At 42.7% G+C, this 288,358-nt stretch overlaps 1 protein-coding gene across 10 annotated transcripts; it reads right to left on the reverse strand.

Moving 5' to 3' along the window:
- Nucleotides 1-1,031: 1,031 nt before the first annotated feature.
- Nucleotides 1,032-209,005, reverse strand: SPATA13 (spermatogenesis associated 13). Of its 10 annotated transcripts, none has more exons than XM_049867143.1 (17): nucleotides 208,766-209,005; nucleotides 164,665-164,733; nucleotides 138,558-138,626; nucleotides 135,918-137,684; nucleotides 101,107-101,460; nucleotides 99,103-99,247; nucleotides 58,864-59,000; nucleotides 57,297-57,476; nucleotides 56,783-56,968; nucleotides 53,108-53,287; nucleotides 48,827-49,059; nucleotides 45,012-45,141; nucleotides 42,639-43,011; nucleotides 37,570-37,644; nucleotides 26,253-26,359; nucleotides 5,418-5,480; nucleotides 1,034-1,371 (listed from the first exon to the last, which is right to left on the reverse strand). In XM_049867143.1, exons 4-17 carry the CDS (start codon nucleotides 137,592-137,594, stop codon nucleotides 1,093-1,095), a joined length of 4,119 nt encoding a protein of 1,372 aa, XP_049723100.1. In that variant the 5' UTR covers nucleotides 137,595-137,684; nucleotides 138,558-138,626; nucleotides 164,665-164,733; nucleotides 208,766-209,005; the 3' UTR covers nucleotides 1,034-1,092. The 10 variants fall into 10 exon arrangements, with proteins under 10 accessions (XP_049723109.1, XP_049723100.1, XP_049723102.1 ...); XM_049867145.1 differs by lacking the exon at nucleotides 164,665-164,733 and adding an exon at nucleotides 189,714-189,829; XM_049867144.1 differs by lacking the exon at nucleotides 164,665-164,733 and adding an exon at nucleotides 189,649-189,829.
- Between the last annotated feature and the right edge of the window lie 79,353 nt (nucleotides 209,006-288,358).

Here is a 288,358-nt window from a genome sequence, read left to right on the forward strand (position 1 = left end):
AGGGCTCCTTAGAAAGAAAATAGTGATTGTGAAATATTAGATGGTGAGCTGTTTGAGAACAGGAAGTTTTCCTCATTCATCTTGGCGAGAGTCTGGCAAATGGTTAACTAAGCAAATGTTTGCTGAATTGAATGGCAATTAAAACCCAAGGGAGAAAATGAGCAAAATGTTCTTCAGCTTTCTGGGATGTCTCATTTTCGCCAGCTCATTAGTCACTAAATAGAACAAACATGTTCCTTTTCTTGATCCCTGAAACACAGATGGCTCCTTAGAGCACTAACATGATATCAACACTCTTCCCAACGCCACACACACAAAAAGGATTCTTCGGGTAATAGGAATGAAGGAAACTACTAAATAAATTAGAAGAAACAACCCAAAAGTGTTCAAAAAAAGAAAGAAACAGCACAAGTTATTTTTAAATTTATTCTTGGAAAGACAGTAATTTTCATAAAATCAGTTTTAGGGATAACTTTCCTATTCTCACCTTTGTATGATTATTGCAGTACTTAGTGCAATTAATATCATAAATTCACCTAATGACTTCTTCATTAAGCTAATTCTGTGGATGGCGAGGCAAGTTTATAAACCCTCTGGGTCACGAGCTGGTGAACAGTAGGAAGCCCGCGAAAGTTGTATCATCATCTTCGTCTGCAAACAAGCCATTAAACCTCTCTCCTCCTGTCACCTGCATCCATACCTCATCCCCAAGCTTCAGCTCCAGTACCGTGCCCCCGGATGCCTGGTCCTCAGAGCTCAGATAACCGTCCTTGGTGTGCAGAACTTTCACCCCGTTTTTGACCAAAGACACCTGCACGTTCCTGGAGAACACCGTGATGTGGTAGGTGAAGTAATAGACCCCAGCGATGTGGCAGGTGAATTTCCCTGTGGCTACGTTGTAGTGGTGGAATTCATTGTATAGGATCCTATCAAATTTGATGGGTAAATCTGAAGAAGGAAACTTGCTCAACACCGTGAGCCCCACAGTGAAGGCGCTTTTTGGCAACACAGGAGTCTCACCAATTTTCCCTTTTTCTCCTCGATCCCCTTTCCAGCCTCTCATTCCCCTGTCTCCTGGCTCACCCTGGGGCCCTATGGGCCCAGCATCTCCCTTGGGACCAGGCTTTCCGATGGGGCCAACAGGGCCACGTAAGCCAGTTGGGCCCAAAGGTCCAGGGTTGCCTTGTAAGCCTTCTGGCCCAATGGGCCCCACTTCACCCTTACTCCCCTTTTGCCCTTGAGGGCCTGTCTCTCCTTTGAGGCCTTTCTCTCCCATAGGACCGACAAATCCCTTTGGCCCGTGCTTCCCTGGGGATCCTCTTGAGCCTGGTTCACCTTTGATGCCTTTTGCCTCAACTTTTCCATCTGCTCCTAAACAGAGAAAGGGGGAATAAAGGAAGAGATGACTATGAAACATAACCTTGTAGAAAACAACTTTTGTTTTTTTGTTGTTGTTGTTGAACATACAAAGGAGACAAAGTAGTACATGTGTCTTAGGCTGGGTTCTCTAGAGAAGCAAAACCAGTGAAGCATATATACATATAGAGAGAGAGAGAGAGAAGAAAGCCTGGTGGTATAGTGGTTAAGTGCTACGGCTGATGACCAAAAGGTCAGCTGTTCGAATCCACCTGGCACTCTTTGGAAACTCTATGGGGCAGTTCTACTCTGTCCTATAGGGTCGCTATGAGTCGGAATCGACTCAAAGGCAGTGGGTTATAGAGAGAGAGATTTAGCTCAAGGAAATGGCTCATGCAGTTGTAGAGGCTGGCAAGTCCCAAGTCCATGGGGCAGATGTCAGGCTGGAGGCTTCTCATGTAACTACAGGGGCTGACAAACCAAAGATCAAATGGCAGGTCACTGGCTCACAGGCTGCAGAGGCTAATGAATCCAAGATCAGCAGGTAAGACAGCAGGCTGCTGGCTCACAGACTGCAGAGGCTGACAAATCCCAAGATTGGTAGGCAATACAGCAGGCAGCTAGCTCAAGTTCCGAGAGCCAGAGATCAGATGATGACAGGCTGCATGCAGAATCCAGAGCAAGCAAAACCCAGACAGCTTTGCCAGAAGGTCCATGTGTATTGGATGCAGGCCATACCCTCGAGGAAACTCCTCTTACAACTGATTGGCTGATCACATCAGATCACATCACGAAGATGATTACATTATATCACAAAATGGAGGATAACTACATCATTACATAACTGCCAAATTATATCATTACATAACTGCCAAACCACATCATTACATAATTACCAAACTACTCCATTACATAACTGCCAAACCACTAAGAATCATGGCCCAACTAAGATGACACACAACCTTAACCACCACAACACCAGTATAGTACAGGTTCGGGGTTTAAAATCCATTTACTCCCCAACTGTGCACACACACACACACACACACACACACATTTTAAAAAATTTTAGAAAGAAAATGTGGTGGTCGTGTGATCATTAAGGTTGTGTGTCAACCTGGCCATGATTCTCAGTGGTTCGGCAGTTACAATGTAGTTTGGCATTCGTATAGTCATATAATCACTTCCATGATGAGATCTGATATAATGTGATCACCTCCATGGTGGGATCTGTTCCGGGTAGCCAATCAGCTGAAAGGGAATTTCCTTGGAGGTTGGTCTGCACCCAATATATGTGGACTTTCTGTCAAAGCTCACTGGCTTTTGCTCTGCTCTTGCTCCTGCATTTGGCTTGTCAGCCTACCATCTTACCTGCCAATCCTGGATTCGTTAGCCTTTGCAGCTGTGAGTCAGCAGCCTGCCATCTGATCTGTGGATCTTGGGTTCCTCAGCCTCTGAAGCTCAGCGCCCCCTGAAGTTCAGCCCCATGAGTCAGGAGAAGCCTCCAGCCTGGCGCCTGATGCCTGACCGATGGACTTGGGAGTTGCCAGCCTCTACAATCACAACCATGTGAGCCATTTCCTTGAGATAAATCTCTCTCTCTATGACATATGTATATATAAACACTTCACTGGTTTTAGCGTCTCTAAGAACCCAGCCTAAGACAATGCCTTTGAGTCGGCAGTTGACTCATGTCCCAGGCTATAATCTTTATGGAAGCAAATTGCCAGGTCTTTCTCCCATGGAGCTTCTGGGTCAGTTCTCCGAATAAGTTCATGTCTGTTCTCCATTTCAAACTGTAACTCCATTTGGTGTCTCTGTCCGGTAACTTTTTTTCTCATAGCTCACAGATACCACCTTTTGATTCCTGTATAATAAATTAGCGCAGGGGATCACTTCAGAAATTAAACTCTTGACCACCTAAGTCTACCATTATGACCACTACACTATGCTGATGCTTGGGAGAATGTGCTTTTCTGATTAGGGAAGAAGTGCAAAAGGCCATTGTTACGAAGGCTGCTTTCAGCTAACTGATACTCAGCCCTCGTTGTGTAACACCCAATAAAAAATCCGCACTGAAAGGAACACGAAGTAAAGCCACGAGTGTGGCATTCCTTGCTCTGTTGTCCAGCTCCAGCCTGTCATTGTAAATCGTATTGCACAATTCATCTTTCTACATATATGCTCAGTGATCCCCTATTTCCTCCACCCAGTCTGCAAAGTCATGGTTACAAGCATGGGTTCTGGAGTTCAAATGCAGGATTCTATCCTGTCTGCACCACTTACACCTCTCTTCCCTTATCTATAAAATTCTATGGTAATAGCACCTAACTTAGAAAAAAAAATTGTCAAATTGACTCGACCTATAATGACCTCGTATGTGTTAGAGTAGAACTGTGCTCCGTTAGAGTTTTCGGTGGCTGATTTTTCAGAAGTAGATCACAAGGCCTTACTTGGGTGGGTTTGAACCTCGAACCTTTTGACTACTAGACGAGTGCTTAACTGCTTGTGCCACTCAGGGACTCCTACTAACTTAGGGCTATTGCATCAAGTCAGTACACGGAAAGCATGTAGAACAACGTAGCACATAAACATTATACATGTTTGCCATTATGACTGTTCTCTCTGTCAATCAATCTCCACCTGCCAGAGTCCTTACCCTTCAAGGCCCAACCACAGTTGGGCCAGACCATGCAGTGGTCTTCTCCATGGAGTGTTGCCAGACCCACTGCGTCAGTACTCAGTCTCACTCCTCAGTGCTCATCCACTAAATCAGGGTTCAGCAACCTATGGCACTTGGGCAAAATCTGGCCTGCTGCCTGTTTTTGTACCATCGACAGCTTATAATTGTTTACATTTTTAAATGGTCATAAATAATATTTCCTGATACAGGGAAATTATATAAAATTCAAATTTCAGTTTTCACAAATGATGTTTTATTGGGGCACAGTCACATTTATTAATTTACAGAGCATCTTGCTGCTTTTCACTGTAACAGCTGAGTTGATTAGTTGTGACAGAGACTGTATGACATAGAAAGTTGAAAATGTTTACTATTTTTACAAAAAAAATTATTGAACCTTAGATTAAATCATAGGCTTTGTTGTTGTTGTTGAGAATATACATAGCAAAACATACACCAATTCAACAATTTTTACATGTACAATTCAGTGACATTGATTACATTCTTCAAGTTGTGCAACCATTCTCACCCTCCTTTCCCAAGTTGTTCCTCCCCAATTAACATAAACTTACTAACCCCTAAGTTTCCTATCTAACATTTGAGTTGCTGTTGTCAACTTGATCCCAGATAGATCATTCTTTAAAAGACCACAGTGCTCAACATAAAAAAAAAAAAAAAAAAACCATTGCTGTTGAGTCAATTCCGACTCATAGCAACCCTACAGGACAGATTAGAACTGCCCCATAGTGTTTCCAAGGAGCACCTGGTGGATTCGAACTGCCCATAACTCTCAACCACTATGCCACCAGGGTTTCCTGCTTAAGCATGATCCTGTACTAATTTAGCTAACCTATTGTTTGATTTAAGGGGGACTTCATGGAATATTTTGGTTTAGGGTTTAAAGATTATCTCAGGGGAATGGTTTCAGGGGAATAGTCTCCAGAAAGTCTGGATTCCATGACAATCTGAAATTCTGTTCCAAATTTTCACTTTTTTGATCAAGATTCTTCTATAAGTTCTCTGATCAAAATATTCAGCAGTGATAGCTTTTAGAGGGAAATAACTGTGTTGCTTTATCTTTGGATCACCCCAGAGTCTAGTAAAGAGTTTATCCTTGGTAAACACTTAATAAAAAAAAAAAAAAAAACCAAACCTGCTGCTCTAGAGTCGATTCCGACTCATAGCAACCCTTTAGGACAGAGTAGAACTGCCTCATAGAGTTTCCAAGGAGTGCCTGGTGGATTCAAACTGCCAACCTTTTGGTTAGCAGATAGCTCTTAACCACTATGCCACCAGGGTTTCCAACACTTGATAATTATTGTTAATTCATTGAAAGTTCAGAATTAGATCATGGTAAAATAGGAAAACAATTTCTGACCTCGTTCACCTTTCTCTCCATTGATTCCATCCTTCCCTGGGCCTCCAGGGAGTCCTGGTTCTCCTAGTTGAAAAAGGAAAAAAACAGACAAGATTTAGAATTCCAATTCAGACTTTACTAGACATGGTGTCAATGAATGGTAGATGTTGGAGAGTACTGGGGTGGTCCCCAGCCCTGTCATAAACTACCCTCCCTTACAGAAGTATAGGTGGAAAAAGGCAGATGTGTGAGAAAACATCAAGGCAGTTGTTATTGTTTTTAGTTGCCATTGAGTCAGCTCCAACTCACAGTGACCTAATGTACAACAAAATGAAACACTGCCCAGTCCTCTTCATGGTTATTAATATGTTTGAGACCATTGTTGCATCTGTTGTGTCAATGCATCTCACTGAGGGTTTCCCTTGTTTTTCCTGACCCCCCTACTTTACTAAACATGATATCCTTTTCTACCAATTGGCCTTTCATGATGGCGTGTCCAAAGTAAGCTGAAGTCTTGCCGTCCTCACTTCTAAGGAGCATTCTGGTTTAAGTTGAGTAAAGTAAGTGAATTATCAAAGCAGTGGTGTGGACTTCCCAAGTACCCTGCTCCAAGATGACAGCATGAGTGCACAGAACAGATGGGTAAGGAGGGGTGTGTGTGCCATGCAGGTCACAGTTGCATTTGTCTCATGTGCCGAATACTGGTCATGTGATCTGAATGCTGGAGGGAGTGGATGGCTTTCTCCTCTTCCTTTTCCATCACTCTTGTGGAAAGGTGGAGTAGAAGGTTCATTAGCCTCCTACAAAAACATAGATGACTAAGGTAGCATGACACTATTTGGGTTGGGAAGGAGGCTCCTAGAAGGATCTTTCTTGGTAAATATCACCAATCTAGTCAGGAGACCCCATTTGAGAAATGTCACATGAACAAGGTTTTGCCGACCACATAGGAGTCCTGGTCCTCAGAGCAGGCTACCCTGAGCTCCACTTCCCGTGTTATTAGTGAGCAAGTTGTAAGTGGCTCCAGATATGGTAAAAGGCAGCTTGATGCTCAATAGCGCACAGTTCAACCCAGACTCTGGCTTCTCCCATTACAGCAGAGACACCCATATCCCAGCCCCACTGACCCAGCCTTGGGTGATAGGGCAGGCTTGGGTCAGCCTCCAATTCCTGAGGCAGGACAGATAGGGCAAATATATTAGTGGAGCTTGAAAAGAAGTTAACTTCCCAGATGTGATCATGTCTGACTTTCTGACTTTGCCAGCAGGTCTGAAGCTAATGCTCCCACATAAGCCCTGAGTACCACTGGGAACCCCTGGGAGCCTCTGACTGGGGTCATCCCTACATTTACTTCCTCTTCCTTCCCTCTCAACTCCCTGCACAGACCACATTAGAGGTGAAAGTTCTCCTCTCCTAACTTGCTTTTGGTTCCTCTGCCGAATTCCCAGTTTTTCCATTCTCTAGAGCAGTAGCCACCAAACTTCTTTGATTATGCACCCCCAAATAACATAGTGTGAACGCATACTCTAATCATTACGTACGTGTGTGTTTACAAATTAGGTACAGGTAATGTACTAAAGGAGCCCTGATGGCGCAGTGGTTAAGAGGTTTGCTGCTAACTAAAAGATCAGCTGTTGGAATCCACCAGCTGCTCCTTGGAAACCCTGTGGGGCAGTTCTACTCTTTCTTATAGGGTCGCTATGAGTCAGATGGCAACGTGTTTGGTTTGGGGTTTTTAACGTACTAAAATTTGCTTACTATAAAACATACACACAGATAAGTTTTAACAGGGCAAGAAAAAGATGAAGTTTTAGCATGAGCAATGTGATAGAATATTCTTCTAAGAAATATATATATATGAACTATCTAAAAATATAAATAAAATATAAGTATGAAATATGGAAATTTGAAAGAATGGGTATTGGATATATTTGGAGAGGAAAGAGATTCTTTAGGGGAGAGGCAGAGACTTTGGTATTAGAGATGAGTATTTGTCTTATTCCTCCTTATTTTCTGTCTGTCTATCTGCCTGTCTTACTAAGGGTCCCTGGATGGCACAAAAGGTTCACACTTGACTATTGTTGTTAGTGCTGTCAAGCTGGTTTCGACTCATAGCGACCCTATCCACAACAGAACGAAACACTGCCCAGTCCTGCATCATCCTCACAATTGTCGCAATGCTGAAGCCCACTGTTGCAGCCACTGTGTCAATCCATCTTGTTGAGGGTCTTCTTCTTTTTTGCTGACCCTCTACCAAGCATGATGTCCTTCTCCAGGGACTGATCCCTCCTGATAACATGTCCAAAGTATGTGAGATGCAGTCTCACCATCCTTGCTTCTAAAGAACATTCTGGTTGTACTTCCACCAAGACAGATTTGTTCGTTCTTTTGGCAGTCCGTGGTATATTCAATATTCTTCGCCAGCACCACAATTCAAAGGCATCAATTCATCTTTGGTCTCCCTTATTCATTGTCCAGCTTTGGCATGCGCATGAGGCAACTGAAAACACCATGGCTTGGGTCAGGCACACCTTAGTCCTCAAGGTCTTCGCTTTTCAACACTTTAAAGAGATCTTTTGCTGCAGACTTGCCCAGTGCAACACGTCTTTTGATTTCTGGACTGCGGTTTCCATGAGTGTTGATTGTGGATCCAAGTAAAAGGAAATCCTTGACAACTTCAATATTTTCTCCATGTCTCATGATGTTACTAATTGGTCTAGTTGTGAGGATTTTTGTTTTCTTTATGTTGAGGTGTAATTCATACTGAAGGCTGTCATCTTGGATCTTCATCAGTAAGTGCTTCAAGTCCTCTTTGTTTTTAGCAAGCAAGGTTGTATCATGCGTAGTGTAGGTTGTTAATGAGTCTTCCTCCAATCCTGCTGCCCCATTCTTTTTCATATAGTCTCAGATTATTTGCTCAGCATACAGATTGAATAGGTATGGTGAAAGGATACAACACTGATGCACATCTTTCCTGACTTTAAACCATGCAGTATCCCCTTGCTCTGTTTAAACGACTGCCTCTCGATCCACTTACAGATTCCTCTTGAGCACAATTAAGTGTTCTGGAATTCCCATTTATTCCCAATTTTCCTAGATTCATATTTCATACATTCCAGGTTATTAATGGATGTTTGCATCTGTTTCTTCCCATTTTGAGTCGCGCCACATCAGCAAATGAAGGTCCTGAAAGCTTGACTCCATCCATGTCATTAAGATCAACTCTACTTTGAGGAAGCAGCTCTTCCCCAGTCGTATTTTGAGTGCCTTACAACCTGAGGGGCTCATCTTCTGGCACTGTATCAGACAGTGTTCTGTTCTATTCACAAGGTTTTCACTGGCTAATTCTTTTCAGAAGTAGACTGCCATGTCCTTCTTCCTAGTCTTTCTTGGTCTGGAAGCTCAGTTAAAACCTGTCCACCATGGGTGACCCTTCTAGTATTTGAATACTGGTGACATAGCTTCCAGTATCACAGCAACACACAAGCCCCATAGTACAACAAACTGACAGACGCGCTTGACTACTAACCTAAAAGTTGGCGATTCAGACCCATCCGGTGGAACCATGGGAGAAAGTCCTAGCGATTTGGTTCTGTAAAGATTCCTGCCAAGAAACCCCTCTGGCATGAAGTTCTATTCTGTAACTCATGGGGGCACCATAAGTCAGAATCGACTCAATGGCAACGGGTTTGTTTTTGTTTTAATCTATCATTCTGTCTCCTTTTGTGTGCATAAAATACAATAAATATTTAAAAATTTAAATCTCATACATTTGGAAATAACACACACACTTGCTCTAAGTCAGAGAGAAGGACTGAGTACAAGATCCAGAAACAACTATCACCTGGCCCCACCTACCATACCCCTCTGGCCAGAGGCCTGGTGAGCTGCAGAAATGTTACCTTGAACCTGGAGCTAATTGTGTTTTTAGGGAAAGCTAGAATGTGTTCCTGGGAGTGTGAAGTCATGGAGACTGATGCCTGACTTTCAACTTTTCTGGTTGCCCTGGAGTCAACTCTGACTCCTGACGATCCCACGTGTGTCAGAGTAGAACTGTGCTCCATAGGATTTTCAATGCGGATTTTTTGGAAGTAGATCACGAGGCCTTTCTTCCAAGGTGCCTCTGGGTGGACTTGAACCTCCAACCTTTCAGTTAGCAGCTGAGCACATTAACTGTTTGCACTATGGAACTGCCGACTTCCAACTAGAAAAATCTAAAGAAAAGGCCGGCTGCAGCTGTCCCAATGGCAGAGCCAAGAGGGCAGTGGCACTGTGAACACCCAGTGCTTTCTGAGTCCACGAGGGCAAAAGTACCTTTTTTTCCTAGGGGATAAAGTGCCTTCAGAGGGCCAGGCTTGAGATATATTGAAAAAACCCTACCCATGAGAACTGTCTGCCAAGGCGAGGGGACCCCCCCGCCCCCGCCCCAGAGAGAGACTGAGCTAGGAGCTGAGGGCCATTTGGACGCCATTGGGCAGTGAGTGCAGGAAGTCCACAAAAAACCCCAAAACACCTGTCAAAGAAAGGCCGGCGTTGGATCGTCTTCCTCAGAAGGCAGCCATGCCAGACTATAGTGGCACTAGGTAAGCGATGCTTCTTTTTTTAAAATAATAGTTTATTGTGTTTTGGTGAAAGTTTACACGGTAAATTAGGTTCCCATTTGACAATTTCTATACAACTTGTTCAGTGACATTAGTTACGTTTTTCATAATGTGTCAACATTCTCTTTTACTGCATTCTGGCTGTTCCATTTCCAGTGCTCTTGTTTCCCTGCGCCCTTATCTGCTCATCTTTGCCTTAGAGTAATTGTGAAGTAACACTTGTTGCATCTCTTCTCCCCTAACCCAGCCCTGTCTCTGAAGTCAGAGGTGGTCCTGGCAGTGAGGAAGGACAGTGGAAGTACCGGATGGATTTACTGCGAAGACAGATATATCCGGAGATGAATGTGAGCATGTGAACACATACACACCCACCCCACTGCTGGTCTCCGGGGGAGGGTAGAAGACTTGATTTCAGTAAGACTGAGGTTTTGCTATAAACTTGGACTAAGCTTTTTGCTATCTGGAAATGAGACTGGTCTAATGCCAAAAAGTGACTGGAATTACATGGATTTGTGAGAGTTACTATCCAGTCAGAGAGAACTCACAGAGAAAATTTGCAGGGGAGTCCCTGGGTGGTGCAAATGGTTAACGTGCTCACTGCTGTCCATTTGTTGTACTGTGGTGGCTTGTGTTGCTATGATGCTGGAGGCTATGTCACCAGTATTTCACATATCAGCAGGGTCACCCATGGCGGACAGGTTTCAGCAGAGCTTCCAGCCTAAAACAGACTAGGAAGAAAGACCTGGTTATCTACTTCCAAAAAATTGTCAATGAAAGCCCTATGCATCACAGAAGAATATTGCCCAACTCACTTGCTTTGGACATGTCATCAGGAGGGATCAATCGATGGAGAAGGACATCATGTTTGGTGAAGTACAGTAACCACAACAACACACTCAAACATGCCAGCAATTGTGAGGATTGGGCAGCATTTTGTTCTGTTGTACATGAGGTCACCATGAGTTGGAGTTGACTCAATGGCAGCTATAGACCCCAGGTTGCCAAAGATCCACCATACCTGTCGCATGAGGCAGGAACGTCTACACCATCATATGCTCCTGAAAATGGCCCTGTAGCGTCAGAGGTGACGGCTAACAAACAGGTATTCCCACTAAATTAGAAAGTCCATAAGGCGGGGTCGTGCCAGTCTTGTCCTGCGTCATCGCCAACACCTAATGAAGAATCTGGTATGGAGTAGGCTCTCAATAAACGTTTGCTCGATGGATGAATGAGTGATGAATAAGTGGATGGATGAATGGATCGATAAGATAAAATGAATGAGAGAGGTAAGTGGAAGGGCAGCTAAAGGCTACCAGGTGGGGAGTACCTGCATCCCCTTTGTCCCCCTTTGCTCCATCTCGTCCATCTCTTCCTGGCAAACCGTTGTGCCCAGGATTCCCAGGGATGCCAGAATGCCCTTGCCTGCACATGTCCTGTGAGTTTATGTTCCCTGTGCAGGCTCCAACAGCAAGCAGGAGCCACCAGAATCTCATGGCTCAGATGACAGAGTCTGAACTGAAAAAGGGAAACAGGAACGATTAGCTTCTGTCCCTGGGGCCACACACACACCTCTGCTCCTTGCCATGGCAACAGGTGAGCTGTACACTGTCACAGACCAACACCTGATGGCACTTGGACAGAATGGTCACGGCAGGTAAGGTTGACAACCTTGTAGCACACCGAGCTTGCTACAACCAAGAATTTGTCCTCAGAAGGTAACACATGTAGTTAGGACCACTCGTAATGGTGAGCAATCAATAGAAAAGCCAATTTTGAAGTCAAGGAACTGTCAAAAGAAAAATGTGATTGATAAGCCAATTAGAGTTAAAAGGTTTTATTGGCCAGAAAAAAATGTTCAAAAGCAGGAAGTATCCCTTCGGAGAGATGAGCCCATTGCATTACAATTCTGATCAGCTTATATACCGTACAGACAGGGGAGTTACCAAAAGGGACATGTAAAATGAGTGTGTAATTCACTTAATTGGCAGGAGGTGGCTTGGACTGGTTTATTAAGGTTTTTTTATAAGTTTTTGTTGTAGTTGTTTATTATTTTTTATTCAGTTTGTTGGTTTATTAAGTGTCTGCATTCTATAGGCTAGCTATGGCTTATCCAAATATTTAAACTTTTCCCAGAACTCCTTTTCATGGGTTTTAGTTTCTGGGATGTGTGTTAAGAGTTAAATTTAAATTGAGAGGATAGGCATTTTCTTTAACAATTCCCCCCCTGCCCTCGGCCCCTTTCTGGTCATCTTTCTAGGATATGACCACTCATAAACACCAGCACTTATGAAACAGAGTTAAAAGATAGCTTTACAGACTTTGATATACCGGTACTCCCCGACTTATGACATAGTCCAGTTATGACGAACAGCTCTTATGACCTTCTGTTTTTTTGTTTGTTTCTTTTGTTGCTGCTTGTTTGTTTGTTTTGGTACATCTTACTGTTAGTAATGTGTTCTACATACAATGTTGCATAATTTGCTGATGTTACCATTCTCAGATGTTCAAAGATTGGATTTACAAAGATATTGGTAATAAAAGGCAATAGTAATAAAAGCTAAAAAAAAAAAAAAAGAGGTATTCAACTTAAGTTAAAACCAAGTCACTCACTCAGACTTAAAACCGAGCCATCAGAATGGAACCATGTCAGAAGCTGGGGACTACTTGTATTATGGATTGCTTTTTGAAACCCCTAAACTAGGGAAGATTGCCCTAATAAATGAGTGAAAACCAGAAGCTAGACCAATTAGAGGACTGGAATCCCTTTTAAGTCAATGAACAAAAGGTCCTAGATTTAAATTTGGCTAGCATTAAGGGCCCTAAAGAATTAAAGATGTAGAACTAGATATTCTAATCCACAAAATCCTTGCCAATCAGGGGACAAAGTCTGAGCAGAGATTCATGGAGCAAAAGAATCATTTTGGTACCCTGGGAATGGATAGCATGATTGTCTACCCTTCCAAAAAAATAATGATACTGGGTATGGTCCAGATTTGAGGCTCAGTCATGGACTTATCCAGAATCTTGGGTGGAAACTGTCTACCTCAGGACATCATCTACCTCTGGGGTACAGTGATCTTGGGTGAGTCTGAGTTTGAGAGCTATGTACCCAGTGATCTATTCCTTTGAGTTTGGCTGCTGTGTGGGTGGTGAACAGCACCCAAAAGGGTCCTTTCTAGCAGGGTTCAGGTGCTGATTTCTTTTGATCTTCTCAGAACATCAAATCTCCCAGTTTTAGGTTGTGGGGAATGTGTTCTTTCTCAGAAATTAGTTCTTGGAAGGCTGCGTACACCTGTTTGAGGTAAGCTGGGACTAATCCATTAGAGATTTAGGGATTCTGAGAGTTTGACTAATTTTAGCCTTAGCGTTCTATTTGTTCTTTCTACTTTGCCAGATGACTGTGGATGAGAAGGACAACGCAGACCTTGGCAAATTCGCATACCATGACAAATTTTCTTGATAATTGATTTTGTAAAATGTGTGTCCCAATCACTAGACAATTCTAAAGGCACTTCTAAAAGACGTAAAACTTGTTCTAACAACTTTTTAGCTACTGTGGTAGCATCTGCCTTTCAGTTAGAGGCTTTTAAACTTCCATTTAGTGCTGTATTTAAATGAGCAATAGTCTATTTTCTTGTTTTTACATCGTTGATGCCTCTCATATTTCTTTGGGTCATTGATTCAAAGCATAAACTATGTAACAAGAATTAGTTCAATTTACAGGTACAAAACAAAACCGTTAGTTGTCAGTAGTTTACAAGGAGATATAAAATAGCTCAAATACAATAAACAGGACCAGAATCTGATGGTCCACAAGGGCTTGTCATAATTTTCTACTGAAACATAAAATTTCTCTCTACACTCACCTTCCCTTTGATCAAAGACAATTTCAAAGCAAAGACATTGATCTTACAATAAGGCTGGCGCAGCAATAACGACAATTTATCATATAGATCTTTTAAGTTTTTTTGTTGGGAGTTTTCATAAGGAACTTCAAAGTAAATTTATAAAAGCTTGTCAACGTTAGGAGGCCAAGCAAAGAACTTGCCACCAGATCTCACTGTAGTTCCTACAGATTTGGGCGAGTTCTTCTTTTCTCAAGGTCCCAAAATACCATATGGTTCTTGGGCCTGCCCGAGAGTGACCTTCCTTACTCACCTGTAAGGCTGGAAACCCTATAAGCCAGGTACCAGACCAGTTTTCCAAAAAGTCAATCTTAGTTTCTTAAACTTGTCTGGTCATACCTGATTCTCTGAGAATCACTCTCAAACATGACTTTCCAGCCAAAGCTTGGTTATATAACTAGAGTTTCCAATTGTGTTCTATTAACAAGGAACTTATTGAACTTATGCAAGTAATTACATTGCCACAAGATAAGGATACTCATTAAGAGTTTTCCAATTCCAGAGGGATCAGGTAGGGAGAAAAAAGAAAATTTTCATAGTTGCCATCAAGTCAGATCCAACTCACAGGGACCCTGTGTACAACAGAATGACACACTGCCTGGTACTGCGTCATCCTCACAATCACGGCCATATTCAAGCCCATTGTTGCAGCCACTGTGTCAATCCATCTCGTTGAGGGTCTTCCTCTTTTTTTGCTGACCCTCTATTTTACCATGCATGATGTCCTTTTCTAGGGACTGGTCCATTGTGATCGCATGTCCAAAGTATGTGAGACGAAGTCTCGCCATCCTCAATTCTAAGGAGTATCCTGGCTGTACTTCTTCCAGGACAAACTTGTTCGTTCTTCTGGCAGTTCATGGTCTATTCAGTATTCTTCGCCAACACCATAATTCAAAGGCATCAATTCTTCTTCAGTCTTCCTTTTTCATTGTCTGGCTTTTGCATGCATATGAGGTGATTGAAAATACCATGGCTTGGGTCAGACATACTTTAGTCATCAAAGTGACATCTTTGCTTTTTAAGATTTTAAAGGGTCTTTTGCAGCAGATTTGCCCAATGCATTTGATTTCCTGACTACTATTTTCATGGGTACTGATTATCGATCCAAGTAAAATGGAACTCTTGACAACTTTTCGTGATGTTGCTTATTGGTCCACTTTTGAGGATTTTTGTTTTCTTTATCAACATAATCCATACTGAGGGCTGTAGTCTTTGGCAGCTGTTTGCTTGATATATTTTTTTCCATCCTTTGATTTTTAATAAATTTATTCTGTTTCTAGGGTATGTCTCTTGTAGACAGCATGTTGATGGATCTTGTTTTTTTATCCACACTGTCACTTCTGTGCATGAAGGCCATTTGTATTCCGTGTAATTATTGATAGGTATTTTTTTTTTTTTATGAGTTTATTGCTGTCATTTTGTTGTGCTTTTTTTGTGGTGCTGAAGTTTTCTTTGTTCCTCTTATTCTCCTGTGCTGAATTCCTTTTTGTTGGTGGATTTTTTGTTTTTTTCATTTCTTTTGTTTTTGTAGATTTTGTTTTTACTGAGACTTTATGTTTTTCTTCTTTATTTTGATGAGCTGGTTTGTTAACTTTCTTTGTGGTTACCTTGAGATTTGCCCTATATCTTCCTAGGTTTGAACCTTGGTATTGCCTTGCCTTCCTTTTCCATTAGAAAGTTCTATACCTATACCTATATCTATACCATTTATTCCCTCTCTTATTGTTCTGACATTGTCATTTACAGATTAACCTCTCTGGTTCCCTGTTTAATTCTTTTGGTTTTGGGTAGTCCTTGAGAGTTCATTTCCTAGGTTGGTATCTGGCTGGTGCAATCTTGCATCCTAGATTCAGGCTGTGGTCTGATGTTGTTTGTTCTCACACCAAAGGACTCCCTTTAATAATTCTTGTAAGTTTGGTTTGGTTTTTACATATTTCCTTAATTTCTGTTTATCTGGAAATGTCCTAATTTCACTATCATATTTGAAAGAGAGTTTTGCAGGATATATTATCCTTGGTTGGCAATTTTTTTTCTTTAAAGGTTTTATGTATGTCTTACTATTGCTTTCTTTCCTGCATGCATCCTACTGAATAATCAAAGCTTAGTCTTATTGTTCCTCCTCTGTATGTGACTTTTCATTTTTTCGAGCTGCTCTCAGGATTCTTTCTTTTTCTTTGGTTTTAGTGAGCGTGATTATGATATGCCTTGGTGATTTTCTTTTGGGGTCTATCCTATATGGGGTTTGTTGAGCTTCTTGGATGGTCAGCTTTTTGTCTTTCATGATATTAGGGAAGTTTTCTGTCAGCAATTCTTCAATGATCCCTCTCCTTTTTCTGTTTTCTTGCCGTGTTCTGGAACTCTGATCACTCCCAAATTTTTGCTTTTGATTGTATCCCACGTAATTCTCAGGGTTTCTTCATCCTTTTTTCTGATTTTTCCTCAAACAGCGTTGTATCCAAGTATTTGTCTTCAACTTCACTGATCTGTCTTCCATCATTTCAAACCTGCTTCTCAGCCCTTCTACGACTGTCCATTTCTGAAATCTAGCTGTTGTTTTTGTATGATTTCTAGTTGTGAATTTATTTTGGCATTTTGTTCCTGTATTATTTTCCCGAATTATTCCATTTTTTGGTCTGAATTTTCCATGAATTTGTCTGCCTGTTCCATGAATTTGTCTATTTTTTCCTCATTTTTATCTGCTTTTTGCTTCAACTCTTAGATAGCTCGAATATTAGAGATTCGAATTCCCTATCAGGTAGTTCTAGTGCCTTTTCTTCTGCTGGAAAGTCATCTGGTGTTTTATTTTGGACTCCTACTGGAACCATACTGCCCTGTTTTTTTTCTTTTATATGTTTTGATATTGTCTGCTGTCTTTGGGACATTCAGTATTTTCTTCATTTATTGATTGTAGATTGTTTGTTTGATTCTGCTTTTTTGTTTTATTTGGTTATATCTGAGCAGGTAGGCTGTACATTCTTCGTTGTTTGCTCATCCGTGGGCTCAGTACTTTTCACCTCCTTGTCCAATGGGCAGGGCCAGTTGCTCATCTATGGTGCAGCAGGGCAGGTCCAGCTGAAGGGGAGCGGCTGGGATGAGTTGTTTATGGCACGTAAATAACAGGCGGGACAATAGGGCAGGCCAGGAATCATTGCAGGGCAGGTTCAGGTAGGCCATGGCTGTGCTGCTCGGGGGTGTGATGTTCAAAGCACAGTGCAGATAGGCAGGTAGGAGGGAGGAAGGTTGTAATGTGTGGAGCTAAGATGGGTACGGGAAAGAGAAGGGAGAGGAGAGAGAAACGAGAGCCAAAAACAACAAACAAACAAAAAGTGCTAAGGGAGCTTACCGTGGGAGTAGGGAGATAAGAACTGACAAGTGAAGAAAAGCACAAGGGAAAAAAAGAAAAATAATAATAAATAAAAATTAGAAAAAAGAAAAGTCTCCAAGGATCCCACCAGTGCAGCTGTGAAGACTGGGGAAGTAGCTCCTAGGCCATGCAGTGCAGCCTGGCTAGAAGGGGTAGAGATGTCACACAGAGCCAGGTATTCAGGAGACAGGAAAAGAAGTATAGAGAGATGAGAAACTGAGAAATGAAGAGAGACAAAAAGGAAAAAAAAAAGAAATGTCCCCCAGGGATCCCACGAGTGCAAGTGCGGCTTCGCAGACTGAGGAAATAACTCCCAAGACACACGGTAGAGGGCTGTAATCTTTGATCTTTATCAGTAAGTGCTTCAAGTCGTCTTCATTTCTGCAAGCAAGGTTGTGTCATCTGCATATCACAGGTTGTTAATGAGTCTTCCTTCAATCCTGATGCTGTGCTCTTCTTCATGTAGTCCAGTTTCTCAGATTATTTGCTCAGCATACAGATTGAGTAAGTATGGTGAAAGGATGCAACCCTGCTGCACACCTTTTTTATTTTAAATCTTGCATTTTAAATCCTCTTGTTCTGTTCGAATGACTGCTTCTTGATCTATGTACAGGTTCCACATGAGCACAACAAAGAGTTATGAGATTCCCATTCTTTGCAATGTTATTCACAATTTGTTATGATCCATAGAGTCAAATGCCTTTGCATAGTCAATAAAACACAGGTAAACATCTTTCTGGTATTCTCTGCTTTCAACCAGGATCCATCTGCTACACCATACCCCCAGGAAATTTTAGGTAGGTTTCTCAGTGTGTTCTTTGTCTTTTGGTTTTTTTAAATTCCTTCACAATAAAGGGGACTTGTTTATGGCTCTTTAATGTTGGAGGGGAGCCCTGGTTGTGTAGTGGTTAAGAGCTTGGCTGCTTTATTGACCCACCCAACTTCTGATAATACTGTATTAAGACAGTATTTGTTTTATTTTAACTCCATCAATGTCCATCTTATTTATCCTATTTTTCAACAGCCTTTTTTTTTTTTCTAAAGATTTCCATTCTGCAGGCACGGGTCCCTTGACTCTTTCCTTTGTCCTTCTTTGCTTTTCTTTTGGCAGTAAGTTTAGTCTTCTGTGGTTTTATAGCCTTTTACAAAGAGCAACCCAGTAATCAAAGAAAACTTTGTCATTTTAACAGAGAGAAAATCAAATTCCTGGTCTTCATACTATTTGATACTAAAACTCTGTAACAATCCTGTAAATAAACCTATCAGATCTTAGATAACTTTCTTCTTATCTTCTTCTAACCTTCCACAACCTTCTGTATTCATCTAGGTTTTTGTTTTTATTTCTCATTCTAGAGCAGCCACTTTTGTTTACCTTGGGACGAAAGTATCCCCTTTTTCTTTAACAAATACATCCCGCATACTCAATCTAGCCTAAGTCCAAGATTATAAATTACCAAAAGGATCTTGGAAACTGTTTTAAGCTGACATATTATAAAACATAAAAGCTTTTGTCAGACCACATTCACTTACATTAATTTCTGGGAGTATTAGGACTATTCAATTTATACAAACTCTTATTTATCTCTAAGCCAATCCAAAGAAAGCTCTTTGAAGGTGTATTACATTCTAATTTGGTAATACTATATGGAGGTTTGAAGTTATTACATATACAAATATAGCATACACATACAGACAGGCATGTGCATACATACAGATGGGGAGCTGAAGGACTAACTGTTGCTCCTCGTGTAGTTAGGGATTTAATCCTATCTTCTGCACACTTGACAAAATCTTTTAGAGAGGCAAATCTGAAATCGTCATGTCTTTTAAAATGCCTCATCATATCAAAGTAGCCACTGAAGATGCAGATTATCCACTTAGAAAGACAGGAAGCAGGAGTTTTTCTAGAAGAGAAGACTGAGGCTTAAAACAACCCCATATGAGTTGGCAATGGAAGGTAGGAATATGTCCCTAGCCAGTCAGTTGGCCACCTCCCAAGTCAGACCCTACAATCTGCATTTCCAGGCAGGTGGAAAAGCAGAGCGCATGCTCTCTCTGGATCAAAGCCAAGCTCTCAGGACAAAAATGAGACAAGGAGAAGTTCACCCAGCTATATAGCAAAGTTTGTCGAAGTGGATGCCGGTTCAGTTAGAATGGCAAACGCACTAGTTCATGAGGCTGGCTTGAACTACAGGCTAATACGGCCTGTGATTCCCCTTTATGTGACAATCAACGTTTTTAGACAGCCAACACTTTTAGACAACTCAACGTAAAACAGAGCAAATGGGGACCCAGTTCCCTAAACTGGTCCCTGCAACACCAAGCTGTCTTTGGTAACATCAACCCATTTAGACAGAAAAAAAAGAAAAAAGGCTCTGGGTCCAATTTTTAAAAACATATCAACTTGCCAGAGTCTTGCCAGAGTCTCAGATGGAGGAGCCCAGATCCTTTGCAACAGGCTGAGCCCATTAAAAAAAAATGAGTTCTGTTAGACCCAGTCTGATTTCCCTTGGACCTAGTACAAGAAGAGTGTTTGAATAAAGCAAATGGGAACCAATAGTGAAACCTGAACACCGAACAGAAGTGCCCCAAATAGAAAAAACAAAGCAAATGGGAACTCAGTTCCCCAAAGTGGCCACTAAAAATTCAAGTTGTCCTTGATATAGTCAACCCACTTCCAAGAAGCCTGTGGCTCTGCAGTGAGAACAGAAGAATCCCATGCTTAGAATCCCCAAAATGACTATACCTAAACTGAGGGCCCAGTTAAACAGCTGTCTAGAGGCACAGAGGTTCATACACCTTACCCAAATAAACAGAACCAAAGTCTGACTTGCCAAGATGATGTCTGGACTGCAAACCTTATTCGGACCTAACCCAAGTCATCCAATAAAATGGGAGCTCAAAATGCAAAGAGTGGCGCTTGAATCCAGAGAGACTTGTCCTTCAGACTCTTGTGAGATTGGTGAGGGAAACAGGGGACATAGGGGTCCTTGTGGGCACCAGCACCTGTTCACTCACCAGCCACGGGGTGGTCTGGGTTCTTTGGATCTCACTTCTGACCCCAGAACTGTTGAAAGAAAAATCTGATTAATGAGCCAATTTGGTTTTATTGGGCTGAAAAACCTGTTCTCGAGCAGGGAGCAGACCTCAGGAGAAATGAGCTCATTACTTTACAATTTTGATCAGCTTATTTACAGTACAAACTGTTAGAGGAGTTCCCAAAAGGGAAACTTAAAATGATTGGTTGTTATTCTCTTAATCAGCTGGAGGTGGCTTGGATTGGTTTATTAAGTTTGTGTGTCTGTATTCTCTACCCTAGTTACAGCTTATCCAATTATTTAAACTTTTCCCAGAATGTCTTTATCATGAGTTTTAGTTTCTGGGAAGGGTTAAAAGTTAAATTTAAACAGGGTTGGGGGCATTTTCTTTAACACTACTCTTCCACTTAGTGTCTGACTTTGGGCAGAGCATGTGTCTGAGCCATTGAAGAGATCAATGCCTACTTATCTTTGAGGGTTGCTGTGAAGACCAGATTTCCTTATATTGTGCATGCTTGAAAATACATTAATCATAAAGCATTCTAGTGGTTCTCTGATGATAGGTCATATTCCTTTAAGGTTGTGGTTTTCTGGGAGGCTACTGTAAAAAAAGGGCACACAGTTTGGCAGAAGTACACTTTAAAGTCCTGTTCTCTTCTATTGTCACTGCACACCTGTGTGAGACAAAGAGCTTGGTTTGGCCTTTTGTCTCTAGTTTCTGAAAATAGCCCTTGGAATTCCCCAGCAATTCAAGGTGTCGTTTGTTTTCTTAAAACAGCCAAACAGCACGTAAACGGATACAAGGATCACACCTGGCAAATTAACTTCAGGAAAAAGGGGGTGGGGACATGATGGAATCAGTTATGCATATTCAGTGATCCAGTCAATCACTGACTGTGCCTTAAAGCCCCAGTCATGCATGTACTGAGGCCTCAGGAACTATCATAAAGGACCCGGGGCCTTGGAGTTTCATTTTGAGTTTTCGGATTAATGCGTATGAGAGGACCTCTCATTTTTTATGAGAGGACCAGCATGTCTCTGGGGACATGAAGCTCCATGCTGAAAACTCCTCCCAGACCTATTTGTGTATATCCTTTTGTTATATTACAAAGGCTATAGTGAGTATAGATAGTCCCTCTCATGAGTTCAGTGAGTCATTCTAGAGAATTACCAAACCCACCGGGGGGCAGTGAGGGCCAGCAGGGTATGTTATCTGCTTACTTGGCAGTCAGCTAGAAGGACAGAGACCTGACTTGTGAGGAGCCAGCTGTGGGTGGCTGGTTGGCAGAAGAGGGCTGTACAGGCAGCAGTTTTGTAAAGACCTAACTCTGGATGGTTAGGGTCAGAGAGAGAGAAGATGCCATGTGGGTGGCTGGTGTCAGAGACGGAGAAGTGGGAAAGCCGGGATGTGAACTATCTTCGCATTTTGGGGATCAGCCTTTTGTCGATTATTATTAGTGCAATACCCCCTAGGTTATTGATTCGCTTTCCAACTGCAGGCGGAGAGTGGTGCCGTGACCTGGTCAGGAGCTAAGACTGTGCTTGGGTAGTGATGTGGGAACCGAGATCTGAAAGAGGGGAGGAGCTAATCAGACACAGTGTTCCAAACCAAGAGAGCAATATCTGCAAAGGCTGTGGCACCAGAAACTCTAGGGATGAGTACAATCCTCCTGACAGGTCAAATCTCCTCTTTAAGGTCCAGGTAGCGTCATGTCCCTCTCCTTCACAGTACCTGTCATAGTTGGGGTTTGAAATTTGTTTATGTGATTATATGATTAAAAATCTGGCTCCCCACCTGACAGTACTTACCTCATTACAGTATTTCTAATACTCATCATGAAACTTGGAACAGGAGGCTGAATAAATATTTGTTGACTAGAATGAATGAATGTTGGATATCTTAGGACGTAAAATAACACAGCATAAAAAACCAATAACATAGCGTAGGGCTAGTGCAACTGGTTAGAACACAGGCTCTCGTGTAATGGGAATCCGCACAACATTTTGGAAAGCTAAAAGTGCAAAAGATACCCATATCTTTGACTCAGTAATCCCATTCCTAAAATTCTTCTCAATAATCAAAAGTCGATGTGCCAAAGACGTGGACCACACCATTATCTAGAAATAGTGAAAACACGCATCCCACATAATGTGCAACACAGGGGGATAGTTTGGAAGTACGGTATTATGTAACCACTGAGACAATTATGGAAATCATGTGGAAATATGGAAAAGATATATCTTGTGTTGAATAAAAAAAGACTAAAAATGCCAATGCGGGAGCAAGACCTGGCTATCTGCTCCTGCAAAGATTACAGCCTAGGAAACCCTACAGGGCAGTTCTGCTCTGTCACATAGGTTGCTGTGTGTTAGAATAGACTGTACGGCATCCAACAATACAACAACAACAAGATGCCATCTCCCGTGTGAACGCACTCAGGGAACTGTATATGTATACCGACAAAAGCTGGAAGTGAACATATGTACGCAGACATGGTGTTTTAGAATGGTGGGTTATGGGAGTTCTTTTTTTCAAAAATGGTTTTGTACAGTGTCTACAGAAATATTTCTATATATATATATATATATGGAAACCCTGGTGGCCTAGTGGTTAAGTGCTATGGCTGCCAACCAAAAAGTCGGCAGTTCAAATCCTGAAACCAGCTAGGTGATATCGCCATCTTGTGGAAACCTCTAACAACCACAGGGTCCAAGCTAATGCCAATAAAGGATATTGGAAAAGGAGATGCAGATGTTTCCCTTTGAAGTCACAAACTCACTCTATTTCAGGAAATTGAGTTGAGTTTTCTTAGAGCCAAATTCCATGAATAATCTGCACTAGGCTCCTTTGTTTAACTCAGGAGTGACTGGTAGCAGTCAAGTCTCAAATTCCACCAACCAACCTTTTTTTCAGGATTCTATATTTTTGCTTTTTCATTTTTCAAAATGTGCAGTAAAACAATCATTTCAGTAATAAAAAGATCACAAGATCATAGAAGTGTCAAATTGGGATAATTTTGTTATCCATTTTGTCCCCAGTTAAAGAAGAGGAAACATAAAAACAAACATTTATCCTTCTATAATTCTTATTTTTGCATATGTGATATAGAGAGATTTTATATCTGTCTTGCTTACACATGTGCCTAGTATGTTGACAACCTTCAAGAAATGCTTGTGAATAATTGAACATGTTTTATTCCCAAATAAGCAGTGAAAAGTTATGGCATCATCTCCTGTAAGAAAGTTTAGAAGAGAAACATCAAGGGTTTGCACAAGGAATAGAAGTAGATATTATATTAATATGTCATTTAAAAATAACAAATTGCATTTATGCGTCTCATAAAGCCACGGTTTGGGCATGGTTTCCTTAGCTCAACTAGAGTTATTACCCTCAGCCTTTAATTCACGTCTGGTCTTTCTCCAGAAGGTACCTGAGCTTGAACCCCCAGCCCATGTGTCGTTTTACCCTGTGATCAGCTCCACCAGTTTCTCCTCCCTCCTTTCCTCTTTCTGGATTACTGCACGTACACATGCACACCTTGTTTCAGTCTGTTCCCCATGTCGTGTCTACTCCATGTGTTACAGAGTAGACCTGCTCCATAGGCTTTTATTGGCTGTGATCTTTTTGAACCATGCATGAGTCACTGGGTGGTTTCAAACCACCAGCTTTTAGGTTAGTGGCTAATCACAAACCATGTGCACCACCCAGGCTGCTCCTGCACCTGTTGTTATGTGCCATTGAGTTGATTCTGACTCAGCGACCCTGTAGAACAGAGTAGAACTGCCCTAAAGGGTTTCCTAGGCTGTAATTTTTACATGAGCAGATCGCCAGGTCTTTTCTCCTGTGGTGCCACTGGGGGGTTAGAACCGCCAACCTTTCGGTTAGTAGCTGAGCGCTTAACCATTGTGTCACCAGGGCTCCCTCTTCCCACACCTAGTCATGACTTATTAGCCACGAAACCAAGTTACAGCTCTTTGAAGATGGTGATGGCATCTTTCTACTTTCTTATTTTCAGTACTTCACGGTCCAATATTCGTTGAATGAATAAGTGAATAAATGAATAAAATATTATCCTGGTTCCAACTGTGTGAGAATCTTTACTTGGGGGAGATGACTGGGTATTGGTGGAGACTGCTAGTTTTCTCCAACACCCCTTCTCACCTTCTTCCATAGCAATAGACATTTTAGCCGAGCACATGGCTGCACACAATAAAGACGACATTTCCCAGCCTCCCTTGCAGCCTAGATATGACCACGAAACTAAATCCTGGCCACGGGAAATGAGCAAGAGTGATGTGTGCAACTTCTGAACCATGGTCTTAAAGGGAAGGGCTCCCCTGGCGCCTTCCCTCTTCCTGTGAGCATGTGGTGGGAGCAATCTTGGACTGCTTGGAGGAGGATAACATAGAGCACACCTGCCCTACCAGCTCTGTCTTTGACATGGGAAAGGAATATACTTCCAACATGCTTAACCAGAAAAAAACGGTTGCTGTCAAATCGATTACGACTTATGGCGGCCCCATGTGTGTCAGAGTGGGACTGTGCCCCGTGGGGTTTTCAATGGCTGATTTTTCAGAAGCAGAGTGCCAGTTCTTTCTTCTGAGGTACCTCTGGGTGCTCTCAAACCTCCGACCTTTTGGTTAGCAGCCAGGTGCGTTAACCATTTGTGTGTTAAGCATTTGGCACTGCTATTTGGGGTCTCTGTTACTCACAACTAAACCCACATCCTAACTAATACAGTGCTTCTGCTGCCAAGACTAGGCTACTCGTCAGAAGTGAGGAAGGTTTGTTGGACATCTGTGGTCAGTTAGCCCAATAGTAAGAGTTGCTGAGGACTCTTTGGGTATACAACACGTCAGGCAATATGTTAAAAAACAGACAACAGTCACTGCCTTAGACGGATCAAGGCAGTTACCATGACTGCATAGAAAACAGACGCAGTCATTGGATGTTGAAGCTCATGGGGTGAGAGAGCCTGGAAGGTCCTTGGTCTGTATCATAAGCTGCTGTGACTTCATAAACATGACATACTGATACATGACCTCATAAGCATGGGAGGGGCAAAGGGACACAGACCGCAAAGATGATGTTAGAGTCTTTTTTTTTTTTTCCCCAGTCCCAAATAAAATAGGTTCTTATTTACTTAACTTCGAATTTCTGCGTTGTTCCTCCTATACTTTATCTAAATTTCTCCTTTACTACTGAATCTCTCGAGAAAGGCTTAACCGATGGTCCTTCAGATTAGTTTTATCCAAATGCATCAAATACCTAGTTCACAGCAAAGGTTAAGGTGTCTGCTTGTCAAGATTCTTACTTCCCCAAGATTTAATACAGACCTGCCAGAAAGTAGCTGAGCGCCAGCTGAGCACTAGCTGGGTCACCAAACCTCTGAGCCTTGACTTCCTTGGGCCTCAAATGGAAGGGGTGAACTCCCCACCATCCCTGAAGGTTTGATAGTCTAAGAATCTAAAAATCTCTAAGCTGCCTTCATTGAAGGTTTTCTTCCATGTGCTATACATATTGTATACCTTATGAATTTCTTCATCAACATACATTGAGGGTTTTTTTTTCACTATACTGTAAACTAACATAGCCAAAAATGTAGATTAAAGTTTGTGCAAAATAATAGGACTATAAGCTGCTCAAGAAAGCTTCTATAGAAAACGGTTATGATTTATTCTATTATTTTTATTCCTCCTCCCAGCCAGTTTGCAGAGTTCTGGCAGAGGAGTTTCAAAATCTGCTTTTATCGCCTGCTTAGCCTTTTTTAGCCTCTTCCTTAAGAATGTATTTTGGAAACAGCTTACCCGTTTCCTACTCAAAACTCTATAGATACCTATTTTGCAAACAATTAAGCAGGATTATTACACATTGATAAAATAGGAGCTGTTTTAGGACTCAAATGCTTGGAACTGAGTGTAAAGAAATTCTTTCCCAATGCACTTACCTGAACCCCAAAGCTGCAGGCAGTACCAGCTGCTGTGCAGGTCAGGAACCCCAGGGAAACTAAATCAAATCGTGCCTTCTGGCCACACGGTTCCCTAGTGGATGTGTCTGCAAAACAGCAGGAAGGGGAGGGAACGGCGTAAGGCACAAGATGCCTTGGAAGAGCTTCAGAAATTGCAGCCACCCTAGAGTCAGGTAGTTTCTTCTACCACTTCTTTTAAAAAATTTAGTTACCTTTGTTTGGTCCTTTTTAAGAAAATGAAGGGAAGCAGATATACTTTCAAGTGGCCTATTAAGGAGTCCTGGTGGCATAACGGTTGGTTAAGTGCTTGGCTGCTAACTGAAAGGTCTTCAGTTCGAACCCACAAGTGGCTTCCTGGGAGAAAAGACCTGGCAATCTGCTAGGACTGATTGCTCAGCTAGATTTCAGCCTAGGAAACCACGTGGGGCAGTTCTACTCTGTCACATGGGGTCACTATGAGTCGGAATCAACTCCAGGGCACCCAACAACGACCCTTCATATCCATCCCTCTCGCCTTTCCCAGTGCTGTTCACTGCCTTAGTCGGCTGTTCTCTGGACTAAACCAAATCTGTTGCCATCGAGTTGATTCTGACTCATAGCAACCCTGTTGTTGTTACTTAGGTGCCGCTGAGTCAGCTCCGACTCACAGCGACCCTATGTACAATAAAATGAAACACTGCCTAGTTCTGTGCCATCCTTACAATCGTTATTATGCTTGAACCCATTGTGCAGCCACTGTGTCAATCTATCTCCTTGGGGCCTTCCTAAATCATCTCCCTGCTTCTGCTAACTTTAAATCCATCTTCACACTGCCTCTAGAGTGAGCTCCAAAAAATGCAAATTTGGCCTCATCCTTCCTTGCCTTAAACATTTTGCCTACAAGATGGAATCCAAGCACCTCATCAAGGTATACTGGTCCTTTTGATCTGTTTTCTGCCCACCATTCCGGTCTGTCAGGCAATTCACAGGACACTTTAATTCCCGCAACCCTGAGCACACCATGTGGTGCTCCCTCCCTTGGTGCCCCCCCTCGCCTTGTTAACCTCACATGTGCTCCTACGCTATGCCCTTCAGAAACCCCTTTAGTGGTGCACCGAGTTTCTGTTTACGACGATGGAAAAGTCACATTGAGTAAGGGTAATGGTTACACAGCTGATTAACGTCATTGTTGTCAATAGGTTGTACACTTGTAAAAAGTTGAATGGCAAATGTATGGTATATATTTTTATTAAAAAAAAAAAAAAAACAGCTGCTGAGGCTGCTTCCCAAATACCTCATGGGATTTAGTTTCTTAGTTTGGAGGTTTAAGGTCATGGTTTCATGGAACATCCAGGTAATTGGCCTGATACCATTTTTAGTGCTTTTGTTTTACCTCCTAGTTTGTTATATGGTGTCTGGGGTCTTAAAAACTTGCAAGTGGCCAATCAAAGTACAATTGGTCTCTATTTGCCTAGACCAGCAAAGGAAGGAGAGTCAGAAACAGAAGGAAATGGAATGGGTGCCTAATTTCTTCTGTGAACAAGTGCCTCCTTTGCCGTGAAACCAGGACTGGATGGTGCCAGGCTACCATTACTGAACATTTTGATCAAAGATTCTATAGAATGATCCTGTTCGAAAGGGGAGGATTGAGGAATTCGGAACAGGATTTCAGATTTTAATAGAATGCAGATTTTCTGGAGCCATGAGGCTGGATGAACCCCAAACTGTTGCCCTGAGATAGTCTTTAAACCTTAAATCCAAAATATCCCCTGAAGTCGTCTTTAAACCAAACAATAAAAAAAAAAAAGTTTACCTTATTTAGTAAAGAAAGTCTGCCTTGAGCATCGTGCACTTCTATAAAGATCTCTACCTACATGGGACCAATTTGACAACAGGAACTCTTGAAAGGTCAGATAAGAAGCTTAGGGAGCACAGTGGTGGAACGATTTGGAAAAGGAGGGGGAGAATTGACATACAACTTGAATGTAATCGATGTCACTGAAATGTATATATAGAAAGTGTTCAGTTGGTGTGTTTTGCTGTATATACTTTCAGCAATTAAAAAAAAAAAAACAAACAAACCCTGGACACCTTGCTAACTCAGAATTGGAACCACTCTTGAAGTTCCCTTGAAGCCACAGATTAGACCCCCCCCCCCAAAAAAAACCCTTGCTCTCAAATTCCGACTCATAGTGCCTCTCTAGGACAGAATAGAACTGCCCCATTGGGTTTCCAAGGAGCGACTGGTGGATTTAAACTGCTGACTGTTTGGTTAGCAGACGTAGCTCTTAACTACTGTGCCACCAGGGATCCAATAAAGATTAGACAGGCCTATAAAACAAACAATAACGTGAGGAATGTGTTTTTTTTCTTTTGAAATAGTGCTTTAAGTGAAAGTTTACAGTTCAAGTTACTTTCTCATACAAAAATTTATACTCACATTTTGTGACCCTAGTTGCTTGCTATATGACAGCACACTCCTCCTTTCCACCCTGATTTCCTGTGTCCATTCAACCAGCTCCTGTCCCTTTCTGCCTTCTCATCTCACCTCCAGACAGAAGCTGCCCATTTAGTCTCATGTGTCTACTTGAGCTAAGAAGCACACTCCTCAAGGAACGTATTTCTTAGTTCAATCAAATATGCAAGACCAAAGTCCAAAGGGAAGATGAGAAGGCAGGGACAGGAGAACTGGATGAATGGACACAGGGAAGCTGGGGTGGAAAGGGGGAGAGTGCTGTCACATTGTGGGGACTGCAACCAACGTCCCCAAACAACATGTGTATAATATTTTGATTGAGAAACTAACTTGAGCTGTAAACTTTCACATAAAGCACAAAAAACAAAAAAAACCTCGAAATCTTGACCCCTGCCACACATTCCCACCAGAATCCATTCTCCGAATCCATTTTATTACTCGCACACCTATCATACCACTCATGCTGAATCTTAATGATACCTCTGTATGTCTTCCCCCCTCAGTCTTATGTTCCTTTGAAGGATTCAGCCCTTAACTTGGTCTCTCCTGTGCATATAGTAATTACCTCATTGTTGTGGAGTCGATTCTGACTCGTGGGGACTCCATGTGTATCAGAGTAGAACTGGTCCAAGGGGTTTTTGTGACCGTAATCTTTATGGTAGCAGATCACCAGGTTTTTCTTCTGTGGCGCCACTGGGAGTGTTCAAACTGCCAACCTTTAGGTCAGTAGTGAAGCCCAAACCTTTTTTCCACCCTGGGACCTACAATGAAAACTGCCGCCCTCTGTAAATAATTTTCACTCCTTCACCATCTTGAGTCAGAAGGGGACAATTGAGAGGTAGACCTTATGTTCTCAGTGCTCTTGCCCTTCTCAACCCAAGCTAAGCCTCCTCTCCCATTCCAGCCCCTTCTGAAGGGGTGAGCAGATCTTTTTGGGAAGTAGGTGGATTTTAAGAGTAAATAAACAAAAAGTGGGAAGCAGCTACTTGGCAACCTTTATATGAACTTTTCTGATTATAGTCACAGCAAACAATGGGCTATTAGCTTTTCCAAGCTGTTAAGTAGAGAAGGAAATTCTTATCAACCCCACCCCCACAGGGTAAATGCACCCAGGGCCACTAGCAGATCCCCCTAAGGGTTTGGAAGGCCACCAATCCTGACCAGGGAGTCCAAGCCAGCTACTGTGAAGTAAAATGTATGTATAAAAGGCATGTTCTGTTCACCTGCCTTCCACCATCAGTAGCAGATGGTGCTGCTACAACATAGAGCTTTCTCTGGGTTTTGGTTACATCGGTCTTCAGTGCGTCCGGCCAGTCTTATCCCAACATCTACCTACTCTAGAGATTTCTAAGTGGGTCCTCGTGGTTCCTGTCAGAGACTTCCTTCTCCCACACCCTCCGGTGGTTTGATCCAGCTCATTAGCGGCTAAGTTGTTCCGGAAAAGGCGGCTACCAATGCAAGCGCAGGGAGTAATTTGTAAACCCCAGAAAGTCTCAGGCACCCACACTGGACTTTTTTTTTCAATGTGTCTGTGTTATTTTAACGCTCAAATGTATTGCTAGAACCAGTTTGGCAAATTAATTTTAAAGTACAGATACAAAACAACAAATATAGATTCACGTCATTTATAAGAAATCATTCGAATAACATTGTAGATAATTTTTTTTTTTACAAAAAAACTTCATTCAACAAAATACATATCAAGTCACAGCAACTGTGTATATCACATGTCAGCTGTCAAGAGTTCATCAGTTCTGAAGCTGTCCCTTGACCGACACAGATTAACATCATTTTGAGGTTGATAAATTAAAATTGAACAAAGAGGTTACCAAAAGCCTTGCAAAGCAGGTAACAATTGATGCTAGTATTTACAAAACACCAATTATTAAATTACAGAATCAGAAGGAAAAAAATACACGTCAACACCTACGACATAACTAAAGGCAAGAATGAAATGTGGTGTAGCGAAGTAAAGTTGCATCAAATATTTCAGCTTGTTTTTTGAAAACCAGCTAGTTTCCGCGTATTTTTCTCAAAGGTTTTTGAACTCTGCCTCTTGCATCCTGAAAACAATAACGTTAGCCAAGAGAAATTTTAACAGAGAATTATTTGTAGGTTAAGCTCATTCCAGGGACAACCTTGTTTCCTGGTAGTTTAACCAGAAGTTGACCTGTGTCCCAGCATCCCTGGGCTGTAAGTCATCGAAGGCCACTTACACTTGCTGGCACTATCCTGGGAGGGACACAGCTATGTTTCCCCTCCTCCTCTACAAAGTAATAGAGCCATTCTGCTCCCCCGAACTCCACTAACAGGCTGTTCTAGTCTGGCTCGGTTATAAATTTGGATCAAGGACTAGCGGCGATAGGGCATGTGGAAGTTTCCGGCTGGTAAAATGCTGATCACACGGCTTTTCCAAATAATTTCTATTGTCAACACAACCTGAAATTAAATGCACTTTTGCTTTGTCTGTAGACAATAGCAATGCAGGATTTCCTTAACAAGCCTGGAGTCAGTTTTCATCTGGATTGGGAATGAAAAGGCACAACAAAACACCGAAACAGTACGGAGATGGTGGTGATACGTTTCCAACCGCACAATGATATCTACCGGGGTGGGGGGTGGGGGCGTCAGATCTACTGGAACCAATCTCTGGATGGTACTCCTGGAAAGTCGGGGTACACTGCTGCGACTCTGTTTCTACTTTGCAGGCCAGAGACAAAGATTGCTATTTCTCTAGGATTTTAGAAATATTCTATTTTATAATTGCTTATAATCTATTGCAGGTTTGTTCTATGTTAAGTATGGTCAAAATTTAGAAGCTTGCTTTTGACCAAAGGCCATTTTAACCATTTTTTCAACAGAATTTGCGATTTCTGAAACACGAATGAATAGAATAGCTGAAATTCATCAAAATGTTGTATCATCTTTTTTTCCCCCTGCAATATCATGTAATGTAGGGTTAAAGAGAAACAGAGACAGATTTTCCCAATGAAGTTCATACATGACCCATCTTTTTTCTTTTTCTTTCCAAGTGAGACATACGACTTAAATCAAGAAGGGAGTTTGGCAAACCTGAAATTCCAATACTCGTGCTTTTTATTCTTTGTAGTGCTCAGGCATTCAAAACTGAAATGTAAGCTAGACACACAGACATAAAGAAACCAAAGGATATTTTCTTCTCATAAAAAGATTTTAGCATCCTAAAGGATGCCAAGGAGCCAACTTACATCCTGGAAGCCCAAGTTGGATCTACCCAGAACAAATATTTGATCGAGTGACTTTCACACTGTACAACACCAACTGGGGCAACCCCGGGACGTGTCCAGGTTGCATCTGACTTGAGCCGGACTTAACAGAAGCACGTCCTGGTGGTCATGCTTCCACGTTAGGAAGCCCATGGAGGTAGAGGTGGGAATCAGAAGTTAGGGCTCAGCTGGGGAACAAATTAGGAATGGTCACAAAACTGAAAACATGTCTTCACTGCCCAGTTTTATATTATTAGTAAAAAGACGTCCTTTGAGTGATTCTTTACATTGAGTCCTCACTGGGAATGTAACATAATTCAGTGATCCTTTCTTTACTTCTTTAAAGCAATTCTCTTATGTAACATAAAAACTGCAAAACCGCTGTACATACAAACAACTCTATTTAGTACAGAGCCCCTGCTGAGGCGTCCAGGAACATCATATTAGGTACAGTTTCAAAATATATGATTAAGCAATAAAACCTGCAACAGCTAGGACTTGTGTAAGGTGGAGGCTTGTCAGAGAAGGAAAACTTAAATATTTTCCTCCAAAATGAGCAAGAGAAAAGTGGTAAGACTGCACCTGTCAAAGATGGAAAACTTGCGAGACCCAGAAAAACAAGGTAGTTCTGTTGTGTTCACTGTATTTTGTTAATGAAAAGTTGCATTATATAAATGCAACTAAAATTGACAAGTCTTTTCAAAAAAGACATGCACGCACACACGCAACACGTGCATACACACACAGCCTCAGTACCTCCTGGGAATCTTTCTCACAGAATTCTAGTGACTTCTAACTCAGGACACATGGCTTTGCTAGTCACAGAGCATCACAACTCCTCAGTGATACTGCCTATTTAAATAAGCAAGCAAATCAGCCTAATGGGATAGGTGAGCAAGTAAGGCTTCTTGAACAACTGTTACATCACGCTCTCGAGGCCACCAGGGGCGCCCAGGATTATGTCTTCTATGCGCGCTGGTCACCTCCCTCCAAGAATCGCTTGGGTAAAGCGGGAGAGGGAGAACAGAGGAGGCACACACTGCAGACTTAGATTATACATTTGTTTCTGCCATTACAGGTGTTTATTCTCAACCATGTACCTACTAAAAGAAGGAACTTCCCAAGAATAATGTACAAAAGAGAAGTTCTCGAATAGAAATCCATAAATTGCATCATTCAGTATCCCCCTGTCCAGGGTGCTGAGTCAATCACGATGGCATCTATCTTGTACAGCTTGTCTCCTCCAGATATTAAAAAAAATTATTTTCATCAAAATTTACAATATAGACAAAGAGGAAGAGATTGCAGGCCTCAGCCAGCGTGTCCTTCATTAAAAAAGACTGCCATCTCTGAGTCTTCATATTTTGTTAAGGTCTCTCTCCATCTTCAGAAACCTGTACACATGCGAATACTGGCACAGGTATGCACTACTGTCTGGGGTTTATGCAACAAAGTCGGTTCCAAATCCCAGGCAGGATCTGTGGCCTCGTTCGTGCTTACGCAGGGGAATGTTTAAGTGTCTTTGTACTTGGCATTTGTGCGGATGTTATAAACAACTGATTGAAGAAGTGCAACAATGCTCTTCAAGCAGGCTTTACAATCTTGTGTATTTCCATATTCAATTCCATCATAAAAATTAAAATAAATGGGTTTTTCTACTGCAACAGATTATTTTTGAACAGTAGTTTCTTAGGTGATAACCAGACATATTTCTGTCGCAGACGTGCAACATCACACCAGCAGGGGAGAACCTCCCCTGGAAACGGCAGCACCTCTGGAATGCTTCAGTCATTCTGCACTGCAATGATGAATAAATCATGTTTTTGCTTTTCCTAGCCTGTTTTTTAAGAAGAGGAACCTTATAAGATGAAGTCTGCATTACCATTTGGCAACCATGTGGATTTAGACAACCCCAGGGAACCCCACGGCCATCTCCATGCAGCCGTAAGGCCCCTAATCTACCACAGCAGAAAGCAACAGCTGTCCGTCCAGGTCTCCCCCCATGCGCACTGGCAAGAGGCAGCACCGGACCAGCCCCGTCCCGATGGATCCCTACAGAACCATGTGCACACGAGACCCTCTAATCTCCACTCCTCAGGACCTGAGAAGCAGCCCTGAGCGCTCTGGAGCTGCAGCCTGGCCTGGGTCAGAAGTGGACGCACTCATCACCAGCCATGCCACTGCGGCCGGCCGACTCCGCACCACTTCAGAGCATGTTCTGGTCCCCATGTCTCTGCTGTGTCACAGCAGGCCACGGAGGGTTCTCATGGGTGTGAAAACTGCATCAGGACCTTCTCCTCCCTTCCAAGAAGGCAGCTGGGCTTCCGGAGACTGAAGGCGAGTAAAAATCTTCTCCTTCTTTGTTCCCCCAAAAAGAAGTTTCCAGCATTGAGTCCAAGACGTGCTCCTTGGATTTAGCACGGCAAAGACAACAATGGCTCTCCTCTTCACAATCCGCTCCATGGAGGCGCAGCCATCCCGTCTTCATTTCTTGAAAGGGGTGAGCTTGTTGAAGGTGTGCCAGAAAAGTGAGGGCTTGCGCTTCGGCTCAGCCAGGGCGAAGACCTGCTGCTGCGGAAGGCTGGTGGGCACGGTGATGTGGCGCTGGTGGATGGGGAGGAAGCTCTGGTGAGGCGGTGGCACAGGGCACCCGCTGTAGCCTGGGCCAGGAGGGGAGGAAACAGAACATGCACGGAAGGTCACTGACTAACCAAGCACAAAAAAGAGTTCTTGGCTAATTCTTGATTCAAATGAGCCAAAACTATGCTTACTGGCTATCATTTAGGAAACGCTTACTATGGTCATATACTGTGTGTGAAAGGAGCCCTAGTGGCACAGTGGTTAAGTGCTTGGCTGCTAACCAAAAGGTCAGTGGTTCAAACCCACCACTGAAGAAAGATGTGGCAGTCTACTTCCATAAAGATTACAGCTTTGGAAACCCTGTGGGGCAGGGTTTATTATGCATGAGGCTTTCCATTTACCCTCACAGACCCTTCAGGGGAGGTACCATTAGCTCAATTGGGCGACTGGACACAGAAGAAAACTGAAACCCAGAGAGGTCATTTAAATCCCCTAAGGTCACACAGTGGGGACAGTGGTGATTCAGTGGCAGGTTTGATTCCTAGCCAACGTACCTCATGTGCATGGAGGCTTGCGTGTTGCGATGATGCTGGACAGGTTCCAGCTGAGCTTCCAGACTAAGATGGACTAGGAAGAAAAGCCTGGCAATTTACTTCCAAAAATCAGTCACTGAAAACCCTATGGATCCCAAGAATCTGATCCACACCACAACCAATCACGGGGATGGGGCAGGACTACTGTGCAAGGGGTTGCCATGAGTCGGGGCGACTTGACAGCAGCTCACAAGTCACACAGAAATAAGGGGCAGAATTAGAACCCAGCTCTGCGCTATGAGTCAGAATCGTCTCGACAGCACTGGGTTTGGTTTGGTTTGGTTTTCTGCCCTTGACTTCCTTTAAGATTGTACTCATTTACAGGGCTACGCCTATTGCCATTGCGCTGATTCTGACTCATGGCGACCCCTTGTGTTTCAGAGTAGAACTGCTTCATAGGGTCTTCTTGGCTCTAATCTCTACGGAAGCAGGTTAGGGTACGCCACCCAGGGACCTCTTACAGGGCTGTGTCGTTATTAGTTGCCAGTGAGCGGGTTCCAACTTGTGGTAACTCCAAGTAGGCAGAGTAGAACTGCACTCTGCAGGGTTTTCAAGGATGTGCCCTTTTGGAAGCAGATCGCCAGGCCTTACTTCCGAGGTACCTCTAGGTGGGTTTGAGATGCCAACTTTAGGTTAGTAGTCCAGAACTTAACTGCCTGCACCACGCAGGGACTCCTTTCAGGGCTATGTTATTGTTGAGTGCTGTCAAGATATTTTCAACTCAGAATGACCTGAAGTGAAAAAGTACGGCTGCCCCAAAGGGTTTTCTTGACTGCAATCTTTTATGGAAGCAGATTGCCGGGCCTTTTTTCTGCAGTGCTGGATGGAGTGGCTGGGTGGTTTTGAACCACCAACCTTTTGGTCAGCAGCCAAGCACTTAATCGTTTGTGTCACCAGGGTTCATTTCCAGGGCTATAACCAAACCAAAAACTCATTACCCTCGAGTCAATTCCAACACATAGCAATCCTATAGGACAAAGTAGAACTGCCCCACAGCATTTTAAGGCTGTAAATCTTCACGGGAGCAGATTGCCACGTCTTTCTCATATGGAGGTGAGTTGCTGGTGGGTTTGAACCCAAAACTTTTTCATTAGCAGCCAAGTGCTTAACCACTGCGCCACCAGGGCTCCTTTATGGGGGGGTGGTAAATAAGATGACACATGTAAAGTGCCTGACACACACCAATTGCCCCTGAGTGCTTGTGCCATTCTTCAGGCGCCTAGTTGCTGAGTGAGTGACCAAAACAAAGGAATTCTAACAAAAGGCTATTTACTAGTCGCTGGCCATTAAAAGTAGGAATGCAAAAAAGAATAAAATGGGTCTTTCTGCCTTGAAGAGATTTACACCCGGCAAGGGAAAATCTGCATTTGAGCTGGGAGCAGGGAGATACTAAGTGTTGCTGTGGTTCGGTTCTGGGCTTAGTTGGTTTTTGCTTTGCATTTTCAGTTAGGAAAATACTGAGTAGATAAATCCTATTAGAGTAGAAAGTCAATCTAAAGTTCCTAAGATGACTACATATATTTTTGGGAAAAAAAAAATCCTTATTATTTAATTCCTGTTGGGGTAGATCATTCGTATCACCTGCGTGGTGGAAAACTGTATATTAGAACCCCTGGGTATGTGGCCTGGGTGTTTTTTTTTTTTTTAAATAATAAACCAGAAAACCCAAACCGACGTTGAGTCAATTCCAACTCATAGCAACCCTATAGGACAGAACAGAACTGCCCGGTAGAGTTTCCAAAGAGTGCCTGGTGGATTCGAACTGCCGACCTCTTGGTTAGCAGCCGTAGCACTTAACCACTATGCAACCAGGGTTTCCTTTTTAATAATAAGAGAAAATAGGCCCTGGGTAATTCTCATGTGAATCCAGGGTAGAGAATCACTGCTACATTAGCTAGTGTGCCTTCTTTTTGTTTAATTTTTTGCTCGATGTACTGAATTTTTCGATCTTTTTTCTTAAGTAAACTGAGGTGTCGCCTACCGCTGACAAGAGCTTTGGGGTTGGAGATTTCCTACTCAGCATGCCCAAAAGGTGCAAGAGACCTTCGCTCGCCTCCGACTGTGAACTGCAACAGCCTGATGGGTAATACCGTGGTTCCCTCAGAAGGGCGGGGGGCAGGGAGGCTGTCAGTAGGGTGGGAGATCTGGGGGCTTTCTGGTACCACTTCAAGAAACATTTCACTGCTTCTTGAAAAGTTATAAACACCAAGACATTTTATATATCCATATTCAAATATAAGTTAATACTGACACACATTCAAGACCAAATACATATTCTATTTTTCTGGATCTATTCCATGGTTCACCCACGCTCCTCTTCTTTGCGCAGAGTTGGTCATATGCTCATGACACTGGCATTTCCCCCACTTCAATTTCAATACTGATACATCAAGGAGGTGAATGAAACCTTCTCAAAACCTTACCTTTTGACTTTCCATGTCCTGCCCTTTGAGCATTTAACATGGCGAGTTTCTTCTGATTTTCTGAAATTTCCATTCCTGGATTTAAAAACAAATGTGACATATACTCAAAACAAGTGAAAACATATCAGAATAAAACTTGCACCCAAACCCATCTCACCCCTAAGGTATGCACCATAACCCCAAGCAAAGAGCTCAATCCTCAAGGAACCCTAAGACAGTGAAGAGACCGGAAAAGAAGTAGCAAGGAGCATGGTCACTGGGGTGGTCATGTAATTATTCTCCAAGCTAGAGCATTTTTTTTTTTTCAAGTAGTATTTTATTGTTTTTTTCAGTGATGGTCTACACAGCAGTTTAGGTTTCTACTGAATAATTTCTACACAAGTTGTTCAGTGACACTGGTTACATTCTTCACAATGCATGAACATTCTCATTGTTTCCATTCTGGTTGTCCCATTTCCATTAATCTAGTTTCCCTGCCCCCCTTAACGTTCTCATCTTTGTTTTAAAGTAACTGCTGACCGATTAGTTTCATGTAGATGATTTTTTAAAAGGAGCACAGTACTCACAACATATTCTTTATCTTGTGAGCCAACCCGTTATTTAGCTACAAGGTGACCTCAGAGGTTAGTTTCAGTTCGAGGTTTGAAGAGTATTTCAGGGCAACAGTCTCAAAGAGTCTTCTAGTCCCAACCGGTCCAGTATGCCTGTTTTTCTTTTTTTTCCAAGGAATTTGAGGTTCTGTTCCACATTTTTCTCCCATTCTGTCAGGGTCCATCTATTGTGGCCCTGATCAGAACGGCCAGTAATGGTCAATCAGACATTTCTAAGGATGAAATTGGGTGCTGCTAAGAATTTTGGCCTACCGGTGCAAACCCAAACATTCCCCGGCGAATGCTGACAGAAGGTCTCCCTAATTATAATCCTAAAGAATGAGGCCCTGGAAGGAGAGGACACGTCAAAGGGTCCACCTTTGTCCACCTCCCTGCCACAGAGCTGTGTGAATCAGCAATTATATCCTGATGAAGGTGATATCTGAGTAGTGGGAACTAGATCTAACGTGTCCCCGTGTTTGGTGTGTGCCTTGAACATACCTACACTATAAAGTTCTGCAGTAGAGTGACAGTGTGAATGTCCCCATGCTGTCAGGCTCTGTAGTAGAGTGACAAATGTCTGCATGCAATGGGCAAGGTGGGTAGAAACAAGCGACACCGGACAATCTAGAGACGAAACAAGCCCCTGCCCAGCAGTCACAATGCGAGGCCCAGCAAAGGACGCAGAGAGGAACAGCCAAGGAGGCAGGACCAGAGTCTCTGTTTGCAGAAAGACTTCCTCTGAGAGGCAGCACCAGCTGTGCTGACAGGCATCTGGGCTCTGGTGTGTCTTGCCTGGAGTCCCTGGGTGGTGCAAACGATCAACGACATACTTGGCTGCTGACCAAAAGGCTGGAGTTCGAGTCTACCCAGAGGCACCTCAGAAGAAAGGCCTGACAGTGTATGTCTGAAAAATCAGCTACTGAACACCCTGTGGAGCAGTTCTACCCTGGCACACATGGTGTCGCCATGAGTCAGAGTCGACTTGATGGCAACCGGTTTTTGGTGTTGTACCTACCTCTGCCGCGTATGCTGCTCAGTCCCTCCCTGTGACTCAGCCTCCGGGCTGCTCTCCCGGCCTGGATCCCTTGCCTGCCTCGGCATCTTGTCCAGATACCATCCACTAGTTCTTTGACTTCTCTTGCCCCCTCAGCCTACACCAGCCTTTGAACTCATTTCTCTCCTCCATCCCCGGCCTTTGGCCTGGCTCTCACACTCCTGGTTAATGCTACTACCACTCTGCCCCCACAGAGCGTACCATGCCGCCAAGACTGACATGCATTCTAGGCGAGGGCCTGGGCCCTATTTTATTCCACACTCCCTCAGTGCAGCATTCATTCATTCATTCACACATTCAAGTCTCCAGAGCACTGGCTGTATGTAAACGCTGTGCTGCAAATAAACCAAAAAAATGAAACCTGTGGCCAAAGAGCGGTTTCCAACTCATGGCAACCCTGTAGGACAGAGTAGAGGTATCTCACAGGGTTTCCAAGGCTGCAATCTTTATGGGAACAGGCTGCCACATTTTTCTTCCATGGAGCGGCTGGCAGTTGGAACCACCGACCTTTTGGTTAGCAGCCAAGTGCTTAACCACTGTACCACCAGGGTTCTTGTGCTGTTAAAATCGGGACCTATAAACTCAGGTCCCTCTTTTCTTCTACTGTTAAGGGGCAGAGCTGAGAAGTGTTCAGGGCCCCTGTCAGTTCTTTGTCCGGGGAAAAGGAAGCGTTGTCATTTATCAATGATTTCTGGTCCTATACTATACAACATTCCGCAATGACACTATATGGCTGTCATTTTACATTTTAATCATTCCACTTTGCAGATACCGAAGAATTCTCAGCACAATAGAGCAATTAGCCATATAGAGTGGACCAGGAGTCAAAAGCAACACCAATATATGGAAGTAACTGGGGATTAGATTTTCTCTCAATATGAAAAATATTCCAACATTTAGAGGGAAGGGCTACCTTGTGGGGGAGTGAGTTCCACATCATCAGAGCTCTTCAAGTGTAGGCTGATGTCTGATTGCTGAGGGTATTTCATCAGCAACTTGGCCAGTAACTTGGCCTGAATGACTTCTAAGCCCCTCCCAAATCTGACTCACTGTGGGTGAGAGCAAAACCATGGCCAAACCCAGTACAGCAGCTGGTTATGCTCAACATGGTAAGGACAGTTTTCATTCTAGCTTTCATCCCAACAAAAAGGCAGTTCATCACTTCAGTTGGGAAGGGTGGAGAGTGTGGAGTAGGTCTTCTCCTCCACCCTGGACCACATAACCTTTGAGGTCCGAGCTCACTGGGAGTGCAGAGAGGACTATCCTTCACTCCACCTCAGCTGGTGCCCATGGTATTCTGGCTTCCATTCAACAGTTTGTGCTTAAAACCGTAATGGGCTTGGGAAGTATTTGGACCTTGAGCTTAGAGGCCATGGTCCTGCCATCACTGATGGCAGGCACAGGAGTTTGGGTATCATTAAGCCAATCAATATCAGGAGGTCGGCAGAAGCTGGCAAGGCAGAAACTAAGGAAGGTCAGGGAGACAATAGGCAGAACAGCACCATCAAAGTGGCAAATGAAGATGCATCACCTTCACTTTAACACATGATGCGTGGTGCTGAGCTTCATGGTGAGAGGGAAGGGGAAAGATGCAGGCAGAGTTGTGGGGTCCAACTCTACAGCAAACGTACAGCTGATGTGGGAGCCTCAAGACTCATCTGAGATTCTACATGGATTCTAGATTTTTCTCAAGCCACTGAAGCTGGATAAATCCCTGAAACTGTTGCCCCGAGATAATTTTTAAACCTTAAACCAAAAATATCCCCTAACATCTTCTTCAAACCAAACAGTAAGGTAGCCTTTTTAGTAAAGAAGGTTTGCCTTGACTATCGTGCTCTTCTGAAGAACGATCTATATGGGATCGAATTGGCAACAGCAACTTGAAAGGTCAGATAGGGAGCTTAGGGGGCAATGAGTTTACGTTAATGGAAAATGGACAGTTTGGACATAGATAGCAAGGATGGTTGCATGACTTGAAGAATGTAATCAATGTCACTGAATTGTACGTGTAGAAACTGTTGAATTGCTATTGTTTTGTTGTGTACACTTTCGACAACAAAAAAATAGACCCACTCCCTTTCTTATCGATATGGTTAGGTTCCAAAAATCAGGTTGTTATGTGAAAGCTGGCGTTATGAGAAAATGAAGGATTTTGTTGTTGTTTTCACACCATTTGTTTGTCTGTTTAAAAAATATGATCATAGAAGTAACAACAGGTGAGATTTCCTGATGTGCTCATCACTGTGACGAGTCCACTTACGGATTACTCCTCTGTGGAGAAAGAGGCTTAGAGGAGACAAAGCTGGATAATGCCCATGGCTTAATCACCTCACCTTCCTCCTGTGCAGAGTCAGAGCTTACCTTGAGGAGCCACCTGCAGGGCTTCACTCCCACCCCTGCAAGCCCTGCCTTTCACAGTCCTGGAGCCTGCTCTTCCCTCCAGGCCTGGCAAGTAACCGAGGCCGGCAATTCCGCTGGGAGCCTGGCTACACACCGCACTCACCCCACCAAGGTAGTGCTTCAGGCCCAGTTCAGCTCACTTTGCGATATCATTAAACTCGCATGCATTTCTTCCAAACACTTTCTCTGATGCCTTTCCTCCCTTCCCATCCCACCCCAGGCAATTTTGAACTGCAGGGCCTCAGGCTGCGTAGGAGCTGGGAATTCAGAAGAGGCCTTTTGGCTGGGTGCCGCCTACTCGTTCGCCTGGAGGCCGGGGCGGCCAGACACCTGCCTACAAGAGGGCATGGGGGATGTGGGCAGCATGGCCCAGCTTCCTAGAAGCCACCCGGAGACCATTCTTGAGGGAGGGGATGCTCTGCAGCTACTGCCGCCATTGCCGCCATGCCGGCTGTCTTGTTAATGAGCAGAATAGTAAGTCGGATAGTAGATTTTTCACTATTGTGTTAAATGGGAAATATAGGATAAAGAAAGAGTTGATAAGTGAGGGGTAGGTGTAATAAAAAAAGACTCGTTTGTTATTTCTAATGGCTTCAGTGAAAGCCACCATAATGGGCTTTAGTCTCTGGGGTCACACGGACCTAGTTTTAAGTACTATTTGGCCGTAGTGGAAAAGTGGCCCATCTCCTGAAGCCTTACTTTCCTCATTTGTAAAGTGAGCGTAATACTTGTACCCACATCACAGGGTTTTGTGAAGGCTGAATGGGATAGCCTAGGTAGGTGTGGAGCATGATGCCTGCCATGGGGTAAATACTGAATAAATGTTACCTGCAGTAACTGTACCTGTCATAGTTTGCCTTGTTAGCAAGCTGAGGGGTATTTAGGACTTGCCATTTCTTTTTCTTTCCCAATAGTGGAATTTGACTCTAGGGGGGAGATCTGGGGGGAGAGTTGGCACGAGAATAAGGCTAGAAAACAAAGGCAAAAGGCAAACACTGTGCAGTGCCCAGTGTGCCGCTTACCCATCTCCCGGTCTTCCTGCACCCTTCGCCTCTCATCTGCACACGCCTGAAGCCACCGCACTTTGTCCTCATGCTTTTTCGCACAAAACAGGTGGACCTCGTCCGTGGTCTGGCTGACAAGCTTGAAGGCATTCTTCACACTAAGGTTGAAGTCACGGTCCCGCCCATCCGGCAGGTCCACAAGCGCCATGGTGTCCATGTCCATCCGGCCTTTGTAGTACAGCATGTCCCTGCGCAACAGGTCCTTCTTACAGGACACCAGCTGGTGGTCAAACAGGAAGAAAGTCCGCTGCTGGCTCTTGCCCTGCTTCGTGATTTTGGTCAGCTCTCCAGAATGGATCAATTCTGAGCTCCGGTCCAAAATGTCCATTCCCTGGAATGATAAAAACACATGAAAGCACTTCCAACGCTGGCCCCTTTGGGCTTCCGTGATGTGGGGAGAGGCTCTCGACACAGCCTTCCTCAGACTACCCCGGCCCAGGGGGACTTCCACTCCTACCCCCAATTCTCGGTACAGTAGGCCTCAAAGGCCATTTTACACCTCAGTTTATTAATCTTCTTATGCATGAAATTCTTTTTCCCTACTCAGTGGGAAAATGTTACAAGCACCTCTAGGTTATCTGAAGTATCTTCCTTACGGACAAGAACCCTCTGCTGAAAAGCATGCTGGATTAGGGGAATGCACTCAGGATTTGAATGGAGCCAGCTCAGGCTGATTCTTGAGAATAAGGAAGCTTTGAGGAGGCTTTAAATGCATGAGAACACAGTGCTAAATACACTTCTGCTTTCTGAGTCAGGTATACAGCAGCTCTTTGGAATAATAACTAGTGTAGGGTCATGAAAACAAAAGACCAGATGGCAAATTGCCAGCAAGGAATCGGTAAACTGCCGACAATAAATTATACCCTCTGTGCAAAATCAATAGAAAAAAATACTTTAAAAATATTTAGGTTGAATCTAGTAACTACACAGAGTATACTGTTATCAAATTAGCCATTGCTTTATACAATTTAATTCTCCTTTAATCCCGGTCACAGATGATTATCTCTTGGAGGAAAAAGGCTTTGATTCCACAATAATAATAAAAAAAAAAACCAGTGCCGTCGAGTTGATACCGACTCAAAGCAACCCTACAGGACAGAGTAGAACTGCCCCATAGGTTTCCATGGAGCGCCTGGCAGATTTGAACTGCCAGCCCGTTGGTTAGCAGCCGTAGCACTTAGCCACTATGCCACCAGGGTTTCCTGATTCCAAAATAGCTCTTCTATTTACTTGCGTAAAGCAATCCTATGCCTGAGATCCTTCATGTATAAAATCGAGGAGTAAGACTCGATGATCTCCAAGGTCCCATTCAAGCTGTAAGAGTCTATGAGGCCTTGAAATGCTTCATTCCAATTATCACTGCTATAACTGACTTTAGGCAAAAACCGAACTTCTCAACAATCCAGATTTTCTCAATCTTCTGGGAAAGTGAGTTCCACAGGGTGAAAGTGATGTGGGGTATGCCTTGCCTGGTCTGACAACAAGCCTTCAAGCCATCAGTTTACGGTTCTTAATTGCAGTGGTAGAGCATGGTGGTTACCTTTAAAGGCAGACTTCCGAGGTCTGAATCTGGCTCTGCCACTTCCTAGCTGTGTGGCCCTGGGCAAGCTACTTACCCTTTCTGTGCTTCAGTTTCCCCATATGTTAAATGGGGGTTTTAACAATGCCTGCTTCACAGGGTTGTTCCAGAGGATTAAATGAATTCATATATGAGAAAGGCTTAGGCCAGTGCCACACACATGGTAAACACAAGTGCTAGCTACTGTTATTATTGTTTTAATAAACAAAGTGTGTATAAATATGCACATATATATGTGTGTATGGATATATGTATTTTCCACCCCATATTGTTGGACCATCATTATTGGTTGTAACAAGTACTGTATTTGCGCCATTTTACATAATCTTCACAGCAGCCCTATGAGGTAGGTGTTATTTTCCTCCCCATCTTATGAATGAAAAGACTAATCCTGCCCAGATCAAACACAGGCAGTGTGGTTCCAGAGGCCATACCCTAACCACTCAACATAGTCCTGCATCTTAAATGCTCTCTAGTTGCTCTCATTGGCTTACTGTCTAGCAACACAGACAACAGGCAGTAAGTTAATTACGCACGCCCTTCAGATTGCATTTCTTAGTGTGTGGAGGACGGTACAGTAGTTGACTGTTACATTCAACAATATGCTCAAGATATTTATGCCATTAAAGCCAAGTATATAAAGTGTCAATCACAGAATATTAAAGTAAGTGATCAGACTAAATGGAGGTTGAGGAGGGAGTGAGCAGAGATGGGGTGAAATTGAGGGTAAAGAGAGGTGAGCTCATGTGTACCTCCCAGCCCACAATGGACACCTGCCACTGGGCAATCTTGTCTATGCTTTCAAGCTTCCGCTTCCGCTCGTTGATCAAACAGGCGACATTCTTCATGGCCTCATAGGCAGCCTTGATATTGTTGTAATCACTGCAAAATGGGAGGTTCATTTTAATCACGTTGCAGGCAACTCACAAGCGAATGCTCTCGGCAAAATGATGTTCTGTATACCAAAAGTCTAGACAAAGTGCCATTCAAGTAACAGCCATTGTTTCCTAGCTCTTGTTCCCCCATGAATAGACCATAGTCTGCATAGGTTAAGAGAGCTGACTAAATGCAATTCCGAGTTCTTTGGAATAAGAATGTTTTCATTCATTTCCCAGAAATCACAGTGAATGAAAAGTAAATGCCACAAGAAATAAGTCTTAATCACAGTGACAATGAATTATTTTCATTAATAACGAATCATTTTTATGATTGTTTTGATTCTGAAATAACCAGTTATGCTATGTCAAGTACTTTCAAAATCACTAGCCATTTTCAAGAGTAATTATTTGCTCCAAGTCATGCCTTTCATGGCACTCAGGAGAGGACAAGAGAGGACACAGAAGCCCTAAGTGGCTGGTCACATGAATATAATACAGTATTTACTCACCAACAGAGCTTTGTGTCTGGCGATTTCCCTAAGCCACACTCAGATCAAACTGAAATGGCCTCCCTAACAGACTCCTGTTCGCATGCTGTCTAAAACTGTAGACTGAAATTCTAATTGACACCCAGGCCAGGAGAGAGCATGCCCAATAGCTGAAGGCTTTACACTGAAGTTTTGTTCAGCATTAATCACTTGGGGTCATGTAAAACAATCGCCCAGCTACTGGGCTGAAGATTTTTTACTTTCTAGCACTTTCCTGTGGTGACAGAGCCATTGGAGTTCATTTGGACTGAATTAGAATCCTCCTGCACAGCCATGAAAAAAAGCCATGGAAGCAGATTCTACTGTCTATTCACCAAACACAATTACGCTCAGATCCCAGCACGTCCCTGGGCCTTTCCACACAAACCAGACATGGCTGGAAAGACAAGTGCTTCCCAAAATGAGCTGAAATCCCATTCACGCTGAGGAGCAGAGAGAGAGAGACTGAGAGAGAGAGAGAGAGAGAGAGCGCAAGAATAAAAAGGATACAAGTGGGCTGCCAAAACCCCCCAAAAGGCCTCCAACAATGAAGAAAGGGTACAAAACAATTATATTTTTTGCTACAAGTTTTTCTGTACATCTCCAGATAAGAGGCAGAGTGTAATGGTTTGGTTTTATTAAAGACAAGAACATGGGCTTTTTGGCATTTCCCTTAAAATAATTTTTTAAAAAATAGATACAATCTACAGTGTTAAGGTAAACCTAAAGCTCACAGTGAAAAATTTCCTTAAAAAAATTCACCTATTAAAGAGTGATGTGCAGACTTCCTTCCACAGCTTTACGCCTTGGAATTTAATAAGAGGTCTGCCCACGTCTTTCAAGGTGTCTCTGCTTTTAAATTTTTTTGTTTACTTTCTCTGGTTCCTTACCATGATGCCTTTTATTCTTTTCTTTCTTTCTTTTTTCCTAACATCTTCAAATTTAGGACTCTCTTGACTTTGCTATTATTTTCAAACTTTTCTGATGTTTTTATTAGCAATATATGTATGTGTGTGTATATATGTGTGTGTGTGTATCTACATATCTAGATAGCCTTTCATCTTTCTCAATTAACTTTTCTTATTCCTTTAGTCCTAATTCTTTAAACTAACACCCTCTCTAGGGCCTATTGTTTGGTGACCTCTTTTCTCCAGTCTACCTTCAAATCTAATTGTACAAAGGCTCCCTTTTTCCCTGTCTCTCCACAGAAGTTCAGCAGCAGAGGGGACAAAAGAGCATACCCTGCAGTGCTAGGCACCACTGTGGTTAATATGATTGCTCTTGTGCCGACATTTAAAGGATCCCTGGTGGCGCAACGGTTAAGTGCTTGGCTGCTACCACCAGCCGCTCCGTGGGAGAAAGATGTGGCAGTCTGCTCCTGCAAAGATTAAAAAAACCAGTACCCTGCAAAGATTACAGCCTTGGAAATTGTATGGAGCTATCCTACTCCGTCCTCCGTGGTTGCTATGAGTAGGTTTTTGGTTTGTGGCAACATTCGGTTGGTGAAACCCAGAACTGCTGTGGTTTGCGCCAGCGAATTTCCTCTGGGCACAATCCTTTCTCTCTCCCTCTCTTCACCAGGACCTTCACAATTCATCTTTTAAAAGCTGTAGATAGTTAAAGTGTGGTGCCAGTGGCATGAATGTGGTAGGCTTGGGTCCCACCTAAAACAGTAAGCTTTGTCCTAAAACCTCACCCCACCCCATGGCTTGGCCAGAGCCTGGCACCAGGAGATGCTCTATAACTGCCACGTCCCCTCTGGCATTCCGGTTATGGCCGAAGAGAACACCAGCAGCTGCACAATCACGACGACCTTGAGGCACCAGCCAGCAGGGTCCTGCTGTGCTGACACTTTCCCATGTCCTAGAAGAGGGATCTGCCATTCCAGTGCTGAGTGATATCTTACGTATAATTACAGCAAGGTTTCTGTATATACAGGAAAATGAGTCGATATTAAGTAAGCAAGGGATAAATTTTTGGCTCCCCCAGAAGGGACCAAACTGTTGGGGAGCAAAAGACCAGAAAGAATACAGAAACCATAGAAAGCAACAGACAATAAAGAAAGAGAACATATTTTATTTGTGTGTTTTTTTTTTTTTTTTCAGGAGAAGCTGAGACTCGAACAACGGAGGTGCTGTGGGTTGTAAGAAGAGCTGAGTTAGGTGCAAAGTAAGCCCTAAAGCAAAACAGAACATTCTGGTAATGACAACAAGAAGGCCTGTGCTCAAAGTGAGAATGGAAAAGAAAGCTTGCGGAGAGCAGCCCTGCTAGGCACGACCGGCCACAGAGCTGGGAGGGTCTCAGTGAGCTGCGTCTCCAAGCCGACCCCTATGTACTACTCCATACCCTTGGAATCAGTTCCTACCTTTTCATAGTTCATACCTTTGATTATCCTCATCCCTTCAACAAAGTAATTTTCTGCTGCAGTAATAAGAGTGAGTTGCTATGAAAACAACTTAAACAAAGAGTAATAAAGGAAAGCAGATAAAGGAATATATTTCTAAAATTGTATTCAGACTGGTCTATTCCTTTTAAAAACTGCCTGTATCAAACGCTGAGTAGCTACAAAGGAGTATTTACAAAATACATGTAAATTATAAGGAATAAAAATACAATAAAGATCCCCAGGCACTCATGACAGTTTAAGAATCCTGTTTTGAATATCTCTAGGAACAAATATTCTAGAGCCTCTCCTATTACCGTTTCAGTATTTAACAATCGTAAACATTCTAAACACGCACAAAATTCTCCAATATTGTCGTTGTTAGATGCCATCCAAATCAATTTTCAACTCACAGTGACAATATATGACAGCACAGAACTGCCCCAAGGGTTTCCTAGGCTGAAATCTTTACGGGAGCAGATCGCCAGGTCTTTCTCCCGCAGGGGAGCTGGTGGGTTTGAATCACAGATCTCTGATTAGCAGCTGAGCAATTAACCACTGCACCACACTAATTAAAGCCTACGAATGAGATTTTACCTCATCTATTACTGCTATGTGAAAGCCCGGAGGACTCAATAATTCCATAGGAGAAGAGCCTTCCCCTCAACTCTCTATTTCTGCATGGAGGCCTGAGCTGGCTTTGAGGGCCTCTGCTGGGACCAGTCATTGGCACGCTGGCCACGCTCTGGCGGCCCCAGCCCTCACCTGTGCAGCCTCACCTGTGCTCCTGCGTGGTGTACTTGAGCAGCTCGGCCAGCTGCAGCGGGTACTTGCAGATCTTCTGCACGGGTGTGAGCAGGAAGCCATCAATGGCAATGTCTATCATCTGCTGGAGCAGGCGGCAGGCCTCGAAGAAGTGCCGGTACTTGCCCTGCTTCATGAGGTTGGCAAGTTCCAGGCAGGCGCCAGGGTGGTTGTTACAGTACTCGGAATAGATGGCGAAGCCCTCTTGCTGTGAAGGGAAAGCAAAGTACAATCAGAGCATGTGGGGCTCTGAGGCATGGCAAGGACACTCACAGGCCCAGCCCCATCCGAGGGACCATCCTGCGAAGGGAAGGAGAGGCACCACGGCAACGAGAACAGGTGTGGCAGCTGATGGCAACCCCAGTCACTCTGCATTTCTTTTCCTACATAAACAGCAAGTCCACATTTCTGTAGAGGGGGCACTTCCAGATCACCTCAGGGAGGGAGAGGATCTGAGGGGCTCCTCAGGGAAGGGAGGAATGAGAGGCTGCGTGGGACTTGGCACTGTGGTCCCAACCACATCTGCCTTACCAACAACCAACCAACCCAGTGCCGTTGAGTCGATTCCGACTCATAGCGACCCTACAGGACAGAGTAGAACTGCCCCATAGAGTTTCCAAGGAGTGCCTGGTGGATTCGCACTGCCGACCCTTTGGTAAGCAGCCGTAGCACTTAACCACTATGCCACCAGGGTTTCCACATCTGCCTTAGCAGCCCCAAAAGTGTATGTCACAGGTACTTGGTGCGTCTTCCACCCAGCTCTGCTCCAACATTAAAATAGCAGAAAATACGACATGTCCAACAGTCTAATCTCTCAAATCTACAAAATACTTCAACACCTCAACAACAAAAAGACATATAATCTATTTAAAAAACAGGCAAAGGATATGAACAAAGACTTCACCAAGGAAGACATTCAGGTGGCTGACAGACACATGAGGAAATGCTCTCAATCACTAGCCATTAGAGAAATGCAAATCAAAACTATAATGAGATACTATCTCACCCCAATGATACTGGTACTAACTAAAAAAAAAAAAAAGAAAAAAATAACAAATTTTGGAGAGGTTGAGGGGAGATTAGAACTCTTATGCACTGTTGATGGAAATGTAAAATGGTACAATCACTATGGAAAACAATATGGTACTTCCTTAAAAAGCTGGAAATAGAAATATCATACGATCTAGCAATCCCACTCCTAGGAATACATCCTAGAGAAATAAGAGCCGTCACATGAATAGAGCTATGCACACGCCTGTTCATTGCAGCACTATTCACAAAAGCAAAAAGATGGAAACAACTTAAGTGTCCATCAACAGATGAATGGATAAACAAATTATGGTACATACGTACAGGGAATACTACTCAACAATAAAGAACAATGATGAATCCACGAAACACCTCACGACATGGATGAATCTGGAGGTCATTATGCTGAGTAAAATCAGTCAGCCATAAAAGGACAAATATTGTATGAGGCCACTATTACAAGAACTTAACAAAAGGTTTTGACACAGAAAAAAAAATTCTTTGATGGTTATGAGAGCAGGGAGGGATGAGGAGAGGAAAACACTAGACAGAAGACAAGTGTCAACTTTGGTAAAGACAAAGATGACACACAATATAGGGGAAGCCAGCACAACCTGACCAAGGCAAAGTTGTCACAGAAGTTTCCTAGACACGTCCAAACACGTTGAGAGACCGAGATGCTGGGGTTGAAGACAGGTGATCCTAGTCTCGGGGGACATCTAGGTCAACTGACATAACACAGTTTACAAAGAAGATGATCCACATCCTACTTTGGTGAGTAGCATCTGGGGTCTTAAAAGTTTACAAGTAGCCATCTGAGATTCATCTACTGGGCCCATCACGTTTGGAGCAAAGGAGAATAAAGAAAACCAAAAACACAAGGAAAATATTAGTTCAGAGGGCTAAAGGACCACATGAATCAGAGCTTCCACCAGCCTGAGACCAAAAGAACTAGATAGTGCCTGGCTACCACCACTAACTGCTCTGACAGGGATCACAACATAGACTTTCAGACAGAGTGGGAGAAAAATACAGAATGAAATTCGAATTCGCAAAAACAGACCAGACTTACTGGTCTGACAGAGGCTAGAGGAACCCCCGAGACTGTGATCCCCAGACACTCTGCTAACCCAGAACTGAAACCACTTCTCAAAGCCCACTTTTCAGACAAAGATCAGACAGGCCTATAAAACAAACAATTACACCTGCGAGGAACATGCTTCTTAGTTCAATCAAATATACGAGGCCGAACAGGCAACTCCTGCACAAAGGTAAGATGAGGAACTGGACAAACGGACACAGGGAACATGGGGTGGAAATGGGAAGAGTGCTCTCACATTGTGAGGACTGGAACCAATGTCACAAAACTGTATGTATATAAATTTCTGAATGAGAAACTAGAGCTGTAAACTTTGACCTAAAACACATTAAAAAACAAACCAAAAAACAGCAGAGAAGAGGATGTGCTCGGCCCAATTTTCTCCCTCTTTTTCACCTTCACTTTCATTGACAAACTTCTGGACCATGACCAGGAGGCTTGGATTCACCGCCTCTACCTGCTGACAGGCTTTCTCCTTGGCACCTACAGCCTGGCTTCCAATGCCAGCCCCGGCTCTGCTCTGAGGGCACTGACCACCCTCCAACCTCAAACTGAAGGCCTCATTTCAGGGCTGCTGCCATCCTTTTCTCATGACACTGCTCTTCTCCTGGCTCTGGGGTGACACTGTCCTGACCCCCCTCCATGTAAGCCATGGCTGCTAGCATTCAGACACAATGCTCCCACCACCCTCTGTGCCGCTGACTCACCAGTGTCTCCCTCCATCCAGGGAGTCCCTGGGAGATTCAATGGTTAATGTGCTGGCTACTCACAGAAAGGATGGTTGTTCGGGTCTACCCAGAGGCACCTTGGAAGCAAGGCCTGGCAACTTCCAAAAAATCAGCTGTTAAAAGCCCTGTGGAACACAATTCTACTCTGATATACACGGGGTCCCACGAGTCAGAGTTGGCTCAATGGCAACTGGTTTTTTACCCCTATCCAGAGCTGCTATTCCTTTTTTCCCGTGTCCCACTTGACAGTTTGTACTTGATGTGCTCAAACTCTACAGGTCTAAAACCAAACCCCTATTTCCCTAAAAAACAGATTTTCCTAGCTCATCTGTTAATTTTTGGAGACTCAAAATCCGGGGGCAGCTTTGAGTGCTGTGTTTCTTTGTTCTCTATGACCAGTCTTGTCAGCTTTTCTTCAATACACATTTCAACAAATCCCTTTCTTATTTTTTCCAAGCCGAGGCCCACTTCATCTCCCTCTCCAACTACCTCTGTCTCTTAATCCAAACTCTCCTGTTCTCCACAGCAAGACTTCCTAAGGCTTCTCTTGCAACATTTTACCCCTCTGCTCTGCAGCCTGACCTTACGTAACTTTGGAGGCTGGCCTCTTACGTGGACCTTCTGGTCTGGCCAAGCACGTCTTTTAACCAACCCCCAAACATTCCCAGAGCATTTATGAGGCTGTCTTCCCACTTGCATTACCAACCAAAACCTTCATCTGTTTAAAAATCTACCCACCACAGAGGGCCAGCTCTGTACAGCTAATGGACCTGGCACACAGAAGTGCTGCTGTTACTGTTATTATTATTACTATTATTCCCCCCCTGACCATTTTGGCTAGAAATGAAATCTTCTTCCTCTGAAATATTTTAGTAATAAATAACAGTCAGTAGTCAACTAAAAGATGATTGCCCTAGCCCATTCTCCAGGTTCTGCAGTAGTTACAGTGGTCTTAAGCACGATTGCAGAGCCACACGGCCTGCACTTGAATTCAGATCTGCCACTTACTTGTGTGTGACCTTGGCCCTTAGTTTCCTCATCTGTTAAATGAACATAAGAATCATATCTACCACATAGCAGTATAGGAGCTGATATAAGAAAACCCTTAAAATAGTGTTTAACGCACAATAATAAGTATTATTAGAAACTACGCCAAATACAATGCCCCCAACTCTACATCTAAACTGTATAATAAAAGTGCAATATGCTAAAAAGACAGAGTATTTAACTAGGTAAAGATCAACCATATAAACCCATCAAATTATTTTTCACAAGTGACTGCTCCACTCTATGAAAAACTAATCTAGCAAGCAAACAAAGGACTCCTATTTTTAGTGGAGGAACATTACAAATGCATTTTTAACTGGGCGTCATTAATGAAGACGTAACGGGTGACATACGTGTTCAAGAAAGCAGGACCCTATTTCACTTAAGTGAGGTTCTTCTTTATTGTACTGTTTCTCAAGGTCTTTCAGGAACTTTCTTTGGAACTTGTAAATATCTTCAATGTTTCCAAAAATGGTGGCTAGTTGTGCAACAGTGAACATTCCTGTGTGCTTGCGACACTGCCGAATATAGCCCTGCAAGGAAAAAAGTAAACTTTTATTAATTTGAAAATTCAAATGGAAATTATTTATTTGAACAACATAGCTATTTGGACTCAAAGCCACGGTCCTGAAATGGGTTTTATTTTATTTATATTTTTATTGTGCTTTAAGTGAAAGTTTACAAATCAAGTCAGTCTCTCATACAAAATTTATATACACCTTGCTGTACACTCCTAGCTGCTCTCCCCCTAATGAGACAGCACACTCCTCCTCTCCACCCTGTATTCCCCGTGTCCATTCAGCCAGCTTCTGTCCCCCTTCTGCCTTCTCATTTCCCCTCCAGACAGGAGCCGCCCCCAGAGTCTCATGTGTCTGCTTGAGCCAAGAAGTTCACTCTTCACCAATATCATCTTCTATCTCTAACTCCAGTCCAATCCCTGTCTGAAGAGTTGGCTTTGGGAATAGTTCCTGTCTTGGGCTAAGAGAAGGTCTGGGGCCCATGACCTCCAGGGTCCTTCCAGTCTCAGTCAGACCATTAAGTCTGGTCTTTTTTCAAGAATATGAGGTCTGCATCCCACTGCTCTCCTGCTTCCTCAGGGGCTCTCTGTTGTGTTCCCTGTCAGGGCAGTCATTGGTTATAGCCGGGCATCATCTAGTTCTTCTGGTTTCAGGCTGATGTAGTCTCTGATTTATGTGGTCTCATGGGCTCCTAATTACCTTGTGTCTTTGGTGTTCTTCATTCGCCTTTGCTCCAGGTGGGTTGAGATCAATTGACGCATCTTAGATGGCTGCTCACTAGCATTTAAGACCCCAACGCCACTCACCAAAGTAGGATAGAAAATGTTTTTTTAATACATTTTATTATGCCAATTGACCTAGATGGTCCCCAAACCCCCACCCCTGCTACTCTGGCCTTCAAAGCATTCAGTTTATTCAGGAAACTTCTTTGCTTTTGGTTTAATCCAGTTGTGCTGACATCTCCTGTACTGTGTGTTGTCTTTCCCTTCACCTAAAATAGTTCTTGTCTACCTACTACCTAATTAGTGTTGAAGTGGATTTTAACTGGGGAAAACTATTTTAACTTCTACCAGTCTCTGCTGTGATAATTAATCATGTCCATGACTATAATTTGCCATAAATACTTTAAAAGCAAAAGGAAAGAGGAAAGGTACATATGGAGGGATTTATAAGTCAAAAAATCACGTAACATTTCCAAATGAAACTCATGAAACGAGTTGCTTACTTTCAACTGACAGATCAAAAAAAAAAAAAATTGTATTGTCACACTTTTTCTAAACTTAAGATAATCATTGTCCCATCCCTAATTCCATTTCACAGTTGAGAAAGCTTGTCCAATACAGACTGCCATCCCTTGTTGAATAGCTAGTTCAGTGCTGCTCACTGTGAATCATGGCAAAGAGCCAAGAATGCCTTAGCCAAGGATTCCAGCATCACTTACCTTCTGTGTGCAGCACAAATCCACAGATCTTTAATCAGAGCACCGCTAATTAATTCTCCCTGTATAACAACATGGTTGTACTATAGCTTGGATAGAAGTTGGTGGTGCAGGGATGACACATATATGTAATATTGTCTTCAAATTAGCATCATGTAGTTAAATATATTAAACTGGTATATTTGGTAAATACGTATCACTGACTATTTGAAATGTATTTTAACAGAAAGATGATATAATGCCATGGCTAAGCATACTGACTCTGGAGTATACTCCCTGGGTTTAAATCACAACCCCACCACTTAACTTCCCTCTGCCTCAGTTTGCTCATTTGCAGTGTGGAAGGTAATAGGAGGTGTCTAGTGAGAGTGTTGTGAGCGTTGCTGTTGTTGGTTGCTGCTGAATCAGCTCTGACTCATGGCGACCCCACGTACAATAGAAAGAAATGCCGCCTGGTCCCGCACCATCCTCACGCTTGGCGGCATGCTTGAGTTATCGTTGCCTTCCAACCTCCGGGGCTCATCTTCCAGCATTTTGTCAGACAACATTCTGCCAGGATCCTTGGGGTTTTCAATGACTAATTTTTGGAAGTAGATCACCAGGCCTTTCTTCCTAATCTGCCTTGTCTAGAAGGTCTGCTGAAACCTGTCCACCACGGGTGACCCTGCTGGTATGTGAAATACCAGTGGTATAACTTCCAGCATCACGGCAACACGCAAGCCCCTACAGGAAGACAAACTGACAGACGGGTGGTGGGCTGTAAGCGTTAGAGGGGGGAATCCATGTGAAGGGATGGTGCAGAGTCAGTGCTCAACAGTTACTGGCAGTTATGAGTATTGTCCTAAAACGCTACCTTAGAGAAACTTCCTTAACCATGTATTTACACAGAAGAAGATGGTTAGCACAAATAAGCTAAACATCGAATGCCTTTATCCAGTTGGTTAATCTAATTTTAGAACGGCCAGTTCTCTCAGTTCAACTTGTCTTCAAAGCTGAATTGTCCTAGTTGAACTGACACTGCCAAGATCAGCATTCACAGTAAAGATGGATGGAATGATCAAATTGGCCAAATGACCGTTTAGTGTAACACTCATATACAATCCATAAAAAGCAAAACTATCATGGAAGGGCAAAACCTTTCACGTACACTTTTACTAATGGCCAACTGTCTGTGATCAGGAATAAGACAAGACTACAAACAATTCATTGCAGAGTAGAATACGCTGATGCTGTTGAGAACAGTCTTGGTATCACTAGATAAAACCAAGTATTCTGTCAACCTCTAAATACTGATTGCAGTAACTCAGAATGATGTCTGTGAGTCAAATGATTAGAGCCAGTGGGCTGTGGATACTTACAAGCCTTTGTAAAATCAATATTCAGAGAAAAACTGTTGCCTTCTATGAAAGCCATTCACTTTGAATAATCTCAGGGGTTAAGTTCAAGTCCTGAATGAGATAGTTGTACGGCGCCCTTGAAAGAGAGCTGGCTACAACAGCAGGTAAGGTGGCCATTTATACTCATCGGTGTATACTGTTGTTAGCGACTCTATGCACAATGGAACTCCATGCAGAACGCTGCCCGGTCCTGCGCCATCCCCACAAGCAGTTGTGGACCAGACTGTTATCATCCATAGGGTTTTCACTGGCTGATTTTTGTAACTGGATGGCCAGGCTTTTCTTCCTAGTCCATCTTAGTCTGGAAGCATCACTGACATCTGTTTGGCATCACAGCAACGGTAATGGCCGAGCATGAGATGCACTGGCTGGAACTGAGCCCAATTCTCTTGCATGGAAGGTGAGAATTCCACTAGTGAACCACCAGTGCCTCCACTGGTTTGTAAACAAGTCTTTAATGAACTGAGCGGGTAGTCTGTGCAAGGATTGGATGGGTGTCAGTGGAGGTGAGGAGAAATGAGTGTAGACAAATATATAAATACGAGGATAACTGAGTGTCAGCCCTCAAAGAGTTTACAATCTACCTGGGGATGGAGGTAGGGAAGAACACTATACTGGGAAAACCACAGTCACAGTGTACAACCTTGAGTGACATAAAAGGGCCTGGCACCTCACCTCACAGATGTCCTTGAGATGCTTGATGTATACCCGCTCTGTGTTCATGATCTCCCGGATCACGTTCGTCCTCATCTGGTGCTTATTTTCTGCGTGTTTGAGGCGGGCGTGGCCAGCACCCTCATCCTCCTCCTCGCCCTGGGTGCTGGTGGAATTCTCTGGCAGCTCTTCCTGATTGACTCGCAACTGTGGGCAACACAAAGGGCAGCTGACATAGGGGTGAGCCTTCCATAGGGCCAGGCCAGTGAGAAGGTAGCCTGGCCACAGTCTGGAGAGTGCCAGACAACTCAAGGGACAGAGCAGAATGGCAAACAGCTAGTTTACCTTAGTTAAATTTTTTACTTCAATCCAGTGTAATTCCTTAATGCTCTTAGATAGTCTTATACAGGTTTGACTTGCATGTTGGATTAAAAACCATTACAATAGAGCTGAGTCTGTAAGGAGTGAGACTGGCCTCACACAATTTCCTGTCTCCCCTTCCGTACTGTGGAGAGTGGAGACAGCCACCACTTACCCTGACAAAGCTTGCAGGGAACCAGGCTTCCTTGTCTTCATTCCGGCCCCACCACCAGTCCTTATTGGAGGCCTCCAGGACTTGGATGACGTCCCCGGCCTTGAAGCCCAGCTCCTGGTCATCCATGGTCACATGGTCCCACAGGGCTTCTGCGCAGACCACACTGCCATCACTGATAAGCTGAAACGGAAGACACACGGTGGTGCTGAGCAGAACGCGGGGGCTGGCAAAAGAGTGGAGGAGAAGGCGTGCGAGCTCTTTCAGGGTGAGATCTGTATCTAGTCCTCATTTGTATACACCTATCCTGGGGTGGTATGAATGGTTTGCCCTCACCTGTTAACTGAAAGGTTGGAGATTTGATCTACCCACAGATGCCTCAGAAAAAAGGCCTAGTGATCTACTTCCAAAAAATCAGCCACTGAAAACCCTACGGAGCACAGTTCTACTCTGACACACACAGGGTCGTCATGAGTCAAAATCAACTTGACAGCAACTACTAAAAAACTAAAAACTGGTTACACAAAATGAACCAAGACCTTGTATGTCATGTAAAAACACACTGGGGCAGTCAAAATGAGGAGCATCACTCGGATGGTCTTAAAGGAAGCCCCAAATCTACTTTTTAAAAAAACGTATCACTAGCTCACTTATCTGTGGATCACTTCTCCAACAAAACTGAGTATCTAGGCTACAGCAAAGAGCCAGGAACTAGTCCCCCCAAAATGGTTTCTGAGCAGTCAGGCTAGTTGCCATGAAGCCAAGCACCCAAAGGTTATGCACGTACTTTACTGAGAATCCCTGACATCTTCACCCAGAGCTTATTGTCCATACTTTACAATTTAATAAATACTGTCTCTAATTTTATTAAAGAGAGTAAGACATGGTCCCTAGGTATTTAACAGTTAATTTAAAATGTAAAAACACACAGTGACTCAAAAATTACAGCCTCTGGGCCCGTCTCATAGCCTGCCACAGGAGCACATCTCCTTAGCTCCCCATGGGTGACAAGATGTTATACAATAACTAAGGATAGTCATCGGGATTCCGAGTTACTGAGAAGTTAGGCTCCACACACTCTGATCAAGACATCAAAGAGTTAGAGGATTTCTATAAAAAGGGTTAAAGCTACAGGATGGCAGAAAGAATACCCTATTTGTAGTCAGAAAATGTGCAGTTAGTCAAAGTTCTGGCATTTGCTAGCAAGAAAGTTAATCTCTCAGTGTCAGAATGTTTATTAAAATGTAAATAATAATTATAGCATTTACGTCTTAGATCAGTTGTGAGAATTACAGGAGATAATAAAAGTGAAAGCGTTGCATAAACTGAAAAGCACTAATCAAATGCCAACTATTGCTGCTAGCATTACTTAAGCAGATATGCTTTAGTTATCTGGAAAATTAAATCGCAAGGCTTGTCCTTGGCAATGTCAGAAAATCATACTGTTGTTTTAATCAGAGCTCTAGGTTTTAGGGTTTATTTAGTTAAAAAAAAAAAAAATTAGATAGCCAAGTTTGCCTTGATTCTGGATGCTGAAAATCGGGTTATTTACAACTGCGAATTCCAGTACCTCGTTGATGGCTAGCTGCTCCCCGCCGGGCTGTAAGTAGCGAGGGTTGGCCTGGCAGAGCTCTTCATAGCTGTAGTCCTCCTCACTCCCATTGTCGTCAACTAAGGCAGAAGACTCAGTACCTCCATCTGCAGAAACTAAAACCAGAGGGAGGGCAGGGTTTCAAAGACACAGCTAACACAAGTTGTCTTTAAGCGATGCAATCAATCACCTTGGAGGACGTATGCCCAACGATCAGTTACTCAGAAAATTCTACCGATACTTTAATTCAAAGGTACCCGTCGATGCTAAGAAGAACTGGAGTCAGGTGTTATGGGAAGTGTGAAGTGGAACATTTCAGAGAACACTGCTAACAGGCACAATGTCAACCTGCGAATTCAGATACTGAATGAGTTATGCATGATTTAGTTAGAAATTTATGTTCTGAAGTTGATATAAAAAACATAAATATAGTGTTTCCAAGAAATGTGCTGACAAGTCTGACAAGTGGAAAAAAAAACCCAAAAAGCTAACTTTAAAAAAAATGTCCTACTTCCATCATTCACCTGAAAGGCAATAATACTGTTACCAAAATGTAAAGGTTGTAATAGTATCCTAAGAGAAAACGTGTAATCATTCTTATCATTTGTCCATAAATGACAGGAATAAACTCTCAGTATCAGAATTAGGAATTACATAGCACTGTTATGGATTGAATTGTGTCCTCAAAAAGTATGTTTTGAACTCCTGGCCCCTGTCCCTGTGATTCTGTTTGGAAATAGGGGTTTTCTTTTGTTGTGTTAATGAGCCACACCAGTGCTAGGGGATCCTAAACCTAATCACTTCTGCACTATAAAAAGACCAGAGTGGGCATAGAACACACACTTGGGGGAAGACAGACTCCATGTGAGGATGGTCTTCAAGCCAAGGAACAACAAGCCAGCAGCACTAGGTAACTAGGATAAGCACCTTTATCAAAAAGAGAAGGACCTTTCTAAGGATGGGTGTGGCATTTTGGATTGGCCACCTTCATATTCAGTGGCTACTTTTCTACTGGTGACTCTTCCCAAGGCTAATCAGTCACAGAGCAGAGAGAAGTTTCTTTTTTTGGACCATTGGCTTCACCCATCTTGTATAAGCTCAGGGACTTCTCCAGCACTAATTTCTCTAACGGAATGAATGGCTGCCAGGTGCTGCGTGTGCTAACTGCTGGGGGCAACACACAATAGGAAATAGATGTCTCCTGTCCTTAAGGAGTGGAGATTTCAGGGAGGGGGTGCACTGGACGTGGGGTAGAACAAATAAAATCCAAGTATTTATGATTCAAGCCAAAAAGTTGGAAATACCGAACCAAACCTGTTGCTGCTGAGTCAATTCCGGCTCATAGAGATCCTACAGGGTAGAGTAGAACTGCCCCACAGGGTTTCCAAGGAGCTCCTGGTGGATTTGAACTGCCAACCTTTTGGTTAGCTCTTAACCACTACACCACCAGGGGTTATAAGCAAGGTAAAAATCAAGTAGTAGGAGGAATTTTAAAGCAAGAGACCATTCCATCGCAAAGAGTACAGGGAAAGGCTTCGTGGAAGAGGGAGCAGTGGCTATTCAAGATATTTGAGATGGCTGCTGATTGGGGGAAAAAAAGTGCTTTAATTTGAAGCACATGGTACAAGTAGACTGGATGGAATAAAAGAGACTGAAAAGATAAGGTGAACACACTGTGGAAGTCCTCATGGAGGAATAGAGCAATGGGCTGCTATGTTGGGGTCATGAGCACAGGAGTGACAGGTGTTGAATAGAGGTCCCTGGATACCACAGAATAGAAAGGTTTAGGGTCACAGAGGTCTGGGTCTAAATTCCCTCCCTGCCCCTTTCTAGGCATGGGACCTCAAACAGGCAACTCCCTCTCTCTCTGTGCTCCACTCCCTTCTTGGGAAAACTAGCACTTTCTTTTTGGAGAATTAAGCAAGACAATGTGCATCAAGATCCTAGCATCCTTGGCCCACACTTGGGGCTCAACAAACGACAGTTATTGTGGTGCCGGTGATAAGCATGAGAAGAGTTAGGCTGAAGAAAAATGACTTTACTACAGCAGGAAGGAAGGGCTGGGGGTGGGGGGAACCTGGAACCACAGGAACCAGTGGGAAGAAGCTGGGTGAGCTGGAAGGAGTGGTCATAGGAGCTGTACAAGGGCAGTGGCAATGGGGATGGAAGGGAGCAGATTCAAGAGTGTTGTGGAGGGTGAACAGATGTTTGGAACAAAGAGGGTAAGATCACAGAGGTTTCAATTTCAAGTTACTGGAAGACCTAACCAAAAAAAGGGACGTTGGGAGAAGCCACTGTGATGGGAAGGATGATGAAAACTTGGTTTGAACAAGAGGAGTTTGACACTGCAACGGGACAGTCCCCTGCCTGCCCTTCCTTTTTTTTTTTTAAATAATATTTTATTGTGTTTTGGGTGAAAGTTTTCACAATTAGTTTCCCATTTAACAATCACTACACATATTATTCAGAGACACTGAGAACATTTCTCACATGTCAACATTCTCATTAATTCCGTTCTAGATGTTCCATTGCCAGTGCTCTACTTTCCTGCCCCCTTACCTTCCATCTTTGCTTTAGAGTAATTGTTGACCCTTTGATCTCATATAGATGATTTTTTAAAGGTGCACAGTACTAACAGGTGATATTCTTTATTTTATGAGTCAATCTGTAATTTAGCTAAAGGGGACCTCAGGAGATAGTTGAGTCTCTCAGGGCAAGAGACTGGAGGAGTCCTCTAGTCTCAACTGGTCCAGTAGCTTTGGACTTTGAATTTGAGTTCTGTTTCACAATTTTCTCCTAGTCTATCAGAATGCATCTATAGTGGCCCTGATAAGACACCCTTCCTTTTTCTCAGAGACTTGGGAATCTAAATTTCTAGTAACTTTATCCTCAGGGAGGAGCCCTGGTGGCCTAGGGGTTAAGCACTTGGCTGCTAACCCAAAGGTTGGCGGTTGGAACCCATCAGTCTCTCAGTGGGAGAAAGACCTGGTGATCTTATACCAAATTATATTAAATTCTTATTAAATGTGAATTGAATTGTGTCCCCCAAAATATACTGGAATCCTAACCCCTATACCTGTAGACGTGACCCAGTTCAGAGATAGTTTTCTTTGTTACGTGAATGCGATCCTTCCAGCGCAGGGTGGATCCTCAACTAACCACTTCTGAGTTACAAAAAGAGCAGATTAGACACAGAGATACACACAAGGGCAACACAGGCACCACGTGAGGATCATGGACAAGGAAGGAATCAAAGAACTAAGGAACACCCAGGGCTATGAAAACGAAGAAATCCACATGGCTAAGATCGTGATTTGGACTTTTAGCCTCCAAAACTGTGAGAAAATGAATTTCTGTTCTTTAAAGCCACCACCTTGTGCCACTTATGTTACAGCAACACTAGGTAACTAAGACCATGTATATGATGATGAATTCAAGCCAAGTACACAAAACTAGAAAGGTATACAGACTGTAAATAATCTCACAGCAAAACACACACCTACAAAGACCATGGGATGTAGTGGGGAGAAGATATGGACACATAGGTGGACACAGCCTTTCCCAGTCAGGCCCAGCTCACGGCCCAGACCCCTGCCCAGCTACTTCCTCCTCTCTCCGCCTCTGTCCTCCTGCTCCCTAAGTCTAAAGTAAGCAGTTCTTGGTGATCCCCAGACAAACTGGGTCTTTTCAGTGGTCTGCACTTGACATGTGTTTCCTTGCTGCTCGGAGTGCCAACCGCCTCTCCATCTAGCAACCGCCCACACCCATCTGCAGTCATCTCCCTTTCACAGACCCTCCTGTCACCCCAAGGAGAGTGAGCTGCTCCCTCAGATGTTTTCTTCACGGTAACTTCTGTGATAGGACTTGTCATGTTGAGCTTTAATTCATCAGTTTATGCATCTGTGTTCCCAGGTGCCCAGAAGAGTGTATAGAACCTAGCAGATGTTCAGTAAAATGTAAATGGACTGACAACTGCTCTATAGCTGGCAAGTTAGGGCTCTCTGCAGGGAAAGTAAGCTTCTGGGCTCTGACCTCACCTGCCCTAGGTCCCTGTCCCCACCCAGGTCCTTCCCTGATTCCTACCCCACCTCATTCAGAAAGGCGAAGGGCTATCTGGGAGTTAAAAGTGAAAGTGAGCTGCCTCTGGGATGAAGGTGTTGCCAAGAAGGAACATCTTTCTGGATCACACAAAGCCAAAAGCCAAGAAACAATCTCTGCAGACCCCTGGTACTGCCTTCTGGGCCCCTCGCTTTCTTACCAAGTCACCAAAAAAAGAGAGGGTAGGCTTGTCAGGGACACAACAGATTCTGGCACCACAGCCGTTCCAGTGTCCAGGTGAGTGGAGTACAGTGCAGGTGTGTGTTCCTGAGGACCACCGGTCGCCGGGGCTATGCCACATCCCAGCATCCTCACAGGAGGGCTGCCCTCCAGGAGTACGGTGTTGTTGGTGCCACAAACACTTCTGTTACCCAACGCTGGGGGTGGGTGGGGATGGCTTGTCTTTCTCAAGTCAGGCTTCTGCTGAGATTGTACTATGGATGGTGACTGCTCCTTCTTACGTGTAACTTCCGCTGAGGATGCTGGGGCTGGGGTGTTTTAAGTGGAGAATGCAAGGCTATCTGGTTTAGGCCGCTTTCCTGCTGTGGGTGTTTGAGGGAAGAAGTCTTAAGGAAACAAACAAATTTTTATTTTTACATGCATGAGCATGTCTTGGGCTACAAAGTAAATGACTATACTCCATCTGAAAGCCTTCTCTACCTGGAGTCCTCAGGGCTAGCTGCCCAGACCAAGGTGCCCAGCAACTACACTGGTGAGTGGCTGAAATGTTTTAATTCTCCTGGGTAAGCAGACTACATACAAACCCTTAGTCTTTCAGCGGGGCCCAAGGGTAGCGATCTGCAGATTTCAGCAAGCACTCATCAGGCACTGCCAGACACAATGACATTTTTCCTTTTCACATTTCAGCAATAGTTGAGCCAAAAGTTGTGAAGCTCAGTAAAATAAAGGTGCCTGAGCCTCCTCTCTCCAGAGCAAAGCCCTGAACATGACACTTTGTCACTTGAAGAACCACTGAACAGTGTTTTCCCCCAGGGGAGATTCTTTACCATCTAGATCAGATGGCTGTTGTTACGAAAATCAGTCAGGAAATGAGAACTTTTTTTTTTTTTTAAAGCCAGTAGTGATCACACATAACCACATAGTTCACAGGAGTCTAATAAAAGAATTAAAAAAACATTCCACCGGGAAGATGCTAAACCTTTACAGGATGTATCGGAGTAAAACCCTCTGGAAACAGACAAAGACTCCATATACTGAATGATTTCTGAGTGGGTATCAAAGAGCCCTGGTGGTGCAGTGAGTGGTTAAAGCACTAACTGAAAGGTCGGGAGTTCAAACCCACCAGCCCCTCTGCAGGAGAAAGATGTAGCAGTCTGCTCTATAAAGACTTACAGTCTTGGAAACCCTATGGGGCAGTTCTACTCTATCCAACAGAATAGCTATGAGTCAGAATCAACTCAATGGCAGTGGATTTTTGGATCACATGCACTTAGGAAAACGGCTCTGGCTGAGAGGCTCACGAGAAGGATGACTTAAGAATGAAGTGTTTCAACGTAAGGGATGAGCATTACTGAGCGCTGCAGAAACAAGATGGTTCTCAGGTCTCACAGGGTGGCAGAGACAGTTTTGTAGTGGTCTAAGTGAGGCAGAGGTCCTGGGGTGGCGCGATGGTTAATGCCCTCGGCTGCTAACCCAAAGGTTGGAGGTTTGACTCCACCCAGAGGGTCCTTTAACAGAAAGGCCTGGCAATCTGCTTCTGAAAAATCTGCCACTGAAAACCCTGAGGAGCACAGTTCTACTCTCGCGCGCAGGGATACCATGAGCGGGGATTGACCCCATAGCAACTGGTTTTTTTTAAGTGAGCAAGGGTTAAGAGATGGGGTGGGAGAGACCAACGTGGATGAGGGAAAGGCTAAGGAATTGAGAGTAAAAGAATCTGGGTAAGTGTCCTTGCTTTGCTAACGTTCTAGCTAAATTACCAGGAGTAAGGCACATGACCTCTTTCAATTCCAAGTTTTCCATTTGTAAAGTGGCGGTGCGTTTACGTGTCTGATCTACTCAGAAGTCATGCTTTTTCTTCTCCCTTTCATTTTTTTTTTTTTTCTCTCATATCTCACATCAAGTTTCCAGCAACCCTCTGGCTCTATCTTCACAACACATTCAGGACCCAAGCACTTCTCACCCCTCTGTCAAGGAGGGTCACCCACACCTAGGTCAGGTCCGCAGCCTCCTCACTGATCTCCCTGCTTCTGCCCTGGCCCCTTTTGGTGCCTCTCATCCTGGCAGCCAGAGGGTCCTTGAAGCCACAAGCCAGTCAGATTACGTTGCTCTTCTGCTCAGAACTACTCAAAGGACAAGAAGCCAAGGTCCTTGCAGACTCCCTCCTTCCCCTCTCCATACCTAATAAACACATTACCTCCTCCTGCTCAGCTCAGCTCCCTGACTTCCTGGCTGCAAACACTCCAGGCACCCCCTCCTCAGGCTCTGAGGCTCCTCCCCAGACACAGAAGCATTCACTTCCCTCTCCTCAGGGCCTCTTGCCCAAGTGTGCCTTCCCTAACCAGCCCATTTAAAATCCACCTCCACCCCCACACATACTCTTTAACCTTCTTCCCTGCTTTATTTTTCTCCATTGCATTGACATCATCTAATATATTCTGTTTACCCTCTGTCTCCTCCAACTAGAATGTAAGCTACATAAAGGCAGTGATTTTTTTATGTTTATTCTTAACTGTGTTTCTATGCCTAGTCCACTGCCTGGTGTATGTAGGTGCTCAATAAGTATCTGTTGGCTGGATGGAAATACAGTATACTGACTAAGAATAGGGCTGGCTTCAAATGATAGCGCCAACAGTTTTTTTTCCCCCTTCTACAGGGAGTCCCTGGGTTATGAACGAGATCTAGTCCCTAAGTGTGTCTTTATGTTGAATTTGTAGAATTTGTATGTAAGTCGGAACACGTGCATATGGTTCTTAATTAGCCTTACTTTAGTGCAGGGCCTGGAACCTGTTCATTCCGGTTCAGACCCCTACTGAGAACTTGCATTTCTAACAAGTTCCCAGGGGATGCTAATGCCACTGGTTAGGGACCAATTTTGAAAAAAAGCAGTGGTTCTCAAAATTTATTACACATAAGAATCACCTGGAGATCTTGCTAGACTGTAGATTCTGATTCCACATATCTGGGGTGGAAATACAATTTCTCAGCGTGTGTTCGAACCCCGAATGAACCAGTTGGAAGCCTTGCTTTAGTGGAAGCAAAGGGTTAAAACCTTCTGAATGATTTAAAAGCTGCAAATACAGCAAGCGAAGGTGGTTGTGATGCATTTGTTGCAACTAAAATCAAATGTTCCTAACCCAAGGACTTAGTGCGTTTTTCTTGTTTGAGTTGAGTCTTGGGTCACATTCCTTTCTCAGTTTTTTTCATCTTTGAAAACCAGGTAATAGCCACGTCACAGAGGTATTTGTAAGAATTAATGAGATTCTATGTGAAAAAGCACTTAGCACACAGTAAAGTCTCAATAATTGTGATTACAGTAGTCTGTTGTGAGCTTCAAATGAAATGATTTATGAAAGTGCTTGTAAACTTAGAAACACTATAGAATTGCAAAATATTATTTGATGGGGAAAACAGTTAATTTATTGTGCAGTTATAATGTAACGGAACGTTTTTATGTGGAGCTCATATAATCCTCCCTACAACACTATGAGTGAAGTCCCAATCAGTATCACACGCTGTGCCCACCTGGTACAACTCTTACCCTTTCGGGCTGTGGTGGTGCCTCCAGTACTACCTCTGCTATTGTTAACAAGAAAATGACCACCTGAGAAATAATACAAATGGCTTAATGCCCCAAACTTTAATCCTCTACTTTATTCTGGAGAGTAGCCTTATTCACTGATGCCTTCTTTTGGCTGACTTTTTCTTCCTTCTCCCCACCTCTGTTTCCAATTGTCAATGATGGATTTCATTTTGTTTTTAACCTTTCTCTTCACAATCTTAACTTCTTTCGTGATTCTAAACTCCCTTCCAAGTAGATGACTCCTGTCTTAGTCGTCTAGTTCTGCTATAACAGAAATATCACAATTGGATGGCTTTAACAAAGAGAAATATATATTCCCTCACAGTCTAGAAGTCCAAATTCAGCACACCAGTTCCAGGGGAAGGCTTTCTCTCTCTGTCGGCTCTGGAGAAAGGTCCTTGTCATCAATCTACCCTTGGTCTAGGAGCTTCTCTGTACAGGAACCCCAGGTCCAAAGGGTGTGTTCTGCTTCTGGCACTGGTTTTTTGGTGGTATGAGATCTCCCTGTCTCTCTGCTCGCTTCTCTCTTTTATATCTCAAAAGAGATTGGCTTAAGACACAATCCAATCCTGCAGACTGAGTCCTGCCTCATCAACATGGCTGCCACTGATCCCATATCATCAACATCATAGAGATAGGATTCACAACACACAGGAAAATCACATCAGAACACAAAATAGTGGACAATCACACAATACTGGGAATCATATCCTAGTCACACTGATACACATATTTTTGGGGGACACAATTCAATCCATGAAACTCCCAAGCTGGCGTTTTCAGCCTTTAACGTGCACTCAATCTCCTGTCCTATAATTTATATGAATTTTATGGAGCTGGGTTTTCCAGTATCTGGTTCTACTCGGTCTTACAGGGTTGCTATAAGTTGAAATCAACTCGATGGCAAAAGATTTGGTTTGGTTTTTTGGTGTCTAGATGGGGAGAGATTTCAGGGTTACATTTTGAGACTACATTTGTGTCTAGCATGGTTTTCTATTATTACCCCATACTCACTAATTTCTCCTATGTATTTCCCTTCGAAGGCCATAGCTTCCTTTAGGGCAGGAACAGAGACTTTCTATGTTTGTATCCCAGCACCTAGCATAATACCTGGCATAGAGAAGGCACCCAATAAACGTTTTTGAATGGAACTGCAAATTGCTGTGGCAAATTGAGGCCTCGAGAAGTTAAAATATTTAACTGGGTGACACAGTGATGGGTCAGGGCCAGGATGCACTGCCTCTCACTCCAGTGCTCACCCTCTCCAGGCAAGTCTCTGTGCCTTCGGTCTCCCACCCCAAGCCACACCATAAACTACTTGAAAGGCAGTATCTTAAAACAGTGGTTTCATTATATTCACAAGAAAAACAAACAAACAAAACTGTTAAAGTCCCACTTGATCCTGACTCATGGTGACCGCACAGGGTTTTCAATAGATGAGTTTTTGGAAGTAGGTCACCAGGCTTTTCTTCTGACACCTCTCTGGATCAACTTGAATCTCCAACCTTTCAGTTAGCAGCTGAGTGCATTAACTGTTTACATCACCCAGGGATTCCATTCACAAGAAAGCATGTATTAGTTATCTATTACCCCGTGGAAAAATTTTTCTGCAGTATTTTCAAGGTCCTCTGTAACCTGACCCCCACACCTTCCATGGTGTGCCAGAGCCCGCAACCCACCTCCATAGGACAGACCTCTCAACCTCTACCCAAATGTAACAGGCCTGTGCCCACAGCTTGGGTAAGATACAGCCTTCTTCAAACCCTCTTCATTACAACTCCTTGCTAAGTGAATGGATTGTCATCTAACTTCCATGGGCTTCTGAAACTTCAGTTTTTATTTTTTTAATCTGAGGGAATTTTATGTGATGCACAGCTGCTATAAATTCTCGAAATGTACTTCAGCAAAATTAGGAGAGAGGAATATATTATAATAAAAAAGTAAATGGAACTCTGTATGATTTCTCCTGTTGAATAAATAGGTGTGGAAAAGCCATTCTGAAAACTATCTTGTAAACATGGAGCAAGAACCGCTTTAAATTGAAATTACTTTTAAAACCCCAAAGTCCTCCTAGATGTAATCAATATGAGAGCAGATACAGAGTGTTCTCCTCCCATAAGCACTTCTTAACACACCAGTGAAGCCAACTGAAAACCCCAGTGACCATCTGAAAGCTTAGCGTATTTTCAGCAAATACCTCTGACTGATGATTCTGAGACAATACAATCTGTCCTATGGAGTACTATTATTTATTTATGTAATAAAATGAATTTATAACACTCTTGCTTAATAGTCACTGTGAACCAGTCCCGCCTGAAAACCCTGCCCTCCCTTGTCTCCCAGGCTCTGTTCTGGGATCTTCATTTCCCTACCTTACTGGCTATATCCCTTTACTACCTCTGTCCCTTTAACAGTCAGCTTCTTAAGATCTGGCCTTTGACCCTCTCCTCCAAGTCTATTTGCTTACTTCCTGGATGAATTTACCAACTTTCCAGGCTGCAGCTGCCACCTGAGGCTATCTCCCCAGCCCTCTTAGGAGCAATTAGGTAGCTCTTTAGAGTCAGCATGTTCAGAGAGGATATGCGTTTTCCTAACTCAGTAGGGCTATTGCAAACAATAATTGGAGAAGATATTTAAAAAAATAAATAAATAAACAGCTTCCACACTTCTCAAAAGGTAGCAGACTTCTTCTGTCTAAACTTAGGTTTTTACACTGGTGACAGAACCAAACCTGACAATTGACTCTAAAGGTGAATTTTTATGACAGGAAATATCAAATACTATTAAACAATATAAGACTTGACTTCATAACACTTGCCAAAGGATAAGGATTTCCTATAGGATTTTGATTTGCACACATACAGACAGGCCCACACCCCGTGTCCTAAGTGGGTGGTTTTTCTCAGGGCGTACAACAGTTCTCATCCCCATCTGCTTCATTCTTGTGCATCTACGGGTTTTTGATTCCAGCGGCAGAATGTCAAAGCACTGGACTGGGAGTCCCAAGATCACACTTTGGGTCCCAGGCAGGCTACTGTAGCACACACCTCCACTTCTTTGAGCCTCTGTTTTCTCATTTGTAAAATGAGTCAATGTCATGCTAAATAAAAGGAAGCCAAGAACTAATGCGGTAGTCTTTATAATCAGAAACTCTATACCCATTAAACAGTAACTTCCCACTTCTCCCTGTCACCAGTCCCGGGTAACCTCTGTTCTACTGCCTTATGATTTTGCCTATTCCATATACCTCATATAAGTGAGATCATATAATATTCGTCCTTTTGTGTCTGGCTTATTTCTCTCAGTGTAATGTTTTCAAGGCTGATCCATGCTGTAACATATATCAGTACTTCATTTCTTTTATGGCTGCATAATATTCCACTGTAACTATATACCACATTTTGTTTATCCATTCATCTGTTGATGGACACTTGGGTTGTTTCTACCTTTTGGCTATTGTGAATAATGATGGAATGAATGTTCATATACAAAAACCCATTTAAGTCCCTGCTTTCAATTCTTTTGAGTACATACCTAGGAGGAGAATTGCTGGTTCAAAACATTTTATGTCTAACTTCTTGAAGAACCACCAAACTGCTATCCACAAAGGCCACACCATTTTACATCCCCACCAGCAATGGATGAGAATTTCAATCTTTCCACGTCCTTGCCAACACTTAATATTTTTGTTTCCTGATAATAGCCATCCTAGTGGGTGTAAAGTGGTATTTCATTGTTGTGGTTTTGATTTGCATCTCCCTAAGGACTCACAGAAACCTTGGTGGCGTAGTGGTTAAGAGCTACTGCTGCTAACCAAAAGGTCGCTCCTTGGAAACCCTATAGGGCAGTTCTACTCTGTCCTATAGGATCGCTGTGAGTCAGAATCGACTCAACGGCATTTGTTTCTTTTTTTTTTTTTTTGTATTAAGGACCCATGCTGTTGAACATCTTTTCATGTGCTTATGAGCCATTTCTTAACTTCTTTGGAGAAAAGTTTACTTAAGTCCTTTGCCCATTTTTGATTGAGCTATTTGTCTTTTTGTTGCTGAGCTGTACAAGTTCTTTATATATTCTGGATATTGAACTCTTATTAGATATAACCCACCAGACCCAAATATTTTCTCCCATTTTGTAGGTTGTCTGCTCACCCTCTTCGTAGTTTCTTTTGATGCACATCCTCCGATACCCCCAGGGATTCAAGTTCAGTGGGTCCAGGTTAGGGCAGGGAACTGTATTTTGTAAAAGTTCTCTGTGTGACTGGCTGCAGCCAGCCCTGGTGTCTGGGAGCCACAATCTGGAGTGAAGAGGCATCAACCAGGGGCCCTGAAAGCTGGACAGTGAGTTTTACTGTTTCGTGTTAACTTCCTGAGGCCCGGGTTTGTTTCGTGCTGTGGCGGTTGTTCCCTTTGTGCCCATCCGTCTCTGTGGCCTGGGGGCCAGGTTTAGGCTCATGGCTCCAGTCCACAGAGCCATTGTTAAAAAAATGCTCACCCGCTACCTTTGCCATTTCCGGTTTTAAGATGGGAAGTGAGGTTGGCTTATCTCAAACCTGAGGAAGTCTGAGTGATCAGCAGGAGGTTCTCTGAAATGCATGTTGTTAGCAGATTACTCTACGTGCAGGAATTTCCCTGAAGTCTCCACTAAGTGTGGGGAAATCCCCAGAGGAGCCATACTGCCTGGGAAACAATGGGGGTGCAGAGGTAAAATTCTCGCCTTCCATGCAGGAGACCCGTTTTATTTCCAGCCAATGCTCCTCACGCTCCTGTGTGTCAGCGGAGGCTTGTGTGTTGCTATGATGCTGAACAGATTTCAGTGGAGCTTCCAGACTAAGAAAAACTAGGAAGAAAGTCCTGGCAATCAGCCAGCGAAAATGCTGTGGAGCACAACAGTGATGGGGATAGCATAGGAATGGGCAGCATTTCGTTCTACCGAGCACGGGGGTCGCCATGAGTGGGAGGCCAACTTGATGGCAGCTAACAACACTAAGGTAGGAAGGTCAGGGCTGGGAGCCCTGGGCCACAGTGCCTTTCAGGTGCCCCCTCCCCTCACTGTCCATGGGTGGGCACAGAAACTCCAGACCCCTATGGGCACTACAGCCATGTTTCTTTGTGTCTTGAGGCTAATCCTATGTAATGTCTCCAATTCAGACCTAGATTTGGGCTTCCAGTTTCTCTGCCTCTGGCAGTGAGCCATCAGGTTTGACCTCTGGCTTGCCTGGTGCTGTCCATTTCTTCTTCCTGGCCAGTGGATGCATGCTCCTCCTGGATTTCTGGTCCTGACCAGGGCTCCTCACGTCCATCGCAGCTGACACCTGTCGACCTATTCTGTACCTGCCTCTTTCGCCATGTTGCGTCTGACCTCTCCTTTCCAGCTCCTGACCACTGCATCGCTGGTTGGCTAAACACACCATCAACAGTAACCTCTAGGTTTCACAGCAGCCAGACGGTGGACTGTTATTATGCACCAGGCACTGCACTGAGCACTGGACACACATCGCCTCACTAAATCTGCACAAGCGCCCTGGAGTAATGACTGCCCATGTTTCAAGAAGGAAAGCCCCTGGGTGGCAGCTGGCATAGAGGAGTAAAAGGGGGTCAAAGAGACTGAGTCCATCATAGATGCTCCCAAGCGGTAGGGCCAGAATTCAAACCAGGTCTGTCTGGCCTGAAGAGCTATGTTCCCATCTGGCCTCCCGGTCCTGGGCACACTGAGTTCACACCTATAGGCCCGTCCATCACAGTGCACACTGCTGCCAGGCCTGGGCAATCAGATGTGCTCTGGCTTGTGGGATACCCTGCCCAGCCCTGCCGAAGTGCCTCTCCTGAGGGCATGGGCTGTCTCCTCAGTGACCCACAGCCCCTTCCCTGGCCACCTGTCTTCTCAGCGCTGTCAAACTAGATCAACAATTTAGAAAGCTTTACACTTTATTTTATACCAGCATACCATTTAACCAGCTGCTGTCAAGCGGATTCTTACTTATGGCGACCCCAGGTGTGTCAGAGAAGAACTGCGCTCCACAGGGTTTTCAATGGCTGATTTTTCAGAAGTGGATGTACAGGTCTTTCTTCCAAGGTGCCTCTGGGTGGACTTGAACCTCCAACCTTTAGGTTACCAGTCAAGCGTGTTAACTGCTTGCACCACCTGGGAACTCCCAGCATACCACTGAGTTGGTTAAATACTGTTTGTTGTCATTTCCATGATACATATACATGTAATATACAGCATACGCGAAAGACAATTGTCTTCAGAATTCATTGAACTAGAGAACTTTTAGAGTAGAAGAAGAAACACGGCTACAGAACTGGCCTCCTCTGTTAGAGACGTTCCTAAGACCTCCCTTCTCTCTCTTTAAAGCCAGGTTGATCACAGAGAGCCCAGAGTGCTGATAAGGGCAAGGACAGAACACTTGAGAAAGATTTCCCAAATCTTCTCATGGTACAAGGGACAGGGGAGGAGCGTGCAAAGCCTTAGCCACAAGAAGCTGAGGGGCTGTCTTTTTAGCCACATCCTGAAAAGCACTCCAGGGAGAGCCAGGGGTTCCGTCGGCGCCTTTCCCCTCGCTGGCCGAGTGTGGGAAGGAGGGCTGGAAACCCTGTCTCTGAGCAGGAATGCTGCAGGGAGGCGTAGCAGATAAGGAAGGGTCCACTATCTCTGAGCTGGCTCCCCTCGCAGGCTCTCCCACAGGCACTTCTCTCTTTCTTGGCATAAGGACACAGACATACACACACGGGCCTTCAAGGATAAGCCCAACGGAAGGACAGACAGATGGCATCTGGAGTGGCAGGAAGGAGGCAGCAGCCGCCTCCAGAGCTCTGGCCGGTCCAGTTCAGTGTGGTCGGCCACCAGGGCTGCTCTACTCCCTTAGGCAAACCGACAACATAGCCAGTAGTAGACAGCTCTAGTTCTGAATGTAGAAGTTACTGGGCAACTTTGTCCCCATTTTATACACTTTTAGTGAGTGAAATGAACTCCACACTGGTCTTGATTTTTTAATCTGTCCAGACACACAAATCATAACCACACCCCTGTCTTCTACCGGCGCCCAGAAAACCGCCCAGACAGACAAGGCCCACGGCGGTCTCCAGGCCGTCAGCTCAGCTCTCATTCATTCCCGTGTGAGTTACTAGCATTTACTTAAGGCAAAAACAGAGACAGGATTTTTTTTTTTTTTAACACAGTCTATTGTATCCATGTACAGCAGTCATTTAAAATTCTTTCTGTGAAATTTTTTTCTCTGACTTCCTTTTAAGAACGCATAACTTATAACTTCCTACTGTGAGAGGACATTTCTACACTTAAGAAGGAACTACTTAATTGTCGCATCGATGACACAAAAATACTGAAAAGGAAGGTGAGATAAGGGAGAAACAGTAATAAACCGAGCAATACCACTTTTGCAAGCAGTAAACAGTATTTCTGAGAATCAATTCACAGCCTAGAACCACACACATCTTGAATTATCAAGAAACATATTTATCTACTCCGACAATAAGCTCTTGAATGAAAGAATTTCACATAATAGAAGCAAAAAACAGCAATTAAAACTAAATCCATAAATCATAGATGATAGTCCAGGTTTGATTCTTCTTATTTCCTATTTCATTTTACAGTCCTACTAACTATTCTGCCATAAACAAAACCAATTTCTGATTCACTATGCCCACAACTAAAACTACTTAAAAGACACTTCACTAGAAAGGCAAGCCTTTACATACTAACTTACATGGGACCAGAAAAAGCAGAGAGAGAGAGAGAGAAAGAACTGTAGCTCTGAGGGAAGACAGAGTCCACAGAGACACTGGCATGAGAGAACTCACTCTCAGCACACGTACCCATATGCAGGCTTTCCAGACTCCAAAATCTTGCTATTTCCCCTCTAGCCACCATCCTTCCGTTTGAAGACCAGGAACACCTAGAGAAGGACTGGAGTTCAGGAAGCCAGTCCTCAAGGAATCACGGAGGAGCACACAGGCTTTCAGCTACAGAAACTGCAGAAAAAGCTTATTCACTGTGTGGCCTCTGTGTGCATTCCCGGCCGAGTCTGCTGAGAGCTGACAGCTCAGTGTGACGAGGGCTAGAGGCTCCACACACCGAGGGGACCGTCGGGCAGGAAATACGCGAAGATGGCAAAGCCTGCGTGTCGCAAACCCAGGCACACTCACAGGCATATTATGCAGAAACATGCGTGCTGCTTTCGGTGACAATCCCTCAACCCGAATTTGACTTCCAAGAGCTTTTAGAAAGGCTTCTATTTCATGGGAGAAAAGCCTAGAGGTCACTCAGTTCAGAAATGGAGTTAGGATTTCGCACTATGGCATGACAAAAATTTGAGTTATGATACTGCATTATGTTAACTGCAAATTTATGAAATCACTTTAAAAGGATTTTGTTTATAAGCTGAATTCTGTTTAAAAGCATATGTAACTATGTGAATACTTTTCTATGTGACATAATGTGTTTATATTTACTACATAAAGTATATATATCGTATAGAATGAAGACAACAATCTTAAGAGCTTCTCTCTACGTTACAGTTTATTTTTATTTCCTCTTTATACTTTTCTGTATTTTCCAAATTATCTACAATGACCAAGTGCCTTTTCCCCCCACATTGTGAAACAATGATTGTTAAGCAAACAGTCTGCTTCCTTCAGTTTCTTCATTACAGGAAGATGGCCATGTGACCAAGTGTCTACTGCATTTTCCACTTAATGAACAATGATGTAACATATGCAAAGCAGTTTTCACACAGTCATCTCTCAATAAATGTTGGCTTAAAAAAATCACAGTGCCAATTAGTAAAATGCATGCTTTACAATGGTTGGGTTCAAATTCTGCTCTAGCATAACTCACTCAAGGAGAGGCACCAAATCTCTAAATTAGTTCAGCTTCCTAGTCTGTACGGTGGGGCTAACTGGAACGTCGATAGTCCTTGTAGGGTTATTTGAGAACAGCGTGTTTAGAAGAGTGATGGCACTTCATTTGGGACTAATCAGTGGTAGCTATTACGCTGCTGCTGTTGCTCCCCAGAACCCCGCGGTACACACAGCAGCCAGCACCCACACAAGAGCTGCATTGTTTCCTACAGCACTAGCTTCCAGTGCAAAGCCACATGATTGGCTACAACAGCCATGTTGATTATGCATTATACTGTAGGCTTTTGTTACCTTTACGTGTTTGTGGACATTCTACTGATCTGGCCCATTCAATCCTTACCCTAAGGAAAGTTTTCTGGGGACTCATAGCTTCAGTAAACCATAACAGAGGTATTTTATTATCTTACTGAGGCAAAGTGAAACATACACACACAATCATATAGATACACACACTCAGATTTGAAGATCAGCTTCCAATCTCTGTTGTTGAGTGCTGTCGAGTCGATTCCTACTCACAGTGACCCCATGTGAAAGAGTAGAACTGCCCCATAGGGTTTCCTAGGCTGTAATCTTTACAGGAACAGATCACCAAGTCTTTCTCCTGCAGAGCAGCTGGGTGGAATCAAATGACCAACCTTTAGGTTAGCAGCTAAGCATTTAACTGCTGCTGTACCCCAAGTATTCAAAAAACAAAAAAGATTTAAAAGTCATATTTTTAAAATGTTTGATAGTTCATTCAATAAGGGCATATCTACTCTAAATATATTGATTTCATTGGACCACAGACTCAAAATACTCTCTGAAATTATTTTTCAGTGTAGATCCTTGTCTATAAACTTTCCTAAGCATACTTCACGGAACACTAGTCGCTTAAGGTTGGCAGTTCGAATCTGCCAGGCGCTCCTTGGAAACTCTACTGGGCAGTTCTACTCTGTCCTATAGGGTCACTATGAGTCGAAATCGACTTGACAGCAGTGGGTTTTTAATATGCTCCACAGAAAAGTTTGAAAACCACTAGATACCATATGTACCTCTTAGAAATCCACAGGGCACATTAGCAATCACAGGCTCTGAGAAGTCTAAATAAAGATACCTGTGCACCTTTGTTTAGCCCAGAATACCCAATTTTATTTGGCCACAAATATCTCTTTTACACCAACACAATAACCCCTAGGAGAGTGTCCCAGGGCCTTGCTACTCAGAGTGAGGTTCGAGGGCCAGGAGCAACAGCGTGATCTGGGAGCTGGTTAGAAAGGCAGAACCTAGAGTCCAGCTCAGATGTGTAGAATCAAAACCCACATTTCAACAAGATCACAGGTTGTTCAGGTGCTCGTTCAAGTTTATAAAATATCGTTCTAGGCAACTTAACAAACTGTGCAACACACTTTGAGAAGCTGTGCTATAGGGCAAAATCTTGAAAGTGTGTTTTTTCTCATTGATTCAGAAACTAATGAAGACCATGGGCTGCATGGGTAGACCTGGTGAAAGTAATTAGTGAGAATTCTAATACGGATCCTTTCTAGCAAAGCCTAAATTCCGGCAGGAGGCAAATAAAATTCAGAAGTCTTTCATTTTCTCAATATTTCTTTTTTGCTATTAAAATTGCTAGTTTTCAAGCAGTAAAGGCTGTCACTGCCACACTTCCTTAGTATTGTCTTAACGGTCTCTCTGTTCACTTTCACTTTTCAAAGGCAGTCGATACAAATGATATCTTCTGTTTCCCAAAGATTTTTCCTAGATGCAGGAATGAGGTCAAGGTACTAGTTTAAGATCCTTGGAATTTTATGATTTTAAGCCCGAAATGTTCGCTAAGTAAACTGGCACGGTCTGCACACTCAAAACAAAAACAGATGAAAGAAGGAAACAAAGCAAACAAAAACTGCATTTAAGCGAAGGACCCTCTTCAAAGCCGTTGACCCACCAACCCGCCTCAGACATTACTGGAAGAAGCTACTACTAACTAACGTAGAAAGGAGTATGGTAGAGCAAAGGGAAAGTCTGAAAATAACTAATTTTTTAAAGTGATGAGTCTAGATTTTACCAGACCAACAAGAACACTAAAACAAACACCTTAAGCATAGCTGAAAGGAGTCTGGAAATTCCCATGAATCTATTCTCCTTGGATAAGATACCACTAAACTACATCATCAGAACTGGGAACGTTACAAACACTGATTATTGGCGGCACTGACAGAATCAAGCAAAGGGATCAGTCCCGGGAGAGTGGAGAGATCCAAATTATATCTCTACATCAAATATTTAGATATCAGAGAGGATAAGAGTTGAAAACACATGACGTCAGATCACTTTTATTCTACAGATACAGGAATTTGAATTATTTGCTGCAAAATGGCCCTAGACTCATAAATATTTACATATAGACACACAGAAAGGAAATACCATGAAATTGCTGGAAAGGGAAGTTCAGAGGCATACCTCAAACTCAAAGCAACAGCCATCACTTGGCCTCCCCAGGACTTCTGGGGATTGACTATGTGGTCTGCAAGGTTCGTCTTAGCTAGGGATTTCTGTCTTATTTAAGTGCAACATGGTGTATCTTTTCTTACATGCCACCTTCTGATCATGTGCAGAGAGATTCCGGGCATTGGTTATCTACTCAACAACAAAAGTTCTCAGCTGCCGCTGCTTCTCTGCTGTTTCGCCAAAGCTGGGACCTCTCTACATGGTAGAGATGTCCTTAACCTAGGAGTATCCTAGGAACTTCTGTACCCGCACTGGGTTTAGATATGGCCCATTACTAAGAGCTACAGGAGCTAGATAGCAGGAGGCCACTGGCGGGTAGGGCAATGGTGTTCTTTGGCACAGCACCACTGTCAATTTTAGAAAACAGGACAGGTAGCACATCAGCCAAGAACCAAGGATCCCCACCCCTGGCTGCCACTGGCTGGACTGGGGCATAGCCTCCATTCCCATACAGGCAGTGACCACCCAGAGCCAAGAGCAGCATAACCAGGGATCTGTGCACATTCACTCATTGTCCCTCCTTGCTGATTTGTGGCTACAGTTCCTAAAGCTGGATGGGGGTTCCTTAAAACAAAAACAAAACCCGTTGCCTCCAAGTCAATTCTGACTCATAGTGACCCTATCGGACAGAGTAGAACTGCCCATAGAGTTTCCAAGGACCACCTGGTAGATTCAAACTGCTGACCTTTTGGTTAGCAGCCGTAGGTAGCTCTTAACCACTATGCCACCAGGGTTCCCAGGGGTTCTTTAGCAGGAAATAATTTACTACATTTGCTATCAGTTATTCAGGCCAATGTTCCCTTGTCCGTTGGCATAGATAATTGAGTGATCCCTTAATTCTGAATGGATTAAAGACAAATGTACAACTACCACCCATCTGTCTGTGGAGGTCTGTGTGTTGCTATGATGCTGAAGAAATTTCAGCAGAGCTTTCAGACTAAGATAGACTAGGAAGAAAGGCCTGGAAATCTAAGCTCTGTGTGTTGCTATGATGCTGAAGAGATTTCAGCAGAGGTTCCAGACTAAGACAGACTAGGAAGAAAGGCCTGGAGATCTTCTGAAAATCAGCCAATGAAAATCCTATGGATCACAACAGTCTGATCTGCAAGCGATCACAGGGATGGCAAAGGACCGGGCAGCACTTCGTTCCATCGTGCATGAGGTCACCACGAGTAGGGGTACAACTCCACAACAAGATTATTAATCTATGGTTCACAGTTAACACTATTTTCCAGAGAAATCTAAGCAGGCATGTAACATTTTCTGGCATATATTAATGCACAACCTCAGACAGCACTTCAGTTTGCTAACTGACTGCTGCTATATCTCTAAGGCAGGCTTGATTTAGGTGTTAACGAAACATCACTCAGTAGCCACAACTCGTCACAGAAGGGAAGGACCCAATCACATAGAACACACAGGAAATGGAGACTGAGCTACTAACACCCAGTGTGAGAACCACCCACTGTTCATTTGGGTGCCTTCAAAGCGACTGCTTTTTCTCCTTGGGTAATGTGGACTTGAACACACAACATGATGGAAAATTTACTTTCAATGGCTTAAATTAACCTTCCCATCTCTTACCCCTAACTCCCTATCCCACCATCTCCAAAAGCTGACCAAAGAAGACATTCTGTATGTGGGCACTGACGACAGCTTTTAGATTAACCCAGAAACAAGTGGAGAATTGTCCTTTCAAAGTTAAGGTGCTCTTAATTTCAAGATTGTTGCTTTTCCTGTCCTCTCTGATTTTTCATTCTTCAAGGCCTGATACATATTTCATCTCGTTTCTGTATTTATCTTTGGCTTTGGATCCTTAGGATGAAACACACGTTTCAAACATAATAGGAGCAAAATAGGTGTTGGATGAATTTTTTTCCCTTTGTTTTAATAAAAGATAGTTATTAGGACATTGTCTTAAAAACCATCAAACAAATGTGGAAATAAATCTGCACACTTATCTGTGCAAATCATTCTGTGTTTTGTGATGGAAAAATACAGTACACAGGAGGCAGTGAGGGAAAGGGGAAGAAACGTGGGCCTCCAAGTCAGTTTGCTTTGGTTTGAATGCTGGCTCCACTACCTACTACTTAAATCTTGCTTAGCTGAGCTAGGAAAAGTTACTGGATATTTTTAAGCTTTGGATTCCTCATCTGTAAGGTCAGGCCCGTAATAAGTACAGAGTTGTGTACGCATAGCAGTTGTTTGCTACATGTTAGTTCTCTTGCTCTCCTTCCTATAACTTTTAATATTCTTTCTTTTCCTTTTAAAATCCAATTTCTGTAACTCAGTAATTAGATATATGACATTTTGAAAACTTTTTTCTTTTTTTCACTCTAGTGGCTCAGGAAGAGCCGAACACAAGTTTTAGAACTGAGAATGTTAACTATTAGAAGATGAACATTGAAGAGTTTGCTGGAAAATGTTAAATACTCTACGATGTTTTTCTAAGACAGCACTGGAAAACTGTTTGTTTAAATTTTGATCATAGGCAATGATAAAGCATGAAATGCCAGCAAAGATAACTGTTAACTGAGCTAACTTAAGACTTGCAGGCAATATGGTTTCAGGCACTCATGTCCATATTTGTAATACTTGTTCTCTCATACAGAACCCTTTCATAATTTCTAAATTCCTCCTGACTCTGTGGAATCTACACTGTCTCATAGCCCGGTTAGAAAACAGTTGTTTTTACTGTGAGTGTGTTGGGAGTCAGGAAAACATTTTTACTGCAAGTACGTGTCTAAAGACAAATGAACTGATTGATCTTATTTTATAGTAAAATATAACCAACATCCAATATTTCTTTGTATTAGAATATAAAGTGGGATAGGGAAGGGAGAAGGGTATTAGACAAGATAAATGAAATCCGCACCTACTAATCAAGGCTCTTTGTCACCTCAACCACCTTCCCCAAGAGCTTTTACTATCCCTCTCAGTAGGGACTAAGCAAGTCAGATCTGAATTTTATTTTCTCCCTGATTCTTTATCAAAATAAAGCTTTTTTTTTTTTTTTTGGTTTGATTTTTTTTTTTACTAACTTTTATTGAGCTTCAAGTGAACTTTTACAAATCAAGTCAGTCTGTCACATATAAGTTTATATACACCTTACTCCGTACTCCCACTTGCTCTCCCCCTAATGAGTCAGCCCTTCCAGTCTCTCCTTTCGTGACAATTTCGCCAGCTTCCAACTCTCTCTATCCTCCCATCCCCCTCCAGACAGGAGATGCCAACACAGTCTCAAGTGTCCACCTGATATAATTAGCTCGCTCTTCATCAGCATCTCTCTCCTACCCACTGTCCAGTCCCTTTCATGTCTGATGAGTTGTCTTCGGGGATGGTTCCTGTCCTGTGCCAACAGAAGGTTTGGGGACCATGACCGCCGGGATTCCTCTAGTCTCAGTCAGACCATTAAGTATGGTCTTTTTATGAGAATTTGGGGTCTGCATCCCACTGATCTCCTGCTCCCTCAGGGGTTCTCTATTGTGCTCCCTGTCAGGGCAGTCATCGATTGTGGCCAGGCACCAACTAGTTCTTCTGGTCTCAGGATGATGTAGGTCTCTGGTTCATGTGGCCCTTTCTGTCTCTTGGGCTCTTAGTTGTCGTGTGACCTTGGTGTTCTTCATTCTCCTTTGCTCCAGGTGGGTTGAGACCAATTGATGCATCTTAGATGGCCGCTTGTTAGCATTTAAGACCCCAGATGCCACATTTCAAAGTGGGATGCAGAATGATTTCATAATAGATTAAAATAAAACTTCTGAAAAGCAAACTGAATAAGATCCAGAAGCAGAAAGAATAAAAGTCCATGAAAAATCCAAAAACTAAGAGATCACAGAAATAAGGTTTTACGGTGTGGTTAAAATAACTACAAAGGCACCCCTTCCTCAAAACGCACATACCAACAACTACTATCGCTTTTCTTCTCTTTCCTTTAAAAAAAATTTTAGTGGAGTCTCTAGGTAGCACTTTGGAAAATCATTAGATAATGCCTGAAATTTTGTGCCAAGAGAATCAACAATAAAGATCCCATTGAGTTTTTTCCTAATAACCTGAGTTTATGCATGTAAAAAGGTCCTTGGGTAGCCTTTTCATCTACTAACCTAAAGGTTAGTGGTTCAAACCTATGCAACAGCACTGCAGAAGAAAGACCTGGCTATCTGCTTCCAAAAAGATTACAGCCAAGAAAATCCTACAGAGCAATTCTACTCAGTAACACATGGGGTCACCATGAGTCAGAATCAACTTGATGGCAGCATTTTTTTCAAATGCATTTAAAGTTTGTTTAATCTATGTTCTAAGGCTTCACTCATTTCATAAGTGAGGAAGCTAAGGTCCAGAAAGATTAAGTGACTTGTCTAAGGCTAAACCACTGGTTAGTGTAGTTAAGTCAGTAACCCAGAACTCCGACATGAACACAGCCCACTGCTCATCATGACCCTTGACCTCTGTGTAGGTAATGTTTCTCTTTAGTTCTTTGTAATAACAATCTGAGTACTTACTGTGTCCTAGTCATTTCTTAGACATCTGTGGGATAGATAATATTAGTATCTCCTATTACAGATGAGCAATGTAATACTCTGAGATTAAGTAACTTGACCAAGGTCACCAGCTAGCCAACAGAGGTCTGGGACTCAACTCTGGCTTTTTACCCAAAATGTCTGTTAAGAGGAAAATTGACTTTCATTACACTAATTAGAATAATGCCAGAAAAACTGTGAGTTCTCTTCCTTTTGTGATTCACTTGGTCTACATATCAAGAATTCTTATAGTCTGATTCTACTGACCATCCTAAGGAAAAATAGAACTATGTTGTGGTCTGTTTTTAATCAAACCATCAATGAGTTAGTTTATTTCTAACAAACTAGACGTAGGCCCTTTTTAAATCACAACAACAAAAACAATAAAACAAAGCAAAACACTGTTTTGGCCAAGCAAAAAATAAATCCGAAGTGTTATTAGTTTGTTAACATTACTGCAACTCTTATCAAAGGCATATGCTTCAGTCATTGCTTACAATTCAAACAATTTAATTTTTATAAAATCAAATTTGAAATGACGTAAGCCCTTCTAATTAAAATTGCCCCACTTCCTAAATGCCGGTGTATTACATCATAATTCTAAATCAAGGAAGGGGACTTTCTGAAGTATACCTAACATGACTCTTTCTGTCAGTAATATTTAATAAGAAATAAACACTGATGAATTCACGTTAATGAGCTTTCAGAGACTATAAAGCCAACATAAATTTTTAACGGTAAAATAACAAATAGTTTTTAATTAGTCCTGGCATTTATGGAATATTTTCAGCTATAAAATCAGAAAACCATCAAAACAGACAAACCAAAATCGATGAAATACCTCTATTTTAAACTCAATGCCTTTACTTCCCCAGCAACCTCCCACTCCCCATCCTCCCACTGCATTCTGCCTTCTGCCCTAGCACTGAAATGACAGGGCTTTTGCCAAGGTCACCAAACTCTTCCTTGCCGTCAATCAATGGATAGGTTTCAGTCTGTATCTAACTTGAGACTTGGCCATCTCAAACCGTTAGCCACTACCTCCTCGAAGCCCTGTCCTCCTTTGGTACCTGACACCAGGGGCTCCTGGTTTTCCATGCACCTCTCTGGCTCCTCCTTTTCTACTGTCTTTGTGGGTTTCTCTTCTTTTTCTGGTCCCAAACGCTGCTGATCCCCAGGCTGCTGCCCAAGATCCTCTTCCTTTCTTGTTTTTCACACATGCAGCCTAGATGATAACATTTACTAGGGCTTTAAGAATCCTCCGTTTGCTGATGATTATTCAAATCTTCACCTTCAGGCTGGATCTCCCTCTTGAACAGCAGACCCTTATAACCATCTGCCTGGTGACAACATCCCCACTTAGATGTCCCACAAGCTCAGCAACTGAACCCAGCTCCCCCCAATACTGCGCTCTTCTCCTATGCTCTGACCCAACCAGCTGTTCAGGTAGCTGGGTGTCATCGCCAACCACCCCCTCGCCCAAAACAATGAAACGATTACCCTGACCTCAAAGTTGTTCATTTCTCTAGCATGACTGCCATTTTCTTAGTCTAGGATCTGTCGCCACTGGCTTATATTATGTAAGTGACTCTCGTCTCTTGGTGGCTCCACAATCTAGCCAGTGACCTCTGATCACATCAGTTCACTTAAAACCGTTCAGTGATGCCTTTTTGCACCCAGGATAAAGCCTAATCCCCTGAACACTGGGCCCTGATGGCCCAGGCTCCTTTTGACATGTAGTAGCTGGATCTCTAGTCTACCCCTTCCACTTGCCTTGGCTTGAGCCATGCTGACCTACAGTGATCTTCCTCCTGTTGTTGTTAGTTGCTGACAAGTTTATCCTGACTCATGGCGAACCTGTGTGTGCCGAGTAGAGCTGCTCCATAGGGTTTTCAAGGCTACGACCTTTTGGAAGGAGACTGCCAGCCCTGCCTTCCTAGGTGCCCCTGGGCAAGTTCGAATCGCCAACCTTATGGCTAGCAGTTCGGTGTTTGCGCCAGATATAATCGGGAAGGCCAAAAATCCTGATCATAAAAGATGATACATACATTCATACCATATACAGTTTAACTGAAAAGTAACATTATTTTCCTTTCTTATGATGTAGGATCAAGGCTCTTGGTGTATACCATCTGGCTGGAACTTTGCCCCTTATTTCTTGCATAGGCCATCACCAAATATGATTTCCAGCTTGTTTGTTTAAAGTATAGCAATACCCATAGACATATGTGAAGTAATACGAGTAGATTCCTAGACTTTTTTCATTTTTTTTTTTGCAGCTGTCTGCTCTCATCTAATTTGACAGAAAACATTTTTTAGCATCACACCTTTACTGAGTCCTTCCAAAGAATTCAATTTAGTTTCCATACGTGCAAGTCTCTTTTCGGTCTCATATTGATACTCCATTTGTATATATTTAAAAAAGCTCCATAACTACAACAATAAATACAACTGCCACAAGCAGGCTTGGGGTTATGCCATTAGTTCCTGGTAAGGATACAACTCAACTGGTGAGCTCAGTAGACATATGGCACCTACTAAAGCCAGCAGTCAGCATGCTGTGTACACCAGCCTGCATGCTTTCAGAAGGAAGGACATCTTTAACCTGATAAGAGAATTTTTGTCCGCTACTCTACTCTGGGTCACTCAAATGGTCTCTCCTCTTTCTGGCCTCCAGCCTTTTGCAAATGCTGTTCCCTCCCCCTGGAATATGCCCTCCACCTAACAGGCAACCTAATCTAACTCCCATCCATCCTTCAAGTCTCAACTTTGATGTCATTCCTCAGAAAGTCTTGGGACTCCCCAGATCTGAGTGCTCCATTTACACGTATCCCGCTGTAAGGTTACTTTCCCGGTCTGCATCATACGACACTGGAAGTCCTATGAGAACAATCTCAGCTTACTCATGATTACACTGCCAGCTACTAGTTCAGTTGTCTTGCATGTGATCGGGACATAACATACATTTGTTAAGTGAATCAGTATGAAGTATCTCGTAAACCAAGAGCACAATTAAAACCCAACTTGGAAAGGTTTCGTAGCACACTGGACACTTCCTGAAATCATACTGTTCGATTATGTCCTAACTGCATATCAAGTAGCATTTTCCTGGGGAGCCCTGGTGGCACAATGGTTAAGCGCTCAGCTGCTAATCTGAAAGGCTGGCAGTTCAAACTCACCAGTGGCTCTGTGGGAGAAAAGACCTGGTGATCAGCTCCCATGATGAATGCAGCCTAGAAATCCCTTTGGGCATTTCTACTCTGTCCTATAGGGTTGTTATGAGTCAGAATCGAGTAGATGGCATACACCACCAACAGGATTTCCCAATGATTTCCTGGTTATAAACTTCATACTAATATTGAATATACTTGCTTTATCAACCCATACTTAGTGCCTTAATAAAAACAAAACAAAACAAAAAACCCAAGTCCACTGCCATTGAGTGGATTCCGACTCACAGCAACCTTACAGGACCGAGTAGAACTGCCCCAGAGGGTTTCCAAGGCTTTAGGGTTGCTATGAGGCGGAACTGACTCCATGACAATGGCTTTTAATCTTTACAGAAGCAAACCACCAATCTCTCTCCTGGGGGGTTTGAACGGCCTAGAGCTCCTAGTTCTTAAGAAACCAAACCCAAACCAAACCTGTCACCGGCAAGTCGATTCTGACTCGTAGCAACCCTACAGGCCAAAGCAGAACTGCCCCATACACTTTCCAAGGAGCAGCTGGCGGTTTCGAACTGCCAATCTTTTGGTTAGCAGCCAAACTCATAATAATAATAAATACATAAATAAGTGAATGTTTTCCGTTTCTGGACGGATACACTTCGGAATGAAATCGAAGTGAAATAATGAGAATTCCAGACGTGAAGAGAATGTATTCAAGTTAAGCCGAAATTGTATTTTGAAACTACTGTGCCTCAAAGGCAATGGAAAATACCTTGGAACTTCTTTTTTCTTTAGACAAACCAACCTTACATCTGTGTAGGAAAACAAATGAAGGGCTGGCGAGAGGGCAGGGCGGCAGTCGGGTGGGGCCGGGCCCCTGCGGCCAGGTCCCTGCGCGAAGTCTTGGCGCAGGTGTCCACATGGCGGTGGGATGCCGCGGCGTTCCACCCCCAGCCAGGTGACACAGTCGAGCACCTCCAGGACAGATGCTGGCCGCGCTGGCTCTCACTTTAAGAAATGCCTACACATGGCATTTATTAGCAAAGGGGAGGAGTCCTGGCGTTCCTGCCTTCGGTTTTCCAGCTGCGCCCCGCCTACTGCGCTTCCAAAGGCTACCGGGCTACTCCTCAGCCAAGGAGAAGCCAGGCGGTAGAAGTCAAGCTTTAAGGCATCGGGCAGAAACCAGCGGAAATCTGTGCTTAAGGGTGGTTTGTTGATGTTTAGCAAAACTCTGGCTACGTTCGCTAACTAGGACCTGCTCTATTTTTCATTCCTGCGCCCTGGTAAAGGCTCCTGACAAGTTTTTCCAGGTCGATATATAGTGCAGGAAAAGCAAGATCGATTGTACGGGAAAGCAGGAAGTTATTCTGTGGTGGAAAGTGTTGCCACCCACCAACATTTTTAGAGTTGAAGTTTTCTTTAAAATAGTCCCCACGGTCAGTGTGTTCTTGTGGTAAAAAGGCAGTATGTCTGATTTCTTATTATTGAGTAATTTGCTTTGAAAATTTTTAAGTATCTTATACCCCACACCTACCTCTTCTTATTCTAGCGGTCTTGGTGAAATCAAGTATCAGTTTGAATGCATCTGTTTATACATATTTTTTTTAACTTGGTTTCTTATTGACAGGAGAACCAGGGATTTTTAAAACCTCAGAACAGGTTTTCAGAATTTAGCTAGTATCCTCCATTCACCAATCCTTGGCCAGCTCTGATGTTTCACAGAGAAGTTGGCCAGCATACTTTCTGGGTTATTCTGTCCTTTGCAGATGACGATGTTCTTTATCATGGCATGCCTTTAAGGACTGGATGTCTGGTTGTCTCCTAATGAAAGATACACACAAGTGCTTATGATTTGGAGTTTACCAACACCACAGTTAGCACACTGATGTATTACCACACCACTCTGCTGGAGATGGAAAGACACGGCCTAAGTCACCGGAGGGCTAGACTGGCTGTTTCATTCTTCTTCCTAGCTTGCAAAAAGTGACTCTATTCAAAAGAAATAAAAATATTGGTTTTTAATTTCTATTTTTTTAAAAGCAAATTAAGCAATTATTTGTCTGAATTTTTTAAAAAAAGTCTAACCAAGTCAATTCACCATGTTTGTACCCCCTCAGAAGAGAAAAGCATTTAACCTAATTTTTATACTTAGTTATTATTGTACCTAATTTGTCATTTTCTTTCCTTTGTTGTCTGGCAACAAAGTAGTATTGGTTAACTAAACAGCTACTTTTTTTGTTTTTAAATAATATTTTATTGTGTTTTCAGTGAATGTTTACACAGCAGTTTAGGCTCCCATTCAGCAATTTTTACACAAGTTGCTCAGTGACATTGGTTACACTCTTCAGAATGTGTGAACAGTCTCGGTATTTCCATTCTGGATGTTTCCTGTAATCCAGTTTCCCTGCCCCCTTACCTTCTCATCTTTGTTTTAAAGTAATTCTTGATCATTTCTCTCATATAAGTGATTTTTTAAAGGACAACAGTATAAGTGCTACTCTTTTAATATAATACACAGACTTTTTTGCTTTTATTTTTTAATAGTACAGCCAAATCTAACGATTCCAGTGCATGGGCATACTTTAGTCCTCTGCTTGCGACCCAGAAGGATCCCACTCAAATGCAATAGCTAAAGAAACTGGATATTCTTCTTTCTGGGGAGATAATGAAGATAATCACTTGGTTTCTCACAAGAGCAAATTAATCTGAACTTGATGAATGGGATGACTAGAAAGGGAAGGGTGAGTGGGCACATGGAAACAATTTTGAAAAGTGATCATATTTCACTTCCAATTAAAGCGTACAGACTAATTAAGGGAGGGAGTAACTCAAAGTAAGAATGAGGAAAATTAGGCTGTGATGGAATAAATTGCCTTGGATGTGAGAAAAAAGCTTCATATAAGAAGAAAACAAAATGTAGAAAGTTAATTCCCAGAAAGTTGTTTAACAGCTTAGGCACATTTCCTAAGAACCAGGACCCAGGCAGGGAGGATTATCCAACAGGCAAGGTAAGTGGATTATCTACAGGGAACAATTTCACACTTTTTCAGCACATCGAAGATTCTGCTTCTAGGTATGGCTGGCATCTGTCTCTCTCCCAACCCCACAGCACCTTCCTACAGAATCAAAGCCTCTTTCCAAATTTACAGTCCCTGACAGGGGTGGATGACCCCGTAAGCAAGGTAAGCATGGGCTTACTTGTGCTTACTTACTAATATGTTGTGAACAATTTCTCACGTGGTGAAGCCTCTGTTAAGCCCATGTGAAATTGTTTGGTACAGATTAGTAAATTCATGTTTACCTTGCTTACTGGGTAAGCCACCCCTGGACCCAGGGGAAAGAAAGGGCCATAAACACCATCACCAGTAACACTATTACATGTGGAGCTGGCAACCTTCCACACATGAACTTTATAAAAAAAAAAAAAAATTTTTTTTATAAACTCATAACTGCCACTATGATTCATTATCCTGACTCTACCATTTAAATACCATACCTGGCAGTCAATAAACATTACCGAGGATGTTTCATGTGGCCTTTCTATACAGAGATAAGACAAGTACTCTAAATAAAGCAAAACTACAGGCAGCATAGCAAAGCGCTGTGGTAGTTCTCAGAAGGGAGACCCTGCCTTCACCTAGAAGAAGCAGGTCTTCATTTCTTAAAAACAACAACAAAAAAAAAAACCAAAAAAACCCTAAATTCCCGATGCTCAAATTCTCCATATTTTGAGAATAATTTAGTTGTGGGCAGCTCCTCTTCATTTGGGGGATTTTTGAGAGCACTGATCAGGGAGGAGAAAACATACTTTTATTATTTTTAAAAAGTTTTTATCATACAAGGAGCCCTTGTGGCAAAGTGGTTAAGAGCTATGGCTGCTAACCAAAAGGTTAGCAGTTCAAATCCACCAGCCACTCCTTGGAAACCCTATGAGACAGTTCTACTCTGCCCTACAAGTTCTCTATGACTCGAGGCATCAAGTTTGGTTTTTTGGTTTATCGTAGAAACTTCCAAATAAACGCAAAAGTAGAAAAATTAATATAATAAACCCCACATACGCATCCACAATTGTCAATATTTTAGCAATTTTGTTTCAACTATTTCTCATCAGCTTTTTGGGGGGAGTATTGTAGAGTAAATTTCATATAATTCATATATATAATTTCATCCAGAAAACAAATAAGGAAAATAATGACTTAAAAATTACTCAGTATCATAACTAACAAAACTAACAGTAATTTCCATTTAGTCCATGTCAAAATTTCCTCCGTTTTCTCAAAACTATCTTTTGACAGCTTTTTTGTTGGTATCAGGATCCAAAGTTCACATATTACATTTAGATTAAACCAAATTTTTCAATTTGGGTGACACAAGAGCTCTGGCATTCTGTACCTGAGCTCAAGAAGCTGGGTGTCATTCTAGCGGAAAAGCTGGGTGTCATTCTAGCAGAAAAGCTGGGTGTCATTCTAGCACTCTGCTGGGGTGCGAGGCTAGGAATCCCTTGGAAGGAATTCACAGACTAGGAGACAGAAATTCTGCAGCCAGTCTATCATATATGAGCACCTCTCTCCCAAACCAGATGATGGGAGTGGCAGCAACTTTTGTAAGCAATTTGCTGGCCAGTCTCTCTAGCAGGAGCCTTGCTGGCGCAGCAGTGACGTGCTTGGCTGGTAACCAAGAGACGGGCAGTTTCAACCCACCAGCCACTCCAAGGGAGAAAGATGTATGTGTTGCAATGAGGCCCCCATCTCAATGGAGGTAGGAAGCTGCTGTGGTGACAGAAGGGGCAGGACTGTTTGTCGCAGGGAAAGTGGGCACAGCTGCTGTCATAGGGAGCAGGGCCCACCAATCAATATTGCTTTACAAAACTTATAGTAACTCCACCAAGGGATTCCTTGATTTGTGTAATAGAAAATCTCCAAATCAGATCTTGAGCCACCACCATGACAGAGAATCACCAGCCCCCACTCAGTTTCCAAACCTATATCAGTTCTCAGACTCAGAGCCTCTAGGATGAAGGCGAGGCCAGTAGCCTTGGGGTCATTCTGCTATTACAACTTTTCCTCCTACTCTTCCCCAAAGGCATCTTGCACCATTTACCTGGGTAACTGTGCCCCTAGGGAAGGGAAATCTCCCAGAGGTAAAATTTATGCACAGTTTTTCCTAACCCCCTCTGACTGAAAGGAGAGGTGGCCCAAGTAAGGTTTCAGACTATGTGAATTCGCGATTTGGAGCAAAAGGCTTGGCTGAATGGCTTGGGGGAATCTGAAAGAACAAAATGGGTAACAGATCAACTTGGGGAAGGGCTGTGATTGGATATACCTGAATAGACTCAAAGCATGAAAAACTGTATCCCATGTGAATCCCATAGCAAACGAGGCTTCTTAATAATCATGTGGACATTATGTCTCACTCTGCAGATGCCAAACAATCTCCTTTCATCTTGATGCTTGCTCAGTAGGTCCATGAAAAAACTTGGCCATGGTGGCAGAAATGGATGCAGAGCCTCTTTAACCCACACGGGCTTCTCCTCAGCAAACATGGCTCCTTGAAGGACCCAAACAGCTACTTGTGGAAAGCTGATGACAATGGACCTGTCTCAATTTCCAAGTTCTGCTAAAAAGAAATACCAGAAGTGGATGGCTTTAACAAACAGAAATTTATTTTCTCACAGTTTAGGAAGCTAGAAGTCCAAATTTGGATTACTGGCTCTGGAGGAAGGGTCTTTCTGTCTGCTCAAGACAGAAATCCTTGTTTCAGCTTCTTCTTGGCACTCCTTGGAGATCTCCACGATGCATCTATCTTTTGCCCATTCCAGCTTGGTCCTACGCCTAATCTGCTCTTTTTATATCTCAAAAGAGATTGTCTTAAGACACCTCCTACAATGATACGACCTCATTAACACAAAAAATCCTATTCCCAAACAGGATTACATCTATCGGTATTGGGGTTAAGATTTCAGCACACATTTTGGGGGGACACAATTCAATCCACAGCAGATGCTTTTCATACAAAGAGGTCAATAATTTGTCCTTACTGAAAGACACACTCATTTTAGATTGGGATTTCTTTTTCTTGACTGTCAGAACTCTGCTGCAATCCCACTGAAGGCCTTACACACTGTCATGGTATTTCACACAATATTGTTCCTACCCAAAGAACTCCACAATGGAAAAAATGTAGGCCAGTGCCCTAAGTTTCACTGGTTTTATCACACCATCATCCAGAATCATGTTACCACATGGAGAAGAATAATAGCCTATTGAAAGCAAAATTATGGAGTCAGTCTGAAGACAGATCTTGAAGTTAAGATGCTGACCTGTATGGGGTACGTGGTTGAAATCTGTGACTAATATGGTGATGTTCGCCCTCACCAAAATATGTGTGTCCTGAAACAAAGGGTGAACCAGGAGGTAACTTCATGTGATTATTTAATAATCAACTTGCAAAATGTTTGCTTCCCACTCAGTAACTATGCTCTGTCAAAACTGATTTTAGTCCCTGGGATAGTTAGTTTTATGTGTCATCTTCTTAGGCAAGCCATTTAATCAAACATTAATCTAGGTGTTACTATAAAGGTATTTGTAGATGTGCTTGACACCTACAATCAGTTGACTTATAATTAAATGAGATTATGTGGGTGGGCCTCATCCAATCAGTTGGAGGGAGCTAAGAGCAGAAATCGTGGTTTCCCGGAGAAGAAGAAACTCTATCTCAAGACTGAGGTGCCAACTTCTGCTGAGTTTCTACTCTACCAGACTGCTTTACAGATTGCAAACTTGCCAGCCCCTGCAATTGTGTAAATTCCTTAAAATCAGTCCATCTCTCTTTCATTTTTTATACATATATATAAACCAAGCCAGTTGCTGTAGCCGCCGTTCCAACTCCTGGTGTCCCCACGTGTTTCAGAACAGAACTGTATTCCATAGGGTTTTCAATGGCTGATTTTTCGAAAGGAGATCACCAGGCCTTTCTTCCAAAGAGCTTCCGAGTAGGTTCAGCTGCTGACCTTTGGGTTAGTAGTCAAACAACCATCTGCATCACCCAGGGACAGACAGACTGGCACACACACACACACGCATACTGTTTCTCTGGAGAAACCTGACTGATAAAGTCTGCCAAGAGAGAAGTACTTCCACTAGAGTTTGATGATAATGGTCCCACTGAATTACAACTAAGCGTGGCCATTTTAGCCTCCTCACGCCACTGAGAAAATGCGCACCCAAGGGAAACATGGTGCCTTTTATGGTCTCTGCAGTCCCTGGACTAACGCAACAGTCTTCTAATGAGTCTCACTTCCTCTGCCTTTGCCCTAAACTGTCCTTCCTCTCTAAAGCATAAATCAGAATGTATCATTCCTGTGCTGAAAATGGCTTCTCTTATACTTTGAATAACTCAAACTCGTTATCATGACCTGCAATAACCTGGCCATAACCTACGGCTCTGACTGCAAGGTCCTCTTCTCCTCCCTGGTTCTCTTGGCTGCAGGCACTGGCATCCTCTCGGAAGCTCAGGCACACTGTGTTCCTTCCTATCTTTGGGCATGTGACACCCCTTCTGTGTGGACCTGTCCTCCCTTAGATCTTCACACAGCCGTCTCCTACTCATCTTTCAGATGTCTGCTCTTTAGAAGTATTCTCTCTCCCTCCCCACGGTAATCGTCAGTGCCTGAGATGGTCCTAGTGATTGACTTGTTTAATCTGTCTGAATGCTAGAGTGTATATTTTTGTTATGCCATACCCTCTGCTGTATTCCAAATGGTAACAACAGTGCCCAGCTCATAAATGATGCTCCATAAAGTTTTGTAGACTGACAAGGTATTTTTTACTAACTAATAGGATGGAAGAAAGGAGACCATGGCAACTCTAAGCAAGCAGGCCCACTAACAGCTCAGAAGCCTAAGGGGAGAAGGTTTGGGCCACCCTACCCAGCAAAGAACCCTACCAGGTAAGGTGCTGGGCAGAGGCAAGGACAACACACAATGGGAACTGGAGAAGCAAAGTTAACAACCCCACCTATAGCCCTGCAACCAAAGACAGGAGAGAAATTTCCTTTTTTGATGTCACAGGTGGTGCAGTTAACACACTGGGCTATTAACCGAAAGGCTGGTGGTTCGAGGCACCTCAAAAGAAACACCTGATGATGTACTTTCCCCAAATTGGCCACTGAAAATTCTATGGAGTTTCTACTCTGACACACATGGGGTCACCATGAGACAGAATCCACTCGACTCAACAAAAACCGGTTTAACATTAAAATACATAAACCAAAGTATTTATTTTCTATTTCCTTTTCCTTTCCTTCTACCTGTGATAATAGGGTGATGCTTAAATTTCCCTCAGGTGATAAAAATTTAAAAGGCACTGCAACAGAACTGGAGGAGGACTGGACCTTACTTGGAGGTCTAGACTTGGAGATGTTTGCAGTAATTGATCAGCCTTTGGGGTGTGTCCCTTCCGGGAAGGAATGAAAGGGTTTTCAATTATACACGGAATTAAAAACAAAACAAAAAGCAAACCCTTGAGTTGATTCTGACTCACAGCAATCCAATAGGACAGAGAAGACCACAGGGTTTCCAAGGAGCAGCTGGTGGATTCAAACTGCCAACCTTTTGGTTAGCAGCTGAGCTCTTAACCACTGCGCCACCAGGGCACCATACATAGAAGAGTTGTTTCATATTAGAATGACGCTCTTTTGGAAATTAGTGCCCTCTGCTCTGCTGTATTTTTCTTTATCGTACTACCTAACATGTTGAACAGTTACTTGTTGATTTATTCCTTGCATCCTCTCACTAAAATCTAAGTCCCTGAGTGAAGGACGTCATTTTGTTCACTGTTCTCACCTGGCACACAGTAAGCACTCAGTAAATGTTTACTGGATGAATAAATGAATGAATGAACATAATACCTGTCCAGAATATGTCTCAATTTCTCACAGCACCTCGATTCCACTTGGGAGAATTACCTTTCCTCCAATGTGTTCAGCCTTCTTGTTCTAAGTTGCCGTCTAGTTGGCCCCCTACTCACAGCGACATGAAGCACTGAACGCCAGTCTGTCCTGTGCCATCCTCAAGAATAGTTGTGGCTTGGACCACAGGGTTTTCGTTGGCTGATTTTTGGAAGGGGCTCACCAGCCCTTTCCTCCTAGTGCGTCTTAGTCTGGAAACTCCACTGAAACCTGTATAGCATTACCTCAACACACAAGCCTCCACTGCCAGACAGGTGGTAGCTGCGCCTGAGATGCACTGGCTAGGAATTAACCCAGGTCTCCTGCACGGAAGACGAGAATTCTACTACTGAACCACCAATGTCTCATGGGTATCCAGCCTGAGTGAACAGGCAATTCAGGTGCCTGCCTCCTGATATAGAAGTCAATGGGTCCCTGCAGGCACCTAAGCTTGGAGAATAGAATCCTCTATTCTGGTATTTGGACTCAAGTGACAGACGGCTAGAAGGACAGGTATTCATCCACACGTGGTGCCAGGGAGGGCACCAGGACCACTCCTTGTTGCTACATGGCCTTTCCTGTAGTTCCTTGGCTCCCAGGAACAACCTTGATTGCTGTCTACTTACTAGCCTGGTTCCTCAGCCATCCCACCAATTCTGAGAGCCACTGACACCCCTCCAAGAAATTCCCTTTTCATTCAAGCTAGCCAGAGTTAGCTTTTGTTGCTTCTCAACCAAAGAACCACAACACCCTCACATCAAAAAACAGTGTTACAGAAAGCATGGAATGAGGGCCTGTACATAGTGCATGGAGCTGGGAGGAGAAACTGTCTCCGTTCCTACCACCCTAATGACGCTATTTTCATTTTTGCATATTCTTTTTATATCTTTGACCATATGTGTACATATTGTATACAGTTGCAATCATGGTATACATGTGATTTTGTTTCATGCATTTACTCACTTAAAGTAGTCATTTTTTCTTTAGTTACATGTTATAAACTGTTTGAAGTAGTCTCCCATATAACAATTCAACCAACCATTCCACAGTAAGTGGGCATTTAGATTGCTTCAACTTTTTGCTATCACAAATAACTCTGTGAAGAACGTCTTGCACATATAGCTTTTTTCTTCTTTTGGATAACTTTCTCAAGATGCATCATCAGAAGTCGATTATTAGACCAAAGAAGGTGAACATGAAACATACAGCCAAACCGCAGAAGAATTATAATGAATTTACTCTGAGTTTCACAGAACTCTGACTAGGAAGAATTTTGACATATGGTGAAGGGAAGGAAGGGAATTCTAATCAGAGGGAGTAAGCAGAGGCAAAGAGAGTGTGAGAGACTATGGCTGACAAAGGGAAGCCTGAATGGTAACGTCTGGCAGGAGAAGTGGGGAAGACAGATGGAAAGTTAGACTGGGGTCGCAGAAAAAGCCTGCACACCAATCTAAGGAGCTTGGACCTTATTCCACTGGTGACGGGGAGAGCTTGAAAGTAAAGAACCTAGCACAAGCTGAACATGAAAAATAACTTTGACAAGAGTGTGTATGGAAGACTGGCATAAGGAAGTGATTGGAGACATGGTTAGAGAAAGGGTCAATGAACTTGAGAAGCCAGGGACCCTGGAGGACAAAAATTGACTCTTTGGACACAGGTTCTGATCCCAAGGTTTGCAGCCTGCTCATCTGGGAGGAAGACAAAGCCATCAGGAACAGGTGGGCCATGGGCTTAATTCAGGAGTAATAGGATCTCTCTCTTTTGGATTTGTTGGATTTGAGATGTTTACAAGTTTCCTCAACCTTTAGCTGCTATCTAATTTCTCTTTCCCATTATGTCCTGCTTGACAAAATAGTGTAACTTTGACTCCTCTTATTAAGGTGTGTGGAAGTGAGTTAGAAGCCATGTAAACACACCAGAGGCGGTCACATTTCCTCATTATCCATCACTAATTGACCTCTCACAACCCTGTCTGGCTCTCCATGCCCACTCCCTGGGCCTCTCCTCCCCAACTGCTGCTAGGTCAGAGGTCATCAGTGACCTTCCTGCCACCGTGATTGTTGGCCCTTTCTGAATCTTCCTGCTCTTCAACCTGTCTTTAAGACTTCCGTCAGCTTCAGTGATGCTACATCCTTTTTTTTCTTTTACTTCTCTGACCAGTCGTTGTCTACGGTCTTCTCCTCTTCTTCTCACCCTCTAATTTTTTTAATTTATGGCGTTGTAGTTATCTAGTGCTGCTATAACAGAAATACCACAAGTGGGTGGCTTTAACAAATAGAAATTTATGTTCTCACAGTTTAGGAGATTAGAAGTCCAAAGTTAGAGTGCCGGCTCTAGGGGAAGGCTTTCTCTGTCCGCTATGGGGGAAGGTCCTTGTCTCTTTTGCGCTTCTGCTCTTGGGTGATATTTATGTGACTTGGCATCTCTCTTCCTCTGCCTCTGCTTGCCAACTTGCGTTTAATCTCTTTTATATCTCAAAAGAGATTGACTCACGGTACATCCTAATCCTACTTCATTAACATAATGAAGACAACCCATTCCCAGACAGGATTATAACCACAGGCACAGAGGTTAGATTTACAACACATAATTTTGGGAGACACAATTCAATCCATAACGTGGTAAATATATATGTAACAAAACATTTGCTACTTCAACACTCTCCATGTGTACAGTTCAGTGACATTAGTTACGTTTGTCATGTTGTTCAGCCATTACCATTATCCACTTCCAAATTTTCCCATCACCTTTAACAGAAGCTTAGTGTCCCCTAAGCAATGAGTCCCCCTTTCCCCCTTTCTCCCACCGGCCCCTGGGAACCACTAATGAACTTTGGTTTTTATATACTTCCCTGTCTTAGATATTTCATGTAAGTTCACCCTCTAAATTTAAATGTTCTCAAAGTGACATTCTCAGCCCTTCCAATCCTCTTGAAACTACACTATCTGAATCAATCCACTCTTATGATTGGAGTTGCTACCATTATGTGGCAAACTTGCCCACACAGCCAGTTAGAGCTGGGCATTAGACTCCTAATGCCCAGCTCATCACCCTCCTTGACCACCACACTATATTCATAAAAGTCAGGCAGTACAGGCAGCAGCTGAAGATTAGTAATTTGCCATGCTTCTTTAAAGGGTCATTACAGTCCCTTGGTTTAAGCATGACCTTCGGACTAAAACTCCATTTGACTGTAGGTTCAGATCATATTTCTGCTGCTTCCTGAGTGAGTGACAGTTTACTTCTTTACGCTTAGGCTTTTTTATCTGTAGAATAAGGATAATAATACCCGTTGCCATCAAGTCAATTCCAACTCATAGCCGCCCTATAGGACAGAGTAGAACTGACCCATGGAGTTTTCAAGGCTGCAATCTTTACAGACGCAGGCTGCCACATCTTTCTTCTGAGAAGCGGCTGGTGGTTAGAACTGCTGATCTTTCAGTTAGCAGCCAAGTGCTTTAACCACTGTGCCACCAGGGCTCCTTGAGAATAATAATAGTATCTACAGTGAATAAATGTGTTAATACACTAGAGCACATAGGATAGTGTCTGGCACACGGTATGTGCTCAGTAAACATCAGCTCTTACTAGTCTCACTGAGTATATGCCTGGCTGTGCCATCACTCACCTCACTGACTGGCATTGAAGTGAACATTAACGTAGGGGAAGACTTCATTTTTTATGAATTTTATGTTAATTCAAATAAACATGTATTTATTGGGTAAACACTATGATGGCGTAGCTGGGTGGTGCAAGCAGTCAAGCATTCAGCTGCTAACCGAAAGCTTGGTGGTTCCCGTTCACCCGAAGGCATCTCAGAAGAAAGGTTTGGTGATTTATTTCCAAAAATTCAGCCACTGAAAACCCTATGGCAGCACACAGTTCTACTCTGACACACATGGGGTCACCATGAGTCGGGGCCAATGTGACAACAATTTGAAAAAACAGTATGATAGCATATTAACTACTATATTATATAAACTGTACTTTGGTGTTCAAAACAGTGTTGGTGAATTTCAAATAACCCAGAAAAGAGCTTCAAAAAGATGAGGGTGAGTCCTTAGGACTCCATTCCCATTTGAATTTCCACCTGTAAGAACTGAGGAATGTAGATACCAGAAGAAAAGCAAACTCCTCACACTCGGGTCCCTGTGACGGCCCAGAGAGCACACTCCTGGACAGGAGGTAACAGGTGACCAGACGATATTCATAAACATATGGGAGCAGGATGAGCCCTGCTTCACCATCAGGCAAAGGAGCAGAAGCTCCAGCCCAGAGAGAGGCCGAGACGGCGCAATCACCCATGCGCCTGCTTTTCAGGGGAAAAGCAAAGGCAGGCCTCTGCTCGGAGGGCACGTGAGACTTACTGTTGGATGCTCTCATCTGGCGTCGGCGTCCCACTCGATCCAGCCCAATGGGGGTGCTTTGGGAAAACGTGAACGGACGGAACCGGGCCGAAACAGCTTTGTACGGTGGCACCTGGTGAGCTGGCACCGGAGGCCTGGTGGCGGGCTGCAAGAGGAAATCAAAGAGCTGTGAGGAGATGCCAGGAAGTCACAGCTCCTGCAAGAAGATCACACGCAGCTGTGAGGTGCTCAGAGGTCTCGCCTCAAAGCCACTCACAGCTGAGATGGTTCCTCCAAACCATGTAAGCCTCAGGCTGCACCAAGGATCAGCTGCAATGAATCAGCCTAAACATTTAAAAAATCATCATGAACCCACTGGCTCTTACCTCATAGCATCACTTTTATCATATTTGTCAGCTACATACCAGGAGGTCATACCAGAAGGTCACACCAGGTAAAAGCAAAAAGTCTCAGAAGAGGAACAGTAACTTAAGGAAGTGGCAGAGTTCTCACACAGACAGTGTCAGAGGATGAGGAAGATGCCTTTCAAGGAACAATCACCAAAGGAAGCAAAGACTGAGGCAGAAGCTCTCACCAGCCAGAGGGACCCGGCTGTGGGCCCACGCGCTTATCCTGCCTCATCTCTTCACCCCTGCAAACCCTCTGCACAGATACTAGCACATGCAGGAACTCGATAGTCATTTGTGGAACTAAAGGCAATTATTGTTTAGCTAAGTCACCATGACAACTGAGCTCCTTTCAAAGAAGACTTGGTTTCCTACAAATTTATCCTGGTCTCCTTAGAACCATCTATACGCTGTTTTGATTTTCCATATCAACTATCCTGATAACTATATGGCAAAGCCCAAGTCTCTTCACGCTTTCCTTATGTTTTTCCTATCTTTCCACCCAGCTCCCTAAGTTCGGTTATGTTGCAGAAAATTATTTTACTACACACCTCTTTGATGCTCTGACATGGAATAATTTGTAAGTGCTTAGAATTTCTTCCCTATGCTGTGTTTTGAGCTAAAATAGGTTAGAATTCGATTTCGCTCAGAAATATTTCCTACCTAGCAATGTGGAGCATCTTAAACAACCAAAAGCTCTTAAATATTTCATGGTATTCTTCAACTTAATTTTTTTTTTTTACATTAAGAATTTAATTCAACCCAATTTGGTAAAGGAGGACCTTTTGAGTGCTTGCTATAAACAAGGCATTGTGCTGGGATTTACAGGGAGTATGTCATACAATCCAATATTAAGACTAATACAGAACTTCCCTTTTAAGAGAATTTTACAGGCTATTTATGACAAGAGCTGACAGGATTTTAACATGAGATTGGACACTTCCTCATATACTGTTTTATGAACTCTTAATCATGGCCTGGGTATCCACCTCACCAAGCAAGTACAAACTCCTCCCCCACAAGGCCTTTCAATGTTTTGTATCCTCAACATGCTCACTGGGTACTTGATTGACACGTTGATTTATAAAACATGCTAAGGGACCAATAGTAAGATTTTAATCTACGGTCAAATAGATTAAGGTTGCAAAGTTGCAATTGAAAAGTAAAGACTAAGGAAATGATTTTTTTTCTAAGTTATTTCCTATCTCCTAAAGAAAAATAGATTTCTTCTTATCTTTACATTCCACCAGTGGATGATACATTCTCCTTCAAGAATTTCTTCCTTCAGGAAACTATGACCTGGTACCCTTCTCTTTTTAAAAATCTCAGGTTATTTAAAAACAAACAACAAACTAGTTTCACGTGTTTTTTTTGTGATGCCAGGAAAGAAAGAAGGTTAGTAAAAGTGGGTTAGCACCCATCCAAAGGTCAGGTGGTTAGTTTTACTCATGCATGTTTTCACACAAAGTCAGGAAGCAAAGGTTGAGAGTTGACAGCAGCATACCAGGGGAAGACAGAGAGAAGGAAAAGCAGCGTCCCGCTGAGTGTGCCGCAGCAGAACAGAAGCAGGACCCTCAAGGAGTTTTGCTGGCTTTGGTGGAAGCACACCAGATCTTACTTGAGTTAGAAGGGTCTCTATCTCCTCTGCCGGGTTGTTCCCATAGAAGCTGACGCCACCTATCACGGAAATGGGCCTTCTTCTCCGGCTTCCTTTAGGGAAGCCCAGGGGAGCTGCATCAGTGGGCACCATGCCCGGCTGGTGCTCACCATCCACAAAGTCCATTTTCTGGGCGTCTACAGCAACAGAGTCTTCAGGGATAGACAGACTTCGGCTTGCTGACTGGCCATAGTCCGAGAGGGGTCTGGGTCTTGACCTCTTACCAGAACCCCATCTCCTCCTCGGAATCCTCTGTGCCTCTGCCTTTTCTTCATTCTGTGCCGAGGCTCTCCGCCAGTGCTCATCAGTAACCACCTTTTTCAAATGTGAACAAGTTAGGTGAGCTCAGATATTCAGGAGGGTATTAAACAAGCACAAACTATGCATCCCCTCCCACCTTCTCGGTCCTTCCTCAAGGCATTCTTGGTTTACTAGCCTATTAAAAAAAAGTTATTTATGTAATAGAAAGTGAGGACACAATTAAAGCATGGATTAAAATAAGCAAATCTAACCTTCATTTGACATGAATTAGATACCACGATTTAAACTGATGCTTGTTGACCACTGAAGAGCTATGACAAGAGACATTAAGAAAACGAACACCATTGTTAATTAAATGAGCTGTGGCAGGCGTCTCCCAAAATATCTACAACAATAGCCCGAGGAGAGGCAGGACTGCCAGTAGAAGAAATGAATGTGTAATGCTATCTACATTGCTACTCTTAGGCCATTTTCTCTCAATAATGTGAGCTACTTAAAAATAGAACGTGCTGTAAGATTAAGTTCAGCGCTGTTAGGATCCAACCCGAGATGATCACTTTGATCAGGCTCTGGGGCTCCAGGGAGCGGGGTGATGGGTAGGGGTCAAAGAACTAGGTCGGGTGAGGTGTGTGATCTTGGACAAGTCACAACCTTTCTGGACCTCAGGTTCCAGACTAGACAATCCCACAGCTCTCAGGAGTCTATGATTCTAAATTGGCAATACCTTCTAATTTTCCAAATCTCTTCTTCAGAGGCAGCGTGATGTACTTGCGGGGGGGGGGGGGGTGGTGGGGAGGGGGACCATGAGCTTTGGAACTGGCTCTGCCAAATCTGGCTCCGCCGCTTGCTAGATTTGTAAACTCATACAAGTTGTTTAACCCTGGGTACCCGGTTCCGTGATTGTTCATGGGGGATAATAAGTCCCCGTGAGGATGAAATGAGACAAGGGTGAGATAGCCCTTATCAGCTGTCGTTAATGATTGCTCTTAAAAAGCTATGCCATAGAATAACCAGAGCCAGGAATAAACCTCTATCTCAGCAGACAAGATACAGCTGTTGCAGAGATAAAGCAGGGATGGTGCAAGGGGGAGTCTGTGGCATGCCATCACAGCATGCTTGCCAGTCACGGCTAGATGACTTCAGTTCTTCCATTTCTATCAGTGGCTTTTAAAACCAAGACAAAAAAGGATGTCAGGGCAAGGGCATCGTGAGAAGCTGTTCTTGCACAAGTGAGCATAAATAAAAGCTAACTGTGATGCTACCTTAAATATTTATACAGTTCCATCAAATACATAAAAGGGAGACTCTGGGTGGTGCAAAAGTTTAATGTGCACGGCTACTAACTGAAAGGTTGGAGGTTCAAACCCACCCAGAGGCACCTTGGAAGAAAGGCCTGGTGATCTATGTCTGGAAAATCAGTCATTGAACTTGAGAAGTCAGAGTATGAGACTAGAGCAGGGGAGCCTTGAGTCAGGTGTACCGGGCAGGCAAAGGCGCAGGCCAGGGAGGCTCCTTAACCTGAAAACAAAATGGTGGTGGCCCAAGAAGCCTCGCTCTTATCATTTAGTAGCAACAGAGACTTGAAATGGCAGGTCTCATAATTTCCAGTCAGGTATGCCTAGAATTTCCCAAGATCACATCTCATCAAGAATGTGATAAAGTGCCAAGGATGCAGGAAGGGATGTACAGATACTCTACTGCAACCCCTTCTTCTTTCAAATAAGGGAAACTCAGACCTAGAGAAGTTCAGTGACTTGCCCAGTCTCACACAGCCAAGTAGCGGCAACAGGTGACACTGAAATGGAGCTCTTGTAATTTCCAGTCCAGAAGGTTTTCCACTATACCATGTCACCTCTGCTGAAAAGAAAGCACAGCACAGATCCTAGCAAACTCCACCTACCCTGCTTTTTACCAACTCTCACTGCCTTGAACGCTATTTTAAATTCAAATCGCCATTAAGGGAACAGAGGAAAGAAATCACAGAGAAGTTCATATAACTTTCTGCATCACATCTGAAAAACAGACTATAATGGGTAGTTTAAATAAATTGCTAAATTAAATGGCACAGACAACTTAAGTAAACAGTAAGAACAAAACCATTTATATTACTACCCTGTGAAAAAAAAGATGTACAAATGACATGCTGGAAAAGAGAAGCACAACAAAATTACAGGCAAGGAGTCGTCTAACTGCTCACTATCCACATGCAGTTTTGTGATTGCTTAGTTGTTTGTTTCTGCCCTTAGGCAACATGCAGCCTGCCTTTCCTCACTGACACTAAAAATAAGGAAATGGGTTTAGGAATACAAGAAGTTGTCCTAGTTGTTCAGGTAACAAATCCTCTAAGGACCAAAATACACTCCAGGAAATGGTCTAAACTGGGTAAAGCTGTGCTCACAGCAAGGAAATTATACAAAGAGGGGACATAGCGTGGACAGGATAATTCACTTCCACACCTTAGGCCTCAGTTGTCACCTATTGTTCCTGCACTGGTGAGCATAAATAAAAACTGCAATTCTACTTAAAAGTATTTATGTATACAGTTCCATCAGAATATGGAGGAAGAGAAAGCACAACCTCTAAAAGGTACAAGGAGTCCCTGGGTGTTCCCAACAGTTAATATGATTGGCTGTTAACTGTAAGTGTGTAGGTTCGAGTCCACCCCGAGGTACCTCGAAAGAAGGGCCTGGCGATCTACTTCTGGAAAATCAGCCCTTGAAAATCCTATGCAGCATAGTTCTCTGACACAAATGGGGTCACCATGAGTCAGAATTGACTCCATGGCAACTGTTTTTTTTTTTTTTTTAAATATACAAGCACACACCAACAAACGACCCTCTCCAACAATGCCAACAGCCTACCTCAGAATGTGCTACGGGCAGCGGCTGGCCACAGACACACTGAAGGAACAAGCAGGTGACCGCGTCCATGTTTTCTAAAGATTCGTCTTTGCCTTTAAAACACTACAAGCAAGCAGGGATACACGCCTAGTCCAGGTTCTTTCACAATCTGGCAGTCTAAGCTTCAGATAAATTCAGGGCTCTATATGCTTGAATAACCAATTCACGCCCAAGTTATAAACTCTTGTAAACAGACTTTGCCGAGGAGTCCCTGCCCTTTTAACTCTTGCTTCTCAGTATCACTTTTAAAGAACTTTCCCTAGTTGGTGTTTTTTTTTTCTTATACAAGATTTCTTTCTACAAAAGTAAAAAAGCCAAGATCTCTCACCTCCAGTTAGGCACTTCCAAAAATTTTTTTGAGACCACAGTGAAAGAAAACTGTTAACGGGGAAAAAAAGGCTTCCACAAAATAATTTGATTTCACACATACCCCTTTAAAAGCCTGGCCTAAAATACCTAAGTATATGGGGTCAAACATCAGAGTAATTCAGAAGAAAATATTTTAGGCAAGGAAATTAAAGACGCTTTATGAAGATTTGGAAAAAAATTAGAGAGACTTCACTCCAAAGGAGCTAAAGGTATCCTGAAGACGCATACTGATAAAATAATCAAACCTGCCAGATTTTTCCAGGAAACCAGAATCCTACACACCATGGAGAATTTAGGCACAATGAGAGAGCTAGAGGTCACAAGGGAAAACATCTTCACAGTCAATGATGTAGAGTACTGGGGAGTAATGAAAATAGATTTTGGAATGCTTACTGCATGCCAGACCTGTCCCAGATACGTCAGTCTTCACAACCACTGAGTAAGTACCATTAGTCATATTTACCTTGGGGTGAAAATAAATAAAATTACTTGCCCAAGTTAATATGACAAGAAAGAGAAGGAGCCCATTTTACAATCTGGTCTGATTTCAAAATCTCAGTCTTCCCACTCTACAATACTGCATCCATGGTGTGCATTTTTACAGCAGACTTTTTCCAGTACCAGGTGCCATCAAGTCAACTGACTCGTGGTGACCCCATGTGTGTCAGAGTAGAACTGTGCTGCAGAGGGTTTTCATTGCCTGAGTTTTTGTAGGTAGAATGACAGGCCTTTCCTCCAAGGTACCTCCAGGTGGATTTGAACCACCAACCTTTTGGTTAGCAGCAGAGAGCATTAACCATTTGCACTACCTGGGGACTCCATAGCTGGAGGAGGCTAGGCTTCATATATCCCTTAGAAGTACAACTAATTGGAGGGAGCAAATGGAGTGTGCGGAGCGAGTGACAGTCATCAGAAGCTCAGAACGTTTATGGGGCACTGGACCCTCTTAGAAAAATTGGTGAAACCTATAGACCTCTTCTCAGAATCAAATTTTGTTTTTTTAAAATAATTTTTATTGTGCTTTAAGTGAAAGTTAGAAATCAAGTCAGTCTCTCACATATAAACTTATATACGCCTTACTACATACTCCCACTTACTCTCCCCCTAATGTCTCCTTTTATGACTGTTTTGCCAATTTCTAACCCCCTCTACCCTCCCATCTCCCCTCCAGACAGGAGATGCCAACATAGTCTCAAGTGTCCACCTGATGCAAGTAGCTCACTCCTCATCAGCATCTCTCTCCAACCCACTGTCCAGTCCAATCCATGTCTGCTGAGTTGGCTTCAGGAATGGTTTCTGTCCTGGGCCAACAGAAGGTTTGGGGACCATGACCACCGGGATTCTTCTAGTCTTAGTCAGACCATTAAGTCTGGTCTTTTTATGAGAATTTGGGGTCTGCATCCCACTGTTCTCCTGCTCCCTCAGGGGTTCTCTGTTGTGCTCCCTGTCAGGGCAGTCATTGGTTGTGGCCAGGTACCATCTAGTTCTTCTGGTCTCAGGATGATGTAGTCTCTAGTTCTTGCGGCTCTTTCTGTCTCTTGGGTTCGTAATTACCTTGTGACCTTGGTGTTCTTCATTCTCCTTTGATCCAGGTGGATTGAGACCAATTGATGCATCTTAGATGGCCGCTTGTTAGTGTTTAAGACCCCAGACACCACACTTCAAAGTGGGATGCAGAATGTTTTCTTAATAGAAATCATTTTGCCAATTGATTTAGATGTCCCCTGAAGCCATAGTCCCCAAACCCCGCCCTTGCTCCGCTGACCTTCGAAGTATTCAGTTTATTCAGGAAACTTCTTTGCTTTTGGTTCAGTCCAGTTGTGCTGACCTCCCCTGTATTGAGTGTTGTCCTTCCCTTCACCTATCTACTATCTAATCAGTAAATAACCCTCTCCCACCCTCCCTCCCTCCCCCTTCTCGTAACCACAAAAGAATGTGTTCTTCTCAGTTTAAACCTTTTCTCAAATTTTATAATAGTGGGCTTATACAATATTTGTCCTTTCGCATCTGAATAATTTTACTCAGCATACTGCCTTCCAGGTTCCTCCATGTTATGAAATGTTTCACAGATTCATCATTGTTCTTTATCAATGCGTAGTATTTCATTGTGTGAATATACCATAATTCATTTATCCACTCGTCTGTTGATGGGCACCTTGGTTGCTTCCATCTTTTTGCTATTGTAAACAATGCTGCAATAAACATGGGTGTGCATATATCTGTTCGTATAAAGGCTCTTATTTCTCTAGGATATACTCCAAGGAGTGGGATTGCTGGGTCATATGGTAGTTCTATTTCTAGCTTTTTAAGGAAATGCCAGATCGATTTCCAAAGTGGTTGTACCATTTTACATTCCCACCAGCAGTGTAGAAGTGTTCCAATCTCTCCACAGCCTCTGCAACATTTATTATTTTGTGTTTTTTGGATTAGTGCCAGCCTTGTTGGAGTGAGATGGAATCTCATCTCAGAATCACATTTTTAAATGCATAAAAGAAAAGAAATATGGTTATAAAGTAAATGAATCACAGTAAAACCTATGAAAGCCAGAACCTGTGTAAGGCAGGTTCCTGTCAAAAAGGAAAACTCAAATATTTTCCACTGATAGAGAGCAATAGAAAACCTGTCAAAGGTGGAAAACTTGCAAGACCTGGAAAAACAAGGCAACCCCACCGAGTTCTGACTGTCATAGGGTTCGCTGTATTTTGAAATATAATTATTAAAATATTGCAATATACTAATACATGTGATTAGTTACTAACACATGAATTAGCACAACTAGTGATAGGTCTAAAAACCAGCACTGCTTTGAAGTAATGACAAGTGTAAGTGATATTTCAAGATATCAGCAAAAACTGTACTGTAATGTGAAAAATATCTGTAATTTCTATTGGTGACAACATCACAAGTATTGCTAAAATTGCTATGGTTTGGTGCCTACATTCATAATTGAAAGAATTGCTAAATTTTAGCTAGAGGTTAGGAAAGATAAAAATTTCCCACTCCCTGATTTCTGTCAATGGAGCCATTGGATGAACCTCCTCAGATCTTAGGTTAAAACCCACAAGTAAGATAATACTACTTAAAAGTAGCCTATGTAGGCGGAGACAAAGCCAATATGGCACTACAGACAGAACCACCATGCCATCCCTCTGCAGCGAAGACTTGAAAAACTAAGTAAGACAGATACAAATATCAATCCTGGAATTCTAAGTGTCAATTGAAGGGATAAATATCTCAACCAAGCACTGAATGGAATAAGAAACGGACAGAGAACAGAGAATAAGGAGAGCTATGGAGTGGAGGTCCCCAACCAGTTAGCATGGCATGGACTCACCATCTTGGACCTCACCCACCAAGGACAGTAGACAGGGAATACAGGAAGGCAGCTTCATGGAACTCCCAACAGGAGACAGAGCACCCAATCCACACATCACATTCTCTCTCTTCCCTCTTGCCTGCCTGCACTGTGTGCCTAACACCACACCCCCGAGCAGCAAAGGCATGGACCACCAAACCTGCCCTGCACTGCCCTCCAGTCCCACCCTTCTGGCCCCAGTATGTGCCGCAAACAACCCACCTCCACTCCTCCCCCACTCCTGGACCTGCCCTGCTGAGCCATTAGCTGAGTAACCGGCCCTGCCAACCTGAACAAGGTGGTGAAAAGTATCAGGGTGACATATAAGCTAGCAACAAAGCACGCCCAGCCTGCATGTCCAGACATAACCAAATAAAACAAAAAGGAGGATGAAATAAACAAATCTACAATCAATAAATGAAGAAAATAATTCCTGAATCTCCAAAAAAAAAAAAAAGAAAATAGTTTATTTATTTATTTATTAATCTCCAAAGGCAGCAGAAAATATCAAAACATATTAAAAAAACAGAACAGGATAGTTCCAGAAAGTGACCAAAATAAAACATCAGATGACCATCTGGTAGAAGAAAAAGCATTGGAGCTACCTGATAGGGAATTCAACACTCTAAAATTCAGGGCTCTCCAAGAGATGAAGGAAAACACAGACAAAAATAAGGAAAAAACAGACAAAATTATGGGAAATACAGATAAAATCAGGGAAAACACAGACAAAACAATGGAAGAATTCAGGAAAACTATACAGGAACAAAATGTCAAAATAAACAAACAAGTAGAAATCATACAAAAACAGCAATTAGAAATCCAAAAGATAAACAAGATTTCAGAAATAGTGCAATAGAAGGTTTGAGGAGCAAATTTGAAATAATAAAAGACAGGATCAGCAAAATCGAAGACAAATCCTTGGATACCCTTTTGTCTGAGGGAAAATCAGAGAAAAGAATAAAGAAGCCCTGAGAATGATGTGGAATACAATTGAAAGCAAAAATTTGTGTGTGATCAGAGTTTCAGAATAGGGAGAGAAAATGGCAAACATAGAGAGGATCACTGAATTTCTGCTTACAGAAAACTTCCTAATATCATGAAGGATGAAAAGCTGACCATCCAAGAAGCTCAATGAGCCCTATATAGGATAGACCCCCAAAAGAAAATCACCAAGACATATTGTCATCACACTTGCTAAAACCAAAGACAAAGAAAGAATCCTGAGAGCAGCTCAAGAAAAATGAAAAGTCACAAACAAAGTGGAAACAATAAGGCTAAGCTCTGATTACTCGGCAAAAACCACGCAGGCAAGAAGGCAATGTGATGACATATATAAAATCTTGAAAGAAAAAACCTGCCAATCAAGAATATATCCTGCAAAACTCTCACTCAAATATGATGTTGAAATTAGAATATTTCCAGATAAACAAAAATTATAGAAATATATAAAAACCAAACCAAACCTACCAGAATTATTAAAGGGAGTCCTGTGGTTAGAGAACCAACAAAACCAGACAACAATCTCAATGTAGTATGCAAGACAGCATCAGCCAGATACTAACTTAGATAATGAACTCTCAAGGACAAAACAAAAGATTTACAACAAGGAACCAGAGAGGTCCATCTGTAAATGACAACAACGCCAGAACAATAAAAGAGGGAATAAATGGTGTAAGTATGTAACTTTCAAATGGACAGGAAGGCAAGTAATAAGAGAATTGTTCAAACTTAGGATCATAGACGTAAGTTGCAAGGTAACAACAAAGAAAGTTAACAAACCTGCTCATCAAAACAAAGAAGAAAAACATAGTCTCAGTAAACACAAAATCTATGAAAACAAAAGAAACAACTCAAAAAAATACACAAACAAAAGGAACTCAGCACAAGAGTACGAGGAATTAAGAACATGACAGCAGCACAAAAAGCACTACAAAATGACAGCAATAAATGCACACCTATTAATAATCGCACTGAATGTAAACGGCTTAAATGCACTCATAAAGAAACAGAGAGTGACAGAATGGATTAAAAAAAACCGGACTCATCAAAATACTGTCTACAAGAGACACACCTTCATAACAAAGACATAAATATATTAAAAATCAAAGGATGGAAAAAAAATATCAAGCAAACAGCAACCAAAAAAGAGAAGGAGTCACAATACTAATATCAGATAAAATAGACTTTAAAACAAAATCCACCATAAAAGATAAGGAAGGACATTATATAATGATTAAAGGAACAATCCACCACAAGGACATAACCATAGTATCTACGCGTCCAATGACAGGGCTCCAAAACACATAAAACAAACTCTAACAACACTGAAAAAGAGAAATTGACAGTTCTACAATAATAGTACAAGACTTCAACATACCACTCTTGGTAAAGGACAGAACATCTAGAAAGAAACTCAGCAAAGATACAGAAGATCTAAAGGCCACAATCAACCAACTTGACCTCACAGACGTATATAGAATACTCCACCCAACAGCAGCAAAGTACACATTCTTTTCCAATGCACATGGAACGTTGTCCAGAATAGACCACATATTAGGCCACAAAGCAACCCTCAACAAAATCCAAAACACTGAGATAATACAAAGCATCTTCTCCGATCACACCATCAAAGTAGAAATTAACAACAGGAAAAAAAAAAAAAAAAAACAAAGAGCAAGAAAAAAAATCAAATACACGGAAACTGAATAATGCCCTGCTTAAAAAACCACTGAGTAAATGAAGAAATCAAATATTGAATCAAAAAAATTCCTAGAACCAAACGAGAATGAAAACACATCATACCAAAATATTTGGAACACAGCAAAGGCAGTGCTCAGAGGTCAACTTATAGCAATAGGTGCACACATCCAAAAAGAAGAGACAAAATCAAAACATTAGCTACACAACTCGAACAAACAGAAAGAGAACAGCAAAACAAGCCCACAGCCACCAGAAGAAAGGAAATAATAAAGATCAGAGCAGAAATAAATGAAATAGAAAAACAATAGAAAGAATCAACAAAACCAAAAGTTGCCTTTTTAAAAGAATCAACAAAATCAACAAACCATTGGCCAGTGACAAAAGGAAAACAGGAGAGGATGCAAATAACTCAAATGAGAAATGAAACAGGGGACATCACAACAGACCCAACTGTAATAAGAAGGATCGTAGGTCGGCAGTTCGAATCCGCCAGGCGCTCCTTGGAAACTCTATGGGGCAGCTCTACTCTGTCCTATAGGGTCGCTATGAGTCGGAATCGACTCGACGGCACTGGGTTTAACAGAGCACTATGAAAAACTGTACTCCAACTAACCTGAAAAACTAGAGGAAACACACAAATTTCTAGAAACACACTACCTACCTAAACTAACACAAACTGGAAAGTCGAAAATCTGAACAGACCCATAACAAGAGAAGAGATTGAAAAGGTAACTTAAAAAAACTCCCGACAAAAAAAAAAAAGAAAAAAGTCCTGGCCCAGATGGCTTCACTGGGGAATTCTACCAAACATTCAGAGAAGAGCTTGCGCCAGTACTACTCAAACTATTTCAGAACAGAGAAAAGGAAGGGATATTTCCAAATTCATTCTATGAAGCCAGCATCACTATAATACCAAAACCAGGCAAAGACATCACAAAAAAGAAATTTACAGACCAGTGTCTCTCATGAATATAGATGCAAAAATTCTCAACAAAATTCTAGCCAACAGCATTCAGCATCATATCAAAAAAATAATATACCACGAACAAATGGGATTCATACCAGGTATGCAAGGATGGTTCAACATTAGAAAATCAATCAACATAATCCACCACATATATAAAACAAAAGAATCACATCATCATCTCAATTGACACAGAAAAAGCATTTGACAAAGTCCAACACCCATTCCTGATAAAAACTCTCAATAAAATAGGTATAGAAGGGAAATACCTCAACGTAATAAAGGGCATCTATACAAAACCAACAGCCAACATCATTCCTAACAGAGAGAGGCTGAAAATATCCCCCTTGAGAACAGGAACAAGACAAGGATATCCTTTATTACCACTCATATTTAACATTGTACTAGAAGTCCTAGTTGGAGCAATAAGGCAAGAAAAAGAAATAAAGGGCATCCAAATTGGTAATGAAGTAGTAAGACTGTCCCTATTTGCAGATGATATGATACTATACGTTGAAAATCCAAAAGATGCCACAGGAAAGCTATTGGAATAGGAAAATTTAGTAGAGTTGTAGGATACAAGATAAACATACAAAAATCAGCTGGATTCCCACACACCAATAAAGAGAACTATGAAAAGGAAATCAGGAAAGCAATACCATTTATAATAGCCCTTAAAAAAATAAAATACTTACGAACAAATCTAACCAGGGATGTAAAACGCCTATACAAAGAAAACTACAAAGCACTACTGCAAGAAACCAAACGAAATGGAAAAACATACCATACTCATGGATAGGTAGACTCAAAATTGTGAAAATGTCAATTCTACCCAAAGCAATCTACACATACAATGCAATCCTCTTTCAAATAACAACAGTATTCTTTAATAAAGTGGAAAAACTAATCATTAACTTTATATGGAAAGGAAAGAGGCCCAGATAAGTAAAGCACTATTGATGAAGAATAATAAAGTAGGATAACTCACACTACCTGATCTCAGAACCTACTACATAGTTACAGTAGTCAAAACAGCCGGGTACTGGTACAATGACAGACACATTGACTTATGGAACAGAATCGAGAACCCAGATGTAACCCATCCACCTACGGTCATTTGATCTTCGACAAAGGTCCAAAGTCCATTAAATGGGAGAAAAGGCAGACTTTTAAACAAAAGGTGCTGACAAAGCTGGATGTCCACCTGCAAAACAATAAAACAAGACCCATACCTCACACCATACACAAAAACTAGTTCAAAATGGATCAAAGACCTAAACATAAAACCCAAAACTAGAAAGAACGTAGAAAAGAGAGTCAACACTAGAGGCCCTAACACATGGCGTAAACAGGATGAACAATACACAATACACAAACACCAGAAGATAAGCTAGATTACCTGGATCTTCTGAAAATTAAACACTTACACCAAAAGAGTAAAAAGAGAATCTACAGACTGGGAAAAAAAATTTGGGTATGGCAAATCTGACAAAGGTCTAATCTCTAAAATCTATAGGAAAATCCAACACTTCTACAACAAAAAGACAAATAATCTAACTGAAAAATGGCAAAAGATATGAACAGACACTTCACCAAAGAAAGCATTCAAGTGGCTGACACATGAGGAAATGCTTGAAATCACTAACCATTAGAGAAATGTAAATGAAAACCACAATGAGATACCATCTCACCTTGACATTACTGTCACCGATTAAAAAACAAAACAAAACAGTAAATAACAAATGCTGGAGAGGCTGTGGGGAGACTGGAACTCTTATGCACTGCTGCTGGTACAACCGTTTTGGAAAACGATACGACGCTTCCTTAAAAAGCTATAAGTAGAAATACCATAGGATCCAGCAATCCTACTCATAGGAATATATCCTAGAGAAATAAGAGGCCTCACGTGAACAGACATACGCACACTCATGCTCATTACAGCATTAATTACAACAGCAAAAAATGGAAACAACTAAGTGCCCATCAACAGGTGAATGGATAAACTATGGTACACACATACAACGGAACACTGTGCAACAATAAAGAACAATGATGAATCTGTGAAAAATCTCACAACATGGTGAACCTGGAGGCCATTATACTGAGTGAAATAAGTCAATCACAAAAGGACAAATACTGTATGAGATCACTACTATAACAACCCATGAAAAGGTTTACATACAAAAAGAAACAATCTTCGATTTTTATGAGAGGAGGGTTCGGAAGGGAAAGGCACTAAATAGACAATAACCAAAAAAAAAAAAAAAACCCAGTGCCATCGAGTCGATTCCAGCTAATAGTGACCCTATAGGACAGAGTAGAACTGCTCCGTAGAGTTTCCAAGGAGCGCCTGGTGGATTCAAACTGCTGACCCTTTGGTACACAATACTGAGGAAGCCAGCACAACTTGACCAAGGCAAGGTCATGGAAGCTTCACTGACACATCCAAACTCCCTGAGGGACCTAATTATTGGGCTGAGTGCTGGGGACATCTAGCTCAACTGGAATAACATAATTTATAAAGAAAATATTCTCCATTCTACTTTGGTGAGTAGTGTCTGGGATCTTAAAATCTTGTGAGCAGCCATCTAAGATACTGTAATGGTCCTACTCTGTCTGGAGCAAGAGAGAATGAAGAAAACCAAAGACACAAGGGAAAGGTTAGTCCAAAGAGCTAATGGACAACAAGTACTACAGCCTACACCGAACTGAGTCCAGCACAACTGGATGGTGCCTGGTTACCACCACCAACTACTCTGACAGAGATCACAATAGAGGGTCCAGACAGAGCTGGAGTAAAATGTAGAACAAAATCCTAACTCACAAAAAAAGGTCACACTTGCTGGTCTGACAGAGACTGGAGAAACCACGAGAGTATGGCCCCTGGACACCCTTTAACTCAGTACTGAAGTCACTCCTGAGGTTCACCCTTCAGCCAAAGATTAGACAGGCCCATAAAACAAAGCAAGACTAAATGGCCACAACAATCCAGGTCAAGGATGAGAAGGCAGGAAGGGCCAGGAAAGCTGGTAATGGGGAACCCAAGGTCGAGAAGGGGAGGGTGGTGTTGGCAACCAATGTCACAACACAATATGAGTATTAATAGTTTAATGAGAAACTAATGTGCTCTGTAAACCTTCATCTAAAGCACAATAAAAAATTTTTAAAAAGGTAAAAAAAAAAAAGTAGCCTATGTGCCATCCCATGTGTTACAATTACAGAAAAATTAAACTTTAGGCCTTACTGCTTCTAAAATCAAAATAGTAGCATACATGTCACTATTTACAACTACACACCATAACCTAATTTTCTTTAAGTGAAAATTAACGCATTCATAAATAGACCAGCACGGATTCATTTTCCTAGCATAGGAGCTGGATTTCAGAGTGCGTGGAATGGTGTAATGATATGTCCCAGAAGTTTAAGTAGGCAAGGGGAGCTTGTAAACTCCCAGGTCAATTACCATATTTTAGAACAAGGAAATATTTACATATTTAGAAAGAGAAAACTTTCTTTGAGCTCTAATGGTATTTTTCCTTTTTTTTTTTCACTCACATTTTTCACATCAGAGGGATGTTACATTCGCCTAGAAATCTTAAATTTTCAAGATGCTTTAACGTCTACCTAATACTGTATTTTCAGATACTAAAGAAGAGACTATTACTTCTACTTTATAGATGAGAAACCAGTCATACTCTAAAGCAAAGATGAGAAGATAAGGGGGCAGGGAAACTAGAGTGCTGGAGATGGAACAACCAGCAGGCAATTAAAGAGAATGTTGGCACACTGTGAAAAATGTAACTAATGTCACTGAACAATCTGTATAGAAACTGTCAAATGGGAACCTAATTTGCTGTGTAACTTTCAAGAGCACATAATAAAATATTATTTTAAAAAAAGAAACCAGTCATGGAGAAAGCAATGGAATTACTTAAAGATCTAGCACGAGACACACAGGCAATTTAACTTGATCCTTCTAAGCAAGCACTAGACATGACCCCTCAATTTGGAGCTACAGACAAGAAAAATGCAATATGGTTTTATGGTTTAGGGCAGGAAACCTTAGCAGCAGCTTCCAGAAATACTAGACCATGTGGCGTTCTGAGCTATCCCTGTTCTCTCTCCTACCTGCTTTTCATTTGTGCTTCTCTTTCCTATCTTCTCCGCGCTATTTTCTGGCCTCCACCCATCAACGTGGACCATTCACCAGTGTGCACGTGGACATCTTTCTCTAACTCTTCCTCCACGTTGCTTTGCTGTCACAGCCCATTTCTCTGTCTCTATCTCTTTCTCACCTTCACTTTTTTCTCTGTTCTGTCCCCTTCTCTCTCCTCATTGCCTTGCTGCCTTTCTTTTAATTGATTATGTAAAGAACTAAAACAGAGATGGTTTGCTTCATATTTTTACTTATAATTGGTTTCTTAGCCTTTGTTTTTAGAAACAAGTAGGTGGAAAAATCTTTCTCTGTCCAAAGCTGATTTTTGCTTTCATAGCCCTAATGGAGGAACCCTGGTGGCACAGTGGTTAAGCACTCAGCTGTTAACCAAAAGGTCAGCAGTACGAACCCACCAGCCATTCTGCAGGAGAAAAGATGTGGCAGTCTGCTTCCGTAAAGATTACAGCCTTGGAAACCCTATGGGGCAGTTCTACTCTGTGCTATAGGGCCTCCACGAGTAGGAATGGACTCAATAGCACACAACAGGAAGAAGCCCTAACGGGTGAAAAATGTACCTACAACCCAGGCTTTCTAAGTCTCCATCCCCCTAACTCTTTCCACTGCTTCCTGTATCTTCCTAAACCAGTTGGGTTAGTTAAGGAACAAACCTTCTTAGGGGATAGACTATTTTAAGATCAAAATTGCCCAAGCAAGGAGAGGACATGGGACCTCTGACAAAGCTCTGAAATAAGTACTGGCAACATCCCCTCCACTTAACTATGTAAAAAAATTAAAAAAATGTTGCCAAGAGTTGATTCCAACTCACGGTGCTGCCATGTGTTACAGAGTAGAACTGTACTCCATAGGGCCTTCTTGGCTGTAATCTTTATAGAAGTAGATTGCCAGGGCTTTCTTCTGTGGCATCACTGGGTGGGTTCAAACCATGGGCCTTTAGAAGTAGAGCGCACACTGTGCCACCAAGGGACCTTAACTGAGTGAAGAACACCTTAGAAACATGGATGTCCAGGGCTGGCTCAGCTCCACCCCATCTGGAATTCCTCTAGTTCAGGGGCCATCCTGGGTAAGAGACATTTTCATTAAGTTTTCCCTCTGATTCCCTTGCCTTTGATTTGGACTTAGCCTGGGTCTGGACAGGGCCTGAGCAAGAAACACACTCGACACCTTACAGGAAGTAGAAATGTGGTTTGCTGGGTTATTCTTTTCCAAGGCTTACAGCAGAAAGTAAATATTAACATTGGTTCACGCTCTTTAAAATGTGGTGCATCTTTAAGATGGAAAATTTTAAGATATAAGAATCTTTCATGGTTGTTGGAATTATAACAGGAGATGAAATGACAAATGACTAACCAAAGCTTTTCTAATTACTACAAATGGGATTACACACCTATCAGCAATACTAATGTAAATGTAAAGAACCCCTTCCTTCCCTGACATCTAGGTCAACTGGCATAGCAAAGTTTATTAAGGAAATGTTCTGCATCCCACATTGGTGAGTGGTGTCTGGGGTCTTAAAAGCTTGCAAGTGGCTATCTAAAAAAAAAAAAAATCTAAGATGTATCATTTGGTCCCAACCCACTTGGAGAAAAGGAGAATGAAGAACACCAAAAGACACAAGGAAAATATTAGCCCAAGAGACAAAAAGGGTCACATAAACCAGAGGTTTCATCAGCCTGATACCAGAAGAACTAGATGGTACCCGGCTACCATCAACGACCACCCTGACAGGGAACACAACAGAGAGTCCCTGATAGAGCAGAAGAAAAGTGTGGTGCAGAACTCAAATTCACGTAAAAAGACCAGACTTAATGGTCTGACTAATTATCGGAGGAACCCTCGAAGCCATGGCCTCCAGGCTGTTAACCCAGAACTAAAACCATTCCCAAAGGCAACTCTTCAGACAAAGATAAGACTGGTCTATAAAACATAAAATAATAATCCTGAAGAGTATGCTTCTTAGTTCAAGCAGATACATGATACTAAATGGGCGGTTCCTGTCCAGAGGCAGGATGAGAAGGCAGAAAGGGACAGGAGCTGGCTGGCTGGACACCGGAAACCCGGGGTAGAAAGAGCGAGTATGCTATCTCATTATAGGGATTGCAACTACTGTCACATAACAATATGTGTATAAATCTCTGTATGAGAAATTAACTTCAGCTGTGAACACCTAAAGCACACACACAAAAAAGACCACCCCCCCACCTGAAGGAAAAAAATAAAACAATAAAGTACTGTAATCTGCAAAGCTGCAGCCTTGTCTCTTAGGTTCAGGGAGCAGTTAGGACCTTTGTTAAAATTTTCTGAATGATTCATGTTTTTTATTTTCACGAAGTAGAAGGGGAATAAAGTGGAAGACTTTAATTGTCCTTGCATGTGTAAAACTTGATAAAATATACTAAAGCCACAGCTGGCATTCTGGCAAGGCCGATGGACTTGTAATCTGATTCATAGGCTGATTAAGTAATTTGTTAAAAATGCAAATATTGAAGCTCAAGGAGAACACTTTCAGTACTATTAACCCAACTCCATTAACATAAAGAAATTTAATGTTACCGTGAAAGTTTTAACCACTACTGAAGACTTAGAATTGATAAATTCAGTATAGCTGAGTTCATTTCCACTTTGTTTACAAAAAAGGAATGAACTCCACATGACATCTGATAAACTGCATACTGACTCCCTTTGACCGTGACCTGCTACCATTACCCATTTGCCTTACACAAATGCAGCAATGTTCTCCTGGGAAGTTCCTACAGACATTGATTCCAGGAAGCTGAAAATCGGGCTGGTGAGTTTTCCTCCCCTAGCCTTCTTAACAGCCACCACCCATCTGTCACAGTTTGTTGTACTGTGGCAACTTGTATGTTGCCGTGATGCTGGAAGCTATGCCACCGGTATTTCAAATACCAGCAGGGTCACCCGTGGTGGGCAGGTTTCAGTGGAGCTTCCAGACTGAGATAGACCAGGAAGGATCTGGAGATCTACTTCTGAAAAAACTGGCCAGTGAAAACTTTATGGATCACAACAGGATATTGTCCAAGATTGTGCTAGAAGACGAGGCCCCTAGGCTGGAAGGCACTAAAAATTCATGGTGGCCACAACAATGGACTCAAGCATCCTGGCAATCAGGAGGATGGGGCATGATCAAGCAGCGTTTCATTCTGTTGTACGTGGGATCACCACGAATCAGAGCCGACTCCCGGCAACTAACGACAGCAACAAGCCTTCTTAATAATCATTGGCAGGAATTCGGTTTCTGGGTTTAAACTATAAAACTCAGACCATCCTACCATCTCAAGTGTGGTTAAATTTCAAAATCAACAACAGCACAATGCTGAGTTGACACCCAGTTAGAGAAAATAATATAATAGTAGGTTGCAATTTTATGCTCATTAAGAATAAAAAGACCGTTTAAAATGTATATAACTGCTACACATTAAAATGTATTTTATTTCTGAAACACATGCTGAAGATTACAGAGATCTACACAAAACTTGTCTTTCCAATCTAAAAAAGAAAGCATGATTTTATAAAAAATAAACTTACTTTCCTCTTTTGAAATTAAGTGAGGACTATTGAGTAATTTCAAATCGATAACCATGTTTTAGATCTAAATATGTCTGGAAACCACTGTTTTTCTTTCTTTATATTTTCATACACCCATGCCCCTGCCCGCCTCCACCCCTTTTGAACATTGGTATTTATTTCTTAATGCTTGTTTTGACTTTTATTGTACAGAGAAGGCAAAAGGAATCGGGAGGAAAGAAGAATGAAAAGCAGAAGAAGGCTCATGTTTCCTTCTGGTGGAAGCAGACTGAGAAAGGTGCCTGTATTTTCAACCTAACAGGCATCTCAAGTCATTGTTAACAGCATGCAAACATTCAAATCAACAACAGCAAATGCCTTCCAGAAATCAAGAAAACCAAGGGTTCCTAGATTAAAATCCAGAATAACTTTTCAGGAACCATCTTTCTCCCAAGTTGCTTTTTCACTTTAGTTAAGAACACACAATATACCAGTCATCACACTCCATACACTCTTAACTCTTCCTTCTCCCAGTCCATAGCTAGACAGTAGCCAAGTTCAATTACATAAGCTCAGAAGGAGTCTGTTCTCCCCTCACACTCGGGTCAAGCCCTCATTATTTCTCACAAAACTATTCTGATTGCTTGCGAACCAGCTTCTCTGTCTCCAATCCATTCTCCACCCATTACCCAAAACATTCGTGTTTATTTCTTAACTTCCAGGTACAGCTTGCAGCTACCTAGAATACAACCTGGGGCCATTCAAAACGTGGTCCAATATACCCTTCCAGCTCCACCTTGTAATACAAACTCTGCTGCAGCCACACCAAATGACTCACTATTGGCCACATATATACCTGATGCAATTTTAAGTGACACAAATGCTGTTTCCTCTAGGACTCCTTTCTGCTCCTTGACCTGGGAACTCTTCATTGTCCTTCAAAATTCAGTTTAAATATCACCTCTTCAGTGAAAACTGCATAAACTCCCTGGCTCACTCAGTTGCTCCTATTAAAAAGTGACAATATTTATAGTATTTATTTATCTGAGTCTCTCACCATAGCAGCTGTTTACAGTCTTTTCAAACTATCTGATACTAGCTTTCCACACACATCTGACAGTTTGTCATACTGTGGTGGCTTGTGTGTTGCTGTGATACTGGGGCTATGCTACTGGTATTTCAAATACCAGCATGGTCACCCATGGAAGACAGGTTTCAGGAGAGTTTCTAGACTAAGACCGACTAGGAAGAAGGACCTAGTGGTCTACTTCTGAAAAAACTGGCCAGTGAAAACTTTACGAATAGCAGCGGAACATTGTCTGATACGGTGCCAGAAGATGAGCCCCTCAGGTTGGAAGGCATTCAAAATACAACTGGGGAAAAGCTGCCTCCTCAAAGTGGAGTCAACCTCAATGACGTGGATGGAATCAAGCTTTTGAGACCTTCATTTGCTAAGATGGCACAATTCAAAATGAGAAGAAACAGCTACAAACATCCATTAAAAATCGGAACATGGAGTACATACAAGTATGAATCCAGAAAAACTGGAACTTGTCAAAAATGAAATGGACTACATAAAGATTGATACCCTAGGCATTAGTGAGCTGAAATAGACCGGTACTGACCATTTTGAATTGGACAACCATATAGTCTACTATGCCAGGAATGACAAATCAAAAAGGAATGGCATTGCATTCATCATCAAAAGGAACACTTCAAGATCTATCCTGAAGTACAACACTGTCAGAGGCAGGGAAATATTCATATGCCTACAAGGAAGACCAGTTTATACAACTATCATTCAAATTTATGCACCAACCGCTGAAACCAAAGATGAAGACATTGAAGATTTGTATCAACTTCTGCAGTCCGAAACTGATCAAACACGCAATAAAGGCAAATTGATAATTACTGGTGATTGGGATGCCAAAGTTGGAAACAGAAGGATTAGTAGTTGCAAAATGTGGTCTTGATGACAGAAATGATGCCACAGATCACATGATAGAATTTTGCAAGTCCAATAACTTCTTCATTGCAAATATCTTTTTTCAACAATATAAAAGGTGACTATACATTTATACACATGGAGACCTCACCGGATGGAATCCAACCCACCACTGCCGTCAAGTCGATTCCGACTCACAGCAACCCTATAACCGGATGGAATACACAGGAATAAAACTGACTACACCTGTGGAAAGAGACGATGGAGAAGCTCAATGTCATCAGTCAGAACAAGGCCAGGGGCTGACTGTGGAACAGACCATCAATTGCTCTTACGCAAGGTCAAGTTGAAGCTAAAGAAAATTAAATCAAGTCCACAAGAGCCAAAGTATGACCTTGAGTATATCCTACCTGAATTTAGAGACCATCTCAAGAATAGATTTGATGCCTTGAACACTAATGACTGAAGACCAGACAAGCTGTGGAATGACATCAAGGACATCAAACATGAAGAAAGCAAAAAGTTATTAAAAAGACAGGAAAGAAAGAAAAGACTAAAATGGATGTCGAAAGAGACTCTGAAGCTTGATCATGAATACAGAGTAGCTAAATTCAAAGGAAGAAATGACAAAATAAAAGAGCTGAAGTTTTCAAAGGGCTGCTCAAGAAGACAAGTACTATAATGAAATGTACAAAGATCTGGAGTTAGAAAACCAAAAGGGAAGAAAAAGCTCAGCATTTCTCAAGTTGAAAGAAAAGAAAAAAATTCAAGCCTCAAATTGAAATATTGAAGGATTCTACAAGAAAAATATTGAATGACACAGGAAGCATCAAAAGAAGAGGAAGGAATATACATAGTCACTGTACCAAAAAGAACTGGTTGACGTTTAGTCATTTCAGGAGGTAGCATATGATCAATAACCAACAGTACTGGAGGAAGAAATCCAAGCCGCACCAAAGAGAATGGCAAAAAACAAGGCTCTAGGAACTGATGGAATACCAGCTGATGTATTTCAACAGACGCAGCACTGAAGGTGCTCACCTGTCTATGTCAAGAAATTTGGAAGACAGCTTCCAGGGCAACTGACAGGAGGAGATCTATATTTGTGCCCATTCTATAGAAAGGTGATCCAACTGAATGTGGCAATTATTGGACAATGTCATTAACATTACGAGCAAGTAAAAGTTTGCTGAAGATCATTCAAAAGCAGTTACAGCAGTACAGCGACAGGGAACTGCCAGAAGTTCAAGCTGGATTCAGAAGCAGTTGTGAAACAAGGGATATCATTGCTGATGTCAGATGGATCTTGGCTGAAAGCAGAGAACACCAGAAATATGTTTACCTGTGTTTTATCGACTATGCAAAGGCATTCGACTGTGTGGATTGTAATGAACTACAGATAACGTTGCTAAGAATGGGAATTCTAGAACACTTAATAAGTGCTCATGAGGAACCTATACATAGACCAAGAGGCAGTTATTCGAACAGAACAAGGGGCTACTACGTGGTTTAAAGTCAGGAAAGGTGTGCATCAGGGTTGTATCCTTTCACCATATTTATTCAATTTGTATGCTGAGCAAATAATCCAAGAAGCTACACTATAATCCTCACAACTGGAGCAATAAGCAATATCATGATAGATGGAGAGAAGACTGACGTCAAGGATTTCATTTTACTTGGATCCACAACCAATGCCCACGGAAGCAGCAGTCAAGAAATCAAACAACATATTGCATTGGGCAAATCTGTTACAAAAAGACCTCTTTCAAGTGCTAAAAAAAACAAAGAAGTCGCTTTAAGGGCTAAGATGCGTCTGACCCAAGCCATGGTATTTTCAATCGCCTCCAATGCATGCGAAAGCTGCACAATGAATATGGAAGACTGAAGAAGAATTGATGCCTTGGAATTACAGAGTTGGCAAAGAATACTGAATATACCATGGACTGCCAGAAGACCGAACAAATCTATCTGGGAAGAAGTACAGCCAGAATGCTCCCTGGAAGCAAGGATGACAAGACATCGTCTCACATACTTTGGACATGTTATTACGAGGAACCAGTCCCTAGAGAAGGACATCACGCTTCGTAAAGCAGAGGGTCAGTGAAAAAGAGGAAGACCCTCAACGAGACAGACTGACACAGTGGCTACAACAATGGGCTCAAGCATAACAATGATTATGAGGGTGGTATAGGACTGGGCAGTGTTTTGTTCTGTTGTACATAGGGTTGCCATGAGTCGGAACCAATTTGAGGGCACCCAACAACAACAACAACAACACTATCTTTATGCCCCCAGAGTCTATAATAATAATAATCAAAAAACCAAATCTGTTATCATTTAAATGATCCCAACTCATGGTGACCCCATGTGTGTCACAGTAGAACTGTTTCATAGGGTTTTCACTGGCTGATTTTTCGGAAGCAGATCAGCAAACCTTTCTTCTGAGGTGCCTGTGGGTGGATTTAAACCTCCAGCCTTTCAGTCAGCAGCCACGTACATTACCATTTGCACCACACAGGGAGTCCAGAGTCTATAATCCAAACCCATTGCCATCAAGTCGATTAGAGGACTCATAGCGAACCTACAGGACACAGTTGAACTGCCCCATGGGGTTTCCAAGGCTGTAATCTTTACAGAAGCAGACTGCCTCATCCTTCTCCTGTGAAGTGGCTGGCTGGTGGGTTCCAACCACTAACCCTTCAGTTAGCAGCCAAGCACTTAACCACTGAGCCTTCTGAGTTTCTAGAGGCTATAATAGTGCCTGAGAAACAGGCAATTAAAATGCTTCTTGAATGGGTAAACAGATAAAAGGGTGAGTTGATGGACGGATAAATGAGCAAATAAATGGACACTTCTGAAGGCAAGGAAGCTGTTCTTACCCTACATGCATCAGGAAATGAACCTTATCGTTCCATGTCTCCTTCCTAATTCTAAGCCACTCTGAAAACAGACTGACCTCAATTGTCTTTTCCACCATCAACAGTCCTGTTTTGAAGTCTCCTATTTAACCACAGACATGCAAGTGCCAAAGTAATGGATGTTTTCCAACAAGTAAGTTTTCACTGCTGGCAACAGAATGTACAAGGAAAGATAGATTTAGGATTTTAAAGAATCTATTTCGATCTTCTCGATATTTCCATTCATGCTTGAAGCATTCCTCCAATGAAAGGAGAAGGTAACTTGGGATAAGATGAAGGGAAAGCAAGGAATGAATAAGTATAGTGGTGGGAAGTTAGAAGGGCAGAGAAAAGATTAGAGTAAGGAAAAGGAATGGTCACATTTTCATTTGAAATCTTTCTTCCTATCACAGCTTTCATTGATTATAAATGGATTTTATCACCCTCCTTTAAACTTGTAAGGGTCCAGCCAAGGAACCTAGTGATGTATACATCAACTTTTGATCTGTGGTTCACCAAGGACCCTTGGGCGTGGAGTCATGCAGACTGTTTGTATTGAAACCATCCATCACAAAAGCAAGGTAAGATCAAGAGACAGAACTAGAATTGTTTGTTTTTTATTTCCACCAGAGAATATGAGAATCTAATTACGTGTACTGCTGCAAAGTATCTCAAAAACATTTAATTCAACACTTGGCAATAAAAGAATTACAGGTGAATAATTTATACTACAAAAAGAGTAAAACTATCCTTGCCATAAGTAGACATGTGAAAAATTTATATTGTACATTAGGGCATGGTGCTGTAACACTTCACCTTAGTCACAAATGGTATTTAGGGCTCTGTGCTGCCTGTCCCTCCACCTGTGGTACTGACCTCCTAAAAATGGCATAGCTCTGCTCATTGAGTCACCCTGCTTCTATTGCTCAAAGAGGCTTTCTTTCCTGTGGCCAGCAGGTGAACCACAAAAGAAGTTGCCAGAAAAGGGTAAATGGGACTGAAGCTCCTTAGTTGGGCTGCCTAAAAAATCAAGAGGAAGGCCTCTGATTTGGGCAGGGACCAAGTACAGTAGGAAATGACCCAAGCTCATGGAAAGAATGCCAGATGCGGAGCCAAAAACAAAACGGGATGGAAATTTATTAAATGGCCATGATACCAGCATCTGAAACATGGCCTTTACCTACACAATCTCATTTAATTTTAAAACCCTGTGCAGCAGAAAGAGGACAACGGGTAGTTCAGTGGTAGAATTCTCGCCTTCCATGAGCATGACCTGGGTTCAATTTCTGGCCAGTGCACCCCATGTGTAGCTACCACATGTCTGTCAGTGGAGGCTTGTGTTTTACTATGATCCTGAACAGGTTTCAGCAGAGCTACCAGACTAAGACACACTAGGAAGAAAGGCCTGGTGATTTGCTTCCAAAAAATCAGCCAATAAAAACCCTATGGATCACAACAGTCCGATCCGCAACCAATCATGGAAATGGCACAGGACCATGCAGTGTTCCATTCTGTTGTGTGTAGGGTCGCTTTGAGTCAGGGGTGACTTGATGGCAGCTAACAACAATAACATGTAGTAAATATTTTTCATCCTATTTTACAGATAAGAAAGTTTAAGCAATTCCACCATAGATCAGGAAGCTAGTAAACGGCTAGAAAGTGTATTTGTCTACCAGCTTCCAAAGCAGAAGCTTTTTCCCATTTTGAAACCTAGCTCCAGGCCCAGCTCTGCCACTTATAAGTTGTGTGTCTTTGGGAAAGTCCTCTAACCTTTCTAAGCTTCAGTTTACCCATCTTTTATAGCAAGTATAAAATGCTGACCTACTTCACCACAGCATAGCTCTGAGAATCCAATGTGACTGTTAAGTGAAGGGCCTTCATGTAAATGTGACTGAACAGCAACGATTTTTTATATGCCAAGTAAATGATTTTTTTTTTTTAAAAAAAAGCAAAAACTGTCCTTATTCTCAAGGGTTCATAGTCTAATTGACAGATTAGAATATCTGCAGAAAATGCTGCCATGGATTAAGTGCTCCTCACGAGGAATGTTCAACACGCTGTAGATGCGCCAAACGGGGAATTAATGATGCTGGGTGACGACAGGCAGAACTGGGGAGGGGACGCAGCTGAGCAAGGTCTTGTAGGCAGAGCAAGGGAGCAGATGGGACAGCAGTTGAGGGGCATCAAGGCCTTCCAGTCAGTTCTGATTCACGGTGACCCCATGTTTGTCAGAGTAAAACTGTGCTCCAAAGGGTTTTCATGGCTGATTTCTGGAATCAGATCACCAAGCCTTTCTTCCAAGGTGCCTCTGGGTGGACTCAAACCTCTAACTCTCTGGATAGCAGCCAAGCTCATTAACTGTATCACCCAGAGATTCCATCTGGCATATAGCAGGTAGGTTAAAAAAAAAAAAAAAAAAGACTATGAACCTTTGAGAATAAGGACAGTTTGGGGGGGTTTCCTTTTTTTTTTTTACATCTTTCTTTTATCTGGCATATAAAAAATCAGTGCTGTTCTTTTCGTCCACTACCCCTTATGCAGCTACACCCAGTCATTGTCCTACACCTCACAGGTACTCCACAAATTTGGCTTGGTATATTACTGAGTGAATGTATAAACATCAGGTAATATAAGCCAATTCTCACGCAATTTTTTTTTAATTAATGTGAAACCAAACTAACTGTTTAAAGATTTTGCAATGCCGCTTGAGACTGTAACATAGTGACATGCCAAAAAGAAGTTTTGGAAAATACAGATCTTAATTTGCTCATATCTTAAGAAGTCAGGTCAATGCAGAATGCAAAAATCATCTGAATGTTACCCTGATACAAGAAAACTACAGACCAATATCTGTTATGAATATAGATAAAAAGATCTTCACAAAATACTAGTGCAAACAAAATCCCAACAGCATACTAAAACAATTATATACCATGATCAAATTGAATTTATCATGGAATGTAAGAGTGGTTCAATGTAAGACGATTAGTCAAAGTAACATATCACCATCAATAGAAAAAAGGAAAAGGACCACATAATCATCCCAATCAATGTAGAAAACGCATTTGAAAAAAATCCAACATCCTTTCATGATAAAAATACTCAACAAACTAGGACTAGAAAGAAAATTCCTCAATCTAATAAAGGGCATTTATGAAAAACCCACAGCTAGTAGCATACTCAATGGAGAAAGACTGAGAGCTTTCCACTTGAGATCAGGAACACGACAAGGATGGCCCTTCTCACTACTGCTCTTCAATATTGTTCTGAAAGTCCTAGCCAATTAAAAAAAAGCCAATTAGGCAAGAAAAAGAAAAGGTATACAAATTGGGAAGGAAGAAGTAAAATTATCCCTTTTCAACAGATGACATGATCCAATAAAAAAAAAAAAAACTAAAAAACCCAAGGCCCGTAAGAAAGCTACTGGAGCTAATAAATAAATTGAGCAAAGTGGCAGGGTACAAAGCCAACACACAAAAATCAGTTGAGTTTCTACATGCCAGGAATGAGAAATATGAAAAAGAAATTACGGGAACAATTCGATTTATAATAGCATCTAAAAGCATACCTAGGAATAAATTTAATCAGGGAGGTGAATGACTTGTACAATGGAAACTATAAAACATTGCTCAAAGAAGTTAAAGAAAACCTAAGAGCCCAAGAGACAGAAAGGGCCACATAAACCAGAGACTACATCAGCCTGAGACCAGAAGAACTAGATGGTGCCCAGCCTCAACAGATGACTGCCCTGACAGTGAACACAACAGAGAACCCCAAGGGAGCAGGAGAGCAGTGGGATGCAGACCTCACATTCTTATTTAAAAAAAAAAAAACAGACTTAATGGTCTGACTGAGACTAGAAGAACCCCGGAGGTCATGGCCCTCAGACCCTCTGTTAGCCCAAGACTGGAACCATTCCCAAAGCCAACTCTTCAGACAGGGATTGGACTGGACTATAAGTTAAAAAATGAGACTGGTGTAGAGTAAGCTTCTTGGACCAAGTAGACACATGAGACTATGTAGGCAGCTCCCGTCTGGAGGCTAGAGGAGAAGGCAGAGGGGGGCAGAAGCTGGCTGAACAGACATGGGGAATACAGGGTGGAGAGAAGGACTGTGCTGTCTCATTAGGGGGAGAGCAACTAGGAGTATATAGCAAGGCGTATATAAATTTTTGTATGAGAGACTGACTTGATTTGTAAGCTTTCACTTAAAGCACTATTAAAAAAAAAATCCTAAGTAAACAGGAGGACGTTCAATGTTCCTGGAATGGAAGACTTAATATTGTTAAGATGTCAATACTATCCAAAGCAATCTGTAGATTTAACACAATCCCTGTTCCAACAGCTTCCTTTGCAGAAATGGAAAAGCCAAACTCAGATTCATATGGAATTGCAAGGAATGACAAAAAACCAAAGCAATCTTGAAAAAGAAGGACAAAGTGGAAGATTCACACTCGCTGATTTCAAAATGTACTATAAAGCTACAGTAATCAAAACAGTCTAGTACTGGTATAAAAATAGACACATAGGCCAATGGAATAGAATTGAGAGTCTAGAAATAAACTCATAGATGTTATGGTCAACTGATTTTTGACAAGGGTACTAAGTCCATTTAACGGGGAAAGAAGAGTATCTTTAATAAATGGTGCTGGAAAAACTGGATGCTCATATGCAAAAGGACCACATTACAAAAATAAACTCAGAATGGATCAGTGACCTAAACACAGGAGTAATGCTTCAGGACCCAGTTTTTGACAATGAATTCTTAAGTATGACACCAAAAGCATGAGCAACAAAATATAAAAATAGATAAATTGGACTTCATCAGAATTAATAACTTGTGCTCATCGAAGGATTTTATCAACAGAGACAACCTACAGGATGGAGAAAATATTTGGGAATCATATATTTGATAAGGGTTTAATATCCAGAATACAAGGAACTCCTACAACTCAACAACAAAAAGACAAACAACCCAATGAAAAAAATGGGCAGAGAACTTGAGTAGACATTTCTCCAAAAAGGATATATAAAATGGCCAATAACCAAAAACAACCAAACCCAGTACTGTGGAGTCGATTCTGACTCATAGCAACCCTATAGGGCAGAGTAGAGCTGCCCCATAGAGTTCCCAAGGAGCGCCTGGTGGATTCGAGCTGCTGACCCTTTGGTTAGCAGTCGTAGCACTTAACCACTATGCCACCAGGGTTTCCACAAAATGGCCAATTAGCACGTGAAAAGTCAGTGTCATTAGTCATCATACCCATTGCTGTCACATCAATTCCAACTCATAGCAACCCTACAGGACAGAGTAGAACTGCCCCATAGAGTTTTCAAGGCTGTAAATCTTTACGGAAGCAGACTGCCACATCTTTTTACCAAGGAGTGGCTGGTGGGATCAAATTGCTGATCTATCGGTTGATGGCTGAGCACTTAACCACTGCGCCACCAAGGCTCCCTCATTTAGTTACCAGGGAGATGCAAATCAACACCACAATGAGCTAAGATACTACTTCACCCCTGTTAAGATGGCTATTATTAGATTACTAGAAAAAACAAATGTTGGTGAGGATGTGGAGATATCAGAACTCTCATCCACTGTTGGTGGCATTATATAATGGTGCAGCTCCTGTGTAAAACAGTATGGGGGTTCCTCAAAGGGTTAAACACAGAATCACCATATGACCCTGCAATTCTACCCGTCGGTATGTATACCCAGAAGAACTGAAAGCAGGAATTCAGAAAGGTACCCCTACACCAATATTCACTGTAGCATTATTCACAATAGTCAAAGGGTGGAAACGAGCCAAATGTCCATCGACAGATGAATGGATAAACAAAATGTGATATATCCATTCAATGGAATATTATTCGGCCATAAAGAGAAATGAAGTTCTGATACACGATACAACATGAATAAACTCTGAAAACATTATGATGAGTGAAATAAGTCAGATACAAAAGAACAAATATTATATGATCTTATATGAAATAGGTAGAATAAGCAAATGCATAGAGAACAAAGTTCATCAGTGCTTACCGAGGGTGGGTGGGAAGGTGAAAGGCTGAGTTATTGCTTTAGGGGTGTCATGGATTGAATTATGTCCACTAAAAATATGTGTCAACTTGGTTAGGCCATGATTCCCAGTATTGTACAGTTGCCCTCCATTCTGTGATTGACATAATTTTCCTATGTGTTGTAAATCCTAACCTGCCCGTGGTTAATGATGCAAGATTAGATCACGTTAAAGAGGACTGCGGTGGGATGTAATACCCTTGCTCAGGTCACATCGCTGAGCCAGTGTAAAGGGAGTTTCCCTGGGGTGTGGCCTGCATCACCTTTTATCTTACAAGAGATAAAGAGAAAAGGAGGAAGCAAGCAGAGAGTGGGGACCTCATACCACCAAGAAAGCAGCACGGGAGCAGAGTGTGTGCTTTGGACCTGAGGTTCCTGCACAGAGAGGCTCCTAGTCCAGGGGAAGATTGATGACAAGGACCTCCCCCCAGAGCCAACAGAGAAAGAAAGCCTTCCCCTGCAGCTGACACCTGTATTTGGATTTCTAGCCTTTCTTTTTGTTGAAGCCATCTACTTGCAGCATTTCTGTTACAATAGCACTAGATAACTAAGATAAGGGGCACTGAGTTTCTATTACGGATGATGAGAAAATCTGGAAACAGATAGTGGTGACGGCTGCATAACGTGGTACGTGGTGAATGTAATTAACGTCACTGAACTGTACACTTAAGAAGACTGAACGGTAAATGTCTTGTTATATATACACAAACATATGTATATATAAAAAATTATCACAATAAAAAGATAAAAAGACTAAAGCTGAACAAACCTCCCTGTAACGGGATCACAACTGGATTTTATAATTTAAATCTGTGGCATGCTTCGACAACACCACACACTACTAGATCTATGTAGATCTGTGTAACTCTAAGGATAGGATCTGGCCATTGTGTGAACTGGTTGGAAAACCAGAAGTAACACTTTGAAGTCCACTGCCTGTACCTTGAACAAGTAGCACTACGGAGAAATAAATGCTAAGCAGCATTTTTAAGCCAGGGACTTAGTCTAACACACCACTGGTCCTACAGCAAATTGACCACTAGGTGGCAGCAGGAGCATGAAATTAGAAAGGCAAGTTTTCCACAAAACCAAAAAAAGCAAACCCATTGCCATACAGTGGATTCCGACTCATAGTGACCCTACAGTACAGAGTAGAACTGCCCCATAGAGTTTCCAAGGAGTGGCTGGTGGATTCAAATTGCCAACCTTTTGGTTAGCAGCCAAACTCTTAATCACTACGTCACCAGGGCTGTGAGTTTTCTACAGGGCTTTATAAGGTAGCTTGGCATTTTTTCAATCCTTTCCTACAGCAATACATAATCTTGCTGAACTGTTTACAATTTCTAAAAAAATATTTTACCATTTTTAGGGTGGCATATGATAAATGATTCTAAACTAAAAATTTGTCTTACCAAAAATCACATTGTAATATTTATTTTAAATAGCATAATATAGATTTCAAACTTTTCTCATTCAATATTTAATGTCATTGTATGCCGCTGAGTAGATACTGATTCATAGTGACCTCATATAACAGAGAGGAAATGCCCCACAGGATTTCCCAGGCTATAATCTTTACAGGCAGCCCTGGTAGTGCAGTGAATAAGTCGCTCAGTTGCTAACCAAAAAGGTGGCGGTTCGAACCCACCAGCTGCTCCATGGGAGACAGATGTGGCAGTCAGCTGCCATAAAAACTGCAGCCTTGGAAAGCCTTTAGGGCAGTTCCACTCTGTCCTATAGAACAGTTATTAGTTGGAATTGACTTGATGGCAATGGGTTTGTTTTTTTTTTCGTCTTTATGGACAGATTACCAAGTCTTTCTCGCACAGAGCCGCTGGTGGGTTTGAACCATCGACCTTTCGGTTAGCAGCCAAGTGCTTAACCACTGTGTCACCAGGGCTCCTTCAACATTTAATAAACACAGTTTAAATATGCTTTAAACATTTAAGTAGAGCCATACTGTCAACAAATTAAATAAAAAATACTGTAACACTAAAGTATATTATGATCAAGACTGAACTTTTACTTTTGTGTAATGCTACAAAAATAGACAAAACTGCTTTTAACCCAGGAAGGTTGGAATTCTTGTGTTTGTATAAAATAAAGTAAAAGGTTACATTTTGCAAGCACTTCTCTGCATGTAATACCCTCTGAAAGGATTCCCAATATATAAAATGCAAATTGGGTAAAATCATCATATTTTCTCCTTTTGACATTTATTTTAAAAGTACAAGAGGAAGCCTGATCTGCTGTGTAAGAATTTTGATGAAATGAATGCCACTTAAAAATGTAATGAACATTTTGAGGCAAATTTGCAAAATTAGGAACATGTGCACCTTTATCAAACTGAATTTCAGTATCCATGTTCCTCTGCTTTCTGTCGGTATAAATTAAATGCTATGTAACTATGAATACCAAATATATATATAAAACTATATAATGGCCAAAAGCATCTCATGAATTGAATGAGCTAATAGCTGTCAAGGCTACAAGAGCAATGTTCTTTTCATACCCTGTCAGCACTCCAGACGACTCACTCTCCTGTCTAATTTCCACTTTATAAACACATTCAGTAATATTACCTTACATGGCGGGAAGGTGGGGAAGTGCACCCATGTGTACAGGTTGCAAACCATCCTTCGCTCACATTCCTAGACGACTTTGCAGGTATAAATATAAATTGGTGCTTGCCTTAGAAAATAATCCCCCAGCTGCATCCCTTCCCGCTGATCCCGAGAGGGCCTTGATTTTGTCTTAATTCCTGCAGATGAATGGTTTTCTGCAGAGGGTTGCAAACTCAGAAGCCGGCTCAGACCCTGATGGTGAGTTTCTGACCTCCACTGTGCAGGGAGACCGAGAAACCAGAGCTTCTTCCCAAGCAGTTTAAGGAGCTCCAAGTCATCCCCAAGGGCCCCTAGGTCTGAGGGCCCCTGGGCAGCCAGAGAAATAAAGGGGGTCACTGGGGTGCATCTAGGCTCATGCAGAGGCCTCAGGCCAGTCCAAACCTGCAGAGCCAGTCTATCTTCCAGAGGTCTTCTGGACTGATGACCAGTCACTTACTTGTTTGCACACTTTGAAAGAAGCCTTGTGGAGTGGTTGGAAGGACACAGACTAAATGCCAGTTTGGGGAACATTTCCATTCTGCCAGCTCTGACTGGTATAGCTGGCAGGGCCCAACCATTCTGGGCCTCACTGCCTTCCTGCATGAAGAGGTGTTTGGTGGGATAAGGAGTTAACATTTCTTCCACCTAATAAATATCCAGATCTGTCCCCAGGCCCCTGCTCCCCACACACAAAAAAAAGGATTTGCAAAGATTTTTTTTTTTTTTGCTCCCAGTATCTGTCGAGTCTATTCCAACTCATGGCAACCCCATATGTGTCACAGTAGAGCTGTGCTCCATAAGGTTTTCAATGGCTGAGTTTCTTGGAAGTAGATCATCAGGCCTTTCTTCTGAGGTACCTCCGGGTGGACTTGAACTTCCAACCTTTAAGTTAGCAGGTAAGTGCATTAACTGTTCGCATTGCCCACAGTTCAAAAGTCTAAAGCGTTCTTTATGTTAAAGGTAGGAATTTTATTTTCTGTTTAACAAAATTAGTAAAAAGGTAATCATTAAAATATTTTATTCCCGAGTACATATTAAGTGAACCACATCCAAGGGTTAACATATAACTCAGCCACTTACTCATCTGGACTGGCCTGAGGCCTCTGCACGAGCCTAGACCCACCACCAGTGACCCCCTCCCCTTCTCTGGCTGCCCAGGGGGCCTCAGACCCAGGGGCCCTTCAGGATGACTTGGAGCTCCTGAAACTGCTCGGGAAGAAGCTCTGGTTTCTCGGTCTCCCTGCACAGTGGAGGTCAGAAACTCACCATCAGAGGCTGAGCCGGCTTCTGAGTTTGCAACCCTCTGCAGAAAACCATTCATCTGCAGGAATTAAGACAAAATCAAGGCCCTCTCGGGATCAGCGGGAAGGGACGCAGCTGGGGGATCATTTTCTAAGGCAAGCACCAATTTATACCTGCAAAGTCGTCCAGGAATGTGAGCGAAGAATGGTTTGCAATCTGTACACGTGGGTGCATTTCCTCATCTTCCCGCCATGTAAGGTAATATTACTGAATGTGTTTATAAAGTGGAAATTAGACAGGAGAGTGAAGTCGTCTGGAGTGCTGACAGGGTATGAAAAGAACATTGCTCTTGTAGCCTTGACAGCTATTAGCTCATTCAATTCATGAGATGCTTATGTTCTACTCTAAAAATAAGTACAGTGAGCACCATAAAAAGCCCTGCAGACAATCACCATCCAGGGCTGGCAGGTACCAAACAGAACGTTCCAAATGCATTCCTAGGCGAAGAAACAAACCGAGAAGGTGCATGAAACGGTCTCTTTGCACAAAGACTTCCCTTTATATGTATTCTCTTGGGAAGGATATAAGAAATATTTAAAACAAAGCGAAGAAAGTTACAGATAATAAAGTATTTCAAAATGAAAATTTTGAGAGCACCTAGGAACTGCATGGAGTGAAACTTTTCCAACTTTTTCTTTCCCAAAATCCAGCACTTAGAAGAAAATATCCAAAACAAAAAACACACTTACTGTCGAGGAGTCAATTATAACTCAGTGACCCTAAAGGAGAAAAAAGACTGTCCCATAGGGCTTCCAAGGCTGTAATCTTTACAGGGAGCCCTGGTGGCACAATAGTTAAGAGCTTGGCTGCTAACCAAAAAGGTCAGTAGTTCGAATTCACCAGTTGCTCCTCGTAAACACTATGGGACAGTTCTACCCTGTCCTGTATAGTCACTATGAGTTGGAATCAACTCGACAGCAACAGGTTTGGGTTTTTTTTTGGGGGGGGGGGTTTAATCTTTAAGAAAGCAGACTGCCAACATCCTTCTCCCATAGAGCCGTTGGTGGGTTTGAACAGCCGACCTTTCAGTCAGCAGCCGAGCACTTAACCATTGTGCAACTAGGGTTCCTGTACCACATAATAGATGATCAGCAAACATATTTTGAATAGATGGTGTGGTAAATGCCATTTGCAAAAATTTCAGATATTAGCAATTCATTGCAAAAGAGGTAAAGATTACCTCTGAATTTGTAAAGCAGCAATTTGACAACTGCCATCTGTACTAATAACTGTCATAGCGGCATAATCGGAACAGTGCCACTGGCCTCCTTGAGGCATTAAAGAATAAGAGCAAACACCAGTTTCGTGGGAGAATTTTTGCCTTCCCTGTGGGAGACCTGGGTTCAGTTCCCAGCCAATGTATCTCATGCATAGCCACCACCCATTTTCAGTGGAGGCTTGTGTGTTGCTATGATGCTGAGCAGGTTTCAGCTGAGCTTCCAGACTACGATCAGGGAGAAAGGCCCGGTGATCTACTTCTGAAAATCAGACAATGAAAATACTATGGAGCACAACAGCCTGATCTTCTGATCCGGTCACCATGATTTGCCACGAGTCGGGGCTGGCAGCTAACTACCACCACCACCACCAGAGACACCTGGGCACATGGAAATCTGCAGGCGAAGACAAGGCATGCCACTGTCACAACCCCCCCTCTCACAGCAGCCACCTGCAGAGCACACCCTGCCCACATCCTCACCTCTTCCTTCTTTTCTTCTGGCCCGGCTGCCCCGCTGAGGCTCAGCTGAGAGTAGCTGCTGATGCCACTGTCTTCATTGCCTTCTTCACTACATGGGGTCTGTACCTCATCTGGGAAGGACCCAGAACCCGGCTCCCTCTGAGCAGGACCCTCTGCCCTCTCTTCACTCTCCACCGAATTCAGGGACAGGGCACTGTGATAATTTGGACAAACAAAATTAGCACTGCACTTGGCACTTCCTACACCTGGGCTCTGGGGGCTCTGGGGTTTGGGGGTGGTGGGCCGTAAAGGAGTCAGAGGCTGCTCAGGTTCAAACCTAAGCTGGCTGGGAGGCACTGGTTCACCAGCGTCTCTGTGGAGCACTCCCTGAGCAGTCGGGCTCGGTGAGGAACTCCCAGGGCAAGAAAGGGCACTTTCTGATGCCTGCAAGTTTTTGGCTTCAAGAGGACACACGGCCGTCTCTATGTCTATGTGGGGACCCTGAGAAGTGGCTGGACCGGGACCGGGGGCTGCTGTGAAGGGAGCGTCCACGCTCTGCACAGAGGGTGCACACCGCCGTCTGTCCAGCTCCGTGCTGGTTGACACCCGGCGGGAGTAGTCGTCGTGCAGCCTGCTGTTGAGTCGTAGCCTTTGGTTTGGGTCACTGGGAGAGGGAGCCCTGTTCTTGGGACTCTCCCTCTTCCATGCAGCATCTGTGACATTGCTGACAAGTTTTAAGACTCTATCAAAGTCCTTGGCCCTGATGGGGCTTTTCCAGCGCTTCGTTCTTCTCTCTGACCCACCGAACTTCTCAGAGTCAGCAGAGGAACTGCTCAATGTCCTCTGAGGCACCTGTTTTTCATGAGCCACTTTGAGATCTGCGAGATTGGAGGTGGACTTCCGTTTGAAGGAGGTTTTCTTCAGGAAGTTCAAGTTGTCCGTGCTCTTGCTTCGCCTGTAGATGATGTGATTGTTTTCAGAGTTTTTCACGAGAATCTCACAGATCTTGGGCTCCTGAGTGAGGGGAGACAGGGGCCGGATGTGGCTCTGAGAGCCATGGTGTCTGTCGTAATCCAGTAAGCTGATGCGGCCCAGACCGTAGGCTCTCCGGATGCTGCGGGACCGGTGTGTGCTCCTCTGGAAGGCGTCGTCCGCCTCCTCCGGGTCGGAGCAGTCTGAGGCCGCACCCGCCCCGGCCTCCTGGGGGGCCCCCACGCGCCCCGAGTAAGAGGGCCTGTTTGTTTGGATTCCGGTGATGGCGCCGTTCGGGAGGGGTTTCCCCGGATCACTTTCTGAGGCCTCTTCCTTTGAGGCGTCAGCCGCTTCTCGGTTCTGAATTCCCTGAAAAACTGAGGACTTCAGTTTTTTAAAAGACCCCATTTTCCGAAAGGAGGCCAGGGCGTTCCAGGTGGAGGAGCTTCCCACCAGGACCACGGAGCGCGGCCTCTCGGCGTTGGCGCTCGATCTCTTCCTGCTCACAGAGAAAAAGCGCGCGAGTTTGGAGGGGCTGACCTTCGCCTCGCGGGCCTCAGCGTCCCCGCCGCCACTCCATCCTCCGTTCGGGCTCGAGGGCTGAGTCACTGTCCCGGGTTCGGTGGGCTCGGTGGTCGAGCAGGCGATGGCGGCTCCGTGGCCGTTCTGGGCCGTCGTCATGTTCTTGGGGCTGGGGGCCTGGGCCGCCCCGAGGCTCAGGGCCATGCTCACATCTTTGGCTGCTGGCGCCAGCCCCAGACCGTCACCTCCGAAGCCTCCATTGGGCACATGGAGCTCCGCCGTGACTGCCACTGCCTGCGACCAGAAAACAAAGGAAGGATTTAACCGTGTTTCCCTACACAAGAGCCTCTATCAATAGGCATTAATGGTTTTGCTTAATAATTGCTAAGAGAAAAAAGGCATGCCCCATGACAGGGCTGATCAAATAAAAGCTATTTAAAATAACTGAAAGTTTATTTTTTTCTAATTCATTTTACAATAAATTGAAGAGAAAATATAATAAATAGTCCCTGGGTGGTGCAAAGGGTACCTGGGTGGCACAAACAGTTAAGCACTCAACTACCAACCTAACTACTAACCTTGGTGATTCAAACCCAACCAGCAGCACCACAGAAGAAAGGCCTGGCAATCTGGTGTCTTAAAAATTATAGCCAAGAAAACCCTATGGAGCAGTTCTACTCTGTAACGCATAGGGTCACCTTGATGGCAACAGGTTTGGTTTTTGGTTTAGGTACAGCAAACATTTAATGCAGTCGGCTGCTTACAAAAAGGTTGAAGGTTCAAGTCCACCAGAGGCACCTTGGAAGAAAGTTCTGATGATCTACTTCTGAAAAGTCAGCTACTGAAAGCCCTGCAGAGGAGCACAGTCCTCCCCGGACACACAGGGGTCGCCGTGAGTCAGTGGTAACTCAGCGGTTGGAGACATGGACCCAGGCAGTGCCCAGGCAACAAGGACTCTGCCTTATAGGCAACTCCTGCTCGCCTTTTAATGTTATATAAATGTGTCCTCACTTTGAAACAATTGAACCCACCCCTACTAGCAACAAATTATCACAATCACCTTCACTTGCTGCACGTGCAGCGTTTAAATCATTTTAAAAGGTTTGGAGCCTTTTCTTGCACCAAAGTAAGGCTAAATAAAAACCGTATGCACCAGTTGCGACTTACCTACAAATTCTTAAAGATACATTCAGAACAGATCTCGTTGGTAGCCCAGGGACTGCTGTACATATATTCCTGAAAAAAAGGAAAGAATTATGAGTAGTGCATTCAGTGTAATGGTAAATTACTGAGTTCACTGAAACTTGCTTTAAAAAAATCTTTTCAAAAACTGCCAGAATGGAAAAAGCCAAGGCATTATTCAACAGTGTCTTCTATTTGGAATGGAAGAATTTTATTATTTAAAAAATATATATATTTAAAAAAAAAAAAAAAGGCAGTGCTATCGAGTCGATTCTGAGTCATAACAGCCCTATGGGACAGAGTAGAACTGCCCATAGAGTTTCCAAGGAAGTAGTGCCTGGTGGATTTGAACTCCCAACGTTTTGGTTATAAGCTGTAGCTCTTAACCACTATGCCACCAGGTTATATATATATATATATATATATATATATATATATATATATATATATATATATATATATATATGAACCCTATTTCAAAATGTGCCACAATGAATGCCAGCCCATGTTAAATGTAACACAGGTAATATGTAAACAGGAGCTCAGTGCACACAAGAACCAGCCACAGATGGACTGGACAATGGGATGGAGAGGGATGCTGGTGAGGAGTGAGCTTCTTGGATCAGGTGGACACTTGAGGCTATGCTGGCATCTCCTGTCTGGAGGGGAGATGAGAGGGTAGAGGGGGTTAGAAGCTGGCGGAATGGACACAAAAAGAGAGAGTGGAGGGAGAGAGCAGGCTGCCTCACTAGGGGGAGAGCAATTGGGAGTATGTAGCAAGGTGTATATAGTTTTTGTGTGAGAGACTGACTTGATTTGTAAACTTTCACTTAAAGCACAATAAAAGTTAAAAAAAAAAAAAAAAAAAAACCCAGCCACAGAGTCATGATGAATACAGAGATGCTCTCAGTTGCTGACTGCCTGGAAAGGACTATGAAACACCATGAAACACCCCAGAGCTACAATATTAGAAATTCGAACACACAAAAAAATTCACATTAAACAAATAGGGCACCTTCTTCCCCTTCTCTCAGGCCCTGAAGACCACCACATCCTTGTGCCCATGCTCTCCTCAACCTCTCCCATCTGGCCAAGACCTGCTTGTCCTTCAAGGGTCAGCTTAAATGCCACACCCCCACCCCGACCCCAGTGAATGATCATTGAATGAATGAGATTAGCAGAATTATCGTTAAGTACTCGCATTACTCCCTCACATGCCAGCCCCCTGTACAAGGCATTTAAAAACATCATGCCGCTCATAGCTCATAACAATATTACCAAGCCAACAGAATTATTTTCATCTTACAGAGAAAAAAATAAAGGTGTGGACAGTTTGGTAATTTGCCTGGGGGTAGTCCAGCTTTCTGCTCCACAGCCTGAGCTCTTACCCACTGCACTGAACTCAGGAACAAAGATAGAGGGGCACAGGCTGGGATTTGAACCCCAGACATTGGACTCCAAGTTCAGTACCCCAAGGCACACCCTGACTTAAACCAAGTCCCAGCAGTCCTTATCATGCCAGTCAAGACCATTACGTCTGAGGAAGTTGTAAAAAAAAAAAAAAAAACCATGGGGTTAGCTCCAAATCTAGCTTAACTCAGTGCAGAGGAAAATGTGACCTTATGCAAGGGAATTGTGTCACCTGCGTTTGCCCCCCACCTTCTCCCGCAGGCTCACTGTCATTTGCCCAGAGAGGAGCCGTAATGGGTTGGTTCAATTCGGAAGAGAGGAGGCTACAGCGACTTGGACCCTTGGGGCCTGACCCAGGTCCCATGACCCAATCCCACTACTCAGAAGACTGGTGGGCACCTGCATGTGCTCCAGAGTTGAATGTTTTAACAGAGATTAGAATCAGGAAGAGCTGTGGGTTGTGCTCCAAAATTAGGCCAGCATTTGGTACCGTTGTCCACCCTCACTGACTCTGGGAGGGAGAGTGGATTACGGTCATTTCAGATCCTCATAATGCTGGCATGAACCAGGGACTTTATGCACATAGTCAAGCCCAGCTCACAGGCATTCAGTGACTGCACATTAAGCAGGAATGATGGTTATGACTTGCACTGGATACAGATGAGAAGACTCAATCACTATCTTGTCAACCAGCTGGACAAATACTGCATACTGACACCACAACTAGAGGACACTGTGAGAACCTTCACAACCAAGAATGAAACTGTGTTTATTAGCAGTGCATCATTATGTAACACTGTATTTTTCTACATAGGAGCCCTGGTAGCACAATGGTTAAGCACTTGGCTGCTAACCAAAAGGCTGGTGGTTTGAACCCACCAGCCACTTGGTGGGAGACAGACGTGGCAATCTGCTTCCCTAAAGATTTATAACCTTGGAAACCCTATGGGGCTATAGGGTCACTATGAGTCAGAAGCAACTCAATGGCAATGGGTGTTTTTTAATATATTTTTCTAGAGTGAAGATACTGACGTTTTTATAAGACTGTTGGTGTTGTTAGGTGCTGCCGAGTCAGTTCCGACTCATAGCAACGCTATGCACAACAGAACGAAACACTGCCCGATCCTGTGCCATCCTTACAATCGTTGTTATGTTTGAGCTCATTGTTGCAGCCACTGTGTCAATCCACCTCGTTGAGGGTCTTCCTCTTTTCCACTGACCCTGTACTCTGCCAAGCATGATGTCATTCTCCAGGGACTGATCCCTACTGACAACATGTCCAAAGTATGTAAGACGCAGTCTCGCCATCCTTCTAAGGAGCATTCCGGTTGTACTTCTTCTAAGGCAGATTTGTTCGTTCTTTTGGCAGTCCATGGTATATTCAATATTCTTCGCCAACACCACAATTCAAAGGCGTCAATTTTTCTTCGGTCTTCCTTATTCATTGTCCGGCTTTCACATGCATATGATGTGATTGAAAATACCATGGCTTGGGTCAGGCACACCTTAGTCTTCAGGGTGACGTCTTTGCAGAAGATTTGCCCAATGCAATGCGTCTTTTGATTTCCTGACTGCTGCTTCCATGGCTGTTGATTGTGGATCCAAGTAAAATGAAATCCTTGACAACTTCAATCTTTTCTCCGTTTATCATTATGTTGCTCATTGGTCTGGTTGTGAGGATTTTTGTTTTCTTTATGTTGACGTGTAATCTATACTGAAGGCTGTGGTCTTTGATCTTCATTAGTAAGTGCTTCAAGTCCTCTTCACTTTCAGCAAGCAAGGTTGTATCATCTGCATAACGCAGGTTGTTAATGAGTCTTCCTCCAATCCTGATTCCCTGTTCTTCATATAGTCCAGCTTCTCGGATTATCTGCTCAGCATACAGACTGAATAGGTATGGTGAAAGAATACAACCCTGACACACCACCTTTTCCTGACTTTAAACCAGTCAGTATCCCCTCGTTCTGTCCAAACAACTGCCTCTTGATCTATGTAAAGTTTCCTTATGAGCACAATTAAGTGTTCTGGAATTCCCATTCTTCACAGTGTTATCCATAGTTTGTTATGATCCACACAGTCGAATGCCTTTACATAATTGATAAAACACAGGTAAACATCCTTCTGGTATTCTCTGCTTTCAGCCAGGATCCATCTTACATCAGCAATGATACAGATTCAGTAAAATATACACAGTCTCCAGGTTATGGACATCCAACTTACATGCAAACTGTAGTTATGAACCAACTCCCGTAGAGCTTATTATATTAAAAATTCAAGGTACATACAACAGTTTGTAATAACAAATGGGCACTACTTTGTGACATACATAAAAATACTATTATTATACGATATTATATTGATGATGTTTTAGTATATCTGGAAGTGTTTCTTTAATGTTTTTTATGCAAAGAAACGTCCACTACATACTAAGACAAACATTTGACTAGCTGACGTTAGATACAAACTGTACCTAGTTGTTCTGACTTACGTACAAATTCAACAAATTACGAATGGAATTCATTCGTAATCTGACGATTGCCTGTATGCAGAACATTCGAGTTTCTAACTGGAGCAACATGCTTTTTTAGAAAAGACTGGTGACTTCTTTAGTTCATGCATCTGAGCAACATGATTGTTATGTGCTTAGAATGAAACTGAAAATCATGGAAAAACGCTTTTCCTGGAATTTCTGAGTAACACACCCACTTGCATTATTTAGAACTAATACTTTGACCTCTATTAACTAACAAGGGTTGCAATTCAATCAGCGGTTTTTGTAGCAAGTCTTAGAAATCGTGGGTGCTCTGCCAGAGCAATCTTTGAACAGAGCCACAAGAATGAATTTTTGATGGGAATATTGTGAAATATATTGCCTACAAGTTGGGTTGTGGGATCTATGAACTTTGGAACAGAACATTTCTTTTGGTACTAATGAGAATTCTTTGAAAACAACTATGACCAGTAGTTTTTAAATAAGAACTTGTATTTGAATTTGATATTTAGGGAGATATACCAGGTTAAATGCATATGTAACAAGCAAGAAAGTTTATGTAATATACTCATATACACTGAAAAACATTGTAATATAAAATGCTAAAGAGGATCATTAAATCACAACACTATAGAATGGTGCCATGTCATGGCTAGTTGCCACTGAGCCAGCTCTGACTTAGGATAACAGAACGAAACGTTGCCCAGTCCTATGCCATCTTCATGATCCTTTTATGTTTCAGTCCACCATTGAAGCTGCTGTGTCAATCCATCTCATGGAAGGTTTTCCTGGTTTTCACTGACCCTCTACCTTTACTAAACATGATGCCCTTTTCTAGTGACTGGTTCTTCCTGATGATGTGTCCAAAGGAAGCAAGATGAAGTTTCGCCATCTTTGCTTCTAAGGAGCTTTCTGGTTATATTGTCTTGGGGGACAGCTACAATAATCCCTACAAGCTCAGTGGAATTGACTCATTTACCCATTGCATCACACTACTCTTAGTGAAAGAACAGTGGGTTGGGAATCAGAGGGACCAGATTCCAGTCCCAGCACAGCAGCTTATAAGCCAGAAGCTGGGGGTCATCCTTGACCTCTTCCTTTCCCTCTGGATCACACTGCTACCATGGCCTTATCTCAGGCCTGCAATCCCTCCCATCCGCATGGCTGCATTAGCGTCCTGACCAGTCTCTGTTTTCCGGTCCAGCTTACCTCCAGCCCACCCTTCAGTCTGCTGCCAGTGTTCCTCCTGGACTGCAAATCAAGCTGTGCCACTCAAACCAGTGTCCCTGGCTGAAGACATTGCAACTCCTCAGCTTAGCACACAATACGTTTCACTTTAGCTGTGCTGAATTACTTCATACTGCTATGCCTTTGGGTGGTTTCCTTATGTGCCCTCAGATTCCTTATCTGTCTCTGTGTATTGTGAAGAGCCACAATTCCCAAGCTCCCTTGCCAAATGGCATCTGGCCAATGGGAAGCACTGAAGGGAAATACAAGGGTGGGAGGAAGGCAGATGCCAGGGTATTTCTCCCTTGTTTCTGCGTGGGACATGTCCAGCAGCTGCTAGGTCTCCTCTGCGGCTCCAGCTCCCCTCCAAGGTCCTAGTTCCTGCCAGGTGGCACCAGTTCCTGGCTCAAGTAACACTGCCTCTACTCTTTAACCCTCCAGTCCAGGGGTTCTACCACCTTCCTGCTATTGCTTGTCTCTGAGCTGCTTCACTCTCTTCTTCATTTCTCAGCTACGTAAAACAAAAAAAATCCCTGTATTAAATTCCCTTTGTCTGAAATACAGGTAGTCCTTGACTTATGACAAATGTGCATATACGACCATCCTTTTTTTATGATTTGTGTATTTTGTATGTATGTATGTATTAAAATATATCTGTGAGTTTATATGTAATGTTTCCAACCCCCAAACACAAAGACAGGATTTATGAAGATATTGATAAGAAAAGGCAATAAAAATGAAAACTAGGAAAAAAACAAAAAACGAGGTACATGACATACGTCAGAACCAACTTACAACAGCGTCATCAGAACAGAACCCAGTCACAAACTGGGGACTACCTGTACCTAGAGAAGTGTCTCTTTTCCTGACTGCTATATATGCTTTGTCTAACTTCTATTACCCCCACATGTCTGTCAGTTTGTCGTACTATGGGGGCTTGTGTGTTGCTGTGAAGCTGGAAGCTATGCCACTGGTATTCAGACTCTAGTAGGGACACCCATGGAGGTCAGGTTTCAGCTGAGCTTCCAGACTAAGACAGACTAGGAAGAAGGGCCCGGCAGTCTACTTCTGAAAAGCATTAGTCACTGAAAACCTTATGAATAACAGCAGAACACTGTCTGATATACTACTGGAAGATGAGCCCCTCAGGTTGGAAGGCACTCAAAAGATGACTGGGGAAGAGCTGCCTCCTCAAAGTAGAGTTGACCTTAATGACGTGGATGGAGTAAAGCTTTTGGGACCCTCATTTACCGATTGGCACGACTCAAAATGAGAAGAAATACCTGCAAACATCCATTAATAATTAGAACCTGGTATGCACGAAGTATGAATCTAGGAAAATTAGAAATCGTCAAAAATGAAATGGAACGCATAAACATCGATATCCTAGGCATTAGTGAGCTGAAATGGACTGGTATTGGCCATTTTGAATTGGACAATCATATAGCCTACTATGCTGGGAATGACAACTTGAAGAGGAATGGTGTTGCATTCATCGTCAAATAGAACGTTTCGGGATTTATCCTGAAATACAATGCTGTCAGTGATAGGATAATATCCACACGCCTACAAAGAAGACCAGTTAATATGACTATTATTCAAATTTACACACCAACCACTAGGGCCGAAGATGAAGAAATAGAAGATTTTTATCAGCTGCTGCAGTCTGAAATTGATCGAACATGCAATCAAGATGCATTGATAATTACTGGCAAATGGAATGCAAATTTGGAAGCAAAGAAGAAGGAACAGTAATTGGAAAATATACCCTTGGTGATAGAAACAATGTCGGAGATTTAAGGATAGAATTTTGCAAGACCAACGACTTCTTCATTGCAAATACCTTCTTTCGCCAACATAAACAGTGACTATATACGTGGACCTTGCCAGACGGAACACACAAATTGACTACATCTGTGGAAAGAGACGATGGAAAAGCTCAATCTCACCAGTCAGAACAAGGCCAGTGGCCGACTGTGGAACAGACAATCAATTGCTCATATGCAAGTTCAAGCTGAAACTGAAGAAAATCAGAGCTAGTCCACGAGAGCCAAAATATCACCTGTACCACCTGAATTTAAAGACCATCTCAAGAATAGATTTGACGCACTGAACACTAGTGACCGAAGACCAGACGAGTTGTGGAATGACATCAAGGATATCATACATGAAGAAAGCAAGAGGTCTTTGAAAAGACAGGAAAGAAAGAAAAGATCAAGATGGATGTCAGAGGAAACTCTGAAACTTGCTCTTGAGCATCGAGCAGCTAAAGCAAAAGGAAGAATTGATGAAGTAAAAGAACTGAACAGACGATTTCAAAGGGCGGCTTGAGAAGACAAAGTAAAGTATCATAATGATGTGTGAAGACCTGGAGATGGAAAACCAAAAGGGAAGCACATGCTTGGCATTTCTCAAGCTGAAAGAACTGAAGGAAAAATTCAAGCCTCGAGTTGCAATAGTGAAGGATTCTATGAAGAAAATATTAAACAATGCAGGAAGCATCAAAAGAAGATGGGAGGAATACACAGTCATTATATCAAAGAGAATTAGTCGATGTTCAACCATTTCAAGAGGTACCACGTGATCAGGAACCGATGGTACTGAAGGAAGAAGTCCAAGCTGCTCTGAAGGCATCAGCGAAAAACAAGGCTCCAGGAATTCATGGACTATCAATTGAGATGTTTCAACAAACAGATGCAGCGCTGGAGGTGCTCACTTGTCTATGCCAAGAAATATGGAAGATAGCTTCCTGGCCAATTGACTGGAAGAGATCCACATTTATGCCTATTCCCAAGAAAGGTGATCCAACCGAATGTGGAAATTATAGAACAATATCATTAATATCAGACACAAGTAAAATTCTGCTGAAGATCATTCAAAAACAGCTGCAGCAGTATACTGACAGGGAACTGCCAGAAATTCAGGCCGGTTTCAGAAGAGGATGTGGAACCAGGGATATCATTGCTGATGTCAGATGCATCCTGGATGAAAGCAGAGAATACCAGAGGCATGTTTACTTGTGTTTTATTAACTATGCAAAGGCATCCAACTGCGTGGATTGTAACAGACTATGGATAATATTGTGAAGAATGGGAATTCCAGAACACTTAATTGTGCTCATGAGGAACCTTACATAGATCAAGAGGCAGTTGTTTGGACAGAACAAGGGGACACTGAGTGGTTTAAAGTCAGGAAAAGGTGGTGTGTCAGCGTTGTATTTTTTCACCATACCTATTCAATCTGTATGCTGAGCAGATAATACGAAAAGTTGGACTATATGAAAAAGAACGGGGCAACAGAATTGCAGGAAGACTCATTAACAACCTGCGTTATGCAGATGACATAACCTTGCTTGCTGAAAGCGAAGAGGACTTGAAGCACTTACTAATGAAGATCAAAGACCACAGCCTTCAGTATGGATTGCACCTCAACATCAAGAAAACAAAAATCCTCACAACTGGACCAATAAGCAACATCATGACAAACGGAGAAAGATTGAAGTTGTCAAGGATTTCATTTTACTCGGATCCACAATCAACAGCCATGGAAGCAGCAGTCAGGAAATGAAAAGAAGCATTGCATTGGGTAAATCTGCTGCAAAAGACCTCTTTTTAAAGTGTTGAAGAGCAAAGACGTCACCCTGAAGACTAAGGTGCGCCTGACCCAAGCCATGGTATTTTCAATTGCATCACATGCATGTGAAAGCCGGACAATGAATAAGGAAGACCGAAGAAGAGTTGACGCCTTTGAATTGTGGTGTTGGCGAAGAATATTGAATATACCATGGACTGCCAAAAGAACGAACTAATCTGTCTTAGAAGAAGTACAGCCAGAATGCTCCTTGTAAGGATGGCAAGACTGCGTCATACATACTTTGGACGTGTTGTCAGGAGAGATCAGTCCCCGGAGAATGACATCATGCTTGGCAGAGTACAGGGTCAGCAGAAAAGAGGAAGACCCTCAAAGAGGTGGATTGACACAGTGGCTGCAACAATGAGATCAAGCATAACAACAATTGTAAGGGTGGCTCAGGGCTGGACAGTGTTTTGTTCGGTTGTGCACAGGGTCGCTATGAGTCGGAACGGACAGGACGGCACCTAACAACAACAACAACTTCTATTAATTGAAAATTAACTTTCCGTAGAACTCTTTCCTTCCTCTCCAGTGCAGATGCCCTTTCTCTCTGGGCTCACGGTAGCTTGCGTATAGCTCTGTTTTACTGCTTGTATTGCTCTGGAATTCAGGTTTTCTTGACTGATTTCTCCACCAACCTCTAAAGTTGTTTAAAGGCAGAAACCACATATTATTTAACTCAGTATTCTCAGCACGCAGTTGGTTAAATGAATGAACTACCTTTGCATACCTTAGGTTTCTCAGCCTTGGTACATTTGTGGACAGATAATTCTTTGTTTGGGGGGGGGCTGTCCTGTGCGTTGTGGGGTGTTCTGTGGCATCCCTAGCCTCTACCCACGATGCCAGAAGTAACCCCCTCAAGTTTTGACAACCAAAAATGTCTCTAGACACTGCCAAATGTTCTAGCGGGAGAGGAGGGAAGACAAAAGCACTCCAATGAGAACCACTATGTAAAAATGATGCTCTTAGGAAGAATATAAATTATTATTATCATTATTTGAAGATACTGATAATTCATTTAATAAATTGTAATATTGTCAGCAGCTACATTTCCCTGTGCTAGAAACTCAACTTTACATTCTATTATTTCAATAGTTGTGTAATTTTTTTAATGCTTTTTATATATTTAATTATAAAGATATTTTAATATTGTAGGAATAAAAGTGCTGACATGTTAATAATTATACTCAGTTGATATTTTTAACTACCAATACAGATATTTCATTTTAATAGGTTTATGTACCAAAGCTTAGTAATTTGAGTGCTCAGATTATACAAAATACCTATCTGAGATACCTTAATATGACAGTGTGATCCTTAAGGTCATGTGCCAACTTGGCTGGGCCATGACTCTCAGTGGTTTGGCAGCTATGATGTAGTCTGGCAGTCGTATGATGATGTGATCACTTCCATGATGAAGTGTGATATAATGTGATCACCTCTATGACGGGATCTGTTGTGAGTAGCCAATCAGTTGAAAGGGAGTTTCCTTGTGGATGGGCCTGCACTGAATAAGTGGACTTTCTGGCAAGGCTTGCCGGCTTTTGCTCACACTGGATCCTGTAGCTGTCTCTTGTTTGTCTGACCTCCAGTTCTTAGGAGTTGAGCTAGCAGCTCACTTGCCTGCCGATCCTGGGATTCCTTGGTCTTCACAGCCTGTGAGCCAGAGCCCTGCTCTCTGATTTGCCAATCTTGGGTTCGCCAGCCCCTGTGGCTACATGAATCAGGAGAAGACTCTATCCTGACCCACGGACTTGGGATGTTCTAGCCCCTACAAATGTGTGTGCCATTTCCTTAATATAAATCTCTCTCTCTATATATATTTACACACTTTACTAGTTTTGCTTCTCTAGAAAACCCAGCCTAAGACAGTTAAGAAATATATAAATTTTTTCATAACATACTTAGAATATGATTATTAAAATTAATGTCCAAATGTGGATACAGGCGAGTCTTAATATTTGTGGTAGTTATAGTAAGTCCTCGTGAACACTGAAGTAGTAAATCCCCAAACCAGTCTTTACATCGGGGTCTCATATTCTTCCTTGCTATGCTCATGTCTGCTATTGACAACAAAAGTGCTATGTGTATTGATTTTGGGGTTACATACAAGCTTTAGCAAGTAGGTGAATTCGCACATATGGAATCCACGAAAAACAGATTAAAGATAAAATTCTCCTTGACCCACGACTCTATGTTACTCAGCAAGATCTCAACAAAACATGTTCAAAGAGGATTCTAAAGTATCTGTGATTATTAGGAAAATTATATTTCTTCATAAAATTATTTTTTCTTTAAGATAATAAAATATTTCTTCTGTAAAATATATCTTTAAAATACTTCTTAATGCAAGCCATACCTTAATATGTTCCTTACTCTTAGTTCAAAGAAACTGTTTTAACTTTATAAAATGTAAAACAAAAGTGAAATGGCATGTAGATTAAACACATTAATTACATCTTCATGAATCTCTTTTATCAAGGAAATTCAGTTTAAACAGCAGGGCCCTGGTGGCACAAGCGGTTAAACGTTTGGCTGCTAATCAAAAGGTCAGCAGTTTGAATCCACCAGTCGCTCCTTGGAAACTCTATGGGGCAGTTCCACGCTGTCCTACAGGGTCGCTATGAGTCGGAATTGACTCGACGGCAATGGGTTTGATTTGGTTTGGTATCATTAAGTTAATATCACTGTGAAAAAAAATTTACAGATACATAGTTAAAAGACATTCAACTAACTAATACTCAAAATATATGACAAGAGTAAACACTCCTACTGCAATTACATAGAATAGCATTTTTAGTAAATTACAGTTTAGGGAGTAGTAGGAAGAAAGCCTCATGGTGATAAACAAGTCCATCTCATCTGTCCATTTTACTCTCCCATTTTCTTTGCCTTTCAGGTCTTCTCCTTCTATTATTCTTTCTACTATCCTTCCTAGAACCTTGTAAAAATCATGACTTGGAGCAGAAGCTAGAAATTGCAGTGCCCACATTTTATGAACAGGTTGTATTCTAACAGGTTATACACATGGGTAACATGTTTGCCTAGAGAAGCATCTAAATATTATATTTTTAGATCAGCGCATCAATCTATACTTAACTACACAGCTACTATTGAATATAACCATACTTTATAACATTTCTTTAAGAGAATGCATCTAAGATTCAACCACGGGTTGGAGTACCGGGGAGGCAGTTCCTTTCCCCATTGCCCAGTCCTAACGTAAGACACTGTCCCTCTCGTTCCCAACCCAATACCCACGCTATCTTTCCTGTGGTAAATAAATGCCAGCAGTAACCACCAAAAATTCCCCTTAGCGCTATCTAATGCCTGTGACCAAGGCCAACCCTGCTGTCACTACAGAAACCATGCCTCCCCTGTGTTCGCCATTCACAAGCAACGAACTTTTTCCAGATGGATGGCCCTAATCTTAGGGGCCCTTTGAAGGTCACTGGAGCAAAAACAAGGCCTCTGCTGGCTAGAGGCAGATTTCCCAGAATCTGAGCCCCTGCGTCTTCAGTCACACATTCTAAGAAACTTAGGTAGTCCGGTCACAGAAACCCCCCGGAAGGAACAGCGCAGCTTCTGTACCAAGTGTGTAGTTAGACACATGTAATGACTGTTCCTAAGAGTACAGATGAGTGTTTCTTCCTGCATTTATTTTAGTGCTCAGGTGTTTTGCCTTTGCTTTTTGCATGACATGGATTTCTAGGAATAGAAGCCCAATTTATAGCACTGTGTCTCAGGGAAACAAGGTCAACTTTCAACTCAGCTTCCAAGCGGGAGCCAAGTAGGTCTTCTTTTAGGAGATGTCACAGTAGCCCCATTCTGCTACCTCTAAGGATAAAGGTCCACAGAAGGCTGTCTGCTCTCCTTCTGTTCAATCGGGTATCCCATATTTTCAAATTAGTGTTGCGCATTAAAGCTGTTGCTGAGATGCCTTAGACTAACTTAAAATGTCTCCTAATTAAGCTGACATTTGGATGTGGTTTCCTGGTGGGCCCTTCAGTTCAGGCCTCTTGGCACAGACGCCCTCATTTAAGAGAGGAACAATGGCACTGTCAGATGACGTCATCAGTGAGAAAAGCCAGTGGCCACCAGTCTATTATTCACGACCAGGGCTCCCCTTACTCACCACCTCCGCCAGCGGGACTGAATGTCCCAGTCTGGCAGGAACCTGTTTGCAGCCATGCTGTGAGAGGTGGAGGCTATTATTCCGAGCTTGTCCTTGGGGACATCACTTATACCTCTGTAGAAAGAAGAAGCGATACTGCAGACCAAAGACCAAAGACCAGAGGCCTTCAAACAGCACATTGTGCTGGCACATCAAGAGGACTTCCTGCTGCTTATCAGGAGACCATATTCTCACCCTACCCCATGACTCAGAGATGCAAACTGGCCACAACTGTAAGGAAAACCTGTGAAAGGGATAACAGAGTGAAAGCCTGATGAGGAAAGTGTACAGCGGAGAAAAGTGTCACACATTTCTCAGTCGCACTGTCAGCACCACTGTTTCTTCACACGTTTGTCCTGCAGAAAGGGGATCACTGGCAATGCAGGAAAAGTTCCTCAGCTGTTTGGAGGTTTTGCCATTCTTTCTTCTACCCATAAAGATCTGTGGCCCAGAGTATCCCTGGATCACACGCCCTGCTTCATGATCACTAAATGTATTTGTTTAGGGCACTTGTTCTGAGCAAAGGCATTGTTTTGGGGCTGTACATGTAAGAGGTCACTGCAGTAGCAATCAACTACATCAATTTTACAGATATAACCACTGTGCAGACTGTCATCATTATCTTCTCAACCCTCTGCCGTCGAGTTGATTCCAACTCATAGAGACCCTATAGTTTCCAAGTCTGTACATCTTTAGGGAAGCAGACTGTTACATCTTTCACCTGCAAAGTGGCCGGTAAGTTCGAACTGCTGACCTTCGATTAGCAGCCAAGTGCTTTAACCGCTGCACCACCACGACTCCTGTAAGAGATAAGCCACACCAAATAACTGTATCACTTAGAATTCCAAGGCCTTCTTATACATCTGGAAACACTGACGGTATAGTGGTTAAGTGCAACAGCTGCTAATCAAGAGGTCAGCAGTTCAAATCCACCAGGCACTCCTCGGAAACTCTATGGGCAGTTCTACTCTGTCCTACCGGGTCGCTATGAGTCAGAATCCACCTGACGGCAACGGGGCTAATACAACTTGGATTATATAACACATACTGCATTCCTCATCTTTTATCTGATTCTTTTCCCAGCCAGTGTCTGTCACTGTAAACCACTGTAGCCCTCACTCTGCACCAACTTCATCCAAACCCCAAATGCGAGGCCAGTCAAAGGGAACATGGCCATCACTGCCGTCACCTCAGTCTTCTCCTTGGCTACATTCACCTGACTTCCTGGTTCTGGGCCTTGCAAGGTCAAATCGTTATTGTTATTAGCTGCCATTTAGTCAGCTCTGACTCATGGCAACCCCATGCACGACGATGAAATGTTACTTAGTCCTGTGCCATCTTCCTGATTGTATACTTGAGTGCGTTGTTGCAGCCACCGTGGATTTTGAGTGCCTTCCAGGCTAGAGGGCTCATCTTCCAGCTCCATATCGAACAATATTCTGTTGTGATCCACAGGGTTTTTAAAGGCTAATTTTTTAGGAAGCAGAACACCAGGACTTTCTTCCTAGTCTTAGTCTGGAAGCTCTGCGGAAACCGGTCCATCATGGGTGACCCTGCTGGTATTTGAAATGCCAGTGTGTTTTAAATATCCCAGACACTCAGTGGGACCTGAAATGAAGCAACGTTCTTCATTCTAACTTTGGCAAAAAGTTAAAAATCTGCTCAGCATAGGTGCTAAAAAACTGAAGAATAATAAAGACTGAAATTTTGAACCTAAATCTTGAAACTAAAAAGGAAAGTGGAGTATGCATCTGAGAGAGAGGTTACCCTCTACTCCCAATAGATGTCAAAGGTGAGCGTCCTTGGGCAATTCAGAAAGGAACCCTCGTCTCTGAGAGAGCAGTTGCAAAGAACCCAACGAAGAGACAAGGCAAGGGAAGCGTTCCTGTCAACAAATACAAGCAGGGAAGAGTTAAGTTTCAGGTCAGAGCAATTTAGGTGAAGGAGAAAGGGCTCTGGGCTGAGGTCCAGAGCTCCTGGGTCCTCATTTTCACTAAGGTTTTCCTTTGTCTTTTACTAGCTTTGTGAAACTGTGCATACAACACTCTTGACTCAGATTTCCCCATGTGATCTTAAAAATTTCTTTTCAGGGTATTTTGCATGGTTGTTATGAGAATTTAGTGTGTTATATACAGAATATTCTCAACAAAATATGAATTATTTTTATGTCATGACACCTTTCTCCGTAAAGTGTAGGGTTTATAGTTATAGGATATTGTTATTAGAAAATGTTTTCTAGATCAAAAAAGAAGTGAAAACAGTCTGGTGGAAATTCAATGGGTTGGAGCTAATGATACCTGCAAGTGGACTCAGGCTAAGTAACAGACCCCAGGCAGTCAGTGGGAGGCGGAGAGAGCACTAGCACGTACACGCTGCCAGCTCACTGGTCGCTGCCACAGAACTGGTCTTCAGCCAAGCATGGCAGGGGGCCAGCAGAGGGACACCTGACTGTGAATGTGGAGGACTGTGGCTGCTTTTCCAAAGATTGCCTCTGAATCCAAATATATATTAATTGTGACTATGTGATTGTTAAATGAAACCTATCTTTTCTCCACCAATATGCACACTATATGCCTTAGGACTGGTGGTGCAATGGTTAAGCACTCAGCTGCTAACTGAAAGGTTGGCAGTTCGAACTCACCAGCAGCTGCACAGGAGAAAGTTGTGGCAGACTGCTTCCCATAAAAATTTCAGCCTAGGAAACCCTATAGGGCAGTTCTACGCTGTCCTATAGGGTTGCTATGAGTCAGAATTGACTCAACGGCAATGGGTTTGGTTTGGTTTTTGTGAGAAAGAAATAACAGACACCTCAAAATTTTCAATAAGTAGTGTTCTAAACTTTTAATAAGTCAATTGTTCATAATTTAAAACTACATTTTTCTGTAAGATTCTCATATTATCTCCCATATCCCCCTTAATTCGTGATGTATATAAAACTATGTTACTAATGGTAATATGATGCTAAAGTATTGTTAATTGATAGTATACTAAACCAGCAAAACAGTTGCTGTCCAGTCATTTTCCAATTCATGGCGACCACACGTGTGGAGCAGAATTGTGCTCCAGAAGGCCCAAGGGATACAGCAGTATGTTAACCTAAATGAATAATAATTAATCAAAAAAGGGAACATGATTTCTTTGGTCTTAAGAGCTTGTATGGTAGCAAAGAGGAAAAAGAGAGAAAGACGGGTTTGGTCCTCTCTTTCCAGGATGAGAAAGACCCTCAGCAGTATCCTGAAACAGGCCCATTTGCTTCACATCTTCTGACTCTCTATGCCATCACACTTCTTGGAGCTCTCCTCTGCCCTCCTGTCGCCCTTTCTCCCCCCAACAATGCTCCGTAACACAGGAGGCTTCCTCTAATTTCCCAGTCCAGGGGTTGGTCCTACATGCTGTGGAGACAACAAGCCAGCTCCCGGAAGTAAACTCGTAACTTCCTCTGCATAATTTGCCCCGGCCCCAAAAAGTCCAGACCTGCCAGTGGCGTCAGGTCCTCTCCACTAGTCCACCTTTCACACTTCTTATAGTCATGGAATCACTAACAAACCTGGAGCTGGTTGTCTTTGCTGTTGTTCATTGCTGTTTTTCCCAATGGCAGAGTCTCAGGGACAAGAGTATGTTGGCAAGAGTTGTTGTTGCTGCGTGCCGTTGAGTTGATTCTTACTCACGGTGACCCTATAGCACAGAGTAGAACTGCCCTATAGGATTTTCTAGGCCGAAATTTTTACAGAAACAAATTACCAGGTCTTTTCTCCCATGGAACCGTAGGTGAATTTGAACCACCGGCCTCTCAGTAACCAGCTGAGTACTTAGCCACCATGACACCAGGGCAATGTTGTCAGTCTAAGATGGCCTGTTCACAAAACCAAGCCCTGTCTTCCATTTTTTCAAGATCTGGCAAAGAATCCTGCTTGGGTATGTGCTTCAACTTGACCAATTCGACTAAGTTCAAATTTCATTTTAAAAACAATCCTGCTGCCTGCCTACACATCAAAAAAAAAAAAAAGAAAAAAACCCTGCCAAAGTCTACTGGTCTATTGCTTTTCCAATTATAATTTCAGAACTATAATGACACGGAAGTCTACTCTATAGGTCCCAGCAGTCCCCACGAGAGCAGCTTTTCTGATGCAATAGAGACCGGTGGTTTGGCAGTAACCACTGCCGCAGCTGCCTCTGGGGTTGTTACATCATCAGTTCAGAGCCAAGTGCAGGCAAAAACACCTGCAAAGTCAACTCAAGACTGTCATGATTTGAGTGTACAAAGATCAGAAAAAAACATTTCTGTCCTCAATTTAAATAAGGTACCTGCAGTGTTTGTCCTTCCTCTTCAAACATGGTGTTACGGATTGAATTGTGCCCCTCCAAAACGTGTGTCAATTTGACTAGGCTATGATTCCTAGTATTGTGTGACTGTTCACCCTTTTGTCATCTGATGTGATTTTCCTCTGTGTTGTAAATTCCACCCCTATGATGTTAATGAGATGGGATTTGCAGAATTTATGTTAATGAGGCAGGACTCAATCTACAAGATTAGGTTGTGTCTTAAATCAATCTCTTTTGAGATATAAAAGACAGATGCGAGCAGAGAGACGGGGGACCTCATGCCACCAAGAAACAAGTTCCAGGAGAATAGCGCGCCCTTTGGGCCCAGGGTCCCTGAGCTGGGAAGCTCCTCAACCAGGGGAGATTGATGACACGGACCTGGACCTTCCACAGAGCCGATAGAGAGAGGAAGCCTTCCCCTGGAGTTGGCACCCTAAATTTAGATTTCTAGCCTCCCAGACTGTGAGAGAATAAACTTCTGTTTGTTAAAGGCATCCAATTGTGGTATTTCTGTTATAGCGGCACTAGATAACTAAAACAGAATTTGGTACTGGGAGTTAGATGCTACTCTGACAGATACCTAAAATGTGGAAGTTGTTTTGAAACTGAATGGATGGAAGCTGGAAGAGTTTTAAAATGCCTAATGGTAAAAGCCTAGAGTGCCTTGAAGAGACTGTTGATGGAATTATGGACATCAAAGACAATTCTGGTGAGAACTCAGAAGGAAGTGAGGAGAGCTAAACACTGGAAATGGCACAGATGACAAGAAGCAGCAGCAGAGAAATGGCAGCAGCAGAACCAGACGACCAGCATGAGGCAGCCCTGGAGCCGACCCATGGAGCAAGAGAGCTGAGTGCCTTTGGCAGGAGGCTTCCTGGCAGAGTAGGGTGCTTAGAGGTACTTATTGGTGGAGCTAAAGGGCTTTGGAATGCTTGCCCCAGCAGGGTAGACGTAGGCAGAGAGGCCCAAGGGGCCAAGAGGCCAAGGAACACAGGAAGCAGAGCTGCCTCAGTCTCAAAGGGTACAGCCGCGACCTCTGGGGTCTCAAAGGGTAGAGTCACCACTCAGATAGACTAGGAGAATCGGGCCTCATACCACCAAGAAAGCAGCACCAGGAGCACAGCACGTCCTTTGAACCTGAGGCTCCTGTGCTAAGAAGCTCCTAGACCAGGGGAAGATGTATGACAAGGACCTTCCCCCAGAACTGACAGAGAGAAAAAGCCTTCCCCTAGAGCTGGCACCCTGAATTTGAACTTTAAGCCTCCTAAACGGTGAAAGAATAAATTTCTCTTTGTTAAAACCATCCACTTGTTGTATTTCTGTTATTGCAGCACTAGATAACTAAGACACATGGGAATATCATTTGTCCCTTCTTTGATTCCACAGATGTTTCTTTAGTTCCCTCTGTCTGACTCATATGGATATAGACACTGGAAAGAAAATAGTGAAAAGGTAGACATTGTCTCAGCCATCACAGAGTTGCAGCTAGCTAGGGAGCGATGTATAATTAAATAAGTAACTGTAAAGACCAGAAGAACTAGATGGTGCCTGGCCACAACTACCAGCTGTTCTGACCAGGGATGCAAAAGATGATCCTGGATAGAATGAGAAAAAATTGTAGAAGAAAACTCAAATTCTTAAAAGGCCAGACTTACTGGACCAGTAAAGACTAGAGGAACCCTAAAATTATTGCCCTGAGATACCCTATAAACCTTGAACTGAAACCACTCCCAGAGTTCACCTTTCCGCAAAATAACAAATTAGCTCATAAATAAACAATATCACCCATGAGTACTACATTCCTTTAAAAAACAAATCATCTATATGAGGCCAAATGGTCAACATTTAACCTAAAGTAAAGGTAAGAAGGTTGGCGGGTGGTGGGTACAGGGAAGGTAGATTAATGAAAACTGAACAACCAGAACAGAAATAATGAGAATGTTGACATAATGTGGAAAATGTGGCCAATGTCACTGAATAATATGTATAAACTGTTAAATTGGAACCTAATTTGCTGCGTAAACTTTCACCAAAAATACAATAAAATATTTAACTAAAATAGATAAATAGGCAACTATAATGAAGTTCTAGTAGTGCTGTGACAGGTGTGATGATTAATGTTATGTGTCAACTTGGCTAGGCTTTGGTTCCCAGTTGTTTGGCCAAACACTAGTCTCATTGCCCTCACGGAGTAGTTACATTTAATTAGATCAATTGCCCTTGAACAGAACAGATTACTTTCCATATAATGCAATGTAAGGTAATCATCTTCCACAATGCAATCTAATGTAATGTAAACAAGCAGTCAGTTGAGGCCATACCAGTGTAGGGTGGATCCTAAAACCTAATTACGTCAGACTTATAAAAAGATCAGAATAGACACAGAGACACATACACAAACATGGGGAAAGACAGGCGGCATATGAAAATCGTCTACAAGCCAAGGAATGCCAGGCAACCAAAGAATGCCCAGGGCTACCAAAAAGAAAGGAAACCACACAGCCTAGACCCTGATTTGGACTGTTAGCCTCCAGAACTGTAAGATAATAAATTTCTGTTTTTTAAAGCCACCCACTCAGGGTATTTGTGTTATGGAGCATTAGGTAACTCTGACTTCAGGGACAGAATTATGGGCACCTCCAGCAGGGAGACTGTATGCCCACCCTCAGGACTGTTGTTAAAGCTAGGACCTGAGGGAGGGGGATGGTGGAAGGTACCAAGAGCCTAGAGCAGAGACTCTGGCTGGAGGGTGGCAGGCAGGACAAGGGCTATGAGAAAGGGTGGAAAGGCCAGGCATGCAGAGCTTTGTAAGTCGTGCCAGGGATTTGGTATTTCACCCTAAGGATGCTAGCAACCTTCAGCAGTGATGAAGCAGGTGACCCATCCAGGCTGGAAGGCAGCAATACTAGAGGCAGTGGACAGTCAGAAGGCAGTCAGCACTGCCAGGGTGATCAGGTGCCTGGGCTTGCCTGATGGCTGGAGGATGGAAAGCAGCTATGGAGATAAACTCAACATGCTTGGTGACCAACTGGATGTGCAGGGAGAGGGAGACGAAGAGTCAGGTGTGACTCCAGCTGACAGGTGGTCAAATGGTGAGGCAAGTTACTGAACTACCTGGTGCTAGAAGAGCAGGTTTGGAGGGACAATGAAGAGTAAAGTTTTACATATAATGACCCTAGACTCAAGTGAAGATGCCCAGGAGGCAGTTACAGGAACAGCCTGGAGGTGAGGCTGGCAAGGGAGGGTGGAGCTACAGACTTAGAGCTGATTAGGAGGTAATTAAAACCAGAGGAGACAGGCTTATGCAAAAGGCCGAAAAACACCTCTTAGGTGACAGGTAGAGATGAGTGGCCTGAAAAAGAGAACAGAAAAAGAAAGAGCCAAAGAGGTCAGATTTAGTCCGTTTGTGAAAAGGACAAACTCCATGTTTTTAATGCCTTCACCGTATTCAACTTTGCAAGGAGCCCTGCTGGTGCGATGGGTAAGCACTTGGCTGCTAACCAAAAGGTTGGCGGCTGGAACACACTAGCTGCTCTGCAGGAGAAAAGACCAGGCAATCTGCTCTCATAAAGATTAAACCAAAACAAACTCGTTGCCATCCACTTGATTCTGACTCATGGCAGCCCTGTAGGATAGTACAGAACTGCCCCACAGGGTTGCCAAGGCTATAATCTTTACAGGAGCAGACTGCCACATCTTTCTTCCAGGGAGTGGCTGGGGGGTTCACACCACCAACCTTTTGGTCAGCAGCTGCGTGCTTAACCACTGCACCATCAGTGCTTCTCCCATAAAGATTACAGCATAAAAAATCCTGTGGGGGCAGTTTCTACTTTGTCATATTAGAGGTGGAATCAACTTGGCGAGACACAACAAACAAAACTAACGTTTGCAAGAGTCCCTGGGTAGTTAAAATAGCTAACAAGCTCAGCTGCTAGCCAAAGATCAGAAGTTTGAGTCTACCCACAGAAACCTCAGAAGAAAGGCCTGGAGATCTACTTCTGAAAAATCAGCCATTGAAAACTCCACGGCAGACAGTTCTACTCTGACACACAGGGGTCACCAGGAGTCAGAATTAGCTCGAGAGCAACTGGTTTGGTTTGGTATTTTACTGGAGTTTGCTCCTTGAGCAACTACGATACGGGCACTGGTATCACCTCATGTCAGATGTCCCCATTTTACTCCATCGAGCAACCTTTGGCAAGAACTGTACCTTTTCACCTTCAATACCTCTGGCCCCATACCCCAAGTGCAACAACCTTAATAGTAATGCTAGGGATTAAACACATAGACTTGACGATATTTTAGTCTCAACAAAAACCACTGATCTTTTAAAATTAAAAATAAAATGAAGCTAAAGCTTGATAATTCTGTCTACCAGAGACAGTCAAAAGCCTAACACAGGTTTAACAGAGAAATGGGATGGTTCTCATAAAATATTTATTGTTGATATTACCAAAACCAAAAAACCAAACCCAGTGCCGTCGAGTTGATTCCGACTCATAGCGACCACATAGGACAGAGTAGAACTGCCCCATAGAGTTTCCAAGCAGCACCTGGGGGATACGAACTGCTGACCCTTTGGTTAGCAGCCATAGCACTTAACCACTACACCACCAGGGTTTCTATTGTTGATATTATCGCCATCAAATTGCTTTTTCAAGTTGAATTCCTAAAACCAGCTTATGCCTACGTGTAGTTCTTGACCATATACATTGGCAGGCAGTGGCATTTCTCACTGCATCCTTGTTATAATTAATCCTCAAATATGGACTGAGAATTTACTGACACTGTGCCAGGTCCAAGAAGACATGGGCCTTGTTCTCAGGAGATTATAACCTTGACCAGGAGACAACAAAAACACAACCAGTGATTTCTGTTGAGACCCAGGTACAACTCCTGACCAACGCACCTCATGTGCTGCCAACATCCTGTCAGCAGAGGCTTGTGTGTTGCTGTGATGCAGAATAGGTTTCAGTGGAACTTCTAGACTAAGACTGACTAGGAAGAAAGGGCTGGTTATCTACTACTGAAAATCAGCCAGTGAAAACCCTACAGGGCACAATGACCTGATCCACAACCAATCATGGGGATGGTGCAGGACCAGGCAGTGTTTTGTTCTGTTATGCATGAGGTAGCCATGATCAGGACCAATTAGAAGGCAGCAAATAAGAATAACAACGATTTTACAGGATTTTTTTTTTTTGTGTGTTTTCCACATAATTTTGGAACAACACTTCAGATTAAAAAATAACACCTATATCATACTGTCATGGATTGAATTGTGTCCCCCAAAACTATCTGTCAACTTGACTAGGTCATGATTCTCTTGTATGATTGTCTACCATTTTATCTTCTGATATGATTTCCTTATGTGTTGTAAATCCTATCACTATGATATAGTAAAATGGATTAACGGCAGTTATGCTGATGAAGTCTACAAGATTAGATAGTGTCTTAAGCCAAGCTCTCTTGAGATATAAAAGAGAGAAGCGAGCAGAGAGACATAGAGACCTCATAGCACCAAGAAAGCAGTGCCGGGAGTAGAGGCTGAGGTTCCTGTGTTGAGACGCTCCCAGACCAAGGAAAAACTGATTACAAAGACCTGCCTCCAGAGCCTACAGAGAGAGAAAGCCTTCCCCTGGAGCCAGCACCCTGAATTCGGACTTCTAGCCTACTGCACTGCAAGAGAATAAACTTCTCTTTGTTAAAACCATCCACTTGCGGTATTTGTTATAGCAGCGCTAGATGACTAAGACATCAATCTTGAACAATGAAGTCCGTATGTCCTCTTAAGGCTCCTACTTGACTTCAAACCAAGCTCAGCACACTACTTTCTGAAGAAGCTGAAACTTTTCTTAACTTTCTTCTTTCTCTCTATACTCAGAAACATCCTTTTTCAGCCAGCTGATTAAAAACGACTTAATAAATGGAATTTTTAGGTATTTCTTCTGGCCTAGGGGCTCCACGAAAGACTTACTGAGACATGAGGGTGCCACTAACTGAGAAAGTTTGGGAACCCTCTGGACCCTCGGATTAAACCTATTTTCACCTCAATTTCAGTCTGGAAAGTCCTCCACTCTCACCAGTCATTTCAGATCTGAGTGGCTGACTGGTAAGTGAAGCTCTAGACCAAGAACTGGGTACAGCTCATCCAGAGAAGCCAATGTGCCATCCAGACAAGAAGTGAAAATGGTTCTCCATCAACTCTGCCTTTTACTGTTCACTCACTAGAATACATGTAGCCCTGGGAGATTATGAAATTATACACTTACACCTCAATCTTTCAACGGCCCGGTTTAACAAATTCTGTATCGTGTATTTTATTCCACAGCAGTACAATTTGGTGGGAAGCAAGACCTGGTGATCCGCTTCCGAGAATCAGCCAGTGAAAACCCAGCAGATCACCATGGTCCAACCCGTAGCCAAAATGGAGACAGTTCAGGAGCCAGCAGTGTTTTGTTGTGTGTGGGGTCACCGTGACTTGGGGGTGACTCAACAGCAGGCAACAACAATGACAAGAGTACAGTTTGGAACTGGAATTGTGCTGCATCTAACCAACAGGAATATGGAGCACTGGTTAATCAGGCTGTTTGGCACCAGAACTTCCTATTACACGTAATCACTGGAAGAAACTCCTCCCTCCGTCCATCAGGTGCCTTCCTGCATCCTTTTAACAATAGTTTCAGTCTCAAAAATGTTGGCTGCCAATAAGACCAAGTCTTGTCACTTCCCTGCTGAAAGACCTCAACTGCTCCCCACCGGGCTGTGCTTCTCAAGCGTTTCCTTTAAATCACTCCAGATAACAGTAATAGGTGAGAGAAAGTCTCTTCGAGGCCAGGTAGCCTCAAAACTCATAACCAGCTTATCATACCCATGTCACAGATGCAGAATCTGAAGTTAGGTCCTAAGATCACACAGCAGAGAGTGACAGAGCCAGCATTTGCACCAGATAGTTTGGACACAGTATCTGTGCTCTTAACCCCACTGAACTGCCTTGTCCTCGGCAGTGGTGTCACTAGCACTTGGTGTCACCAAGTGGGTGGAGCAGCCAGCCCCTCCCTGCACCCCACGTTGGAAGGCCCCGCCCCTCCTAGTCCTGCTCGCCCCAAACTCCTCCCTTTTCCCATTGGCTAAGGCAGAGACCTTCCTCTCTACTCAATGGCTGGTGCTGCTGCCCAGGCACCCACACCCTGATTGGCAGGTGAGGGGTGTCTGTGTGTAAGGAGTTACTGCACTGGGTGACACCAACCCTAGTGACTGACTGGCAGGTGGCAGAGGGTGGGGGTGTGTGACAAGTTACCACTCTGGGTGACGGGAAACACCAACCCTAGTGATGCCACTGCCTTGCAGACCCTCCTCCGGCAGCGGCCAGGATCCTGGGGTCAGTGTCCCACACCCCTTGCACCCTCCTAGTGACACCACTGTTCCTAGGGCTGAGGATAGTGATTTCAGACCTTTGGTGTGGATATCTACAAACCAACAACCAACCACTGCCATTGAGTTGATTCCGACTTATAGCGACCCTATAGGACAGAATAGAACTGCCCCATACAGTTTCCAAGGAGTGCCTGGTGGATTCGAACTGCCAACCTTTTGGTTAGCAGCTGTAGCTCTTAACCACTGTGCCACCAGGGTTTCCTACAAAGTAAACTTATCCATGGGAGAGACTAAAATAAAAATTCTTGTGCATTATCAGCACCTTATAAAATCAAAAAAGGAGTCTTTTCCCACTTCTCTTTCCCTACTGGAAACCCTGGTGGCACAGTGGTTAAGAGCTATGGCTGCTAACCAAAAGGTCGGCAGTTTGAATTCACCAGGCACTCCTTGGAAACCATACGGGGCAGTTCTACTCTATCCTATAGGATCGCTATGAGTCAGAATCGACTGGACAGCAATGATTTATTTTCCCCCTACCAAGAATAAAAAGGGTTGTCTCAGAATTGGAGGACTCACTAAATTTTGGCCCCAGATATTACTCTATCCTAATTCCTGCCTTCAGGAATCAGCCAAGAAATGAACCCTAACCCTGTTGTTGTCAATTCTGACTCATAGCGACCCTATAGAGTAGAACTGCTCCATAAGGTTTCCAAGGCTGTAATCTTTACAGCATTCACTTGTCTGGCAGTTTTATCTTTAAAGTGTTAAAAAGCAAAGATGCTACTTTGATGACTAAGTTGCATCTGACCCAAGCCATGGTATTTTCAATCGCCTCAAATGCATGCAAGAGCTGGACAATGAACGAGGAAGACCGAAGAATTGATACATTTGAATTATGGTGTTGGCAAAGAATATTGAATATACCATGGACTGTCAGGAGAACAAATAAATCTTGGAAAAAGTATAGCCAAAATGCTCCTTAGAATCAAGGATGGTAAGACATCATCTCCGGTACTTTGGACATATTATCAGGAGGAACCAGTCCCTGGAGAAGAACATCATGCTTGGTAAAGTAGAGTTTCAGTGAAAAGGGGAAGAGCCTCAAAGATGGACTGACACAGTAGCTGAAACAATGAAGTTCAAACATAGCAACGATTGTGAGGATGGCACAGGACTGGGCAACATTTCGTTCTGTTGTACAAAAGGCAGCTGTGAGTCGGAACCTAACAACAAGCCTCCTAAGCTGTGAGAAAATAACTTTGTTTGTTAAAGCTGGCCATTTGTGGTATTTCTGTTATAGCAGCACTAGGTAACTAAGACAAACTCTACCATACCCATTGCCATGGAGTCGATTACGACTCATAGAGACCCTACAGAATACAGTAGAACTGCCCCGTAGGGTTTCCAAGGAGCAGCTACTGAACTGCCGACGTTTTGGTTAACAGCCGAACACTTACCCACTGTGCCACCAGGGCTCCAAACTCTTAACATGAAGAAATCCTTGATAGTAGTCCACATGTCCCTCTCTTTGGAAAAGTAAAAAAAAAAAAAAAAAAAATCAGACTTGTGAATGCTGTAACCCGTGGCAAAAAGATTATATGTAAATCCTATGTAAATGATATCCACTGTGCTGACAGTGACTAAAAGCAGCTATTGTGTCTCACTAAAACCAAAAACCAAACCCACTGCCCTCCAGTTGATTCCAACTCACGGTGACCCGGTAGGACGGAGCAGAATTGCCCCGTAGGGTTTCTGAGGAGTGGCTGGTAGATTCGAACTGTCGACCTTTTGCGTAGCAGCTACAGCTCTTAACCACTGCGCCACGAGGGCTCCCTGGAAAGATTACAGCCTGGGAAACCCTATGGAGCAGTTCTACTTTGTCACATGGAGTTGCTATGGGTTGGAACTCACTTGATGGCACCCAACAACAATAACAACAACAATTTCTTCTAAGCCTCCCTAAGCCTGATTTTTGTTGTTACTGCTTCAAGCTGAGTTTACCATAAGGCCAGCCAAGCAGAGATACGCTTACCCATTCCAGTCCTCCTTGGAAAATGCCTTCCTTCCTAGCTCCACATGCAATACTGGTCTAGTCACCTAAACTCTAGGCAACAGGTGTCCTGGATTCCACAACCAACACCTGGGACTAAGTGCCTTTCCCCCTTCCCTCAGTCTGACTCCCCGGCCCCAGGAGGCTCCTCTACCTCCAGGTTTGACTTGCTGCTCTTGGTTTTATTTTTTAAAATAATTATGGCCTATTCTCATTAATTAACGGAGCTCTTGGTTCCACTCATTCCTCATTTTAAGACTCTTTTGGAAACCACAGCCAACCTTCTTTTCCCTCCCCATGTGTCCCCCTCTCCAGGACCATTTACTTAGGACTTCACAATGTCTCCCATCCTCCTTTTCCTGTTCCTGGCAGTCTGCTTTCTTCACTGAAACAACGAAATAAAGACTTTTGCTCAATGTCTCATTTTACAAATGAGGACCTACGAGACCAAGAATTAACAGCTAGTTAGTGAGTGGCAGGAAAACCTTGGTGGCGTAGTGGTTAAGTGCTACGGCTGTTAACCAAGAGGTCGGCAGTTCAAATCTGCCAGGTGCTCCTTGGAAACTCTACAGGGCAGTTCTACTCTGTCCTATAGGGTTGCTATGAGTTGGAATCGACGGCAGTGGGTTTGGCTTTTTTTTTGGTAGTGAGTGGCAGAGTCTGGCCAACAATGCAGACCTACTACCCTAGTACTACTCAAGTGCTTTATACACAGCCCAGGTGATCCCAGCTCTTCCAGGTAAGTGCCCAGAAGCCAGACCCTTGTGTTAATAAGAAGTCATACCCTGGTGGCCCAGTGGTTAAGTGTTTGGCTGCTAACCAAAAGGTCAGCAGTTCAAATCTACCAGCCTGCTCCTTGGAAACCCTATGGTGCAGTTCTATTCCAACCAATAGTATCGGTATGAGTCTAAATCAACTCATAGGTAACCAGTTTTACCCCTGTGTTAATAAGCATATTAACTTTACCATGGGGGAGGGTCATTATTAAGATTCCAAAATACCTCCAATCAAAACCCAAACTTTGTACATGTGCGCACATGTGTATGTGTTTAACTTTGACTAGCCGATTTTAAAATTTATGTGGAAAAGCAAAGGTCTTGGAATAGCTGAGATACTCCTGGGGAAAAAATTAACAACCAAAAAGAACAAGGAGGTAAGACATCCATGTCAGTATCAAGGGCCTCAATTTTAAGACCAAGCTTAAAGGTTTGATTATTACATGAAATTCAATATTTTCGTTACAAAAATAAGTTTTTGTGTGTGAGGGTTTGACTTGAAGCGACTATTAGATTTTTATCATTCAAAAATGACCACAGAAGTCACAGAGCTTGCTTGGGCTTTCATGGGGCGGGGGAGGGGATGACTAGTCTGAACAATAGTGTTCAGAAGGAAAAGTAATAACAGACATCTTACTCTGATTTTTAGGTTTTTCTTACCCAGGAAACTAAATATTAACCAGCAAAAGCCTACCAGAAAGTGGTCTATAGCAATGCAAATTTGTCTTATCCTGCTAGAAAAGGATAACTTTTCTAGCAAACTGTTACCTCCTGTTGTAAATCTCTACAAGTCTCTTGGCTGCATGTGGGTGGAGAGCAGCCAGGCCAGAAGAAAACTGATTTTGGTGGATCTCGGTAAAGAGGGGGAAGGCAGGTTTCAACCAACCATGTGAACATTAGACAGTGGTTGATCTTCCGTATTTCTTCCTCCTCTTCTCCTTAAAAGCTCCATTGTATCTAGCTTCTTAGAGCCATTTGCTTTCTCTGGACTCAGAATGGCCTCTCTCTATGCATACAGAATAACTGCTAAGAATAAATCTTATGTTCAAATTTGGGTCGGTTTTGATTATTTTTGACAAAAGAAAGCAAAACAATAAAGTCGCTTGATACTCACATATAAAGTTATGCTTAAACCAAAAAACCCAAACCCACTGTCCTTGAGTTGATTCCAACTCACAGTCACCCTATAGGACAGAGTAGAACTGCCCCACGGGAGTGCCTAGTGGATTTGAACTGCCGACTTTTTGATTAGCAGCCTAGCAGCGTAGCTCTTAATCACTTCGCCACCAGGGTTTCCGTAGTTATGCCTACTCAAATAAGGACCCGGGTGGCACAACAGTTAAGCGCTCGGCTGCTAACCAAAAAGTCGGCCGTTCAAATCTATCCAGTAGCCCCATGGGAGACAGGCCTTGTGATCGGCTCCCATAAAGATTAAAAAAACCAAATGCACTGCTGTGGAGCTCATTCTGACTCAGCAACCCCATAGGGTTTCCGAGGCTGTAAAATCTCTAGGCAAGCAGACTGCCACATCTTTCTCTCCTGGAGCTGCTGGCGGTTTCAAACCACAGACCTACTGGTTAGTAGTCCAGGGCTTTAACCACTGCACCCATAAAGATTCCAACCTAGCAAACCCTATGGGACAGATCTCTGTCCTACAGGGTGGTCACTATGAGTCAGAATCAACAGGACAACACCTAACAACTTTCAATGAAATAGTTACATAAAGTAAAATATTATTTAGGAGTATATGTATATATACACGTATATATGGAAAAAATAATGTTAGGGAGTGGTAATCACCAAATTGAGAATCACGGTTACCTCTTCAGGGGACTAAGGAGACCTGGTGGCGCTGTGGTTAAGCACTCAGCTGCTAACTAAAAGGTCGGTGGTTTGAACCCACCAGCTGGTCATCAGGAGAAAGAAGTGGCAGTCTGCTTCCATTAAGACTTATATAAAGTATAATAAATACTTTATCATAAAGTATTTTTATATATTTTATTTGATCTCCCAGAACAATTAGGCCTCATTATTCTTATTTTAAGGAGCCTTGGTGCCGCAACAGTTATGTGCTCGGCTGCTAACTAAAAGGTTGGCAGTTTGAGCCCACTCAGTGGCAGTTCTACTCTGTCCTATAGGGTCACTATGAGTCGGCATCAACTTGACAGCAGTGGGTTTGGTTATGGGTTTTGGTACCATTTTATAATCCCACCAGGAATCTTTAAGAGTCCCAATCCCCCCACAACCTCACCATCATTTATTGTTTTCTGTTTTATGGATCAGTGCCAAGCATGTTTTCATGCATTTGCTGGCCACCTGAATGTCCTCTTTGGTGAAATATCTGTTCATGTCCTTTGCCCATTTTTGATTGGATCTCATCATTTGAATTTTGTGTATTTCAAATTTCTATAATATGTGACTCTTCTGTCCCTAGAGTGTGCAAAGTTGATAATATACTGGACTGGAAATTGGGAAACCAAGATATCAGTCTCAACTCTGTTACTTTCTAACAGAGATGCCTTTAATAAATCACTTCACTTCTCTCCAGTTTTAGTTCTTTATCATAATGTGAGGAAGTTAAACCAAATACATAGCTGTGTTTTATCATAAAGTATTTATATATATATTATTTGATCTCCCAGAACAACTACAACTAGGCCTTATTATTCTTATTTTAAGGAGCCAAGAAAACCCTATGGGGCAGTTCTAACCTGTCATGTGGGGTTGCTACTAGTCAGAACCAATTTGACAGCACCCAACAACAACAACATTCTGATTTTACTGATGAGGAATGTGAAGCTTAAAATGGGTAAGTAACTTGGTCAAAGACATACAGCAAGTGTAGGAACTGGAACATATGCTCACTTCCTACTTTTAAAATTGTCATCATCAGATATGACTTATTCACAAATATTTAAGCACCTTGCCCAAAAATCCTTTTCACAACGTCCTTGTTGCCCTGTAATCAATGACAGTACCTTGCGAGATCCTTAAGAAAATAGATAACATCTTTATATTTTTTATAGCCCTAATTTTTTTTTTTTTTTTTTTTAATACCGTGATCAGAGTCTCTGGGTGCAACAAATGGTTCATGAGCTCAGCTGCTAACCGTAAGGTTTGAGTCCACCTGAAGGCATCTCAGAAGAAAGGCTTGGCAATTGGCTTCCACAAATTCAGTCACTGAAGACCCTACGGAGCACAGTTCTACTCTGATACACATGGGGTTGCCATGCATCGGAACTGACTCAACAGGAACTGATTTTTAATACAGGATTAATACACATTTATTAAATGAATGGGTGACACGAAAAGGATAATAAAAATATATTCTACATAAGGTGGATCATCTTTTAGTATGTTGGGCAAGGTGCAGCTATTTTTATTTAATGTTATATAATTTACAGTATTACTTTATATTAAAACAAATAGGAGCCCTGGTGGTGCAGTGGTTAAAGCGCTTGGCTGCTAACCAAAAGGTAGGTGGTTAGAACCCACCAGCTGCTCTGTGGGGAAAGATGAGACAGTCTGCTTCTGTAAAGATTTACAGCCCTGGAAACCCTACTGGGCAGTTCTACTCTGTCCTACAGGGTCACTATGAGTCAGAATTGACTCGATGGCAGTGGTTTTTGGTTTTGGAGGAAAACAGTTATTAAGTCTACGTGAATATTAGGAAGCCAAATGTAAATTCATGTGAACTTGGAAAGACTGGTGCCAGCACTCCACAGCCTTGACTGCTTGCAGCAGACTCTGTGCTGCACCTCAGAGCCTAGGAAGCACGCCCTCATTCTCCCCAGCATGAGAAGGGCCTGGTGGCACTGCTTGCAGCAGACTCTGTGCTGCACCTCAGAGCCTGGGAAGCACGCCCTCATTCTCCCCAGCATGAGAAGGGCCTGGTGGCACTGCTTGCAGCAGACTCTGTGCTGCACCTCAGAGCCTGGGAAGCACGCCCTCATTCTCCCCAGCATGAGAAGGGCCTGGTGGCACTGCTTGCAGCAGACTCTGTGCTGCACCTCAGAGCCTGGGAAGCACGCCCTCATTCTCCCCAGCATGAGAAGGGCCTGGTGGCACCACCAAAGAAGTACTGACTGTGAAAGTGCTCTCCAAATGCGAGTAACATACGAAGCTTTTATAAAATATACCCCAGGTCCCCTAGGATACTTCAGAAATTCTGCATTAAGCTAAATGCTGTCACTTTCGTTGAATTTCTTGCCACCAAAGAATAAAACTCAAACCCAAATGAAGGCACTAAAATCTGGCACAAATGGTTAAGCACTTGACTAATAACTGAAAGGTCGGTAGTTGGAACCTACCCAGAGGCGCCTTGGAAGACATGCCTAGCGATCTGCTTCCAAAATGTAACAGCCCTGAAAACCCCACGGAGCACAGCTCTATTCTGCCACGTGGGGTCACCATAAGTCAGAATCGACTTGAGGGCAACCAACAACATCTAACTCCCTAGGCAGCTGCCACCCAGATAACATGGGATAGGTTTAATAGAATTTTTTAATATTTTCATAAATGAAACCACACAATTTACAAATGATGACAGTATCCAAGAATACATCCCCATTTCTACAGATGTCTGCAGTTTACACAAAACATTATTTAAGCTAATAAATTCAGCCTTTTCCCCCTTTATGTCTTTCTAGCCAACTTTTTAACAAGTAAGTGGCCCTAGTGGTTCCAGTGGTTGTGCACTCTGCTGCTAACCAAAAAGTCGGCAGCTGGAACCCATCAGCCACCCCGCAGGAGAAAGACCGGACAGTCTGCTTCCGTAAAGATTGAAAACCAAAAAGCCAAACCCATTGCTGTAGAGTGGGCTCCAACTCACAGCAACCTTACAGGACAGAGCAGAGCTCTCCATATAGGGTTTCCAAGGAGCAGCTGGTGGATTTGAACTGCCAACGTTTTGGTTAGCAGCTGAGCTCTTAATCACTGTACCAGCAAGCCTCCCTGTAAAGATTACAGTCTTGGAAACCCTATGGGGCAGTTCTACCCTGTCCCGTAGGATCGCTTTGAGTCGGAATTGACTTGATGGCAATGAGTTTGGTTTTGGTTTGGTTGTTAACAGGTTAATACATATCTACATTAACCAATTTAAGTTCTCCCATATTCTCTTCACCCTCTCTACCCAGGGAAGTGAAACTAAGTATTATTAAAGTGGAGCCAACAAATCAGTATCTTTGGAGACAGGGAAAGAGAAACAAAAATCTTGGAAAACCCGAATGTCTGAATGAGTATGAGTTTGATATAATACTGTATGTCCCAGGCAACAAGTGTTGATGAGGATGTGGGGAAATTGGAACACTAGTGCATTGTTGGTAGTGGGAATAAAAATGGTGCTGTCACTTTGGAAAGCAGTTTGGCAGTTCCTTAAAATGCTAAACATAGAGTTACCATTGTTGTTGCTGTTGTTAGGTGCTGTCAAGTCAGTTTCGACGCATAGCAACCCTATACACAACAGAATGAAACACTGCCCAGTCCTGTGCAATCCTTAATCATTGCTGTGTTTGAGCCCATTGTTGCATCCACTGTGTTAATCCATCTCATTAGGGGTCTTCCTCTTCTATGCTGATCCTCTACTTTACCAAGCATAATGTCCTTCTCCAGGAACCGGTCCCTCCTGATAACATTTCCAAAGCATATGACACGAAGTCCTTGCATCCAAGGAGCATTCAGATTGTACTTCTTTCAAGACAGATTTGTTTGTTCTTGTGCAAGTCCACAGTAAATTCAATATTTTTTGCCAACACCATAATTCAAACGCATCAATTCTTTGAGCTTCTATTGTTCAGCTTTCACATGCATACAAGGTGAACAAAAATACCATGGCTTGGGTCAGGGCACCTTAAAGGTGACATCCTTGCTTTTTAACAGAGGTCTTTTGCAGCAGATTTGTCCAATGCAATATGTCGTTTGATTTCCTGACTGCTGCTTCCATGGGCATTCATTGTGGATCCAAGTAAAATGAAATCCTTGACAATCTCAATGATTTCTCCATTTACCATGATGCTGTTTATTGGTCCAGTTGTGAGGATTTGTTTTCTTTATGCTGAGATCATAATCTTTGATCTTAATCAGTAACTGCTTCAAGTCCTCTTCACTTTCAGCAAAGAGTTTCCATATGATCCTGCAATTCTACTCCTGGATATATACTCAAAAAAATGAAAACATGTCCACACAAAAATGTGTATGCCAATGTTCATAGCAACATTATTCATGATAGTTGTCGAAAAAATCCAAATGTCCATCGATAGGTGAATGGATAAAAAATATATGATATATTCATACAATGGAATATTAACCTATCATAAAAAGGAATGAATTACTGATACATGCTGCAACATGGATGAACCTTGAAACATAATGCTAAGTGAAAGAAGCCAGTCACAGAATGTCACATATAGTATAAACCCATGCATATGAAATGCTCAGAACAGGGAAATAATCTATACAGACAGAAAGTAGATTAGTGGTTGCCTAGGGCTAGGAGTAAGAAGCCCTGATGGCGCAGTGGGCTAAGCGGTTGACTACTAGCAGAAAGGTCAGCGGTTCTAACCTACTAGCTGCTCCATGGGAGAGAAATGTGGCAGGTATGCTTCAGAAAAGATTATAGCCTTGGAAATGCTACGGGGCAGTTCTACTCTGTCCTATAGGGTCACTATGAGTTGGAACTGACTCGACAGCAATGGGTATGGTTTTTCTTTGATGGGGCTGGGGGTAGAGGGTAGTGATGACTAACATGTCCAGAGTTTCTTTTTACTCTGGTACCCATTCAGTGCCCAAATGGCAGGCAAAGCTTCTTAAGTAAACCCCAATCACAGTCTGCAGGTAGCTCTGCAACTTTCACGGGTCCCAAACACTTCCCGGATTAAATTCAAACCCCTCATCCTGGCCTTCAGGGCTCTGACCCTTCAAAACCACCTTTACTTATAACTATTTTCAAAACATTTACTGATACCTGTGATGTGGAAGGCACCGTACTTGATGTTTGGAGAACACCAGGAAGAGTAAGGGATGGTTTCATCTTACCTTATTCCCATACAGAAGTGCTGGGCTTTGGTCAAACCAGAACACCTGCTTTTCTGAAAGTGGCTTCTGCTTTCTTGCCTCTGCTGTGCTTACCACAGGGAAAGCCTCTCAAATTCCTACCAGATCTTCAAGGTCTGCCTCAAATCATACCCCTTTCCATAATCAAATCTTCCCTGTGCTTCTCCAACGCCCTGACCCCAATGGCATCCTGGAGGTGCAGAAGACACTCTGCTCCAGAGCCTGTGGCAGGTGTGCATTTCCCAGGGGACCCAGTGCTAGGGAGGGAAGGACAACCATGATTTTACTTAGCACACAAGGGTTCACCATAGTAAGCATGCACCGACAGTTAGAACTTCAGGTCTTGACTCAGAAGAGACACAGGTGTAAAGAGTCCTTTGGAAATGGTCAGGGTCAGGTGACAGATGAGGCTGTAGAATGGCTGAAGTTGAGAAAGAAGAGAGTGCTAGAAGACCTGTTTTGAAGAAAAGCTATGTTCAGTGGGGAGGAGGAGGAAGATGGGTTGGCACTAAGGCTGAAAGGACAGGAGGGGACAGGGACAGCAGGTGTCACAGTTGCCAGGCAAAGAGTTAGTTTAAGAAGGATAAGGAGATTAGCAACACTGTTGCAGAGAATCAAGTAGAATAAGTACTAAGAAAACGCCATCGATTCAGAAATTAAGAGATCACTTTAAATTAAAACGTACTTTCATTACATTTAGAAATAAAGGCATGGTAAGGAAGAGGAAGTATCTGTTTCCCACTCTGGTGTCAAACTTCTTGAAAGATGAGAGTGGAGAGAGATTGCTAGCAGAGAATAAGAGATGGTTGGGATTGCTCAGAAAGGCAGCCACCCAACCAGCAAGAATTTGTCCAAGTCTACCAATGACTCCTGTAGCTCTGGGGCAGGGAGACGAGCTAGAAGTGCACTGGCAGTGACGGTACAGGGTCTAAAAGGAACAGATCAACAGATGACACCGCTTTGAAAAAAGCAAATCCTTTCCTGCCCAAGTGTTAGCACATGGACCTTGTGTTTGCTTCAACAGCCTCCTTACAGGAAAAAGATTCATGAAAGTCTCTTTGTTGGTTCTGCTCAGCTTGCATAAACCCACACCTACACATCTGACCCATGCTAACACTCTCATTAAATACAGAGCAGAGTAAGTGTGGCTTTATAGACATGAAAGAGCTTTCTTGTCTAATGAGAATTCTCTGAGATACACAAAAGCCAAACACACAACTATTTCCTATTCTCTCTCTGGTGCACCCTTTTTCTTTTTTTCTTCTTCTCAATTTGATTGATGCCTTCAATAGTCCTGTTGCCCATTTCAAACAAGATGCTCTGTGGAGTACTCCTCTCTAAAACCTTCATTTTCCATGCAGGAGATTAACGTCTCTGCAACAGTGCTATGCTTTGCTCTTGCTTCTTGAACCTTAAGGCTGAAAAATTCTGAAACGTAAGTTCTCTGTAGCTATTGGGCCTAGCACCGGTGCCATGATTTAGCAGGCGCACTAGGTTACTCCAAGTTCACCAAGTCATTAATTTTTAAAAATTAAAAATATTTTTCTTAATTAAAATTGCACATATGAAGAAAAGGAACACCAGACAACAAGTATATGAAGTATAACGAGTTGCCGCTGAGCGGAGCCTTGACTCATGGAGACCCCGTGCGTGCCAGAGTAGAACTAGGCTCCAAAGGGTTGTCAATGGCTGATTTTTCAAAAGTAAGTCGCCAGGCCTTCCTTTTGTGGCACCTCTGGGTGAACTCGAACCTCCAGCCGTTCAGTTAGCAGCCAAGTGTGTTAACCATTTGTACCACCCAGGGACTCTGTTTAGAGTACAGCCTCAGGCTTATGTGGACTTATGACTGCTTTTAACAAGTACTGCAATCTTCAGAGAAAATCTTCATAGTAAACCCTGCTTGTCCGCGTGATGGACTAAGGCCAGCCATAAATCAGGCAGTCTCCAAAGTGCTCACAATTACTAAACAAAACGCTGCAAAGTAACTGTGTCCTCTGAACGCACAGCTGCGGTTCGATTTCCACTTGCTTCTGGAACTTTAGGGTCAACATTCTGTCATCAGTGTTGATGGGCTGCTGCTGCTGCTGTCCCCCTCCCACGCCCCTTCCCACTTGAAGCATGTTATCGGCCCCCAGCCAACATATAACAGGTGACTTTGTGTATCTGTGACATACTCCAAAATTCTGTCCTTCTACTATTAATTTCCGATGACTGGTATAACACCTAATCTTTCCACGTTGACTCCCAATTTAAAAAATTTTTCACCTTTGTCTTGTAATTACGTACCTCTACAGGGCAGTTCTACTTTGTCCTATAGTGTCGCTATGAGTTGGAATCAACTCAACGGCAACGGATTTGATTTTCGGGTTTTAGATTAAGTGAGCAGCTGAAAGGAAGATGGCTTCGCTGTATCACATATAAATTGTAATACCCATTTTCCCTGTTTGGTGGTCATAAAAAAAGTTGTATTTATTCGTACATCTTCTAAGTTGAATCCAGGTAATCATAAACCCTCAATACACTGTATCATATGAACTTACCATGCCTATTATATTAAAACCAATGATTGGTTTAAGGCTTCAGAAATGAGACCATACTAAAGACTGGATGTACAGAACAGTCAATAATCATAATAAACATCAAAGATTGTAGAAGGCTATACTAGTGGATTTAAAATTAAAGGAGTAATTATTTCATGTTGTTGTTAGGTACCATTGACTTGGTTCCTACTCATAGTGGCCCTATGTACAACGGAACAAAATGCTACCTGGTCCTGTGTCCAATCTGTCCTCAGGGGTGACCCTGTTGGTGTCAGAAATACCGGTGGCATGGCTTCCAGCATCACAGCAACACACAAGCCACGACAGTATGACAAACTGACAGACAAGTGGTGGCATTATTTCACAGGCAATATAAAACTTATAACTTCACTTGGTCCTTTTAAATTTCGGTCCCTTAAGTTCTCTGCAAAAGTTTGTTTCTTACTGAATGGATCTCCAGATAGCTTTAGAATAAATTATAGCCTTGCATCAGGAAAGCTTAAATTATAGACCCCTAAAAAGCACGCTCATTGCAGTACTTTGTCAATAAATAAAATCCTTTGTGAAAAAAAGATCTTTCATAAAATAAAAGATAACATCTTGCTGAGTGCCGACCATGTGTGCAGCACCGTGTGGCAGGCACTATTATTAATTAAAGCATTTAATTAGAGTCCTTTGAAACACCAACTAGCATCTACTCACAAACACATTTCACAGTGTGGTGCTTTTGTCTCCACTTATTAGGAAAGGCTTATATCCAGTTACATAAAGGGGGGAAATGCCCAAATTTGTGATAAACACAATTACGGAGAAGGTCCCCAAGAGAAGCAAAACAATGCAACATGAATACACTTTTCAAAAGACTGATGCCCATGCCATTCTCAAAAGCAGCAGCCATTTCCTGAGAAATGACTAGCATTCCTATGATGTTCTATGGCAGCAAAACGGTGGTCACTCTCTGTAAATTCTACCTCTTGACCTTGAACTCAGAACAACAATATATAACAACAGATTTTCCCTTATAACTAAAGATGTACTTCATTTAAAAAACAAAACATAGAACTGGACGTATTGTACCTTTTTAAGTCTTCAAAGGGCCATTAAAGAGACCACGGCACGGTAGGTACACCCTTATTTTAGGTCCAGATGCTCTGCAGAATTCAGACCATGAAATTGTCAGAGCTTTGAACTTAGTCCTGCACAGAATACAAAAACTCACCAGTGTGATTTTTAAGTTCGTGCCGTTGCCTAGCATTAAGTTAATGTATAACAACAATTACTCGTCAGAGAGAAAAATCAACAAGTTAAATATAGAGTTCAGAAAAACCAAAACTGGCAACAACAACAAAGTGATAATCTTTGCAGCTTGGTTGGTCCTATTTGTGTGTTTTGTTTGTTTTTCCCATTTCCCCATATACGAGGATCCTTGCTTGTAACTCAACGGCAGTGGGTTTGGTTTGGTTTTGGTTTTTTGCTTGTGACTAAATGGTTGATGGACTGATAATTCCATTCATTACTCATATGCAAGTTCAAGTTGAAGCTGAGGAAAATTAAAACAAGTCCATGAGAGCCAAAATATGACCTTGAGTATACCCTATCTGAATTTGGAGACCATCTCAAGTATATCCTATCTGAATTTAGAGACCACCTCAAGAATAGATTTGACAAATTGAACACTAATGACCAAAGACAAGATGAGTTGTGGAATAACATCAAGTACATCATACTTTAAGAAGACAGGAAAGAAAGAAAAGACCAAAATGGATGTCAGAAGACACTCTGAAACTTGCTCTTGAACGTAGAGCAGCTAAAGCAAATGAAGAAATGATGAAGTAAAAGAGCTGAACAGAAGATTTGAAAGCATAGCTTGAGAAGACAAAGTATTATAATGAAATGTGTAAAGACCTGAAGTTACAAAACCAAAAGGGAAGAATACACTCAGCATTTCTCAAGCTGAAAGAATGGAAGAAAAAATTCAAGACTTGATTTGCAATACTGAAGGATTCTATGGGCAAATACTGAATGACACAGGAAGTATCAAAAGAAGATGGAACGAAAACACAGAGTCACTTACCAAAAAGAACTGGTTGACTTTCAACCATCTCAGGAGGTAGGATATGATTAAGAACTGATGGTATTGAAGGAAGAAGTCCAAGCTGCACTGAAGGCATTGGTGAAAAACAAGGCTCCAGAATTGACGGAATGCCAACTGATATGTTTCAACAAATGAACACAGCGTTGAAGGTACCTACTCGACTATGCCAAAAAGTTTAGAATACAGCTACCTGGCCAACCATCTGGAAGAGATCCATATTTGTACCCATTCCAAAGATCTGACAGAATGCAAAAATTATAGAACAATATCACTCATATCGCATGCTAGTAAATTTTGCTTAAGATCATTCAAAAGAGGTTGCAGCAGTACATTGACAGGGAACTGTCAGAAATTCAAGCTGGATTCAGAAAAGGACACGGAACCAGGGATATCATTGCTGATGTAAGGTGGATCTTGGCTGAAAGCACAGAATACCAGAAAGATGTTTACCTGTGTTTTACTGACTATGCAAAGGCCGTTTGACTGTGTGGACCGTAACAAGCTATGGATAACATTGTAAAGAATGGGAATTCCAGAGCATTTAATTGCGCTCATGAGGAACCTGTAGATAAACCAACAGGCAGTCATTCAAACAGAACAAGGGGATACCGCGTGGTTTAAAATCAGGGAAGGTGTGTATCAGGGTTGTATCCTTTCACCATTATTTATTCAATCTGTATGCTGAACAAGTAATCCGAGAAACTGGACTATACGAGGAAGACTGCAGCATCAGGATTGAAGGAAGACTCATTAACAGCCCGTGATATGCAGATAACACAACCTTGCTTGCTGAAAGCAAAGAGGACTTGAAGCACTTGCTGATGAAGATAAAAAACTATGGCCCTCAGTATTGATTACACTTCAACATAAAGAAAAAAAAATCCTCACAAGCAGATCAATAAGCAACATCATGATTAATGAAAAAAGGAATGAAGTTATCAAGGATTTCACTTTAATTGGATCCACAATCAACGTCCATGAAAGCAGCAGTCAAGAACTCAAATGTCATAGTGCACTGGGCAAATTTGCTGCAAAAGACTGTAAAGTTTTAAAAAACAAAGGGGTCACTTTCAGGACTAAGGTGCATCCGACCCAAGCCATGGTATTTTCAATCGCCTCATATGCATGCAAAAGCTGGACAATGAATAAGAAAGACCAAAGAAGAGTTGATGCCTTTGAATTATAGTGTTGCCGAAGAATACTCAATATACCATGGACCACCAAAAGAATGAACAAGTCAGTCTTGGAAGAAGTACAGACAGAATGCTCCTTAGAAGCGGGGATGGTGAGACTTTGTCTCACGTACTTTGAACATGTTATCAGGAGGGACCAGTCCCTGGAGAAGGACACCATGCTTGGTAAAGTAGAACATCAATGAAAAAGAGGAAGACCCTCAACACGATGGATTGACAAAGTGGTTACGACAATGGCCTCAAGTATAGCAAGGGCTGTGAGGATGGCATAGGACTGGACAGTGTTCATTCTGTTGTACATAGGGTTGCCGTGAGTCAACCGACTCGATGGCACCTACAACAGTAACAACTGGTCTACTCAATAGATGCAGGTTCTGTTGAGCTGAGTGGTTCTGGGTACAAAAGAAAAGTGATCTGACTATATGGGTTCGGGGCAGACTCAAATATTCTTCCCAGAGAATTTCCTGTACGTAACGTCAACATCCAAATGAATTTAGCATTGATCTCTCAAAGTTAACTCATTCTCAAAGAACTGATCCCAGACATGTATTTATCAAACCAGTCAACATATGCCACAGATGATGGTGAAATCCATAGGGCTCTGTGTTGGAGCAATGGTTAAAGACCTCGGCATGTAACTGAAAGAAACGTCAGTGATTCGAACCTACTAGCCACTACACAGGAGAAAGATGTGGCAATCTGTTTCTGTAAAGATTTACAGCCTTGGAAAACCATATGAGGCATTTGTACTCCGTCCTATAGGATCTCTATAAGTTGGAATCATCTCAGTGGCAAAGGGTTCTAGCTATTCTTTACTTGGTATTTGTCATGGATTGTATTGTGTCCCCCCAAAATATCTGTCAACTTGGCTAGATCATGATTCCCTTGTATGACTGTCTACCATTTTATCTTCTGATATGATTTCCCTATGTGTTGTAAATCCTATCACTATGATGTAATAAGATGGATTAGTGACAGTTATACTGATGAGGGCTACAAGATTAGATAGTGTCTTAAGCCAATCTCTTTTGAGATATAAAAGAGAGAAGCAAGCAGAGAGACACAGGGACCTCATACCACCGAGAAAGCAGTCCCGGGAGCAGAGCATGTCCTTTGGACCTGAGGTTCCTATGCTGAGATGCTCCCAGACCAAGAAAAGACTGATGACAAGGACCTTTGTCCAGAGTCCACAGAGAGAAGAAAGCCTTTCCCTGGAGCTGACACCCTGAATTTGGACTTGTAGGCTACCGGGCTGTGAGAGAATAAACTTCTCTTTGTTAAAGCCATCCACGTGTAGTATTTCCATTATAGCAGCACTAGATGACTAAGGCAGTATTATTCCAACAATCCTAAGAAGGAAGTTAGATTTTCTGAGTGGCTTTGAATAAGTTGGAGCCCTGGCGGTACAGTGGTTAAGAACACGGCTGCTAACCAAAAGGTCAGCAGTTTGAATCCACCAGCCACTCCTTGGAAACCCTATGGAGCAGTTCTACTCTGTCATATAGGGTTGCTATGAGTTGGAATCAACTTGATGGTAATAGGTCCCATAAGTCACCTAATTTTTCTGAGTTTCAGCTTCCTCATTTACAAAGTGGGAGTAATATTATCTACCTCAATGTGTTATGTGTAGAAAGTAAGCTATGAAAAACCCTGGTAGCACCATATCATGCAAAGTTTAAGTGATTATTTAAAAAAAAAAAAAAATCACACAGAGCTCACCCATAGGCATATGCATATACCCAAAAGCATTTAAAACAGGGACTCAATGTTCATTGCAGCAATATTCACGATAGTCAAAAGGCAGAAACAACGCAAGTATCCATCAACAGATGAATGGATAAACAAAATGTGGTATATCCATACAATGGACTGTTGCTCAGCAACAAAAAGAAATGAAGTTTTGATGCTGCTACAACATGGATGAACCTTGAAAACATTATGTTGAACAAAATAAGCCACACACGAAAGAATGAGCATTGTATAATTCCACTTATATGAAATATGAGGAGCCCTGTTGGCGCAATGGTTAAGTGCTCGGCTGCTAACCCAGAGATTGGTGGTTTGAACCCACTACCTGCTCTGCAGAGAAAGATGAGGCAGTCTGCTTCCATAAAGACCACAGCCTCGGAAATCCTATGGTTCTACTCTGTCCTATAGTGTTGCTATGAGTCGGAATCAACTAGATGGCAATGGGTTGGGTATACTAAATATCTAAAATAAGCAAATGCAGAGACAGAAAGTAGAGCAGAGGTTACCAGGGGCTATGGGGAGGGAAGAATGGGAGTTATTGATTAACAGGTACAGAGTTTCTGTTTGGGGTGATGACAATGTTTTAGAAACTGACAAGGGTAATGGTTACAAGATATTGTGAATGTAATTAATGCCACTAAAATGTACATGTAAAAAAGGTTAAAATGGCAAATTTTGTTTAAACCACAAAAAAATGAACAATATCAACAAAAAAAAAACCCTCCAGACCAAAATCATGATTAAAATTCATGCCTCCAAGTTTCTCTCCCTAGTGTAGACAGAGTAGTCACCTGTCCTGCCCCTGTAAGCACCAGGGGCACTGACAGGTAAGGCCATTGTCAGCCAATAAAGAACATTATAAATTTAGGGCAATGAAAGCCTGGGCCTGTACCTGTTTGAAAACGTACTGCATAGGAAGAGTTCCAATTTTTGGACACTCTGCTTTTTTGTGTGCTATGTTTAAGAAGCCCTTGTCAAAGGCTTTTATCCCTGTCATTCAAGCTTGGTTTGGTTTGATGGTAACTTTCCACAGGGAAGTAGTGAAAAACTATTTCTATCCGGAAAGAAATTTGCATTCATTATATTTAATTTTATATTTGAAAAATGCATCCCTTTGCCAAACAACCTCAACATGCAAATAAAAGAAAACTAGATGAAAAACTGAGATTTAGTAAAAGAGTACATAAGAGAGGGCACTGGAAACAATAACAACATTAAAAAAAAAAAAATTTGGACTTAAAACTTTGAGGTTATTTGCATATGTAACAATCATTTCTCTACATTTCCTGGCAAGTTACATGGATAAGGAATATAAGTGAGTAGATGTCTTTCTGCAGAAACTTTGTGCACTCAGATCCCTGATGTACCAATGACAAAGCCGTGCCCCACATGCTGCTGTTGCACCAGGAAGCACCAACGCCATCACAGACAGCGACGTGGCGATGGCCACCCAGGAGCTGCATTCTGTTTCCCGGGTTTGGGTATCATGGCCTAGGCTTTGTTTAAGTGGCCTGATTAATGAAGGAGACAGCACAGTGAGGTTTTCTAAAGCTGATAAAACCTATACAACCAAATATATTTAATCCCAGCAGAAATGCACAAAATTACTAGACATGAAGGTTAAAAAAAAATTCAAGGCAGGAGAAATATATAACCATACAATCACTACCTTGCAGCCTTCCTATTCTCATCTATAAACTAAGGATGGTAGAAAAGGATCCTTTCAGCTTTAAGACTCTCAGTCAATCTTGGAATAGGCTTACATATCACCAAGCCAGGCCTCTCTCTCAAGGCGGGAATCCTTCCTACAGAAAAATAAAACAAAACCCAAAACAATAAAACCCCAATACCTTCAACAGGGGTTTTCCAAAAGCAGCTTAATAATTTCAACAAAACTTTCCATTCAAATGTTTATTGCATGCCTGCCGCTGTACTAGGTGCTAAGGGTGATGAATATGCCAAATACAACTACCTAATATACAGCCAAAAAAAAAAACCCCAATTTGTTGCTGTCAGGAAACCCTGGTGGCGTAGTGGTTAAGAGCTTCGGCTGCTAACCAAAAGATCAGCAGCTGGAATCTACCAGGCGCTCCTTGGAAACCCTATGGGGCAGTTCTACTCTGTCCTATACAGTGGCTATGAGTCGAAATCGACTCCATGGTTTCTTTGTTGTTGCCTTTGAGTTGATTCTGACTCATGGCAACCCCACGTATTACTGAATGGAACTACTCCATAGGATTTTTTTGGCACTGGTGGCTAACCAAAAGGTTGGTGGTTTAAATCCACCAGCCGGCTCCATGGTAGAAAAGGCCCAGTGATCCGCTCTTGTAAAGGTTACAGTCTAGCAAACCCTACGGGGCAGTCCTACCCTATCCTATAGGGTTGCTATGAGTTGGAATCGACTCCATGGCACACAACAACAATAATCTTTACAGAAGCAGATTGCCAGGCCTTTCTTCCACCATGCCACTGGGTGGGTTCAAACCACCAACCTTTAAGTTAGTAGTTCAGTGCAAGCCCTCTGCACCGCCCAGGGACCCACTTAACATATAAAACAAAAACCCATTGCCACCAAGTCAATTCCGACTCATAGCAACCCTATAGGACTGAGTAGAACTGCCCCCTAGGGTTTCCAAGGAGCGGCTAGTGGATTCGAACTGCCAAACTTCTGGTTAGCAGCTGTAGCTCTTAAGCACTGCGCCACCAGGGCTCCACTTAACGTATAAACCAAAAACCAAACCCGCTGTTGTCAAAGCAATTCCAACTCATAACAACTCTTATAGGTCAGAGCAGAACTGCCCCATAGGGTTTCCAAGGAACAGCTGGTGGATTCAAACTGCTGGCCTTTTGGCTAGCAGCCGAACTCTTAACCACTGTGCCAATGTTAGGCCCCATGATCAGTACTTCACAATCAGTACCCCCGAATCCTTGAAAGAGCCCTAGAAATAGGTACTCTTCTTATTCTTACATTACCAGATGAGGAAGTAGAGTAGCAAGGTACAGCTAGCATATGGCAGTGTCTGAACTTGAGTCCAGGTTGCCAGGTTCTCTGACTGCGCAGCCCATGTTCTCAGCACTTCTTCAAAACCTCACAATTTGTGTGGTCAAGAAAAAATTAGTCTTTAATAATAGGTTCCAAAGACATTCCAAAGAATCAACAGAAAAAAGATAGTATTCCTTTGTCAAAGAATACAGTAAGAAAATTTACCTAATCAGCCATTAAACAAGTGTTAAGACTTTGAATCAAACCACCTATTATTTCAAATAAAAATAGCATTTGACAGAATTAAACACTCTTTCATGATAAAAAACAATCAAGCTAGAAACTGAAGGGATCTTCCTCAACCTGACAAAGAGCATCTACAAAAACCTACAGCTAACATCATACCTTGTGGTGAAAGAGTGGATACTTTCCCTACAAGGTCAGCAACAAGACAAGGATGTCGACCCTCAGCACTTGTATTTAACACTGTACTGGAGGGTCTAGCCAGAACAGTGAGACAAGGAAATAAAATAAAAGAATCCATATTAGAAAGGAAGAAGTGAAACTATCTCTTTTAACTGGTGGCCTGATCCTGAATATAGAAAATCCTAAAGAATCCACTAAAATATTATAGAACTAACAAATGAGTTCAGCAAGGTTGCAGGATACAAGCTGAAAATACAAAAAGTCCATTGTATTATTACATATTTGCAATGAACAATCCAAAAATGAAAAAAAACAATTCCATTTACAATAGCATCAAAAAGAACATTTAAGAATACATTTAACAAATTAAATGTAAAACTTGTCCTCTATAAAATATTGTTGAAAGAAATTAAAGAAGTTGTAAATAAATAGAAAGACATTTCCAGTTCTTGAATCAGAGGACTATTGTTAAGATGGAAATATTCCCCAATCAAAAAAGGACAATATTTTATGATCTCACTTACATAAAAAGACAAAAACAGGCAAACGTATAGACAACAAAGTTTATTAGGGGTTACCAGGAGTGAGAGGGAGGGGGAGTTTCAGTTTGCGGTGATAGGAAAATCACATTAAGGGTATGATTCCACAGCTGATTAATGTAATTGCTGTCACTAAGTTGCACACCTGTAAAAAGATGAACTGGCAAAAGCTGTGTGATGTATTTACAAAAAAAATAGCTTCTGACGCTGCTTATGTACAACCAAACATTCATGGGATCTGGTTCCTTGGTATGGAAGTTTAGGTTCATGGTTTCATGGGACATCCGAGTTAATTGGCCTAATAAAGTGTTTACTGCTTTTGTTCTACCTCTTAGTTCTTTGCGTAGTGCCTGGGGTCTTAAAAGCTTGCAAGCAGCCATCTGACACAACAGTTGGCCGCTATTTGCCTAGAGCAAGAGAGGAAGCAGGAGACTCAGGAACGGAGGAGAAAATGGAATATGTAGCTAACTGCCTCCATAAACAACTGCCTCCTTTGCCATAAGACCAGTAGGACTGGATGGTGCCCTGCTACCATTACTTAGCATTTTGATCAAATCATCTATAAAAGAATTTTTATCGAAAGGGGGGAAGATACATGTAGAACAGAATTTCAAATTCTCATGGACTCCAGACTTTCTGGAGTCATGGAAGCTAGATGAACCCCTGTAACTATTGCCCTGAGATAATCTTTAAACTTTAAACCAAAAGTAGCCCCTGAAATTTTCTTAAAACCAAACAATAGTTTAGCTTCATTAGTAAAGAATGTCTGCCTTGAGCATTACGCTCTTTTAAGATCTATCTATATGGGATCAAATTGACAACAGCAACTCGAAAGATTAGATAGGAACCTTAGGGACAGTGAGTTTATGTTAATGGAGGGGGAACAACTCAGAAAAGGTAGGTAAAAATGGATGCACAACTCAAAGAACGCAATTAATGTCTCTGAAATGAATATATAGAAACTTGAGTTGGTATATGTAGTGTATATTCTCAACAACAAAAATAATTTTTTTTTTTTTTTTTTTAAAGAGGAATATTCCCCAAATTGGTCTACAGATTCAAGTAAATCCCTATCAGAATCCTAGCTGGCTTCTTTACAGAAATTGACACAAAAAACCCAAAAAACCAAACCCATTGCTGTCGAGTAAATTCCGACTCATAGCGACACTCCAGGACAGAGTAGAACTGCCCCATAGGGTTTCCAAGGAGTGGCTGGTGGATACAAAGTGAGACCTTTTGGTTAGCAGCCAAGCTTTTAACCACTGTGCCACCAGGGCTCCAGAAACTGACATACTAATCCTAAAATTAATATGGAAATTCAAGAAACACAGAATAGCCAAAACAATCTTGAAAAAGAACAAAGTTGGAAGACTCATACTTCCCAATTTCAAAACTTAATATAAAGCTACAGTAACCAAGTATAAAGGCGAATAAATAGGCCACAGCTCCTAATCTTAAGGGCTCATAGGCTAACAAGAAATAATGAAAACAGCCATATGAAATAATTATTATCAGCCAGATTCTTTTACAGAGAGGAGAAAACAAGGCACACAGAAATTATCTGTTCTATCTAAGGTAAACCATATCAGCCAGACTGACATATGCCTAAATTATGGAAGCACTTGATCACTCTCTTCCAGGTATCTATTCAGAGCTTTTTACATACAGTTAAAGTACTGTCCCTGTCCACTATGTTTTAATCTAATTAAGGAATGATAAAGAGCCTGAATAGAGAATTCAATTTTCAACTTCTTTTTATACTAGGGAAAAAGGAGGTGGTGCAGTAATAAAATGATATAAAAGAAAGCCATAACATCTATTAATAATTAACAACTATCAACCTATCATCTATTACTTATTTAGACCTGTGCAGCTTCTTTAGAGAATTACCAGGTTCCATTTGCAAGAAAACAATCAGACAGCCCCTAGGTGAGAGAAAGGCTGACTGGGGATCATTTCTAGGCGGCAAGCCAGAATCCAGTGTGCTTAACCTAACCTTGGACTTGCCTGGTCCAATTAATCAAACGAACTAGTTTTCTGGGAAAATAACATGTTTTTGTGGTCTGAAAAGAAGATATTAAAGGGAAACCATGATGTCATGGGAAAAGAGCAAATACTATGATTTATTTGGCTAAAGTTTCTAACTTTCTGGAATGTTGCTACAGGAAAAGTAACAGACCAAGGTCTTTGCTGCCCTTCTGAAATTGTACCTGGTAAAAAAAGGGTAAATTAATGGTGCATCTAGGAAACAATGTGAAGTCACTTCAGTATTGACACCAGATCTGTTTGCATTTAAGTTCAATATGACTTACGTAGATATTCCTTAAAAAGCTGTGTTATTGAAAAAAAAAAAATGGATGTAAATAAAATTTTCTAGTGTACACGGAGGCTTCTATTTCTTAAGAAATACAACATAAAAATGATACAAAGCTTAAAAAGTATATAGTTGGTCTCTATCATTATAACAATCAGACTTAAGAAAGAAGAAATAAACCAGAACCTACTGAATGCTTTCCCCCTAAGCTCAGGAACAGGCAAAGATGTTCATTCTCACCACTCTTGTTCAACATAGTGCTGGAAGGTGTAGCCAGTGCAATAAGGCAAGGAAATGAAATAAAAGGCATTCAGATCAAAAATAAATAAACAACCTGCCCTTTTGACAGATGACAGAGTTATATATGTAGAAAGTCCCAAGGAATCTACCAAAAACTGGAACTAGTAAGTGAGCTCAGAAAAGTCACAGGGTACAAGCTAAATACTCAAAATTCAATTTTAATTCTATTATACTAGCAATGAACATGTGCACATTGAAATTAAAAATATAATACCATTTATAATTACTAATAAAAAAAGAAATACTTTGGTGTGCATCTAATAAGACAAACATAGGGCTTGTCTGCTGAAAACTACATAATGCTCATGAAAAAAAGAAGATCCGGTAAATAAATGGAGAGACATACTGTATTCATGGATAGGAAGACTCAACATAGTAAAGATGTCAATTCTCCCCAATTCCTACCAAATCCCAGCAAGATATTTGTTGACACAGAGAAGGTTATTTTAAAATTTAGACCGACAGGCAAAGGAATAAGAATAACTAAAACAATTTTGAAAAAGAATAACAAAGTGGGAGGAATCAGTCTCACCATTTTTAAGACTTACTAGATGGCACTGGGTATACAGCTATAGTAGCTCATTCATTGCTGGTGAGAATGAAAAATGGTACAGTCACTTTGGAAAACAGCTTGACCGTTTCTTAAAAAAAAAAAAAACCTTTGGTGACCAAATTATTTTCTGCTTTGAATTGTTTTTTAATACCATGTGTTTTCAGTAGTGGAAGGCATGCTGAATATCATTGAGTGTGTCTGAATTTTTGGCAGGTATTATTATGGCAGTGGGTTTTTGGGGTTTTTATTATGGTAATATATGGGAAAACTATGTCCCTGTGGACTCTGGGGGTATGATTGGTGGGATCACAGGTGCATACAATGAATGGCACCTGAAAAATGAGGAACACAGAAATATAAGCTTATCTCCCACTAAAGAAGCCAAAAGAGACAAAAGTTTTGCAAAATTATACCTCCAGGATGCATCACCTAATACAATACTCTGTAAAAACAGTAATTTGGAGTACACACCCATTTCTTTTGTTTCAAACAGTTACACAGGCCCTAGCCTTGCAGCCGCATGCACTGTAAGTAGGAAAGCAGCTTCCTGAGAAACCCTAGAGGCATAAAACACAGGTCAGAGCCACATATCCCATGGGTCACCAAAGGGTTAAAAAAGTAAACATGCAATTACCATACCAAACCTCAAACCCACTGCCATTAAGTTGATTCTGACTCATAGTGACCCTATAGGACACAATAGATCTGCCCAGGCGGTGAATCTTTATGGACACATACTGCCACATCTTTCTCCCACGGAGCGGCTAGTGACTTCGAACTGTCAACGTTTAGATTAGCAGCCGAGCATTTAACCACTGCACAACCAGGGCTCCTATGCAACTACCATACAAGCCATCAACTGAATTTCTGGGCATTTTTCCCAGAAATGATAACATATGACCACCGAAATACCTATACATGAATGTTTATTGCAGCTTTACCCATAATGGCCCAAAACTGGAAACAACCCAAATGTCCTACAATGAATGGGTGAATGGTTAAACACACTGTGGTACATTCATACCATGGAATACTACTCAGCAGTAAAAAGGAATTATTGATACATGTTAACAACCCAGATGAATCTACAGAGAATTACGATGAGTTACATACTACATGATTTCAATTAAAAAACTTTCCTAACATGACAAAATTATAGAAGTGGAGAGCAGATTAGTGGTTGCCAGGAGTTAAGAAGAGGGTGGGCAGGAGGAAAGTGAGTGAGGCTGTAAAATAGCAACATGAGGGTGATGGAAATATTCTGTATCTTTCTTGACCATATCAATGTCCTGGTTGTGGTATTGTAACACAGTTTTACAATATGCTACCTTTGGGAGAAACTGGGTAAAGGGTACATGGGATCCCTCTGTATAATTTCTTATAGCTGCTATGAATCTATAATTATTTTAAGATAAAAAGTTTAATTAAACAATTAATAGTGGTTACCAGGGGTAGGGGGTGGGACTACTAATCCTTAGGTAGTAGTCATTTTTTGTTTATAGACATGGGAAATGTGGCACTGAATATGGGTGACACAGCATGACCAATGTAACTGATGTCAATGAGCTGTACACAGGGAAAAGGCATGAATGGGCAAGTGCTAGGCTGTAAATGGTTTCCCAACAACAACAACCAAAAACAGTGGAAGGGCTACAGATGCTGATACCAATTAGACAAAACCAATCACCTATGGGATTAGTTCTCTTGATTTCAGGGTTTAGGGCCATACTCTCATGGGACAACCCAGTCAATCAGCCTAATATACGAAAACCTGTGAAACTGGAAACCATGTAAGGCAGAAACCTAAACCTGTCAGAGAAGCAGAACTCAAATATTTTCCACTAATAGCGATAGAGAAGTGGTAAGACCATACCCTGTCACAGGTAAACTGGTGAGACCTGGAAAAACAAGATAATCCAGTTGCATTCCATATCTTACAGGTTTCAATGCAGTTCTTAAAGTTTATGTTCCACCTCCCAGTATGGTGAGTAGTGTCCGGGGTCTTAAAAGCTTATGAGCAGCCATCTAAAATACAACCATTGGTCTTTATTCATCTGGAACAAAAGAGAAAGAATGAAACCCATGAATCAGAGAAGGAATTGGACTAATTGTCTACATGAACCACTGCCTTCTCCACCTTGAGACCAGAAGAACTAGATGGTGCCTGGCTACCACTACTGAACATTCTGATCAGGAATATAAGAGAGAAATCCTGATAAAAAGGGGGAAAAATGTGGAACAGAATTTCAAATTCTTAAAGAATCCAGACTTACTGGACCGATTGAGTCTGGAGGAATTCCTGAAACTATGGCCCAGAGTTGCTCTTCAACTCGTGAATTGAAATAATCCCTGAAGCCACCTTTAAACTAAGTGATAGTTTAGCCCAAAGAATAAAGATTGTTACCCTTGAGTACTGCGTTACTTAACCAAAAAAAAAAAAAAAAATTATCTACACAAAACCAAAGGGTTGGCAGCTATTTTAAACCCTAGATGAGAAGGTAAGGGAACAGGGGATTAAGTAAATTAAAGTGAAACAACTAGGACAGAAACAACAAGAATGTTGACACAATGTGAAAAATTTAACCAACGTCACTGATAATTACGTCTAGAAACTGCAGAATGGGAGCAGGTTTTGCTCTGTATATTTTCACCAAAAATAAAATTTTAAAAAATTAATAAAGAATTTTAAAACTCTTCACTGAAACAATTATACATTGTTTTAATTTTCTATTCTCTTTTTCTGCCAACCCTTGCTTCTTCTGTGTCAGGTGTTAACTCTTACCAACATTGCTGCAGCTAACCAAAGCAATCAGCTCATCACTGCTAATCTTCCACTCAACCAATCACCAGGACTTTGGCCTGGCATTTATCTAGAAGTTCAAAATTATTTTACAGAGACCTTTTCTTGAATATCCAAACCTCACCACTGATGTAGACAGGCTCAGTAGAGGAGCCAGGGACCAGTGCTTAAAGATCTTTCTGAATTCCAGTGCAGACTATGCAACCCTCCCTCAGCATGCACACTGGTCACCTCCCAATTAGGTCATTCATAATTATCAGCCTTCTACCCCTTCTCTTTTAGAACAATTCATCTCACCCTTGTAACATCCCCTCTGTCATCTGCATTGTATCATGTGAGAAAAATAGAATGTGGCTACTCTAGTTACAAAACAATATATGAGGCAAACTCAGGCAGACTAGTTACAAAACAATATATGGAGCCCCGGTGGCTCCACAGTTAAGCACTCGACTGCTAACTGAAAGGTTGATGATTCAAACCCAGCAGCTGCTCTACGGGAGAAAGACCTGGCCATGTGCTTCCAGAAAGATCACAGCCTAGGAAACTCTATGGAGCCATTCTACTCTGTCGCATGGAGTCACTATGAGTTGAAATCAACTCAAAGGCACCTAAAACAACAGTGGTATATGGCCTTCCTAGTACCAATTGTCCTCTCTCCACCCTTCATACAGAAACATCAGGTACTCAAATCTACCCTACGGGTTCTGAGATGAGGTCCCGGCTCTACTATCCTCCTTGTCAGCCAATGGGCAAGGGCTCACTAAGTACCTTAGCGCTCAGATGGCACAACATCCTTGTTTCCTTGGGAACTGAACCACCTAGATCTCCTAGCAAGCGGTTAGTGCATCCTAAAACAAATCTGAATTTCTCACTCTTCACCTGAGCTAAAAGCTGTGGGATCCTCCAAATGGGAAAACATCTTTCTAGTTAAAAACCCGAGAGAAATGTGTTCCAGGCTAATTCTTTCTGAATGCTGTGTTGATGAGTCTGTACGTGGAGGACAAAGATTCAACAACCATGTCCATCTTCATGGGGACAACTGGTCATGAGTGACCAGGTTCTACTTAAAACAATTGCAGGAAAGAGCATTCTCCAGTTGGGAAGAAACAGTGGTAAGAACTTATATGTTTGAGAGAAAGTTTTTAAAGACCCTCTCTCAATAAAGATGAAAGTTCCTCCAGGATCCTCTCAGTAGACATGAGTGAGCACAGAGAAGTATGACTGCCCAGTTTCGCATTACAAGGGCCCAGGATCTCTCCTACTGAATCAGGTCCCTTTTCACAACGTCCTTCTTATCCCAGACTAATCTGCACGAATACCCACTACCTGCATCTCAGAAAAGTGTTCCAGTTAACGCAAAGTGTTCTTCAAAATGCCCAACCTGAGAACAACAGAGATGCACTGTGTGGAGGGTAGACTTGGCTCCACAAGGATGAGTTTCCAGGAAGGCCTAGAAAACATTACTGTCCTGCTTACAGCAGGGATTTCCTTTTTCCTTCAGAGATTTTTCATCCCAGAGTAAAAGGAAAACTAAGAGATGAGTAGTAGCCACCCAGAAAATTGAAACTGTATTGGACTCCTATAGTAGGAAATCAACAAAAATTGTAATCACAGACTATTGAAACCCAGTCATCCAGCATACACTGAAATTTAGTAAGTCATCATGCTTTAAATAATTGTTGCATGGGGGTTGATCTAATTAATCTTAGCAGGCTTATAGAAGGCCCACGGGAAGTCAGTATGACAAATTTCCTTCACATGTACTGTTGTTGTTGTTGTTAGGTGCTATGGAGTTGGTTCCAACTCATAGTGACCCTATGTACAACAAAACGAAACACTGCTCACTCCTGTGCTATCCTCAAAATTGTTGCTATGTTTGAGCCCATTGTGATAGCCATTGCGTCAATCCATCTGGTTGAGGGTCTTCCTCTTTTCTGCTGAACCCCTAACTTACCAAGCACAATACCCTTCTCCAGGGAATGGTCCCCCCTGATAAGACATGCAAAGTGTGTGAGACAAAGTCTCGCCATCCTTGCTTCTAAGGAGCATTCTGGCTGTACTTCTTCCAAGACTGATTTGTTCATTCTTCTGGCAGTCTATGGTACATCCAGATGTACTAGTATTAAAATTTAAGTAACTCAGCTACCAAATCAGGAAGTATTTAGACAGTGGCAATTGTACCATATGGTTCGACCTATCCACCTGCAAGCATTTTAGGCTTTGTATTAGTATCCTTCGTTCTGCTGTACATCCCCACAAGTCAGAGCCAACTTGACAGCAACCAACAACAGCATTAGTTTCCTAGGACTGCCGTAACAAAGTACCACAAACCGAGTGGTTTAAACAGAAGTGTATTCTCTAACAGTTCTGGAGACTCAAGTCCAATACCAACGTGTCAGCAGGGCCATGCTCTCTCTGAAGGCTCTACAGGAGGACTCCTTCTTTGCCTCATCCTGGATTCCGGTGGTCACTTACACTCCTTGGCTTGTGGCTGCATCACTCCAATCTCTGCCTCTGTCATCATGTGGCATTCTCCCCGTTTCTTCTTACAAGGACATCAGTGATACTGGATTTAGGACCTACAAGGCTCCAGTATGACTTATCTTAACAGATTACATCACCAAAGACCCTATTTCCATATAAAGCGTTTCAGGAAGCACATGAATTTTTTTCTTTTTTTTTGCAGGGGCGGGGCGGAAGCACTATTCAACCCAATATAGGACTAAAATATGGTAATTTGAAGATATCTGTTTACAACATATGATCTATTAATGCTAAGCCATTCCTGCTTCTGTGCACTGCTTCAAGGCTTCTCGGCCAGTACCCATTAATGGTGAGTATTGTAGTATAACCGTTAAAGCTCTTGGCCTATAACTTTCTGAAAGATCGGTGGTTGAACCTACTCAGTGGCTCTGTGAGAGAAAAGATCTGGCGATCTGTTCCCCTAAAGCTTACAGCCTAGGAAACCTTATGGGGCAGTTCTACTGTCCTGTAGGGTTGCTATGAGTCAGAGTCAACTTGATGGCACACAACAACCATCTTGTAGAATGAGGAGGTCGGATGAAAATGAATGACTAGGAAAAGCTGCAAGAGTTCCTGCTTCCATGCCAAGATCGCACCTGTATCAGAAAGAAAGTGTTCATGGGCACAGGTGTGTATAGCATTCCCAAGCCCTGAATTCTTTTTCCTAATTTTGAGTAGAGCCATAAGAAACGCCGATGGTCTGCAGGCCTAACAGCTAGAGAGGAGAGGAGACCAGGGATTGAGCAAACTCTACTTCCTCTCTCTTCTCCTAAACTCCACTACCTGGATTCTAGCCTTGAAAGAAAGGTCTAGATTCTAGCCTGGAAAGACAGGTCTAGAGCAGTTAACCCTAATCACTCTCCCCGCATTCAGCAGAGAGAATGAATGAGAGAAGGTAAGACTAGAAAGGTGGATGAGGTGATAAGCAATGCCTGAATCACTGTTTGGAACCTTGAGTGCCACAATTTTTGCTCAACAACTAGCCTAAAGGTCGATGGTTTGAACCCACCCAGCAGCACTGTGAAAGAAAAGCCTGGCAATATGCTTCTGTAACAATGACAGCCAAGAAAACCCTATGGAACAGTTCTACTTTTTAACACATGGGGTCACTGCAAGTTAGAAATGACTCAACAGCAATGGGTTTGGTTTCTGGAATCACTGTTTGGCTTATTAGCCTGGTCGGCCCAGCACCAGAGCCTCACACTGGCCAGAACACACAGTGTTCATGAACGAACAGTCCTTACATCTCAATGAGCATCATCACTATCCCTGAGCCAACATGACCTGTGGGAGCACAAGCCATTCTACAGGGTTACCGTGGCATTTAAAGAATGGAGTCTGGAAAAGACTTTTGCCTTCCAATACCTCAGCATCTAGTAGAGCTATTTACATTGATGCTGATCCGTGAGGACAGTAGTTGGAAACATGAATATCAGCAAAACAATTCCACAAGCCACAAGTTTATACCTTTCTTATACCTTGCCATTGTTGTTAGTCGTGGTCAAGTTGATTTCAACTCATGGCAGTCCCATGTGTCTAGAGTAGAACTGCTCCATAGGGTTTTTAAGGCTGTGATCTTTTGGAAACAGATTGCCAGGCCTATCTTCCAAGGCACCTCTGGGTGAGTTCAAACTGCCAACCTTTCAACTAGAAACCAAGTGCTTAACAGTTTATGCCACTCAAAGGCTCCCAACTTGCCATTGTTGTTGTTGTTGTGTGCCATCAAGTCGATTCCAATGTATAGAGACCCTATAGGACAAAGCAGAATGCCTCATAGGGTTTCCTAGGCTGAGATCTTTACAGGAGCAGATCACCAGGACTTTTATCTCATGGAGTGGATGGTAGGTTCAAACCTCCAACCTTTTGGTTAGCAGCTGAACACTTAACCATTGCACCACCAGGGTTCCTTTACTTGTCATTGAAAACTAAAATGTTCACACCAAGCTGCTGCTCTCCTTATTCAGAACTCCACTGTCGAATTTACCTAGGAAGGCCAGGAGTCTAAGCCCCATGTAAAGGTGGCCCTTATGTGGTTAGCATCTGATGCCATGTCATGCTGGTGGACTAGTGCATAGCTCTGGCTTCATCGCATACCAACACACACACACCACTGAGCATGGCCAAGAGCTAGGGCCATCCCAACACAGTGAAGCACCCAATCCTTTTCTAAGAACTGGGGGAACTGATAGTTCAGACAGAGGTGTGTAAGGGCGCACAGAGAGACGCTCTAATGCCAGCACTGAACTGAATTTGGTAAAACAAGGAGGTTCTTTAGTAAGATGAGCTGAGCAGCGCCTCTGGGGAGTTTAGATTTGTTTTAGAAAAGTCAAAGATAGAAAGACTATAGAAAGCAGGTCTGACAGGTCTCAAAATATACCATTTCAAAGACTATTTTCTTTTTCTTAGTGTATTTTGGATAACTTGCTAACTTTATATTTTGTTAACTAAAACATATATTTAACTTTTCTTGTTATATATATATATATAACCCCTTTCAATATTACTGATGTTAGAGATAGAAATATACCCCTTCTTTTTTTTTATCTTTTTGAAAAAGGGCTTAAGGGATGTTATTTCAGAAAGAATCATGGAATATTTAAGCAAGGGCAATGCCTTTGAATGCCTGCATTTCTAAATGCTATTCAGTCCGTGGGTAACACGAGTAAGGACGGTAAGACAATACAATGGGAGCTGGTCTTTACCATAATACTAAACTACTTGTGTGCTGGCTATGCAGAAGTTTCCCTAGTGGTAGATTTTAGCTTAGTCAGTGGGCAGCAGAATAAATACAGTGAATCAATCGTTTCCATTTACAATACCCATTTAAATGTATTAGGGCAAATCCAACAGTAAATATCAGTTACTTGCAACCCTGCAATACTTTGAAACAGTGAAGGAAAACAAAACCAAGAGCACAATCTACCATTTCCACAGAAAGAAAACAAACCATAAACTAGATATCAATTGATATACTTCTCACTCATAAATTAATTTGGCCAGGCCTGCAGCTGGACTAAAAGAAATTAGAACCAATTTAAACTAGATCGTATATTTTATTCTGAAGGCATTAAACTGTGGAACACTTATTCAAGCCTTATATTCCTAGGCAAACTCAATTTTAATAACTTGTCAGGATATTTTTGAATAATTGTTGCGTGGGGTTTGATTTAATTAATCTCAGCAGGGTTCAGAGAAGGCCTATGAAGTCAATGTGAAAAACGTCCTTCAGCTATTCTATTATTAAAAGTTGGGTAATTATGTCACCAAAAGAGACAGGTATAGAGAAGGCTGCAGTCATAAATTAAAAGCAAAAGAAATATTTCACACATGCTGACAGAGAGAGAAACATGGTTGTCTCTCCACTGTAGGAAGAGAGAAAATTGCTAGCTTAGGGCTTGGTACAAAGCAGGTGTTCACCAATGTTTGTGGAATTAACAAAACAGTGAATGAAGGCTGAATGAGTAAGTATGCCAGGGTAAGGTATGCAAATATGGTTATACATTCTTCTGAATAATGGTTAGAAATACGTAATTTACAACATCATAACATCTAGATCCTGGAAGAGAGAACAGTTGCCCTCACTACACACAGATGTGCTGTGTCTGAAAACCAGCATTAGGTGCAACTGAGAGATGAGGGAAGGCAGAGACACACCAACATGCCCACCGGACTCACAAAGCACCGCTACTTCATGATTTACTTAAGAATCTGGTTATATTGCGAGGAGTCATGTTTTTGCTGTACAGAGGTGGCAAAAGGGTGCCCCATGCTGGGGAGGCTGGCCTGGTGGGGCCCCTGCCCTTGGTTTGCCATGTGATACTCTGTATCCTTTTTGGAGGGTGTTTAGAGAGGTGGAAGTGGAGATCCTCAGCTGTAAAAAATGGCGGTGAGGGAGCATCAGGCCTCCTCGTCTAACTTCACAAGGGCAATGAGTGAGAATCAGTATCAGCACCAACAGCCCAAGGCTGATTCCTATGAAGGGGACATCAGACATACCTCCTCTCTCCAACCTTTTCACCAACTCATACATTGGCCGTCCCTCCCATGGCACTTTCTACTCCTTTGCTGGGTTTGATAATTCATTGCAATGGCCACACGGAACTCACAGACAATACTTAGGATTATGGGGTTTATTAGGGAAGTAACGAGTTACAACTCTGGTTCAGGAATGCTTGGGACACAGTTCTCAGATCTGGGCAGCCTCTTCTCAGCTGTGCTCGCAGGCACGCTTCTCTCTGGCGCCTCCACCCAGCCTCTGCCCTGCTAGGGCAAGCGTTACAAAGCTCTTTAGCTCAGCCCGTAAGGCCCAGGGGCCCCCCACTCTCCAGAAAACCTCCTGCCCAAAGGCACTCAGCTCTCACTCCATGGGTCGGCAAGCCTACTGTAACTGCCTTGCTCTGGGAAGCCCACCGCGTCACGTCCCACTGGTCTCCTGGTTCTGCTGCCGCCATTTCTCTGCTGCTGCTTCTTGTCATATCTCGTGTTGTCTCTGGTGTTACAGCTCTCTTTTGTCTGTCTCCAGGGTCTAGGAGGTTCTCAGTGCAGGGACTCTGAATCCAAAGAACGCACTCCACTCCCGTTTCTTCTTCTTGGTGGTAATGAGGCACCCCCACCCTTTCTGCCTCTGGAATTGCTCATTTTAAGCCTACAGGAATGGCAAAACTGACTAATCCCTTGTTAGAATTCTATACACCACAAGGGTGCCATGCACCTTATCTGCATTATTAGCTAGCTGTCCAATCCCCTTGGTGGGCCATTAGCACCTTATTTGCATAGTCCCACCCAATCTTTTTGTGGGAGTTATAAGACCATGGCAAGAAAGACCACATAAAAGTGACCCACTGCATCGCACCAGCATTCAGGCTACAAGTCTTAGAACAAAAGGCAGGACCACCAGGAGATCTCTAAGCTGGCATGCATTCAACCTGCATCAAATATTCATTAAGCAACTGAAGAAGCACCTCTGCCTCCTCCTCCTCCTACCACACAGCCATATACACAGCCCCCAACACCAGACCTGTATTAAGCACTTCCTCTGTGTGGAGCCCTAGTGGCGCAGTGGTTAAGGGTTTGGCTGCTAACCAAATGGCTGGCAGTCTGAATCCACCAGCTGCTCCTGGGAAACCCTGTGGGGCAGTTCTACTCTGTCCTGTAGGGTTGTCATGAGTCAGAATCGACTCGACAGCAATGGGTTTGGGTCTCTTTGATACTATATGTAGGCAGGGAGTCCCAGGGTGATCCAAACAGTTAAGTTTTGCCTGCTAACCAAAGGGTTGCAGTTTCAAGTCCAAACGGAGGTGCCGCAGAAGAAAGACCTGGCAATCTAATTTCAAAAAATCAGCCATTGAAAACCCTATGGAGCTCAGTTCTACTCTGACACACATGGGGTCACTATGAGTGGGAGTCGACTCCACAGCCACTGGTAAAGGTATGTGCCAGGCGCTCTTCTGCGCACTTGACCAGGATCAGCTCACTCACCCCTCACTACAGCCTACGGCAGTGGTTCCCAAACGTTGCTACACAGGTCATACCAACACCAATTACGTCACAACGTCCGGGGCTGGGAGTTGGCATCAGTCGTTTGTTAGTTTGTTTTAATACACTTTATTTTTTAGAGCAGTTTTAAGTTTACCAAAAATTGCATATGAAGTACAGAGTTCCCATATTGCTCCTTATCCCCCTGCACAGTTTCTCCCGTCAACATCTTACACTCCTCCGGTGCATCTGTTACAACTGATGAACGGTATTGACGCATCATGATTAACTAGAGTCCACAGTATACATTAGGGTTCCTTCGCTCTTTGTGTTGTGCAGTCCTACAGGCTTTGATGAACTGAATGCATAATGTCATTTTTCCACTATTTTAGTATCATGCAGAATAGTTTCACTGCCCTAAGAATGAGAATTCCAGAACACTTAATTGTGCTCATGAGGAAGCTTTATATAGTTCAAGAGGCACTTGTTCGGGCAGAACAAGGGGATACTGAGTGGTTTAAAGTCACGAAAGGTGTGTGTCAGGGTTGTATTCTTTCACCATACCTATTCAGTCTGTATGCTGAGCAAATAATCCGAGAAGCTGGACTATCTGAAGAAGAACGGGGCATCAGGATTGGAGGAAGACTCATGAACAACCTGCATTATGCAGATGACACAACCTTGCTTGCTGGAAGTGAAGAGGACTTGAGGCACTTGCTAATGAAGATCAAAGACCACAGCCTTCAGTATGGATTGCACCTCAACATAAAGAAAACAAAAATCCTCACAACTGGACCAATGAGCAACATCATGATAAACGGAGAAAAGATTGAAGTTGTCAAGGATTGCATTTTACTTGGATCCACAATCAACAGCCATGGAAGCAGCAGTCAAGAAATCAAGACGCATTGCATTGGGTAAATCTGCTGTGAGAGACCCCTTTAAAGTGTTGAAGAGCAAAGATGTCACCCTGAAGACTAAGGTGAACCTGACCCAAGCCATGGTATTTTCAATTGCATCATATGCATGTGAAAGCTGGACAGTGAATAAGGAAGACCGAAGAAGAATTGACACCTTTGAACTGTGGTGTTGGCGAAGAATATTGAATATACCATGGGCTGCCAAAAGAACGAACAAATCTGTCTTGGAAGAAATACAACCAGAATGCTCCTTAGAAGCAAGTATGGCAAGACTGTGTCTTATATACTTTGGACATGTTGTCAGGAGGGATCAGTCCCTGGAGAAGGACATCATGCTTAGCAAAGTACAGGTTCAGCAGAAAAGAGGAAGACCCTCAAAGAGGTGGATTGACACAGTGCCTGCAACAATGAGCTCAAGCATAACAACGATTGTAAGGATGGCGCAGGACCGGGCAGTGTTTCATTCTGTTGTGCATAGGGTCACTATGAGTCGGAACCGAATTGACGGCACCTAACAACAACAAGAATGCCTTGAGCTTCATGCCAGGTAATTCCAATGTGAAGCAAAGTTTCTGGAACACCTCAGAGATGGATACCATTATTATCTACACTTTTTAGATGAAGCAACTGAGGCACAGAGAAGTTAACAGCTTCCCAAGGTGATGCAGCTGGTAAGGATGGGATTTGAACTCGGGTTGTTTGACTATTGCCACACATTAAGAAATAATGTGAGCTGCTTAGGATGCACTGAATGTATGTTAAACATGGTGGGATAATTTGGAAAAACATAGCAAGAATGGTTGCACAGCTTGAAGAATATAATTGAAGTCACTGAAGTGTACATGCAGAAACTGATGAACTACTGTTTGTTTTGTTGTATGTATATTGCTATAATAAAAAATGTCAGGTAAAGGTGCTTATAGAAATAACATAAAATACTAGTATGCAATGTAATGCAATGAACAAAGGTGGGCAAAAGGAATTGTGAGGATATACACTTGGCAAAGAAGTATAAGGGAGGTGGTACGGCTATAGATTGTGAGTAATCATACATACACAGTCCAGCCTGTGTAAGAACACGGTTACCGCTTTTTAAGATTATCACGCAGCTATAATGAATAATGAACAGCTGTTTAAGACCTCCAGAAAGCCCATGATCTAGAATCGTGGTTCTCAAACTTTGGCGTTGTTGTTAGGTGCTGTCGAGCCAGTTCCGACTCAGTGACCCTATGAACAACGGAACAAAACACCGCCTGGTCCTCAAACTTTAGTATCCATCAAAATCACTTAGAAGATTTGTTAAACTACGGATTGCTGGGTCCAACTTCGAGAATTTCCAATTCAACAGGTGTGGGAATTACTGTTGTTGATGATGTTGTTAGCTACCATCGGCTCCCAACTCACGGCGACCCCAAGCACGGTAGAACAAAACAATGCTCGGCCATGTGCCATCCCCAAGATCAGTTGTAAATCAGGATATTGTGATTCGTAGGGCTTTCATTGGCTGATTTTCGGAAGTATATAGCCAGGTCTTTCCTCCTAGTCCATCTTAGTCTAGAAGCTCTGTTTGGCACCATAAACCAAAAAAACCAAACCCAGTGCCATCAATTGATTCCAACTCATAGCGACCCTATAGGGCAGAGTAGAACTGCCCCACAGAGTTTCCAAGGAGCACCTGGCGGATTCAAACTGCCACCCCTTTGGTTAGCAGCCATAGCACTTAACCACTATGTCACCAAGGTTTCCTTCAGCATCACAGCAACATGCAAACCTCCACTGACAGAGGGGTGGTGGCTGCATATGAGGTGTACTGGCCAAGAATTGAACTCAGGTCTTCTATCACCCCGTCCCCAGAGATCTGGGGTAACCTGTTGCCATTGCGTCAGTTCTGACTCATCACAACTCTGTAAGTCTGGGCTCTCAAAACCTATTGCCATCCAGTCAATTCCACCTCATAGGACGACACTATAGGATAGAGTAGAACTGCCCTATAAGGTTTCCATGGCTGGAAATCTATGGACTCAGACTGCTGCATCTTTCTCTCATGGAGCAGCTGGATGGTTTGAACCACCAACCTTTTGGTTAACAGACGAGAGCTTAACAACTGCGCCACCAGGGTTCCTTTCAAACCTGGGGTAGAGCCCTCAAATTTGCTTTCCTAATGATTTCCCAGTGATGCTGATGATGCGGACGTTGCAATTATGGAGATCACATTTTAAGGACCACGGCCCTAGGTGCACAGCAATAGTCATGAACGAAGAGCTGGAAGCTGTGGCCACTCTGTCTGCAACTCCCTAAGTTCACCAGCCTGAAGACCCAGCTTTCCACCTCTGTGTAAGCTGTGCATGTGTAAAGCCACCCTTAGTCAGTGCTTCCCCACCCTGCTCCTTCCTCTGCTAAGATTCAGCCTGGGTTTAGCTCCTCCCCAGGAAGCACCCCAGAATCTTAGACCTCTCGTGTGCCCCTATCAGGCCCTTTGCATAATTCCATCACTACTCTATGTTTTAATGATTTGCTTTTGCATGTCTACCTCTCCCACTAGACAAGAATGTGAGCCCTTTCTTGAGTGTCTAGCACACTGCCTGGCACATAAAGGGGCTCAATAAATGTCAGGTACACATGTGTCCTCCCTTCCCATGCCAGCACAAGAGACAGCACCACTCAAACAGATGTGACAGCAATATCCATACATTCACGTAACTCACAAAGCAGACGATTCATGGAGAACTAGAAAGAAGCTTATCCATTACATAAAAGCACTCCTTTCAATCAGGAAGTATAAAGAGAACAAGTTTCTTTTTGGGGGGGGGGCGGGGGTGGTGGGGTGGTTCCTAGGATGGACTCTTTCTCTTTTTAACTGTTATAAAGATATAGACAACACAACATTTCCCAATTCTACATTTTTCACGTGTACAATACAGTAACATTGAGAGTCCCAACCTACAAATCGGATATTAGATGTTGGATTTTGCAAACCCCACCTTTATTGCTTCCTCATCACCATTCACTTCCATGGCACCTCCTCTCTCTGAGCCTAACCAGCCAGACTTAGGTCAGACTGCATCCCTGGCCACCATGAGCCAGATCACAACATTCCTGGCCACTCGGGATCAGGTCATCGGGGAGCAGACATAGGCTCAGGAATTTGCACAACTTCCCGTACTTCAGGCCAGCCAGCCCCCCTATCTCTCTAGGTCACAAGCTAGAAGGACCCTGTCTTTCTTTATCCACTGCCCGGGCAGTCTTTTCCCTGACCACCAATGACCCAGAGCTGGATCTTCACAAATCGACTGCCTTTATAGCCTTTCTCTGAATTAGCCAAACTGAGCTAAGTGAGAGTTCCTTTGCCCCCTGTGGGTTTGCTAATTCTCTATGTTGGCTCACAAAATTCACAGATACTATAACTTATACTTACAGTTACCCATTTATTACAACCAGAAAGGATACAAGCAAAGAGGCATATCGGGCAAGGTCTCAGAGAGGTCCCGGCAGCACAAGGCTTCCACTGTCCACATCCTGTGCATGGATGTTCTCACCAATCCAGGGAGCCCCAAAAGAGAAAGCTCCAAGGTCCATGGTCCTGTAATCATTGGGGCCCAGTGTACATGCATGACTCAATGAATACACATGATTGACCGCCTCATGCCCCCTGCCTTTCTGAGGCCTGTTGCCAGAGTGGGGATAAAGACTCCCAACTCATTTGCACTCATTTAAGTGTTGGCTGGTTGTTTTAGAAAACCTCAGAAACTTGCTTAGTGTGACCAAATTATCATTTTAACACTAAAACACAATGGGCTGTTCATGTTATATGTAACAACATTGTCTATGAAAGACTGTGATCAAAGTTCCAATCCGGAATGGAGGAATACATCTCACTCCCAGTCATCCTCCCCATCTGCTGTGATACAATAAAAGCTTGGACATGCCCTCTCCCTTCACCTGTCCTAGGCTGTAAGCAAAGACTTCATTTCCAAGTTTGGGCTCTGGAAGGTGGGCTGCGTTTTGGGGTGCAGTTCGGGCAAGGAGGCTGTATGGCTTGGGTGACTGATGAAGAAATGGTGGGGCCAGTGATCTTTTCTGGTTTCCTCTTTGTACCAAAACTCTTCAGTCTTGTTATTTCAGACTCTCGTTCTATTTCTCTCAAGGGAGAGCTTGCCAACCTTAGGAAACAAACTCTGCCGCCATGTTAACGGGGGCTAATGGGAGAGGCTGACCCTTCCTCTCGCCCAGAAAAGATGCGTACAGGCTTTTTAGAGTTTCCCGATTCTGTGGCCAAATCCAGAGGAGGGACAATGATGTGAGCTTTTCAGTCCAGATCTGGCAAGTGAGGGCGAGACACAAGGTTTCTGAAATTGTGATGCTGTGTTCTTATTTATTCCACAAAGACAGAGGGTGGTCCTGCTTCAGGGAAATGGGTGGAGGTTACTGCTGATCAGGAAATCTTTCAGATCTGGTTAGATGAGATAACAGTCCTATGGCCAAGACATTCTGAACATTATGACCACAGTATGGGTCATTACCTGTGCCCGTAAGTGTTGACATCCTGACCACAGCAAATTGCTACGACCATGCAGAAAAAAGTACATAACATTGTCTTTCCATACTGTGGCATTACCACTGCTCCCCAGGGTTCTCCAAGGCACAGTGTGAGTCATCCACACGCCCGGAGTGAGGTAAATCTAGGGCTAGACACAGAACCTCGGTAAGCCCTCACACCCCCTACCCCCTAATCGCTCCTCTCGTGTTTTACCTGCAGTTCACCAAGCAGTCATCATCTATTTTGTAAAAGGTTCAATGGTAAAGTTTCTGCCTTAATGAGTTACAAGCTACTAGAAGAGACAGCCACATAGAAGCACATGAAGCTAGGCAGACCTGGGTTCAAATCTCCATCTTGCTACTTACTCTGTGGCTTATCTAACATAACCTTCTTGAGCATTCATTTCCACAAGTGTAACAGGGGAACAGTAAAACCTAACCTGCTATCCAGCTACGGTAATAATAATCCTCCCTGGAACCACAGAGCACAAACAATGACTTGAAGGACTGTTAATTCAAGAATTCTAGAAGTGTAAAAGAGAAGTTACCTCATCATATGCAATACACACGTTAGGGCAAGAAGGGCTGAAATGGAATGAGTCAACCATCATAGGTGAACAGTAACCATCCAGATTACCTGAGGGTTCAGGCGAGAGGGATTAAACAAAAGCGAGGATGGGGAGACTTGTCTCACGTACTTTGTACCTGTTATCAGGAAGGACCAGTCCCCGGAGAAGGACATCATGCTTGGTAAAGTGGAGGGTCAGTGACAAAGAGGAAGACCCTCAACAAGATGGAGTGACACGGTGGCTGCAACAATGAGCTCAAACATAGCAACAGTTGTGAGGATAGTGAAGGACCGGGCAACATTTCATTTTGTTGTACACAGGGCCGCTATGAGTCAGAATCCACTCAGTGGCACCTAACAACTAGAGGCCGGGAAGAGGAAGTAAGCAGAGATGGGAATCAGGAGAGGCGCCAAGGAAGGGCAGAGGAGGAGGAAACAACACAACCAACTTGCACCATCACTAGAGCATCATGTGGCTCTCGTCTTCACACTGTTTTAGTTGAGAGGCAGAGATGAAGAAAACCATGTAAGCACTTTGTACTGATGCATGTCTCTCCCCAAGCAGAAAATACAGTTAAACATTCCAGTTATTGATTTTTAAATTATCATGTATTATACGGCATGCCTCTAGACAGCAATGTACATTTGGTGTTCCTTCCTGATGTTTTGGTAATAAGAACATTTCTTTCTAAAACAGAAATTTATACTTCTGTAATTTCATAATCCCATTTATGCCATTACATGCCTCAAAAAGAAACATTTTCTAAAGGTGTAGCTTTCAGCAAAAACAAACCAACATAACCACTGAGAACTTCAAGCATGAGTGAGATCTTCCAACGCCTCTTACCTCAGGAAAGGAAGGTACAAGGTTCATTGTTTTCCACAGCACAGGCGAAAACTCACCAAGCTACAGGGCCAGGTGTAGCTACATTCTGTGGAGCCCTGAAACTGAACTCGGAAGAATTGGTGCTAAGGTGCTCCACCTGTCCTGCTGTGTTCCCTCAGATACATAGCTTCACTTCTCTGCACCACAGTTTCCTCATCAGTAGTATGTAAGGGCCCTTCCAATGAGATCAAAGTGTCTGACTTTACCAGCACTCTATGCTTCGGTATCTATGAAAGCAGAAATACTGGCCTCCAACTTTGGGGGAAGGTGAAGACTAACAAGGAAATGTTTGAACAAGGTTAGAAGATTAAATAATCAAACAGAAATAAACAAGACTCATAAAATCACACAGATATCAGGACCCTAAAGTTCTGCACAGCTGAAGTGAAACTGAACTCTCCAGGCATAGAAAATGGTAGCTAATGGTGTTTTTATGAAGCTTTGTTATGTGCTTCCTGTGGCTGTAATAACCACCGGCTTACACTATCTTGGGAGAAAGATGTGGCAGTCTGCTTCCGTAAAGATTACAGCCTTGGAAACCCCATGTGGCAGATCTACTCTGTTCCATAGGGTCGCTGAGTTGGAAACAACTTGAGGGCAACGGTTTAGCATGTATGAGGAGTCCCTGGGTGGTGCAAACAGTTGCTTGGCAACTAACCAAAAGGTTGGTGGTTCGAATCTACCCAGAGGCACCTCAGAAGAAAGGCTTGGAGGTCTACTTTCAAAAAAAATCAGCCATTGAAAACCCTATAGACCACAGTCCTACTCTGACACACATGGGGTCTCCAGGAGTTGGTGTCAACTGGTTTGGTAATTTTTAGTATGTATGAGGGCCACTGCACAAGCTCAAGTAAAACAGGTGAAAGTGGATTCGTTGGCAGTCAGCCCAGGCTTTCTGAGTCATCGGGCATTAGGCTTTCCCCACACACTGCAAGTATTCAATTTGTGCCTTCAAATGGTGTAAATTGCGGACTAAATAAAATGTGTCAAATAACAACTTTATTTCCCAAGCTGAATTCTATTCCATCTCTGAGTGCAAGAGGCATTATGAAACGGAAGCTCCACTATATGGTGAGAAGAGCGGCTCCACCGTTGAGCAGCTGTGAAATCTTGGGTATGTTACCTAGCTTCCCTCAGCCTCCATTGTTTTCATCTGTAAAATGAGGACAATAAAAGTACCTTCGTTTACAGGGATGTTAGGAGGATCAAGTAAGTTACTGCACGTAAAGCCTTCAAGACAGTGCTTGGCACTCGGTAAGAGTCATCTAAGAATCCCTGGGTGGTGCAAACGGTGAACACACTAAGCTGCTAACTGAAAGGTTGGAGGTTCGAGTCCACCCAAAACTGCCCCAAAAGAAGGGCTTGGCAACCTACTTCCAAAAAATTAGCCATTGAAAACCCTGTGGGGCACAGTTGTACTCTAACACACATGCAGTCACTGTGAGTCAGAATTGACTCCACGGTAACTGGTCATATTCATATTACTAACAATACTAACATCAGTCAAGAATGATGTATTCAATACTACTTCAATAAGAAAAAAACCAAACACACAGAAAGTGGGAGAGGAGAAAGTCCTGAAATTCACAGCACTCCTGGGGAAAATGCAGCTGCTCGCACCCTGCTCCTTTCTGACACTTCCATCAAAACCAGAGACATTTGAAAGTAAAGAGCTCTGCAAGGTAATAGAGGGCTGACTGGAAAAGAGAACCTAGGGGGCCCGGGGAGGGAGACGGAGTATGAAAAAGCACAGCAAAGGAACTGAAACAAGGTGTGCTGTAGAAGGCAGCTCCAGGCTGTGGCTGGGAAAAGCACTTGTTAGACGGGCAACATGCAAGAAAGGGCTGGGTGGGAGACACAGCAGGGAGAATTAAGAAACTCACACACAGAGGCACAAAGAAAATGCTCAAACTGGGAGGAAGGAGGACGGCAAATTCAGGAGCCAAAGGGGGTAGATGAAATTTAGAATATTTGATACTAAGAAATAGCCACGTGATACTAAGTGATGGAGGAGGGGAATTGGGTGGCAACAATGAAAGGAAAAGACCACAGCACTGGGAGGGTGCCTAATTAACAGGCAGTCAGGCAACAATGCACAGGAAGTTTGGGGGGCTGGAGGCAAAGAGAAAAGGTGCATTTGTTAGGAAAGGTGGAAGAATAAAATAGAGTGAATGTATGTGCCTGGCAGCAAGTGGAAAAAAGGACAGCAGTGGAACTGGAAGGCTTGGAGTGGTTAAAAAAAAAACCACTGCCGTCGAGTCGAGGGTTAAAAAAACCTGGAGGGGCTGGGAGATAGGTAAGACTTAAAGTTGCGAAGTCTTAATAGCAAAAGTGTTGAATAAATTCAAATTATCCTTCCATTGACCAATATTGTCGTCAAATGCTAGGACGCAACTACCAGGGTTTTTTTGTTTGTTTGTTTGCTTTAGTTTGTTTTGCACTTGGAAGGCAGTAAGAGTTGCACAGTCAGGTGGGGGCCTGGTCAGCCTGATCACCTGAGTTCGTTCCCCTGACTTTGGCAGCAGCGCGGGCTTAAACCTTCATGGGGCTGGCATACCAATTCTCCCATCTCATGAACAGAAACGCAACCAAACCACCTCTGCCCACTTGCCCCTCAAATCAAAAGGAGTGAGACGCCCGGTCACAACGTCTTTCTCCTGAAAGGAGAAGTTGGGAAGTAAGGCAAAATTTCCTTTCGAAGCTAAATTCTCCAAACCACATCTCTCTCAGTCCCTGGACTCAGTAATGCTATCTTGACCCCAGTAGGTCATGCGTGGCCCTTATCTGCTGCAGCGTTCACACTGCCAGAGGGTTACAGGAGGCCCCAGCCACCCCTGGCCACCCCGAACCTTTATCCGCCCCCCCGACGCAGTGCCCGTGTCTCGGGGACTCCGAATTTGGAGCGCAGGATAAAGTTCCCTCATAATCCTGGTACATTTCCTGCTGGAAGCTGCCTTTTCACAGAACATCAAATACACGCCCTCACCCAGACGCTATCGCCGGGCGAGGCAAGGTCGAGAGCTCCGCGGACCCGCGCACCAACAGGTGGGCAGGCGCCGGCCGGGATTCCGAGCGGCAGTGGGGAGGAGAGGACAAAGCGCTCGCCATCTACACAATCTTCATCATGTGTCTTCAGGCTTCCCCCGAGGGTCCTCCCCTCACCCAGGGCGGGAGGGGAAGGAGCCTGAGCACTCACCCGGCGAGCAGACGCGGCCAGCCCGCCCCTCTCGCGCCCTCCGCCCCGTCTGTCCCCGAGGAGAGCGGGTCCCCCGGCGCACTCACCTTGCCGCCGAGTCGGGGGACCTCGGCGCGCACCGCCCCGGGCAGCCGCAGCTCGGATTCAGAGGCTGGCTCTCCAGCTAAAAGATCAAAGACGCCCCTGCGACCCGAAGCCGGTCCCCTCCTCCCGGCGGGAGCGGCAAGCACGCCGGCGACTCGTGAGGAGCTTGCGCCCCGGGACTGGCGGGGCGGTGCGGCACACAGGGAAGAGCTCGGCGGCCCGCCCGCCCCGGGCCTCCCTGGCGCCCGTCCGGGACCGCCCCTGGCCCCGCCCCCGGCCCGGCTGGCCCGCCCCGGACCGCCTCCAGCCCCGCCCAGGCCGGGGAGGGGCGCGACCGTGTCGCCCGGCCCCCACCCCCAACTCCGCCCCCCCGCTCCCGCTAGGAGTTCACCTGGGGCGAAGGCACCGGGCGCTTGGGACAGTGCTCTCCTGAGCTCAGGGATACCCAAGGTGAGTATTTTTAAACTGCTCACTTCCCCAGGGCCCAAGCAAGGTTTGTTTTGACTGTATCAGTGAACCCAGTCCGAGGACTCTCACCTCCTGTAGCGGGCAAAGCCTAACCCTGTTCATACCAAGCACGACAGGGGCGAAGCCAACCCTTCTGCGCCAGGACTTGTGCCCCAAACGTCCCAGAACCGCTTCCTGATGTGCAGCTAATGGAATGCATGAAATAGAGGCAATCTTTTCAAAAGTGCACATTTGTCTGTGATTCATTCATTTGAGGGACTGTTATGTGCCAGGCACTATTATTATAAACATGTATTACTTATGAAGAACAATACCCGCTATTTTTAACACTGAAGAGCATATAAAAATTTTATACTACCTAATGAAAATTCAAAATTAATTTCATATATGCTTTTAAAAATTGAGGAAAAGCACATTAAAATATGAATGATAATTATCTCTGGGCGATGGAAATATAGGCAAATTTTATTCATTGAATCTATTGAAATTCCTCAAATTTTCAACAAAGAGCATGTATTTTAAAAGCATAAGAAATATATAAACAAACCTGGAAATTTTCGAGACATAGCACGAAAGGCTAATATCAGATGTTTCATTTTATAACTTTAACAAAATCTTCATGAAGTTCTCATAAATGTTAAAATGAAAACTATTTTAAGTATTGTCTTAAAAAAGGACATGAAGGACTAAACTGAGGGGTTTTAAAAAATCTCTTTAGAATTAGCACAAATCTAATAAGCAATTCTGGTTTTTCTTTAAAAAAAATCTGTGCCTCAAAAAATCATTTCTGCCTGCTTGGAAACCACTATTAATATTTATATATAATACTTTCACTCATGAAGAAAAACACAATACTCAAAGTCAAGTCCTTGGGAAAATAAGCCCGGCCCTCAGAAAAATGGATTTCTTTGGAGTTGTAAAGACACAGCCTAGAGTCAGCCGTGTACCACTGGGCAAACTCTGTACCTCTAGAGTTTCAGCTTCCTCTTTGGTGAAAATGGAAACAAAGGTATCGCCCTATCTAGAGTGGTGAGAGAAAATGGTTAGTACCTGTCCTTTAAGAAGCCCTGATGGAGCAAATGGTTAAGTGATCAGCTGCTAACCTAAGGCTGGTGGTTCAAACCCACCTAGCAGCTCCACAGGAGAGAAACCTGGTAAAGATTACAGCCTAGGAAACCCCATGAGGCAGTTCTTCTCTTGTCACATGGGATTGCTGTAAGTCGGAATTGACTCAAGGGCACCCAATGGCAACAACAACCTGTCCTTAAAAAAAGTTGTCAGGGTGTCAGTAGAAACCTTGAGCTCCTGGATAAAAGATATTTCTGGTTTTGGCCTTGGACGTGCTCTTCTGAACCTTGGTTTCTCCATCAGTAATCTAGACACAATAGTAGCTGCCCTGAGTTGTGTGGGAATGAAATGAGATCATACCTGTAAGGAGTTTAGAATTGCCTGGCCTATATATTTAAAAAAACAACAATAAGAACCTGTTGCTGTCAATTCCGACTGGAGAGCATGGGAAAAAATGGATGGCCTAGTGGTTAAGAGCTCAGGCTACTAACCAAAAGGTCGGCAGTTCAATTCCACCAGGCGCTCCTTGGGAACCCTATGGGGCAGTTCTGCTCTTACCTATAGGGTCACTATGAGTGGGAATCAACTCAAAAGCAACAGGTTTGGTTTGGAGCCCTGGTGGCACAGTGGTTAAGAGCTACAGTGAGCAACAGCTGCTAACCAAAAGGTCACCAGTTTAAATTCACCAGCCGCTCCTTGGAAACCCTATGGGGGCAGTCCTACTCTGTTCTGTAGGGCCGCTATGAGTCGGAATTGACTCGATGGCAATGGGTTTTTTGGTTTTAAGAGTATATACCCACACTAACCTGTGCCTACCTGGTGAACTCCAATGTACTTTTTAAGACTCACCTCAAGTTCACATCTTTGAAGTCTTTCCTGACTTCTCTAACCAGTTGTAGCAGAGTCGACTCCAACTCCTGGTGACTGCATGTGTGTCAGAGTAGAACTCTGTTCCATAGAGTTTTCAATGGCTAATTTTTCAGAAGTAAATTGCCAGGCCTTTCTTTCAAGGTACCTCTGAGTGGATTGGAACCTTCAACCTTTCAGTCAGCAGCCAAGTGCATTAACCATTGTACCAACCAGGGACTCCCTGACTTCCTAAGGTAGTGTTAATTAAGACCTCGGACACACCCTTGTTTTTGCACTGATCAAGGATAGTCTAATCTCCTTGATGACAGTGATTACGTTTTATTCATTTTAGTATCTCTTACAATACTGGGTATGTAAAAATAAAAATAAAAACCATTGCCCTCAAGTTGATTCCGACTCGTAGCAACCCTATAGGACAGAGCAGAACTGTCCCATAGAGTTTCCAAGGAGTGCCTGGTGGATTCGAACTGCAGACCTTCGGTTAGCAGCCTTAGCGCTTAACCACTATGCCACCAGCGTTTCCACTGGGTACATAGTAGGTGCTCAATAAAATAAAGATACTATCCTAGTACATACTGTTGTGTGCTTTAAAGTATATTACAAACATGAAGAATGAAATTAAAAAAAAAAATGATAGCTCCTACAATAAGGATTAGGAGCTGTTTATGCAGGCCACCAATTCTTTTTAGCTGATTTTTATAACTCTTCCCTTAAAGCAATAATTCTTTTTAACTCCAAAATTTTAAGCAAACCCCTAATAAGTATGATAGCTCACAACTGTAATTTGAGATGACTCTTGTGACCAGTTTTGAATTTTTACCCTGACTGAACTCTTCCATTTTGAAATCAAGTAAATTATTTTTTTTCCTGCTGACTTCAAAAGTGAAGAACATGTTGTGCAGTTCCTGGGACTGTAAAAGCCGGCAAGCAGGTCATCCACAGCAGAGCAATTGGCTTCTATTCACCTGGAGCAACACAGGAAGGAGAGTCAGGAATAGCAGGAGGAAATGGAATGTGTGGCTAATTGCCTCCATGGACAACTGCCTCATTTGCCATGAGACCAGAAGAACTGGATGGTGCCTGGCTATCGTTATGAACATTTTGATCAAAGAGTCTATAAAATTCTGATCAAAAGGGGGAAAATGTAGAACAGAATTTCAAATTCACATGGACTGCAGACCTTCTGGAGCCATGGAGGCTAGGCAAACCCCTGAAACTTTTGCCCTGAGATACTCTTTAAAACTTAAACCAAAAATAACCCCTGAAGTCTTCTTCAAACCAAAAAATAACTTAGCTTAACTAGTAAAAACTGTCTGCCTTGAGCATTATGCTCTTTTAAGATCTGTCTATATGGGAATACATTGACAACAGCAAAGATTAGATAAGGGGGCAATGGGTTTATGTTATGAGGAACAACTCAGAAGTGGAGGGTGAGAATGGTTGCACAACTCAAAGAATATAATCCGTGTCACTGAATTGCACATACAGAAATTGTTGAATTGGTGTATGTTTTGCTGTGTGTATTCTCAGCAACAAAAACAAGTTTTTTTAAGTGCAGGAGAACAAGATTTTTCATTGTTTACTTAAAAGTAGCTTTCGAATAATGAGGAACAAGTTAAAGAGACAATTGTAATAAATCTTAAAACAGAGGGTTCCTTTATAGGTTAGAATACTAACTAAAGAATGTTCACAGTAAACCTTTAGAACTGGGTAGGGAGGAGGGATGGAAAAATGAATATTGTAGGAAAATGAACAACAGTGATAAAACCACATTCTTTGTGGTTTAAGGAAACAGTGGGAAGGGCATACACCTGACCAATGTCAATTAGGGTGGGTGTGGGGGTTCTGGCACCTTCTCAGACTTACTACCTTGTTTGAGATGCACAAGCTGATATCTGAACTTATTTCAAAATTAAACAGTAATGTTTACATGTAATAAACTGAAATGCTTTGTCATCAATATGATAGCTACTGTTCTCTGAGCCAGACAGTAGACTCAGAGCATAGCTTCATCATTCCATTTCAATTTCAGGATAGGAGCACAGGTTGTGGTATCAGAAGGAGCTGAGTTTGAATCCCACCTCTGACACTTGGCAGCTGTGTGACTTAGAGCAAGTTACTGTGTCTCTCCTAGCCTGAGGCTTGTTTTGTTTTTTTAAATTGAGGTATAACAACACACTGTGGCTTACAGAAATCTTACATGTAGAGGTGGATGAATGTGTGCATGCATGTGTGTGCGTGGGTGTGTATAGTTGTACATGCCTGTATGTGTGCGTGTGTCTGTATTCATGTGTGTGCATGTGAGGGTATGTGTGTGGTACATGTATGCATGTGTGTGTGAGGGTGTGCACATGTGGTATGTGTATATATGTCTGTGTGTGTGCACATGTGTGCATGTCAGGTATGTATAGTGTGTGTTGTGTGTGCATATGCACATGTATGCCTGTGTGAGTGTGTCTGTGGTGGACAGACCCTAAATTGACCACAACAATGCCCACCTCCTGGTGCCCATATCTTTGCTTAATCCTCTCCCCCTGAGTGTGGAGAGAACCTGTGACATGCTTCTAAATAATAGAAATATGGCAAAGGCGATGGGATGTCACACCCATAATTATGTCATGCTACATAATTTTTTTTTTTTTTTACTCCCTCTTAGCCAACTGGAGTGAGATGCTCTCCTTACTGGTTTGATACTCTAACTGGCCACAGTGGGGCAGTTTCTCTGGTAAGGAACTGCAGGAAGCCTCTGGAACCTGGGGCCAGTCTCCAGCTCACAGCCAGCAAAAAGCTGAGCCCTCAGTTTACACACAGGAAGTGAATTCTGCCAACAACCTGTGTGAGCTTGTAAACAGATTCTTCACCAGCCAAGCCTCCAGATGAGAGCAACCCAGAGGATACCTGCTTGCAGCCTGGTGAGACCTTGAGCAGAAGACCCAGCCAAGCTGAGCCTGGACTCTTGACCCATGGACACTGAGAGATTATAAGTGTGTTGCTCAAATTGCTAAATTTGTGGTCATTTGTTACACAGTATATAAAAAAAATTAATGTAACCACCATGCAGCTCAAGGTAGAGAACATTTACAGCGCCTCAGCAGACTCCCTCATGTGTCCTCCCAGTCAGTAATGCCCACTGCCCCAAGAGTAAGCACTATTTTAACTTCTGTGATCGTAGATTGTTGGTTTTTGAACTTCATAAAATGGAATCATGCAGTATATACTCTTTTTTTGTCTGACTTCTTTTACCTCACATTATGTCTATGAGATTGATCCATGCTTTTCTGTGTGTCATTAGTTTATTCTTTTTCACTGATGTGTAGTATTCTATTGTTTGAGTGTGTGATATTCCATTCTACTGCTGATGGACAATTAGGTTATTTTTTAAAGGGAGGGGCCTATTATGAATAAAGCTGCCATGAACATTCTTGAACATGTTTTTGGTAGAAGAGAAACCTCACTTCTTTTGTGTACATACCCACGAGTGGTATTGCTGGGTTATAGGTGTTATGCATGTTCACTGCCAAACATTTTTTAAAATGATTGTACCAGTTTACATTCCCACAAGCAATATAAAAGAGTTCAAGGTGCTCCATATCCTAAAGAGCATTTGGTGTTGTCTTAGCTTCAGCTTTCTTATCAGAAAAATAAGGGTAGTAATAGTATCCACCACATAGACTTGTGAACATTATTAAATGTGCTTGTGAAATAATATTTGTTTAACAAATGATAGATATTTATGTCCATTTTGCTTGCTAGGCCACATAGAAGAGGTTGGGCTGGGAGTCAAACCTCAAGGAACTAATTCCAAACTTCATACTCTTCCCACCACACCAGTGTACTCTGCAAAGATTTCAGAATGATCTCTTAGACTCCATTTTCCTGCATACATCCCCAGAAAGTATGTACTCCTTCTACATGATTTGAAGGATAAAGAAAATTTCAATCCAGCAATGTGGAGTGGTGTTGCTGTTGTTGTTGTTAGGTGCTATCAGGTCAGTTTCGACTCATAATGACCCTGTGCACAACATAACGAAACACTACTCGATTCTGCGCCATCCTTAACAATTGTTGTTATGCTGGAGCCCATTGTTGCAACCACTGTGTCAACTCATCTCATTGAGTGTATTCCTCTTTTTTGCTGACCCTCTACTTTACAAAGCATGATGTCCTTCTCTAGGGACTGGTTCTTCCTGATAACATGTCCAAAGTACATGAGACGAAGTTCTGCCATCCTCACTTCTAAGGAGCGTTCTGGCTGTACTTCTTCCAAGACAGATTTGTTCGTTCTTCTGACAGACCATGGTATAGTCAATGTTCTTCACCAGCGCCATAATTCAAAGGCATCAATTCTTCTTCGGTTTTCTTTATTCACGATCCAGCTTTCACATGCATATGAGGCGAATGAAAACACCATGGCTTGGGTCAGGCACACCTTACTCCTCAAAGTGACATCTTTGCTTTTTAGTACTTTAAAGAGGTCTTTTGCAGCAGATTTGCCCAATGCAATGTGTTGTTTGATTTCTTGACTGCTGCTTCCACAGATATTGATTGAGGATCCTTGACAACTTCAAACTTCTCTCCATTTATCATGATGTTGCTTGTTGGTCCATTTGTGAGGATTTTTGTTTTCTTTATGTTGATGTGTAACCCATACTGAGAGCTGTAGTCTTTTATCTTCATTAGTAAGTGCTTCCAGTCTTCTTCACTTTCTGCAAGCAAGGTTGTCTCATCTTCATATCATAGGTAGTTAATGATTTTTCCTCTAATCCTGATGCCATGTTCTTCACATAGTCCAGCCTCTTACATTATTTGCTCAGCATACAGATTAAATAAGTACGGTGAAAGGATACAACCCTGATGCACACCTTCCTGACTTTAAACCATGCAATATCCCCCTTGTTCTGCTTGGACGACTGCCTCTTGGTCTATGCGCAGGTTCCTCATGAGCACAATTAAGTGTTCTGGAATTCCCATTCTTCATAATGTTACCCACAATTTCTTATAATCCACAAAGTTGAATGTCTTTTGGCAATTCCCTGTTGATGTACTGCTGCGACTGCTTTGAATGATCTTCAGCAAAATTTTGCTTGTGTGTGATACTAACAATACTGTTCAATAATTTCCTCACTCTCTTGGATCATCTTTCTTTGGAATGGGTATGGATCTCTTCCAGTCAGCTAGCCAGGAAGCCCTCTTCCATATTTCTGGCATAGATGAGTGAACACCTCCTGCACTGCATCTGTTTGTTGAAACATCTGAATTGGTACTCCATCAATTCCTGGAGCCTTGTTTTTTGTCAGTGCCTTCAGTGCAGCTTGGACCTCTTCCCTCAGTACCATCAGTTCTTGATCATATGCTACCTCCTGAAATGTCTGAACATAGACCAATTCTTTTTGGTATAGTGACTCTCTGTATTCTTTCCATCCTCTCTTGATGCGTCCTGTGTCATTTAATATATTCCCTATAGAATCCTTCAGAATTGTAACTCAAGTCTTGAATTTACCAAGTGTATTCTTCCCTTTTTGTTTTCTAACTCCAGGTCTTTGAGCATTTCATTATAATACTTTGTCTTCTTGAGCCTACCTTTGAAATCTTCTTTTTAGCTCTTTGACTTCATCATTTCTTCCTTTTGCTTTAGCTATTCTACGCTGAAGAGCAATTTTCAGAGTCTCTTCTGACACCCATTTTGGTCTTTTCTTTCTTTTTTGTCTTTTTAATGACCTCTCGCTTTCTTCATGTATGATGTCCTTGATGTGATTCTACAACTCATCTAGTCTTTAGTCATTAGTGTTCAAGGTGTAAATCTATTCTTGAGATAGTCTCTAAATTCAAGTAGGGTATAAAAATGGTCGTACTTTGGCTCTTGTGGACTTGTTGCAATTTTCTTCAGCTTCAACGTGAACTTGCAAAGGAACAATTGATGGTCTCTTCCACAGTTGGCCCCTAGCCTTGTTCTGACTGATGATAATGAGCTTTTCCATCCTCTGTTTCCACAGATGTAGTCAATTTGATTCTTGTATATTCCATCTGGCAAGGTCCACATGTATAGTTGCTGTTTATGTTGTTGAAAAAAGGTATTTGCAATGAAGAAGTTGTTGGTCTTGCAGAATTCTATTGTGTGATCTAATGAGGAGTGTACATGTGATTTTTTACAGTAAATTTATACCCTACTCATCCCAGCTAGAGGAAGTCCTGGTTGCTCAGTGGCTAAGTGTTCAGCTGCTAACCAAAGGTCAGCAGTTCAAACCTATCAGTGGCTCTGTGAGAGAAAGCTGTGGCAGTCTGCTTCCATAAAGACTGCAGCCTTGGAAACCCTATAGAGCAGTTCTGTTCTGTCACATGGGGTCACTATGAGCTGGAACCGACTCGATGGCAAGAGGTTCAGGTTTTCATCACAACTGCCTTGTGGATCACTCCCTCCACTAAGTGTCTGCTGTTGAAGGTGATCTTGACTGCTTTGGCTGATTTTTTCACCTAATTCATGGTGGGTGCTAAATATCTAATTGACAACTTCACTTCCCTGTCATGTATGAACAGATCCCTTGTTCCATTATTTATCCTTTATCTACCTGGTGGTTATGGGAGTGGTGGCTCTGTGGTAGAATCCTTACCCTCTGTGTGGGAGGCCCAGGTTCAATTCCCTACAATTCACCTCATGTGCAGCCACCACCCATCTGTTCGTGGAGACTTGTGTGTTGTTCTGTTGCTGAACAGATTTCAGCAGAGCTTCCAGACTAAGACAGACTAGGAAGAAAGGCCTGGCTATCTACTTACGAAAATCAGCCAATGAAATTCCTATGGATCACAACAGCCCGATCCCATTGTGCATGAGCTGCCATGAGTTGGGGGCTACTCAGTGGCAGCTAACAACATCTACCTGACAAAAAGTTCCTGTTCCTAAAGAAAGGCAATGAAATGGAATGTGAGGACTGTTAGTGGTATTTAAAAAAAAAAAAAACTTTTGCAGTACAGTTGACTCTCACTCATAGCTACTGTCTTTGTTATCTAGTGCTCCTGTAACAGAAATACCATAAGTGTGTGGCTTTAACAAAGAGAAATTTATTTCCTCACAGTAAAGTAGGCTAAAAGTCCAAGAAGGCATCAGCTTCAGGGGAAGGCTCTCTCTCTGTTGGCTCTGAAAGAAGGTCCTTGTCCTCAATCTTCCCCTGGTTGAGGAGCTTCTCAGGCACAGGGACCCTGGATCCAAAGGACAAGCTCTGCTCTTCGTGCTGCTTTCTTGGTGGTATGAGGTCCCCAACTCTCTGCTTGCTTCCCTTTCATCTCTTGAAAGATAAAAGGTGGTGCAGATCACACCCCAGGGAAACTCCGTTTACCTTGGAATCAGGGAGGTGACCTGAGTAAGGGTGGTGTTACAATCCCACCCTAATCCTCTCAACATAAAATTACAATCACAAAATGGAGGACAACCACACAATACTGGGAATCGTGGCCTAACCAAGTTGATACACACATTTTTGGGGGGGGACACAATTCAATCCATGACAGCTACCCTATAGGACAGAGTAGAACTGTCCCATAGGATTTCCAAGGAGCGGCTAGTGGATTCAAACTGCCAACCTTTTGGTTAGCAGCCAAACTCTTAACCACTGTGTCACTATGGCTCCAATGTTGTTGGTAGGGAGGGAGAAAAGTACAAGGCTCTGTGGACTCTACAGCCCAAAGACAGGGTGACAGATGGACCATGTGGCTCGCACCTCAGAGATCCCAGGACCACATATGGGCCTATTGGTAAATCTCAAGGACACAGTGGCTGATCTGACATTAGGACTCATTTGCCAAAGGTCTAGTGGGTGCGTAACGCCCTGGAATGCTATAATGTCGATTTAATGTTTGAAGGGGGGTGGAATCCAAACAGGCAATATAAAATTGGATTGATGATACTGCCCAGAGAGCATGCCCTGGTCCCAACTCAGAGAACATATTGGACATGAGCATGGATATAACACATCTGTTGCTTTGTTTTTCCAGACACATACTCTGACTTGCTTGTGTGTGTGGTAAATATAGGTAACAAAACACTTGCCATTTCAATATTTTTCACATACACAGACATTTCAGTGACATTAAATAGAGTCATAGAGTCATCATGTTACTCAACCATCACCATTTCAGACTGGCTTTTTATTTTGCACATTTGTCTTTATCACATTCAACTACATTGTATGTTAATTATACATACAGAGGAAAATTAGAGATGAATAAGCAATTTCCATTTAAAATGTGAAAGTGAGGAAGGACAGAGAGACTCATCATGAAGGCCCTGAGCATTTGGGGTGAGAGAGACAAGACGTTTCAAGATCAGGAGCTTTGAATTACGTGTCTTTTTAGCCCTAGCGCCCACACAGTGCCTTGCTCAGAGTAACCTGCTAGTGTGTGTCTGATGAATGAGCACACAGGGTCTGAAGGAAGGGTGATGGCAGGTGACAAAAAGGGACATTTACCCTGCATGATCTGGAAAGGGCTCTAGGAGGCCCCAGGTGCCAGTTCTGGTACAGAGCTGTGTGGCCGGTTCTCTGGGCGCGAAACTGTGTGAGGAAGATGCTGGTCCCATAAGACAGAGGAAGCGGGTAAGTCTGGGTGCCTGGAACACCCTCATGAGCCTATTCTGTAACTGATGGAGAACTCCCACTGTGCAGAGTGCTGGAGACACAATAGCAAAGACGTGGACTCCCATCACCAAGCTCACAGTCTGTGTAGGAGTGTCAATGACAATGTCATTGCTTATAATGTGACAGCTGCAATGTTAGAGGTGCATGTGGGATGCAGGAGGTACAGGGGAGCCCTCCTGAGGCAGCCTGCATGTGCCTTCTTTATGGCACACATTACACTTGTCCTTGCATTTGTTAATTCTGAACACTTGCCACTTTTAGAAAACTGTAGGTTCCTCAGAGACAGAGAACTGAACCATGTCTCCCCAACACCACACTCCATCTCCCCTCTTCTGTCCTCACCTGGGCCAGGTCCAGAGTAGACATTCAATAAATCTCAGCTCAATTAATTGAGCATATATAATGCTTGAGTCCCTGGGTGGTGAAAACAGCTAACATGTTTGCTGCTAACCAAAAGATTGGAGGTTCTAGTCTACTGAGAGGTGCCTTGGAAGAAAGGCCTGGCAATCTACTTATGAAAAACCAGCCACTGAAAACTCTGTGGAGCACAATTCTACTCTGACACACATGAGGTCACCATGAGTGGGAATCGACTCCACAGCAAACGGTACTGGTTGGTTATATAACATTATTGTTAAAAACTATACAGAGAATAAAAATAGTAACATTTACTAAGTACATAATATGTACCAGGGAACTTAATGAGAGGCGGAGCCAAGATGGCAGAATAGACAGACGCTTCCGGCGAACCCTCTTTACAACACAGACCCGAAAAAACAAGTAAAACAAGTATATTTGTGACAAGCTGGGAGCCCTAAGCATCAAAGGCAAGCTTAGACAACGAACTGCGGGGCAGGTAGAGGAAGAGGCTGTTCAGAAGCGGAGAGGAGTTACTGGACCTGAATCACGGGGAGCCCTCAGGCACCATTCCCAGAGTGGCGGTGACAGAGGCGACGGTGGGCTGCTACTAGCATTCGGCCAGTTTCTTCAGGGAGAAGCAGCAGCCACACAGCCCACTCACACCTCCAGAGCCTGAGAAGAACTGCGCTCTCCGAAAAAGCTAAGTACTTGCCTATATTTTACCACGCCCCGCCCCCCCCACCCCCAACCCAGCTTCAGCGGCTGAATCCCTGGGCCCGAGATGGACCCTGGTGAGCATCTGGAGCCCTCCTCCCAGCCTTGGGGAAGGAAAAAATTTGCAGCCGGGGGGAAAAGATAATTTGCTAGCTCCATTAACTGGGGGAGCTCAGGACAGAACCAGCTCCTGTCCAGGCATAAACCATCCGTGGACCTTGAGCACCTTTCCCTTCTGCATGGACTTGTGTGGGCCTATTTAGGGAGAATAAGCCCTCCTTGGCAAACTCCAACCATTTCAGCTGTTCAGTGGAGAGGTGGGTGTTTGCTGTTTGACATTGCTTTGCCTATTAAACAAGGTCCTCGCCTACCCACATCAGGGACCTAAGGACTGGTAGCTCCACTCGGGTCACCCAGCCAACCGAGTCAGGGGTCCAAAGATAAATGGTACCTCCCAGTCCTTACAACCAAAAACTTTGGGTGCCCATGGTCCCTCTGTAGAACCTACCCACCAGCACGCTCTAGGGGACAGAGACACGTTTTCCTCAGAGACACTTGGGGGTTGGTTCTCAGCCCCCTGCCTTGTTCAGAGCGTGACCCCCTGCTGCAATCAGATACCGGTATATACGACAATCACCCCTGCCGCTCTAAGACTGTAGGACAGAGCCTGTACCACACACTTGATATCAGCTACCTGGAAATCTGAGCTGAATTCATACAAGAAAACTGAATGGACTCCTAGACTGATATAACTGATAACAGCTCTAGCCAGCTGGGGACAGGACACCAGGGCTCCAAAGGCAAAAATAACCAAGCTAGCTCACTCAAGCAACCCATAGGGGTATATCAAAACAAAACAAAGCAAGCAGCTATGACATAATAAACAAGCATAAACTAATACAATAACTTATAGATGGCTCAGAGACAACAGTCAATATCAAGTCACATAAAGAAACAGACCATGATCACCTCAACAGGCTCTCAAAACGAAGAAGCCAGGGATCTTCTAGAGGAAAGTGCATTCCTGGAATTACCAGATGAAGAATATAAAAGTTTAATATACAGAACCCTTCAAGACATCAGGAAGGAAATGAGGCAATACGCAGAACAAGCCAAGGAACACACAGATAAAGCAACTGAAGAAATCAGAAAGATTATTCAGGAACATAATGAAAAGTTTAGTAAGTTGGAAAAATCCATAGACAGCAATCAGAAATTCAGAAGATTAACAATAAAATTATAGATTTAGATAACTCAATAGAAAGAGGAGCAGAATTGAGCAAGTAGAAACTAGAATTTCTGAACTCGAAGATAAATCACTTGGCACTAATATATTTGAAGAAAAATCAGATAAAAGAATTAAAAAAAATGAAGAAACCTTAAGAATCATGTGGGACTCTATCAAGAGAAATAACCCACTAGTGATTGGAGCACCAGAACAGGGAGGGTTAACAGAAAATACAGAGAAAATTGTTGAAGATTTATTGGCAGAAAACTTCCCTGATATTGTGAAAGATGAGAAGATATCTATCCAAGATGCTCATCGAACTCCACATAAGGTAGATCTGAAAAGAAAGTCACCAAGACATATTCTAATCAAACTTGCCAAAACCAAAGATAAAGAGAGAATTATAAGAGCAGCGAGGGATAAATGAAAAGTCACCTACGAAGGACAGCCAATAAGAATAAGCTTGGACTACTCGGCAGAAACCATGCAGGCAAGAAGGCAATGGGATGACATATTTAAAAAATTGAAGGAAAAAAATTGCCAGCCAAAAATCATATATCCATCAAAACTGTCTCTTAAATATGAAGGTGAAATTAAGACATTTCCAGATAAACACAAGTTGAGGGAATTCATAAAAGCCAAACAAAAACTACGAGAAATACTAAATGGAGTTCCTTGGTTCGAAAATCAATAATATCAGGTATCGACCTAAGAATACAACACTGGGCAGAGCAACCAGAAGTCAACCCAGACAGGGAAATCCAAAAAAAAAAAAAAAAAGCAACAACAACAAAGCAAGATTAAAAAAAAAGCCCAACACAGGGTAACAGCGATGTTATTATATAAAAGAAGACAACAGTAAAATAATAAAGAGGGACTAAGAAATGTAATCATACACCTTCCATATGGAGAGGAAGATACGGTGATACAAAGAAATAAAAGTTAGTTTTAAATTTAGAAAAATAGGGGTAAATAATAAGGTAATCACAAAGGAGACAAACTATCCTACTGATCAAAATAAAATACATGGGAAAAATACAGAGTCAGCAGAAACAAAATCAACAACAACAAATATGAGGAAAGGACAATATACAAAGAAAATCTACTCGGCACATAAAATCAAGTGGGAAAAAGAAGCTGTCAACACACAAAAAAAGACATCAAAATGATAGCACTAAATTCATAAAAATACGTATCCATAATTACCCTGAATGTCAATGGACTAAATGCACCAATAAAGAGACAGAGAGTGGCAGAATGGATTAAAAACACGATCCGTCTATATGCTGCGTACAAGAGACACACCTTCAACTTAGAGACACAAACAAACTAAAACTCAGAGGATGGAAAAAAATATATCAAGCAAACAACAATCAAAAAAGAGCAGGAGTGGCAATATTAATTTCTGACAAAATAGACTTTAAAGTTCAATCCATCAGAAAGGATAAGGAAGGACACTATATAATGATTAAAGGAACAATACACCAAGAAGATATAACCATACTAAATATTTATGCACCCAATGACAGGGCTGCAAGATACATAAAACAAACTCTATCAGCATTGAAAAGTGAGATAGACACCTCCACAATAATAGTAGGAGACTTCAACACCCCACTTTTGGTGAAGGACAGGACATCCAGAAAGAAGCTCAAAAAAGACACAGAAGATCTAAATGCCACAATCAACCAACTTGACCTCGTAGACATATACAGAACACTCCACACAACAGCAAACAAGTGTACTTTCTTTTCTAGTGCACATGGAACATTCTCTAGAATAGACCACATATTAGGTCATAAAGCAAGCCTTAACAGAATCCAAAACATTGAAATATTACAAAGCATCTTCTCTGAACATAAGGCCATAAAAGTAGAAATCAATAACAGAAAAAAGCAGGGAAAAGAAATCAAACACTTGGAAACTGAACAATACCCTGCTCAAAAAAGACTGGATTATAGAAGACATTAAGGATAGAATAAAGAAATTCAGAGAACCCAGTGAGAATGAAAACACTTCCTATCAGAACCTTTGGGACACAGCAAAAGTGGTGCTCAGAGGCCAATTTGTATCAATAAATGCACACATCCAAAAAGAAGAAGGGGCCAAAATCAAAGAACTATCCCTACAACTTGAACAAATAGAGAGCAACAACAGAAACCCACAGGCACCAGAAGAAAACAAATAATAAAAATTAGAGCTGAACTAAATGAAATAGAAAACAATTGAAAGAATTAACAGGACCAAAAGCTGGTTTTTTGCAAAAATCAACAAAATTGATAAACCATTGGACAAACTGACAAAAGAAAAAGAGGAGAGGAAGCAAATAATCCAAATAAGAAATGAGATGGGTGATATTACAACAGACCCAACTGAAATTAAAAGAATCATATCAGATTACTATGAAAAACTATACTCAAACAAATTTGAAAACCTAGAAAAAAATGGATGAATTCCTAGAAACACACTACCTACCTAAACTAACACAGAGATAGAACAACTAAATAGACCCATAACAAAAGAAGAGATTGCAAAGGTAATCAAAAAACTCCCAACAAAAAAAGCCCTGGTCCGGAAGGCTTCACTGCAGAGTTCTACCAAACTTTCAGAGAAGAGTTAACACCACTACTACTAAAGGTATTTCAGAGCATAGAAAAGGATGGAATACAACCAAATTCATTGTATGAAGTGACCATATTCCTGATACCAAAACCAGGTAAAGACACCACAAGAAAAGAAAATTATAGACCTATATCCCTCATGAATGTAGATGTAAAAATCCTCAACAAAATTCCAGCCAATAGAATTCAACAACATATCAAAAAAATAATTCGCCTTGACCAAGTGGGATTCACACCAGGTATGCAGGGATGGTTCAACATTAGAAAAACAATTAATGTAATCTACCACATAAATAAAACAAAAGAGAAGAATCACATGATTTTATCAGTTGATGCAGAAAAGACATTTGACAAAGTTCAACACTCATTCATGACAAAAACTCTCAGCCAAATAGGAATAGAAGGAAAATTCCTCAACATAATAAAGGGCATTTATACAAAGCCAACAGCCAACATCACCCTAAATGGAGAAAGCCTGAAAACATTCCCCTTGAGGTCAGGAACCAGACAAGGATGCCCTTTATCACCACACTTATTCAACATTGTACTGGAAGTCCTAGCCAGAGCAATTAGGCGAGATAAAGAAATGAAGGGCATCCAGATTGGCAAGAGAAGAAGTAAAAGTATCTCTATTTGCAGATGACATGATCTTATACACAGAAAACCCTAAGGAATCCTCCAGAAATCTACTGAAACTAATAGAAGAGTTCAGCAGAGTATCGGGATACAAGATAAACATACAAAAATCAATTGGATTCCTCTACACCCACAAAAAGAACATGGAAGAGGAAATCACCAAATCAATGCCATTTACAGCAGCCCCCAAGAAGATAAAATAAATACTGAGGAATAAATCTTGCCAGAGATGTAAAAGACTTATACAAAGAAAACTACGGTACACTTCTGCAAGAAACAAAAAGAGACTTACATAAGTGGAAAAACATACCTTGCTCGTGGATAGGAAGACTTAACATTATAAAAATGTCTATTCTACCAAAAGCGATCTATACATTTAATGCAATTCCGATCCAAATCCCAAGGACATTCTTTAATGAGATGGAGAAACAAATCACCAACTTCATACGGAGGGGAAAGAGGCCCCGGATAAATAAGGCATTACTAAAAAAGAAGAACAAAGTGGGAGGCCTTACTTTGCCTGATTTTAGAACCTATTATACTGCCACAGTAGTCAAAACAGCCTGGTACTGGTACAACAACAGATACATGGACCGATGGAACAGAATTGAGAATCCAGACATAAATCCATCCACATGTGAGCAGTTGATATTTGACAAAGGCCCCAAAACAGATAAAGGGGGAAAAGGCAGCCTTTTTAACAAATGGTGCTGGCATAACTGGATATCCATCTGCAAAAAAATGAAACAAGACCCATACCTCACACCATGCACAAAAACGAACTCAAAATGGATCAAAGACCTAAACATAAAATCTAAAACGATAAAGATCATGGAAGAAAAAATAGGGACAACATTAGGAGCCCTAATACATGGCATAAACAGTATAGAAAATATTATAAAGAATGTAGAAAGAAAAACTAAATAACTGGGAGCTCCTAGAAATCAAACACGTATGCTCATCTAAAGATTTCACCAGAAGAGTAAAAAGACTACCTACAGACTGGAAAAAGTTTTTAGCTATGACATTTCTGATCAATGCCTGATCTCTAAAATCTATACGATACTGCAAAAACTCAACTGCAAAAAGGCAAATAACCCAATTAAAAAATGGGCAAAAGATATGAAAAGACACTTCACTAAAGAAGACATTCAGGTAGCTAACAGACATATGAGGAAATATTCACGATCATTAGCCATTAGAGAAATGCAGATCAAAACTACAATGAGATTTCATCTCACTCCAACAAGGCTGGCATTAATCCAAAAAACACAAAATAATAAATGTCGGAGAGGCTGTGGAGAGATTGGAACACTTATATACTGCTGGTGGGAATGCAAAATGGTACAACCACTTTGGAAATCGATTTGGCACTTCCTTAGAAAGCTAGAAATATACCTACCATATGATCCAGCAATCCCACTCCTTGGAATATATCCTAGAGAAATAAGAGCCTTTACACAAACAGATGTATGCACACCCATGTTTATTGCAGCACTGTTTAGAATAGCAAAAAGATGGAAGCAACCAAGGTGCCCATCAACGGGTGAATGGATAAATAAATTATGGTATATTCACACAATGGAATACCACACATCGATAAAGAACAGTGAGGAATCTGTGAAACATTTCATAACATGAACGAACCTGGAAGGCATTATGCTGAGTGAAATTAGTCAATTGCAAAAGTACAAATATTATGTAGGGCCACTATTATAAGAACTTGAGAAATAGTTTAAACTGAAAAGAAAACATTCTTTTGTGGTTACGAGAGGGGGGAGGGAGGGAGGGTGGGAGGGGGTACTCACTAATTAGATAGTAGATAAGAATTACTTTAGGTGAGGGGAAAGACAGCACACAATACAGGGGAGGTCAGCGCAACTAGACTAAACCAAAAGCAAAGAAGTTTCCTGAGTACAATGAATGCTTCGAAGGCCAGCATAGCAGGGGCAGGGGTGTGGGGACCATGGTTTCAGGGGACATCTAAGTCAATTGGCATAATAAAATCTATTAAGAAAACATTCTGCATCCCACTTTGAAGAGTGGCATCTGGGATCGTAAACATTAGCAAGCAGCCATCTAAGATGCATCAATTGGTCTCAACCCACCTGGATCAAAGGAGAATGAAGAACACCAAGGACACAAGGCGATTACGAGCCGAAGAGACAGAAAGGGCCACATGAACCAGAGATTAAATCAGCCTGAGACCAGAACTAGATGGTGCCCAGCTACAACCGATGACTGCCCTGACAGGGAACAAAACAGAGAACCCCTGAGGGAGCAGGAGAACAGTGGGATGCAGACCCCAAATTCTCATAAGACCAGACTTAATGGTCTGACTGAGACTGGAAGGACCTCGGTGGTCATGGCCCCTGGACCTTCTGTTGCTCCAGGACAGGAACCATTCCCGATGCCAACTCCTTAGACATGGATTGGACTAGACAATGGGTTGGAAAGGAATGCTGGTGAGGACTGAGCTTCTTGGATCTGGTGGACACTTGAGACTATGTTGGCATCTCCTGCCTGGAGGGGAGATGAGAGGGCGGAGGGGGTTAGAAGGTGGTGAAATGGACACAAAAAGAGAGAGTGGAGGGAGAGAGCGGGCTGTCTTATTAGGGGGAGAGCAATTGGGAGTGTGTAGCAAGGTGTATATGGGTTTTTGTATGAGAGACTGACTTGATTTGTAAACTTTCACTTAAAGCACAATAAAAATTATTTAAAAAAAAATGTACCAGGTTCTGTTCTAAACATTTTACATGATTTTAGTAATTTAACCCTCACAACAACACTATAGGGTAAAAAAAAAAAACAAAAACCTGTTGCTGTTGAGTCGATTTTGACTCACAGTGACCCTATAGGACAGAGTAGGACTGCTCATAGAGTTTCCAAGAAGTGTCTGGTGGATTTGAACTGCTGACCTTTTGGTAGCAGCTGTAGCTGTTAACCACTATGTCACAGGTAGGAACTACTAATATTCCCATTTTACAGGTGAGGAGACTGGGGATGTCTACAGAAGTTAGTGACTTACCCAAGATTACACACAGCTGGGATATGAAACCAGCTAATCAAGCTCCAGATCCTACCCTTTTATAACAATGTGTCTCAATAATGGGCACTGCCTTCTAGGAATTCAAACAGAACAGAAAGCACAGAATCAAAGGATAACTATATACATAACTATATATTTAAATATATATATATTTAAATGCTCAGCCAAAGGGAACTAGGTGTTCAATATACTGCCAGGAACGCTGAAGAATTTAATTTAAGAATAAGTACATAGAAAAGCATGTGGAAGTAAATGAAGAGGTTTTAGAAAAAGAAAGATAAATAATAAACAGAATAAGAATGAAAACAATAAAACTCTTAGAAGAAAACATAGGGATAAAACTTTGGGACATAGTTTTAACAATGGATTCTTAGATATGACACCAAAAATAAAAGCAACAAAAGACAGAACAGGTAAATTGGACGTCATCAAAATTCAAAACTTAGGTGCGTCATAGGACTTTAGCAACAAAGTGAAGAGACAACCTATAGAGAGGGAGAAAATATTTGAGAACTCTATATCTGGTAAGGGTTTAATATCCTGAATATATAAAGAACTCCTACAACTCAACAATGGGAAGACAAAAAATCCAACAAATGGGCAAAGGACTTGAATAAACATTTCACCAAAGAAGATATGCAAGTGGTCAATGAGCACACGAAAAAATGTTCAGTTATTAGTCATTAGGGAAATGCAAATCAACAGCACGATGAGATACTACTTCACAGTCAATAGGATATCTATTATCATAAACATGGAAAACAACAGGTGATGGATAGGATGTAGAGAAACTGGAACCCTCATCTGTCTTAATTATCTAATGCTGCTACAACAGAAATATCACAGGTAGATGACTTTTAAAAAGAAAAATTTATTCTTTTCAGTTAGGAGGCTAGAAGTCCAAATTCAGGGTGCCAGCTCTAGGGGAAGTCTTTCTCTCTCTGTAGGTTCTGGCAGAAGGTCATTGTCATCAGTCTTTACCTGGTCTAGGAGCTTCTTGGCACAAAAACCCCAGGTCCAAAGGATGTGCTCCACTCCCAGCACTGCTTTCTTGGTTGCTTGAGGTTTCTCTCCTTTCTGCTCAATTTTCTCTTTTTTATCTCAAGAGATTGACTCAAGATACACCCTAATCCTGTAATCTTGCCTTATTAACATAACTACCTTGAATCCTGCCTCATTAACATCATAGAAGTAGAATTTACAACACATAGGAAAATCACATCAGATCACAAAATGGTAGTCAACAACCACCTAATACTAAATTATGGCCTAGCCAAGTCAACACGTATTTTTGGGGGACACAATTAAATCCATAACATTCCACCCATTGGCCCCCAAAATTCATGTCATTGCTCATGTAAAACACATTCACCCCATCACGTCATCCCAAAAGTCTTAATTCAACTCCCAGTCCAAATTCCAAAAATTCCTCTTTATCTGTGAAATCTAGAGTACAAGTTATCTGCTTCCAAAGTACAATGGAGAACAGGTACAAGGTAGACATTTCCACTACAAATGGGAGAAACTGGAGGAAAAGAAGGGATACCAGGTGCAAAGAAAGTCAGCAGAATATATTACATCAGCTCTCAAGACGTGAAAATAATCTTCTGTTCTCTGAGACCGTTTAGGCAATGGCCCTTCTCTCCAGACCCTGGGTGTTAGACACAATCTGTAGGTTCTGGGTAGAGGACCCTTGGCCCTGGGCTTCAACTCTGCCTTCCAGGCCCACTGGAGTGCTAACTCTGCTCCCTTGGCTTTGGACAGCCCCATTCTCCTAGTCCATCTGAGTGTCAACCCTACCACTTAGGCCCCTGCAGGCCTGGTTCTTCTGCCCCTAGGGCATGGCAGCCCTGCCCCTCAGCTTTGGGCAGTGGATCTGGCCCCAACTCCCTGGCACTTGTGAACTGCAGCCCTACCCTCTAGAACTGAGATGGAAAAGATCTGACTCTTTGAAACCTGGGAGGCTGTGACCCCAGCCTTTGGAACCCCAGAGGCCACGACTCTGACCTTTGAGACCCCGACTCTGACCTTTGAGACCCCAGAGGTCATGGTGCTACCCTTTGAGACCGAGGCAGCTGCGCTTCCTGTGTTTCTTGTCTCTTCAACTTTTGCTTTCTGGTTCCTTGGTCTCTTGGCTCCTCAGGCCTCTTTGGCCAGCCTGGCGCCTTCCTTGCTTGGGCTGATGTTCCAAAGCTCTTAAGCTCTATCTATAAGTGCCTGGAGGCACCCCACTCCACCAGTGAACCTTGGCCGGAAAGCACTCAGCAGTCTTGCTCTGCAGGTCGGCAAGACTAGCTCCACTGATAAGTACCTGGAGGCACCTCATTCCACCAGGAAGCCTCCTTTGCAAGGGCATTCCGTTCTCCTGCTCTTTGGGTTTGCTCCTGTGCCATCTGGTGCTGGTCTCCTGGTTCTGCTGCTGCCGTTTCTCTGTTGCTGCTTCTTGCCGTCTGCATTGTCTCTGGTATAACAGCTCTCCTCACTTCCTTCTGAGCCCTCATCAGAACTGTCTTTGATGTTCATAATTCCACCAACAGTCTCTTCAAGGCAATCTAGGTTTTTACTATTAGGTACTTTAAAACTTTTCCAGCCTCTACCCATTCACAGTGTCAAAACTGCTTCTACATTGCAGATATCTGTTAGAGTAGCACCCTACTCCCAGTGCCAAATATTCTGTCTTAGTTATCTAGTGCTGCTACAACAGAAATACCACAAGTAGGTAGCTTTAACAAAGAGAAATTCATTCTTTCATAGTTTAGGAAGCTAGAAGTCTAAATTCAGGGTGGCAACTCTAGAGGAAGGTTCTCTCTCTCTGTCAGTTCTGGGGGAAGGTCATTGTCATCCATCTTCCCCTTGTCTAGGAGCTTTGCAGCACAGGAACCCCAGGTCCAAAAGATGTGCTTTGCTCCCAGTGCTGCTTTCTTGGTGGTATGAGGTTCCTCTCCTCTCTGCTTGATTTACTCTTTCGTTTCTAAAAAGAGATTGACTCAAGATACAATCTAATCCTGTAGATTGAGTCTTGCCTCATTAATATAACTACCTCTAATCCTGTCTCATTAACATCACAGAGGTAGGATTTACAACACAGAGCGAAATCACATCAGATCATGAAATGGTGGACAATCGCACAATTCTGGGAATCATGGGGACTGACCAAGTTGACACATGTTTTTGGGGAACAAAATGCAATCCATAACACTCATCCATTGCTGGTGGGAATGTAAAATGGCACAGCCACTGGGGAAAGCAGTTTGGCAGTTCCTCAAAAAGTTAAAGAACTACTATATATATGACCCGGCAATCCTACTCTTAGATAAATACTCAAAAGACTTAAAAGCAGGGATGCAAACAAACACATGTACATCAATGTTCACTGCAGCATTATTCACATTAGTGAAAAGGCAGAAACAACCCAAATGTCTATCAACAGAAGAATGGATAAACAAAATATATTACATCCTTACAATGGAATATTATTCATCCAAAAAGACAGATGAAGTTCTGATACATGATATGATATGGATTGTCTTGATTATCTAGTGCCGCTATAACAGAAATACCGTAAGTGGACGGTTTTAACAAACAGAAATTTATTTTCTCACAGTTTTGGAGGCTAGAAGTCCAAATTCAGGGCGCTGGCTCTGGGGGAAGGCTTTCTGTCTCTCTACTGGCTCGGGGGGAAGGTCCTTGTCTCTTCAGCTTCTGTTTCCTATTTCCTTGGAGATCTCCATGTGGCTTGGCATCTATCTTCCCCCACCTCTGCTTCCTTGTTAAATCTCTTTTATATGTCATAAGAGATGGACTCAAGCCACACCCTAAACTAATCCTATCTCATTAACAAAACAAAGACAACCCATTCCTAAATGGGATTATAATCACAGGAATAGAGGTTAGAATTTACAACTCATATTTTTGGGGGACACAATTTAATCCATAACAGAAATGAACCTTGAAAACATTACGCTGAGTAAAAGAAGTCAGTCACAAAAAGGACCAGTATTTTATGATCTTATTTATATGAAATACATAGAATAGGCAAGTGTACAGAAACCAAAGCTCCTTAGTGATTAGCAGGGGCAGCTGGGAGAGGCAGAGGAGGAATTATTGCTTAAGGGACACTGGATTCTGTTAAGGGAATGAAAAAAGTTGAAAATCGGTAGTGGTGATAATAGCACGACATGGTGAACGTAATGCCACTGAATTGAATACGTAAAAAATGTTAAAATGGCTAAAGTTTTGTCATGTATATTTTACTACAATAAAATATTAATACATGGAAATCTATGGAATCTTTTATTAGAATTATGAAATAATCAAGCATTGTTCATATTTGTATGCAGAACTTGAAATGCTTACCATGCCTGGCAGAGGCAGAACTTTCAGGTACTTAAACGGATATTTTTATTCTCTTCTAGATAAATTGGTTTTGAATGATTAAATATTCTTGTTAATAATGTCATTATTATTGCCCAGCACTTGGGAAGTGCCAAGCAATGTGTTGCATGCTACATTTAATCACTGGAACAAGCCTAGGAAAAGGTTGTTTATTATCTTCATTTTATGAATGGGGAAATTAAGGCACAGAGAGACTGATTAAACTGCCCCAGGTCACCCAGCTCTATATGCTTAGCAGACCTGGGGTTTAATCAAGGTCAGCCCAGCCTGGACATCTGGGCAGTGCCTTTCTGCTGGAGACGCATGCAATGTTCACATGAACATATGAAAACTTGTAGAAAGATGGCAGGAAGGGTCTGGGCACGATGACCTGGACTCCTTCCCCAACTCTGCTACTTTGCAGCTGAGTAATTGGGGGCAAGACTCTTAACCTGTGTGGAATCTCCGTGTTCTTACGTGTAAAATGAGGATAAGAATATCTTCTCCTTTCAGGAATACTGTCAGAATGGCTTAGTGTAACTGAAGGCTCCGGACAAAGCTTTGTCAACTCTCTTGTGGGGTGTGAAGAGGAAGTCTGAGGAGGCTTCAGAGAGGAGATCCAGCTTGAACCAGGCCTTGCCAAAAGAGTAGACACACATGGGTCAGAGAAATCGGATAGGATGTGAATTTTAAGGAGCCAGAGGCAGATTATCCAATAGGCAAGGTAAGTTTACCAGATCGGTAGTGAACAATTTCACATTTTTTCACCACATCAAAGATTCTGCTTCTAGGCATGGCTGATGTCTGTATACTCTCCCAACCTCACAGTACCTTCCTACAGAATCAAAGCCTCTTTTCAAATTTACGTTTCCTGACAGGGGCAGATGACCCAGTAAGCAAGGTAAGTATGGGTTTATCTGTGCTTACTTGCTAATTTGTAGTGAACAGTTTCTCATGGGTTTGGGTTTGGTTTTCATATGCCAGAGTTATTGTGTAAGTAATATTTCCAGTAGCTTCAAATTACAATTAGAACTTACCAGAGAAAGGGAGATTGCATCTACTTGCTTGGAAGGCAGCTATAAGAGGACAAAAACAGGCTGTCTATGTGTTCCCTGAGCTTGGAGAAGGAAGAGCCTTGAGTTGCCAAATGGAGGAGGGAGGACTGGCTTTTCAGGCAGAGAGACCAGAGATAACTTCTTGGATGTGTGAAAACCCCTGGCACATTTGGGGAAGAAATCAAGAGGGTGGCTTGTGCAAAGGATGCTGGGGGGGGGTGGGGTTGGGGGGTGCAGCTGCAGATAAAGCTGGGAAGCTGGGTGGGTCCAAGTTATGATGGGTCTTGTGTGACATGCTGAGAAACTAGAACTTCATTCCGTAGACCTCTGTTTCCGAAATGACCTTGGAGGCACCACGGAGGCTGGCTTGGAAGAGGACACCTGAGGCGGCGAATCACAGTGGCCAGTGGCTGGAGTGGTCTGGGGACTAGACCTGGGCAGAAGTGGCCACGCGAAAGAGGAGACGAATGTGAGGGATGCGTTCCAGATGAAACTGGCATCTGTTTGAAAGTGGTGACTGGGACTGGGTCCTGAGAGAAGGTGAAGCTGGGCGGCTCTGAGAAGTTGGGGTAGATGGAGGGGCAGATGCTCACATCAGAAAACGGCAGGCCAGTGAAAGCACAGGCTGTGAGGGAAGAACAAGGCCTTCCTTCCCAGTGTACGTCACTGCGGGCCTGCTGTGCTGAGACTCCTCACTCTAAAGTGTTTTCGGTTTTCTGCTTGCTCTTCTACCACAGCTTCAGCTTCCCTAAAAGCCCCAAGTTTCTTCCCTCCCCTCCCCCACTGCACCAGGGTGCACTCACCTGGCTCCCGACACAGCCTTTGGGTTGGCATCCCCACAGAACTTACGTCCTTCCAATCATCTAGAGATCACATTTTAGTCTTAGTGCATCTTAGCATAGCTTTAAACAAGAAGCAGTTACCATCAAGTCGATTCCAACTCATGGCAACCCCACGTATGTCCAAGTACAACTGTGCTCCAGAGGGCTTTCAGTGGCTGATTTATCAGAGGTAGATCACCACGCCTTTCTTCCAACGTGCCTCTGGGTGAGCTCGAACTTCCAACCTTTCAGTTAGCAGCAGAGCGCGTTAACCAGTTACACCACCCAAGGACTTCTAGCATATCTTCGTTGTTGTTGTTGTGTCCCGTTGAGTGTTGAGTCGATTTTGACTCATTAACAGCCCTATAGGACGGAGTAAAACTGTCCCATAGAGTTTCCTAGGCTGTAATCTTTATGGGAGTAGAACATCAGGTCTTTTCTCTTGCAGAGTGGCTGGCGGGTTCAAACTGCTGACCTTTTGGTTGGCAGCCTAGTGCTTAGCCATTGTGCCACCAAAAAAAAACCCAAAACTCGATGTCATCGAGTCAATGACAACTCATAGCGACCCTGTAGGACACAGTCGAATTGGCCCATAGGGCTTCCAAGGCTGTAAATCTTTACCGGAGCAGACTACCACATCTTTTTCCTATAGAGCGGCTGGTAGGTTCAAACCACTAACCTGTTGTTTAGCAGCTAAGCACTTAACTACTGTACCACCAGGGCTTTTTTGTGCCACCAGGGCTTACCAAATAAACAACAACAACAACAACCAAAAAAAAAACAAACCCATTGTCGTCAGGTCGATTCAACTCATAGCAACCCTATAAGACAGAGTAGAACCACCCCGGAGGGTTTCCAAGGAGCGGCTGATGGATTTGAACTGCCAACCTTTTGGTTAGCAGACAGGCTCTGAAACACTAAGCCACCAGGGCTCTACCAGGGCTCACAAGTGCAGGTTATCCAATAGGCAAGGTAAGTTACAGTGCTTATCTTGCTTCCCAGATCGTCTGTAGTGATCTCTGACTGGAAAGCCAGCCCCTTCCTTTTCCATTTGGCAGCTCAAGGGTCTTCCTTCTCCAGGCTCAGGGCACACGTGACAGTCTGCTTGTAGCCTCTTATAGCTGCCTTCCAAACAAGTAGGTATGGTCTCCCTTTCTCTGGTTAAGTTCTAATTATAACTTGAAGCTACTAGAAATATTACTTATACAATAACTCTGGCATAAAAAAACCAAAACCAAACCCATTGCCTTTTTGTCAGTTCTGACTCATAGCATCCCTATAGGACAGAGTAGAACTGCCCCATAGCAGTTCCAAGGCTGTAATCTTTACATGAGCAGAATTACAACTTTCTTGCATGGAGTGGCTGGTGGGTTCGAACCACTGACCTGGTTAGCAGCCAAGCTGCTTTAACCGCTGCACCACCAGGGCTTGAAGCTAGTGGAAATGTTACTTATATAGTACAGTGTTATCATACACAGCAAAACCAAAAAGGGGCTCTTTTTCTCCTCTGTTTTAATACTTTCATAAAACAGAAAGTTCGGGGACCCAGTGTTGGCAGTTGTTCAGGCCTAAGTCTCCTGAGAACTAGATGGACATGAAAACCCTCAGGATTATAAGGGATAACCTAAATAGTGGGCCCCCATGTGGGTCTCCGGGCCCTTACTTCCTCTGTCCCTATTTGCTAATGGTTTTTAACAAACTAGGATTTTTACAAATGATTTTTCAGATGGTGAAATATAACATCCAAACCCCTCATTATATTTTGTCTTTCTTTGTGGATCCTATTACATTCCAGCATCCTTGAATCACCAAGTCTTCCTCTCTGTGCCACGCCTAGCAGAGCCTCTCCTGGTAGGAACCCTCATGGAAATCATGAACAACAAGCGGCTCCGTGACCTTAATTCTCTCACCCTGACCCTCCCTGCCCACCACAGACTTTCCAAATCCCTCTATGCGCATACTCATTGCTCTTGTTTATGTTTTTTGCTTTTCTAATTTGTTTCACCACGTAAGCCTTGTGTGTGATGTAAACACAAGAAAAAGTTGGAGCCAGTTGCTTACAGAGCTTCTTAACTCTCTAACCGAACTTCCTCTCTTATTTTAAGCCTCTGCTCAATCACATTACAAATGATAAGTAACTTATTGAACTCCTGTTACGGACTACGTGTTTGTGTTTGGTGCTAAGCCTAGGAGGTAGTTTTCTGAGAAGGAAATTAAGGTTAGCTAATTTTTCCAAGGTTGCCAAGGCAATTAAGTTGTACAGCACAGGGTCATACACCAGCCTATTTCCTTTCAGCTCTACAGGCATTTCTGCTGTGACGTGACACATACACTTCTAAAAAAGCTTCTGTTCTGCAAAATTGTGTACAAAAGCTAACAGCACATGGAAGAAGCAAGGTTGAGGCAGACGACTTAGATCCTTACAACTTTATTACCAGGGCACTAACAAAATAGTTTTTTGATTCAGAAAGTTGTGAAATGAAATCAAAATGGAGTCATGTGGTTGACAAAACGGCAACAGCAGTTGAATGGAAAACACCCCTAAGACTTGTCCTTATCAAAACTTAAGCCGAGCTTTCTGGCAGATCAGGCCACCCTTGCTGACCAGTAAGATTCTGACAGTGCTTCCACCCTGCTTTACCAATGAAATCTGGACAGCGCTTCCACAGTAAATTGTGTAAGCCAACAGAAATAAGCTTCTTTTGCTTCCTAGTTTTGTCAATAAGAAGCTAGTCACTGCTGATACTCAGAGGAGTGCCTTTCCACATTCAGTCTGATGCTACCGGACTCATGAATCTTCTGCCCGAATAAACCTCATCTGATAGATTAATTTTGTTATTGACTCAGTTTCTTTTGACAAGGTCAAAGACTATAGCCTTCAGTATGGAATATACCAGAAGGTGAAGAAAACAAAAATTCTCACAACTGGACTGATAAACATCATGATAAGTGAAGAAGGAACTGAAGTTGTCAATGATTTCATTCTATTTGGAACAACAATCAATGTACATGAAAGCGGCAATCAAGAAACCAAACAACCTATTTCATTGAGCAAAGAATTCTTAAAAGTTTTAAAACACAAAGATGTTGTTTTGAATGCTAAGACGCACCTGTCCCAAGCCAGGGTCTTTTCAATTGCCTCATATGCATGAGGAAGTTGGATAGTGAAAAAAGGAATACAGAAGAAGAATTAATGCCTTTGAACTGTGGTGTTGGCGAAGAATATTGAATGTACCCTGGGCTGTCAGAAGTCTTAATAGAAATACAACCAGAATGTTCCTTAGAATCGAGGATGGCGAGACTTTGACTCACTTACTTTAGACATGCCATCAGGAAAGATCAGTTACTAGAAAAGGATATACTGTTTCGTAAAGTAGAGGGCCAACAAAAAGATGGGAAACCCTCAATGAGGTGGAGCTACAACAATGGATTCAGACCTACCAACGATCATGAGCACGGCTCAGGCACAGGCAACACTTGGTTCCATTACACATAAGGTTGCCTTGAATCAGAGCCAACTCAATGGCAGCTAACGACAACAACAAAATAGTAACGATACTAACAAAAAGACCTGCACAGTTCAAAAGACATGTTAGATTCCTAGTAAAGAAATAGTACTACCAACGTAGAATTTTATCTTTTTAAGAGATGTGGGGCTTAGGAAAGGGTTGATGCTGTTGTTACGGAAACAAGGGCAAAATAAATACACACAGATTGAAAGAACTGAGTAGTAAGTGATTCCAAGAGCAAGAACTGAGCCCAGAAGGAGAAGCGAGTGAACAAGCTTCATGAGCAGCAGTGTGGCTTTGGACTTCACATTCCGTTGTATTGCTTGGTGGTGCCAAGCATTAACATGCGGGGAAAACTGCTGCAAACCAGCACAGCTTACACAATATATGGACAGTATTCTCCTCTTTACCAATTACACATGAGCTAAATTATCTCACAGAAACTCACCTTTGCCAAACCAGACTATATGACATTGTCATGCCAAGTTATGCAATTAGGTCATCATTTTATCATTTTCTACCTTCGCTGACTCATGTTTTTGTCTAAATTACTAGGCATAACCTTCACACATCAAGGCATAGCCTTCCATGCCAAGTAATCAGACTATTCTTCTTAAAACAGTTTTTAGTTGTGTTATTGTTGGTGCTGTCGTGTGCCATTGAGTCGACTCCAATTCATAGTGACTCTATGGGACAGAGTAGAACTGCCCCATAGGGTTTTCTAGGCTGCAGTCTTTACTGGAGCAGATCGCCAGGTCTTTCTCCCATGGAGCAGATGGGGGTTTGAACCATAGACCTTTCAGTTAGCAGCTGAGCACTTAATCATTGCACCACCAGGTCACCTCAGTTTTTAGTATAAGTGGAAAGAACATTTCACTCAGATATCATCTTTCACCTAGTGGATAGTGGGAGCTACAGACTGAGGATGGAGAAGGGACTCTGGCAAATAATAGAATTCTCTAGAGGCCTGTTCAAAAAGAACTTGCTGATTTAGACCAAGAATAACAAAAATGTTTCCTTCCCTCAATTTCCATGTGGGAGTGCATAGATTTCTAAGAAGAAAAAAAAAATTTTTTTTCTGTCTGAATAAGGTTTTTTAAAAGACCGGAACTGGCGTATTTGTTCAAAATTAAGAGATTAAAATCATAAATCTCAGCTTGCTGTGGGATGGGTTATTCTGCGGTGTTGTAGAAAACTGTAGAGCACGTGACCAGCCACAACAAAAAGTGCTTTAGATACAAAAGCATATACTAATTGAATGTATAGCATGATAATGACATTTTTAAAATACCTAAGAAAACAATTATTGATTTTTTCTTTTATTTCTTCAAACTTCCTATAATGATATCATGGAAAAGAACATTTTAGAGGCTATTTATAGCTTATATTCCTCTACTTTAACTATGGTACCAGTTCATGTATTATTTCATAACTTTTTAAGTCTATGTGTACAAGAATATAGACTACTTAGTTGTGCATTTCCTCAGCAAATGTAGTTATCAGTCCTATCTTTAAATCAAGGAGCCCTGGTGATGCGGTGGTTAAAGCTCTTGGCTGCTAACTAAAAGGTTGGTGGTTCAAGTCCACGAGCCGATCCGAGGGAGAAAGATGTGGCAGTCTGCTTCTGTAAAGATTACAGCCTTGGAAACCCTACGGGGCAGTTCTACTCTGACCTATAATGTCACTGTGAGTTGGAATCAACTTGACAGCAGTGGGTTTTTATCTTTTAAATCAAACCTAACTAATTTCCTATGGACCCACCTCCATGGGAAATAAACTAGCAATTACAAGGATGCTGGGTGAGCAAGCAGAAAACAAGGGCTACGAGGGCGTGAGCCTCTGTTTCGCACAGGGATAGCCTTGGCAATAGGGCTAGAAAACTGAGATTTACCGTAATTGGCTTTTATTCCTAGCAATCATCTTCAAATTAGAGTTGGCTTTGCCAGTGGGATTGGGATATACAAAGTTTGTTCACTAAGGCTCCGTTTATCCTAAACAGAATTCGGATAGGTGTTGCCTAAGATACCTTGTCATAGATTGAATTGTGTCCCTCAGAAAGACGTATTGAAATCCTACCCCCTGTACCTTTGGATATGATCCTGTTTGGAAATATGGTTTTCTTTTGTTATGTTAAGGAGGACTTACAGGAGTAGGGTGGGTCCTAAATCTAATCACTTACGAGTTATAAAAACAGCAGAATAGACAGAGACACACACAAGGGTTAGATGGACACCAAGGATCGCCAAGGAGTTCCATGAACCTCTGGGGCTACTGACAAGAAAGGGCCCTGTCCTAGCATTGATGCTCTGCTTTGGACGTTTAGCCTCCAAACTGTGGTATTTTTAGTTATGGCAGCACTAGGAAACGAAGATAGCCTTTCCCATGTGTTATCGTCCTGCTCAAGAACCAGCAAAAATCCCAAATTCTTCTTCCTAGCTTCCAAAGTTCGTCATAAAATGACCCCACTCTGCCTGCTCGTTCAAAGTATCTCCCGTTTGCTCAACATCTACACTCAGCTTCAGGCAGAACACTCTCCTCACATTTAATGCTTGTAATTTTTCTGAGAGCATTCGTCCATATTCTCCCTACCATCAGGAACAGCCTCCTCTTCCCCATTGCCAACATAAAACCTTTCTCCTCCACAACCCAGCTCATATTCTGTTTCTTCCAAGAAATCTTTCTGGACAATCCAGTCTATACAGATTCTCCATTCTTTAACCTTAACGCCCTCGTGGCCGACCCCACCAACTGGGGTTCACTGTTCTCTATTTTATATTCATGCCCTTCTCTCTCCCACTGGATCATAAGTATGACCTCTTCACCAGCTTCCCTGCGTTCAAAAAGAACTTTGGTAAAAACGGATTAAGAAATCAATATTTGCTCTCAATTTATTAGCTGATTTTTATTATTATTATTTATTCCCATGGGTGTTATGCCATATAAAAAGGCAAAGCCATCTCCTAGGAATCTTTAAAAGCGCTCAATACTCCAAAGTCTTTTTCCTCAACAAGCACTGGCTTTCTAATTCCACCCAGTGGCCCTGCCCAAAGTCTAACACATCTCTCCTTAGCTGCCTTCTCTTTCTAAAGTCTAAATTGAGAATCATTATTTACTTGTCTCCATTCTGCTCCTAGTTCTAAACTGGCTACACAAATGTCGTTATTCAGGTTACCAGTCTCCATTCCTGACTCTTCTTACTGAGCCTGGGGTTATTTTCGGTTACATCTGGTACTAGTCCATCCTGTTTATGTCTTCTGTGCACTCACAGTAAGAACCCTCAGAGGGGCACACAAGGAGGGATACTACAGTTTCTTTGGATAGAATTCTTCTCCCTGAAGGGACACGCCGTAAAATCTGTTCAACAATCCTGCAAAAGTCAGAGTTTGGCTTGAGTCACCTGGCTATTTAACAATGCCACAGCTGTTACAGAAACAGCCCTAATGTGGCCAGTATACAAAATCAGATATTTGATAGGATTTGTACATTTTGACCAGATAATTTATCTGCACCTTTCTGCACTCTCTCCTGACATCGCCTGTCATGGATTGAATTGTGTGCCCCCAAAATATGTCAACTTGGTTAGGCCATGATTCCCAGTATTGTGTGGTTGTCTTTCATTTTGCGATTGTAATTTTCCTATGTGTTGTAAATCTTAATCTCTGCCTGTGATTAATGAGGCAAGATTAGGTTATGTTAAAGAGGATTAGGGTGGGATTGTAACACCCTTACTAAGGTCACATCCCTGACCCAATGTAAAGGGAGTTTCCCTGGGGTATGGCCTGTACCACCTTTTATCCTACAAGAGATAAAAGGGACTGAAAGCAAGCAGAGAGTTGGGAACCTCATACCACCAAGAAAGCAGTGCCAGGAGCAGAGTGTGTCCTTTGGACCCGGGGTTCCTTCGTGGAGAAGCTCCTAGTCCAGGGGAAGACTGATGACAAGGACCTTCCTCTAGAGCCAACAGAGAAAGCCTTCCCCTGGAGTGTGATGCCCTAAATTTGGACTATTAGACTGTGAGAGAGTAAACTTCTGTTTGTTGAAGCCATCCACTTGTGGTATTTCTGTTACAGCAGTACTAGATGACTAAGACATCACCTGTTATCCAGTCAGTTGGTATTGTGTGGCCAGTATAAAAAAACAGCTACTTGAAAGGCAATACAATTTATACATTCAGATCAAATAGCCTATCTGGGCCTTTCTGCACTCTCTCCTAACATCACCCAACACCAAAATTATAAAGTGATGCCAGTATTGTCAGGGAGCTGGGAGAAGATAGATGGAGCAGGTTTCCTTTGTCTTGTCCAGTTCAGAAATTGCTGCTCCTTATGGCTAATTGCTCTAACTTTTCATCCTACCGATATTCACAATGCCCTTTTTTCTCTCCTTTACTACCACCTCACTCCTCCCCAAATGACATCCATTTTTCTCATGCTCCATGTTGTCATAAGTCTGTGAAGATGTTAGTCCAAAGAAGGATTGCTGGGAGAGGGGTCAGCACCTTAAGTCCAAGAATTGAGCTCTGGCCAGGAACTGGAGGACAAAGGCAAGGAGGTTGTGAGTCAGTATATAAAGAACCCTACAGCCCCTATCTCTGTGTCTCCTCGCCCCTGCTCAAGGTAACACCAACTAAGCTAAGTTGGTTAAAACCTGCAGACATGGAACTCTGTCTCTCGGGGGTAGCTGCAGCTGGCTGGCATGCTGCAATTGGGAGGGACCTGCAGTGCATATTTGCAGAAATGTACAGGGGCCAAAGAATGCTCTCCTCCAGTGAGAGCTGCTCAGCTGTGTTTGATTAAAGCCTTGCCTGTGCCAACACCTGTATGTGTAACAACCAGAAAGGTAGTGGTGGCTCAATGGGAGAGTTCTTGCCACCCATGCAGGAGGCCTGGGTTTTGTTCCTAGCCAATGCACGTAAAGAACGGCCACCACCTATCTGTCAGTGGAGACTTCTGTGTTATTATGATGCTGAACAGGTTTCAATGGAGCTACCAGACTAAGACAGACTAGGAAAAAAGGCCTGGAGATCTACTTCCAAAAATCAGCCAATGAAAACCCTATGGATCAGAGCAGTCCAATCTGCAATGGATCATGGGGGTGGTGCAGAACTGGGAAGCATTTTGTTCCATTGTGCATGGGGTCACCATGAGTTGGGGGCTGACTTGATGGCAGCAAACAACAACAATCAGAAAGGAGGACTTTGGTTTGTTATTGTGCAGTCGACTGCAAGGCTGCTAACTGCATTATAAAAGAAGCATGATGGGCAAATCCCACCTTTATTGCCAACTATGTGGTAAGGATCAGGATGAATCCAGTTCCCACCTGGAAATGGTTCCAGGCCTCACCTTCCCGGTTCTCCATTTCTTGTCACCAGCCACTTCTGTGCTAAAAGCTCTCTCTCTCTGACCCTAACCACCAGAGTTACACCAGACCTCCTCATTCCCAGCTATCCTGAGCCGGGTCAAAACATCCCTGGCCACCTGAGGCCAGGTCATTGGGGAGCAGCTGTAGGCTCAGGAGTCTGCACAACTCCCTGCACTTTAAGTCAACTGGCCTCTCTGCCTTTCTCTCTTTGTCTCGCTCTCTAGTTGCCTGGGAGTAGGTCACAAGCTAGAAGGACTCTATACTTCTTCATCGACTGCTCGTGCAGCCTTTCTGAATATCACCCAGCCACCCTGAGCTGGGTCTACACAAATTGCCTCTGTACTGCCAGCCCCTGCTGGCTCACTGCCTCCATGGGTTAGTTGATGCACTAGAATGGTTCGTAAAATTCCCAGAGACTGTTACCTATAATTACAGTTACCCACTTATTACGATAAGAAGGGACACAACTGAAGAGATGCATCAGGTAAGGTCTGAGAGAGATCCCTGCATGGCGCCTCCATTGTCCCTAGGGACATGCCACCATCTCCAGTGCATAGATGTTCTCACCATTTCAGAAGATCCCAAAGAGGGGTCCCTAGTCGTTGGAACCTCAGTGGATATGCATGACTTAAGTCTTAAGGCATAGTTAGGATCCAGCCAATCAATGAAGAATATATCTGACTACATCATGCCACCTCCCTTGCTGAAGTTCCTTAGGCAGGTGTGGGGCCTGTATAGCCCCTACTTGCCTGGCTATTTTGGAAAACAAAAGCACCTAGATTGCCCAAATTATTTTTAGAAACCAGAGTCAAAGGGCCAAACCCAGTTCTTTGCCCCACAGTTATATTCCGATCTGCCTTTAAGACGATAATTGTTGTATAGCATAACATAGCAGGGGTGGAGTGATATCTGTTCCCTTTCTTTCTTCTAATTTTCTTTTTGACATAGGATATAGCACTTACATTCTTTCTTCATCCATTTTGATGTAGGAAGATGTGATTGGACAGGCAAATGCCTGCTCTCTTCATTTGACTGACATTTGTGGAGGCGTGGGGTAACGCGGATCATAGAAGACAGACAGACCTGGGCTCTAACCCTGACTCAAACCCCTTACAGTTGCGTGAATAGAGGCAAGTGTCTTCACCTCTTGGGGAAGTGAGTTTCTCCTCTGTAAAGTGGGGAAACTTTAATAATTTAATAATAACTTCACGGGATTAGTATTAGGATCACCCGAGCTATAGTATGTAGGACTTGTACATAACACAAAGCCTGAGGTACAGTAGGAAGTTTCTACCCCCTCCCCTGCCCCCCCCCCCCCAATGTGTGCTAAGGGCCTACTCTGCAGGACCCTGGACCAGGCACTTTCTGCTTGTGTCACCTTATGTACTTTCAAGGCAACCATGTGATGTGAAGTACGTATTATTTATTCCCACCTTAAAACCAAAAAACCCAAACCCATTGCTGTCAAGTTGATTCCAACTCATAGTGACCCTATAAGACAGAGTAGAACCGCCCTGTAGGGTTTCCAAGGCTGTAATCTTTACAGAAAAAGACTGCCACATCTTTCTCCCCCAGAGCCGCTGGTGAGTTTGTACCACTGAGCTCTTGATTAGCAGTCAATCATTTAACCACTGCACCACCAGCGCTCCTATTCCCCCTTTACAGATGAGGGAATTGGATAAATAACTTGCCTAAGGACACCTTAGGATGAGTCCCTGGAGAAGGACATCATGCTTGGCAGAGTACAGGGTCAGTGGAAAAGAGGAAGACCCTCAATAAGGTAGATTGACACAGTGGCTGCAACAATGAGCTCAAGCATAACAACGATTGTAAGGATGATGCAGGACCGGGCAGTGTTTCGTTCTGTTGTGCATCAGGTTGCTATGAGTTGGAACCGACTCGATAGCACCTAACAACAACAACAACAAGGACACCTAGCTGGAGAGCAAAATGATAAATCACCATGCTTCTTTCTAGACCTCAACTATAGCCCTTTCCCCTAGTTTGGGGGTGGGGGATGGGGACATCTCGGGCCCATTGAGCCTTCTGGCATTGAGTGACCAGAAGATTTCTGAAATGGATGAAACCCACAGTACTGGGTGTTCTATGTTTGCCTTTGCAGGTAGTTTTGATTCACTGTGAGTGGTCCTATGATATTCCTAAACTCAGGCAATGCCATCTCTTTCCATAACTGACTGCACAGTTCTAAAGCTTGGATGAGAGACCTTAACTTGAAAAATAACAATTTCTTAAGTTTAGAAAACACATTTTTCTTTCCTGCCTTAGGTCATCGTCTAAGTCATCTAGTGCTGCTATAACAGAAATACCACAGCAGAGGGCTTTAACAAAGAGAAATTTATTCTCTCACTGTCTAGCAAGCTACAAGTCAAAATTCAGGTCATCGGCTCCAGGGGAAGGCTTTCTCTCTCTTCTGGCTCTGGAGGAAGGTCCTTGTCATCAGTCTTCCCTTGGTCTGAGAACATCTCAGCACAGGAACCTCAGGTCCAAAGGACATGCTGTGCTCCTGGTGCTGCTTTCTTGGTGGTAGGAAGTCCCCATGTCTCTCTGCTCACTTCTCTCATTTATATCTCAAAAGAGATTGGCTTAAGACACTATCTAATCTGGTAAACCCCATCAGTATAACTGCCACTAATCCATCTTATTACATCATAGTGATAGGATTTACAACACGTAGGGAAATCACATCAAAAGATAAAATGATAGACAATCATATAAGGGAACCATAAACTAGCCAAGTCGACAGATATTTTGGGGGGACACAATTCAATCTATGACAGTCATTCATCTTAAAAATGGAACTAATCATCAATTGATGCAAAATATAAAAGAGTGTATCATTGACAGTGCTGCTACGATCTGAAGGTTTTTACCAAACCGGAACTCTTAATCTGATGTCCTCTTCTCCCAGCCCCACTCAAGCTACCACTTAAAAATTTTTAAAATACCGGACAAAGTAGGAGGAAAGAAAGCAGAAAGAAGAAAAGAGAAGGAAGCAGGGACAATGTTGGTGCCCCTCCCATGCCACAGGTCACTCCCAGTTGCCTTAAACATGAGTGACCTGTAGAATGGCACTTGTGCGTGACTCACTGCCTGGAGGGATTCTCTGATTTCAAACCAGGTGCCAGAAAATGAATACCCACGGGAGCCCTCACCTAGTTACAGATGGGAGCTGAGTGTTATTCCCCGACCTTCCTTCCCCTTCCTGCTTGCTCCCTGAGAGGCGCTTCCTAGGGTTGTTGTTGTTATTGGGTGCCTTAGGTCATTGTCTTAATCATCTAGTCATCTAGATCTGACTCATAGTAACTCCATGTGACAGAGTGGAACCACCCCATAGGGTTTCCTAGGCTGTAATCTTTGCGGAAGCAGGCTGCCAGGCCTTTCCCCTGAAGAACCTCTGGAAGGGTTCAAACTGCCAACCTTTTGGTTATCAGCTGAACACATAGCCGTCGCACCACCAGGGCTCCCTTTTCCTAGGATTACCTCGCAAAGAAACTGTACTCCCAGTCAGTGCACCTCATGTGCATCCACTATCTGTCTGTCCCTCAGCAGAGGCTTGGGTGTTGCTATGATGCTGAAGAAGTTTCAGCAGTTTCCAGACAAAGATGGACTAGGAAGAAAGGCCTGGAGATCTACTTCTGAAAATCAGCCAAGGAAAACCCTACGGAACACAAGGGTCCAATCTGCACCCCATCATGGGAATAGTGCAGGACTGGGCAGCATTTGTTCAGTTTCATGGGATCACTGTGAGTAGGAAGTGAATGGAAGATAGCTAACAACAACACTTCAGTTATGGTTTCGTGGTCAGCTTCTGGATGGACTCAACCTCATAAGCAGTTTGTAACAATTAAAAGGCTGGAGAGGGGGCCAAAAGCTGAGAGTGGCTTCAGCACCGTAGATGCCCTTGCGTCTTGACCTCTGAATGATGAAGAACCTCTGTGAACAGGAGAAAGACCTGAACTGCCATATCCAACTTCCTCTAATTGCTCACTAGGTAGGGAAATGCAAGTTTTTTGAGGGAATCTTGGTCCACGAGCCACAATTGCAAACTCTAAGTCTTTTGAGTAACCAGTCTACCTAATTCCTGAGAAATACAGATAATATAAAATACCAAAAAAGATTAAGTTCCTTCTAAAGTGTAAGCTGGAGCCCTGGTGGCACAGTGGTTAAGAGTTTGACTCCTAATCAAAAGGTCAGCAGTTTGAATCCACCAGCTACTCCTTGGAAACCCTATGGGAGAGTTCTACCCTGTCCTGTAGGGTCACTATGAGTCAAAATCGACTCGACAGCAATGGTCGTTTTGTTGTTAAGGGGTAAGTTGCAATATTCAAAGAGTCAATTTAAAAAGATTCTTATTTGCACTGAGAAGGGCACACTATCTCTTCTGTGGGGTTTCTGCCAAAAATGCATACAATCTAACATGAGAAAACATCAGAGGAATAACAGGCCTGTGCTCTTCAAAGCAAGCTTCAAGTTGCAATGGTGAAGGATTCTATGGGGAAAACATTAAATGATGTAGGAAGCATCAAAAGAAGTTGGAAAGAATACACAGAGTTATTACACCAAAAGAATTAGTCAACATTCAACCATTTTAAGAGGTAACAAATGATCAGGAACTGATGATACTGAAGGAAGAAGTCCAAGCTGCACTGAAGACATTGGCAAAAAACAGACTCCAGGAACTGATGGAATATCAATTGAGATGTTTCAACAAACGGATGCAGCGCTGGAAGTGCTCACTCGTCAGTGCTAAGAAATTTGGAAGACAGCTACCTGGCCAACCGACTGGAAGAGATCCATATTTATGCTTATTCCCAAGAAAGGTGGTCCAACCAAATGTGGAAATTATCGAAAAATATCATTAATATTACATGCAAGCAAAATTTTGCTGAAGATCACTCAAAAGCGGCTGCAGCAGTACATCAACAGGGAACTGCCAGAAATTCAAGCCAGATTCAGAAGAGGTTGTGGAACCAGGGGTATCATTGCTGATGTCAGATGGATCCTGGCTGAAAACAGAGAATACCAGAAGGATGTCTCCCTGTGTTTGATTATGCAAAGGCATTTGACTGTGTGGATCACACCAAATTATGGATACCATTGCGAAGAATGGGAATTCCAGAACATTTAATTGTGCTCATGATACACAGATCGAGAGGCAGTTGTTTGGACAGAACAAGGGGATGCTGAGTGGTTTAAAGTCAGGAAAGGTGTGTGTCAGGGTTCTATCCTTTCACTATACCTATTCAATCTGTATGCTGAACAAATAATCTGAGAAACTGGACTGTATGAAGATGAACAGCGCATCAGGATTGGAAGAAGACTCATTAACAACCTGCGTTATGCAGATGACACAACCTTGCTTGCTGAAAGTGAAGAGGACTTGAAGCACTTACTAATGAATATCAGAGACCACAGCCTTCAGTATGGATTACGCCTCAACATAAAGAAAACAAAAATCCTCACAACTGGACCAATAAGCAACATCATGACAAATGGAGAAAAGGTTGAAGTTGTCAAGGATTTCATTATACTTGGATCCACAATCAACACTCATGGAAGCAGCAATCAAGAAATCAAAAGACACATTGCATTGGGCAAATCTGCTGCAAAGGACCTCTTTACAGTGTTGAAAAGCAAAGATGTCACCTTGAAGGCTAAGGTGCGCCTGACCCAAGCCATGGTATTTTCAATTGCATCATATGCGTGTGAAAGCTGGACAATGAATAAGGAAGACCAAAGAAGAATTGATGCCTTTGAATTGTGGTGTTGGTGAAGAATATTGAATACACTATGGACTGCCAAAAGAATGAACAAATCTGCCTTGGAAGAAGTACAACCAGAATACTCCTTAGAGCAAGGATGGCGAGTTTACATCTCTCATACTTTGGACATGTTGTCAGGAAGGATCAGTCCCTGGAGAAGGACATCATGGTTGGTAAAGTACAGGGTCAGCAGAAAAGAGGAAGACCGTCAACGAGATGGATTGACACAGTGGCTGCAACAACGGGCTCAAGCATGGCAACGATTATGGGGATGGCGCAGGACCGGGCAGTGTTCTGTTCTGTGGTACCTAGGGTCGCTATGAGTCAGAACGGACTCAATGGCGCCTAAGGAGAGCAACAACAAGCTCTTCAAAGGGTCACAATCATGAAAGACAAAGGAAGACTGAGGAACTGTGATGTTGGGAGGAAACAGGTTAGCCTGAGAACTCAGTGTGATGTGGAATCCTGTATTGGATCCTGAACCAGAAAAAGGACTTTAGTGGGACAATGGGGAAATCCAAATAAGGTCTGTAGATTAGTAAATCATATTGTGTCAATGTTAATGCCCAGGTTTTGATCACTATACTGTGGTTATATAAGATGCTGACATTAGGGGAAGCAGAATGTAAGATATACAGAACTCCCTGTACTGTTTTGACAGCAGTTTTGTAAGCCTAAAATAATCTCAAAGTAAAAGGTTAAAAAAATCTTTCTTTACAAAGGATTCCCCAAAACTAAAACCATTGCCATCGAGTCGATTCCAACTCATAATGACACTATAGGACAGAGTAGAACTGCCCCATAGGGTTTCCAAGAGTGTAATCTTTACGGCAGTGAGGCTGCCACAGCTTTCTCCTGAAGAGCGGTGGTAGGTTCAAACTGCCAGCCTTTTGGGTAGCAATCGAGAGATTAACTACTACACAACTGGGGCTCCTCCTATAAAGGATTAGCAATGATTAACTCTGTCCACTATCACCCATCTGTCAATTTGTCCTACTATGGTGTCTTGCATGTTGCTGTGATGTTGGAAGATCTGCCACTGGTATTTCAAATACAAGCAGGGTCACCCATGATGGACAGGTTTCAGCAGAGCTTCCAGACTAAGACAGACTAGGAAGAAAAGACTGGTGATCTTCTTTTGAAAATTAGCTAGTGAAAATCCTATGGACCACAACAGAATATTGTCTGATATAGTGCTGGAAGATGAGCTCCGTAGGTTGGAAAAAAAAGAAGGCACTCAAAATACATGATGGCTACAACAATGGACTCAAGCTACCAACAATTGGTGAAGATGGAGCAGGACTGGGTAATGCTTCATTCTGTTGTATATAGGATCACTGTGAGTTGGAGCTGACTTGATGGCAACTAAGAACAACACTGTCTGAGGTGCCTCTAACACAGGGACTCTAAATCATAATTGGAAAAAGCTTGTTGGTTTGTTCCTGGCAAAAAGTGGAAAAAAAAAAAAAAAGATGAAAAATCCAATACTTTTTGTAATGACAAAATCCGAAACATGTTGTTGTTAGGTTCTGTCAAGTCCAACTCACAGCAACCGTATGTACAACAGAACTAAACATTGCCAGTCCAACACCACCCTCAAAATTGTTGCTGTGTTTGAGCCCATCATTGCAGCCACTGTGTCAATCCATCTTGTTGAGGGTCTCCTCTTTTTCGATGACCCTCTATATCCTTCTCCAGGGACTGGTCCCTCCTGATAAGATGTCCAAAGTACATGAGATAAAGTCATGCCACCCTTGTTTCTAAGGAGCATTCTGGCTGTACTTCTTCCAAGAGAGGTTTGTTTGTTCTTCTGGCAGTCTAGAGCCCTGGTGGCACAGTGATTAAGAGCTTGCCTGCTACCAAAAAGTCGGTGGTTCGAATCTACCAGCCGCTCTTCGGAAACCCTACGGGGCAGTTCTACTCTGTCCTATATGGTTGCCATGAGTCAGAATTGACTCAAAGGCAACAGGTGTTTTTGTTGGCAGTCCACGGTGTAGTCAATATTCTTCTACAACACCATAATTCAAAGGTGTCGATTCTTCTTCAGGCTTCCTTATTCTTTGTCCAGGTTTTACATATGAGGTGATTGAAAATACCATTGCTTGATTCAGGTGCGCCTTAGTCCTCAAAGTGACATCTTTGCTTTATAATGCTTTAAAGAGGTCGTTTGCAGCAGATTTGCCCAATGCAATGTGTCATTTGATTTCTTGACTGCTGCTTCCATGGGTGTTGCTTGTGGATTCAAGTAAAATGAAATTTTGACAACTTCAATCCTTTATCCGTTTATCATTACCATGGATTGAATTGTGTCTCCCAAACATATGTGTCAACTTGGCTAGGCCACGGTTCCCAGTATTGTGTGACCGTCCACTATGTTGTCATCTGATGTGATTATCCTATGTGCTGTAAATCCAGCTTCTATGATGTTAATGAAGCAGGATTAGAGGCAGTTATGTTGTTAAGGCAGGACTCAGTCTTCAAGATTAGGTTGTGTTTTAAGCTAATCTCTTTTGAGGTATAAAAGAGAGAAACAAGCAGAGAGACATGGGGACATCATACCACCAAGAAAGCAGTGCAGGGAGCATTGACAGTCCTTTGGACCCAGAGTTCCTGTGTGGGGAAGCTCCTAGTCCAGGAAAAGATTGATGGCAAGGAATTTCCTCCAGAGACAACAGAAAGAGAAAGCCTTCTGCCAGAGCTGACACCCTGAATTTGGACTTCTAGCCCATTAGACTGTAAGAGAATAAACTTCTGTTTGCTGAAGCCATCCACTTGTGGTATTTCTGTTATAGCAGCACTAGATAACTGAGACAATCACGATGTTGCTTCTTAGTTCAGCTGTAAGAATTTTTGTTGAGGTGTAACCCATACTGAAGGCTGTAGTCTTTGATCTTCATTAGTAAGTGCTTTAAGCCCTCTTCACTTTCAGCAAGAAAGATTATGTCATCTGCATTTCATAGGTTGTTTCATAGGTTGTCTTCCTCCAATCCTAAAGCCGCATTCTTCTTCACATAGCCCAGCTTCTTGGATTATTTGCTCAGCATACAGATCAGATAAGTATGATAAAAGGATACAATTAATTGTTCTAGAATTCTTATTCTTTATAATGTTATCCACAATTTGTTATAATCCACACAGTCAAATGCCATTACATAGTCAATAAAACGCAGGTAAACTTCTTTCTGACATTCTCTGCTTTCAGCCAAGATCCATCTGACATCAGCAACGATATCCCTCATTCTACATCGTCTTCTTAATCTGGTTTGAATTTCTGGCAGTTACCTGTCAATTACTGATGCAACTGTTTTTGAATTAGCTTTAGCATAATTTTACTTGGGTGTGAGATTAATGATATTGTTCAATACTTTCCCATTCTGTCGGATCACCTTTTCTTTGGAATGGGCACAAATATGGATCTCTTCCAGTTGATTGGCCAGGTAGCTGTCTTCCAATTTTCCTGGCATAGATAAGTGAGCACTTCCAGCATTGCATCTGTTTGTTGAAACATCTCAATTGGTATTCTATCAATCCTGGAGTTTTGTTTTTGCCAATACCATCAGTGCAGCTTGGAATTCTTCCTTCAATACTCTTGGTTTGTGATCATACTCTACCTTCTAAAGTGGCTGAATGTCAACAAAATTCTTTTTGGTACAGTGACTCTGTACATTCCTTCTGTCTTCTTTTGATGCTTCTGCATAGGCCAACATTTTGCCCATAGAATTCTTTAATATTGCATCTTGAGGCTTGAAGTGTTTCTTCTGTTCTTTCTTTTTGAGAAAAGCCAAGTGTATTCTTCCCATTTGTCTTCTGTTTTGGTTTTCTAACTCCAGGTCTTTGCATATTTTATTATAATAATTTACTTTGTCTTCTTGAACCACAATTTGAAATCTTCTGTTTAACTCTTTTACTTTATCATCTCTACTTTTTGCTTTAGCTATTCTACATTTAAAAGTGCATTTCAGATTCTCTTATGACACACATTTTTGTCTTTTCTTTCTTTTTAATGACCTTTTGCTTTCTTCCTGTATGATGTTCTTCATGTCATCCCACACCTTGTCTGGTCTTCAGTTATTAGTGTTCAATATTTCAAATCTATTCTTGAGATGGTCTCTAAATTCAGGTGGGATATAATCAAGATTGTACTTTGGCACTCATGGACTTGTTTTAATTTTCTTCAGTTTCAACTTGAACTTGCATATGAAGAGTTAATGGTCTGTTCTGCAGTTGGCCCCTGTCCTTGTTCTGACTGCTGATATTGAGCTTCTCCATTGTCTCTTTCCACAAATGTAGTCAATTTGATTCCTGTGTATTATATCCAGTGAAGTCCACATGTATAGTTGCCAATTATGTTGTTGAAAATATGTATTTGCAATGAATAAATCATTGGTCTTGCAAAATTCTGTCATGCAATATCTGGTGTCATTTCTGTCACCAAGGCAATATTTTGCAAATACTGATCCTTCTTTGTTTTCAACCTCTCGTTCCAATCATGAGTAATTAGCAATGCATCTTGTTTGCATATTTGATCAACTTCAGACTGTAGAAGTTGGTAAAAATCTTCAATCTCGAGAGGCAGGGCCAAGATAGCGGAGAAGACAGATGCTTCCTATGGTCCCTCTTACAACAAAGGCCAAAAGAAAAAAACAAGTGAATTGATTATATATGACAATCTAGGAGCCCTGAACATCAAAGGCAATGTTGAGGAACCTGACTGAGTGGCAGGAGTGGGGAGAGATGGTTCAGAAGCAGCGAGGAGTTGTCAGACCTGACCTGGTGGAAACTGGCACCCTGCAGGAGGGCATCGACTGGCACCAGTGGTGAGGCAAGCAGTGGTGTTTGGGATGCATTTTCCACGTTGAGAGAGACTGAGTGGCAGAGAGTCTGCTCATGCATCGAGAAACAGCAAAAAGTGGTGCTCAACACGCAAAAGATAAGTACATGCATCTAAACTACCACGCAGATCAAAAATATCCCTTTGGGAAACACCTCTCTCCCACTTACCTGCCCCCTTCCCACTCTGGACTAGGTCCGAGCTGGCTTCAGAGATTGCCATGTCTCTTGGGCCGGAAGTAGGACCTGTCACACGTCCTGAGACATTCTCCCAGCCTTGGAGAGGGAGCAAATTAATAAACAGGGAAAAAATAACCTGCCGCTTCCCCTAAGGTGGAAACGTAGGGCAGAAAAAGCTCCTTTGTCTAGGCACGGGCATAAGGGGGTTCATGGACTTTTAATGCCTTTCATCCCTGCATAGACCTGTGTGGGCCCATTTCAACAGCATAGACCCTTATTTGCACAGTACAACAGGGCATATACCTGAAGCCTAACTTCAACCGCTTCAGCTATATGATGGAGAAGTCGGTTCGTGACATTTGACACCACTCTGCCTATTAAGCAGGGTCCTTACCTACCCACATCAGGGGCCTGAGGACTGGGGGCTCCACCCACGCCACCTAGCCACCCGTGAGAGGAATCCAAGAATAAGTGGTGCCTCCCAGTACTTATAGCCAACAGCATTGGGTGCCCATAGTCCGGCTGCAAAACCCACTGTACACTCTCTAGGCAATAGAAACACTCTTTCCTTATAGGCACTCAGGGGCAGTTGTCAGCCCCTGCTGTGCTCAGCACGTAACCCCCTACTGCAGCCGGATACCTGTGCCTACACCAATCACACCCTGCTCGTCTAGGACTTTGGTGAAAGCCTGAACCACACTCTTGGTGACCGACTACCTGGACACCTGAGCTGAATCCATACAAAAAAAGTAAATGGACTCCTGGGCTCATATACTTAGTAACAGCTCTAACCACCTGGTAACAGGACATGAGGGCTTCAGTGGCACCACTAATTAAACTAGCTCACTTGAGCAGCCTATCTGGGGATATCAAAACAAAACAAAACAAAAGAAGCTGGGACACAGTAAGCAAACACAGAATAAATAAATACAATAACTTATTGGCGGTTCAGAGACAACAGTCAATATCAAATCACATAAAGAGGCAGACCATGATGGCATCAGCAAGCTCCCAAAACAAAGAATCAAGAAATCTTCCAGATGAAGAGAAATTCCTGGAATTACTGGAAGTAGAATACAAAAGATATTAATCTGATACAGAACTCTTCAAGACATCAGGAAGGAGATCAGGCAAAATGCAGCACAAGCCAAGGAGCACACAGACAAAGCAATAGAGGAACTTAAGAAGATTAGAGACGAGCATAATGACAAATTTAACAGGCTTCAAGCGTCCATAGACAGCAAACAGAAACCCAGAAGATTAACAATAAAATTTCAGAATTACACAGCTCAATAGAAAGTCATAGGAGGAGAATTGAGGCAATGGAAGTCAGAATTAGTGAGATTGAAGATAAGGCACTTGACACCAACTTTTCCAACACGCATGGAACATCCTCCACGATAGACCACATATTAGGCCATAAAGCAGACCTTAATGGAATCTAAAACATTGAAATACTACAAAGCATCTTTTCTGACCATAAAGCCATGAAAGTAGAAATCAGTAACAGAAAAAGCAAGGAAAAGAAATCAAACACATGGAAATTGAACAACGCCTTGCTCAAAAACTACTGGGTTATAGAAGAAATTAAGCACAGAATAAGGAAACCCATAGAATCAAATGAGAATGAAAACACATTCTACCAGAACCTTTGGGACACAGTAGAAGCAGTACTCAGATGTAAATTTACACCGATAAATGTACACATCCCAAAAGAAGAAAGGGCCAAAATCAAAGAATTAACTGGAGAACTGGAACAAAGAGAAACAGAGCAGCAAAAGAAGCCCTCGGGCATCAGAAGAAACAAAATAATAAAAATTAGAGCAGAATGCAATGAAATAAAAATAGAAAAACAATTGAAAGAGTTAACAAGATCAAAAGCCGGTTATTTGAAAAGATCAATGAAATCAATAAACCATTGGCCAAACTGAAAAAGAAAAACAGGAAAGGAAGAAAATAACCTGGATAAGAAATGAGATGGGCGATATCACAACAGAACAAACTGAAATTAAAAGAATCATAACAGAATACTATGAAAAATCATACTCCAAAAATTTGAAAACCTAGAAGCAATAGACAAATTTCTAGAAACACACTACTTACCTAAACTGAAACAAACAGAGGTAGAACAACTAAACAAACCTATAACAAAAGAAGAGATTGAAGAGGTAATTAAAAAAACTCTCAACAACAACAACAAAAAGCCCTGGCCCTAACAGCTTCACTGAAGAATTCTACCAGACTTTCAGCAAGAGTTAACACCACTACTGCTAAAGGTATTTCAGAGCACAGAAAAGGATGGAATACTCTCGAACTTATTCTAGGAAGCCAGCATTTCCCTGATATCAAAACCAGGTAAAGACACCACAAAAAAAGAAAATTACAGACCAATATCCCTCATGAACTTAGATGCAAAAATCCTCAAAAAAATTCTAGCCAATAGAATTCAACAACATATCCAAAAAATAATTCACCATGACCAAGTGGGATTCATACCAGGTACGCAGAAACGGTTCAACATTAGAAAAACAATCAATGTAATCCACCACATAAATAAAACAAAAGACAAGAACCACATGATCTTATCAATTGAGGTAGAAAAGGCATTTGACAAAGTCCAACACCCATTCATGATAAAAACCCCCAGCAAAATTGGAATAGAAGGAGGAATTCCTCAACATAATGAAGGGCATTTATAAAAAAAAAAAAAAAATTTTTTTTTTTTTTTTTAATACAAAGCCAATAGCCAACATCATCCTAAATGGAGAGAGTCTGAAAGCATTCCCCCTGAGAACAGGAACCAGACAAAGGATGTCCTTTATCACCACTCTTATTCAACATTGTTACTGAGGTCCTAGCCAGAAGAATTACGCTAGAAAAAGAAAGAAAGGGCATCCAAATTGGTAAGGAAGAAGTAAAAGTATCTCTATTTGCAGATGATATGATCTTATACACAGAAAATTGTAAATAATCCACAAGAAAATTACTGGAACTAATAGAAGAGTTCAGCAAAACATCAGGATACAAGATAAACATACAAAAATCAGTTGGATTCCTCTACACGGACACGGAGAACGTTGAAGAGGAAATCACCAAATCAGTAGCATTTACAATAGCCCCCAAGAACATAAAATACTTAGGAATAAATCTAATCAGAGACGTAAAAGACCGATACAAAGAATACTACCAGTCACTACTACAAGATACCGAAAGAGACCTACAAAAATGGAAAAACACTCCTTGCTTGTGGGTAGGAAGACTTAACATTGTGAAAATGTCTATTGTACCCAAAGCAATCTACAGATAAATGCAATTTTGATCCAAATTCCCATGGCATTTTTTAATGAGATGGAGAAACAAACCACCAACTTCATAAGGAAAGGGAAAAGGCCTTGGATAAGTGAAGCATTACTGAAGAAGAACAAAGTGGAAGGCCTCACACTACCTGATTTTAAAACCTATTACACCGCTACAGTAGTCAAAACAGCCTAGTACTGGTAAAACAACAGATACATAGACCAATGGAATAGAATTGAGAATCCAGACATATATTCATCTACCTGTGAGCAGCTGATATTTGACAAAAGCCCAAAATCAGTTAAATGGGGGAAAAGAAAGTCTGTTTAACAAATGGTGCTGGCATAACTGGATATCCATCTGCAAAAAAGTGAAACAAGACCCATACCTCACACCATGCACAAAAACTAACACAAAATGGACCAAAGACCTAAATATAAAATCTAAAACGGTAAAGATCATGGAAGAAAAAATAGGGACAATGCTAGGAGCCCTAATACATGGCATAAACAGTACACAAAACATTACTAACAATGCACAAACACCAGAGGAGAAACTGGATAACTAGGAGCTCCTAAAAATCAAACACTTATGCTCATCCAAAGATTTCACCAAAAGAATAAAAAGACAACCTACAGACTGGGAAAAAATTTGTGGCTACGAGAAATCTGATCAGCATCTAATCTCTAAAATCTACAAGATACTGCAAAACCTCAATAACAAAAAGACAAATAACACAATTAAAAAACGGGGAAGGGATAGGAACAGACACTTCACCAAAGAAGACATTCAGGTGGCTAACAGATACGTGAGGAAATGCCGTATATCACTAACCAACAGAGAAATGCAAATCAAAAGTACTATGAGATGCCATCTCACCCGACAAGGCTAGTATTAATCCAAAAAACACAAAATAATAAATGTTGGAGAGGGTGTGGAGAGACTGGAACACTTATACGGTGCTGGTGGGAATGAAAAATGGCACAACCACTTTGCAAACAGATTTGGCGCTTCCTTAGAAAGCTAGAAATAGAAGTACCAATCAATCCCGCAATCCCACTCCTTGGAAAATATCCCAGAGAAATAAGAGCCCTCACATGAATAGATATATACATGCCCATATTCATCGCAGCACTGTTTACAACAGCAAAAAGATGGAAACAACCTGGGTGCCCATCAACAGATGAACGGATAAATAAATTATGGTATATTCACACAACAGAATATTACACAATGATAAAGAACAACGATGAAACTTTGAAACATCTCAACATGGATTAATCTGGAAGGCATTATGCTGAATGAAATTAGTCAGTGGCAAAAGGACAACATTGTATGAGACCACTATTATAAGAACTAAAGAAAAGGTTTAAACACAGAAGAAAACATTCTTTGATGTTTACAAGGGTAGGGAGAGGGGTATTCACTAACTAGATAAAAAAAAAAAAAAACTAGATAGTAGACAAAAATTACCTTAGGTGAAGGGAAGGACAACACACAATACAGGGAAAGTCAGCACAACTGGACTAAACCAAAAGCTAAGAAGTTTCCTGAATACAATCAAAGACTTGGAGGGACAGTGTAGCAGGGTTGGGGCTCTGGGGACAATGGTTTCAGAGGACATCTAGGTCAATTAACATAACAAAGTATATTAAGAAAACGTTCTGCATCCCACTTTGGTGATTGGCATCTGGGGTCTTAAAAGCTTGCAACCGGCCATCTAAGATGCATCAATTGGTCCCAAACCACCTGGAGCAAAGAAGAATGAAGAATACCAAAGACACACAGAAAATATGAGCCCAAGAGTCAGAAAGGGCCACGTAAGCCAGCGACCCCATCAGCCTGAGACCAGAAGAACTAGATAGTGCCTGGCTACCACCAATGACTGCCCTGACAGGGAACACAGCAGTCACTGATGGAGCAGGAGAAAAGTGAGGTGCAGAACTCAAATTCTAGTAAAAAGACCAGAGTTAATGGTCTGAGACTGGAAAGACTCCAGAGGACATGACCCCCGGACTCTCTGTTAGCTCAAAACTAAAACCATTCCCCAAGCCAACATTTCAGACAAAGAAAGATTAAACTGGGCTGCAAGGCATGAAGTGATACTGTTGAGGAGTGAGCCTCTTAGCTCAAGTAGACAAGTAAGACTAAGTGAACAGCTCCTGTTCTGAGGCGAGCCAAGCAGGCAGAGAGGGACAGCAGCTTGTTGAATGGACACAGAAAATACAGGGTGGAGAGGAGGAGTGTGCTGTCAGATTGTAGGGAGACCAAGTAGTGTCACATAACAATGTGTGTATACGTTTTTGCATGAGAAACTGACTTGAATTGTAAACTTTCACTTAAAGCACAATTTTAAAAAAGTTAAAAAAAATCAAACCAAAAAAAACCCTTTAATTTCTTCATCTTTTATTCTTCATCTATTATTCAAATTTATGCACTAACCACTAATGCCAAAGATGAAGAAATTGAAATTGAAACCTCCGCAGTATTTCTGAATCGCACTTAGACCGCTCTCAGAGACACTGTTTTTCAAATTTTGTTTCCGCAGGGCTGATTTGCAATGCCTTGTAGCACGGTGGTAGAGAATTGAGGCTTGACATCCCAAGGGCAGGCCTGAGTTAAACAGCAGTTTTAGAGAAAAGCAAAACACCAGACTTGTCCAAAGCCGTGCATAGTCTGCTCTGAAACAGCGTGTTACTGCCTTTGAAGGGATGCATGAGATCAAAGCAAAACGAGAGCGTTCGCTGAATGACTCTCTGCACCTCTTTTTCTCCTTCTGAGGTTTCGTATCTATTGATGCAAAAGGCAACGCCTTTTATAGGTTACCTGATTTCTTAGTTATTTAACAACCATCATTATTAACCTCCTCTGTACTAAGCAGGAAACCCTGGTGGTGCAAAGTTTAAGCTCTTGGCTGCTAACCAAAAAGTTGGTGGTTCGAGCCCACCAGTTGCTCCAAGGGAGAAAGATGTGGCAGTCTGCTTCTGTAAAGATTACAACTTTCAAAACCCTGAGGGGCAGTTCTACTCTGTCCTATAGGGTCGCTATGAGTTAGAATTGACTCCATAGCACACAACAACATATACTAGATAGGAATCCCTGGGTGGGGCAACTGAAAGGTTGGAGGTTTGAGTCCACCCCGAGGTGCCTTGGAAGAAAGCCCTGGTCACCTACTTCTGAAAAATGAGCCACTGAAAACCTTAAGGAGCTCAGTTCTCTCAAACACATGGGGCAGCCATGAGCCAGGTCAACGTGATGGCAACTGGTTTGGGTTTTGCATACCATGCAAGGCTAAACAATACTCAGAGCGTTCCCTCATGAAATGTTCATAGTCTAACAGAGTCTACCCTAAGTCATTATGTTATATTGATAAGCATGGTAATAGAGGAACAATGGAAAGAGAAGGATTAGCTCAGTTGGAGAAGTCACATAAGGCTTTGAGGAATAAGTAGGAGTTTGCCAGGTACAGAGGGGAGTGTGGACTTGGGAGATTTCTCAGTATGTTCAGGAAGTAAAGTGGTACAGAGATACAGGTGGGCTGGGAAGTGGTGGGTAGCCCCAGGAGTTCACGCGAGTTCCTTGACCCAACTTTGAAACGTGACCGTCATTAGAATTCCTCAGAAAACTTTATGAATTAACTTTTAAAATACTAATTCTCTCCCCCTTCCTTTGAGATTATTTGAAACAGATGTTAGTGGCCACCATGTTAAAAATGTACCAGAAATTCCTCCAAGAAGGGAATCGTGGTGCTCATCACTAATGAATTTAGAAAATTGCTCCAGATTTCACGCACCCACCTCATTCTACTATCACTCCTGGATTTTGTACTTAAATGAACTGCTGAGTTTTACATATAATACCTAGTTTAATTTTCATCCCTTATACTTCAGAAAAGAAGCCCTGGTGATGCAAGTGGTTAAGTGTTCAACTGCCAGTGGGAAGTCTGGTGGTTTGAACCCAACCAGCATCTCCACAGAAGAAAGACTGGTGATCTGCTTCCCTAAAGGCTAAAAAACAGCCTAGAAAACCCTACAGGGCAGTTCTACTCTGCCACATGGGGTCTCTATGGGTCAGAATCGACTTGATGGTACCTTACAACGACAACAACATATTTAGGAAACTATAGATAGCTGTTTTAGGTAGACACACACAAATAAATAGAAGCACACATAAAACCAAACTTTTGAACAAGGATATGGGACCTCAGTAGAGACAGGTTGGCTGGTCCAAAAGATTTCAGCTTCTACATCTGACCCTACTTATTTTGGGTTATGATCTCTTACCTCAAGTCCCACACAATCTCTAGTTTATAAACTGCTTTGAAGATGAAAATTCTATAGTTGAATCACTACCACCACTTCCAGCATCAATGAGTCTTTTATATTTTGAAAGTATTCTCTCTTCCTATAGGGAAAGTAAACTGTGGATTGATTATCTCAACATCTCAGTATCTGCCAGAGCTCTTGACTTTTCCTGAATCAAATGTGGTACTCAAGCATAAAAATGGTTTGAATATAAAAGTGTTAAAACACCAGTTGCCATCAAGTCCGTTCCTACTCATGGCGATCCCATGTGTGTCAGAGTAGAACTATACTCCATAGGGTTTTCTTTTCTAAATTAAAAAAAAAAAAATTATTGTTGAAAATACATTGAGCAAAACATACATCAATTCAATAGTTTCTACATATACAATTTAGTGACGTTGATTACACTGTTTGAGTTGTACAACCATTCTCATCCTTATTTTCTGAATTGTTCTTCCCAATTAACATAACCTCACTGTCCCCTAAGTTTGCTATCTAATCTTTAGAGTTGCTGTTGTCAATTTGATCCCATATAGACAGACCTTAAAGGAGCATAATGCTCAAGGCAGACATTTTTTACTAGTTAAGTTAAACTGTTGTTTGGTTTGAAGACTTCAGGGGCTATTTTTGGTTTAAGGCTTAAAGACTATCTCAGGGCAACAGTTTCAGGGGTTCATCCAAGCTTTATGGCTCTAGGAAGTCTGGAGTCTATAAGAATTTGAAATTCTGTTCTGCATTTTCTCCCTTTTGATCAAAATTCTTTCATTAAAATGTTCAGTAATGATAGCTGGGCACCATCCAGTTCTAGTCTCATGGCGAATGAGGCGGCTGTTCTTGGAGGCAATTAGCCACACATTCCACATCCTCCTCCTGTTCCTGACTCTCCTACCATTGCTCCAAGTGAATAGAGACCAATTGTTATGCCTTGGATGGCCACTTGCAAGCCTTTAAGACACCAGAGGCACCACGCAACAAAATAGGAGGTGGAACAGAAGCACTAAACATGTTATTAGGCCATGACCCTATACCTCCAAATCAAGGAACCAAATCCCGTGAGGTATTTGGTTGTACATAAGCACCCTCAGCAGCTACTCTTTTGTTGTTATAAATACACCTGCCCATTCAGCTTTTTACAAGTGTAGAACTTATTGACAGCAATTGCCGTATTTTTAAACAAATAATGCACGCCTTCTGAGTTTGTTTGCTGGCTGTACCCTTCCCTCATGAAGCAGCCTCACAAGTGCTGCCATGCCAATCCACTTCCATATATTGGTATAAAAAATTAGCATAGAGTACTTCTAAAAATACCTCAAAGGGGGAGGCTGGGCCAGCAACAAACGCAAAAGTTGTGAGTTAATTGCGTAAAAATATGGTACATTAATCGACTGTGGAACCCTACCCTGAATCAATGCAATTTTTCCATCACCACTAACCCACCTTTTCCCCGACCTTCCCACCCCTAGTGGAGCCCTGGTGGTGAAGTGTTAAGAGCTTGGCTGCTAACCAAAAGGTCAGCAGTTTGAGCCCACCAGCTGCTCCTTGGAAACCCCATGGGGCAGTTCAACTCTGTCCTATAGGGTTGCTATGAGTCAGAATGAACTTGACAGCAATGGATTTTTTTTCCCACCCCTGGTAACCACTAATAAACTTAGGTGTCTATACATTTGCCTTTTCTTGTCTTTTTACATAAGTGAGGTCGTACAATATTTGTCCTTTTGTGATTGGTTTATTTCACTCAGCATAATGCCTTCAAGCTCCATCCATACATTAGCATGTATCAAGATTTTGTTTCTCAGACAATAAAAAAAAAAAAATTTATTGTCTGAGAAACAAAATCTTGATGTTGTCTGAGTAGTATTCCATTGTATACATGTACCACATTTTGCTTATCCTTTCATCTGTTTTTAGTTTGTTTCCATCATTTGGCTATTGTGAATCATGCTGCAATGACTGTTGGTGTACAAGTCTCTTTTTGTGTCCCTACTTTCAAAGTCTTTTGGGTACATACTTAGGAGTGGAATTGCTGGGCCATATGGTCCTATTTTCAGTTTTTTTAGGAACCCACACTGGTGTTACCATTTTGCTTTCCCACCAGCAATGGATAAGAGTTCCAATTTCTTCACATCCTGGCCAACATTTATTTCTAGGTTCTTTTTTTTTTAATCTTAGTCATCCCAGTGGGAATGAAGTGATATCTCACTGAGGTTTTGATTTGCATCTCTCTGATGGCTAATGATGCTGGGCATCTTTTGATGTATTTGTTGTTCATTTGAATGCCCTCTTTGGTGAAATGTCTATTCAAGTCCTTAGACCACTGTATGATTGGATTATTTGTCTTTTTGTATTAACTTGTCAAATTTTTATATATATTTTAGTTATTATCTACTTGTTGGATATACAATTTCTGAAGATATTCTTTCAGTCACTAGCATGTCTTTTCACTTTTTTGGTAAAGTCTTTTGATGAACAAAATTTTTTAATTTTTATGAGGCCCCATTTATTTATTTTGTCTTTTGCTGTTTGTGGTTGTGTTGTTATATTAGATAATGTATTGTTGAAAGCTAGGCCTGACAGTATTGCTCCTATCTGTTCTTCTAAGAATTTTATGGTTTTAGTTTACACATTTAGTCCATTTTGAATTTCTTTTTGTGTATGGTGTGAGGCAGGGATTCTGTTTCATTTTTCTGCATGTGGAAATCTAATTTTCCCAGCACCATTTATTGAAGAGACTCTGCTTTCCCCATTGAGTGGACTTGGCATGCTTGGCAAAAATCAGTTGACCATGGATGTGTGGTTTTATTTCTGGACTCTCAATTCTTTTCCATTGGTCTGTGTCTATTGTTATACCAGTACCAGGCTCTTTTGATTACTGTAGCTGTGTAGTATGTTTTAAAATCAGGACGTGTGAGCCCTCCTACTTTATTCTTCTCTTTCAGCATTGTTTTAGCTACTCAGGGCCTCTTACCATTCCATATAAAGTTGAGGATTGGTTTACCAATTTTGGTAAAGAAGGGTGTTGGAATTTTGATTGGGAGTACATTGAATCTATAGATCACCTTGTGTAATACTGACATCTTAACAATATTACATCTTCCAATCCATGAACATGGAACATCTTTCCATTTATTTAAGTCTTCTTTAATCTCTTTCAGCAGTGTTTTATAGTTTTCATTGTGTTAGCCCTTCATGTCCTTGGTTAGATTTATTCCTAGGTATTTTATTCTCTTAGATGGTATTGTAAATGGAACTGTCTCCCTAATTTCCCTTTCAGATTTCTCATTGTTGGTGTATAGAAACCCAACTGATTTTTGTGTGTTGACCATGTACCCTGCAGCTTTGCTAAATTCCTCTATCAATTCTAGAAATTTTTTATGGACTCTCTGGAATTTTCTATATATAGGATCATAACATCCACATATTGAGATAAATTTGCTCCTTCTTTTCAAATTTGGATACTTTTTATTTCTTCTTATTGTCTTATTGCTCTGGCTAGGACTTCTAATACAATACTGAATAGAAGTGGTGAGAGTGGGCACCCTTGTCTTGTTCCTGATTTCAAGGAAAAAGCTCTCATTCTTTCTCCATTAAGTACAATGTTGGCTCTTAGCTTTTCTTATATGCCCTTAATCACATTAAAGAATTTCCCTTCTCTTCCAGACTTCTTTAGGGTTTTCATCAAGAAAGGGTGTTGGATTTTAGCAAATGCTTTTTTTACATCTATAGATACGATCATGTGTCCGTAGAGTTTTCAGAAGTAGATTGCCAGGACTTTCTGAGGAACCTCTGGGTGGATTCAAACTTCCAGTGTTTAGGTTAGTAGCCAAGTACGTTGTTAACCATTTGTGCCACCCAGGGGCTACATAAATGTGTTAACTTTAGCCTAAACCACTAGGCTTGTGTTTACTAAACACAATATTGAAGAACAGTTTACCCATACAAATATACATGTGAAAATGGAAGCAAACTGTCTTAGTCATCTAGTGCTGCTGTAATAGAAATACCACAAGTAGATGGCTTTAGCAAAGGGAAGTTTATTTCCTCACAGTAAAGTAGGCTAAAAGTCCAAATTCAGGGCTTCGTTCGGCTCCAGGGGAAGGCTTTCTCTTTCTGTCAGCCTCCTAATCAATCTTCCCCAGGACTAGGAGCTTCTACATAGAGGGACCCCGGGTCCAAGGGATACATTCTGCTCCAAGCACTGCTTTCTTGATGGTATGAGGTCCCCTCTCTCTGCTAGTTTCCCTTTTCTTTTATCTCTTGAGAGATAAATGGTGGTGCAGGCCGTACCCTAGGGAAAGTCCCTTTAACATTGGATCAGGGATGTGACCTGGTAACGGTGTTAGAATCCCACCCTCATCCTCTTTAACATAAAATAACAATCACAAAATGGAGGACAACCACAGAATACTGGGAATCATGACCTCGCCAAGTTGATACACATTTTTGGGGGGACATAATTCAATCCATGACACAAATGGATTTAACTCATTATGGCATTTGCAGTCATAGGTTATGAGAGTTGGAAGGGCCCTTAAAGATGGACTATCCCCTATATGTTACAGATTTTGAAACAGGGAAAGCTGTCAACTAAGCAAGTTATTTAAAGCCACATAGCTAAGCAGTGCCAGGACCAGGAAAAAGCCCAGAGCATCTGGCTCAACATGGAATGTGCTTCCTGCCTTTTCAGACGACTGAGGGTAATTACTCTTGAATGGTGGCTGGTAACTAGTGCTCAGAAATCTAATGTGTATATTTTAAAAATTCAAATAGTTTAAAAATTGAAGAATATGGCTGTATGTAACAGATGGTAATAAACTTACACCCATCTCCCAGTTTTTTTGTTCCTTCCAAAACTTTTTTTTGGAAAGTTTGGAAGAAACTTCCAAACTTTCTTTTTTAAGTATGTGATTAAATAAGATACTAAAATGTATTAATACCCCAGTAGATAAATGTTGTTTTGTTGTGTGCCATTGAGTCGATTCAGACTCATAATGCCTCCATGTGACAGAGTAGAACTGCCCCACAGGTTTCCTAAACTATAATCTTTACAAAGCAGATCTCTAGGTCTTTTCTCCCAAGGAGTGACTGGTGGGTTTGAACCGCTGAACTTTAGCAGCCAAGTGCTTAACCACTGCACCACCAGGGCTCTTCAATAGATTTGAAACCCCCCCCCCCAAAAAAACTCACTGTCATCGAGTGGATTGTGACTCATAGAGACTCTATAGGACAGAGTAGAACTGCTTCTTATGGTTTCCGAGGCTGTAAATCTTTATAGACACCAAGTACCACATCTCTCTCCCGCAGAGTGGTTGGTGGGTTCGAATTGCTGACCTTTCAGTTAGCAGCCGAGTGTGCTTACCCCTGCACCACCAGGGCTCCTTCCATAAAGATTACAGCCTTGGAAACCCAATGGGGTAGTTCTACTCTGGCCTATAGTGTTGCTATGAGTCAGAATCGACTCGATGGCAACAGGTTTGATTTTGGGTTCTTTAATAAAGCAGCAAAAATTCAACAATAGTTGACATAGGCTAATTGTGGGAAAACTGACACACTAAAGCACTATTGGAGAATGTATAGAATCAGCACAACCCTGTTGAGAAACAACTTGACAAGCCTTACTCAGCAATACTTTTTATAGTCATCTTTGGACATAGAGTAGGTTGAAAAGGCCTGGAGTAAAATGTCAAGAACACACATTAACAAAAGGTGAATCACCAAGAATCAGCCTTTATAAATTGTGGGGGTTCAGTTACCCACCTCTTTGGCCCTCCTTGATCTGATGATCCATCCTCTGATAAGCACTTAAAATATTCACGCAGTGGTTTCAGAGCACAAGCACTTGTTGATAACACTTAAGCTGAAATTAAAAGCTGTCCTTTAACATCACACCCAAGTCTTAAAAATGGTAATGCTACTACATTCTACAACTCTTTAGAGTAAGCAATACTTCCTCTGTTATATAATTAATGTCTCACAGAAATCTCTTAAGGCAAGTCTCATTTTGCCCAAATTATAGAAGAAGAGACTGAGGTTCAGAAATATTCAATGACTTGAACTAGGCCCGTGAGCTAATAGGTGGCAAACCCAGGTCTAGAATCTATGTCTTCTCATTTCAGAGAGTGGTCTTTACCCACCAGGATACTAGGAAGTCAGTACATCGAGCTTTTCAACGTTCAAAGAAGCTTTAGAAGTCAATTTACTGAAAAGAAACCTGAAGCCCAAAGAGTTTCAATGACTTTGTCGAATTCACACAGCCAGTTCCAAGATGTCCAAACCTGTCACTGAATCACATAACCAAGTCTCTCATATAAGTAACTGATCTGTTTGGGGTGACGAAAAACATTTGGAATTGGATACTGGTGACAGTTGCACAATATGATGAATGCAACTAATGTCACTCAATTGAAAACTTAAAAATGGTTAAAATGGCAAACTTTCATGTGTGTGTATATACATATACACATATGCTACAATTTTTTTTATATGCTACAATAAACTTTTTGAAAAAATTAAATGAGATTAAATAGGTAAGGGCCCAAAGATGCTTAGTCATGTTAGGCTGTCAAAAAACTTCAGTTATTGCCACCATTCTTCCCTTTCTCCTTCCTCCCGCCCTCTTTTCTCCCTCCCTTCCTCCTTCCCTCCTTTCCTTCCTGCCTCCCTCCCTTCCTCCATCACTCCCTCTCTTGCTCCTCAAGGTTCAGCCTCTATAACCAGACTGCTGTTCGGTGGTTCAAGATCCCTTGGGCTGCACAGATGCAACACATGCCTTGATAACAGCTTCTTACTCATCTGGGGGCAGGACCAAGGCACCTAGGCCTCTTTCCATTCCAGTAACCCACTGGGAAGGGGAAGGCATGGAGGCAGAGGGACAATGGGAAAGGAAGGCCATCTGATTGTTGTCTCTGTCCTCCTCCTAATAAAAATAAAATTCATGGACTAGAAAACAAAGCATCCTTCCTCCCACAAAAAGAAGTCAGTTAAAAATGACTCCTGCTGCAATGTAATAAGAGGAAAATCACCCTTAACATCAGGAAATGACTCCATGCTTTCCTTTTCAGATTTGAAACCAGAAGGCCTTACTACTGGCTGGCTCAGTCATCCCACGCATTAATTTTTGATTATGGACAAAATCAATGAGTTTAGCCAAAAATAAAAAAGATCACATTTAATCAAATTTCCATTAAGTTACACTGATTTGTTGTACCGTTCATGCATTCAGCGTCTCTTAAACATTTTCTGTGGGCCTACTATGTGCCAGCCTTGTGCTGGTAACAATTAGTGCAAGTCCAGTGGGTGCAGGGTGTTGACAGCATGGGGGACTTCGTGGGCCCCAATCCTGAGTCTGGTGACTTAACTTTGTGTCTTAGTTATCTAGTGCTGCTGTACTAGAAATCCCACAAGTGGGTGGCTTTAACAAACAGGAATTTAGTTTCTCACAGTTTAGGAAGCTAGAAGTCTGAATTCAGGGTACAGGCTCTAGGGCAAAGCTTTCTCCCTCTGAGGGCTCTAGAGGAAGGTCCTTGCCTCTTTGAGCTTCTGTTCCTGGAAGATCTTCATGTATCTTAGCATCTCTCTTCCCCCAGCTCTCCACTGCTGCACCTCCCCCACTTCCAGAGCAGAAGCTTAGCAGAAGGGACATGACCAGTATGACCTCATGAGCCCACAGAGAGAGAGAGAGAGCTTTCCCCCAGAGCCAGCACCCTGAATTCGGACTTCTAGCCTCCTAGACTGTGAGAGAATAAATTTCTGTTCGTTAAAGTTGTCCACTTGTGGTATTTCTGTTATAGCAGCACTAGACAAATAAGACACTTTGCAGTCAGTAATCAGAATTTATCCTCAACAACGACAACAAAAATACACTATTTTTAAAAAAAAAAAAGATGTACTAGCAGCAAACATGTCGAAAGTAATTTTTTTTTTTTTTTAAATAAGTGTTCACAGTGATAGGAAATTTGGCGATGACTATGGGTGATGGCTACACAACGTGATTAACCTAATCGATAGCACCAAACTGTAAACCTGGAAATGTTGAATTGGCAAATATTGTGTTATATATATATTCAACAAGAATAAAAAACAGCAATACTCTTTTAATAAAATCAGAATTTATGAAATAAATTGACAGTTTCCTAGTTAATTCTGCCCATTATCCTTTATTTAAAAGGAAGGGATTTTTGTGGCCTGACTGTGAAAGCACGTTCAGAAACTCCGGCAAATAGTTGGTAATCGGCTTAGAAACACTCCTCTCCCCCACACTAGCCCAAGCCAGCCTATGCTCCTTGAACTGCTTCTGAGGCTGGCGCTGCTTCCAGGGGAACCAAGAACCTCTCAGTTCAGCTCAGCAAAGTGAACACACTGTTTTTCAGAGATCAAAAGTTTATCTAAAAAGAAGTATCCTGACCTCCATGTTCTTTAAGTTTGTGCTTGATTTGCAAACTTTTGTGAGGCTAAAATCAGGCAAAAGAATCGCTCCAGAGGACTCTCAGGAAATGCCACTAGCATTTCACTATTGTTGTCTTCATCCAGCAGTAATTCTAAGAGCTAGCAGAAAGCTCCTTTAAAAGAAACAAAAAGCCGTTGCCATCAAGTGGATTCCAGCTCAGAGTCAAATTGCCCCATAGGGTTTCCAAGGATGCAGTCTTTATGGAAGCAGACGGTGACATCTTTCTCTGGCATAGCAGCTGGTGGGTTCAAATTGCCGACATTTTGGGTAGCAGCTGAGCACTTAACCACTGCACTACCAGGACTCCTAAAAAGCTCATAGTTGGGGAAAATGAACTCTATTTAAAAAAAAAAAAAATTTAAAAATACTGCTAAATGCAAAAATGAAGCACATCATATCATTTTCAATCCTGAGTGATGGTCTTTTCTAAAAGGAACTGATCTCCTAACAGAAATAATATGATGTCATGGACACACAGCCTTTGAACAGCCATTAAAAGTACATTTACATTTAAAATAGATGCACTGTTTCCTACCCACTTATTGCAAATCAGAAAGAAAGACAGAGAGAAGGGAAAGTCTTTTTTTTTTTTTTTTAATGATGAGTAAAGCCACCTGAAGGAGCCCTGGTGACACAGTGGCTAAGCGCTCAGCTGCTAACCAAAAGGTCAGTGGTTCGAACCCATCAGCCACTCCACAGGAGAAAGATGCGGCTGTCTGCTTCTGTAAAGGTTACAGCCTTGGAAACCCTATGGGGCAGCTCTACTGTATCCAATTGGGTCATTATGAATCGGGAATCAACTCAATGGCTATGGGGCTTAAAGCCAAAACTACGAACTGAGGCTTTTTATTTTATAGACTCAGGGAGCAAAAGTGACTACAAATGGCCAAGATGGTGGGGTAAAACTAGGAAACCCAGGGTTTTCTTCTCCAGCTTTACAGGAACAAACTGTGGGTTGAAAGAAAAGGCCACTGGGGTAAGAAGGACCAAATTCTTGTCCTTCTTTGCCATGAGCTAGCAGTTGGCCTTGTTGATAGCATTTATATCAATATTTATATCACAGAACATTGTAATTTAGCAACGTTTAAATTTTTCCAGTGTCAGCTCAGTGAAACTTACAATGACCTAGTAAATGCTTGAGTACTCCCATTTTTCAGATGAGAAAATGACCTGCCCGGGTCTTACTGTGAACTACGACCCACAGCTTCTGACCTCGGCCTGGAGAGCCAGTTTTTTCCTCTCCAGCTCTCTGGTCTAGTTTCCTGCCGACTGCAAAGGTTGGATGAGGTTTTTGAGACCTAGGTTTCAAAGACCCCTTTCAGCTCAAAATATTATGCTGTCTTTAACTTCTCATCAATCTTGGGTAAAAAGTTTGAGCAAATTTTCTGCCTCTTCTTAAAGTATAATGGCAAAATGGGACTGAAAAATTTGGCTCTTTAACTGTCTTGCTGAAGAACATTCTCTCTTGGTCTAGCAAATGTCCTCAGTAGACTGTTGGCGGACGCTTGGAAATTGCACGCATCATCATGAGTGAACATGGATGGTTTTCTGGGAAAAAGGTCCTTAGCGATTCAACAGCTTCTCTTAGGGGTCATAAGAACCACTGGACTCTCAGGAAGGCATATCTGGGGTCTCTCTTGATGTTGCCTTGCCCTTCTCCCCTAAAACCTATCATACTCCTCTCCTGAAAGCATTCCCAGTGCAACCCTGTATGGGTTCCCTAGGGCTGCCATAACAAAGAACCACAAAGAGCGCGGCTTAAAGCAAGAGAAATTGATTGACTGACATTTCTGGAGGTTGAAATTTCAAATTCAGTGTGTCAGTGAGCAGGGCCAATGCTCTCTCCAAAGGCTCTTGGGAAAGATCCTTCCTTGTCTCTTTGTTTCTGGGAGCCCTGGGGGTTCCTTGGCTCCTGGTAGCATAACTCCAGTCTCTGCCTTGTCTTTACATGGCTGTCTTCCCCCTGCCTCTTCTCCTCTCTCATAAACATACCAGCCATATTGGATCAGGACCCACCCTACTCCAGTTTGACCTCATGTTAATTAATTACATCTGCAAAGACTCTATTTCCAAAAAAAGCCACATTCACAGGTACTGAGGGTTAACACTTGAATGTATTTTTGTGGACAACACAAATCAACCCTAACAGACCCCTTTGCTATTCAGGCTTGGCCTAAACTGCCAAAAAGTGATGGGCTGCTCCGGGAATTGGTCTAACCTCTAGGCAGCCAGGGCCTCCACCTCCGCCTCTACCATCAGTGTGGACAAGGAGTTGGGCAGGGCTCACGCAGCCCTCTGAGCAGTGCACTGAATTCCTGGGGATCCCAGAGCAGGGCTTACTCACTGGGAGGGGGCAGGGCTTGCAGGTTTCATGGCATGGTTTCAGGGCACTTGGAAAGGTCCGTGAGCCCATCCATTAGTCACTTTGGTTTGGGTAAAGGCAAAGGTGTCCTCACAGCAGGAAGAGAAATTCACTGGGCTGGAACCCATAGCTGGTTCCACAGCTTTTGTGGTTCTATAAGCTTATTTTGCCCGGCAGGGCCCTACCCAGGCACCATTCCACCACTGTCCTCTGCCTCTCCCTACCCAATTCCAAACTCCTGCCAGCAACCACAAATACCACATACCCCTGGAGAAGGTTCTGAAGCTAGCCTTATCCTGGAGCAGGAAAACTTTCGGCCTCTCTGTCTGGGGTAATGTGCTGATCTTTTCGTGGAGATCAGCTCTAGTGCCTATGTTCCTGCTTCATAACTTGTGCTGTTCCCTTCCCTGTAGGCCCAGAACTCTGCCTTCTCCTGCCATTTTCCTCCAGGCCACCCTGAACAATTATCTGCCCTGTGCCTAAGTTCCATGGGCGTAGGCAGCCTCCCTGCTCAGCCATCTGCTGGTATCTCTGCAAGTTCTCTGCTCCTAGCCTACCTGTTCCACCTCCCCACCTGTTATGGAACCCCAAAGCACCTTTTGGCCTACCTGCCACCTTTTACTTTTCTCCGCCTATTGCATTTTACTTGCCTGACCTGATTTTCTTCCCTTGCCTCCGGGTACACCTTAGCACCTGCACCACCTGAGTGGGAGTATCTAGTTCCATTTCTGACTCTTGTCAGTCTTCCCTGTGCCCACTGAAGTTAACCCCTTTGTAGCTGTGGGTGCAGGTGTTGAAATTTACACACAAATGTTGCATACAGACAGAAATATAACTTGGATTTCTAGATTGATCTAAAATTTCCCAGGATCTGTTATTTCCACTTGGACCAGATAAAGATTTAAACTAGTTATTATGGTTTTGAACTGACTCTACCAGGTAAACCGGAGCCCTGGTGGTGCAGTGGTTAAGAGCTTGCTTGCTAACCAAAAGGTCGGCAGCTCAAATCCATCAGCTGCTCCTTGAAAACCCTATGGGGCAGTTCGACTCTGCCCTATAAGGTCACTATGAGTTGGTATGGACTCGATGGCAACGGATTTGCTTATTTTTGGTACCAGGTTAACTGCAGTGGTGGTTCAGTGGTGGAATTCTTGCCCTCCATGTGGGAAACCTGGATTCGATTCCCAGCCACTGCATCTCGTAAGCAGCCACCACCCATCAGTCAGTGGAGGGCTGTGTGTTGTTATGATGCTGAACAGGTCAGCAGAACTTCCAGTCAAAGATGGACTAGGAAGAAAGGCCTGGTGATCTGTTTCTGAAAATCAGTCAGTGAAAACTGTATGGGTCACTACAGTCTGATCCCCAGCTGATCATGGAGGTGGCATAGGACGAAGCATCGTTTTGTTCTGTTGTGCATGGGTCACCATGAGTCAGGGGCCCACTTGATGGAATCTAATAAGAAGAACCAGGTTAACTCAGTCTCTTTGGGGCGAATACATGCCCCTTCCCTTCTCCCTGGGCAGCACCTGGTGCAGGGCACAGGGAAAGTTTCAGGGGAGTGGTCTCATCTGCGTGCCATTATCTGGTCCACAGGCCTCACAGTCTCGTCCCGCTGGGTCTTTGGGCATCAGCCTCTCTTGGTTGCATCTGCTACTGGGTCCACCTGTCCATGGGAATGTGCTGGATCCATAGCTGGTGTCTGCTCCCAGCCATAGCCCCAAGTTGTAAAATGTATTCCATGTATTCTGTATAACTCAAGGAGCACTGGTTGTGCAGTGGTTAAGTGCTGGGCTGCAAACCAGAAGGTCAGCAGTTCAAACTCACCAACCGCTCGATGGAAGAAAGATGTGGCAGTCTGCTTCTGTAAAGATTTGCAGCCTTGGACACCCTATGGAGCAGCTCTACTCTGTCTTATAGGGTTGCTATGAGTCAAAATCTATATACTCAATGACCTCCTTGTCCCAACACCAAGCCTACTCTAGTACCCCAGCCCTCTTTGCCCAGCTGCATGCCTCTGTGTGGCAGGAGAGGATGTTTGGATCCCTCCACCCCTGCCCTGGAGAGCCTGCCATGACACCAGGGAAGCCATTTCCCTGCCATCTCTCCTCGGAGATAGCCACACAAAAGTGATGCAAAGATGCTGCAAAGGGAACTCCCCGCAGAGTTCCACCTTAAAACTGGGACCATAGCTCTCCCTGGTTCTGCTTTTTGGGTCCCCCTTCAGACTATCTGGGGTTTTTAAATACCATCTCTCAAACTGAGCTAAGGCCCAGGAGGGTGGAGTGCTGGGCAGCTGCTAAGCCCCAGTTCTGTCCCCTGAGTCTCCATTCCTTCAAGCTTTCCCCCCAGCACAAAAAGGGTCTTCCTCTTTTCCTAGATGCTTCATCCAAATGGTAAGAGCTGTGCTTTGAAGCCTCTGAGATTTGGCTGGTTGGAAGGAGAGCCAGTCCTTTCTTTTCTCAACAAAGCCAACTCTTGTAATTAAAGTTTGAGTGTTTACAAATGTTATCTCTGAAATAGGCTTCAGGAAGCTCTTCTGGAAGTCTGAACTAATTCACAGCTGGGTTCCACCCTCTCTTGGAAGGAACATGTACTTCAGTCTCAAGGGTGAGGGCTACAGGGCAGAGAGAATTACCAGGAATGGAAATTATGTTTTCCTGCCTGGTCACATGCAGCAGTTGTTCTTAATTAAGGGAGAAGTCAAGAAAAAATGTGCAGTACTCAGGATTTGTCTTCCTAGCTCGCAGCCTCCAGGTTCTTTAACTTTTTTCCTTTAAACTGCTTCTCTGTCATAACTTGAGATGTGGCAGTAACTGGTCAGGTTAGTTGTAATGAACCTAGACCCACCCTGAGGGTCTAGGATCTAAAATTAATTCTCTCCTACAGAGGCACCTCAGAAAAAAGGCCTGGTGATCTACTTTTGAGAAATCAGCCACTAAAAACCCTACGGAATGCGTTTCTACTTTGCCACACATGGGGTTACCTTGAGTGAGAGTCGACTCCGTGGCGACTGGTTTGGCTTGTCTTGGTGCTCTCCACTAGACATAGATCCAGATGTACACCATAAAGGAGCCAGTCTTTCGGAGAGAGCGCAGCACTTGGGGACAATGGCACAGTGTTCAGGCCAGCCGCTGGTGGGAGTAGAGAAGAGGAATGCTCTGGAAGAGACAGGCAGACCCCAGTAGTGGGAAATCCTGGAGTGGCAAGTGTTCTTAGATTCAGACCGGCCAGCAGCTGGCAGTGAGCATCAGGAAGTCTGGAGGGATGGCCGGGTACCTGCACTAGACTGGGGCTCAGAGATAAGATGTCTGGCCAACAGGGGCTGCAGCACTAGGCTGATTACCAATACAGGGACTCGGGCATGAAGACCCACTCCATAAACTGTAGTCCAGTGTGAAATCCTCCTTCTCGGGATGAAGGCAGAAGGCTTTTTATCCTGAGACCCAAGAACAGGGCCAGAGAAGCAAAGTGCACGACGGGGTGCAGCAGTGACTTTCCTACTAGCTCTCAGCACCAAAACCATGCTGCACATACACCCTTAATGCTTGCTCTTATAACAATGCGCTTTCATCTAACACAGCAACACAAACTGTGGATTTGTGTGCAGATGTGGCTGCGTTAGTACCTTCTGCCCTACCCCTTGCCTCGCCCCCACTGTAGGCTGTATTTCTGGAACCTCGTCTTCATGCTGCCACGCTCTCCTGCTCAAGAAACTGCAGGGCTCCCTGTTGTCTCAAGTCCAACCACACTCTTCAGCCGGCCATGCAAGCTCTTTAGCAACTGCTTCCTCTTCCTCCCACCCACCCAGGACTTCCTAGTAGGGCTCTTCATTTCCATCAGGTAAGTCCTGCATCTAGTCCTGCTTGAGAGAGGAGCAAATGCTTCCAAACCAAACTGAGTGATTACTACTGGCTTTATGATAGGCTCTGCAGTGCTCACGGCAGAGAAACAAAAGCAAATGGAGTTCTGGCTCTGACTTCCAGGAAATTCCCCTTTTTTTGGGATCCGTTGAAGTTTGCTGTCTTTTAGTTTGAAAATTCCAAACACTACATTTTCTTACTCTTAGTTGCTGAAAATAAAGGCAACTTGAAGCACTTGGTTTTGAAAGTCAAAGACTACATCCTTCAATATGGATTACATCTATAAGGATAAATACAAATCAAAAATAACCAAAACTAGAAACCAAACCCATTGCTGTTGAGTTGATGCCAACTCACAGTGACCCTATAGGACAGAGCAGAACTGCCCCATAGAGTTTCCAAGCAGCAGCTGTCGGATTTGAACTGCCAACATTTTGGTTAGCAGTCTGAGCTCTTAACCACTGCACCACTAGGGCTTCCAAATTGAAAATAGGAGGTTTTAATTTTCCCAAATGAAAATGACGGAAGAAACTTCCCTCCTCCCATCTTTCAGAATTCATTTTAAATAGTCTGTAATGGTAAACCCTTTCTTTGCCTTTCTGAAAAGTGTGTAAATCAAGGATGTTTCCTCAAGGACCTGGGAGCCTCTCTTTTGAAACCAAGGAAGGTAACACCCCTTCCTCTCAGGTTCCTAGAAGGAGATTAGCATAACTTTAGGGCCTGCCATAAAAATGCTGGGAAGTTATCAACTTTACCTTAAACAGTTGTATCCATTCAGCTATATAAAAGATAAGATTCCTTTCTGTCTTTGTGATCTCTTTAATGGATTGCCTGTGAGTCATCACATTCTCCTTTAATGCTTACTCAATAATAAAACTTCTTTCTCTTCTATTTTTGTGGAGAGGTTTTCTGGGTTGGCAGTTGCTGTTGTTTTTTAATAACTTTTCCCCAACACACCTGAACATAAAGAAAACAAAAATTCTCACAACTGGATCAAGGATTTTATTCTACTTGGATCAGTAATCAATGCTCATAGAAGCATCAGTGAAGAAATCAAACGATATATAGCATTGATTAAAGCTACCACAAAAGTCTTCTTTAAAGTGTTAAAAAGCAAAGATGTCACTTTGATGACTAAAGTGCACCTGACCCAGCCCATGGTACTATCAATCATCTCATATGCATGAGAAAGCTGAACAATGAAAAAGGAAGGTGGAATAACAATTGACACATTCGAACTTGGTGTTGTCAAAGAATGGTGAATATACCGTGATCTGTCAGAAGAATGGACATATCGGTCTCAGAGAAAGTACAGTCAGAATACTCCTTAGAAACGAAGATGGTGAGACTTCATCCTGTTTACTTTGGACAAGTCATCAGGAAAAACCAATCACTAGAAAAGGACATCATGTTTGGTAAAGTAGAGGGTCAGTGAAAACGAGGGAAACCCTTTGTGAGATCGATTGACATCATGGCTACCACAATGGGCTCAGACATACCAAAGATTACAAAGATGGCGCATAACTGGGTAATGCTTTGTCCTATTACATACAAGGTCACCATTAGTTGGAGCTGACTTGACAACAACTAAGAACAGTAGCAGCAATAACATGACATATGTCAAAATTGCATACAGTTAGCCATGCAGAACTGAAGACTGAGTACAATGGCTTAACTAAGTGAAAGCTTGTTTTTCTCCTATAACAAGTCCTTTGGAGATAAGTTGCCCAAGGCTAACATGGCAGCTCCACAGTGTATCTGGTTCCAGACACTTTGTATGCGCTTTCTACACGTTTAGCACGTGGCTTTCATGATTCTCACACCTCTGTACCACCTCTGTACTCCAAGAAGAAGGGCAAAGGGCAAAGAGCATAACCCAAAATGGTATATGTCAGCCACCTCTTCCCTTTAAGCTCTCCTGGCAGCCCCACTCAGTGACTCTAATTGCGTCTTCTTGGCCTGAATTGTATCAGGTGACCAAACCTAGCTGCAAGGGAGTCTAGGCAGCTGGGTGTTTTAAGCTGGGCACATTACCATTCTGAACAAAATCTGAGCCATTATAAGGAAAATGGGGAGAACGGATTGGTGATTGTGTATGCCACCACTGCCTACTTCCCTAATCTGTCTTTCATTTGAAAGTTGTAAGGCAAGTGCTGTCTGCTCAACCATGCTGTGCCCTGTTTTATGCTGCTGTATAATAGTCCTGCCTCAGTCATGACCTTGTCATCACCCTCACAAAGTGTCACTCATTTCCCAAGAGGCCCAGGCTCCGTAATTACAACCCTTGTTCCTCAGCAAAACTGCTATTTCCTCTCCTAAGTGTTAAAAGCAACAATCAATTCAAGTGATTTATACTGTACCCTCAATGACATGAACTGACACATAACCACAACAATGGACTCAAACATACCAACAATCATGAAGATGGTGGAGGACCAGACCATGTTTCCTTCTGTTGTACATAAAGTCTCCATAAGGTGAAGCTGACTCAGCGGCAACTGTCGTGGATTGAATTGTGTCCCCCCAAAATCTCTGTCAATTTGGCTATGCCGTGATTCCCAATATTGTGTGATTGTCCATCATTTTGTCATCTGATGTGATTTTCCTTTGTGTTGCAAATCCTGCCTCTATGATGTTAATGAGGCAGGATTAGAGGCAGTTATGTTAATGAGGCAGAACTCAATTTACAAGATTAGGTTGTATCTTAAGCCAATCTCTTTAGAGATTTATAAAAGAGAGAAGCAAGCAGAGAGACAGGGAGACCTCATACCACCAAGAAAAGAGAGCCAGGAGAATAGTGCGTCCTTTGGACCTGGCGCCCCTGTGTGGAGAAGCTCCTAGACCAGAGGAAGATTGATGACAAGGAGCTTCCCCCAGAGCCAACAGAGAGAGAAAGCCTTCCACTGGAGCTGGCACCTGAATTCAGACTTCTAGCCTCCTAGACTGTGAGAGAATATATTTCTCTTTGTTAAAGCCATCCACTTGTGGTATTTCTGTTATAAAACCACTAGATAACTAAGGCAGCAACTAACAACAACAACATGGACATTGTGTTCACCCTGGATTTTCTGCTACAGTTCCTGCTTCTGATACATGGTCCTGTTGTTCTCAGAAACCATTGGAATGCCTTGTAAATCCCAATCTTTTGGCATCCAAATTTCACCCCCTAGGTACCTGGAAGTAGCAGAAATTTCTTTATCTGATGTGTCTTGATACTGATTTCTTTCTAGGCTGTGGGGATTCTGAGGTGAATGAGATAAGACCCTTGCCCTTAGGTTGCTTACTGTCTGGATGGAGAGGTAGTATTGTGGAGCAGTAAGGAAGGCAGGTGAGGTGAAAACCCTGGGCCACAGAGGGAGGAGGGACACTGGAAATGTCCCAAAGAAGGGGATGATTTGATCTGGGCAAAGCATGCCCACTTCTTTCTTTCTTATTGTAAACAGAGGCACAAGAACCTACAATCCCAAATCAATGTTGGTCTTGTCAAAGCAGCCACCTAAGTGGATTTCAGTAGTGCTGCTTTTGTTCCAGGCATTTTACAACCCCTCTTCTGCATTACATCCAAGCTTACATAAAACTCTTGGGAGTTTCCTTACTGGAAAATCCTTGTCGTTTTGGATGGTTTTATTTCTGAAAACATGGGATCCAGTGCGGAAACCAATAAGGGAATAAGTATGAAGAGCAGAGCCAAGTTGCTAAGAACTGGGTGGAATTCTCCGTAGCTCAACAATGTTTTTTCTTTAAGCAGTTTCCCTACCGAGAATCTTAACTCCTTAGATTACATAAAACAGAGACGTTGGTGGTTTGAACCCAAATAGCTGTTGTGCGGGAGAAAGATGTGGCAATCTGCTTCCAAAAAGACTACTGCCTTGGAAACCCTATGGGGCAGTTCTACTCTGTCCTGTAGGGTCGTTATGAGTTGGAATTGACTCTACGGCAATGTGTTTGGTTTGGTTTTCTTCACACGGGGTCTGTCTTTTATCGTTTGGGAACTATTATACTTTCAGCACAAAGAAATAGTGATCTGCTTAAGGAACATGGGCATGGAATGATTAATCCTGTAACACTGGCCCCTGATAAACTTTTGATCTGGTCTGATAAACATCTTGTTCTCAAGATACTAAATAATGAGTTGAAATGTAGTCAGTAAATCAGGGCATTTATTATTCCTCCCTTGTACTTCTGACATTCTCATGAACTCTACTTTTGCTTTTATCTCTGACCCTTTCTTTCTTCCCTCCACTCTGTTTTATGTTTTCTGTCCTGCCAGCTCAATCCTGGGACAGTGGTTTCATTCATATTTGCTAATCAGTTTCCCTTTTAATCCAGCTGTATGTGAGCTTGTCCTGGACTGTCGTGTGCTGTGGAGTCGATTCCAACTCTTAGTGACCCTATAGGACAGAGTTGAACTGCCCTACAGGGTTTCCCAGGCTGTAATCTTATGAAGCAGGTTGCCACATCTTTCGGTTAGCAGCTGAGCAGGTAACCACTGTGCCGCCAGGACTCCATCCTAGACTTCTGGGAGGGTTTCTCCTTTCGGTTCCCCAGATCTTGGTGCATGCAGCCTGTGTGTGTGGCGCTGTCCTCTATTGCATCAGCTGGTTGCTTTCTAGTGTGACTCCTGCACAGGACTTGTTATTTTCCTGGCATTGCTCCCTTAGCCCAGGTGCTGGGCACACATGGAGCACAGTACGAACATGCTTCCAGTGATGGACAGCCTAAAGCAAGGTGATGAAGTAAGCTCCAGGTCTCTCTGCCAGCTCTGGGTAGAAAGAAAACATCCTGGAGGAAGGGGTGCAGCGGGTCACCTCTGAGGCCACCTGGCCCACCTCTTCGCACTTCCCTAAAAGGCTGGGGAGGTGAAGAGTCTCAGTTCACTTTCTGAATCAGGAAAAAGCAAAAGAGCACCAGGAAGCAGCACACATAACCTCGGGCTAGGACTCCAGTGTCCATTAGCATTCTGCCCTGTGGGTCAGGGTCAGGGGACTTTTAATCCACCACCTCCACACAGAACTCCTGTGGGCATCCTCCATCCAGGTGATCAGGTGATGACAGTAGCCCAACTAGACTTGCATGGCTCTGTGGAAGCCCTGGATCACCTAGGCTGGGCTTCAGCCGAGACTTCTGCCAGACAAGAGTTTGTTTAAGTCCCCAGTGATAAATATGTGCCCATCACACAGCCTTTGGGCATACTAAGTACATAAATCAGAAACAGAAGTCCTTGCCAGAAATCAGAAGTCACTAGCTTTTCCTTCTATCCCATACACAGAGTGGCTCTCCCATCTCATGTTGCTAGAGCTGCCATAGAGCCAGCCCCAGCTTATGACGATCCTGTGCACAACAGGATCTGACCATTTGTGATTCATATATATTCAGTCTGTGTGCTGAGTAAATAATCCAAGAAGCTGGACTATATGAACAAGAACACAGCATCAGGACTGGAGGAAGACTAACAACCTGCGTTATGCAGATGACACAACCTTGCTTGCTGAAAGGGAAGAGGACTTGAAGCACTTACTGATGAAGATCAAAGACTACAGCCTTCAGTATGGATTACACCTCAACATAAAGTAAACAAAAATCATCACAACTAGAGCAACAAGCAACACCATGACAAAGGGAGAAAAGATTGAAGTTGTTAAGGATTTCATTTTACTTGGATCCACAATCAACGCCCATGGAAGCAGCAGTCAAGAAATCAAATGAAGCATTGCACTGGGTAAATCTGCTACAAAAGACTTTTTTAAAAAGCTAAGATGTCACTTTGTGGACTAAGGTGTGCCTGACCCAAGCTGTGGTATTCTCCTTCACCTCATATGCATGTAAAAGCTGGACAATAAATAAGGAAGAATGAAGAGTTGATGCATTTGACTTACGATGCTGGCGAAGAATACTGAATATACCACGGACTGCCAGAAGAACGAACAAGTGTCTCTTGGAAGAACTACAGCCAAACTGCTCCTTGTAAGTGAGGATGGCGAGACTTCATCTCATGTACTCTACACATGTTATCACGAGGGACCAGTCCCTGGAGAAGGACATCATGCTTGCTAAGATAGATGGTCATCAAAAAAGGGGAAGACCCTCAACCAGACGGATTGACTCAGTGGCTGCAACAATGGGCTCAAACATAGCAGTGATTGTGAGGACGGTGCAGGACCAGTGTTTCATTCTCTTGTACTTAGAGTTGCCATGAGTCAGAGCTGACTCAATGGCACCTAACAACAACAGGTTTTCATTGGCTGATTTTCAGAAGTAGATGTCTGGGCCTTTCTTCCTACTCTCTTAGTCTGGAAGCTAGGCTGAAACCTGTTCAGCAACATGCAAGCCTCTCTGACAGATGGGCAGTGGCTGCATATGAGGTGAATTGGCTGGAGTCAAGCTTGGGTCTTCCACATAGAAGGGGGGGAATTCTACCACCGAACCACCACTGCCCCTCCCCATCTCATTTCACTCCTTATAAATACCAGGAAAAGCAAAAGGGCAGGTTGTTAGCTGACTGACACACCCGGCAATTTCTAACTTCAGGTCAGGCATCCGCAATCGAGCTGTCCGATCTGTTACCCCCTACCCGCATCCCAGACCCGGGAGGGTAAAGCGCCTTCAGAAGCGTCCCCTTGCTGTCACATTCTAGCATTTTTCCAGCCCAGCCCAGACCTGTGCTTTTGGCCATTTTTCTATTCCGAGACACTGGGGGTAAAAAGATTAAACATGGGAATTTCAGGATGCAAGTCCCACCCAGGCCTTTCTGTCTGTCCCGCCTACTCAGGCCAGTTTTCTCACTCCATTCTTTGATCACTGGTCTACTTCTGACCCCAGCCTTGTAGGCAGAGGCTGGGCAGCGAACCGGCACCAAAGTATGTCCAGTTCGTCCTTTAGACTGGGACCATCTGTACTTTAGATTTAAAGGCACAGGACAGGGTTCACCTCTTTAGAATCAATGTTCAGTGGAAATCCACGCATCGGAGGAACTACGGAGGCTGATGGCTGGTACCGTACGCGTGGTCATGAAAGGACGGGGCCGGAGCTCTGGGGTGCTCTCAGGGGCTCTTGGAGGTTCTTGTGGGTTCTCAGGCTGCTCTCAGCTCTTCTCGGGTGCTCTCCTGGGCTCTCAGGGGGCTCTCGGGGCCTCTCAGGTGCTGTTGTGGGGGGCTCTAGGGTGCTTTATGAGTGTTCTTGGGGTCTCTCAGGGTGTTCTCAGGGTGGCATTCAAGGGCGTTTGGGGGTGCTGGGGGCTCTCAGGGGGCATTAGGGGGCTCTGGGAGGCTCTGGTGCATTCGCAGCGGTCACATTCGATTGGCTGTTCTCCTGAGACTTCCCTGTAATTCATTATTAAATAAAGGAAATAGTTTGATCTGAGGTGGTAAAAGCAGTGGCCGTGGAGTCACCTCCAACCCAGGGGACCCCAGGTGTGTCAGAATAGAACCGAGCTCCACAGGGTTTTCAGTGGATCATTTTTCATAAGTAGATGGCCAGGTAGGAAATTTTTTAAAGTAATATTTTCTTGTGTTTTGGTGAAAGTTTACACAGCAAATTAGGTCCCCATTTGCCAATTTCTACACAAGTTCAGTGACATTATATTTTCCGCATCGTGTCAACATTCTCATTAATTTCGTTCTGATTATTCCATTTCCAGTGCTCTAGTTTTGTCTTCTCATCTTTGCTTTAGACTAATTGTTGACCTTCTGGTCTCAGATAGATGCTTTGGTTGACAATTTCTATGCTTAAATCCTCCTTAAATATATTTTCTGGTTCTCTTGCTTCCAGGAGTCCTGGTTCCAAATCAGGCTGTATGCCAGCATCAGTGGAGAGCTTTTAAAATGCAGATTCCCTGGCTGCAGGTGCAGTGTGTGGTATGGAGGTGCCTCATTTGGGACACCCAAGAGCAGACTATTCAAAGTAAGCTACCTGAGGCCTGAGAACCATTATTCAGCTGAATGGACCTTCTTGACCACTTTGCCCCACTAGCTAATTACTTGTCAGCTTTACCCTTCTCTTCAACAGTTAACCAGAAAACAGAATAATCTGCCCAGGCTTTGGGGTTAGAATGCATTACGGTTGATGGTTTGGAACGTTTTGAAGACCTTTACAGAGCAGGTTAGGTAAATTCCCAGGGAACACAGCAGGCAGAGGTCACTTCCCAGGTTTGATGAGCATCTGCATGTGATCACAGGGGAAAGGTTTGGCTACTAGTGGGGTTGGATTCTAAGGGTAGGGGGTACCTGGAACACACCACTGGAGTGCTGCCTGTGAATGGCGTTTTATTTCCCCTGATGCCCGAGGACACAGGCCCTAGAATTTATGACTGGCCTGTTATAGGTTCTGTTTGTCCAGGAGATGTAGTGCTGGTTCAAAGGCAGAATTCTTGCCTTCTGTGTGGTAGACCCAGGTTTGATTCCCAGCCAATGCATCTCATGCACGGCCACCACCCATCTGTCAGTGGAGGCTTGTATGTTGCTATGATGCTGAAACGGTTTCAGTGGAGCTTCCAGGCTAAGATGGGCTAAGAAGAAAGGCCTGGAGATCTACTTTTGAAAACCAGCCAGTGAAAACCCTATGGATCTCAAGGGTCCAAGCTGCTATGGCTCATGGGCATGGTGTAGGACCAGGCAGCATTTTGCTCCATTGTGCATGGGGTCCCCATGAGTCGGAGATGACTTGACAGCAAGCTAGCAATCACATCAACATCCATCCAGAGCCTCCCCTACAAGCAAAAATCTCCCTTGTCAACTTCAAAGAAAATCTGCAGACACCAAGAGACAGTTGGACAGCAGGGGTTGGCCCTTCCTTTATTAAGCAATTCACAGTCATTTATTTGTAAATGCCGTTAGTTAATTACACTGTCATTTGGCCAACAGGAGAGTAAGATGTGGTTGGATGCAAACTCGGTTAGGTCGGAAATGAAAGGAATGAATAAAGCTATAACAAACTTTTGCCTTCCCAGTTTCATGTCCATTTGTGACGAGCAATTTAAATTTATAACATGGTCATCTTTGAGCATAACATCTGTGCTTTAACATTACATTACATTCAAATGTTAAGCTTCCCCAGAAGTCAACATTGAATGCCCTTTTCAGAACCTGATTCCTGCTCAGCAAACATTGATTGGAACCCAGTTTGTATGAGGATTTCCTAATGCTTTGGGGTTGGGGGGAGGGGGAAGGCTAGGAAACTTTCAAGTGCTGGGTGGAGAGAATCTAGGCAGACCTGAAGTCACATATCACAACAGCTATCATTGCGCGTGCCCTTCCTGTGCTGGCGATCTTCAGTCTCCTTCTCAGGTTCACCCTACAGCTCACCCTCCTCCACCCGGAGGCTGTCCCATATGGACTGCATCCAGGGGCTTGCGTGCTTGTGGGTTCTGGTTGGGTTTGAGCACTGGGAGCCCCAACAGGCGACTGGAGGATGGAGGGAGGGAGAGCAGGGAATGAGGACAGGCTAGGAAATCCTGGATCACTGCCACTGGCTGTGTCCCTTGACTAAATGTCACAGCACCTAAAAAGCAGCCCTCTCCACACAGCCCTCTTTGCCTCCAGGTTCTGGGAATCCCTCCCTCTCCTCTCACCCGAGACCCAGACAGGGTAACCCCACTGCTGCTGTTCTGGGGTGTTATACCGCCCCTGTGTCTTCCCTATGTCTGGCCACGCCTTTGTAAATAATCCTTTATTAAACATTCTTCAAGCTACCCCTTTCTCCTGCCAAGATCTTGACGAATATTTCTACCATGACTCTGGTATTCTTTAATTAAATCCTCAAACAACACTATGAGGTAAGTATCATTAACTTCATTTCACAGACCACAGAACTGAGTCTCAGAGAGTTTAGGGGGTTTTCACTAAGACCAGAAGTTAGATCATGGATGTACCGAGATTCAAACCCATTTCTGTTTGGTTTCACGACCTCCAATCTTCCATTATCTCAAGAGAGAAAAAATTGGTAGTATAGATTAGCAGAGCTGTCACGTTAACAATAAAAGTAATAAAAAGTACCGATGCCCGTATTTTGCTCTATTTCCCCTGTTCTTGTCCAGGGAAACTCCAAGATGAGCACTGCCATCGTGGGCTTTATGGGACCCAGGGGAGAAAATTACCCAAGTCCCAACATTTACTATCAGAGACACTGGGTAGTACAAACTGGTTAACGTGATCAGCTGCTAACCACCCAGAGGCATCTCAGAAGAAAGGCCTGGAAATCTACTTGCAAAAAACCAGCCATTGAAAACTCTGTGGAGCACCATTCCACTCAGATACCCATGGGCCTCCATGTGTCGGAATCGACTCTATGGCAGCTGGTTAGGTTAGATTAACATTTACTGTGGAGCAAGCTAAGTCAGTTTGCCCAGCAGGTTGCAGCGTAGGCGTTATGAGACCAAGATCTGACAATAAAGCAGTCTGTCACTTCTCAGGAAACCCTGGTGGCTTAGTGGTTAAGTGCTACATCTGCTAACTGAAGGGTTGGCAGTTTGAATCTACCAGGTGCTCCTTGGAAACTCTATGGGGCAGTTCTACTCTGTCCTATAGGGTCACTATGAGTCAAAATCGACTAGACAGCACTGGGTTTGGGTTTTTTTTTTTTTTGGGTCACTTCTCATAGTCCTGCCCCCTCCTCCTCATTGCCTCACCTCTAAAACGACCGCCCTCTTTCTCAAACTCCCTAGCAAGTAAGACTTCTATTCCTTGAATCTTGATGGTTTAAGCCAAGTGTGAGGAAGAAATTCTCTGCTTATTATTTCACACTAGGTGGATGGCTATCTCCCCCTCCCCCCTTAACCAATCGCACCTCTAGCTGGTTACCTTTAGGAGCTTTGGAGAAAATGTAGGGTGCTGCATGGGGCCCTCTCCAGTGATCATGTGCCTCCTCTCTCTATGCTGACAGAGAAAAGGAGGAGAACCTTCCTAAATGACGGCTCACCTGCTTCTGTGAAGAGGCAAACAGGTGTTCTGCTCGCCCCCTCCCCTTCTGCCCTGGAACCTCAGGCTCAGAGTGGCCCTTTTGACTTTCTTTTCCCAGTGCAACGAGAATGAGATGACTCTTAGCAGGAATAAGAGGAAGCTTCCCTGCTCTGAGTCCATGACCTCAAGCATCCTCTGCCTCACCTCTGTTAGAGAAAGCGACTTGCTGACACAGCACCCACTGAGGAATCCTGTGCTGCCGCATCCAGAGGAGGTGGGCTCTGAGCCATGTGACATCAGATCCAGAACCAGTGTCTGCCAGCCACCTCTAAGTGTGAGCCTGAGTACAGGGGAGCTGGAGCTGAGAGTCTTATAGAGGCAGGAAGAAGGAGTAGACCAGGAGGCCTCAGGAGGAGAGAGGAGGAAAGAGGTAGACCAGGAGGACACAGGAGGAGGTGGGAGGATGAAAGAGGTAGACCGGGAGGACACAGGATGAGACAGGAGGAAAGAGGTAGACCAGGAGGACACAGGATGAGACAGGAGGAAAGAGGTAGACCAGGAGGACACAGGATGAGAAAGGAGGAAAGAGGTAGACCAGGAGGTCACAGGATGAGACAGGAGGAAAGAGGTAGACCAGGAGGACACAGGAGGAGACAGGAGGAAAGAGGTAGACCAGGAGGACACAGGAGGAGAAAGGAGGAAAGAGGTAGACCAGGAGGACACAGGATGAGACAGGAGGAAAGAGGTAGACCAGGAGGACACAGGAGGAGAAAGGAGGAAAGAGGTAGACCAGGAGGTCACAGGATGAGACAGGAGGAAAGAGGTAGACCAGGAGGTCACAGGATGAGAAAGGAGGAAAGAGGTAGACCAGGAGGTCACAGGA

The sequence above is a fragment of the Elephas maximus genome, chromosome 23 (genome assembly GCF_024166365.1).
Source record: "Elephas maximus indicus isolate mEleMax1 chromosome 23, mEleMax1 primary haplotype, whole genome shotgun sequence".
Taxonomy (NCBI): domain Eukaryota; kingdom Metazoa; phylum Chordata; class Mammalia; order Proboscidea; family Elephantidae; genus Elephas; species Elephas maximus.

Excerpts from the sequence above, each read along its gene's own strand:
- SPATA13 (XM_049867142.1), bottom strand. The coding sequence starts at position 137,594 with ATGGCCCTGAGCCTCGGGGCGGCCCAGGCCCCCAGCCCCAAGAACATG. Across the intron at positions 56,969-57,296 it reads TCCCTGCAAGCTTTGTCAGG|TTGCGAGTCAATCAGGAAGA; the intron begins GTAAGTGGTGGC and ends TGTTGCCCACAG. Across the intron at positions 49,060-53,107 it reads GGTCCTGCTTTCTTGAACAC|CAAGAGGGCTTCGCCATCTA; the intron begins GTATGTCACCCG and ends TTCCCTTCACAG.